The sequence below is a fragment of the Stegostoma tigrinum genome, chromosome 5, assembly GCF_030684315.1.
Source record: "Stegostoma tigrinum isolate sSteTig4 chromosome 5, sSteTig4.hap1, whole genome shotgun sequence".
NCBI lineage: Eukaryota > Metazoa > Chordata > Chondrichthyes > Orectolobiformes > Stegostomatidae > Stegostoma > Stegostoma tigrinum.
The window spans coordinates 98177130-98419838 of record NC_081358.1 but is presented as its reverse complement, the minus strand read 5'-3'; the positions used below and the strand labels follow the sequence as shown (position 1 = coordinate 98419838).

At 40.9% G+C, this 242709-nt stretch overlaps 3 protein-coding genes across 11 annotated transcripts; all 3 read right to left on the bottom strand.

Annotated features, from left to right (window-relative positions):
• Window positions 1–7158: 7158 nt before the first annotated feature.
• On the bottom strand, window positions 7159–127473 carry scap (SREBF chaperone). Of its 9 annotated transcripts, none has more exons than XM_048529069.2 (27): window positions 126755–126975; window positions 121724–121924; window positions 109940–110501; window positions 106129–106368; window positions 104965–105118; window positions 96875–97084; window positions 86010–86139; window positions 77432–77589; window positions 71161–71381; window positions 67838–67943; window positions 64217–64389; window positions 63249–63375; window positions 61439–61551; window positions 58285–58379; window positions 53851–53949; window positions 51554–51796; window positions 48480–48925; window positions 46694–46897; window positions 38961–39162; window positions 28313–28428; window positions 26855–27416; window positions 20265–20350; window positions 15327–15409; window positions 14373–14539; window positions 13423–13503; window positions 12077–12283; window positions 7159–8213 (listed from the first exon to the last, which is right to left on the bottom strand). In XM_048529069.2, exons 6-27 carry the CDS (start codon window positions 97003–97005, stop codon window positions 7968–7970), a joined length of 3996 nt encoding a protein of 1331 aa, XP_048385026.1. In that variant the 5' UTR covers window positions 97006–97084; window positions 104965–105118; window positions 106129–106368; window positions 109940–110501; window positions 121724–121924; window positions 126755–126975; the 3' UTR covers window positions 7159–7967. The 9 variants fall into 9 exon arrangements, with proteins under 9 accessions (XP_048385026.1, XP_059502149.1, XP_059502150.1 ...); XM_059646166.1 differs by having other exon boundaries at window positions 105014–105118; XM_059646167.1 differs by lacking the exons at window positions 109940–110501; window positions 121724–121924 and having other exon boundaries at window positions 105014–105118.
• Window positions 127474–134819: 7346 nt separating this feature from the next.
• On the bottom strand, window positions 134820–181082 carry elp6 (elongator acetyltransferase complex subunit 6). The gene is made up of 7 exons (XM_048529992.2): window positions 180963–181082; window positions 161672–161750; window positions 157814–157884; window positions 156136–156269; window positions 144278–144470; window positions 137912–138058; window positions 134820–135296 (listed from the first exon to the last, which is right to left on the bottom strand). The coding sequence occupies exons 1-7, from the start codon at window positions 181014–181016 to the stop codon at window positions 135168–135170; spliced, it is 807 nt and encodes a 268-aa protein (XP_048385949.1). The 5' UTR covers window positions 181017–181082; the 3' UTR covers window positions 134820–135167.
• Window positions 181083–184730: 3648 nt separating this feature from the next.
• On the bottom strand, window positions 184731–213633 carry LOC125451813 (eukaryotic translation initiation factor 2-alpha kinase-like). The gene is made up of 10 exons (XM_048529418.2): window positions 213355–213633; window positions 211252–211306; window positions 207985–208587; window positions 206111–206230; window positions 203873–203980; window positions 195503–195674; window positions 192701–192841; window positions 191872–191979; window positions 190888–190950; window positions 184731–188731 (listed from the first exon to the last, which is right to left on the bottom strand). Exons 2-10 carry the CDS (start codon window positions 211266–211268, stop codon window positions 188603–188605), a joined length of 1461 nt encoding a protein of 486 aa, XP_048385375.1. The 5' UTR covers window positions 211269–211306; window positions 213355–213633; the 3' UTR covers window positions 184731–188602.
• Window positions 213634–242709: the final 29076 nt, after the last annotated feature.

Here is a 242709-nt window from a genome sequence, read left to right as displayed (position 1 = left end):
CAGAACCACATTACCTATTACAGTCTCAATTAGTGCAGCATTGATGGTAGTGATCAGCTGAAATGGAGACTTTACCCTTCAGACATATGATAATACAGATTACTCTTTGAAATGACCTAGTAAATCAGTTGGTCATATCGGCTACAAGATATTGAGGATACAGATCTTAGGTTACAGAAAGATGTAGATGGCTTGGTCAGATGGGCAAATCACTGGCTAATGGAAATGAAGTGTGAGGTGACACAGTTTGGAAGAAGTAACAAGAAAAAGGAGTACTCAACAAATTGCAGAATACTAGGAAGCCCAGAAGAAATTATGTTGGACCTGCAGAAAACTCCAACGTAGTACATGCTGCTTTGGCCACCACACTAAAAGATTTGATTACACCGAAGAGGATGCAGAGGGAATTTACCAGTATGTTATCTGGGATGAACTTTTTAGCTAGACAGGTTTGGGTTATTCAGAGCAGAGAACGTTCAGGGGCACAGAAAGGGTGGATAAAGAAGCAGCTGTTTCCCTGAGTTGAAAGGTCAGTAATAAAGGTGGCAGGAGATTTAGTGGGGACTGTTTTCACTCAGGTTTTTGAAAGTCTGGAATGCACTGCCTGGGAGGATGTCAAGGCAGAAAGCCTCACAATCCAAAACATTGTTAATCCATTACTACTAATAGGCCAAATATTGAATAGTGGTATTAGCATACATAGATCAGCACAGACTTAACACTGCCTTTATGAAAAATTACTTTTGAAATCAAAGAACTGCAAAAGGTTCCCAAGATTCTTCTCAAGCACAGGCCCTTCAGTCCAACAAGTCCACACCAGACCTCAGAGCATCCCACCCAGACCCATCCCCCTATAACCCACCTAATCTACACCTCCCTGAACACTACAGTAAATTTAGCATGACCAATCCACCTGGCCTGCACATCTTTGGACTGTGGGAGGAAACTGGAGCACTCAGAGGAAACCCACGCAGACACGGGGGGAATGTGCAAACTCCACAAAGACAGTTGCCCAAGGCTGGAATCAAACTCGGGTCCCTGGCGCTGTGAGGCAGCAGTGCTAACTCTCCTATTCTAAGTTTTTACTCCATTCTGTAACTTGGTAACTTCTTCAAAATTAAGTTCCCAGGCATTTGTTACCTTTGTCCTTTCAGGTGGCAAGAGTTTACAATTTTAGAAAAAGTGTTGTTGAGGACCCTTGGTAAGTTATTGCCGTTTATCTTTTAGGTCATACACCAGTGCTTCCCAAAACAATTTCCTTTGATTCTGTTTTTATGCTGCCATTTGTTTTTAAACGAAGTAGGATAATTTGTAAGAAACAAAACCACTTCTGCCATTAGGTGTTAACCCATTTCTTAAAAACAAAGTTGCAACACTATCCTCCTTGTTTAATCCCAAAAGAAACACTCATGCAACACGAAAAACACGAAATTCTGTAGAGACTATATTTTCAAAGGGCAAAACAGAAAACACCCCTACTTGTCTCAAAAAAAAGAGAAAATGGGCATAGTGCGATGGAAGGAATTTTAGGCAAGCTTCAGCTAACAAAAATTGAAGTTCCGAGTCTTTGTAATGTAAAGTAGTCACAGTTCAGCTCTTCAGAATATACAAAGTGATCAAGATCCTAATATGTGGAACCTTTATCAGGCTTCAGGAGAGTTTTGCCTTTATTGTGAGCCTCGGAAGATTATGTTTTTTGTCCGATACTTTGGGAAGCCAAAGAACAAAAAGAGTTTCTAGGAAACCATCAGTCCTTAGCCCTACAGTCTCTTACAACAAGGTTTTTCAGCCATCTCTTACTTGTCTAAAAGCTATGTTTCACTCTTTGCCAAAGTTACCTGATTGGCATTATCAGGTGGCTTACAGCCCCAATTAAACTGATCTCATTCATTAGTCAAATCTGGTTCAAATGCAAAAACTGTTCAGCGTTTCAGTTTTAAATATACTCCACACGTTGAGCTTGGGCTCAGCTTGAGCAATACCTTGAGGGTTTATGACATCAGTGTAAAACAATACATCTTTGATATGCAAAAACATCCCAATGAGCTTCACAGGAGTATAGTCAAACAAAAATTGACACCAGTTAAGAGGAAGATTTTGAGGAATGGCGAATGAGAGATTTTCATAACAGATTTTCATAACAAAGAGCCCAGACATATCAAGGCATGGATGCCGACGGTTGGTCTAAGGTTTAGGTAAATGCACAAGAGGCAAAGTTTGTAAGAACACAGAGTCCATCTTGTGTTCTACTACTACAGAAGGTAACAAATGGGTAGGGCACACAAAGTTTTGTGGTCAGATACTTGTTTTTGAGATATGAATGGAATAGGGTTAATACACCTCAATGACCATAGGCATAAACAGGTGAATAGCATGTGATCCACGTTTTGGGGCAGGCAATATAGCTTTTGAATGATTTTATTTTTGAAAGGCGAATGATGGGGAGAGAGCCAGGATGTCTCTGGAATCATTGACTCTGGGAGGAAGGTTTCAGAAGAGTATGAGCTGAGGCACAAAGATACAGGTGGAGATAATGAGGCACTGAAAGCCGAGCTCAAAGGTAAACAAGAGCTCAAGGTTAGTAAAAGATTTTCAGTCTGGGATGATGGCCAGGGCAGTGGAAGGGAGATGTCGGGATACAACAGGAACCGAGGATCATGACGTTGATTCTACTATTTGAGAAAATGACATTTTCAAGATTACACTGAGGCACTGAAGGTACAAGGAAAGAATAACTGGCAGAAGAATAAGAAAGTCACCGAGTAAAAAGAAATACTATTGCTATATTTAGGTTTTTCAGAACTATGTGTTGGAGATTCCTGATCATGACCATGTGTTTTCACTTCGCTGGCCAAAAAAAGGATAAGTACAAGTCATAAAGGGAAAACTGAGTTGTAGGACATAAGAAGGCTTCTGACAGATATCCCACTTTAGCAAGAATGCCCTTAATCTCCAAACGCTGTGCCTTAAAGTTTTAGGATACTCATGATCTATCTCCACTTGTAATTCTTCATCTTACTGGAAACACTGCGGAAAAAAAATTAGGCATCTAACATTCAATAAACAGAGAAAGGGCATCAACTTGAGCATCAGCTAGTGTGTTCTGGAATTCTGCAACTTACTTATCTCCTAAACACTCCGAAATAGCTGATTCGATCTGTATGTTAATAACAATACATGCTCTTAAACCAACATTATTTTCCAGTGAGTTCTGACCCAATATCATCCCATGCCATTTAGTTCAATTTAGGAAGGTCTTGACAGCTGTATTGCTTACAGGTTAAAGGAGACTGGAAACAAAATCTCGTTCCTTGCTCCTGGAAAGCAATTATCAGGAGAGACCAGGAAGGGCTTGGTGCAATACCCTTCACAAAACAAAACTAAACATCTAAGGGAGATAGAGGAAAGTAATTTAAATTACACCTTAAATCACAAACAGTGCCTTTGGGAGGGGAGAAAACTGGAAGAGACTACATAACAAAAGGCAAGCTAAAAGTGGACCAGTTAGCATCTATTAGCATAAAAACAAAATAAAACAATATTCGCATGTCTTTTTATTAAAATCTTATTGCAAAAAAATGTTCTTTGGTTCTGTACATTTCTCTAATTTTGTTTCTCTAATATCATCTGACACTTTAAAAAAATTTACAAAACAAATCAGGAAATATTATTTTTACGTTCAAAAGAGCTATCATGATGGAAACCTGAAAAAAATCTTGTCAGTATCCATAGGGAGACCAGCGTTTGTTTCGAGCTCATTCTGATACAAGTTTTCAAACACTGGCAGTGTGCACAGAATCCAGACAGAACTTAATCACAATAAACAAACACATTTCATACTTTAAGAAAAATCTCTACACACAATTAGATAGTTTTAAATATTAAACCATCTCTGTTTTGAGTAAAAAGTCTGAGTTTAGGAAAAGTATATGCTCAATGCAGCAATATTTTGGGATTGCAGATTTACTCTCCCAATTCGGCTCCAAGTTCCTGTACTCACCAGCACTGCTGTAGTGAAATTTGAAGTAGAGACTAGAAGGTCAAAGGTAGAAAGAACGAGAATGATAGATATAGTTGGGAGTGAAACAGGAAGATATGCAGAATGACAGGCAAAGGGAAGGGAAATGGAAGAGGAAAACAGAGACAGAAACAAATAACAAATAAATATATAAAGATGGAGACAGAGACAAACGGGAGAAGAGGTTCTAAGAATATAAATAAAGGGGAAAAGAGGAGACAGATTCAGCGAAGTACAGCAAGACGTCAGAGCAGCCGCGAGGAGCGGGCCCCCTCCAGCCTCCTGACCACAGCTGGCGACAGCAATTCAAGCAGACTGGTGAAAAAGGACATTTGTACCTTCCCACTTCCCACCCCTCCGAGAAAGGCAATGACCAACATTCTATCAGTAGTGAGACAAAAGACCAAATTTCCAGTACAGAGCATCACCTTTTATAGTTAATCCCCATAAATAAGTGACATTAAGTTGATCTTATGACAGCATAATATCCTGTATTACAGTATATATTTCAAAAATACATGCGTAATAAATAAATTTATTTTAAATTAAGCTTGCAATAGGTGACTAAAGAGTGCTGTTTGATTTCTCATCAGTACAGGATTAAACCACTACCCTACCAGTAATTTTTCCAGCTTTTCTTACACTTTTGAAATTTAGTCACTCAAAAACATTTGTCCCAAGAAATTAAAAGTGTGACAAAGCTGAATAATAATAGGCTGCTTCTATAATTAGACAGAAAAAGAGGACAGACAGATCAATATGATGGAATAGTACAGGATCTGTCCCTTACTAATTTTTAGCCACAGTTTAGATTATTGTCAGTATTATGAATCTTTTACAGATTCTACAGAACTGGTGAACTGGAAGCAGGGGAAGCTGAAAAAGACAATCAATTCAGCTTCAATTCACTTGCGCTTCCATGTTAAACAGTATTCTTAACTGGATCTCAGCATCTTCAGCTGCTTAATGAATGTTAGATTTTTAAGCACATTGATCTAATACACTGTTTTACAACAATTACATGTTGAAATCTTAATAAAGTGAGATTCATCCATAAGACATAACCAATCAACTAATATGTGGCAGCAAAAGTAAAATGAGATAGTCTCTTTATTGAATCTGAGTGACCAGTAAAAATTTCCTTCATTATAAAAACTGTCAATTTCGGTAAAGAGGAATCCTTTAGAATGAACATGGTTCGTTTTCCAAAATAACACTGCATTATTTAGTTTTGAAACTGTTGAAATTATTGCAATTGGTTATATGATGATGATTATTAGGAGACCTGGCATCAGTTTAAAATTGTGAAGTGTTTGAGAATATAATTAGAAAATAACTATTTTCATTAATTAATGAATTATTAACTAGGTACATGGGACATCAGAGCAGGAGTATGCCATTTGGCCCTTTAAACCAGCTCCACCATTCAGTAAGGTCATGGCTGAGCTGATTGTGGTCTTAGCTCCATTTTCCTGTCTGAGGCATATAATTCTAGATTCCCTTGTTTAACAAGGCTTATCTAATGCAGCCTTGATTCAATCTAAAAATCGATCCTCCTCTTTCTTCGGGGAAAGACAATTCCACACTCAGATGACCCTTAGAGAAAAGTTTCTCCTCATCTGACTTAAAATGGAGACCTTATATTCTTAAATTATGTCACCTAGTTTTTGTCTCCACCACTAGTGGAAACATCATCCATATATGCCCCTATCCAGTCCAGTCAAGATCTTGTCCATTTCAGTAAGATCACCTTTCTTCTAAATTCCAATGGGCAAGGTCTAATTTGTTCAACCTTCTTCATAAGATAAGCAGGAATAAGTCACATGAACCTTGACTGAATGGCTTCTAAGGCAGTTACATGTCTGTTCAGTTCAGGATTACTGTGCATAACACTCTTGTATGTGGTCTCAGCAACACTATAGAACGCATAAATTTAAGATAATCATCAAATAAATCAAGAGGGAAGTTAGAAAAATGCTTTCTTTTTCTTTACAAAGGTGGAATATGCCCTTCAAACCCTATGCTGAAACAATGGAGGTAAGCAGAATCCACAGATATTTTTTGAAAGAATATGGATAAACAATTAAAGATTAAAATAGATTAAGAGAGAATGGGCAGAAATAGGTAACTATCATACCAGCACAGGCATTTTAGATCAAATAAGTTCCCTATCCACACCTGTAAAACTCTGATTCTACCAGTGTAGGTTTATTGCAGTGAAGGCTTTAGTAGCAATTCTTATTATTGAGAAAAAAATTTGCCTCAGTTTTATTATTTAGCATTCAAATATATATTATTAATGAGGCTCTTATTTGGTCTTAGCCGTGAAGAGTGCCAATGTTGACAACATAGCAGGAATCGTGAGACTCAATGCCAGTACATTAGATACAAACAAATCCACAGATATGGAACTATAGTGCTGCCGCTGTTTCTTGATCTCTAGACAGGGTCTGCACAGGTAACCTTGCAGCTTCTGCCCTGAGTACGACTTTACTGAGTAACTTAAATGGCTGAGTAGTGCTTCACTCTGATTGATTGGGTATGGTGAAATGTGTTCAATGGAACCAAAAAAAATACTATGTAAAGTCCATTTTATAGCATTAATCTGAACTGCACACAGGTATGCAGAAACTGGGCAGTGACAAGGTGCATTACAAAATGAAGAGAAGCTGACAAACACAGGCATGAAGGGAGGCCAAGAAACACAGGGGCAGGGGTAGGGCGGGGCTGTTGTGGCTAGACAACCACAAGGGCAATAGAAGGCAAAGAGGATTATCAAACAGTTGTTGAATGTTAAGCAGCATGGTTAACTATAACTGGATTCCATTTTACATGATAATCATAGAAAAGAATATCTTACATACACAGGTCATCAAGTACCTGTACAGAAGATAATATTTCAATTGTGGCTCATTGACTTTTAACAAGTACCTCATGCTCAAAAGTCTTGGACTCTGAATAAGGTCTCAGATGTTTTTGTTTCTTTTTCTCAAGAGAAATCGGAAAGTGAGTCAGGCTGACTGTTAGTGATAATGGGAATTGCAGATGCTGGAGAATCCAAGATAAAGTGTGGAGCTGGATGAACACAGCAGGCCAAGCAGCATCTCAGGAGCACAAAAGCTCCTGAGATGCTGCTTGGCCTACTGTGTTCATCCAGCTCCACACTTTGTTATCTCAGACTGACTGTTAGTTTGATGGGGATTTTTTTTTAAAAATGGAGTTTCTTTTTCCTTCATTACAATTTCTCTCTTTTAATTTGTATTTTCAGCCTTTTTGGTACCTTCCTTTCCATCTATAGAAATTGCTCATGATATGCAAGGATTCAGTTACAGTTTACGTTGCTATATCTTTCTATTTTTTTCATATTCTTAAAACTATTCAAAATGGTGTCAGATTGTGGTGACTGTGAAAAAGCTTTTCACTGTATTTTACTGTTTTTTCTGACAGTAAAATGCACATGACAATAAAATCATAAATCTGTTTAATCTCTCTTGCACAGGCCTATCCTTTTTTACACTTGCATCTGTTTTTATAAAAAAAATCAACTTCTTACAAAAAATTAGTTTTAATTTAAAAAATACATCTGCACTATCTTTTTTGTATCATAGTTTACGTTCGTTTCACATGACACAACATTGCAAAAAAACCAAATAAAACCAGACTTGATTACTAACATTTGACCTGCTTGATAAGTCACCATAGTGCTTTAAGGCGATTTACTGTACCTGCACCATGCAGTACACAGTTCTGAAGCTTCGTTATATAAATTATAAATTTGTTTTGTTTCCTTTCTCTAAAATCTCAGGCAGATTTCATCCCTGTGCACGAGCTTCTAATCATTCAATGTATCTTTTCTCTAATCACATAGAAACTCGGGATCACGATTGCAATTTTGCATCCATTCTTCTTATTTGAGGCAGAAACATGTTAGTATAAGACTCGTGCTTTATCAGTCCAACTTCTCCAGAACTGAAGGGAAGTAAACAAGGCTAAGCTCGCTGCCAAAGTCACACACGATGGCAGCATTGTCCAGGACCAGCAGCTGTCGAACAAGCTGCAACTCATTACTTTTGCCCAGGTAGACTGTCTGAAGTAAGTCTCCATAGCCAATGTCCCAGAGGCTGACACAGCCTTGACCTCCAGTCACTAGGAAGTTGTCAGATATCACTCCTAAACTTGCTCCACAACCCATGTCCTGCAAAAAAATTCAAGAAATTAAAAACTGAGAAAATGGACGTGAAAAGCCCACAAGGAGATTTTTAATGACTCAAGATTCTTTATTTTCCTTAGTAATCTACTGAATTCAGAACCTTATCTAAAGTATCCTTTCTTTCAGGTATGATTATTTTGTTTTAAAATACTTCTTTCTCAAAGATTATATGGTGTAGATCCACGATTGAAGTTCAGAGCTAGTCCCAGTGGGATGTGATGAAACCCTCATCTCCTGGCTGTAGGGTTAGTATGTGAAATGAGACTCTCAATATCTGTTCAGTTCCAAGCATGTATGCATCCAGAAGACAAAACTACCCTTTGTAGCAGTCTCACTTAGAGAAGATGCTGGTGTACAAAGAATGTACCAGTACTGAGCTGACATCAGGTCATTGAATAAAATACAGGAAGCTTTACTCTCCTTGAACTAAGAAAACTTATAGTTGAATTATTATTTGAAATGTGGATGCATGCCATCAGTGACCTGGATAAGCTTATTATTCATAACAAGACCTTTAAAAAAGATGAATGCCCTGATGCTCAGAAAAAGAATGTATGTAATGGGATGTATTTCAGTTGAACAAGCTGGTCTTATAAACTCACGAGCAACACAAAATGCTTTTATATCGTTCACGCTGCAGCATGTCACCAGCTAAATTCGTACCTCTGCAAGCTTAGCAAATATGTTGCTCTGAAGTTAGTGAGATTATTCATAATGATGACATGCCACTGACACTTTGCAATTATTCAACAGCTGCAGATCAGAATTTAAACTGTATAATTTGGATGTAATTACACACAAGATGCTTGTTTTTATAAATTAAGTCCAGGTGAGAGAGAATGTCAAAGCACCCATATGTATCACAGGACATCTCAGGGTGCAGTGTTAAGTGTCCCTAGCTCTGCCAGGAGGCCTGGGTTCAAGTTTGCTCCAGAAGAGTATAAAACCATCTTTGAACAGGTTGATTAGAAAATATCTACAATAAATGCAGGCGTGATGTGGGAATAAACGCCCAGTGGCCGAGGACCTTCAATAGAATGGATCCAAAGCCACTGAACCTCTCAAGCATGTTGCATTTACCACTTGTCATGACACAAATTACTGGTATCAAATAACAGGAGGACCTACTTCAGACAAACAGGATAATCCCAGAATAGTAATAGAATCATAATGGCGCAACAGGCAGCCATTCAACACAGTCCTTAGTGGTTCTCTCTAAAGCATCCAGTCAATCGAATTCCCCACTTGCCTTGCAAGTTTATTCTCAAATGTCCATCAATTTCCTATTGAAAGTGATAACCTTTGTTTCCACCATTCTCATGTGCACAAATGTTAAAAGTTCTTCCTCATATCATCCCAGCATCTCTTTTCCACACTTGAAATATTTGGCCCTTTTTTCTACCATTCTCATACACAAGCATTAAAAAGTTCTTCCTTACATCATCCTGCGTCTCCTCTCACACCTGAAACGTACATCCCCTTTCATAATCTAATATGAACACCCAATTTCTCCACAATGTCTTTTGCTTCAATGGGAACTACTTCAGCTTCTCTAATCCAACTTTGTAGTTAATATTCAGCCTCCCTGGAATCATTCTGATAACTCTCCTCTGTCTCAAAGACCCTCACACCTTTCCTGTTATGTCAGCAATAATACACATTTGAGCGTAGCCTATGAATCATCTCAGCCTATGACTGGTATGAGACTAGTTTAGGAAAAAGGAAGATATTTTCAGAAATTTTATGGTCAGCTAAAAAAAGTAGCTTCACATAAAGAGGTTCATTTTTCTTCAATTCCTGTGTCATGTAGTTCTTGTGATATTGACCATATTACACTTTTTTTTTTAAACTGCAGCATCCAATTCACCATGAAAAACTACTCTGCTAAGGAAATGAAGAAAGATTCACTGTTTTTGTTCTCTACCACATACTGCATTTCATAACCACTGAGGGTTAAATGAATGGGCAAATATCTTGCAAATGGAATATCATGTATGAAAATGCAAATTTCTAAAACTGTCCATTTTGGTGGGATGCATAAATAGGAAACATATCATCTAAATAGTGAAGAACTGGCAGAGTGATCCGAGTATGCTAGTGCACAAGTTGCAAAAGATCGCTATGTTGATACAGTAAGCAATTAGGAAAGCTGGCAGAATGTTGTAATCCAACGAGAAGAGAACTGAATACAAAAGTAGGGAGATAATGCTTCAATTTTTTGGTGAGTCCACCTCTGGAGAACAGTGCATAAAGCCTGAGAGGTGATCTGATTGAAACATATACGTTCTTGAGGAAACTTAGCAGAGTGGGTGTGGAAAACATGATTCCTCTCATGGGAGGATCTAGAACAAAGGGTTACTTTTACAAAATAAGCAGTCATCTAGATAGGAGAAGAAAATTCTTCTGAGAAGTTAGGAGTCTCTCAAACTCTTGTCCTCATAAAATTGTGGTAGAAGCACCTGTGAATATTTTTAAGAGCAGTAATCAATAGATTCCTGATCAGCAATGGGCTGAAAAGTTAGCAAGGTTAGCTAGGATCTCGTGGGAGATGGGCATTGCTGGCAAAAGGTGGTGGTGAGCTACGTGAACTGCTGCAGTCCTTGTGCCATAGGTAAACACAAAATGAATGCCCTTAGGGCAGTAATTCAGGATTTTGACCCAGCGACATTGAAGGAACAATGATATATTTCCAAGTCAGGATGGTGAGTAGCTTGGAGGGGAACTCCCAAGTATCCACTGTCCTTGTCATTCTAGGTGAAAGTGGTCACGGGTTTGGAAGCTTCTGTTTAAGGATCTTGAGCAAATTTCTACAATGTATCTTGTAGATCATACACGTGAGAGGAGGAGAGAGTGGATGCTTGTAGATGTGGTGCCAATCAAGTGAGTGGCTTTGTCCTGAGTAGTTTCAAGCTTTGAGCATTGTTGAAATTGCATTTATCCAAGGAAGTGAGGAGTATTCCATCACACTCCAGACATGCCTTGTAGATGGAGGCCAGCCTTTGGAGAGTTAGGGCATCAGATACTCACTGCAGTATTCGGAGTATCTGACATTGCCTTGTAGCTACTGTATTTGTATGGCAAGCCCAGTTGAATTTCTGGTCAACGGTAACTGCCAGGGCGTTGATAGTGGGAACTCAGTAAGATAATGCCACAATATCAAGGCATGGTGGTTAGATAGAATCTTAATGAAGACGGCCATTGCCTGGCATTTACGTGGTGCAAATGTTAATCGCCACCTAAATTACTTCCCCCGATCCTAATTCGTATGTTTGACCTCACTCCTATTCCCGGCAACTGTAGGAGGCTGAACTCCACTGTTCACAGCCTTGGTTCCCTATGTGATCGTATGCTATGTTTCCACTCTGATTTCATCACCAAGGCTGCCTACTTTCACTTCATTATCCATCTCCATCTTTGCCACAGCTCATCAGTTGCAAAACCCTCATCCATGCTTACGTCAGGTTACAAAGAATGCTTCATTACGCTCATTATCAACTCACTGTAAACCACAGGGGGAATGGGAGAGGAGGAAGACTGAAATCCCATGCACTAAGAACAAGCAGAGGTGGCTAACTTCCCTGTAAATGAATTGCTTTGTTATGACAATCTAGGAATCTACGGTAATTATTTTTGATTTGATGAATCCAGTTCCCAGCTTTACATGGTGAAATTCCAACTCTCAACATTTCAGCTGGGAGTCTTGGACTACATTGTTACTTTTCTCTGTCTTAGTCTGCTGAGTGGGCTTTAACTCTGCAATTTAGGTTTCTTTGGAGTTAAAAAAATCTAGTTGAGTTAACCAACTCTCTAACCAACACAGAAGCAGAAAAAAATGCTACTGCACCCACCTGTTGAATGGAGTAGAGTTTGATACCAGAGCTGCGGTCCCATATACAGATCATGTCATCCAATCCACCACTGATTACACAGCTTGAAGTGCAGATGAGAGCTATAACGTCACCACGATGACCATGCATATGGCTCACTCGGCTTCCAGTTAATACGTCCCAGAGGCAAATAGCTCCATCTTGGCCTCCACTAGCCAACCCCATTGCCTGAAAGAAGACATTTCAAGTAAAGCAACTGCAAAGTTGATTAAGTTAACCAGTTCTGTTACAGTTAGAACTAAAACCCAATTATCTTGTACTGAATTTTCATTCTACAAATTAGTCTTTTGGGAGTTGAAAATAAGTCAACGTTCATGATTTATTCACAAACTGCATGTCATGGAACAAATGTCTGAGGTAACAGAAAGAAAGAAAACTGAAGAATGTACATAATAACTAACTTTCATAAAAGATGGTACAAATGTCAACAGTTATCAATAATTTTCACTAAAGGCTAGCAATTCGCTGGAAAAACTTAAACTTGCAGAAAGCTATGTTTTAAATTACAATCAGGTGCAGAAATTAAACTCCCATAACTTTCACTCTACGGAACAGGCACATTGCTGTTTCTGGTACATAATAACCATTATATTATTTAATTTTTTTTCACCTCCATCATTCCTGCAACACACTATTAATTTCAAGCACGGAGGAAAGTTCAACCATATTATATCATTTGTAAGTACAAATTTGACTGACAAAAAGCCCGCCAACACTAGTCACTGATTCTTCTCTTGGTTTCCAGGTCATACATGTACTAATAGGAGATTAGGGGACTCAGGGCCATAACCTAGGAGGGGCACAAGAATTAAAGTAAAGGCATGCTACCATGCGTAGCATTTCTGTATTTCAATACATTTTACAATTTTCTACAAGTAAACTGTTACCAGGGCAAACATACAAGTAAAAATAACTTGATAGCTCCGGATACACAAAGAACACTTCCTTTCCTTAGGTGTTTTGGGGTCTGTTACTCAATGAGAACAGCAAATGATTTAACACCTTTTTCGAAGTTAGCACCTCATATGTTGAAGAGTTCCCATAAAACCCAAAATGATCTGAGACTGTTTTCCATATAGTGTTGAACACATAGCTTTCCGACTTAGTGACATAATTCAAGAAGCCTGCAATTAAGCAAGGAGAAACTGCATTCATTTTACCAACTTCTAAATTAATTAAACCACTGTAGGAAAATATTTGCAATATACTAACTATATGAGGTGTAAACTGAAAAAACATCTGATACTTATTGGTTCTCTAATTTATTGCCAAACTCAGCAAAATATTTTGGTTACATATGACAGTACCTGGTCTATATATACTGCTGTGATCCCTCCTGAGTGACCCTGTAATGTATAAAGACAACAGGAGTCCTCAAGTCGGTATATCTGCAAAATGAACAGAAGCTCAGTAAACAAACAAATGTACTTAATGCCATCAATTCACTCTTTCTGGTGAAACATTAACTTTGTTTCTCTTTCAACGGATGTTGCCAGGTTTGTTGAGTATTTCAAGCATTTGCTATTTTTATATCAGATTTCCAGGTTCTGCAGCATTCCACTTTTGATTCCAAACTTGCTTTGCTCAAATCTCCTATCTTATTTACATTTATTTTCTCTGCATTCTTTTATCTACATGTTGCTTCTTGCTTCCATTGAAAATTCATTCTGAATAAGGTAAAAAGCTGAATGGGTTGCATGACTTAAGTCTACACTTAGAACACAGAAACATGTTACAGTAAAGCACAGTACAGGCTCTTCGGCTCACGTTGTTGCGCCGACCTATTATCCTACTAAGAACAAACTACCCTACATTTTAGTATCCTCCATGAGCCTATCCAAGAGTCGCTTAAGTGTCTCTAAACTATCTAACTCCACTACCACTGCCACTGCCGGCAGTGCATTCCACATGCCCACCACTCTGTGTAAAGAACCTACCTCTGACATCTCTCCCTTATACTTTCCTCCAATCACCTTAAAACTATGCCCCCTCATAACAGTCACTTCTGCCCTGGGAAAAAGTCTGACTATTCACGCTATCTATGCCTCCCATCATCTTGTACAACGCTATCAAGTCACCTCTCATCAATCTTCGCTTCAATGAAAAAAGCCTTAGCTCCTTCGACCTTTCCTCACAATACCTGCTCTGGGGGAATCAGCCCAAATTATGTTCTCGTGCTCTGTAAATAGAAGCCCAAATGTGAGATTATCACCAATTAACACAATTATTATTTTAAATGCAAATGAACCGTACTCACTCTGAGTGTGTGGTCCTGACTTCCTGTGACTACTCTGCCAGCAGCTGCTTTCAGCACCGTGATGGGCTTTTGGTGTGCACAAGGAACCATGTGTGTTAACTGACAAACTACGGTATCGCCACTGCTGAAGACTGGTGATGATGGGATTGTGGATCTGTTGGGTGCTCCTGAACAAGATGTCAGACCACAGAATTAGTGTTCCAAGTATGGAATGAGAAGTAATTTAACAACTTGCACACACAGGATGACCATGTCATAGCAAAACAGCTCTCATCCCTTTATAACCGGCTGAACAGGGAATGTACGCATCAAAGGGTAGTTTGATGCAGGTTTGTAGGAAGCGCACATTTGAAAGATACTTTTAAAATCCTCATCAAAACTATAAAGTGACATGTCAATGGACAGAAGTTATAAAGGGAATTCTGAAGCACAGCAAAAATAGTAACTGATGTCTGTTTTCTGTCACAGAACTGGAGGATGTAAGGACATACAGGAAGACATGATTATAAACACAGTGAGCCAGAAGGACTGCGTTGGAGATTTCAGAATGATCGGTATTTGCTGTTTTTGATTTACGATTTTAATCACATATTTTTCAAAAAAAGGATTAATGAATTGCTGATCAAGCTTCAATACTTAAAAATGCAGCTTTTGTGTAATAGCCATTTACAATACTGGCCTAAAAATACTGAGAGGATAAGAAATTAAGGAATGTGACTTTGAAAGCATCTTATGATGTCAATGAGATTTTGGTGGCAAAATTTATTTTATTAACTTGCTCCTCACCATCAGCCGTGAATCTCCTAGTTTTATGCTTTATCTGATGGCAACATTATTGAGTTGTGCATCCTGTTAACAGATAACACTAGAAAACATGTAAATTTGTACTAACTTTGGAGGGGGAGGCAGGAACATAAGTAAACTATCTATTTCAAATAAATATCTTTCATTTACCTCGGTACTGCAGCTGGTTGATGGTTTTATTGGCATCTAGACAATAGAAATCCAATGAGCCATTCAATCTTGCAGCAACAATTCTGTAATATAAAGCTCTGTCATTTTATTGAACACAAATAAATATCTAACAAGTGCCAAAACATGTAGTAATTACCATGTTCTGAAGTGGTAACATCAAGGAAATGTTTGAATACTAGCATATCTGATTGTACAATAAAACATACAACTTTATTACCCCTTTACCCTAGTCAAAAATAATTGCCACAACAATCATACAAAACAGCTGTTGTGCAAGACTGAGGTAATCTCAGTCATGCTATAACTAACGATGTCAGTGGAAGACAGCAGGCCAAGGCTGTATAATGGAGACGTGAGTACAGGCTGCAGTTAAATTTAAACCAAAAGAACTGCGGAAGCTGTAAGCCAGGAACAAAAACAAAGTTGCTGGAAAAGCTCAGCAGGTCTGGCAGCATCTGTGAAGGAAAAAAAAACAGTTAATGTTTCAGGTCCAGTGACCATTCCTCAGTTTTTCCAGCAACTTTGCTTCTGTTGTAGTTAAATTTATTGCTTCAGATATCAGGAGAGCTGACTCTGAAACAATGGTTTCTTGTCACTTTATTCAACCAAAGTGACTCAGAAGAAACAATATTATTAAAATTTAAAATAATGATTGCAGGCTATGACACACCACATAAAAGTGGAATGTTAATGTTAAAGCTCATTTCAAAGCAGCTAAACAGAATTTTTCAAAAAGCGACCAGTTCACATGCACTGACTGCTGAAAGAATTTAATAGGAGTAAGGCTGTTGATATGGTGACATTACATTTCTAGGAAGACAGAGAACATAGAACACTTCAGCGCAGTACAGGCACTTCAGCCCTCAATGTTGCGCTGGCCTGTGAAACCAATCTGAAGCCCACGTAACCTACACGATTCCATTATCGTCCATATGTTTAGCCAATGACTATTTAAATGGCCTTCAACTTGGCGAGTCTACTACTGTTGCAGGCAGGGCATTCCAAGCCCTTACTACTCTGAGTCAAGAACCTACCTCTGACTTCTGTCCTATATCTATCACCCCTCAATGTCCCCTCGTGCTGGCCATCTCCATCCAAGGAAAAAGGCTCTCACTGTCCACCCTATCTAATCCTCTCATCATCTTGTATGTCTCTATTAGGTCACCTCTTAACCTTCTTCTCTCTAACGAACACAGCAAGTCCGTCAGCCTTTCCTCATAAGACCTCCCCTCCACACCAGGCAACATCCTGGTAAATCTCTTCTGCATCCTTTCCAATGCTTCCACATCCTTCCCATAATGCGGCGACCAGAATTGTAAGCAATATTCCAAGTGTGGCCACACCAGAGTTTTGTACAGCTGCAACATGACCTCATGGCTCCGAAACGCAATCCCTCTACCGATAAAACCTAATACACCGTACGCTTTCTTAAGAGCCCTATCAACCTGGGTGGCAACTTTCAGGGGTCTACGTACATTGACACCGAGATATCTCTGCTCATCCACACTGCACGAGGGAATCTTGCCGTTAGCCCAGTACTCTGTATTCCTGTTACTCCTTCCAAAGTGAATCACCTCACACTTTTCTGCATTGAACTCCATTTGCCACCTCTCAGCCCATCTCTGCAGCTTATCTATGTCCCTCTGTAACTTGCAACATCCTACCGCACTATCCACAACTCCACCGACTTTAGTGCCATCTGCAAATTTACTAGCCCATCCTTTTATGCACTCATCCAGGTCATTTATAAAAATGGCAAACAGCAGTGGTCCCAAAACAGATCCTTGCGGTACACCAGTGGTAACTGAACTCCAGGATGAACATTTCCCATCAACGACCACCCTCTTCTTCCAACTAGCCAATTTTTGATCCAAACCACTAAATCACCCTCAAAATCCCTTGACTCTGTATTTTATGCAATAGCCTAATACGGGGAACCTTATCAGAACGCTTTACTAAAATCCATATAGACTACATCAACGGCTTTACTCTCATCCATCTGCTTGGTCACCTTCTCAAAAGAACTCAATAAGGTTTGTGAGGCTTGACCTACCCTTCACAAAACCGTGTTGACTATCCCTAATCAAATTATTCCTTTCTAGATGATTATAAATCCTATCTCTTACAATCCTTTCCAACACTTTACCCATAACCGAAGTAAGGCTCACTGGTTTGTAATTACCAAGATTGCCCCTCCTCCCCTTCTTGAACAAGGGGACAACATTTACTATCCTCCAGTCAGGTATTCCTGAACATAATGAAAGACTCATACCAAATTTTTTCTTTAAAAAAAGGGCGTTGGTGAAAATATTTTACACTGAATATGCAACTGGAACTCTAAATAAATCCAAAAGCTAGTGACAGGAATTGTTGCTAACTTTGGAGATTGTTACCAGTGAAGTTTAGTAGTCACAAGCAGAATGGAATTTGGAGATGCTTCAAAACTACTGAAAGTAGGCAACTACAAAGCTGAACAGGGCAAACTGCAGAAGTAATTAGGAACAAAAACAAAGTTGCTGGAAAAGCTCAGCAGGTCTGGCAGCATCTGTGGAGGAGAAAACTGAGTTAACGTCTTGGGTCCAGTGACCGTTCCTCAGAACAGTTCTGAGGAAGGGTCACCGGACCCGAAACGTTAACTCAGTTTTCTCCTCCACAGATGCCAGACCTGCTGAGCTGTTCCAGCAACTTTGTTTTGCTTCCTGATTTACAGCATCTGCAGTTCTTTTGTTTTTTATTTATGCAGAAGGAATTAAATATACTTGGGTATTGGCAAACAGATAAACTGCAAGGTTGAGAAATGCAATGTGGGACAAAACTCCATCAGAGACTATAACAAATGCAATCAGACATGTAAGATGAAGTAGTCTTGGTGTCCTTATTAAAAATAAATTGAAGCTATTGCAGTAAAGATAGTAAATCAGAAGTTGGGATGTATTGAATATTGAACATTGAATCCAGATAAACATCCTGCTATTTCAAACATCATTGCAGCAACTGAATTTAGAATATTGCACACAGTACTGATTGCCAAAATGCAAAAAGAGGATACTGCAACAATTGCACGGTACAGACATGGCCACTAATTTGACTGAAGGAATGAAAGAACTGGATTATGAGAAATGGTTATATAAATTGTACGTGCTCCAACTGAAAAAGAGAAGGTTGAGAGGTGATAGAATTTTTGTTTTTGAGGTTTAGGAAATAAACATAGATCTGGCTGTGTTCAAAATACCTACCATTTTCTCTACACAATATTGAACATTAAAAGGAATTTACTGTAGTTAAAGCACGTTGAAACATTTCCAAAATTCATGATTAGGTAATACTGAAACATAAAAAAGGATTGAGCGATTTTTACTGAATACTTTCAGATGCTTAAGAGCCTCCAAGATAATCAAGTAGGCTCTGATGTTGCAATGTCAATTCAGACCATTTAATCCAAGTTGCAAACGAAGTTGAAACTGGCATAATGAGGAGCTAGTCAGAGATTATTAATTAGCTGATTGCTGACAGGCATTTTAAGTGGTATTGATTAAAGAGGTCTTTATGATTTTGGTAGCAAGCACTTCAATTCAATTGCCCTTTACTAACAGGGAGGAAACAATGCATTGATGTCAATTTCGCGAAGATTTAAACTGTTACTCAGTATTTCACATTCATTACTTTGGAGCTGTGAGGATCTCAAATAATGAGAGACATTTTTTGTTAGGATTTCATCACAGGTCAACATTTATTTTGGAAATTCTGAAAATTTCACCTAGAAAGTGACTGCTGTGCTAATCCACCTTATTGGAGTCAACAAGAGAAAAGGAGTGTTTGAACTTTGGCATCTTGCCAGGATTTCGCTTTGTTCTGGAATAGGAATGGAAGGAGGAAATGAGGTGAGACACAGCAGCACCAACTATCTTGGGAGACAACAACTGGACAGCAAGATGGCATCCTGCCTTCTTCTCAGCATCATCCCCCCAACCAATGTAAGTCAGGTCATGCCTTCTACACGTTACCTCCTCCATCAGGACCCTCCCTTGCCATATCGGAGAACCTATGCACCTTTCCCCCTCATCCCTGAGCCATTCTGCACCGTGGTACTGTCAGCAAAGCAGACACTGGGGAGAGAGTCAACAAATGTATATATCACTGTGCAGAAACCTGTCTCTAGCCAGCTCAAATCCTATACGTGCAAAATTTTGGTTCAGCATCTTCAGACGGATGAAAACTATGGTAAATTGGCCATTAGAATCAACTTTCCCTCTAAGCTGAGCAGCCATACAGTAGTGTGGAACGGACTGTACATAGAATAAAACAGGCTACACACAGTATTCTTTTTAAGATGCAAATAAAGTTGGCTGCACATCATAAACGGACCACAGAGCATAACACATCACATGCAGCAAACAGAGGTTAGAGATAAGATTGATTAGGATTAAAATTTTGAACGAAAGAAGTTAGCTTTTTATTCAGCTTGTCACTATTTAGGGGCTGCTTTCATCCTTTGGTGAAAAATCTTCCTGATATTTTATTGTATTGCAGTAGCAACTAGGGTTTAAAGACTAGTTCACTGCTCGTGAAGCACTTTTTGATGTCGAGCAGTTGTGAAAGGCACTATTTAAATTCTTGCTGTTCATTTTAACACAACCAAGTTCAATCGTTTTGAATTTAAAGACGAATGGGTAATTAACAGATTGACTGCAAGCTTTTCTGCAGTCAGACAATCATGGCTCACATGCAATCATTCAGCATTACATCATGAATTTAAATCATAACAGGATCACAAAACATGGCAGCACTTTCAACCCTGTGGAATAAAACCTGTTTGTGCCAGAGAAAGGACTGTGTTACAACCCAGTGAAGGGACAAGCCCTGAATCTTATAGAAAGGCTCGCAGCATAAATTAACAACATATATCCAGCTTATTACCTGTTTGTGATAAAAGCCAGTGCTGTTATCCCGGAAGAACCCTCTTCGTTACTGCACCGCAGAGTTCCATCTGCAGCATCCCACACCTGAAACAAGCCAGATTCATTTTAAAATGCAAGATAAGTCATGGTTTAAACAATAGGTCCTTTTAATTTTTAGAAAAGAGGCCCCCTTTTTAAAACTCTAAGTTTCTCTAATCTTCCTGGAAGTGCTGCTTCTTGTTGGGCATTGGGTTTAATGCGCATTGGGCCTTTTACCTCAGCTAAATGTTCACTTTAAATTTTAGGCTGAGTCAATAAGCATAGGTTGAATGCCCATTTAAGAGTACTGCAGATAAGATGAATTCTATTCCCCCCCAACATTCACGTAAGCATATTCTGTAGAAGTTACTGAGCAGTAATATACTCTGACCAACTTTAATTTCCTTAGCTTTCAAGTGCTAAAGCTATATCTTTGATTGCTACTCCAACTGAAACTAGCAGGCTCAGTACAATAATAGGGATAGAGAAGTTGAGATTTTGCATATCTCAATTCGATGATGGGTGGGACGCTTAGCACTTTTTTGCATAGCTAACTACAATGTAGATCACATTAGCTGGCAGGGTTTCTTTTTAATCTATTCATAGTATGTGGCCATCACTGGCTGGGCCAGCATTTACTGTCCTTGAGAAGATGGCAGGGTGCTACCTTCTTGAACCAATGGACTCTACATGGTCTAAGTACACTCACAGAGCTGTCAGGGAGAGAGCTCCAGGACTTTGACCCAGAACAGCGAAGGAATAGCAATATACTTGTATGTCAGAATGATGTACAGCTTGGAACAAATCTTGCAGGTGGTAGTATTCCTAATTATCCACTGCCTTTGCTCTTCTTGGCAGTAGGGATACTGAGTTTGAAAGGCACTGTCTATGTAGCTTTTCAGTGTATTTTGGATACAGTAAACACTGCTAGTCCAATGAGTTACTACAGGAAGGAATGAAGGAGTTAGTTGAGGAGCAAATCTAGTAGGCTTCTTTGTCCTGGATGATGTCAAGCTGCTTGAGTGTTGGAGCTACACTCATCCAGGGAAGTGAACAGAATTTCATTAAAATCCTGACCTGTGTCTTGCAGATAATGGACATCTTTGAGGCTTTGAGGAGTCAGCAAATGAGTTACTCACCACAAGATTCTCAGTCTCTAACCAGATCTGGCAGTCACAATACTTATAGAGCTAGACCAGTTCAATTTCAGGACAATAATAACACACCTGATTTTTGATTGTAGAGAATTCAGTTATTTGAATATCTACAGATTCACTCGTTGTTCATTGTCTGGCATTTGAACAGGACGAAGAATACTTGTTTTTTTATTAGCCCAAACCTAAATGTTGCTCAGTTATCACTTCATTTAGACATGCGCAGCTTCAGTATCTGAAGAGTCATTAATGATGCTTAGCATCATGCAATCATAAGTCAACATACCCACTTCTGATTTTATGATGGTGGTGGTGGTGGGGAGGAGTGACAATGATGAAGCCGCTGAAGATGATTGGGCCCAGATTAATAACCTGAGGAACTCCTGCAGTTTCCCCAGGTGGTCATTTATTCCAGTTTTGTTAGGGTGTCTTGATGCCATGTGTGGTCAAGTTTTGTTTTGATGTCAAGGGCAGCTATTCTCACGTTCCCTCTTGAATCCAGCTCTTTTGTTTATGTTGTGATCAAGGGCTTAATGAGTTCAGGTGCCAAGTCCACCTTGTCAAACCCAAGTCAGAGATTAGGTTATTGTTGAACTAGTGCTGCTTAATAGCAGCTTCTAATACTTCGCTGCTGATCGTGAATAAAATAGTAGGGTGGCAATTGACAGGTTGGATTTGTGCAACAGGACATACATCGGCAATAAACCACTATGCTGGTAGATGCCAGTACCATAGTTATACTGGAATAGTGTAGTTAGGTCTGAAGCACAAGTCCTCAGTAATTTTGCCAGAACGTTGTCAAAACCCAGAGCCTTTGCAGCACCCAGTGCCAGACAGCGAGGTGAGGAACAGTCAGCGAGTGCAGCTTAACATGTGGCTACGCAGCTGGTGCAGGAGGGAGAGCTTCAGATACTTAGGCCATTGGGATGCCTTCTGGGGAAGGTGGGACCTGTACATGAAGGACGGGTTGCACCTGAACTGGAGGGGCACAAGTATCCTGGGTGGGAGATTTGCTCAAGTGGTTCGGGAGGGTTTAAACTAGTTTGGCAGGGGTGTGGGAACCAGAGCTACACATCTGAGGGGGGAGGGGGCATAGTAGTAGATGAGGCAGTAGCAGGATGCAGTGAATCTACCGGGAAGGTTTTTCATGTGACGGAATAAAGGGATCGGTTAAAATGTGTCTGTTTTAACGCAAGGAGTATCAGAAATAAGAGTGACGAACTTACAGCATGGGTCAGTACTTGGGACTATGATGTTGTGGCCTTAATGGAGACATGGGTTTCACAGGAGCAGGAATGGTTGCTAGATGTTCCAATGTTTAGAACATAAAAAGAATAGGGGGGGGGGGGGTGTGTGTGTGTGTGTGTGTGTGTGTGGTGGTGGTGGAGAGAAGAGGGGGTGTAGCGTTGCTAATCAGAGACTGCATCACAGCAACAGAAATGAAGATTGCCGAGGAAGGTTTGTCGACTGAGTCAGTATGGGTGGAAGTTAGGAACAGCAAGGGAGCAGTCACCTCAATGGGCGTTTTCTACAGACCCCCAAATAGCAGTAGGGAGATCGAAGAACTCATAGGCCGGCAGATTGTTGAAAAGTGCAAACGTAGCAGCGTTGTTGTTATGGGTGACTTCAACTTTCCCAATATTGATTGGAACCTCCTTAGTGCAGTTGGTTTGGATGGAGCCGTTTTTGTCAGGTGTGTTCAGGAGGGTTTCCTTACTCAGTATGTGGACAGGCCAATGAGGGGAGGGGCCATTTTGGATTTGGTGCTCGGCAATGAGCCAGGACAGGTGGGAAAACACTTTGGCGACAGTGACCACAACAGCCTCACATTTACCATAGCCATGGAAAGGGAAAGGAGCAGTTACCAGGGGAAGATATTTAACTAGGGAAAAGGAAACTATGACGCTATCAGGCAGAAGTTGGGAAGTACAGATTGGGAGCAACTGTTCCACAGAAAGGGCACGACAGACATGTGGAGACTGTTTAAGGAGCAGTTGTTGCAAGTGATGCATAAATTTGTTCCTCTGAGACAGGTAAGAAGGGGTAAGATTAAGGAGCCTTGGATGACGGGAACAGAGGTGCTTCTCGTCAAAAAGAAAAAGGCAACTTACGTAAGGTGGAGGAAGCAAGGGTCTAGCACAGCTTTAGAGGATTACAGGCTTGCTCGGAAGGAACTCGAAAGTGGACTGAGGGGGGCCAGGTGGGGGCATGAAAGATTAGGCAGAACCCGAAGGCATTTTACTCATACGTGAGGAATAATAGAATGATCAGGGAGAAGGTAGGGCCGATCAGGGATAGCGTAGGGAGCTTGTGCGTGGAGCCTGAGCAGATAGGGGAAACCCTAAATGAATTTTTTGCTTCGGTTTTCACTAAGGAAAGCGACATTGTTGTGAATGAGAACTTTGAGGAGCAGGGAAATAGGCTTGAACAGATTGAGATTGAGGAAGTTGATGTGCTGGAAATTTTGGCAAACATTAAGATTGATAAGTCCCCAGGGCCAGACCAGATTTATCCTAGGTTGCTCCAGGAAGCAAGAAAGGAGGTTGCTAAGCCACTGGCGAAGATCTTTGCTTCCTCACTCTCCACGGGAGTTGTACCAGAAGATTGGAGGGAGGCAAATGTTGTTCCTCTTTTCAAGAAAGGGAATAGGGAAATCCCTGGAAATTACAGACCAGTCAGTCAGTCTTGCGTCTGTGGTCAGCAAGGCTTTGGAAAGAATTCTGAGGGATAGGATTTATGACTATTTGGAAAAGCAGAGCGTGATTGAAGGGAGTCACAGCATGGCTTTGAGAAGGGCAGGTCATGCCCTACAAATCTTATTGAATTCGTCGAGGAGGTCACGAGACAGGTTGACGAGTGTCGAGCAGTGGATGTGGTGTACATTTACTTCAACGCATTTGATAAAGTTCCCCACGGCAGGCTCATTCATAAAGTCAGGAGATATGGGATACAGGGAGATTTGGCTGTCTGGATTCAGAATTGGTTGGCTGACAGGAGGCAGAGAGTGGTTGTAGATGGTAAGTGTTCTACCTGGAGGTCACTGTTGAGTGGTGTCCCGCAGGGCTGTGTTCTTGGACCTCTGCTCTTTGTAGTTTTTATAAATGACTTGGATGAGGAGGTTGAGGGGTGGGTTAGTATGTTTGCTGATGACACAAAGGTTGGAGGTGCTGTTGATAGTATTGAGGGCTAATGCAGACTTCAGCAAGACATTGACAGTATGCAATGCTGGGCTGAGAAATGGCAGATGGAGTTCAACCTGGATAAATGCGAAGTGATGCATTTTGCAAAGTCGAACTTAAATGCTGAATATAGGATTAAAGGCAGAATTCTCGGCAGTGTGGAGGAAAAGCGGGATCTTGGTGTTCAAGTGCATAGTTCCCTCAAAGTTGCCACCCAAGTGGATAAGGCTGTTAAGAAAGCATATGGCATTTTGGCTTTCATTAACAGGGGGATCGAGTTTAAGAGCCGCGAGGTTTTGCTGCTGCTCTACAAAACCCTGGTGAGACTACACTTGGAATACTGTGTCCAGTTCTGGTCGCCCTATTATAGGAAAGATGTGGAGGCTTTGGAGAGGGTGCAAAGGAGGTTTACCAGGATGCTGCCTGGACTGGAGGGCTTGTCTTACGAGGAGAGGTTGACTGAGCTCGGACTTTTCTCTCTGGAGAGGAGGAAGAGAGGTGACCTGATCAAGGTGTACAAGGTAATGAGAGGCATGGATAGAGTCGATAGCCAGAGACTTTTCCCCAGGGCAGGACTGACTGCCACAAGGGGTCATAGTTTTAAGGTGTTAGGAGGAAGGTATAGAGGAGATGTCAGAGGGAGGTTCTTCACCCAGAGAGTTGAGAGTGCATGGAACACTTTGCCAGTGGTAGTCGTGGAAGCAGAGTCATTAGTAACATTTAAGCGACTGCTGGACATGCACATGGACAGCAGTGAATTGAGGCGAATGTAGGATAGGTTATTTTATTTTTAGATTAGGATTATTCCACGGCACAACATCGTGGGCCGAAGGACCTGTACTGTGCTGTACTTTTCTATGTTCAGTCATTTTTTGACATACAGAGTGAGTCAAATGGGCACCTGTGACAGTATGTGTGATGTTGGGACCCTCAGGAAAAGGCCAAGATGGATCATTAACTCAGCGCATGGTTGAAGATTGCTGAAATGTTCCTGCCTCATCTTTTCTAATATGCTTCCCAATCATTGAAGATGGGGGAATAGTGAAAGAGGTTCTACCTCCAGTGAGTTGTTTAAATGTCCACTACCATTCATCATAGTTTGTGGCAGGATTTAAAAGCTGATATCTGATTCGTTGGGTTTACGTTTGTCTCTGTCTACTTGTTAAAACCTACAGTCTTAAATCCGAATCAAACGAGCCCTCTTACCTCTGTTAGCAGCAGACTAAAATTAAAACCTCCAAAACCTCTCAAAATTTACCCTAACATTCATAACCCAACTTTATCAATAACCAATCCCAGACTCAATCCATCAATTCTAGATACTGAAGTTGTAGTTTAAACAAAGGACAACTATTTATTAATAATGCAGTAGCTTTACTGGAGTAAAATTAAACAACAAAGTTGTTAACTGAAATTTATGATTAAATCCAATTACCTTTGTTTATAGTCCCATTTATACAAAACACAGACAGACAAACACACGGATTTGAAGGATAAAATAAAATAATGAAGCTGGCCAGATTACTAAAGCTATTTCATGATGCTTTTGTTCAACAGGCATCTATGACTATCCCTTGGTCGATTTTCTGAAGACATTGATCAGGGCCAGCTTTTCTGTTCAGTCCGAGGAATTTTCAGCAATACTTATAAATTAGTTACTATTCTCCGAATTTTTAATGGTTGATAATGGGAAGTTAGGCAGGGAGCTTTCAAATATTCATGCTGTAGCAACAACAGCCAAACTCCTCCTCCAAAAACCAGTTCAAACCTGCCAGCCTCTCCTTCTGTTTGACCATCATGTTCTGTCCCAGACTTGCTGCCACCACACATGGTGTCAACTGCATTCAATTCTATTTCAAAGTAAGATCAGCAGTTTCTTTACAATAGGCATTCTGTGCCCGAATGTGTTATATTAAGGTTATTATGGATGCTACTGCATAAAATTGCTCTCAATAAAATGTATCAGAAAATGGCAGAATAGAGTTTTGCGATGATTGGTCAGGGTTGACTTGTCAGACAATCAGTTTCCTTTCCAAAGGTTGTAAGAATTGCTGCTTTCTTCGAAATTTGGCATCCTAGCATCTATCCTGTGTGCAAGGCAGTTTGTCTCCTTTTCATCAATACATCAAGTCCTATAATCATTAGGGTCTATATCTTTTAAGACTTACTTTAAAATACAAACAAGGAAAAATAATGGAATAGATTGTGAGAGAATGTTAATGTTACTTTGCAATTACCTCAAGTTGTCCATTGCTCCTTCCTGCCACAATCAGGTTCCCTTGTATGCCAAGACTCCAGACAGCGCTTTCACTGTCTCCACCCCACATAGGAATGGGGGAGGTTTTCTCAAGCACAGGAAATGGTTCATCCCCTAAACTGCGCCTCCTCTGCATGCAGCTGCCATCCCAACCATGTGACTTGAGGTTCACAGACGTTTGAGAAGATCTCAATAGTGTTGGAGGAGATGGATAACTCCGCAGATTTTGTGCATTTAGCAGTTTATGATCCTCATATGCTTTATCAAATGCTTTACCAAAGTCAAAGCCAGTCTCCTGCGAATGTTCAGAGATAGTCCGCTGTCTGGGAACTGTATTCTCCTCCTTAATTTGCTCTGCAAAGTTGGTATCTATTAATCCAGATAAATCTGGCTGATCAGTGAACAGAATGGGTTGTGTAGGGGTCATTCTCCTCTGAATGTTGTGCTCACTTTCGTATATATCATCTGCTCCATTCTCAGGATCTGATATATACTCCCAACTCTCTTGACATTCATAGCAATTATTACTATCCCTCCACTGCCTAAGAATGAATGAAAAAGACCAGGTGAACTATGAAATATTTTCCAACATAACTGCATTTCTGAACTACAAAGTCTGAACAGACTTTCAATGTAGCATGCAAAAGTCTAACAGAATACTTAATTTTTAAATTATTTTAATAACATTCAAAATCATGAGATACAAACATATTTTGATCATTAAATAGTTCATAACATATTGTGTGGCAGGTCTTATGGATGAGTTATTTCATAAGACTTAACTTCCATTCTTCTAGTATGAATTCCTTCCAACAGAATGTACAAAGAGCCGCTTTAAGTGTGCCCTCGCCTCTCTATGCTGCAATGTATGAAAAATTGATGCCTTAAGTCAATTTTCAGAATTCTTCTAGTGTCTCAAGTTAGTAAAAAGAGTGAGTGGCCAAACCAAGGGGTCTAATTGCTGATCTCCTTTCTGACTAAAGTCTTTGCGGTTATTGGATCAGTTTAAGCTCAATAACGACAGTTATAACAGTTAATAAAATCTAGAAACTCCTATCAACATGTAGCGATCTTCATAAGAAATGTGCTCATTTGGAAATTACATAGAATGAATAGGTCAAAGACAAGCCCTTCAGGCCAAATGGTCCATACAGGTGTTTGTGCTCCCAGGACCTCTTCCGTCTGTTGCCATGTAACTGTATTACAAAAATTACTGATTCTTAACTTGCTTCCTCTTGTATTTCAATGCTTCACTGCACAAGCAATTTAACTGGATTAAATCGAACAGCAATATTGCATTACTTTGTAACTCATTTATCTTTTACAGAAAGTTGAGTTCAGGACTGCCTAAACACAAGAATATTGAAAAAAAATTGAAAGATATTGATGACGGAATCCAATAAAATAACTGAAATGATGTCATGAATAAATATTTTACCCTGGATTTGGTATGACAGTCAGACAATCACCAGTCTGTGCGTCCCAAACTCTGATCTGTCCTGACAAGCAGCAACTGACCAACAACATCCCATCACTGGCTAAGCATTCAATATCCTAGGAAAAAGGATTAATAAAAATGTTTTTCAGAAAATGTTATAATATGCACGACATTGCAATGAAATAGTGATGTACAAGGTCATGTGCACAGGATTAATTAATACACAGAATATTCTTTGATAAGCAAACATTTGAATTTCCTGCCAAACGATGAAGGTTAATAAAATGTGAGGCTGGATGAACACAGCAGGCCAAGCAGCATCTCAGGAGCACAAAAGCTGACGTTTCGGGCCTAGAACCTTCATCAGAGAGGGGGACGGGGTGAGGGCTCTGGAATAAATAGGGAGAGAGGGGGAGGCGGACCGAAGATGGAGAGTAAAGAAGATAGGTGGAGAGAGTATAGGTGGGGAGGTAGGGAGGGGATAGGTCAGTCCAAGGAAGACGGACAGGTCAAGGAGGTGGAATGAGGTTAGTAGGTAGATGGGGGGGCGGCTTGGGGTGGGAGGAAGGGATGGGTGGGAGGAAGAACCGGTTAGGGAGGCAGAGACAGGTTGGACTGGTTTTGGGATGCAGTGAGTGGAGGGCAAGAGCTGGGCTGGTTGTGTGGTGCAGTGGGGGGAAGGGACGAACTGGGCTGGTTTAGGGATGCAGTACGGGAAGGGGAAATTTTGAAACTGGTGAAGTCCACATTGATACCATATGGCTGCAGGGTTCCCAGGCAGAATATGAGTTGCTGTTCCTGCAACCTTCGGGTGGCATCATTGTGGCACTGCAGGAGGCCCATGATGGACACGTCATCTAAAGAATGGGAGGGGGAGTGGAAATGGTTTGCGACTGGGAGGTGCAGTTGTTTGTTGCGAACTGAGCGGAGGTGTTCTGCAAAGCGGTCTCCAAGCCTCCGCTTGGTTTCCCCAATGTAGAGGAAGCCACACCGGGTACACTGGATGCAGAATACCACATTGGCAGATGTGCAGGTGAACCTCTGCTTAATGTGGAATGTCATCTTGGGGCCTGGGATAGGGGTGAGGGAGGAGGTGTGGGGGCAAGTGTAGCATTTCCTGCGGTTGCAGGGGAAGGTGCCGGGTGTGGTGGGGTTGGAGGGCAGTGTGGAGCGAACAAGGGAGTCACGGAGAGAATGGTCTCTCCGGAAAGCAGACAGGGGAGGGGATGGAAAAATGTCTTGGGTGGTGGGGTCGGATTGTAGATGGCGGAAGTGTCGGAGGATGATGCGTTGTATCCGGAGGTTGGTGGGGTGGTGTGTGAGAACGAGGGGGATCCTCTTGGGGTGGTCGTTGCGGGGGCGGGGTGTGAGGGATGTGTTGCGGGAAATACGGGAGACGCGGTTAAGAGCGTTCTCGATTACTGTGGGGGGAAAGTTGCGGTCCTTGAAGAACTTGGACATCTGGGATGTGCGGGAGTGGAATGTCTTATCGTGCGAGCAGAGGCGGCGGAGGAATCGGGAATAGGGGATGGAATTTTTGCAGGACGGTGGGTGGGAGGAGGTGTGTTCTAGGTAGGGTGGGAGGAGGTGTATTCTAGCGGGAAACCAAGCGGAGGCTTGGAGACCGCTTTGCAGAACACCTCCGCTCAGTTCACAACAAACAACTGCACCTCCCAGTCGCAAACCATTTCCACTCCCCCTCCCATTCTTAAGATGACATGACCATCATGGGCCTCCTGCACTGCCACAATGATGCCACCCGATGGTTGCAGGAACAGCTACTCATATTCCGCCTGGGAACCCTGCAGCCTAATGGTATCAATGTGGACTTTACCAGTTTCAAAATCTCCCCTTTCCCAACTGCATCCCTAAACCAGCCCAGTTCGTCCCCTCCCCCCACAGCACCACACAACCAGCCCAGCTCTTCCCCTCCACTCACTGCATCCCAAAACCAGTCCAGCCCGTCTCTGCCTCCCTAACCTGTTCTTCCTCCCATCCATCCCTTCCTCCCACCCCAAGCCGCACCCCCATCTACCTACTAACCTCATCCCACCTCCTTGACCTGTCCGTCTTCCCTGGACTGACCTATCCCCTCCCTACCTCCCACCTATCTTCTTTTCTCTCCATCTTCGGTCCGCCTCCCCCTCTCTCCCAATTTATTCCAGAACCCTCACCCCACCCCCTCTCTGATGAAGGGTCTAGGCCCGAAACATCAGCTTTGGTGCTCCTGAGATGCTGCTTGGCCTGCGGTGTTCATCCAGCCTCACATTTTATTATCCTGGAATTCTCCAGCATCTGCAGTTCCCATTATCTCTGAAACAATGAAGGTTGCTGGGTTTTGTTCCAAGTAGTCACAGATCTCTGCAATGCATTTGTCCTGAAGATGATAATGCTTGAACCCATGGTCTGAATGCAGAGGTCTGGTACAGCTAACTTTATTTGATCACACCATTCAGTTGGATTTGTGATGATTTTCAAAATTAACTGTGAGCTGCACTTGGAATTCCTCTTTTGCTTTAGAACTGACACAGGATTGTCCTCCAATTGGATTTTTGGACTTGCTAATGCCTTGGCACGACGTGGCTGTTCATTATCACCCCAATGCATCAATGATCCATCCAATAGGCATCAATTTCCCACAAGCATCAGGTAATACAGACATCACTCAGATTTTAGACTTAAGAATTTGTTACACACTGTACCTAGGGGAATAAGGCAAGCAGCAGTGCTGGGTCTCAACTGTCTACAATCTACATCAATGGCACTAGTGAAGGGACCATAGCTAAATTTGTCCATGTCACCAAATAAAGTAGGAAGGCAATTTCTCAAGAGGAGGTGAAGTCAGTAACAAAAATTTGGTAGGTTAACTTTAATGTCGGATAATATGAATACACTGACTACAGCGGAAGTTCAGGAAAGCAATATATCATTAAAATAGAGAATGGATTGCTGAACTCACTAATACAATGGGATCTTCAGATCCTGGTACATAAATCACAAAGAACAATTATACAGCTTCAGCAAGAGATGAGGAACATAGAACATTACAGCACAGTACAGGCCCTTCGGCCCGCGGTGTTGTGCCGACCTGTCATACCGATCTCAAGCCCACCTAACCTACACTACTCCATGTATGTCCATATGCTCATCCAATGATGACTTAAACATACCTAAAGTTGGTAAATCTACAACCATCGCAGGCAAAGCGTTCCATACCCTTACTACTATCTGAGTAAAGAAACTACCTCTGACATCTGTCCTATATCTTTCACCCCTCAATTTAAAGCTATGCCCCCTCGTGCTCGCCGTCACCATCCTAGGAAAAAGGCTCTCCCTATCCACCCTATCTAACCCTCTGATTATTTTATATGTTTCAATTAAGTCACCTCTCAACCTTCTTCTCTCTCATGAAAACAGCCTCAACTCCATTAGCCTTTCCTCGTAAGGCCTTCCCTCCATACCAGGCTACATTCTAATAAATCTCCTCTGCACCCTTTCCAAAGCTTCCACATCCTTCTTACAATGCGGTGACCAGAACTGTATGCAATACTCCAAGTGCAGCTGCAGCAGGGTTTTGTACAGCTGCAGCATAACCTCTTGGTTCCAGAACTTGATCCCTCTATTAATAAAAGCTAAAACACTGTATGCCTTCTTAACAGCCCTGTCAACCTGGGTGGCAACTTTCAAGGATCTGTGTACACGGACACCGAGATCTCTCTGCTCATCTACACTACTAAGAATCTTACCATTAGCCCTGTACTTTGCCTTCTGGTTACTCCTACCAAAGCGCATCACCTCACACTTGTCTGCCTTAAACTCCATTTGCCACCTCTCAGCCCAGCTCTGCAACTTATCTGTGTATCTCTGTAACCTACAGCATCCTTCATCACTATCCACAACTCCACCGACCTTTGTCTCGTCTGCAAATTTACTAACCCATCCTTCTACACCCTCATCCAGGTCATTTATAAAAATGACAAACAGCAGTGGACCCAACACCGACCCTTGCGGTACACCACTAGTAACTGGTTTCCAGGATGAACATTTCCCATCAACTACCATCCTCTGTCTTCTTTCAGCAAGCCAATGTCTGATCCAAACTGCTATATCTCCTACAATTCCATTCCTCCGCATTTTGTACAATAGCCTACTGTGGGGAACCTTATCAAATGCCTTGCTGAAATCCATATACACCACATTAACCAGTTTACTCTCATCTACCCGTTTGGTCACCTTCTCAAAGAACTCAATAAGGTTTGTGAGGCACGACCTTCCCTTCACAAAACCGTGCTGACTATCCCTAACCAATTTATTCTTTTCTAAATGAAAATAAATCCTATCCCTTATAACCTTTTCCAACACTTTACCAACCACTGGGATAAGGCTCACTGGTCTATAATTACCAGGGTTATCTCTCCTCCCCTTCTTGAACAGGGGAAACACATTTGCTATCCTCCAGTCGTCTGGCACTATTCCTGTAGACAATGGCGAGTTACAGATCAATGCCAAAGGCTCGGCGATCTCCTCCCTGGCTTCCCAGAGGATCCTAGGATAAATCCCATCCGGCCCAGGGGACTTATCTATCTTCACCCTCTGTAGGATTTCTAATATCTCTTCCTTGAGAACCTCAATCCCACATAGTTTAGTAGCCAGTATCTCAGTATTCTCCGCAACAACATTGTTGTTTTCTACAGTGAATACTGTTGCAAAATATTCATTTAGTGCTTCCCCTATCTCCTCTGACTCCACACACAACTTACCACTACTAACCTTGATTGGCCCTAATCTTACTTTCGTCATTCTTTTATTCCTTAACTACCTATAGAAAGCCTTAGGGTTTACCCTGATCCTATCCGCCAACAACTTCTCATGTCTCCTCTTGGCTCTTCTGAGCTCTCTCTTTAGGTCTTTCCTGGCTACCTCGTAGCCCTCAAGCCCCCTAACTGAGCCTTCACATCTCATCCTAACATAAGCCTTCTTCTTCCTCTTGACCAGAGATTCCATCTCCTTTGTAAACCATGGCTCCCGCGCTCTACAGCTTTCTCCCTGCCTGACAGGTATGTACTTATCGAGGACACACAGGAGCTTTTCCTTGAATAAGCTCCACATTTCTAATGTGCCCATCCCCTGCAGTTTCCTTCCCCATCCTATGCTCCCTAAATCTTGCTTAATCTCATCGTAATTGCCTTTCCCCCAGCTATAACTCTTGCCCAGTGGTTTCCACCTATCCCTTTCCATCACTAAAGTAAACATAACAGAATTGTGATCGCTATCACCAAAGTGCTCACCTACTTCCAAATCTAACACTTGGCCGGGCTCATTACCCAGTACCAAATCTAATGTGGCTTCTCCCCTTGTTGGCCTATCTACATACTATGTCAGGAAGCCCTCCTGCACACACTGGACAAAAACTGACCCATCTATAGTACTCGAACTATAGTGTTCTCAGTCAATACTTGGAAAGTTGAAGTTCCTCACGACAACTACCCTGTCTCTCTCACTCCTATCGAGTATCATCTTTGCTATCATTTCCTCTACATCTCTGGAACTATGTGGAGGCCTATAGAAAACTCCCAACAGGGTGACCTCTCCTTTCCTGTTTCTAACCTCAGCCCATACTACCTCAGTTGATGAGTCCCCAAACATCCTTTCTGCAACTGTAATACTGTCCTTGACCAACAATGCCACACCTCCCCCCCGTTTTACCATCTTCTCTGTTCTTACTGGAACATCTAAATCCCGGAACCTGCAACAACCATTCCTGTCCCTGCTCTATCCACGTCTCCGAAATGGCCACAACATCGAAGTCCCAGGTACCAACCCATGCTGCAAGTTTGCCCACCTTATTCCGGACGCTCCTGGCATTGAAGTAGACACACTTCAAACCAACTTCTTGCTTGCCGGCGCCATCTTGCATCCCTGAAACTTTATTTCGGACCTCCCTACTCTCAACCTTTTCTATAGTCGAACTACAATTTTGGTTCCCATCCCCCTGCTGAATTAGTTTAAACCCCATCCCCCTGCTGAATTAGTTTAAACCCACCTGAATAGCCTTAGCAAACTCCCCCCCCAGGATATTGGTACCCCTCTGGTACAGGTGAAGACCATCTTGCTTGTAGAGGTCCCACCTACCCCAGAAAGACCCCAATTATCCAAGAATCCAAAACGCTCCCTCCTGCACCATCCCTGTAGCCACGTGTTCAACTCCTCTCTCTCCCTATTCCTCGCCTCACGAGCACGTGGCACGGGCAACAAACCAGAGACAACTCTGTTCGTCCTAGCTCTCAGCTTCCATCCTAGCTCCCTGAATTTCTGCCTTAAATCCCCATCTCTCTTCCTACCTATGTTGTTGGTGCCAATGTGGATCACGACTTGGGGCTGCTCCCCCTCCCCCTTAAGGATGCCAAAAACACGACCAGCGACATCACGCACCCTGGCACCTGGGAGACAACACACCAACCGTGAGTCTCTCTCGTCCCCACAGCACCTCCTATCTGTCCCCCTAACTATGGAGTCCCCAATGACTACTGCTCTGCTCCTCTTCGCCTTTCCCTTCTGAGCAGCAGGGACAGATTCTGTGCCAGAGACCTGTGCCCCCACTCCTTTCCCCTGGTAAGTCCCCCCCACCATCCTCCCCCCAACAGTATCCAAAACGGTATACTTATTGTTGAGGGGAATGGCCACAGGGGATCCCTGCACTACCTGCCAGTTCCCTTTCCGTCCCCTGACCGTAACCCATCTGCCTTTTTCTTGTACCTGAGGAGTGACTACCTCCCTGTAACTCCTCTCAATAACCCCCTCTGTCTCCCGAATGATCCGAAGTTCATCCAGCTCCAGTTCCCTAACGCGGTCTTCAAGGAGCTGGAGTTGGGTGCACTTCCCGCAGATGTAGTCAGCAGGAACACTAGTGGTGACACTTACCTCCCACATTCTGCAGGAAGAACATTCAACTGCCCTGACCTCCGTTCCTATTATTCTAAATTCCCAAGACTGTTAAAAAAAATGAACAAAAAATAAACTTGTTACCTTACCAATAAGGCACACAGAACCTTTTTTTTTGGTTAGAGGAGGAGGATGGGTGGGAGACACTACCCGAGTAGTGTTTCGGGCAACACAACCACACAAATGTATTCCCTCGCTTACTCAGCAGTCCTGTGTCTGCTCCTGTTAAGCATACCTCCACCTATTCACAAGGTAAGCATTACGATTATTACCAAAGGGAATGAAATATAAAATCAGGAACTTCTGGTGAAGTTCTGCAGGGCATTGGTGAGACCACATCCCTGTGAACAGTTTTGGTCTCTATTTAAGAAAAGGATATAACTGTATTTAAATTGGATGACAAAATTCACCGTTCCCATTCCTGGGATGAACGCCTCATCTTACAAGAAAAGGTTGAACCGGTTGGATCCATATCCATTGGAGATGGGCACACTACAGGGAGGTAATGGCCTAGTGGTATTTTCGCTGGACTGTTAATCCGGAGACCCAGGTAATGTCCTGGCAACCCGGCTTTGAATCCTGCCACAGCAGATGGTGGAAATGAATATCTGTAATGAAGAGTCTAATGATGACCACGAATTCATTGTCGATTCTTGGAAAAACCCTTCTGGTTCAGTAATATCCTTTAGGGAAGGAAACTGCCACCCTTACCTGTTCTAGCCTGCATGTGACACTAGATCCACAGCAACGTAGTTGACTCTTAAGTGCCCTCTGGCAATAAATGCTGGCCTAGCCACCGACGCCATCATCCCATGAATGAATTTAAAAAAATTAGAATCTCAAAAACTAACCTTACTTGAGCATGTAAGATCCTGAGGGGATTTGTCGTGAGTGGGCGTAAGAAGTGTGTTTCTTTTGTGGGATAGACTACAAGAAGGGACACAGTTTTGAAGATTAACAGGTCTCTCTTTTAAGAGCAAGAGAGAAAAGATTCTCCATCTAAGGATCTTTTGTCTGCACAATTGTATTTTCCAGAAACCAATGTACGATGGGTCACTGAATTTATTTGAGGCAGAGTTAAATAGACTTTGAACAAGGGAGTAAAAAGCTATGGGGATAGACAAGAAAGTGGATTTCAGATCACAACCAAATCAGTGATGATATTATTGAAAGATGGTGTAGGTTTCAAGGGTCCATGCTCTGTTCCGGCTCACAAATCCTATGTTCCCATGTTACAAATCCAGGGAGTGCCAGTTACTTGATTCCAAATACCTCCATGTGGTTTTCATCCTTCTAGTAAAAGTCACTGTTTCTTATAATGAAGCCATGCTTAGCATTTTGTCAACACGAGGAGACCATTTGCAGTGGCACTTTCCACTGCATTTTTCCTATAGTTTCTCTACAGACATCAGAGACACAGCCAACCACAGCATTAAAGTGTCCAAGAATAATGATTTTCTTTTACTTCTGAGATGGAATGTGGACCACATGAAGGTTATAATAATACATTTATTTAACATCTTCATTTGAAATAATGTTTGGGGCATAAATGCTAATGTCAGTGAGAAACAGAGTGATACTGAACTGTCGGTAAAGTGTAATGTGTCTACGATTTAGACAAGTGGGGCATACTGGCTGTGCACCCAAGATCCTATTTCTATCGGTAAAACCAACTCAGTGGACTGAGTATTGCCATCATTCTTACCTTTCTACTACAAAGTAAAATCTGTCTGCTTCTTCTGTGGGAAAAGAGGTCTCCAAAGGATACAATCTCAATTTGGAGTCTTGATTGCTGAAGTGATATGTTGTTCTTTACTGGCAGTGATGACATTATTTATGAATTGTGCTAACATTTTAAATTGCAAAATCTGAAGTTCTGTTTCTCTCTGTATTCTTTGGCGATTAAATGCTGCTGGATGTGAAATTCTTCAACATCAATTGCCACCATGCCAAAACCAAACCAACCGTACAGACATACAAATCAAGTCTGTGGTTGACTGAAGTATCATTACTCACACTGTACCAGAGTTGCAAGCCACTTTATTTCCTCCATGAATTCTACCAATGTGATCAGCATTTTCTGTTTTTACTACAAATTAACAACTCTCATCAGGACTACACCATATAATTTTTATCACAGAATCTAAAACCCAAGAAACTTACTAAGTGAAATTAGGTCAATGAGTTAGTGTGATGTTATTTAAACACTTCACCTCTTTAAAGGACCGATTTAATAAAATGAAATACACTCAAAATAATTTACATTCCAGTACTTTGAAGATGCTCACAGCTTTGCAACTCCGAAGTCATTGAATCAAATTCTGCGAAATTAGGTTATAAAACGGAATTCATCAAACTTGCTCGTTTGTGTGCACTAGAATACACGTACACAATTTTCCAGACTGTTGTAAAAACTAAATGCTTCATTCATCTCTTTCACAGAGGTGAACTTTCTACCTCTAATTGATCTGGTTTACAAGAATACGTTCCAGCCTAGGTTCTTAATGTTCTCTGAACTGGCCCAATAACAAATTTTTGTACAAATCAATTACTTTTAGTTTAATGTTGGTTAATAAATATAGTTTTGTGTACATTCAGAATAAATAAAAAATGGTAGCCAGGATGAAGCATAAGCAAGATCATCACTGCTGATTGTGATATTCAATCTGAAGTACTTGTGAACCATGCAACAGAAGTGACTGAGTGATAACAAGAGACTTTTTTTTTTGAAAAAGAGTTTCATGGACTATATTTAAAAATCAGGAATATAATCAATATATTGGTGCCCCAAAGTCTTGAGCTATGGTTTCAATTTTTCAATCAGCATGCATCTCTCTCCTACAGATTGAGTTCCAGTCTCAGAAAGAATGCCTAAAACATAGGAAGAAAAAACTAAAGGGACAATTTACGCTTATATTTTTCAGTAACTGACCTAGCAGTGACATTGATGGAAGCTTAAGAGAGAGTACATTGCCTCTCTCAGTCCAAGCTGTTTAATTATACTAATCAGACTTGACTCAAAATAAATTTTAAGTTGATTCATATTGGTTAAATATAGATGTGACTGCTTAGGACAATACTATAATGATGCTGAATAAATCATTTTATTTAGACTGCTTTCTAAGACGGTGCATAAATTACTCCGACAAACAAATGTAAATTATACAGGATAACAAGGTGCAGAGCTGGATGAACAAAGCAGGCCAAGCAGCATCAGACGAGTAGGAAAACTGACGTTTCGGGCCTAGATCCTTCTACTGAAGGAGGGTCTCGGCCTGAAACGTCAGCCTTCCTACTCCTCTGATGCTGCTTGGCCTGCTGTGTTCATCCAGCTCTACACCTTGTTATCTCAGATTCTCCAGCATCTGCAGTTCCTACTATCTCGGAAAATATAAGAGGGTATCTTATCATGATATTGGTTTTCTAGTGTAGATTATTATTAGGCTGGCCAGGTCAAAACGAATATACAGTATTACAATCTTGCCAGTTGTAAATATGAACAAATCAGCCCTTCAATAACCCACTTAAAATTTAGACAATTCTCACAAACATATCAATGTGCTTCACTGACGACATAATACCATGAAGTGAAACAACTACTATTATTTAAATCAAGCTTTCCTAATTGAAGAAAATTTTCAATACTTGACAAGTGAACAGGACCAACAATATAAAAGAACATCCGGATTTCCAAATATTCACTTACCATTAAGTGTCCCTTTAAAATCAATGGTAAGGTTTCACTGACAGGGGGTGAGTAGCCATAATCATCACAAGGTAAGTCTCCACGTCGCCTTCGTCCATAAGTCAGACCACCCTGGCCATATGTTTTTGGACAGAACACCTTATACAAGCAGAACAGCAGAATTACGAGGAGGACTCCTGATGCCAATCCAAGAGCTCCAACTCTGCAAGAAAGAAGCAAAGTTCACAATTATAAAGAAAAGTGATTTCATGGCCAATATTAACCATTACTCGAGAAACAACATTATCCTTGAAATAATCTGCTTTGCCAATAACAGCTGTATGACTTTTGTAAAGAGAAGAAAAGATTTCCAAAATGGAAAATCTTCCTATTAGATCAAGTGATGCCTGACCTCAGCCTTCAGCTAGGAAGCATAAGACACTATGGGACATGTCCTTGGAAATAGACTGTTCAGTAAAAGGAGCTAATTTATGACAAGCCACAAGAAGGAATGATGCTAGCTTGCAGAACACACATTTTAAAGGAGCCTAACATGACACTAGGTTCCTCTTAAAAACATGACTTACTTAGGATAGGTAAGGTTGCATTTTAGAAAGACAAGATCAAACAGACCAAAAGCCACTCTTCAAAACATCACATCCATACTAAATTGCAAAGAAGCAAAAGCTACAAATTTCACTTATGAGAGAGTATAAAATGTTGTAAATTATAATAACTATACAAAAATGCTAGGTTACTAAAGGAAGTAATTATTACCAGTCTGCCACAATCTTGCAATCTGCCATTGATGTGGGAGTGCTGCCAGTGCAGCAGAGAATTGCAAACTCTAAATCCCACTGAATAATCCTTCCTCAGCTTTAACAAGGCTCTCATACTGTACCCGCTGCTCCCGATGTGGCCTCCTCTACATCGGGAAAATCAAGCGGAGGCTTGGAGACTGCTTTCTGGAACACGCGCTCAGTTCGTAACTCCAAAGGTTGCAGGAACAGCACCTCATATTTCGCTTGGGAGCCCTGCAGCCCAGTGGTATCAATGTGGACTTCACAAGCTTCAAAATCTCCCAGCCCCGCCGCCTGACCACAACCCCTCCCCCATTTCTGAAGAAGGGTCCAGACCTGAAACGTCAGCTTTCCTGCTGCTCTGATGCTGCTTGCCTGCTGTGTTATTCAAGGACTACACCTTGTTACCTCTTGATGAGCATAACTGGCAATCAGCCTCAGGGGGACAAGCAGCATTGTTAGCCTCAAACCAGATTCAAGCAAAATTGCTGATGCTGAGATTTTTTTTCATTTATTAACAGGATGAGGACCTCGCTGGATAGGCAGCATTTACTGTCCATCCCTAATTGCCCAGAGGGAAGTTCAGAGTCTACCACATTGCTGTGGGTCTAGAGTCACATGTAGGTCAGCCTAGGGAAGGTAGGGTTCAGGAACTGACTTGCCAGCTGGTCCCAGTATTGTTATGAATTCTGTGCAAACAATAACATAAAATGTAAACTTGTTGAACAATCCTAATAGGAAACCAACGAACAATATCTCAGAATATATCCTTTTTTTAAAAACAAAGTCCTTCACAATTCCAATTTATAATTTCTGAGAGAAGAAATTCCTGCTCATCTTGGAATTAAATGGGAGACCCCTAATTCTGAAACCTGTGCCAGAGTATGACACGTCCCCCAACAATGGCGGATATTTTGTCTCAGCATCTATTGTGTCAATCCTTTTAGTACATGTTTCAATAAGATCGTTGCTTATTCTTCTAAACACCAAAGACCATTGACACAACTTGCCCTCTGAAATGCCCAAGGAAGCCTCTGTTCAAGGGCAATTAGGAATGGGCAACAATGTTGGCCTTGTGAGTAATGCTACTTCCCATGAAAGAAATTAACCTCTGGATTCAAAAATGCAACCTTGTGAACCATTTCTAAGATGCTTCCAATCCAAGTAAGAAGTCACATGACACCAGGTTATCATCCAAAAGGTATATTTGGAATCATGCAAGCTGTCAACCCTCAGCTCCTTCATCAGGTGCAGTGCTCTGAAATCTTGTGTGACCCCAAATAAACCCGTTGGACTATAACCTGGCATTGTGCAACTTCTAACTTTGTCCACTCCACTCCAACACCAGCACCTCCACATCCAATGTAAGTATATTAGTACTTAAATAAGACCAAAATGGTAATCTAGGTGTCATCTTACCAATATCTGTACTGGTGTTGAGAGACTTCCATACTTGCACATACCAACACCCTTGCAATAAAGGAGAGCATTCTACTTGCCTTCTTAATTATGGCATGTTCGAGTATGGTAATGTTTCATCACATGAATTAGGGCAGTGACAGCCTTTTGTACTGCAGCATTCTATGGTTTCTCTCCATTTGGATAACATTTTGCTTCTTATTCTTCCTTCCAAGTGGAAAACGTCACAATTTTCCATTTCACCTACCAAACTTAAGCCTCACTCACTTAACCTAAATATATTCTTTTGCAAACTCTTCTGATCCTTTTTGTAACTTGCTTTCCCACCTAGAGTTCTGAACTTTGAAATTCCACAGAGACATATTGGGCTTGAACGGTTAATTGTTTTCCTTTCCAGAGAAGCTGCCACAACTCTGGGTTCTTCCAGTATTTGATTCTTTTATCCCCAGATCTCCAGCACTTTGATTTCATTCGTGTTCCAACCTACCCTTCTAATGCCAACCCATTTGATTATTGCACTTAATTCAAACGATTGCATAGACTGGAAATAGTTTGAGGCCCCAGCACTGGCAAATTTACAGCACGGAAACAGACATTTCAGTCCAACTTGTCTATACCGACCAGGTTTCCCAATTAGTACAAACGCAGGCAAATGGGACTATATCCCTCTAAACCTTTCCAATTCATGTAACTGTCCAAATATCTTTTAAATGTTGTAAATGGACCTGCATCTACCACTTCCTCGGTCAGTTCATTCCATGTGTGCACCACCCTTTGTGTGGAAAAGTTGCCCCTCAGATCCCTTTTAAATCCTTACCCCCTCACCTTAAACATATTACCTTTAGTTTTGAGTTTTCCTATCCTAGCAAAAAGACCTTCGCTATTTCACCTTATCTACGCCTCCCAGGATTTTATAAACCTCTATAAAGGTCACCCCTTGATCTCCTATCTTCAAGGAAAAAAACGTCCCAGCCTATCCAACATTTCCCTATAACTGATAACAAAGCCATTACTGAGACTGGTAGGTAAGTGATTTCTGCATGCTTTCCAGTTTAATATCATCCTTCCTATAGCAGGCCAACCAGAACTATATGCAATACTCAAAGTGGCCTCACCAATGTCTTATACAACTGCAACATGACATCCCAACTCAATGCGCAATACCGGCAATTCAATAAAGGCAAACATGCCAAATGCCTTCTTCACCACCCTGTCTACCTGTGATGCTACTTTCAAGGAAGTATGCACCTGAACTGCTAGATGTCTCTGTTCAACAACACTCTCGAGAGCCCTACCAATAACTGTGTAAGTCCTGCTCTGGTTGGTCTTACCAAAATGCAACACCTTGCATTTATTTAAATTAAACTCTATCTGCCACTCCTCAGCCCATTGCCGCAGCTGATCAAGATCTCATTGTACTCTTAGATAACCTTCTTTACTGTCCACTACATCACTAATTTTGATGTTACCCGTAAAAGTAACGGCCATACTTCCGAGATTCTCATCCAAATTTTTTATATAAATGGCAAACAACAATGGACACAGCTTTAGATCCCTGTGGAACACCACTGTTCACAGGTCTTCTGGTCTGAAAAAACAGTTCTCTATCACCACCCAGTCTGCTACCATGAAGACAATTTTGTATTCAATTTGCTAGCTCTTCCTGGATTTCATGTGATCTAACTTTTCTAACCAGTCTACCAAGCAGAACCCTGTTGAATTCTTGGCTAAAGTCCATATAGACAATGTCTATCACTCTGCCCTCATCAATCCTCTTGGTTATATCCTCAAAAGAACTCAAATCAAGTTAGTGAGACACTATTTCCCACACATAAAGCCATGTCAAATATGCCTCAACAGTCCTTGCCTGCCTCTCCAAATCGATGTAAATCCTGCTATCAGAATCCTCTCCATCAACCAGTGACATCAGACACACCAGCCTATAGTTCCCTGGCTTTTCCTTGCAGCCTTTCTTAAAAATAAAAGCACAACACAGCCAGCCTCCAGTCTTCTGGCACCTCAACTGTAGCTGTAGACAATACAAGTAGCTCTGCTATGGGCCCTGCAATTTCTTCCCTGGCTTTCCACAATGTTCAAGGATATGCTTGACCAGGTCCTTGAACTGGACCATGGACCACATCACCAGTTATTTCCCCAAGTTCCCTAGCTTCCACATCTTTCTCCACCATAAATAGTGACGCAAAATATTCATTTAGTATCTCATCCATCACCTGTAGTTTCATACACAGATGGCCTTGATCTTTAAGGCGCCCAATTCTCCCCCTAGTTGCTCTTTTGTCCTCAATGTACTTGTAGAATCTCTCCAGATTCTCCTTAACCCTATTTTCTAAAGCTATCTCATATTTCCTTTTTGTCCTCCTAGTTTCCCTCTAAAGTATGTCCCTACACTCAAGGGATTCATTTAGTTTCAGCTGTCTGTACCTGACATACGCCTCCTTCTTTTTCTTGACCAGAGCCTCAATATCTCTATTCATCTAGTGTTCCCTGCTCTTATCAGCCTTGCCTTTTCACTCCAACAGGAACAAACTGTCTCTAAACTCTCATGATCTTACTTTTGAAAGCCTCCCACTTGTCCATTTACCGGCAAAAAGCCTACCCGAATCAACTTTTGAAAGTTCCTGTCTCATACTATCAAAATTGGCCTTGCCCCAGTTTAGAACTTCAACTGTTGTATCCTTGGTAGACTGGTTAGAGAAGTTATCCTATTGTATAACTATTTTTAAACTAATAAGCTAATGGTCAATGGTCCCAAAGTGCTCCTCCAGCAACAGCTCAACCACTTGCCCTACCTTACAGCTCACGAGAAGGTCAAGTTTTGCTACTTCTCTAATAAGTACATCTACGCATTGATAAAGTACGTTTTCTTGAATACATTTTAATTCCTCTCCATCCAAGCCCTTAACACTATGGCAGTCCTAGTCTACGTTTGCAAAACTAAAACCCCTATTATTTTCACAGAAATCGGAGATCTCCCTGCATATTTTCTCCTCAATTTCCTGATGACTGGTGGGGGGTAGCTATGTTAACGTGGCATTCCACTAGTTGGCTCTGAATGCCAAAATGAACTACAAATCTGACAGTTGGTTTTATGTTATCCAATTATTTATCCACACAAAATAAAACCCTAACAACATGTATGGTGCACCAACATTTTATGATATTTTTATATTCGTTTTTGGAATGGTGGTATTGCTGACTAGGCTAGCATTTATTGCCCAACCCCAATACTCAGAAGGTGGTGATGAGCTCCCTTGTTCGACCTCTGCATTCATTGAGGTGTAGGAACACCTACAGAGTTGCTGGGAGGATTTTCCAGGATTTTGACCCATCCACAGTGAAAGAACATCAAGAACTAGGTTCCTAGTCAGGATAGTGAGAGGTTTGGAGATCAATTTTCAGGTTGCGGAGATCCCATGCATTTGCTGTCCTTGTTCTTCGAGGTGGTACACATCACAAAAAGGAGTTTCCAAAGCAGACTTAGTGAGTTAATGCAATACATCTTATGAAGTGTACATACTGCTGCCGTTCAGCCTTTGTGGTAATGTGAGTGTAAATTTAAGGTGGTGGGTGGGCTGACAATCAAGCAGCCTACTTTGTCCTGCACAAGGTCAAGCTTCTTGTCTGTAATTGCAGCTGTACCCATCCATACATGTAGATAAGGTGGCTCCAAAGGCATTTGGAAAATTTGCCAAGGCACAGGATACATATATACTAAAATAAGTTGGTTATCCTGGAATTATATAAAATGCTGGTTAAGGCTACAACCGGAGCAGTATGTGCTGTTTTGGTCACATAACAGGCGTGATTGTGTGGAGTTTCACCAAGATGCTGCATGGGCTGCAGGGTCTGAAATATGAGGAAAGATCGGTTAGGGAGAGGTTTCTTTCCTTGGCACAAAGGTTAGAGCAGATCTAACAAAGATGCATAAAGTGATGAGAAACATCGTTTGGAATGAAGGAAGGCACTCTTCCATTAGCAGAGGTGTCCAAAGCTAGGGGACACAGATTTAAGGTAGAGGTAGAAGGCAAAAAGAGGAATATGTTACAATCAGAGGGAACTCACTGCCTGAAAGTATGGTTGAGTCAGAACCTTATAACATTGAGTAATATTTCAATAATCTGCATTGCAATAGCCTCCAGATCCACAGTCCAAAAGCTGGAAAATGGAATTAGGGACACAAGTTTTTCCATGTCAATAGGTCTTACTGATGGTGGACAGGCATTTGTAAGACAGGAAGTGAGTAATGCATCACAGAATTCCCAACCTGTGTCTTCATGCTGTAGTCCTGCTATTTATATGGCTGGTTTAATTCAGATTTTGGATAATGGGAATCCCACGGATATTGACAGTGCAGGGTTCAGTGATGATACTGCCATTAATTGTCAAAAGGGCATTGCCAGAATTGCTCTTGTTGGAGATAGTTATTGCCTGTCATTTATGTGCTGCAAATGTGACTAACCAGTTTTTAGCCTCAGCCTCAATGTTGTGCAGGTCTAGCTGCATAAGGATAAGGGCGGCACGGTGGCTCAGTGGTTAGCACTGCAGCCTCACTGCACCAGGGATCTGGGTTCGATTCCCACCTTGGGTGACTGTCTGTGTGGAGTTTGCACATTCTCCCAGTGTCTGTGTGGGTTTCCTCCCACAGTCCAAAGATGTGCAGGTTAGGTGGAGTGGCCATGCTAAATTGCCCATAGTGTTCAGGGGTGTGTGGGTTATAAGGGGATGGGTCTGGATGGGATGCTTCAAGGGGCTGTGTGGACTTGTTGGGCTGAAGGGCCTGTTTCCACACTGTAGGGAATCTAATCTAATCTAAAAACTACTTCAGGATCTGCAGTGTTACATGGATGGAAAGTGGCTGGATTGTCCTGGTTTTTGTGGACACAATGTTCATCTTCCTCATTGTTGGGTAGATTCCAGTATTTCAGCTGTACTGAACTGCCTAACAAGGGACAAATTCAAATTGCACCATCTTTCATGATGGGACCTGAGCCCATGCCCCCAGAACATTAGCTTCGGTTTTTAAATTCTCCAGCTCTTGATATTAACACTACACCAAACGAGCTATAAAAATGCTAAAAATACTCAGCAGATCTGGCAACCTCTGTGGGAAGTAAAGCAGAGTTGACATTTCTGGACTGAGGTCTTTCGCCATAGCATTTCTAAACATTTGTTATCATTGATATGACAACCAACCAAAGCCTAAATGCTGACAGCATTTGGGCACTGCATCATGCAAAATGTGATATCATCCATGTTCAGTCATTACAACCAGCAATTTGAGTGGTTTAATGCAAAAAGCTGAAACCTTAACATGCTTTCAATGCAATAAAACCAACGTCTTTGGAAACTCCTGCAATAAAACTACCAAGTGCATTTTACAGTAAAAAAAGTCCCAGGTTATGCATATTTAAATGATCATCACATTAATCCACAGATAAGGAATCAGACTTAAGCCAATCAAACAGTTTTAATTTTAAACGAACATTCTTCCTCATTTATTCCACAGAACCTTACTTGTAAAGTGTGATGTCTAAAGGGGCTTGTGATTTAGAGGAAGCCTGTTCCCTCGCCCAATTTCTATCAATATTTTTTGCCTCTTCGTAATCTGCCGAGAACATGGAATAGTATCGCTTTGCATCTTGAGGGTGTCTTGCATCCAGGGCATCTTGCAGACTCAGATGGAAAGATACAGGGATGATGGGAAGTATGCTAACATACCTGTAAGTGAATAAGCAGTATATGAGGTCTGCTTAAACAGTAACACGTAGGTTTGTTCCTTAGCTGTAGCTTTTAACAGTTTGTTGGAATACCCATAAAAAGGGTAGAACTTACTATATCGCACTAACAACTTAAAAAGTAAACAAAGATGCAGTAAATAATTTTTTTTCAGAGATACTAGGAATTGTAGATGCTGGAGAATCTGAGATAACAAGGTGTAGAGCTGGATGAAAACAGCAGGCCAAACAGCATTAGAGGTGTAGGAAGGCTGACGTTTCCGGCCTAGACCCTTCTCCACAAAAATGAAGAAGGGTCTAGGCCCGAAATGTCAGCCTTCCTGCTCCTCTCACGCTGCTTGGCCTGATGCGTTCATCCAGCTCTACACCTTGTTATTGCAGTAAATAAATGTTAGTGACCAGGGAATGCCAAGAGTAGACTCTCAAAGGCCTAAGGAATGTGGAACGTATCATGATAAGAAGTTTAATCTACGCTTTAGAGGAAAGACACATCTTTATAATGCCACTAGACATGCATTATATATCTCAGTTTAAGAATTCATTTAATTATTGAAAATTCCTGAGGAAATGCATCACACAGATTCTGTTAAACCATCAGTCAAATTAAACAGACCAGAAAAAACATGGAATAAAAAAAAGTGTTGAAGCTTCTAAATACTGTCGCCTACACATCTTATTTCTCACAATCATATAGTTACTTAGGAGCCTCAACATTAAATAATTAAATAATGAACCCATGGAGCAAAACAAATGGAGAGCTTAATCCAGTGACGCTAACAAAGTGATGACAACATCACCATGAAAAATACACACATCCAGTGCAATCACAGTTGTAACCACGAGATTTATCTTTGAATGAATTTGGAAACTTAAATAAATCTACCTTCCCATTTGATAAAGGGCTTTCTAATCTCTTGTAGAAAAAACTCTACACACTCAAATACATTGTTGCACACACCCTATATAGATGGTTTACCCATTTAATCAAGATGTTCTAAATTATGGGCTTTTGATAGCAAAGACAGGGAGAAATTATTTCCATTAGTACTTAATAAGAGGACACAGATCTTTTTGATAATGTACAGAAAAGTGGGTACATGAGAATTTTATTTAAAGTATATTTCAGATCATAATTTTCTAGCTGGAAGGCTGACAGACACAGATCAGTAGTCACTTTTAAAAAGATGTCAAACATCTACTTGAAAAGGAGCAATATGCAAAATAGGGCAAAATTGGAGAGGAAACACCTCCATCAAGAAGCAAACACAGACATTGGCTTCCTTCTGTACTTCATGATTCTATGAATGCTCGAAGAGACTAACTGAGTTAGTGGTTATTGCACCTTTCAAGGGAAAGTGGATCAAACTATTCAGCAAGGGAAGATATGAGGATCTGGTGAGGCCATGTGGCAGTCACAGTAGGAGCCCATTTAATCAATACATTCTGTCTTGCCGAAAATCTTTATGGTTGTTTTGAACAGTTGGTTTCACAATATTGCTCTTTCCAAATCCTTCAGTCACACAGAAAACCACATTAGTCTATCAGCCGTCTTCAAAATTACTTACTTTCTTGCCAATGTGTTATTGTAATAACTGAAGAGAGTTGGCCAATGTCTGAATGATAGTTTTCGCCACATCTCCTGATCCTGAATCCCCCACGTGATCTCTTCTTTGAAATCATTCTCTGGGGGACTGGTATCACTACGGACCTGCTGTTTGTCATCTTCAATTACACTTTCAGGGTTGGGCAAAGGTAAGACATCAAGAGGATTTGGATTCTTGTTCTGATCTGTGCCACGTGACTGGTTCTCTAATGTTGGGTTTACATCTGATGGAAAAGCAGGCAAACTGCTCTTAGTATCTCCCCTCTGGAAAACCCCTGGTGGAACTGCAAGAGGTGGTAACCCACTATCTCCTAGTGGGCTCTGTTCAGCAACCTGAGCTGTCAAAAATGTCCGGAGGCCAGCAGGATCAGTGTAAACCAAGATGCCAATCCATATTACTGTACCCACCTGAAAAAGAAAAATAATGAGATTTAGGTATTATCAAATTCATCACAGTAAATTTACTTGTTTTAAAAAAACTTGCATTTATATTTTGTAACTCTTCGTTTAAAAACAGAAGTGCTTTAAAGACAATTAAACACAGAGACCAAGGAAGCAAAGTGTCACAACCTACTGGGGCAAGTTGATTCTGAACCTCCACGCCTCCCAGGGTGACCAGAAAAATTAATGACAATCAAAATATGCAAAGTCCCCAACTTACCTGTCTAGAGGATTCAAGTGAACAGAAAACACTAATCAGCTCCTCGTACTAAATGAGAAGTATTGTTTATTACAAAAATATACGCTTTAGCCACAGGTGACAAAACAATGAACTATCAACATATAACTCAATTTGTTGAAACCCAAACCCCTACACTCCACCTTAACAAGCTGTCTACTTAACGAGATTTGTTGATGGCTGCACAATATTCCATTTGGAGCTACTCAGACACTGAAGCAGCCAGTATCCACATGCAACAAGGCCAGGACAACATCCAGGCTTGGACTGAAAGCGACAAGAAATATTCACGCCTCACGAGTCACGCAATGACCATTTCCAACAAAAGTGAATCTAACCATAACTCCTTAACATTCAAAAGGCATTACCATCATGAATTCCCACCATCAATATCCTGGGATCACCAGTGACCGGGAACTTAACTGGATGAGCTTATAAATGCTGCAGCCAAGAAAGCCGGTCACAGGTTCGGAATTCTGTTGTGTGTAACTTGCCTCTTGTCTCACCAAAGCCTGTACAATATCTTCAAGTAACAAGTCAGGAGTTTAACATTTTAACACAGATCTGTAGCTCAGGTTGTGGTTGGAGTTGTCTGGTTCGCTGAGCTGACTGGCTTTCATGCAAATGTTTCAATGCTGTTTTGCCTCTACTGAAGCACTGTTGTTCTGTCCTGCTCTGAATTTATTTGGTCTGGTCTGTCATCAGGAGTACATTGGAATGCCTGGATGGGTACAGCTCCAACAACACTCAAGCTTGACACCATTCAGGACAAATTATTCAGCTTGGGTGGCACAGATTCAGCACTCAATGTTCGCTGCCTTCACCACCTCAATTGCAGCAGTGTATATTACGTACAAAATGCACTGCATTAACTTACCAAGCATTTTTGGCAACATCTTCTAAAATCATGATCCTCCATGACTCAGAAGAACCAAGAGCATAAATGCATGGAAACCAACACAACTGCATGTTTTCCTCAAAGGTGGAAGCAGAAGGCAGTGAAGAAGAGAGATGTCATGTTTGCCAACATCATGATAAAATTTGAATACAACAGCAGGGATGGCTTGTTGAAAATTAACGGGGCCTTGCTGAGACCACAGCTAGATTACTGGGTACAGTTCTGGTCTCCTCATCTGATCAAGGATGTTCTGACCACAGAGATAGTACAACAAAGGTTCACTAGACTGATTCCTGTATGGCAGGACTGTTACTTGAGGAGGGACTGGATTGGTTAGGATTATATCACCTAGTTCAGAAGAATTGGAGGAGGATCAATAGAAACATATAAAATTCTAACAGAACTAGACAGGATAAGTGCAGAAAGGACATCCCCGATGACTAGGGAATCCAGAACCAGACATCACAGTGTAACAGGGCTGAGATGCGGAGAAATTTCTTCACCCAGAGTGATGACTATGTAGAATTCTTTCACAGAAAGCAATTGATGCAAAAACATTGAATGGTTTCAAGGAGGTGGATAGAGTTCATTGGGCTAAAAGGATTAAGAGAGTACAGGGAGGAAGTAGTCGCAGGGTACTGAGTCGGAGGATCAGCCGTGAACATATTGAAAGGTGAAGCAGGCTCAAAAAGCCAGATGGCCTATGCCTGTTTCTATGTAGCCACACACCATATTGACTTGCAGCCTATACCTTCATTGTCACTTGTTGAAAATCCTGGAACTCCTCTTCAGACAGCAATGTACATATATCTGCACCCAAAGTACCCAGAAGTTCAAACACTACCAAATTCTCCATCGCAAATTAGCAATGGAAATTAAATGCTAATTTCAATTAAGGACTAACTAGCAATATCTACATCCCACTAAACAATAAAAACACAGCAAATAAACATTTCTACAATATTAAAAATTGGAAATAACAAACTTTCTAATAAAGTTCTGTAGGATGATCAACATTCTGGACAAATTTAAGTAATACAGTGAGGTGTGCAGTATTTTTCTTTTCATCTCTCACTACATGGAAAACTTTATCTTTTCATTTAAGTCCGGAGAGAATCATTCAGTATGGATGTTAATCTGCCCTTTTCATTTCTAGGCATCACTGACTAATTGGGTATCATTCGTATCTTTACTGGTATGTTTGAGAAATTATTATAAGTAGAAACAAATCTCTTCTGTCAGATAAATTATATTATAGGAATAATAAAGTACTCATAAATGTCAGCGGAGTGAAGGAATCTCAAATGATCATCCAAAGGAATGTAAGCAACAATATAATAAAAGCCTCAGTGATAAAATAAATTGAGAAGTCAAACCAAAAAAAGTTGAAACTACTTCCTATCGAGCCTAACAGATTTGTAGCTTATTACACACGCATCAAACACAATCCATTTCTTACCATAATGATTCTCTGTGCAAGTCGCGTCCGAGCCAGAAAATATACTACCCTCAATCTCTTCGGCAACCGTAAATTTCTAAAAGACGACGTCTGCAGGGAGATGGTGTACGGAGCTGAAGTGCGCATCATAGGTTGACGTTCATATCTCTGTTGCCTTGGAAGTGACTTGGAGCGAGGCAACCTCAAATGATCAGTGATTTCTTGCACAGCCTCTGCTGGAAGACGCCTATTAAGGTCAGCAAGCTGATAAGAAACAGAGAAGTCATGAAAACTGCAATAATAAATTAGAAATTAGGAGATGTAAAACGTCTTTAAAATATGAGAAACAAAGAACTGCAGACACTGGAAATCTTAAACAAAGACTGAAAATGGCAGAGAAACTCAATAGGTCTGGCAGCATGTGTAGGGAGAAAACAGAATTAACATGGAGAAGCATCATTGGGCTCGAAACACTAACTCTGTATTTTCCCATAGCTGCTACCAGAACTGCTGAGCTTCTCCAGTAATTTCCAATTTTGTTTCTTTAATATGTATATTCTTACACTGCTTTCTCTCTACATCAGTCATGTTCCTGTTATAACAGGCTTACCAGCATCATACATGTGTGTATACAAAAATTATATTTTAAGTAATAGTTTATAATTTCTGCTGCAAATTCTTGACAGTGCTGCCTTGTTTTTTAGTTTTTCATTTTTTAATACAGCCAGAACATTTTGGCCAAAATACACCACCTGTGCTTAGATCTTATGGATCCTCTTCCCAATAACAGTTCAGATCATGCTGCCTACTCACGTGTATCTGAATATTTATATTGCTGCTTAATATTAATTATCTAGATCTTGAAATCCAGGAAAAAAAAATTAAAGTGTGCATGTTCCGGAAACATTTTAAACTGAGGAAGATGGTGTGGAACTTTAAAAATATCCAGAGATAAATTGGGAAAAGTGGGCATAGGGCAGATAGGTGAAGCTCAAGTAATAAAGTGTGAGGTGATACATTTTGGTAGAAAGAACGTGAAGAAAAAGTATTTCAAAGGGTACTACTGTTAAAGTGTGCTTAGTCATTAAAGTTGGCACCATACATCAAGATCAATTTTGTGGTCTTGGAAGGGATGCAGTATAGATTCATCAGAAGCAAAAGAAAAAGCCGGGAAAGGTTGTATAGACTGCCTTGAACTGAACCTTTAAAATAATAATTTGGTAGAGCTAATAACGAGAAATTATTTCCTCTGATGAGAGTCCAGAATAAGGAGGTATCATTATAAAGTCAGAGCTAGACCTTTCAATGGCGATCCCAGACAGCACTTCTTCACACATTAGGTAATATCAATCCTAAAATTGGTCCCCCAAAAAGCTGAAGTTAGATCAACCAAAATTTTAAAAATGATTGTGGTAGATTTATGAGAGACATTAATGACTAGAGAATCAGAACAGGTAGAGGCAGTTAAGAAACTACAGCAGAAATTGCTGGAGAAACTCAGCATTTTGACCCGAAATGTTAATTCTCCTTTCTTTCCACAGGTGCTGCCAGAACTGTTTCAGATTTGCAGCATCTAAAGTTCTTGGGCTTTTTTATTTGGAGGGAATTAAAACGGATGAAAAGTGACTTGACTAAATGATGGACATTAACAAGTGACTGAATAGACCACTGCTATTCCTGTGCTCCTTGTTCGGGAACTGGGGAAAACATTTTCTCCCCTTAGAAAACACTTACAGTGTTGTCAGCTACAGGGACAGTCAAAGCCCAAAGCTTTGTCAATTGTTATAATATACACTAATAACTAATAAACCACTGCACTACTTGGTTGGGTACAGGGAGAGAATGCACAAGGAAATTGTACCTACTAATATCATAGCACTATAGGAGGTCTTTTAGAAATTATAATAAAGACCTAGAACATGAACAGGTACCAAAGAAATACATGAAACATGATGTCAGCAAATACGGTGACCACTTTGCACACAGGGAGGAGCATTAATTTAGTGGACAGCTCATTTATCTCTACTGGTGTTGGTTGAGGGAGGAATGTTGCCTCGGACAATTCTTTATCAAACGATACCTCTGCTACTCATCACACAACTCAATTGCCGAAATCCACAACCTCTCAAACAATTCTTCACTCCCTCAGTGCTTCTCAGCAGTGTCAAAAGAGTATACACTCAAGGCTTTGAGTGGTTCTTAAAGCCGCAATCTTCTACTATGTAGAGAGAATCTCACTAGTTAGCGAGCAAAGCTGACGCTCCATAATGTTAGATTCAAAATTAACTGAACTCAAGAGTATGACAGACTTATATTACCTCCATGCGACGGATATCAATGGATAGCACTGTTGTGAAGAAAAACATCTGCAGAAAGAAATCGGAAACAAGTCCAACCACTGCAAACAGGCAAAATTCCTGTAAGAATTGGATAGGTGGGGAACGGGCAAGTGGGAAAGATACACAGAACAAAATAAGAAAGAAAAGTTCAATACATATTTTTTACTTTCTGAAAGTTAAGACATGAACAGCACATTTGAAGAAGCAACACAAAAATATTAAGCAGAACGGCGCGGCACAGAGGCTCAGTGGTTAGCACTGCTGCCTCACAGCGCTAGGGACCTGGGTTCAATGCCACCCTTGGGTGACTGTATGAACTTTGCACATTCTCCTCGTGTCTGCGTGGGTTTCCTCTGGGTGCTCCGGGTTCCTCCCACAATCCAATGATGTGCAGACTAGGAGGTGCTAAATTGTCCGTAGTGTCTGGGGATGGGTCTGGGAGGGACACTCCGAGGGTCGGTGTGGACTTGTTGGACCAAACGGCCTGTTTACATACTGTAGAGATTCTATGATTCTATGAGCAAAACTTAGGGCATATTGTCAGAATGTTGTGCAATTACAATTAAACAGTATGATTCAACCCAAAGCTTGTTGTTTGTCTTGTTTGTCAAAAGTGAATTTTACATTTTAAAATCACCATTTACCTCTGCATACACATGCTACTAGTTTACTTGCATTTCACTTGGATTTTGCTGTTCAAAAATAAATTCTAAAGCCAAAACAGCAATATTCAGCTCAGATACGAATTTTATTAAATCATTACTTTCAGGTAGAAAGCAAATCAATATATTACAAAGCCAACAATGACAACAATGGTATCATTTTATTTCTTCTCTCACGAGTCACAAAGTCACCTTAATCCTACTTGACCATTGGGTTGGGTTCTCATTAGACAGAGATGGCTAGTTGTGATTTAAACTGAGGGTCACCATATCTAGAGCAAGAAAATTGAACCCATGCTGTTGACATTACTTTACACTGTAAACCAGCCATCCATCCTGGCTGTCATCAACATTTAACATTTTCTCAGCTTAATCTTGAACTACAATTCAAATATAACCTTTCTAGATCCTGTCAATTTCCAAAACCATAAAATTTTGCTTCCTCTTCTATCTCCTCAAAAGTAATCTGAAATCTTTAAACCTCATTTTCCTGTCCCCTAATCTATCATGTCCTTGCTTATCTGGCTGTCTCCTGTAAGAGCATTTTGACACTATAACAAAAAATAATACGATTCAAATTATGAGATTTTGGGTTGAACTTTTAACTCGTATTCTTCATTGCTATGTGCAAGAAGCTGCAAATCCAATCACTCAAAAGGACTCCAAAAAGAACAGCTGTGGGCTCCAAGAATAGATGCAGATTGACTGAAGTAGGTTGCACAAGATGCAAATGTTAAGGCACACATACTAGAAGTTGCATACCATTTGCCAATTGGATTAAAAGTCTCCAGGTGTCACATTAGCGATGATCCTAATGAACGTCTTAGATACTACTGCAAACTCCGAATTTTCCCCGATTTTCAATTGCATTCTGTTTCTTGTCATAAATTTGTTATTTTTAATCACTATTCCCTTTATCCTCAAAGGAACACTAGCTTTGTGAGCCTCATGTTTCCTGCTTAACAAGAATCCAAACTGCAGGGCATCGGGGTGGGAAGAGATAATCACATACTTTATTTCAGGAGGCAATCACATACATCCCTTAGGCTAAGTAGAACTTTATAGCGGGTAAATAATGGGGCAAGAAGCCATGGCTGAAATTCTGGCAGGTATATGGATCCATAATGATGGAGGAGTGTTTTTTCTTGACTTTGACAAATAGGCACAAGGTACTTATGGAGGAGATTAAGGATTGCAAGCTAGATAGACAAATTGATCATTGCACTATAGTCAACAAACTATTTAGGAAGACAGTGTAAGAATATACATTTTAAGGAAACAAAACTGGAAATTACTGGATAATTTCAGCAGGTTTGGTGGTGTTTATTTTGATTGGTACCGATTTGGATGTTGTTCAGCAACTTAGCCAGTCTAAACCAGATGTTAATGGACTTTCCAGTGTGTGCACTCTTCCGGATACTGGCTTATGAGTTTTGTTACTCAAGTTAGGTCGAATGGGATTCTTTTGCTGTTTCGAGCCTGCTTATCAGCAGCAACAACAATGATTTGCTGGCTCAGATCCTGAAAAATAAATGCAACTGTTTGGCCATAGCTTGGCTTTATTTTAGGGTTCTGCTGAGGGCTGATCTAGAGTCCCTCTGTTCAGGATACATCCTGAGTAAGGCTATGCAGTTGCCTTCACTCAAGTGGTCTTTCTTAAGCTCAGTCAGACTGATAAGGGTGTCCACTTCCTTCGCAATACACTGCAATTCATATGTTCCACTTGCCATATTTGCAAACGATAAAGCCAGTTGTAGTGCCTGTTTCAAGTCCAACTGGGCTTCAGTTAATAGATTCTTCTGCATGGCTATATCACTAATTGCACTCTTGTCCCAATGAAATAATCCACAAAGGCTGGTATCCCGTAACCAAGTCACCCTTCATTTACAGCTCTCAGACTGAACATAATGTCTGACACTTCTGCTCCTGTCAGCTAGGGTTCCTTAACTGGACTAGATTAATCAACCTGCCTCAATCAGGGGTCATACTCTATGACGTCCACCTGGCTGACCTGGTTAAAATCACTATGCTACTATATATTTTTGTAGCCTCCTTACATCCTCTTCACAGCATACTTTCCTATTTATTCTTGCGTAGTCAGCAAATTTTGCAACCATACATCCTATCTCTTCATCTCAGTAATGTGTCCAAGCTGCGAACCCTTGAGGTGCCACCATCAATCCCTGCAGCACACCAGTCATTACATTGTGTCAACCTTATACCTGTAAGCCAGCCAATCATCTTTCATGCTAATATGCTCCCCCCAATGCCATGAGTTTTTAATTTTCCACAAAAAAAACTTATCAAATGCTTCGAGAAATCTATGCACATTACATTGACTAGTCCTATCCTCAGTGGCTTAAAGCAATAACATAGACTAACAAATGATTTAAACCACAAGAGAAGAAGCCAGTTTTTGTTAAACCAATATCCCACCAAACTTTCAAATACATATAAAACGACCTCAGCACCATCTAAGGATCATACACCTAGCATTGGAGAAACAGACTATTTGGTAACTTATCGGGATGTCATTGTTTGTAGACTGTTTTCTGATTTTAAAAAAAGACTACTGTTGAAAAGCACTTCAAGTCCTGAGTTTGTAATAGCTGATTTATATCAATGCAGTTTATCATCTTTACAGCCTCTTGATAGTTTGGAGCCATGATTTAGAAATGATTCCTCCATAATTTTTGCTTTCATATTCTTTTACTTGGGAAATGTTAAGAATAAAATACATGGTCCAATTGAAAGTAATAGACTGTTTTGATCTTCAATTATAAGTAGAGATGAAGGAAACAGAATGCAATTGAAAGCAAGAGAGAACTAATAAAACCTTTCAAGATATTCAAACAAGATAAATTGTAAGTCGCTTAACATATTCACATATCTTTTTTGGTTCAAACTTCAAGGCTTATGTTCTAAAGGTTCTGAAAATTTGTTTTCAATTTAATAACTTTATACAGAGGCTAGAAAACACAAAACTGCTCAAAGAACATCACAATTTTCAAAGTAACTTTTGAGTTAATGATTGGATAGTTAAGAGTTATTAATTTACTACTAATTCTTTAAATACAAGTGTTTTGAACATTTGGAGTGGGCACTTAGATCACAATGTGTTTTCTAGCTCTGCACACAGCTGTGCATACCACAAAGAAAATATAATGTGCATAAAAGCATAATTTTGCAATGCTGCTATCTAATCACATTACACTCATTGAGTCTGAGAGAATGTTCTACGGAGGTTTACTGCAGATTTGATGGGCTGAATAGCTTCTATCTGTACCGTATGAACTCTAAGATTCTATTCTATGATCTATAACATGCAAATATTCTACACAACAAATGCACAGACTATCATCTGCAGTGATGTATCATCAGTATACATTATACAACACAGTAGATTTTGAAAATAAGTTTGTTAGCTTTTAAATTTAGGGATGCTTAATGAGGCATACCAAGTATAACATGAAAAGGAGTAAAATCAGAGCAACATCGCGCCAAGTTTAGGTCTGACACTACACAAATGACTAATCTTTATGTCTGCGTTCCAACCATAATCGTATCATCTACAACTTCAATAGAAGAGTGAGTCGAGCCGGAAGCTGAAGATAGGATGCAATGCATTACTAATGGGAGAAGGTTAATGTTTAATTGAAAATACCTTACTGATCCTAAAAATTCAAGTACTTTTATAGCGCATCAAAACAGTTCCTCTTAACCTGAAAGTTCGACAAATTACAAGAAATACCTGAATAGCTGGAACTAGGGTAAAGTAACCAATCAGTATGATAACAAGTTCAGTAGCCATATTCTTCATAATGGACCAGCTTTCATTGCTTAAACCTAGACAAACAAATTACAGGCATATTACCAGAATGTTAAAGACGTAGAAACCCACTCAACTGTTTTACAGCAGTCAAAGTTATAAAACTGCTAAATGCTTTTCTGCATTATTTAACTAAAAAAAAAATGAGATCATGACTTCACATGGTATGAAAACATGTCCTAATTATCTGATAAAATGATGAAACATAAACAGTAATTACTGGAAAAACTTAAGAGTTTTGGAGTATCTATGGAGAGAAAGCAGAGTTAACATTTTGGATCCAGTGGCCCTTCTTCAGAACAGGGCTCAAACGTTAACTCTACTTTGGCTCTGCAGAGTTACCTGCTGAGTTTTTCCAGCAATTTTTTTTCTAATTCCAGCACCTGCGGTTCTTTGATTTTTTTTGTGTTTAATGGTAACATGCTGGTTGGGCCAGTAGTCTAATGAACATGAAAATAATTACAACATCAAGAGAAAAGCAAAGATCTAAAAATTCACTTCAGGGAAAGCAATCAGTCATCACCATCTCATCACCTGCATGTGGCTTTAATTCCACATTGGGGTTGGATTTTAATATGCTCCCATGTTAAATAGCAAACCTTTCAGTTTTAGAAACATAATTTATGAAGAAGATAGAGCACCGCCAACTTTCTAAGATGACAAGAGTTGCCTTTCAAGCCATACATCATCCTGACCTTGAATTATATTGCCACTGCTTTACTGGCGCTGGGTCAAATAATGGAATTACCTTTCAAAGAACATTGTGAGCATACGTACACTCAAGATCTGCATAAAGTAGTTCACCATCATCTTTTCATTTCTTTATTCATTCATTGGATGATGGTGCTGCTGGCTAGGCAGCATTTATTGTCCATTCCTAATTGCCCAAAGGGTAGTTAACAATCAACCACATTACTGTGGGTCTAGAGTCACATGTGGACCAGACCAGGTAAGGAAGGCACTTCACTTCCCTATAGGACATAAGTGAACCAGATGGGTTTTTCTAACAAATCAGCAATGGGTTCAGGATCATCACTGAATTCTTAATTCCAGGCATTTACTGAACTCAAATTCCACCGCCTGCTGTGGCAGGATTCAAACTCAGGTCCCCAGCATGTTACCTGGGTCTCTGGATTAACAGTCCAGTGATAATACTATCACCTCCCCATCTTCTCACAGGCAAAGATGAATGGACAAGAACACTTGTCTAGCCAACAGCACCCAAATGCCTTGAAGGGAATTCTTGAAAAGACAATCTTGCCAGTATCACCCACCTGTCAATACCATTCAACTCAAAAACAAATCAGTATCCTAACATTTATTAAAATTACAAGGCATGCACTAAGGGCTTTATCCGTTTTAGTTTAATCCTTAAACAGAAAGCATACAAGAATTGGTCTCAGACTGATGGGCTGGATGCGACAAGTGGGATCATGCAGCCTCAACACCATGAAAAGTAGTAAAATCAGAGCCACATTGTGAGACATTTAGGTTTGACGCTAGACGAATAGCTAATCTTTATGTCTGTATTCTAACCATAATCATATAATCTACAACTTCAACAGAAGAATGATCTGAGCAAAAAGCTGAATATAATATTCAATTCATTCATGAGTAAAGGACAAATTAAAATACCTTACTGACCCTAAAAATTCAAGCGCTTTTATTCTACATCAAACCAGTGCTTCCTAACCCAGTGGACAAATTATAAGAAATACGTGAATAGCTGGATTACATCAATGTTTATATCAATGACTTAGATGAAAGAAGTGAAGGTGCTGCTACTAAAATCGCAGATGATACAAAAGGTAGGTAGGCAAGTATATTGTCAAGATAACAGAAGGAATTTGCTTATGGATATGGATGGGCTGAATGAGACGGCAAAAATCCAGCAGACGACTATCCATTTTTTGAGACAAATTGAACATAAAAGGAGGTAGTGCTTTGTAGATGAGGCCACATCACAAATACTGCGAAAAAGCTTGGCTTCCTTATTTAAGGAAGGATGTTAATGCATTGAAGCTGGATCAGAGGAGGTTTACTACATTGATATCTGGAATAGTGGGTTTTCTTATGAGAATAAGAACATTGAACAGTGCAGCACAGTACAGGCATTTCGGCCCATGACGTCGTGCTGACCTATTATCCTGCTAAGGTCAATTTACCCTGGATACCCTACATTTTACTATACACCATGTGCCTATCCAAGAGTCGTTTGAAAGTCTCTAAAGTATCTGACTCCACTGCCACTGCCAGCAGCGTATTCCACACGCCTACCAAACTTTGTGAAGAACCCACCTGTGGCATCACTCCCAGGCCCCACTGTTGTGTGAATTCTGCCAAGCCAGCTCTGAGCATGCCCCCGCAGAGATGGATAACAAACAGTGCTAGTTAAAACCAAATCACTTAGCTTGACCCCGGTCTCACTGGTGGTCAGCAGTTATGGTCAAGTCTTCTCTATCGAGGTCAGCTTCTTAACAGAAAAGGCAAAGTTTATTATTTAGCTCTAATGGTTGACATTTTTTAAATGATTTATTTAAATAATTACTCATTCAAGGTATCAATTTATCATTCTGGAGTTTGTTGCTGAAATTAATATTTATTGCTGTAGGAAATCTCACCTTTTGAAAATTTGCTTAACATCGTCATTCAACTGAGTGAGAGGAAAATTTAAATGTAAACCTCTTGCTCTCTGAGAAAAGGTCAGATAAAAATATTATGCAAGGCTAGGGGGACAAAATACCACAGACTGGCACTAGGCAATGATATTTGATTGAAGAACAGGTGCAGGCATGATGGGCCAAATGACCCTGTTATGCACCGCAACAATTCTGTATTTCCAAAATGCTGCCTGTCCGGCATTTTCTATTTTTATTTCATAATTCGATGTTGAGTTTTGCGTGGGGACCGTGATTTAAAACATAAATAATTCCATCAAAAAACGTGAATCCATCTCTCATTTTATCATCAATTATTGAATTGGGAAAACTGGCCTGGGGAAAGATGCTTTGGGAGGCTGACGGCAGTAGTTGAGGGAAACACAGCAAATGAAACTTTAAATAATGCATTTTTTTACCTTGTGCTATTCGTAGTTTGACTTCAAGATCAACAGGTGTGGAAACAACTGACTTAGTGAGAACAAGGACATTCTCCAAACCAATGACCACAACCAGGTATGGAAATATTTCACTTTAAAGAGAAAAACATGAAACAGCAAATTAGAACTGTTTAAGAAATCAAATATAGATTGGCCAACCACTTTTCCAAACACTTCTGTTAGTTCATTAGCATAACCATAACTTTCACCTGTCATTTCAATTCTCACCCCAATCTGGCTTTTCTAACCCTCAGCATCCTACGGAGCCCAATGCAACTTGAAGGAACACCATCTCATCTTTTGATTAGACATTTTTTTTGCTTTTTGGAATATGGAGTTCACCAGCGTCTGATCATAACCTCCTGGTCCTTTGTTTTGTTTTTGTATGGTAGCTGTGGGTGATGCGTTTGTTTTCCATGCATGTACCTCCTCAAGAGGAATCTTTTGGATTGTTTGCTTGTCAGTTAACTATAGTTATATTTAATAGTATACAGGTGGAATTAACTATGCTTCACCTAAGCACAAACAGAAAACATTTCTTAAAAATGAGGTACGACTGAATTCGGCAATGAATGTCTTGCAATTATTCACAGAATGAAACAGAGTAAAGACTGTCTCTGGCATAATCATTCATTAACTGTTTTCAAAACAGAGCACTATAATCACATCCTGTTGCACCATCATAGCTTTCTCCATTTAATGTCTCCAGCTTTCCATTTCATCACAGGTTGTCCTTTTGTTCACTCCTCCCCTACACACAACTTTCCGTGCTCTGCTTAAAAAAACTCTCTGAATAGCCCCAATTCCAACGAGGGATCGAGTTGAACATCAATTTAGTTTCTGTCTCCAGAAATGCTACAGAATCCTCAGCATTTCACCACCATTTACATTCTTACTTCGGTGACGTATGTTAGATGCATAGCTAACATGTAAAAGGGTGTGGCAGCATATTTTCACAACTGTTGTTTCACAAACATAAGCAAGTTCAACAAACCTCTAAATGCTGAATTGATTGAAATAGTGTAGAAGTATTCCTTTACATCTCCACAATTATGGGAGACTCACCTTCTGCTCCCTTGAAGCCCTTCACACTGACCCCACTTCACATACTAACTGTTATGCTGGCTGATATTGTAAATGGCTCCTGCTCTACTCTGCCTCTTTCAAAACCAATGTCACTGCCCTGTCCACAAAATAACACACCTTTTACAACTCAGTGTGAATACGCAATTAGTTCCACTCTCACCCATCACAGCCCAAGCTAAACCAGCAATTCCTTTACTTTTATTCCACGCCATTTTCTCTGACATTCAAATAGCTGCTATGAACTTAGCACAAAGACCGAAAAGGTGGGTGGTTTGTATCTCACACTGCATGGTAATACCTGGCTCCTGAGACATTCACGTAGGAAGTAAGAGTAGCTCGCGGGTTGAGCTCTCTCATTTGGCATAGTTCTCCCATTTTCGTGCCAATTTGAGTGTGTTATGCTCGTAGGTGTCTAAGGTTTTGGAGCAGATTTGTAGCTCGGCTGTGGGTATTGAATACCCACAAACCGAGCTACAAATCTACTCCAAGACCTAAAAGAGTAAGGTACCAAACCACTAATTGTAATTAAGCTTAAACGTTCACTTTGGTACTGGAAACTACCAATGTATAAAGAGCTATTTAAACAAAACTATGAACCTTTTTCGATGTAATGACATTTTCTCTCTTGAGAACATTATCACTGCACCTCAAGGTCCCAGTAAAAGGAGTTAATACTACAGTAAGATTCATAATTGACACTTACCCACCATTTAAGGTAGGCGTAAGGCCAAAAAGAGTACACAAACCAACCGACATCAGGAGAGAGCTCAGAACAGTTGCTACTGCTGCAAGTGCAAGTCCCCATTTTGATTTCACCATGTCAATCTTTCCTGTGGAGTTACATGAGATAAATACAGTAGAAAACATGAATTAAACAAAGCATATTATTTCAACTGAAAAATAATGCTCCCGTGCATTGTCAGGGAACTAGTTGTGAGAGAAAATTGAGACATTCTTATCTGGATGTCAAAAGTCTAGGAGTGTGCTGCTACACTGGCATTACGATAATACTCCAATTAACTTACTTTAAATAATGACATTAACATTAACTGAAAATTTAAAAATTACAAAGTACACAAAATTACTGGGTCCCCATTCCACTGACAGCAACACCGCACAGTGAGGCTCCCATTCACACACACAGATGCAGACTTCATACCCTTTTGTAAGGATGGGATCATTAATGTAAGGATGGTGGCTCGCACTCTCAGGGTTCCATTAGCGACAGCCAAAGTACTACGCAACTAACATATAGGACGGCAAAAGAGCTCAGTGATTAGCACTGCTGCCTCACAAAACCAGGGACTAGGGTTCAATTTAAGCCTCAAGTGACTGTGGAGTCTGCACGGGTTTCCTCCGGGTGCTCGGTTTCCTCCCAAAGTCCGAAGATGTGCAGATTAGATAGAATGACAATGCTAAATTGCCCATTTTGTCCAGGGCATGCAGGCTAGGTGGATTAGCCATAGTTAATGCAGGTTACAGGGATAGGAAAAGAGTAGGTCTGGGTGGGACGTTCTTCAGACGGTCTGTCTGGACTCAATGGGCCAAATGGCCTGCTTCCATGCTGTGTGGATTCTATTCTCAACTCTTTCACTGCAGTTCATAAAGATTGCAACTGTAGATGAAAAAGTTTAATTGGATCCTTCCAATAAATTCCACATTACAACTTACTGGTAGAGAAATAAATGTATGCAAAAAGAATGATGTACGTAGTGACCAGAGGAATCAATTCAGCAATTCCAATTTCTTCTTTAAAGTGGACATGGACTATTTGATCTTCTCTCAGAGTGCTGTTCGTATTCGGATGAAGCTGCTTCAACCTCAATCGGAGACTGTTTAGGAATCTGAAAAGACAGAAAATATGTAATATTGTACTTTAGAACACCTTGCCAGGAGTAAAAGATATCTAACAGCATTATTTGCTTTACAAGTCCTATTCCACACTGTTGTCAATTTCTATTTTGAATTGTGCAATAATGATTTTGCAGCGCCAACGTATTTTTTACAAATTAAGCAAGGACATATTTAGTTTAGAAGGACAGCTAGGGGTCACTAGTCAATTTCCTGGGTGAGGGGAATAACTTAGTAGAGAATGAGTAATTGAAAGATACAACCCCCAGAATTTAGCATAATGAAAGGTGACCTAAATGAAACAAAATAATTAAGGGATTTGATAGGATGGATGCTTTGGGAGAATGCTTCTCCAGTTTGGAAATCTTGAACTAGGATTCAGTCTCAGGCTACGGGATAGGCCATTTATAACTGAAATATAATTTTTTTTACAGAAAGATCACACGTTTGAAATTCTACCATTGCGAGCTCTGGATACTCAATTGTTGAGTACATTTAAAACAGAGAGCAACAGATTTTTGAACTCTGATTGAATCAAGGGAAGGGACTGTTAGCTGGGAAGGTGGAACAGAAGTAGAACAATGTTTAGGAAACTTGAAGTGCTAAAGGCCTAATCCTCCTCTTAATTCTTAAATTATTCAGTGGCTTAAAAACGATCACAGGGAGAAAAACTGGATCTGCCAGCGGTTAGGAAACTTTCAATACATCTGCAAAAAAGTTTCTCTTCCTTGATTTAAGTCCCATGATACCTGGGTCAAATGCTTCTAAAACACCAGCAAATTACACCATATCTGTGATAATATCCCTGTAAGTTCTTGCAATTTAAAACAAAGTCATTAAGTAATTCACAGGAAATGGCCAACCGAGGGCACTCCAATCTCTGTTGATTTTTTTTTTCCCAAGAGAGCAACATGGGTCTATTCTGAAGGCATTTTAAGAAAAAAAATCTAATTTTATTTGCACACAAGTTGTCATAAACACTTACACCAAAATTGTAGCATTACCATTTTTTGCTCAGTAGAGACACAATGGATTTCCCTACAGCAGACCCTTTTCCTTTATTTGTACTTTCTGAAGGATGGGCAGGAGCAGTTCAGTTATCAAATGTGCAAAGCATTGACAGGATGACGGCATCTGACAGGAAATATGCATGGTATGCAATTTGGACAAAATGAGAAATAATTCATAATGTGCTATGTTTTTATCTTTCCTAATGCTCTGAGCAAGCTTCATGCACTCAAATTAGAAAGTCACTTCGCATACAGTGTGAATGTTTGGGCATGACTGACATATGTAGCAACTGCTAATCTTCTAGTTTGGATTTTTAATCTGGTATACTGAAAAGCAATGCATACTCATATTGAGTTGAAAGTATCCACACATCTTGGTGCTGGTTTGGGTACCAATGACAGTACAACCCCAAAATCATATGATTAAATTATCAGTGTAGGAATCTGCTAGAATGATTATTTTTAACTAAATTGGTCTTGCTAATTAATGAGTCCAGAGACAAAGGAGGTTTAGGAACAGGCAAGACATTTGATTACATTCTCTGGGCAACTGAATGTTTGATGCTGCGAGAGTCCAAAGGCTCCTGCTCCTACTCAAACTGCTAGCAGTTTAAGAAAAGAAAGGTGTCTCCAGGTTCACAGGAGCAGAGCTCATTCTTGCAGCTGAGTGTGTTTCAGGGAGCTATTGACTGGCAGTGAGTTGCATCTTGTGTATACCAGTATCAGACCAGTATCATAATGCAGTTGCAGGGAATCTACAACACCTTTACAAGGGCTAAAGTGGAAGGCTTCAAATACTGGCCAAAATGTTTGTGTCTCTCTGAACATTTACATAATCACCAATACTGACACGAAGATCAGGTCACTGTGCAAATTCTTACTGTATTATGGCAGTGTGATATGACATCAATTGTACAAAAGCAAAGTACTGTTGATGCTGGAGATCTAAAAGAAATGAAAAATCTCAGGAGTTCTGGCAGCATCTGGAGAGGGAGGAGCAAAGTTAATGTTGGGGTTTGATACGACTCATGTTTAGACTTGAAGCATTAATTTGGCTCGTCTCTCCAAATGCTTCCAGGTCTGCTGAGTTTCTTCAGCAGCTTCTGCTTTTCTTTTATTACTGTAATGTTATTGGTGATGTAGTGATACAGGTTCGCTGACAGAGGTGGGATATTGAACACTTAAACAAGGAGGGCCAGTGTCATATCATAAACTATGCTCAGACATGAGCTTAAGGGATACATGATCTCATAGCGAAGAGGCCAGTCTGATAGTGAAAGCTAACAAAAGAACTAGAAATAGAGGGAAGGGTACATTGAGCTCTACCACTGAAATAAGGATTGTGTGAATATGGACCATGATAGATTCACTCCTTGAAGCAGTATTTTTTGTGGTGGTTCTACACCTTGCCTTGAAGGTACCTACACTGATTTCGGAGGGATTCATGACTGCTTTCATTATCTTCTTCACTTATCTAATTTTTAGATGTATGGGTCAGTAGGAAGGGAATCTCAGCCAAAAGTGGTCTTTTGCACATGCAGAGTTTCTCTAATTAAGATCACTTAACAAGGGACTGGATTACTAACTTTAGTCTTTCTCACTCTTGGCTTAGGGCTAATATACCAACATCAGCACAACAGTTTAATTATTCTTGCAGAGCCAGAACATACTTAGTCCTATGACAGGTAGTACAACAGATCAGCAGCACCATGATAAAAATAAAACAAGTTTAGCAAGTTATTAGAGAACAGGCAGCAGCGTGAGGAGGCAGTGCTGTTACTCTAAAGGAGACAGTGTGAATGACATGCAATACTGAGTTTGTGGAGGGTGAGTGCCATTGACATAAACTGAACTGGACCAGCCATACAAATACTGTTTAGTATTTCCACGGATAGTAGAAATCGGAAGAACACTCCCTCAAAAAAACTGTCAGAACAGAAAAACAAGGGTATAAACAGTTACTGGAGCAAAGAAGGTTAGATGCAGATCAACCACAATTGAATTGCATCATGGTGTTGTTTCAAAGTGACGAAAAGGCCACTACTATGCTCACATTTCATATCTCTAAACTTTTACTTCATTGTTATTTTTGTACTTACCTGAACAGTTTTCTTTTACTGGTGCTTTGGAAAGTGATTTCTTTGCTCTCTCCTCTCTCTTTCCCCCCACCCCCTTGTGGTCACTTCAAGAGACCAAATCACTAAACACCACAGATGTGTGACTTTTACAGTTCTCTCTCCTCCTAATAAAGTCATCAGCTGTAGCAGATCAAAGCTCTACAGCAAAGTGTAAATAATGATACCATACCTTACCACAGAAAACTGCAAGAAGGTAATTTAAATCACTTCTGCATCATTCAGGTCTGAATTTTGCAAGGAGTGAAAATTTACCAGTATGGAACCTCTCTCAGGTTTTTAAATAAAAATCTCACCTCGAGTGGTACTCCTGTAGGATGATAGTGACAGCATAGGATACCAGCTTTTTGCGACTGTGCAAGCTGACGCCACTGTGCTTCCCAGGGATTCCAAACAGCAAGTCTATACACATTAATTAAGAGCATTAATATCGTACCTGCTGTTCAAAGGTGCAACACTAACTAACAGCGAGCATTATCACAAAGTGTAATACATGTTTCTACACTTCACTGCCTTATTAAAAAATAATTCTTTCAGCATCTCATTGTCAATATTGACTTTTTCTACTTTGCACTGTCTTGGGCTAAAGGCCTTTGACCTTTCAAGTAATTAGCTTTTTTCCTACTTTCTCCTTTTTATCCTTAACTAAAACAAACACATCAAAGAAACCTATAGGTGCTGGCCAGCCTCTTGTCCTTCACTGTAACTGGCAGTTAGCTTCCAGCATAAGGGTATAACCTATCTTCACATATGTGACTTCTGTAAGGTTTACAAATGTATGAATAAGGAACAAGAGTAGGCCAGTCAGCCCTTTGAACCTGTTCTGCCTTCCAAAGAGATTATGGCTGATTTTAACCTCAACTCTACATTCCTGTATATTCCTGATAATCTTTCATCTGTTGATAATCAAGAACCCATCGACCACTGTCTCAAAAATATTTAAAGATTCTGCTTCTACTTTTGAGCAAGGGAATTTCAAAGGCTCCCAACCTTCTTAGAGAAATGTCTTTTCTCCTATAGGACCAACACTTTTTCTTTGAATTTGATACTATCAAAGGCTTTTTTTTAATGTTAATCACAGGTGGCATGAATTTTTCTTATCTGTTGTAACATCTATCTATTCTGCATTTTCTAAAATATTCCCCTGCATGTTTGCCACCGCACCGCTACTGACCTTTACCTTAATTTAAACTGCCTGTTCACTTTCATAGGCTCTGCTTTCATTTCCTTCTTTAAATTAATCATCTTGGACACACTTTTCTTCCCTAACCTGTGTGCAAAATTCAATCACATTTATCGTTGCTGAAACCCAGGGGTGCTTTCACAAGTAGGTCAGTAATTACTCTTATCTCATTGGTCAAAACCTGATCTAGTATAGGCTGATCTCTCATCTAGAAATTGACGATCTAAGAAACTGTGCGAAAAGCATTCAATTAATTCCTCATGCACATTACTTTCTTCCCCATTTGATTTTTTTCAGTCTACACGCGTTAAAATCCTCCACGATAACCGCTGCACCCGTTTGACAACTTCTTCCATTGTCCCCTGTCTGACCATGTGGTTATTGTATGGGAGTCTGTATCAACTTCCACAAGTGGCCTCTTGCCTTCATCATTACTCACTGCTACCCAGGCTTCTATATCCTGGTTTCCAAAATTAAGCTGATTCTTCTGCCTCATGCTATTTAACGAATAGAGCCACCCCACTCCTTTCCCAGCTTCCCATCCTTTCTATATGTCACTTACCCTTCAACATTCAAATCCCCATCCAGGTCATCCTGCAGCCACGTCTTGGCAATGGCTACCAGGTCATACACGTTTCTCTCAATTTGTGTGAATATAAATTTTGTTTCAAATGCTACATTAATTCTAATACAATACCTTTAAGTTTGGCCTTTTATTATTTTTGCAGCCTCTGCCCTTGTCTGATTAGCGCTTAGATTTGTATTCTCTGCCCTTTCCTGTCATCATCTATCATTTCGCACATTAATTCCTTCTTCTATTCTAAATTTAATTATCTGAGTTAGTAACCGATAGATTTTCTGTGCATTGATATTTAACTTGTGCCATTTCTGTAGCTAATCAAATATGCTCAAAATCTGAAACAAAACCTGAAAATGCTGGATAAGCTCAGCAGGTACCTGGCAGCATCTATGGGGACACAAATAGAGTTAATGCTTCAAGTACATCACAATGAAGTTGGAAATAGTGGTTTGTATACATTGTGACAAAGGCAGAACAGGAACCTGGGGAATAGATGGTGCACAAGACCAATAAAAAAGACAAAGCTGCTGCTAATTTGGGTGAAATAGAAATAGGGATGTAAAACAGGTATAAATTAAGGCCCGGAGGGTGAAAAGGAATCCTCTTCGCTGAGACTGAGGGAACTAACACAAGATGATTTCTTTTAATACAGGCTTTGAGGCCTCTATGTTGAAGGTTTTGTACACATTGGTAGGGTTTTAACACCAAACAGGTGGCTTTCTTCTTAAACTTAAGGAAATCACCCATAGCTTAGACAGAGAGAGAGCTTTTTTTAAAACATTTTACTTTGAGTTTGGAGCAGTCCTGTGAAGTCATTGAAATAGGGTGAGAAAGGAAAGATATAAAATGAAAACCTTATATAGTTATTTTAGGGTTAAGTGTTAGGATTAGTCCCAGACCAGAAGTGCTAGAGAAAAATCTTTAAGAGATTGATTAAAGCTTTGTACATTTAACCAGATATGTGACAGCTCCAGGAAGAAGCTGTTTGCAATGCCTGTCTAAAAGTTTAAGTCAATCTGTCAAGGTGCTCAATGTAGGGACTTTATTTTGAATACTTTGCAAATAGTGTTTTGGGTACTGTACTATGGATAAGTTTGGGAACTGTACAAAAACAACTGTTTCTTTTCAATTTATAAAGGAGAGTTTGGGAATAAGAGAATATTCTAAATGTGTGACTAAAACCTTTGAATTTGTGCTACAGGTAGATGATTTGGTTTATTCTAATATGTATTTATTTCTTTAGTTCATTAGCTTCAGTTTTATTGTAAATGTTTACTGTAAATTATTCTGAACTTAAAGCATTGCATTTTTATATTTTAGAAAAATATCAGTTACAAGAAAACAAATCTAAATATGATCCGTCAAACCAGATTCCTCTAGGAACTGACTCATCACAGTGGCTCAGTGGTTAGCACTGCAGCCTCACAGGGGCCCTGGTTCGATTCCAGCCTCGGGTAACTGTCTGCGCAGAGTTTGCACATTCTCCCCATGTCTGCGTGGGTTTCTTCTGGGTGCTCCGGTTTCCCCCCCGTCAGTCCAAAGATGTGCAGGTGAAGTGGATTGGCCACGCTAAATTGCCCTCAGTGTTCTGGGATGTAGAGATTAGGTGCATTAGCCATGGGAACTGCAGGGTTACAGGGACAGAGTAGGGGATTGGGTCTGGATATGAGGGTCAGTGTAGACTCGTTGGGCCATGGGACCTGTTTCCACCCAGTAGGGATTCTATTCTGTTTATTCTATTCTATTCAAAATGCTGAAAATTCTCAGCTAGTCAGACAGCATCTCTGGAGACACAAACAAAGTGAACATTTCAGGTCAATGATCTTTCATCAAAACTCTTCAAAAGTCCAAGTTACCTTTAAGCGAAGCAGATGTTTGGAGAGTCTTTGGCTCATATTGGTGAATAGTGTGAATGATATCTGGATCAGAATCAAAGTGATCGCGATTATTCTTCCAGAAATTGGCTGGAGAGATGAGGAGGCAGCCATGTTCAGGAAGTAGACTCCGCAACTTCTTTAAGCCAGGGAGTAGATCAGTGACTTGGAGACATACACTTTCTAGGCCTTTGGGACCAGTACTGTGAAATGATGAAAGAATATACGTTATGAACTAATACAAAAATGATACTCTTCCTTAAGGCAAGAACATGCTTAGATGTTGATGGGAATTTGTGTCATTTGGGTGAATGTTTTGTTTATACAATCACAGAATAGCATGAAAATGAAGGAGGCATTTAGCTTATCAAGACTGCACCTATTGAAGAATAACTTTGTCAGTCCCACTCCTTCTCCATAACCCTGTAATTTTATTGTACTTCAAGTATTTCTTTCTGAAAGCTTATACTGAATCTGGATTCACCATGTGTCAAACAGTGCATTTCAAAATCTAATCATTTAGTCATGGAGATCTACAGCACAGAATAAAAGCCTTTTAGCCCATCTCATCTGTGCCAGTCAAAAATAACCAACTAACCATTCTAATCTCATATTCTAGCACTTGGCCAATAGCCTTCTACACCTTAACATCGCAAGCAAATGTTAACAGGGTTTCTATATCTGCCACCCTTGCAGGCAGTGAATTTCATATTTCCATCCTGTATGTGAAAATCCTTTTCCTCATGATTTCTCTAAACATTCTGCCCTTTATGTTAAATCTACTCCCCCAGTCACTGATCTTCCCATCAATGCAAGAAGTCTCCTCCTGTCTACTCTATCTATGCCCCTCAAAATTTATACATTTCAATCACATCCCCAGGCATTCTCCGCTGTCCTAAGAAAAACAATCCCATTCCATCCTATTTCTGTTCATCACTAGAACTCTCCAGAGGTCAGACAACATCCCAGTAATCTCCTCTGCACCCTCTCCAGTACAAGAACATCACTCATTTAATGGGAGTTCAACTGAATAACATTTTCTACAGTTCCAAGATAATGTGTCGAGCTGGATGAACACAGCAGGCCAACCAGCATCAGAGGAGCATCTGCAGTTCCCACTATCTCCTATACAGTTCCACTTGCTCTTAAACTCTATGCCTCAGCTAATAAAGGCAAGATCACTAGATTTTTTTTAACAACTTTATCCACCTGTCCTAATACGTTAAACGGACATACGTGTCAAGGTCACTGTGTGCTTTTCATGAGTCCTACCATTCCTTATGCATTCCTATGCTTTATTTGTTTTGCACAAGTGCATCACCTCACATTTAACTGGATTGGATTCTATTTGCTATTGATCAGTCCATCTGACCAGTGCGTCTATACCTTCTCACTACTCACCAACCCATACATTTTTGTATCAACTGCTAAATTAATGAAAAATCCTCCCACATTCAAGTCTAATTCATTAATATAAACCATTAACAGACACCAACACTAATCCCTCTAGGACCCATTGGACGGTTGGACGAACACTCCTCAACCATCACCCTCTGCTTTCCACCACTCAGCCATGAGGAATTCCCAAATTTCCTTGGAGGGTCATACCTTTGCTATCAGTCTCTCATGCTGGACCTTATCAAAAGAATTATTGAATCCCTAGTTTCGAAGCAGGCCCTTCAGATATAGAGTCCACACTGACGCCCTGAGCAGCATTCCACCCAGAATGACCCCTCTACCCTATCTCCATAACTCTGCATTTCCCAAGGCTAATCAACCTAGCATATGCATTTTTGCAGTGCGAGGAAACCGGAGCACTTGGAGAAAACCCATGTTAACACTGGAAGAATATGCAAACTCCACACAGACAGCCTGAGGGAGCAATCGAACCTGGGTCTCTGGTGCTGTGAGATGGTGCTACCCATGAGCCACAACACTGCCCTAAAAGCTTTGCTGAAGTCCAAGTAGATTACGTCAAATGCATTGCCTTCATCTAGATACCTGGACACCACTTTGCAAAATTCAATCAAGTTCAGATATGACGTCCCCTTAGTAAAAACCATGCAGAATGTTCTTGATTAATTCCTGCCTCTTCAAATGCAGATTAATTCAGCCACACAGACTTACTTTCAAAGGTTACCCCACCAGATGTTAGACTGCCTGGCTGGCTAGTAGTTTCCTAGTTCATCCCTTGCTCCCTTGAATGATGGTACCACATTCACTGCCCTTCAGTCCTTGCACTCGTGTCTTGAAAAGTTTTGTAAGTGTCCTATTTTCTCCGTTTCTCAATCAATAACCTGGGTCATGATTAGTCTACCTCTGGAGATTTACCTACTTTTAAGCTGCTAGACCACTTTGATCTTCCTCAGTCTATGCTGACTTTGTTAAACTGTATCTTAGACTTTCTATTCTATTTCTATATCCATATTGTCCATCCCACTCGTGAACATGAAGACATCACATTTTTAGAATGCTACCTCAATTTTCTGACTCCATGTACAAATTATCACTGTGGCCCCACCTTTCCCTGGATATCCTTTTACCCTTAAAATACACCCGAAAAACAATTTTAGGATTTTTCTTTGTTTTGCCTATCAGTGTCCTGTCACATCCCCTTTTAGCTTTCGTAATCTCCCAAAGAAGTACCCTTTTACGCATTCTATACTCCTCTAGGATTTCTGCTGTTTGAGCACTTGGTATCTGCCATAAACCTCTTTTTCTCTTGATCCAATTCTGTATAATCCAAAGCAGTCCAAGGTGGCAGCAAAAGTAGGCAGCCAAGGTCTCCCAGCATCTGCAGGGATGTTGAGCACAGGGAAATTACAGCCAGCATAGGGACAGGACACTGCTAAACAGGAACCCAGCGTGGAGGAAATCAAGCCCTTGAGGATTGCGGGGTCAGCATGGCTAAGCACTTAAAGGAGGACTGTAATGTTGAACTTTTAACTTTATCTTTATTTCCTACTTTGTAGCTAAGATTTTGTGCCTAGGTACTTTTGTACCCAAGATGGCACCGGAAATTGCAAGTTTGTAAATTTTTCACTGTACTCCTGTGTCCCTATACTTGTGCACACATAACAATAAAATCTAATTCATTTCTAAATCTGAGTGCATATCCCTTGAAATCACGGGTTCACAGGATTTGTCAGTCCCACTCTTTATATTTATTGGAGCAAGTTGGCCCTGTATTCTTCATATTTGCTTCCTGAATACATCACACTTTTCTGAGACAGATTTATCCGAAACATCTGCTCCTAGTCCACTCTAGTCAAATCATATCTGATCGTATTAATATCAACCTTTCTCCAGTTTAGAACTTTGATTTCAGGCCCATTCTTGTTGCTTTCCAGTAACAATCTTGAATCCAACAGAGCTTTAATCATTGAGTGCACAATACTGCCCAACTGTTTTTCTTTCTTAATTCATTCATTCATGGGAAGAGGGCGCCACTGGCTGGGCCAGCATTTACTGCCCCTCCCTGGTTGGCGCTCCCTGGTTGGCCAGAGGGCAGTCACAAGTCAACCACATTGCAGTGGACCTGGAGTCACATGTAGTCCAGTCTAGGTAAGGAGGCCAGATTTACATCCCTAAAAGGGCATTAGAGCTACAACCACCAATTGCACAGGTTCATTGCCAAAGATTGAGACCGGGAATGCCCTCTTCTCTCTTCTGTACAGCCCTCTGCATACTGGCTCAAAAAGGTCTCCTGGATTTTTAAAACTTACTTACTCATGAGATGTGGACATAACTAGCTTGCCAGCACTTATATCCCATTCCTAGCTGCCCTTAGACGGTGATGATGAGTTGTCTTCTTTAGCTGCGTCCACATGCTGTAAGCTGACCCACAATGCCATTACAGAAAGAATTCCAGGATTTTGACCCAGCAACAGCTACTTATTTCCAAGTCAAGATGGTGAGTGGCTTGGAGGTGAACTTGCAGCTGGTGGCGTTCCCACTTAAGTGTTGCCCTTGTCCTCCAAGTGGAAATGGCGGTGGGTCTAAGAACCTTTGTCGAATTCCTGCAGTGCATCTTGTAGATAACACACACTACTATTATTGAGTGTCAATGGAGGAGGGAGTCGATGCTTGTAGCTATGATGCCAACCAAGCCAACTGCTTTGACCTGCATGATGTCAAGCTTCTTGAATATTGTTGGAGCTGCATCAATCCAGGCAGGTAGGAAGTATTTCCATCAAATTCCTGACTTGTACCTAGATGGCAGATGAGCTATGAATAGTCAGGAGGTGAGATCATTGCTGCAGTATTCCTAGCCTCTGACTAGCTCTTGTAGCCACTGTGTTTACATGATACGTTCAGGTGAGTTTTTGGTCAATGGTTTTTGGACTGTCCTCCAACAAATGCAACCATCACGTACAATGCATGGATGCATTTCATGAATTTTGTTCCCTCTGAATCTTTAGCAATATGGTTACGCTAATTTGTGCTGGGGAGGTTTAAATCCCTTACATTCACTAGCATATTAGTTTTACACTTCCCGGAAATTTTCCTACATATCTGCACTTCTATTTTTCTTGTTGCATGAAAAAAATCTTCTTAGTTTCTCATTCTCATCCATCAAAAACAGTCAGTACTCAGTTGGAAGATTAATATACGAAATTTCTCTAAATATGACTAGCTTCATGTTGTTTGGATTGCCCAATAGGTATGAAATTAAGCAAACATTTATCCAAATGTAATTTGCTTGATGTTTTGGTTGCCCTAAAACAGTGTGGAATCTGCTTTAAGCTGTAACTTAAAAATACAATAGCCAACCATTCATTTCAGTTTCTCCTTGGGTGGTTTCAGAGGCATTTTCTTATGAAAAGTATCATCCAGCAGAAATGTGATTGACCTGTGCTCTCACGAACATGTGGTCCAAAGAGATGAAAATATTTTTTACATTAGTTTTTCAATTGTGGGAAAGCACACTTACAGAAAGATCACCTAATCACTCTTCAAAACTCCTGTCGACTAGTCTTGCTTAATGATTGCCCTCTTTGCAATAACTTTTTCCTACACAAATCCAAAGTGATAATTGGTTATTGACTCATACTTGGTTCCTCCAAATAAAGTCCAAACTCTCTCCAAATATCTAACTTTCTTCATTTTTCTTCTCTTCTTAGTTTAGTCCCGCGAACAAAACATGATGATCATAAGGAACTGTGTTTCAAGTTACACTTGGAGGCAGATTTGTGAACTTTATTTCATTGCATTATTTATCCAAAAATACTGCCTCAAGTTCAGTATCTGAGCCAGCAGGTCTTTAACTGTCAAATCTGCCTCTTGTAGTTTTAGAGATTCTTCCTCCACTGCATAGTTATTTTCTGCCAAGAGTTACTTCTGGACTCACTATTAGCACATGAACTATGCTTTCTTACTATCCACTCCTTCACCTCACTTTGTCAGTCTGTGTGTCTTGTTTTTGGGTCAGGATTCAAATCAAGGTTCAAACTTCTCAGGAGCTCTTAGTGCATATCGCAAAACAGTCTGTGTTCCTCTGAAATATGTGTCACACTAATATCCACTGGCCTAAAGAAGAGACAGTCCTGTCATGTGTGTCATAATAAGTTAGTATCACTATACAGCCAAGATCTACTCTGTCATTCCTCACAAAACAGACAAGCGTAAGAGGTGCAAAGTATACACATACCTGTTTCAACCATTTAGAGGCCAAGAAACAGAGTTAATACTTTGATCCGATAGGACTCCTCCTCACAAAATATAGCATTTTGTATTTATTCAACTTGATCCGTTGCTCTGCATTACCTGATATCAGTTTTAATGGTGTAAGAGGCACTGTACCGGCCCTGAACTTCGAGGGCAAGAAAGAAAAATCATCTAGACATTCTTCACAATTACTAAAATCAACAACAGCAATTGATATATACCTGTTGAGGATATGATCGGACATTATAGTTATATGTTATGTAGTCAAAATCTGAAGCACTTGGGCACAATGCAGACTACAACTAATGTCCAAACACTGAGGGCATTATGTTGAAAAAATTAGTAAAACAGGTTATAGAGTACTCAAAAATTTGCCCGATTTACTTTTCCTGCTCATTTTATTATTTTCCTTCTTTCCCGCATGAATTTGATCACGCAACAACTTAATGCTACAACTAAATTAACCTGGATCACCGACACAATTAAGATATTGGCCGGAGTTTCTCTCATATATCGAAGGAACATGAGCCATGAGCTTTAAAATTCTATACTTTGTGGCAGTATAAATAGTTAAAACCTTTCCTACCTGTCTTGAAAGACGTGATTTCTTATTTCTTCCACAAGCTGAAAAACTTTCGACAGAGGGGCGCGGAATACATCTACACCAATTAGATTTTTATTCCAAGGGGATACAGTAGCTTTTACAAATATCTGTTGGATGTATGCAACTGGAGGTCCAACATACTAGAAAGTAAAAAAGACCAATTCATGCAATTTTTGAGAACTAATTGAATAAAACTGGACCAAAGAATAGAAATGCTGTTGTACACAAAATAGTTAAGACACACTTATTTCCAACAGTGTGATTCAATACTAAGTACATCTTCAAGAGCTTGGGAATCAGAATTATGAAAAGATTCAAGTTAATGAGTTAGTTTTTTGGAAAATGTTTGAGCAGTTTAGTGATCTGCATCTTCAAAGTTATCTGGGTCTTATAAGATGGGAATTAGGTGGTTATAGAATGTTGTGATCACAGACCTAGAAGAACAAACATGGTTCATGTTATATCGATTATAAGTTAACCTACCTATAATTTAAAGTACATCAAATAGTTTGATTCAAACACAAACTTTAATTTACATAGTAGCGCCAGTTTAAGCCGTGAGCTGCCACAACTAGAGAGAGAATCGTAATCCTGGACAACCACATCTGAAATGTGCTCAACTCAAGGATGTTCAACTCAGTACTTTTTTTTGCACTCAGTATTAAGTGAGTTTAAGATGCAAGCATCTCTAGACATCAACTGGGGTGAAAATAGTTATCCACATGCTTTGATTCAGAGGTTGTTCAAACTTATTACGTTTCCAAGTGATACAAGTATGGTTAATGATCATGACAGGAGGGTGAAACTGTAAGCCAGAAGGAAGACCTTAAGTTAATGCAACAAAGGTCTTCGTTTTGACAGATGCCAGCAGCAATGAGGTTCTCGCTGTGTGAGGATGAGAGCAAAATCTGAAAAGTGGATGACACTGTGGTTGGCTTTTTTAAGAAATCACACTTTACAATAGCACTGATCATAACTCTCAATTTTCATGAATTCTTAGAAACTAACATTTGTTGTTTCTCCCCACATCTTTACCTGCCTCGCTTCTTAAACCATCATGTATTTTTGTCTCCCTTTTCCTCGATTACCCTGAAATTTACCAGTCACTGACAGATGTTTAGCTTCTCTCAAGTACATGCCCAAGGAATTATCATCATCTCTTAGTGAGCACCTCCAAAAGTTATTGAGTATGTCTTCCTCAAAACTCCATCATTATTTGCGTTATCCTCTTCATATGGCTCAGAAACAACATCTCTGTTGTCTTTAATTTATTTTCCAATTTTGTGTTTAGATTCCAACTTTGGCACCCATGGTAATGATCATATGTAGCATTTAATAATCTCATTCCGCTTTCCATACAGTTGTTCCTATTTCTGTGAAGGTTTGTTTTTACAAAGTGTCTATGTTCACGGATGTTGGATCACTTTTCTAGGTGTATTAGGTTACAATGATGGCAAGAAAATGATTCTACGCACTATTTTCTTTCCTTAATTCCATCATTATTAAAAGATTGTATTTCAATTGATGATATGTACTATTTTACTGAAGATGATAATTTATATTCTTTAATTTGTTATCTTTCAGGTCACCATGAAGGACATGCTTTCTCAGTTTTGACCCACAGATTAAATTTGCTACCAGTCATCTCTCTTTAATAAAAGAGCAGCTTACTGCCCTTCGGAACTATGACAACCTTAACATTCAGTTCACTTTGTAGATTTTCGATTTACTTGTCACCCACATAACTTCGAATTATTTATACTTTGCTTAGTAAAATGTATGCTAACTCCAACAAATATCTTAAATTCATTCCATTGCAAAGGCTAAAAAAATCTGGAAAAGGAACACAAACTTTTTGGACTGCTCTTTGTGTAAAGACCATTCCTTTAAACTTTAAAAACAAAACTGCAGACTGAAATGAGACAGGTCTTTCAAACCAGGGTTGAACTGGTACCAAGTATGTTCTGAAAGCAAGCAACCTTACATAGATAATTTGGAGTTGGGGACTAAGTGGGGTGTGTCAAAATTTGCAGATAACACTAGAGTGGGTGGTAGAGCAAAGTGTGCAGAAGACTCTGAAAGTCTGCAGAGGGATATCGATAGTCTGAGTGAGTGGGCAAAGGTCTGGCAGATGGAGTACAATGTTGATAAGTGTAAGGTCATCATTTTGGTAGGAATAACAGCAAAATGGACTGTGTTTTAAATGGTAGAAAACTGCAGCATGCTGCTGTGCAGAGGGACTTGGGTGTCCTTGTGCATGAATTGCTAGTAGGATTGCTGGTGCAGCAGGTAATTAAAAAGGCAAATGGAATTTTGTCTGCCACTGCTAGAGGGATGGAGTTTAAAAACAGGGAGGCTATGCTGCAGCTGTATAGGGTCCTGGTGAGTACTGCGTGCAGTTTTGGTCTCCTTGCTTGAGAAGAGATATACTAGCACTGGAGGGGATGCACACGAGATTCACTTGGCTGATTCTAGAGTTGAGGGGGTTGGATTATGAGGAGAGACTGAGTAGACTGGGATTATACTCATTGGAAATCAGAAGAATGAGGTGAGATCTTATAGAAACATATAAGATTATGAAGGGAATAGATAAGGTGGAGGCAGGGAGGTTGTTTCCGCTAGCAGGTGAAAATAGGGTGAGGGGGCTTTGCCTCAAAATAAAAGGAAGCAGGTGTAGGACTGAGGTCAGGAGGAACTTCTTCACCCAAAGGGTTGTGAATCTGTGGAATTCCCTGCCCGGTGAAGCAGCTGAAGCTAACTCGCTGAATGTTTTTAAGGCAAGGCTAGATAAATTTTTGAACAGTAAAGGAATTAAGGGTTATGGTGAGTGGGTGGGTAAGTAGAGCTGAGTCTCCAAAAGATCAGCCACGATCTTATTAATTGGCAGGGCAGACTCAAGGGACCAGTATGGTCTACTCCTGCTCCTGGTTCTTATGTTCTTATGATATGCACTGCCATCAAAACAGTGAACAACTATTTAAACAAATAGTAATTGAAGTTTGACTGGAGGTGATTTGGAGCTGAGCGGTATACAGATGTAGCCAGTATAGTAACAAGGATCAATCTATGTCCCAGTGACAGTTATCAATGTCAGAGACATTTTGCTTGTTAACAAATGTGATTGGTTCTCACGTGGTTGAACAGCTTGAAGCTGAAAATAGATTGGGAGAGCAAGAGGCAAACAGACAGAGAGAGCGAACGAGAGAAAGAAGTACCCGTTCACAGATCTTCTCAAGTCAGAAGCTGGTCTGTTCTCAGCAGACCAAAATTCAGTTTAAACCTGAAAAAAACTGGTTAGCTTTCATGCAGCAATTGTGGAAGCTGTGACTTTTAAATCAATATATCAGAAACATTTTCCAAGTAAATGAACCACCCTGTAATTCCTGCAAACCAGTGGAAGCACCCAGAGAAAGAATCTGAACAAGGGATCTGGCTAACCAATGAAGGCCCAATTTAACAGTTGAACCAGAAAGCAAAGACCATTGATCTGTCCTGCAAGTCTTTCTGCCTCTGCCAGTAATCTACTTTCCCTATTTGTGTGGGTCAAGGGTAGAACATAAGGGGATTAGAGTTTTAATTGGTAGTGTTCCAAGCCAATGGTTTTTTTTAAAAATCTATTTACCTGTAGTTATAGTCTAATTACTTGTACTAAGTAGCAATTCTTGTTCAGTACAGAATCCTGATCTGTGCTTCCTATCAACCTGGATCTGAAATTCAGGTAAATTATAAAATACTGTGTACTTTTTAAAACAACTTTTGCGATGACTCCAGAAGTAGCGGAGCTGGATTTTACCAGTATACTTAGAAAGAACAATACAGCACAGGAACAGGCCCTTTGGCCCTCCAAGTTTGCACTGATACATTTTTGCCCTTCCATACTGAAACTGTCTTCATTTACAGGATCCTCTATTCCCTTCCTTTTTGTCCAGTGCTTCTTGAATGCTGCTCTTGTGTCGGCTTCCACCACCTCCTCTGGCAGCACGTTCCAAGATCTCACCACTCTTTCTACCTCACACATCTCATTTAAATGCTCCACCCCCATCTGGAACCTGTGCCCCCTAATTGACCCCTCCACATTGGGAAAAAGCTTCATACTTTCCACTCTATCGGTGCCATTCACAACCTTATAAACTTCTATCAGATCGTGCCTCAACCTCCTGCATAGCAATAAAAACAAGCCAGTCTATCCAACCTTTCTTCATAGCTAAAATGCCCCTTACCAAGCAACATCCTGGTAAACCTTTTCTGCACCCTCTCGAAAGCTTCTCTCCCCTTCTGGTAGTGTGGTGACCAGAACTGTGCACAATTTATTTTGTATTCATTCTCTTCTGTTTACTCCCTACCACACCCACCTCCCTGATTTCTGCATGTAAACTGACATTTTCCCCAGTCACCATCAGTTCTGAGGAAGGGTCACCAGACCCAAAACGTTAACTCTGTTTTCTCCTTCACGGATGCTGCCAGACCTGCTGAGCTTTTCCAACAAGTTTGTTTTTGTTCCTGATTTACAGCATCAGCAGCTCTTTTGGTTCTTGTTTCAATTAAACACATATTTTTGTATCTTCCTTTGTGAAAGCAGAACTAATAACATCCCCAAAATGTTGGTGAACAGGATCTACTCAGAGAGGAAGTGAAATAAATTGGGATGAGAAGTGGAAATGGTGTTGGGGAAACGGATGGGACGTAAAGCCAATATATCCCCAGAACTCTATAATCCACATCTGTGTATGCTCAAGAAAGTGTACCTAATGGATACTTTAGTGGTTATCTTTCAAGATTCTACTGATTTGGGAAGTTTCTATGACTATTTAAAAAGTAGCAGAGAGAAAATAGATAATTATAGACTGGTTAACCTGATATTGATAGAGCCCATTATCAAAGATTTAATAGCAGAGCACTTAGAAAACAATGACAGGATTAGACAGAATCAGCATGGACGGACTAAAGGGAAATCATGCTTAAAATATCTACTGGAATTTTGAAAGAATGTAACAAGGAGTGAAATGAAAAGGGAAAGCCAGCGGATGTGTTCAACTCGGACATCCAGAAGGTTTTCAAAAAGGTTCAACATAAGAGATGAACTTGCAAAATTAAAGCACACTGGTGTGAGATAGTTACTGATATGGATAGAAAACTGGTTGGAGACTCAAAAGAGTAGGAACAAATGGGTCCTTTACTGAGTGGCAGGCAGTGATCAGTGGGATATTACAGGGATCGGTGCTTGGACCCCAACATTTCACAATATTTATTAATGATTTAGATGAGAGAGCTAAATGTAATATTTCCAAATGTGCAGGTGACACAAAGTGAGCTATGAGGAGGATGCAGAGATGCTTCAGTGTGGTTTGAACAAGTTGAGTGAACGAGCAAACGGAAGGCAGGTGAAGTACAACGTAGACAAAGGTGAGATTAAGTGGCAAAAGACTGGGAAAATGGGACGCTCAACAAGGCCTAGATAGTCTTCGAACGCCAGTCACTTTAAGTAAATATGAAGATGCAGCAAGAGGTGAAGGAGGCATATGGCAAGTAGGCTTTAATGGCCACAGGATTTCAGTGATGTCATGTTGCAATTGTATAGGGTCTTGCTGAGACCATATCTGGAATAGCGTGTGCAATTTTGGTCTTGTTATCTGAGGAAGGGGTTCTGGTTATCGAAGGAATGCAGCAAAAGTTGAACAGACTGATTCCTGGGATGGCAAGACTGACATATGAAGAGAGGCTGGATCAGTTTAGGATTATATTCACCCCGGCTCAGAAGAATTAGAGGAGTATTTTACAGGAACCTATAAAATTCTAACAGGGACAGACAGTGTAAGCAGAGGAAAGATATTCCTGATGACTGGAGAGTCCAGAACCAATGGCCACTGTTTAAGGATACATGGTAAGTGACTTAGGACTGAGATAAGGAGAGATATTTTTGCACCCAGAGTGATGAACCCATGGAATTCTCTGCGACAGTAAGCAGTTGAAGCCAAATTGATGAATGCTTTCAAGAAGGAATAGATATAGTTTCAGGCTAAAGGGATCAAGGTTATAGAGAGAAAGTGGAGGAGGGTATTTAGGTGGACGGTCAGGCATGATCATATTGAATGGCAGAGAAGACTCGAAGGGCCAAATAGAAAATAAGAGCAGGAATAAGCTAGGTTTCTAAGTAACAATTAATTTGCACATAACAACAGTAGCTCCTACAAATAAGCGTTGTGCAGAATGAGAAAGAAACATTACCACAGCACTGGAGATAACACTGCTCCTCTTGAAAATATTAACAATTATCAACTTCTCCAAAGACCCAGAATTTCCAATAAATTCAGTTCTGATGATCTCGTTAGATGGTGTTGGGGGCAATGAGGAGGATTTGAGGTGAGTGCCATTATGTTGCTTAATATATGCGCAATAGATCAATATTTAGGAATGGGAATTAACTACAGCAGCAAAAATAAACACAGCTGGTGTTAAGTCAGCATTAGACACTAAATTCACGTACTCTGCAACCTTCCTGTATAAGTCTCAACACCTGCACAAACAGATTCCACATATTCAGGAAAAACTACACCACGGGGGGGGGGGGGGGGGGGGGGGGGGGGTGGGGGGGGGTGGGGGGGGGGGGGTGTTGAAGGAGGAGGATGCCCTAGAGTTACTATCGCTGGACTGTTAATTACGGGATCCATGCATTTGGGGACACATGTCCAAATCCAGCCATGATGGATGGTGGAATTTGCATTCAATAATCTGGAATTAAAAGTCTAATGCTGAACATGACTCCATCGCCAATTGTCAGAAAAACCCATTTGGTTCACTAATGTCCTTTAGGGAAAGAAACTGCCATCCTTACCTGGTCTGGACTACATGCAAACCCAGACCTAGGACTGGGCAATAAATGCTTGCTAGCCAATGGCGCCCTCGTTCTGTTAATGAGTAAAGGAAAAAAAAATAGGCAGAAGTGATATCGGTGCCATTTCTTCATTAAAATTATATCCACAGCACCAAAAATAATGGCAATAACTGCCACATTTTGTAGCTGTTGAGTTAGTACAATTAAAAGTTGAATGGGAAAAGAAATAATAAAGGCATTCTAGCTAGAAATCATGAAACCCAAAGCATCCGTAGAAGTGTGATGTTGACAGCAAGAAAGTCAGAAGAACAAGGATTGCAGAACGAATCATCCCCAGTCCTGAGTATATCCTTTCAGTTAGAAGGTCAAACGTTTTAAAGATAGCAGTACAATAGTACACAGTTGATGAGGGGGTATTGTCCTGGGAGCTCTGAACACCAACTGTGGACCACATGAGATTTAGAAATTGTAAATCAAATATTGGCATGGAAGCCTCCTGCTACTACCACTTATCACTCTGCCTCAGCATAGGAAACTATTCTTCCATGATAAATATCACTTAGAAAAACTAATGAACAGCTGCAGTACTGAACGGTAATTTTGGTGGGAACCTTACATCTTCAAAAATGCTTTGATAGTGCTACTACTGGCCAAGCTTGTAGACACCTGAAGAATATATCTGCCATACTGAGTTTGCAGCAGACGATAAGAAAACAAACACAAGGGAAAAACAGACAACCCTTAGAAACTTGAGAAATATTTATTTTTACATCTGTAACAGTGCATAATTTATATTTAGGCAGCATCTGATGACACTCAAGCGCAGACAACTAAGCAAATGTGCTAATCTGGAAACATGGGCAAGCACAATTTCAGACCTGCACTGAGCTGTATAAGCAGAAAATGAGGAGCAGAGTCCGTTCCCTCTCCCCACCCTACCCAAAGCCCTCTCACTCACAGGACCCATCCTTGAACCTCCTCCAATGCATCCCCACATCCCACCTCTCCGGGACCTATTCCCACCAACCGCTCTCCAGCTACACATCCAATTCACAGCCACATCTTATTAAACCCAAACCCACTTACGTGTAGGTGTGCAAATTTAAATGATGCTTCGTGTGCATACACCGGTGTCAGTAAATGCAGCTACTTAGTATACTGTGCTAATATAATCATTTGTTCAACATGTCTTAATATGATTCATTAATGAGCAGCATGGTGGCTCAGTGGTTAGCACTGCTGCCTCACAGCGCCAGGGACCTTGCTTCAATTCCACCACCGGGCGACTGCCTGAGTAGAGTTTGCACTTTCTCCCTGTGTCTGAGTGGGTTTCCTCCGGTTGCTCTGGTTTCTTCCCACAGTCCAAAGACATGCAGACTAGGTGGATTGGCCATGCTGAATTGCATGTAGTATTCAGGAATGTGTAGATTAGGTAGGTTATAGGGGGTTGGGTCTGGGTGGGATGCTCCAAGGGTCAGTGTGGATTCGTTGGGCCGAAGGGCCTGTTTCCACAGTGTAGGGATTCTATGATCTATGACCTCTTACATGACAAGTGACTATCTGAAATGAATTCACCCTTACTGACAAATTTGTAGATCATTAGTATTTCACATCAAGGTTAAATAGCTGAAAATTCTTTCTGGGTACACCATTACCTGCTTTCCTGAAATGATAACTAGTTCCCTTTGGAGATGTAATACACAAACAGTTGAACAGTTCAAAACTTACCCAATCTGGTCTGTCACTCTGATCAGTGTGTCGCAGATTTGGTTCAAGAGGGGGTACAGAATAATCCTTCACTGGTGTAGTGAACTCAACAGGTCCTGTCCCTGGCAGAGGTAGCTTTAATAAGGGATAACTATAACAAAATCAAAGCAAAACAAAAATTAAGTAAACATAGTCCAGAAATGTGTAACAGCACTTCAGTATTATTTTCCCCTCATCTATACAAATATTGTATTGCCAAAATATTAACTGACCTCCTGCAAGGTATTCATAATACTTGATGCCTTCCAATGTCCAATCCCTACAGTACAAACACAAAACATCTATCTGGGCATTGCATGAGGACTGAAAATCTTGATAACCCTGTATTTCACCTATTTTTTTTTAAAACGTTGTGTAATATTGAGAAGCAGTTACAACAACTCTTTCATTTCTGATCCAAAAATGCTCTGCCTTAAATAGTGACACAGCAAATGACTTAAAAGGTCGCTGACAAGTATCTTGTTAAGCATTGCAAAATAATGATTTTTCTTCCAGCCCCAATTCAGAGATACGGTAACATTTTTCACTTTTGTGCAAAACTGTACTGAACCATATAATCACCATTCCAAAATAAAATTATATTATTGAAATATATTCAGTTGGCTACAAATGTAAATCATTACAATAAAAGCCTGTAAAGTACTGAAAATTAAGCAAAATTAATGGTATATTCTGTATTTACAAACAAGAATTTTATTTCTAATTCAAACAATTCTGTCTCCTGCAACAATCAATCACTCTGTACATACTGTTCAAAATGCTATCTGTAGATATTACCCAAACTGGTAAATGAAAAATCTGTACATCCTAATCCAACATAATTAGGAGGATTTTATGTTGTCTGCAAGGCAACTGACACAGAGGTCCATTGTGAAGATACAAATGAGTCAATAAAATAACAACTTGACAACAATTTCCCTGAATGTAACATCCTTAAGAACAAAGAACAAAGAAAATTACAGTACAGTAACAGGCCCTTCGGCCCTCCAAGCCTGCGCTGATCCAGATCCTCTGTCTAAACCTTTCATCTACTTTCTAAGGATGTGTAGTATTCCTTTGTTCCCTGCCCATCCATGTATCTGTCCAGATACATCTTAAAAGACACTATCATGTCTGCATCTACCACCTCCGCTGGCAACATATTCCAGGCACCCACCACCCTCTGCGTAAAGAACTTTCTACACATATCTCCTATAAACATTCCTCCTCTCACTTTGAACTCATGACCCCTAATAATTGAGACCCCAACTCTGAGAAAAAGCTTCTTGATATCCATCTTGTCTATACCCCTCATTCTCTGCACCCTCTCCAAAGCATCCACATCCTTTTGGTAATGTGGCAACCCGAACTGTATGCAGTACTCTAAATGTGGCCGAACCAAAGTCTTCTACAACTGTAACATGACCTGCCAACTCTTGTACTCAATACCCCTTCCGATGAAGGAAAGCATGCCGTATGCCTTCTTGACCACTCTAGAGAGCTGTGTTGCCACCTTCAGGGAACAATGGATCTGAACAACCAGATCTCTCTATACATCAATTTTACCCAGGCCTTTTCCATTTACTGTATAGTTCGCTCTTGAATTAGATCTTCCAAAGTGCATCACCTCGCATTTGCTCGGATTGAACTTCATCTGCCATTTATCTGCCCAACTCTCCAGTCTATCTATATTCTGCTGTAATCTCTGACAGTCCCCTTCACTATCTACAACCCCGCCAATCTTCGTGTCATCTGCAAACTTGCTAATCAGGCCACCTATGTCTTCCTCCAAATCATTTACATATATCACAAACAACAGTGGTCCCAGCACAGATCCCTGTGGAACACCACTGGTCACAGGTCTCCAATTAGAGAAACCGCCTTCCACTACTACTGTCTCCTGTTGCCTACCCAGTTTTTTTTATCCATCTGGCTAGCACACTCTGGACCCCATGTGACTTCACTTTCTCTATCAGCCTGCTACGGGGAGCCTTATCAAATGCCTTACTGAAGTCCACGTATATGACATCTCCAGCCTTTCCCTCAATCAATCAACTTTGTCAGGTCTTCAAAGAATTCTATTAAGTTGATAAGGCATGACCTTCCCTGCACAAAACCATGTTGTCTACCAGTGAAAAGCCCATTTTCTTCCAAAAGGGAATAGAGCCTATCCCTCAGTATCTTTTCCAGGCAAACTGGCCCATCCCATTCCCTAGAAACTTCAAACTAAGTGTGATACTGAAGCAAAGAAGATGATTTTAGGACAGACAACCAAATGCTTGGTCAAGGAGGCAAAGTTTAAGAGGCATCTGAAAAAGAGAGGCCCAAAGATTTAGGAAGGGAGATCGGACCTTTAATTTGGAAGGTTTTGATACTAACAATGTAATCATCAAAACTAAGCACGAAAGTGATAATCATCATCACTTAGTAAGCTTCTCTTCTGTCTTGGCCCACTAATCATAATCTCCTTGTTCATCTACACCTTTAATACCTTTCACCATCTCCACCTATCTTTCATCAACCTCAGGGTGTCTTCAGCATAAGTATCACATTTTTCGAGCTGCTAACAGTTTTGATGAAGTGTCACCAAACTTGAAATATTAACTCTGCTTTCTTCCCACAGGGTAGGCGAGGGCCTAGTGTTAATATTGCAGGACTATTAATCTAGAAACCCAGGAAATATCCTGGGGACCTTGGTTCAAATCCTGCCATAGCAGATGATGGAATTTGAAGTCAATAAAAAAAGTCTGGGGTTGACAGTCTAATGATGACAATGAGATCACTGTCAATCATTAGTGAACGAGATAGGTTTTGCCAGTAATTTCCGTAAAATAAGGATGTGCAAGAGCAAGTATTGAAAAAGCAGACAGGTAACAGGAGAATTGAGGAAAGTTTCAGAGTGAGGTCAAGGTGTGATCTGAAAGCAGGACAACAAATAATAATCACACATTATTGGACTGGACAACAGAATCTAGGAGTGAACATACAGGTAATAAGTGAACAGAACTTGATGAATACTTGAAAAGCAGGGTTTTGGATGAGCTCAAGATTATGTTGGTTGAAGATTTGAGATCAACTTGGACAGCATTTAAGCAGAGTTACTCAAAAAATGAAGGAACAGCTTGAAACAAAGATAAATAAACTAAATAATTAAAGCAAAGAGTTACTTATTACAATGTTGACTGTTGAGACAGAATGGAAGGAATAAAGATTGTATCAGTGATAACGTCAGCTTTTGTGCTCCTGAGATGCTGCTGGGCCCGCTGTGTTCATCCAGCCTCACATTTTATTATCAGGAATAAAGATTGAACAGGTTTCATTTTAAGATTCACTGCATCATGTGACTAAGCTAACAAAATTTTCTTTTTCTTGAAATGGCAAATGGTTTTGTAAATCAATTTCAGTCAAAGTACTGAAAGGAATCAGTCGGTGTATATTAACATTTTAATGTATTCACATTTTCTATTTGCATAAGCAACTTAAAAAGCCTCTTCTGCATATTCAATTAATAAATACATGGTGCATTTTAACCTCTGTTGAAAAATGTGCTGTGAGGCCTTCATGAAGAACAAATATTTGAATTAGTTAGCATCTTTTTTAAAATTACAGCTCAGATTGTTAGCAAGCACAAAGTGAAAAAACGGCCATGTCACTCAGTAGATGGAGAAAATATCAGAAAGTGAATGATTGCAGAAATAAGAAATTAAGTTCCAGACAAAATCTTGATTCTATCCCAAAGCAATAATCCAGAATTATACATGATACATAGTAATTAAAGGTCAGTCATACCGAATGCAGGTTTTGGTACCTGCACAAGAGGTGGCAGCAAATACAAAGTTATTTACATTTTTCAGGCTCTTTGGCTTCATAAACAATTCCTACAATCACAAAGTTCAATGAAACTCCTCTTTTTGAAGGCATACATTTGGGAAACAGTTCAAACTAAGCACCTTTTTTTTGATTCAAAAAGACCTAATTTGTGTCACCAATTTATATAATGAACTGTATCAAAAAAGGTAGAACATGAATACAGTCATACTAAGACTCTTCTTGGGACACCTTCAGCATATTCAAGTTATCAAACCTTGATTTTCTTGTTCTACGGTGACCAATATTACCAAGTGATTTGCTAGGTCTAGTTAAAATGAATTTTATTCACATAAATAAATTAGCTCTACATAACTAAGAGAAAAGCAAAACAGTGCAGATGCTGGAAACTGGAAATAAACAGAATGCTGGAGAAGCTCAGTAGATCAAGCAGAATTCAGTTTATCTCTCCACAGATTAAGTCCACTGCTTTTTGGCATTTAGATGAATAATCTCAAATGTGAATACAGGGAAGTGTGGTTAGTAAATTTGCAGATGACACCAAAATTGGTGGCGTGGTGGACAATAATGGTTAGCTCAGAGTTCCACAGGATCTTGATCAAATGGGCCAATGGGCCGAGGAGCAGCAGATGGAGTTCTATGAATTTAGGAAAATGTGAGGTGTTGCATTTTGATGGACAAATCAGGGCAGCACTTATACACTTAAGGAGAAGATCCTGGGGAGTGATGTCAAACAAGCAGACCATGGAGCACAGGTTCATACTTCCTTGAAAGTGGAGTCCTAAGTAGATAGGGTAGTGAAGGTGGCATTTGGTACACTTGCCTTCATTGCTCAGTGTACGGAGCATCGGAATTCAGAGGTCATGTAGAGAACATTGGTCAGGCCACTTTTGGAATACTGCGCCCAATTCTGGTCTCCTTGCTGTTAAACTTGAAAGTGTTCAGAAAAGATTTACCAGGATGTTGCCAGGGTTGGAGGTTTTGATCTAGAGGGTGACAGTGAACAGGCTAGTAATATTTTCCATGAAGCAGTGGAGGCTGAGGGATGACCTTAAAGAAGTTTATAAAATCATGGGGAGCATAGATAGGGTGAGTAGACAAGATCTTTTCCCCAGGGTAGGGGAATCCAAAACTGGAGGGCATAGGTTTAAGGTGAGGGGGGGAAAATTTAAAAGGGACCTGAGGGGCAACATTTTCATGCAGAGGGTGCTGCGTGTATAGAATTTGCCAGAGGAAGTGGTGCAAGCCGGCATAAATACATTTAAAAGCCATCTGGAGAGCTATATGAATAGGAGTGGTTTAGAAGGTTTACGGGCCAAATGCTGGCAAATTGAACTAGATTAATTTAGGATATTTGGTCGGCATGGATGAGTCGGATTGAAGGGTCAGTTTTCATGCTGTATATCTCTGTGAGTCTATGACTCTAATGCTGAGAACAGTATAACTCTTCTGAAACACAGTGCCAGTGACACCCATAGCTCATACAAAACAAAAAAAGAGTTTGTTGCAATGGCCTTTAGAATAGTTCTCAGACAACTTGTTGTTTGTAAGAAACATTGATCAGAACAACGTTTCCGACTGTTAAAAGAACATTTTGAGAGACCTGAACTCTAAAAACTTTATCACATATTTCACTGTTTATATAGGCCAAAATTTGAAGAAATCGATTGGAATTTCTGTTTAGCAATGCGTGCTGGGCAAGCTTAAAACTGTTTTTTAAATAAATAAATGCAACTGATGGAAATTTTCAAGCAGCACTTAAAAAAGTGAAGTTAATATTATGCCAGCCACTAGTCAGTTTGGCTCAGCTAACAGTCTCCACTTCAAACAACTGCTGGTGCGTGCAATATTTCTGTTCATGAGCAAATATTCGAAGGTAACACAATAGTATGGCATTGTTGCATTATTAGAGATGTCAATGTTTAATATTTATGTATCAAACAATTAAATGCCTGCTGACACCAACATTACAATGATAAATTCCAACTGCACGTACTTAATTCCATCATTTTCAAGACTGCAGAAGCACTTGTCTCATTGGAATTTATCATTGCAATATAAAGCCGATTTATTTTTAAAAAGTAAAAAGCTACTTTGTTTGAATGGTCTCTCAAGGATATATTTTTTATTTTTACATTTTTATGTTTTTTGAAAAATGATTATTTAAACTTGATTCAAACAGCCGTTCAGTGGACGTTAATAATCTCACGGCACTGATCAAGGCAGCAAGTTACGTGGCCTCATCAGCATTACAAAGGGCAGTTCATGGCATACTGTTAATATCACTGGGCTAGCATCTGGAGGCCCTGGATAAAGGTCTGAAGGCATGGGCCAAAGGTCACCTTGTCAGCTACTAGATTTAAAATTAATTAAACTAGAATATATAGCTACTCTCAGTGACCATGACATCTATGACTGAATGTGAGAAAAATCCACTGAGTTCACCAATGTCCTTCTTTTTGGGAAGGGAATCAGCCATTTTGTCCGACCTACATGAGACTCCAAACCCACAGCAATGCTGTTAGCCCTCTTCAATTCACTACTTGATAGACGCTTTCAATCTATGTTCAAGTTAAAATACCCCATTAATACTACTCTGCCTTTGCTACTAATTTCTGCCTAAATTCTCTATTTAAACAATTTAGCACTCAGAGATGCTACCAAGGGCTCTCCACACAACACCTATTCGTGTTAGATAGTGACTCAGTGATAAGCACTGCTGCCTCATAGTGCCAGGGGCCTGGGCTTGATTCCAGCCTCAGGCAACCGTTTGTGTGTGGAGTTTACACATTCTCCCCATGTCTGCAGGAGTTTTGTCCAGGTGCTCTGGCTTCCTTCTACAATCCAAAAGGTGTGCAGGTTAGATGGACCGCTATGCCCACAGCATCTACAGTCAGGAGCTATAGCAATGTCGTAGGGGGTGGGTCTCAGAAGGTCAGTTTGGTTTTGATGAGCCAAATGGCCTGCTTCCGCACTATAGGGACTCTATGATTCTAAATCCTTTATAATTCCTCAGTTCCACCCATAAAGTCTCCAGTGAAAGCTTTCCCTCATTACATGCTTCCTCACGAATGATTCGCAAGGCTAGTCCATTCCCTCTGCCAACTCCCTATCCATCCTGTAAACATTATACCTGGTGCATTCAGTTTCTAGACCATCCTGTAGCTATGCCTCAGTAATGACGACTACATCATAATCTCCAATTTAAATGTGTGCCTGCAACTCATTTAGTTTATTCCTTATACTCTATTTAGAGAGCTCCTATTTAGATCATACACTCTAACCTGCCCCTTAGCAGTGATGCTTTATTCACCTGTTTATAAGTTTTTCCTCTGGTGTAATCAGCACATTCCTTGTAGTTTTGCCATTACCTGCCATATCTGAAGTAGGATTTCTGACTGTTTCTTTACTCTGCCCTGTTAATTGTTTTTGAAACTTACTGACTTCCTTGACACATGTCCCCACAAGCCAAAGTTTCTCATAGTAACGGTTCATATTTTGCAAATATACAGCACAGGAGCCATTCAGTTGAATGCATTCAAGCTGGTTAATTAAGGTAGTCCACATTGGTTTATAACTAACAGAGTCATACCCTTCCTATAATGTAATGAGCAAAACTGTATACAGTACTCCAGCTGTGGGTTATCCACACTTTATGCAGTACCAGCATAACCCTCTTGCTCTTTATTCTACATTTGGCTAATAAAAGGAAACATTCTGTTTGCCTTCTTAACAGGTTATCTGCCATGCCTCACTCATCAACTGGACATATGGCAATGCACTCTGAACTGTCCAACACATTGCGGACTTCTCAAAAAATTCTGAGTCACTCTACATCAGTTGACAGAAATGTTTCAGAGTATGGGATATATCATCACTTAATCTCCTAAGACAAAGCACAACGAATTCAAAACTCTCGACTTACCAAGTTAGCAAATTGCTGGTAAAATCTGCGTCTAAGTAGCTTAACACACGGCTTCAAAAGTTTTAAGATTCCATCAGTAAGTCACAGTAGTTACATAAGCAAGCAGAAATTCTAAAGTTTTAAGCCACAATCAAGTATTTTTGTCAAATTGAGATACCAGTGAAAACCGATTACATTTGATGCAACTTTCTGCAAAATATTTTACACCAAGCTATTACATGTCCAGACAGGAATTGAGCATGACGTACTAAATGACTGAAGTATTTATCATTACAAAATATCTCAAATTTGCAAGTAAACATTACTAAAAATAGGGCTTTCAGATATTGTTGAATAACAGCTTTTAAGAGCAAGTTTTCTCGAAATGAAACAAAGAAGAACGAAGAACAAAGAATAAAGAATATTACAGAACCGGAACAGGTCCTTTAGCCCTTCAAGCCCGCACCAATCCAGATCCTCTATCTAAATCTGTTGCCTATTTTCCAAGGGTCTGTATCCCTCTGGTGCCTGCCCGTTCATGTATCTGTCTAGATGCATCTTAAATGACGTTAACGTGCCAATGGAGGTTGTCAAGATGGGCAATGTGTTCCAGGCACCCACCGCCCTATGCATTAAGAACTTTCCACACACATCTCCCTTAAAAACTTGTCCCCTCTCACCTTGAGATCGCGATCCTTAGTGATTGAGACCCCAATCTGGGGAAAAGGCTTCTTGCTACCCACACTGTCTATACCTCTCATGATTTTGTAGACATCAATCAGGTCCCCCCCCTCAAACTCCACCTTTCTAATGTAAATAATCCTAATCTACTCAATCTCTCTTCATAGCGAGCACCCTCCATCCTGGTGAACTTCCTCTGCACCCTCTCCAAAGCATCCACATCATTTTGGTAATATGGCGACTAGAACTGTACGCAGTATTCCAAACATGGTCGAACCAAAGTCCTATACAACTATAACATGACCTGCAACTTCTGTACCCATTACCCTGTCAGATGAATGAAAGCATGCCATATGCCTTAACCACTGTATCCACCTACATTGGTCCTGAACACCCAGATATCTCTGTACATCAATTTTCCCCAGGGCTTTTCCATTTCCTGTATAGTTTGCTCTTGAACTGGATCTTCCAAAATGCATCACATGTATGAAACATGTATTAAATCAGAACAAGAAGAATTTTGTCCTAAACAAAACATCAGCAGTTAAACATCTGAAGATTAGGCACATTTTCTCTGTCTGATGAAAGAAGTTTGCACCATGGTGGTCAACTCCTAAACAGGACTTGATGTGACTTTCAAACAACATTTTGGCATGACAGTCCCTGTTGCTTTTGCTGTCGAGAAAGGTCCATAATTCAAAAGAGTCTTTCCTTACATTGGGTCCTTTTCTCAGCTAGCCCTTCTAATTCTCTTCCAAACAGTCAGCCACCGAAGATCATGGTCATTAACTACTGTCTCTCAGTTTGTTGTGTCTATGTCCATTCTTAACATCGCGCTTGCAGATATTCCTGATATCAGAGGCATTGATATTGGGGAAGTTGTGACCAAGTGTTCAATTCGCCGCACAGAAAGTCTTCAGCTGTATGGTCATCATCGATCTATTGAACATGGCCATGTCAACGCAGGCATTTGCAATGAGTGCAGAAATAGAATTAGCATGCTCCAGGACCTGAATTGGTCATCTTGTCCTGCCAAGAGATGCCAAAGATACGTCTGAAATCAGAAGTTACTTTTGCTGCCTACCAAATTTTGCCATGGTCAGTACTACAGATAAGCACGCTGATGAAAATAACAGGTATATCATAAAGAGTTCCCTCTGTGTTCAACACAAGCCATCTTTTCCTTTATTTCTCAAACTTGCATTTTTAAACAGTTGGTGATGACCCCCCCTTCTCTTGTTTTTTGGATCCCTTCAGTCACGCTTTTAAACAATTTCTCTGTCAAAAGGTGTTTCATTGGCATTTGAGCAGATTTGCCACCAGTAGTTATTAATGCACTATCTGGCAGCTCATTGGACTTCAGCTGGCTCTTAATATGTTCACAGGTGTCTCACTTGGATCTCACTTTTAATTGATGAGAGTGAACTGCTTGTCTTAAATAACATCTGTGATATTAGCAGTTTTCCATATGTTGAGTATACAGCATTGTAAATGGTGTCTTGAAATATGTTGTATTTCACTACTGCACAGTCTATGCATGGAACCATTTACTTTAGACTATGTAAGCAGGTTGGCTGATCTTGATACAAGGACAGTATTGCTTTGAATTTTCAAAGTTGCATCAACTTTAGTGCATATTAGGGAGTGATCTGCATGCATCACAGTTAGTGCCGTGGCAGTTGTGTTGTTTAGATTGTTGTTGAGGTAGTTACTTATGGTGATGATCAGACCAAGCTGTTGGCAGTGCCCTGATCTTGGAGATGTTCAGAACATCTTGCAGCTTTATTAGTTCTGAAAGTTGTTAGTTATACAAAGCCGGCAGGAGCAGCAAAGCTCAAGTGATCTATACTTAAATGTGTGACGATTTTCAACAGCAACTGGCTTAATTGCCTTAAGGCTTGCCTCTTCAAAAGCTCTCAAAAAGGTTTTGCTAGCTCCAGCCTGCACAAATTTTGACAATTCTAAACCTTTGTTGTTTCTATCCTACCTCTAAATCACATTTGTCTATCATACTGTTATTATCAACTCACACTGTTTCTCTATGTGCTCTGTTGCAAGGGGTCTTGTCTCCAAGCAGCACTCAAAATGTCATCCAGCCCTACACCCAGCAGTTAATTTTTGTTCATTTGGCTTTGGGTTGCTTTGACAATCTTTCACAACTAAAAGCTGTCTGGGATCACATACTAGATTACAATTTTATCACAACATGTTATCCATATTACTACACTGTAAAGACTTCTAACAACTTACTCTTTGGCCATACCTTCAGTCACCTCTCCTAATCACCTTCTCACTCTTTCCTGGTGATCATTTCTCTTTCTCACCTGTAAAGCTTAGGAATTTTATACATGACTCTTAGATTACCAAACCAGGTTGACCTGCTAATACTCTAGTCGACTAGTCAAAGCTCATAATGATGCAATTTTCTACTTACCAACACGTTAAGATGCATACAGCAGTAAAAAGAATTATGGGAATGGGGTAAGATGCACACAAGAGCCCATGGTTATAGAATGCCTGTGATATCTTTTCACGTAGCCTTTCAGTGAGGGTCATTGTTGTCATCTTTTGTCACATGACGGCCATTATATTATGAGTATTAGACACGCAGTGTACCAGGATGGCCAGGGTAACATTAGGAGATCTGCAAGATAAAAGAAATCAAATATTTACGTTAGTCCTGAATGAAACATGCAATATTTATGAAGACTGTATTAGTTTTAATTGACTCTAAAACCTGCAACACGTTACATTTGCACTTTTTTTCATCAGATATTACATTTACACTTATCTTTCACTGGATTGCACTTGCTCAATACACCATTAAGTCTTCACTACTGCACTGAGAGAAACATAACTTTAACCATTGCTTTGGCAGTGATTTTAATTTGCAAGAGATCTTCGACAAATACACATTATTGGATATGTGCCATCCTAATTTTCCAAAACAAAATAGTGAAAAAGAGAAAATAACATTTCTGTCTTAAAATGTACTGTTTAACAGCATAGAGCAAAATAAATACCTCACTTGCAAATAAAGCAAGCAAAAATAATTAAGAGAACAAGAAAACAACCAACATTATAGATAGGAAGCAAAAGAGAAACATTTTGATTGAACCTCAGGATATCTCAGGCTGCTTTAGAATCAATGATGCACTTTGGAATTAAAAGTCACAGTTACAATAATATGGGGAAAACACATCAACCTAACAGTTATGAGATTAATGACCAGTTAACCAATTTAATTACACTGATTGAGGGTTAAATATTTGCCAGGTTAACATGAGAATTGGAACAAAGTGGCCTGGTTCAAGTCCCACTTGCTCCAGAGATATGTTGAAACATCTACAATACAGCTAGCAAAAATATCTAGCATAATAATTTCCTTGCTCAGCTTTGATTAATGCTATGCGATGGTTTGCATTTGTATGAGATGGCAGATGGTGACTCAATTCAGCCACAACACTTCCGACAGCAAAACAATCCCTTTACCAAAATATTAGCTGAGATGATGCTCTTATGGATGTGAGTTTACTAGCTGAAGGTTAGTTTTCAGACATTTCGTCACCATTCTAGGTAACATCATCAGTGAGCCTCCGACGAAGCGCTGGTGTTATGTCCCACTTTCTATTTATCTGTTTAGGTTTCCTTGGGTTGGTGATGTCATTTCCTGTTCTTTTTCTCAGCGGATGGCAGATTGGTGGTACATTGGCTCCAAATCGATCAATGTACTGCCAACCTACCATCCTCTGAGAAAAAGAACAGGAAATGACATCACCAATGCAGGAAATGACATCACCAACCCAAGGAAACCTAAACAGATAAATAGAAAGCGGGACATAACACCAGCGCTTCGTCGGAGGCTCACTGATGATGTTACCTAGAATGGTGACGCAACGTCTGAAAACTAACCTTCCAGCTCAGCGAGCAAACTCACATCCAGAACCTCAACCTGAGCTACAAATCTTCTCAAAATGATGCTCTTATGGTTATAAATTGAATTTGAACCCACAAGTATCTGGATTAAAGGCAAGTTTGACACAGCTCTCTAGGATACCAGGAAAAAAGTTATTTAGTTTGAGATATATTTGAGACTTCTCACAGGGTCAATTTTCACCAACGATTCACCAAGGCAGCAGGATCCCAGATGAAATTCTGTGCATTAAATGATGATTCAGAACAATAACAATTATTTTTCATATAGGATTAGTGACTATGAGGAAACAGAAAAATTTAGCTTTATAGTTATTAAACAAAAAGAATGCACAACTGATCATAAACATTTGAAAGAAATCAGGCAACAATTCAAAAATACTTGCATCAGAACAAAGACTGACACAACATTAGCTTCTTGAAGAATCACTGAAATTTCAGCAAAGGAAGTGGCAATTTAGCCAATCAAGTCTGCAATGCTATTTTCAAAAGACAATCCCACGCCCTTTTCCAATATTTCTGCACTTCTTTCTCCTTCAAATAGTTATCCAATTTCCTTTTGTAGAACATTACTGAAAAATATCATTCATCTTTCAGGTGATATGCATCTGGTATCATGTACTAAATTAGAGTTTTGTCACTGTATATATTCCATTTTACTACACTTCAATAACTTCTAATAGCTTTCTCTATAGACATAACTTCAGGCATTTTTTTAAACTATCTGGTGCAGAACAACAGGGATCAGTATGAAGGCCTCAGTTACTTAAAATCAATATTAATGACTTGGCTGGAAGGAATGAATAGACTGTTAGCCAAATTTGCTTGCGAAGGTATGAAGAAAAGCAAGTTGTGAGGAGGATACAAAGAATGTGCAAAGAAATACACATAGGTTAAGTGAATCAGTAAAGGTTTGATAGCTGAAGGAGTACAACTGGAATATGTGAGGTGTCTAAATTGGAAAAATTGCACATTATTTAAATAAAAAGGAACCTCCAGAATGCTGCAATACAGAGGGACTTAGGTGCATTAATGCAACCTAATTTTTGACATTTGTGCAAGTGCAGAAACAAGAAAGACTCTGCAGTGGAAAGGACAATTGGAGACAGTGGTGGTTTGCAAGGACAGAGAGATGGTTTGCAAGGACAGAGGGATCGAAGATGTTTTTTTTAAGATTTGAGATTTTAAAGGAATACGACAAATCAGACAGCCATTAACAATATCAATATAATGGCCAGGAATGAAAGTTCAGTCATCAGCAGTTCAGTGGAACTCAAGTTGGAAGTGGATCGCATGGACATAACTGGAGATACAAAGGGGAAGAAGATGCATGTTCAGAACCCAAAGCAAGGGCTCTCTGCACCATCCAAATCTGAAATTATGAACCTCCCTGATTTTAACTGCTCCACCAGTTGTGGCTATGTTTTCAGGCGCTGAGGATCCAAGCACTGTAGTCTGCTTCCTGAACCTTTCTCCATCCTAATCCCCAAAAAGAACTCTAATATTTAATCAAGAAAGTATCCATTTCTTGGAGTTGTATTATTAAATCACAACTTAAGTCCAATACTGAATAATTTTTAAAAAGTACATCAGGGCAAGTAGATCTACATGCTTGCTAAAAATAGTAAGCCGTGGCAAAACATGACTTATTTTAGGATGTGCGCACGTGAGTCTTAGTAAGAGGAGAGCTCATAAGGGAGTGGAGTTTTGAAAAAGTAAATAAGGATTATCTATGTGAACTGGTCTGTTAATAGATGATTGATTTCCCGTATTGAGTTCTCTTGTTATTGGACAAATGTTCAGTACCATGATAATTTATTTGCTGTCGAGCTTGACATCACCTCATTTCTGATTTGAATTGATAATTTGTAGGTATAACCACAAAGACTACATATGAAGTCACTGTTGGAGGGGTGGGTGACATACATTGTGCTTGCTTGTGTCTGCAGGAACATGCCTGTGTTATCCACAAAAACAGAAATTGTTTGATGGCAGATTTCTCTATTTAGAAAAGTCTCAACATCCCCACCCACCCATGTTGTGGAGTCCAACATACAAGCTCTGAAATTGACTTTCAGAACATGCGTGCATTTACATTTAGGATGCTCCATGGCACAGCGTCCAATGCTCAGTCGGCCATAAAATGTTGAGTTTGGTATATGGGAAGTCTTGGAATACACGAGTTCAAAAAGATAACTCAGCACCACATTCTCAAGGGCAGAAGGGATGGGTCATAAATGCTGGCCCAACCAGCAACACCCATATCTCAAATGAATCAAATATAAATCCTCCATGAAAACTACAAGATAGACCCAGTGAAGCTAAATTGTGATAAGTGTGCGCTTCACTCTAGTTACACACCGATTTACAACATATTTGGTGACAGAGATTTTGGTATACTACTTGTAACTGCAGACTGATAAACAGAGAAGATGGACTAGTTCTAACACTTTGTTAGACACTGGTAGGGTAACCACGCTAAAGAAAAGTTGTGTGGAAACCACTGCTTGGTAGACTTTGATCTTGGCTTTCAGATAAACTACATGCACTTTTCAAAGTTGTCTCTCGGCCACAATGTAGATTTTGCTTTTACCATGTAATTGCTGATTTCAGGGGATATTTCAAAGATATGCAGAACTTCTGAACTCAGTGGGTAACTATGGAGCACAGAGGATGATCATCAAAAGGTGAATGAAAATCATGGATGGGTGTGTTTTGTTTTATGCAAAAATTGTTTGGACATGGGGTGGCCTGCCAGGAAGAGTTGTGGTAGAACCTACAAAATGCCATTAAAATGAAAATGGATCAGCATTTTCATTAAAACATACAGAATTTTAAAAGGTCTTGATGATATTGACTCAAAGGCTGTTTCCCCTCACTGGGAAATCAAATAATTGGACACGGCCTTATGATAAAGAAATCACTCTTTTCAAACCGACAAGAGAATTTTCTTTTTCACTCAGAGAGTGAGCTTTTGGAATTCTTAAACCCAGTGGCTGTGGTTGCTCAATTGTTGAATATTTTTAAGACTTAGGCAGACTTTCAGGTCCTAAAGTACTCAAGGGATATGGGGAGCATGACGGAAAACAAAAACAAAGCTCAAGTTCAGCCATGACTATAATCGAATGGTGGAGCAAGCAACAGGCCATATAATCTTATCTTACTCCTACTTTATACGTTTTTATATTCAAAAATTGCAAAAGGAATGAATGAAATGATTTGACTTTCTGAAAGTGCCAAAGGACAAATGATTTCCCTCGATGCTGTACTATTATATTATGCCACTATTCTAGATAAGCTTCATGAGAATGAATTCAAGAATGAAGGTTTTGGCTATAAGAAATGCTTGAATTTTTTTTTCACTGGAATAGAGCAGGTTAAATGGAAATCTTGAAGAGGTTGGAAAAACTACGAACTGTTTTCGGGAAGTCATATGTGAAAATACATAGCATATGGGCACCAACTCGAATATATCATTAATAACCAAGTGAAACGATTGAAAATTTTTAATACTAATTAATTTTAAAGGCAGCATGTTTTAACATATGTTGGTACAGAAGCAAAGGTTACGATGTAATTTATTTGAAAAAATAAACTTTTTAAGCACTGCTTCTTCACAGCGCCAGGGACCCGGGTCCAATTCCACCCTCAGGTGACTGTCTTTGTGGAGTTTGCACGTTCTCCCTGTGTCTGTGTGGGTTTCCTCCCACAATCCAAAAATGTGCAGGTGGGGTGGATTAGCCATGCTAAATTGCCCATAGTGTTCAGGGATGTGTAGATTAAGGGGATGGGTCTGGGTGGGATGCTCTGAGGGTTAGTGGGGACTTGATGGGCCAAAGGGCTTGTTTCCACACTGTAGGGATTCTATGTTATGAAATACCTTTTAGCATGGGCAAAATCCAAAGAAACTTCATGAGGTAAACGTGAAGAATAGACATTGAGTCAAAGACTGAGATGGATCCACAATGTAAATAAGGTTTGGTAGCTGTGCTGTAGTTGGCAAATATTAATCTCAAGACTAATGTTAATGTCATCAGAAACGCCTCAAGAACTTCACAGAAGAAAGGGAAAAGCAAAAATATTTAATGTTTGCATGTCACAACAGTACACACCAGGGCAAGCTTTTCTCTGTACTGAAAGAATTATGCAATAATCTTGGAATTGCCCTCTTGAAACACACCTGTAAAGTCATCAAATGTACACTTTTCAAAAACTGCAATTTTAATATGCAGTAGGAAGAAAGTAGATTAGGTCATTGCCCTCAATAACATATCAACCCTCCTGAAGGAAATATTATCACACTGACGGCTATGACATATTCTCTATAAATACAACAGGGATTAGGAAAAGTATGCTGAAGGAGCCAGTGTGTCAGAAGAGAAAAGAAAGTGTTGCACAAACAAATGGAGGAAAAGCAGAAATAGTTGAAATAAAACAATGAGATTAAGGAACAAGTCATAGTAAAATTATAGCATCATAGCACAGAAGGAAGCTATTCAGTCTATCATGGTATTTGTTGCTGATAACTATCCGATTAGTCTCTATCCCAGTCTTGTCTGCGCAATAGCATGGGGTATTTGCGGTGAGGTGCATCCACGCTTGGTACGGAGACACTACGGGGACGGCTGCGGTCCATACACAACGGGGCCGGGGCCAGGTATTCCTGTTACTCCTTCCAAAGTGAATTATCTCACACTTTTCCGCATTAAACTCCATGTGCCACGTCTCAGCCCAACTCTGCAGCTTATCTACGTCCCTCTGTAACCTGCAACATCCTTCCACACTATCCACAACTCCACCAACTTTAGTGGCATCCGCAAATTTACTAGCCCATCCTTCTACGCCTCATCCAGGTCATTTGTAAAAATGACAAACAGCAGTGGCCCCAAAACAGATCATTCTGAAAGTTGCCACCCAGGTTGATAGGATTTTAAGAAGGTGTACGGTGTGTTAGGTTTTATTGGTAGAGGGATTGATTTGCGGAGCCATGAGGTCATGCTGCAGCTGTACAAAACTCTGGTGCGGCCGCACTTGGGAGTAATGCATACAGTTCTGGTTGCCCCATTATAGGAAGGATGTGGAAGCTTTGGAAAGGATGCAGAGGAGATGTACCAGGATGTTGCCTGGTATGGAGGGAAGGTCTTACGAGGAAAGGCTGAGGAACTGGAGGCTGTTTTCGTTAGAGAGAAGGTGGTTAAGAGGCGACTTAATATTATTGAGACATAAGATAATCAGAGGATTAGATAGTGTGGACAGTGACAGCTTTTTTCCTCAGATGGTGATGGCTAGCACCATGGGATATAGCTTTAAATTGATGGGTGCTAGATATAGGACAGAAGTCAGAGGTAGGTTCTTTACTCAGAGAGTAGTAAGGGCATGGAATGTAGACTTGCCAAGTTGAAGGGCATTTAAATGGTTAGTGGATAAAGATCTGGTGATAAATGGAATAGTGTTGGTTAGATGGGCTTCAAACTGGTTTCACAGGTCAACACAACATCGAGGGCTGAAGAGCCTGTACTGAGCTGTAATGTTCTATGTTCTATAAACCTGAGTAGTGGAAATGTATTGAGGCACCTCAGAGTGAAACATGGTGTCAAGAAGTTTATAACTAATGCACTTTCTGCAATTCTAAAATTGAAATATTTTCACTCTTAGGGTGATACAATGTATTTTGTAGATATTAAGTCTATTACAATCACATCAAGTGGAAAATGCTGCATGGGGGACAAGGTGAGTGTCCGTGCAAACATTTTAATATTCAGGTTGAAATATTTCACAACACAGTTTTACCAATTTTGAGGGTCTATTTTTGGGATAAATCTATGTCATAGTTAATAAATAAAAATGTATCACATGCATTCTTAATCATGATATTTGCCTGTCCTGCCCCCTGCAGGAAATCTGAGCACCAACACTCCAAAGTGTCTCTGTTCCTCTCCACTCTGTATTCAAATCATTCACTGTTTGGTCCCTTGTTCTGTTTTGCCTCACTAAATTCATTACCTCAGACTTCTCCAGATGGAATCTTTTTTGTCACATTTCTGCCCAGGTAACCAGCCCCATACATCTTCCTCCATCATACAGTCTAACCACCACTTAAGTTTGCTTCCAGTCACTGAGCCAATTTGGCTCAAATCTGCCACTTTCTCCTGATTCCCAGGGGCTTTTGTTTTCCGATTAGTTTACTATGTGGGACCTCTAAATAACCTTTAAAACATTAAATTAATTGAGTGCATAGTTCTTTTGAGACCAGCTCAGGTGTGATTGCCAAATATACTACATTAAAACACAGTATGATTCTTTGTTAACATTTCAGTTGTGGGCTGAGGTGAATAGAATTGTTATATTCAAGGGATGACTGGATAAGCACATATAGAAGGGAAGAAAATTTCATTGATAGGTTCAAAAGAAGAATGGCAGGAGGCTCAAGCAGAGCATTAACTGGCATTGACTGGTTAATGCTGAAGTTCATTTCTGTGGACAATACAATTGTTTTAATAAAATGATCTTTATGCAAAATATCAAATGATTAACAATAAATATCAGGAACAGATTTACATTTCGGTATTTAAATGCAATAGTGTCCATTACCTCACAAAAGAACAATATCATATGGCATCAAGCTTTCTGAAATGCTTACATGCTTGGACTGCATCAAAGTCGTATCATTAAGCCCACTCCAATCCGTGTGAGAAAAGTAGAAGGGATACTTCCCATGATGAGCAGATAAGTAGATTCTTTTTTCCTGTGTAATTTAAGTATCATGATCAGAAATTTTTAGGAGCTTAGAAACAATGCCCTCCATACTCCTTTTAGCACTCCAACATGGTACATGTGTATATGGTTCCAAATGTGGCCTCAAATTTGTGGGACAGCAACTATTTTTCAATAACCCATATTATTGCTAAGTATTTCCAGAACTTATATTTCAGATTTCGCTTTTGCATTAGGGGAATGGATTGATGTGTTAATGTTTAACAAGACTGGGTTTACCGTTATTCTTAAATTAATATAGTTAAAACAAAGCAAAATTATTGTTCCTAGGTTTCAATGATAAATTGAATGAAGAAAAACATTGTTATTGTAGACTGGAAGATGAAATATTGTGTGGCTCGATAATATTTTCCCTTCCTCCTCTCAGAATTTGTAAGTTATAAGTTTATCACCTAAAGTCAATTGTGTAACAATGCTCTTCATTGCATTAGTAAACATGCTATTTACATATTCTAAATACTTTCCAACTACCTCTCACTTTCTTGTGGCCTATAGTTACTAATTTACATGACCTATTTGGCTTCATTTCAATGGCAATTGTTAATTCAAGTAATGCTTAAAATGCCTGCATCTGGCAGCATCAGCGAAAGAAGAACAGAGATAATGTGTTTTATGTTACAAACTGCACTGGAGGCGGTGCATATAACAGGGCGGGAAGAACTTAGAGTGGATAGCTTGGAAGTTGGTTTCCCAATTTTCCCCAAGTGACCACAAGCAGTAAGGCTCCAAGCTGGTGGTCAACTGAGGTCTACTTAAGGACCTCACATTCTGCCGCTGCCAGTATGCTGTCCACAGAGACTAGGGCAATGCCATGTGAGCATGTCATCAGCTAAATCCAAGCAGTCATGTCTGTGGTGGGGGATGAAGTCTCTCCTGGACAGACAGAATACGCATGCTTTTACACAAACTCCAGCCACTTATGATTTACAGCCATCAATTGTCAGGGCCTTGAAATGCTCCTGATGAGCTCACACCACTCACCTATGCTGCAGGCCCCCATCTATGATTCTTTCACCAGGGACCAAGAATACCAGCAGTGGCCACTGTCCCAGCAGCATTGAACAGCTGAGTGTGGTACAGGCACATTGCAGGGCACTGGAACCTTAATGGAATGCCTAGTGGCTCATAGTAATCGTCACCAAATGTTGCCATTGTGTCTGGCCCATGTATGGAGCTGGCTGACCAGTAAATTCTGTCCAACATTTCAAGTCTACGACCTTGCTGTCAATAAAAAAAAAGTTAGAAAAGTATCAGGTTTTGAGAAATTGAAAGGGGAAGTATTAGAAAAAGAATGGAGGGCAGGAGATGAGATGACCATAGGTTTCATAATGAGTGGTATTGAGAAAAGAGAGAAAAAAAAATGTAACAAACAGTCTTAAAAATCATCAATCTGGGGAGACTAGACAGTGAGGTATTTCTCCCAACAGCATAAGAATTGAGAAACAGAGGACACTGATTTAAGGAGATTAGCAAAAGAACTAAGAGTGGCATGAGAAAATATCTTTTTAATGCCGCAGTTAGTTAGAATTTGGAATATATTGCCTGAGAGTAAGGCAAAGAGAGACACAGTTGTGTTTTTCAAAAGGAAACTGGATAATTATTTGAATGGATAAGATTTGCAGATCACAGGGAGAAGGGAGGGAGTGGGATGAACTTAATTGCTCGTCAAGCCTACACCAACATACTAGGCAGAATGGTTACCTTCAGCATTGCAACACTTCCACAATTTTAGAAAAGGTATGAATAGGACCTCAAATAAAAAAGGGAAATAAAAAAAGGAAAATGTAACAAAACAAAAAAAAACGAAAAAACAAAATGGGGCTATTTTACTGTTGCTTCCACATTGTAATGTCATTAGAATAGAAATCTAAACTCTGGGCTAATGTTCTGAGGTCATGAAGGTTTGAAGTTTGAATTCAATAAAAATCTGGAATTTAAAAAAATGGTCACCATATGACATTTGTCAACTGTTGTAAAAATGCATTTGGTTTCCTACTGTCCTTCAAAGAGGAAATGTGCTATCCTCACCAAGGCTGGCTACATGGAATTCCACCCCAACAATGTACTTGACTCATAAGTGCCCTTGGAAATGACTTGAAAGATCCAGAGCAATTAGGGATAGGCAATAAATACTGGCCTGGCCTGCTACCTATTCTCTATGAACAAATTCAAAAAAAAACTGATGAACTTAGATGTTGCAAATTGCCAAAATGTCATCTGATATGTTTCCCTTGGACATGCTTTAAGCTGCATTTGAACAAAGCAGGCCAAGTACAGCACGGCAAAGAATTAAAATGATTGGCCACTTGAAGCTAGAATCACACCTTTGGACCAAACAGAGGTTCTCTTCAAAGCAGTCACTCGGTCAGTTTCTGATCTCCTATTAAAGGAGACCACAGTGTGATCAGGGAATATAGTTGAAAGTAGTACTGATAGACCACTGAGTCACCAGGAAAAAAGGTGCATGTATGGTGATAAAGAGTACATGTAAAAAGGTGAGATTTGCATCTCTGTATTTATTAGAAAATACTTAGGAAGAAGAAAGCTGTTGGAGGTGACTCAGGAGTAGTCTAGAGAGTGTTGAAAATCCAGTGGTCCCTCTAAAAGGCTGAAAGAGGAGGAAATGGGAATGAGAATTTGGTGGCGATATGCTGGATTTGGTGGGAAGAGAGGACAGGGAGATAATTAGAAAAGATAACGTCAGAAGTGTGTAAAGTAAAATTGCATGGAAGAGGTTAAAATATTGGAGAAAACAGGAAATGCCAGTAAGGAATGACACATCTGAAAAGATACAATAGACAAACAGAAACTTAAGAGGATAAACAGATTCTATAAAATGGATGATAGTGAAGATGAATAGAAAGAGATAAGTCAAGGAGAAGGGGTGCAGATATCTCTCAGAAACAAAATATAAACTGGAAGCAAAACTAAATGCATTATCCAGTTAGGTTGACAGCTATCGGCATCAGTGTCATCGATATTCCAGGAAAAAGAGATAGTGTAAGGGACCCGAGTATGTCCAGAACAATGACAGCTCCACAAAAATGTTGAGTTCCTTAGAAGCCACACGTGTACTTACACGGCTTTTGTTGGAGTAAGTGAATAAATTTGAAGAAACGTGGGAGAACAAATTAAGCCCGACAGAAAAGTGCTGAGGATGAGAACTGGTTGAGGCTCTGTTCAACAAAGAGATGGGCAGCCTGTGGAAGAACAGTAGATATCCATGGTGAAACGGAGTCAGCTCACACCAAAAAACTGGAAACTGTAAAATTGACAGAAGGCATCAGAAGACTTATTGGTAGAGACTGAACAAAGGGAGATAGATACAAATAGAGTCAATATAGGAAGAAATCAGTTCAGTGGGGCTGGAACAGGCAGTGAAAGAGGACCAGTGATAACGGGAACTGCAGATCCTGGAGAATCCAACATAACAAAGTGTGAAGCTGGATGAACACAGCAGGCCAAGCAGCATCTCAGGAGCACAAAAGCTGACGTTTTGGGCCTAGACCCTTCTTGTTTGATGTGGTTTCCCCCATTCATGTATTGCTGGCTAGACTAGCATTTCTTGTCAATTCCTAATTGTCCTGGATCTGAGTGAATAGCTAAGGCTATTTCAGACAGCAGTTAAGAGTTGGGGGTCTTCAATCTCAGGTAGGCCAAACCAGGTAAGGAAGATAGATTTCCTTTTATGAAAGGAAATTTGTGAACCAGATGGCTTTTTAACGACAATCAACAGGGGTCACAGGGTCCCCACTAGGCTAGCTGTAAATTCTAGATTTTTATTCAAATTTCACCATCTGGTATGAACCTGTGTTTTTAGCCTAGGATATAAGATTACTAGTAGAGTGACATTACAAAATGAAGATTGTTGTATAATAGTAGGTTGTAATGGCTGCTAAGCTCCATCCACTGGTTACAGAGATGATGGCAACTCTCGGCAGCTGTTGCTAGGAGCCAAGGAGGACAATTGACTCATGGCCATGCTAAATTTTCCATACCATTCAGGGATGTGCAGATAGGTTACAGGGAAAAGGTTAATGGGTCTGGGTGGGGTGCTCTGAGGGCCAGGGTGGACGTGTTGGGATGAAGGGCCTGTTTCCACACTGTAGGGATTCTATGAAAAAAAAATGAATACGCCCAAAGTGTAGTGATAGTGATTAGTGAAATCCATAACTCCAGGCATTAACCTATTGTGGAGTACCAGTTAAGTGACATTATCATTACCTCCCTTTAATATAAAGTTAACAAAGTTTATAGAATCCTTATAATCTATTTGGCCCACCCAGTCCACACTGACCTTCTGAAGAGCCTCCCACCCAGACATACCACAACCCTGTAACACTGTATTTCCCATAGCTAAACTACCTGACCTGCACATCTCTGGACATTATGGGCAAATTAGCATGCACAGTCTACCTAACCTACACATCTTTGGACTGTGGGAGGAAAGCAGAGCATCCCACAGACATGGGGAGAACGTGCAAACTCATACAGATAGTTGCCTAAGGATGAAATCCTTGACACTTCCATGAACAGAAAAACAGAATGGGGTAGCATGCAAACCACAGTCTGTAACCTCATGGCCTCATATCTCTCATGCTATGTTCACCATGAAGCCAGGAGTTCGAACTTTGTTTAATGAGAAGAGTGAGACAGAAAGCCAGGACCTCCAAGCATACCACAGGGAGCAGGATCAGCCAACCCGGCCAATTACTGCCTCAGTCAACGCTCAATAATCAAAGTGATTAAAAAAAGAAAGAATTATCAACAATACAAAGCAGCGTGTACTTACCAATAAGTTGCTCACCTTGGGTTTTTCCAGAATTAATTTCAGACTCAGGTCCAAACATGAACAAATTAGCTGAATTCAAGAGGGGGGGTTGAGGGTGACTACCCTTGACAGTCAAGTTTAGCCTTTCAGAGTATGGTATCAATTGATATCCTTGGGAATGGGGAAGCGTCAAACTCCCCACTGGTTTGAGTCATACCTAGCACAAAGGACTGCCATCTTAATCCCAGGACACAGCTGTAGCTGTTCTTCAGTTAAACAATCTTCACCTGTTTCAACAATGAAAATTCCTCCAAAAAGGTCAGCTGTGGAGATGTTTATCGATGGTTTTAGTGTTCAGTACCATCAACAATTCCTCTGGTTGGCCAGGTCACACAGCTGATCACAGAAACGTCTGTTAAAATTAGATGCTAGCGTATCTTGGTAAATAGGGCTAAGTCAGGCTGTTTCTTGAATGAGGATGACTCTGAAGGGCCAAATGAATAGGGCAACAACTGCCTTTGTTATTTTTTAAGACTCAGTCATTGTAGGTTGTTCCATTTGGTTTTATGCTTGTTTAACTTTCCTGAGGAAACAGATACACCTGAGCAACTTGCTGACCAATTTCAGAGAATAATGAAGAATCACCCATGTTGTTCTGTGCCTGGAGTTGCTGGTAGACCACAAAGTGTAAAAAGGGCAGGTTTTCTTACTTGAATTACATTAGAGAACCAGGTGAACTTTTACCAACAATGGTTTAATGATCTTGATTTCAAATGTATTAATTTGTTAAACTGAAAATCTACCAGATTCTGTGCTGCAATTTGAACTTGTGTTTCCAATTATTAATTCAGGCCTCTGGATTAACAATGCAATACTCCATTGTTACAGTTCCATTCACTAGACGCGGGATGATGAGCCTAAGAGTCAGTTCTAAACTGCTGTCTTTGCTGAGATGAAGTGGTTCATCTCAAATGAAGTACAGAATTTCTAGTCTTAATAACTCAATTCTACTTCAAATCAATCCAGATACCAATTAAGACAGCGTAAACCCCAAACAACGAACATGTCTTAAACATAAGAGTTGCTCAATCACATTATCCATCATGTTCATTTTGTTATCATTTCCAAAGGATTAGTTATTCATACAACCATTATACAAGCATTTAATGGCACCATTTGACAATGGAAGCCTCAGTGTACTGAACAATTAATGATTTGTTGCAGAGATGGGCCAATCAGAACTACCAATTCAAAAACACATTTATAACAATTGCTACTCCTTAAAATAGCCAGTACAGGTCCTCACCTATTATGTAGACTTAATTTTAAATGTTTTACTAAATCAGTCTGTAAAGCTATTCAGTCTTTCTTCTGCAGGAGACCTCATCAAACCCCCTTCGATGGGCTAACTGTTCAACTGGTGGCAATATTTTTAATCTCAAAACAACTTTCACATTAATCTTGCTATTACTTCTCCACAAAATAGGTGAAAAACATACCTTGAAAGAATCTGCATGCTTCCCATGCCTCACTCCACCCACCCCAAAACATCAGCCATACTCCCTAGCAATAATCATGCCTGGTAAATCAGTACTTTTCAGCAGGTTCTTTGATGTATTATTGTATACACTGTACCATCCAAAAAAAAATCAGTTGAGAATAAGATTCAGTTTCAAGAAAAAGTTTAATTTTCTCACTAGTAACTTTGACAATAGTTTTCAATTTTTGACAGTCCATAAACATCAAACTCCAAATAAGCAAACAGCCAAAGGCATTCACCTAGTGTCTCTATTCATAGCTACAGATTCTACCAGTGCTCTACATAGCTGCCTCTAGAAAGAGTAAATCTGGACATCGCACAAAGCTATGATAAATTTGTTCACTCGACTATTCCAAATCAACAGTACCCAACATCCTAATCATAAAAAGTGAAATATATCTTTTTGACAGGAATCAATTAGTGTTACAGGTTCAGAAACAATCTTTTACGATTCAAGGCATGTTTAAACATGCCATATCACTAGCCTTGCACTCATCTGGAACATCTGGACAACAAAGACACCTACATCAGAATTGTCTTCACTGACTATGGTGCCGCCTTCAACACTATTATTCCCCCCGGACTGATCTCAAAACTGAGGCACCTTGATCTGGGCTCTGCCTTCTGCAACTGAGTCCTCTTTCTGACTCAGGCTGCAGTGAGGAAAAGGTAACTACACCTTCTCCATAACACAGCACTGAAGCCCCCAAAGGATGTGTCCTCAGCACCCGACGGTATCCCCTGAACACCTACAACAGTGTTGCCAAATTCCAAATGAACACCATCTACAAGTTCATTAACAACACCACTATAGTGGGACGGATATCTAACAACGATGAGTTAAAATACAGAAGGCAGATAGAGGGCTTGCTGATGTGGTGCAATGAAAAGTGTCTGTCAACGTCAACAAAACTAAAGAACTGACTGTTGACTTCGGAAAGAAAGGAGTAGAACACGCCCCCATCTACATCAACGGAACTGAGGCTGAGAGAATGAACAGCATCAAGTTCCTTGGAATGACAATATCCGGCAACCTGTCCTGGACTTCCCACGTAAATGCAACAGTCAAGAGAGCACAACAATGCCACTTCTTTCACAGGCAGCTCAGGAAATTTGGCATGTCCACAAGATCCCTCGTCAACTTCTACATATGCACCATTGAAAACTTATTGTCCAGGTGCATAACGACCTGGTGTGGCAACTGCTCTGCTGAGGATCATAAGAAACTATAGAAGGTGGTGTGCACAAGGCCAGGCCATCATGGAAGCTAACCTTCCATCCATCAACGTTACTTACTGACTCGCTGCCAGGAAAGGTGGCCACCATCATCAAAAACCCAATTGCAGTGTGGTAATGTTCTACAACCTCTTCAATCAGGCAGAAAATACAGAAGACTGAACACACACACACACAATCAAGTTCAGGAACAGCTTCTTTCCAGCCACCATCAGACTGGTGAATGGACTCTAGCCTAAAGTGATCTGACCTGTATGCCACTTAAGTCTCTTATTTCTGTACCTCCTTTCCTTGCCCGTACCACTCGTAAACAAAGCTTTTCACTGCATTTCAGTACACTTGACAATAAAATCAGTCACGTCAAAAACATATGGCCAGTTCTGCATGAAAGTGATGCATACTGTAATTTAACAGATCAGACAGTCCAAGAATTTGCTGAATGAAAAATTCAGGTTCCATAATTTAGCAAAATTGACTAAGTCATTTCTACAAATACAGGGTTTAAAATATTTTGGCAGGGATCTTTAACGGCATACCTATTTTCACTCATTTCCATTTTGTCTTCCAAACAGTGAATCACATATAAATATGGAGGGGATGCTGCTAAGGGAAGTATTTAACAGGAATGGGTAATAAATGAGGCCTGTCAATTAACCTTGTACAGATTATTTTGAAATTATAAGCGCCCAGCCTTGCTAAAGACGGAAAAGGGAAAATTTATTCTTTTTTGAAAAATGCGTCAAGGAAGGATGAAACAGAGGTAACAACTGACTGCAAGTTCTACTTAAGCAGATCTTGCTATTTATTGGAACGTTACTTTTTATTTTTGCAACCCACCAGATTGTCTATTCTATTAAGCACCTGAATTTTTGTGCGAAACAAGTTCACACAGTCCTAAAATGCTAGCTGGAATTGCACAGCAAACTTACTGAAAAACGTTAGGGTTCACCCTGAAACTTAGAGATCAATCAATTGAATGAAAAGTCAAATCTGCCACTTTTGCATTGTAGAGATGACCATGTCACTGACCAATTCTAGGTCACTGCCTTCAAGCAGCTGTTACGGTCCTCTACGTACGGACAAATTCCTTCTGCATAGAAAGGTCAGGAACTGCAATATTGCTATTCCTATTTTAAATCTAAGCTTCTTAATCTATTCTCTCCTTCACAGAATATCTATAAATTTGAAATTTTTGAGCTCATAGATGGGAAGTTAGAAAATGTTTTGAAACAAAATAATTCCTGCAAAGTGTTCGCATTAAAACTGTCTTAGAATGCTAAGGGAAAATGCAAGCTTCAGGCTTCTTGCCAAAATATCACCATATTACATGATCCCATGGGATGATACGCACGCTGAAAAAAAGACTGAAATCCTATGAGCCTAATGAAGTAAAACTTTAAGTAAACAAAAGTGTTTACATTTTCATGCATTATTCTTTTTACTTTTAGTACTAATTATAGCAGCAACTTCTAAATAGTTACAATACTAGGCATCCATTTAATTCCACATTGGCCTTCATATATTTTTAAATAAAGAGCCTCACCTAATTACATATTCATAAATTAATCTCAGTTTACAAATGTATGAAACATTAGATGTAGGTAGCTTGAGAGTTATGTCTGAAAATTATAATTAAATGTAATAGGATCAATGGCCTATACAGCCCTGAAAGATCATATGCAGGAGCACACTGACTTCGTGAAATTATTCTGCTTTAGTATTATTTTACATGGTCTGTGTAGAACATTGTTATTCATTTGTGATCTGATGGAAAACAACTTCCCTGTACCATAGCAGTTGGCACATGTTGCTATGCTGCAAGTCAAGCAGCAAAGGTATGATATTACATTCTTTTAGTACATAGTATTCTACTCCTTTATAACGCACAGAGAAATATTCCAGGTACTGCTTTTAAATTACAAGATTATGTTTGTTATTGTGGAAGTTTTAGCTCAACTGGCTGGGAAAGTTGAGCAATACAGCATGACACTGGACTCGATGGGCTGAATGGCCTTACTTCCACTCCTATGTTTTATGGTCTTATGGACACCAATGGCACAGTTTAAATTCTCATACCAGTTCTGATAGTTCATGAAGACCGGCCTCCTCTTTGTCATATGATGTGGACTGCTGCCCTCAAGATATCTTTTTTTTAAATCAATCCGTTTAGATGTCACTAAAAATCTCCTGAACAGGTGAGAATTGAACCCACATCACCTACCCCTGCTCACAATATATAACGCCAAATATCTCTCTCAACAGGAGAGATGCTTCTATGTTTGTGGCCTGTAAGTAAGTAATCACCTGTCCCTCTCTCTCAGGACCAATACAAATTTCTGAGTTGGGATGACACTGTTAACAGTCTTCATCTTAATTTTAATGTTCCCTCTTCAACTCATAATAATTTTAACAATTATTTTGCTGACTATTTTCTAGAAGGTGTATATGACCAGAGATGACTGATGCAAAGTATAGTAGAACTTTTAACCCTCCATTTTTGACAATGCCAATTTATAATCCACTCACCCAATGGACAGTGATTGGGAAAGGCATTACATATGAGCTTACAAATTCAGACCAGGTGGTGTACATTCAGCCCTTTGAGCCCATTCTGCCAATCAGAAAGATAGTGGGTTTATATGTTTGTGTTATGTTCCACCTGCACACATTGATTTCCCTGCCTAACAAGAATTTATCCACCTTCACTTTAAAAATATTTAAGGATCCCACATTCACCATCTTGTGTGTTATGGAGTTCCAAAGTTACATAGCTCTCAAAGAATAACATTTCCCAACTCTTGTCATAAAAGGGCAACCCTTAATTTGGAAATAGTGCCTGTTAGTTTTGGACTCCTATCCCTTCCTTACCTATTTTGTTGAGACCATTCAGGTCATCCCTCACTCTTCAAAACAGCAGTGAAAATAAGCCTAGTCTGTCCAAACTTCCTTCATAAGACAACACACTCAGCCCAGGGATCAACTAACTAGATCTTAGATAATAAAGTGTGAAGCTGGATGAACACAGCAGGCCAAGCAGCATCTCAGGAGCCTGCTTTGTTCATCCAGCTTCACATTTTATTATCTTGGATTCTCCAGCATCTGCAGTTCCCATTATCTCTGATACAACTAACTAGATCTTTATAGGATTAATACAGTACAGAAGAAGTCCTTTCGCCTAGTCAGACAGCACTGACAAAACTACTCAAAATCTACAGGTGGCCCACAACCTTGTCAGGTATGACATTTCAAGTGCTCAATCAAGTACTTTTTTAAAATTTGTGAAGTTCCCTGCTTCACCTACTCTCCCGGTGTATTCTAGATTCCAAACACCCTTTAGTTGAAGGGTTTCTTTCTTTAAATCCCCTCTAAACCTCCTGCCCTTCACCTTAAAATTTTGCCCGTGTTAGATATTCTTGATTAACCTGCTCAGAAATGTTCGGACACACAACTGGAGAAGGCAGGACTTGAAGCTTGGTCTTCAGGCTCAGAGGTAGGGACACTACCACTGCACCACAAGAGCCTTTATGCCTCTGTTGCTGACATTTTAACTAAGGGAAACAGCTGCTTCCTATCCATGCTGTCCATGTCCCACAAACTTACACACCTTAGTTAGGTCCCTTCTCAGCTCTGAAGAAAACAACCCAAACTTATCCTATGTCTATGTAAACTAGTCTATCCCAGGCAAAATCCTGCTGAATCTCTTTTGCACCCCTCCAGTACAATCATATACTTCCCGTAATGCGATGACCAGACTGCACACAGTACCCCAGCTGTAACCTAACCAAAAGTCCTATACAGTTCCAACATAACTTCCCTGCTCTTATAATCTATGCCATGACTGATAAAGGAGAGTATGCCTTAACTACACTATTGACCTGTTTTGCTACTTTCAAGGACCTGTCAATAAGATCCCTCTGTTCCTCTGAGCTTTCTAATACCTTCCATTCATTAAGTACTCCCTTGTCTTAATACTGCTTCCTAAGTGCAACACCTTGCACTTAAAAGGATTAAATTCCACCTGCCACTGATCTGCCAATCTGACCAATCTATCTATATCCTAATACCTTCTTCCTCATTGTTAATCATCAGGCCAATCTTCACGTTAAGTACTTTTGCAGTTTACATCCTCTCCCCTACCCCAAGTTTTCTTGTATATTGTTTACATATATCGCAGTTCTCTGAACCAACTTTAAAGTATTTGAAGTATTCCTTACAATGAGGAGACCAAAACAGTATTCAAGATGTGGTCTTACAAAGGCCCTTGTAATTGAAGCATAGCATCCTTAATTTTGTGTCCAATGCCTTTCATAATAAGGGATAGCTTCAATTAGTCTTTTTGATTACCTTACTATGATTCTTTTATTATAACACCAGATCCCTCACCAAGTTCTGTGATCTCTCTGGATTTAGATAACATGCTTCTCTTTGATTCTTCTTGTCAAATCAGATAAGTTCACATTTTCCTATATTATATGGCATTTGCCAGATTTTTGATCACCCATGTGCTCTATCTATATCCCTTTGCAGGTTCTTTATGCCCTCTTCAAGATTTATTTTTCCACCCATCACCGTATCATAAACATATTTAGTAACCCGACATTTTTCATCCAAATCATTTATAAAGTTTGTATGTGATTGAGACACCAATATCGATGCCTCTGACATGCTACCTGTCACATTTAACCAACCCGAAAAGACCCATTAGTGTCCACCTTTTGCTTCCTTATAGCCGAACAAGTTTCTACCCATGCCAATATTACCCCCTACATATTGAGTCCTTGTTCAGTGCAATAACTTCTGACATGGTATGCTGTCAGACGTCTTCTGGAAATCAAGGTCCAGTACAGTCTTTTTTAAATTGCTCGATACTTCATAAACTAACTGTGATAAGTTAGCCAAACATCATTTTCTTTTCAGAAAACAATACTGACTTTGTCTGTTTACATTAAAACCATCTTCTCCCCCCAAGACAAGAGTAGGGATCCTGAGCCAGGGCTTGTCTGCTCCTACTGCTTTTCTCGCTTTGTTTTCATTCTTTTTAAGTATTTTTAGTCTTTTTTTCCACTTTACCTTCTGGAGGGAGGGGAGGGGTGCTGAAATAAATGGTGGGGGGGGGGGGGGGGGGGGGGGGGGTTGGTCTTGGGACAGGCAGGTCAAGGAGGCGGAGATGAGGGGAAGGGTTGGCCTTGGGATGAGGCCGGGAGTGGCAAGAATTATTTTCCGCCTTGACAGCCTACAACCTCAGTCTTAATGTGGACTTTACTAGATTCAAAATCTCCCCACCCTTGGCCTCATCCCAAGACCATGCCTCCCTCTCATCCTTGTCTCATTGATCTGTTCATCTTCTCTCCCACCCATCCACTCCTCCCAACTCACTGACAAAATCTCCACCTCTACCTACCTGCACTCACTTATTACCATTCCACCTACCTTCCCCAGCCTGACCTCTCCTGTCTCTATTTCTGTGAGCCCCCTCCCCTCCCCCAATTCTGAAGAAGGGTACCACCTGAAATGTCAGCTTTCCTGCTCCTCTGATGCTGCCTGGTCTACTGTGTTCCTCCAGCTCCATCCTGTATTGAGTAAATGCTCTAGTTTCCTAAAATATCTCCAAAGTCAGGAAGTGAACAGTAGTGTCCTTTGTAAACATTGTTCTTTTGCCAGAATTATTTAATCTTAAGATATCCTATCTCGTAATCTCAGGACATGGCAAAGCAAAGGGGAATTACCGTAATACGGACAAGAATACAGTACGCCCACAGCAAGCTGCAGTAAACACCAATTCAATAAATACCAGATAATCTGTTTTAATGACATTAGTAAAGGGACAACCATTTTCCAGGAAATTAAACAACTTCCTTGTGAATGCCTGAAGTAGTGCCATGGGACCTTTTACGTACATCTGGAAGACAGACAACAAAAAACATGGCACCTCCAAGTGCAGCATTCATTCAGTAACGCATAGGAATATCAATCTAGATTTTGTGCTTTTGTCACTTGAATGTACAATCAGCTGACTCAGAAGCAAGAGAACTTCCAAAGAGCCACTGTCAGCACCTATGCACACACTTCTGCAGCACTGATATTTTAGTTAATGTGTTAATTATTCTTGATTCAGTTTACTTGCATACGATAAACTAAACACAGTACCTTGTTTAAGCAAGGAAAAAATGGCAAATACTAACAATAAGTTCAGTTTGACAAAATGTCACATGATTTATGCAAATTCAGTGAATTCATGAACAATAATTCTAAACCAACGAAGCAATTTTTTCCGATTGTTTATCAGCTGGCTGAAGCTATATAAATACGTTTATGCTAAAGGACAATTGACCCATTAAAGGCTACATTTTAAGCATAAGGAAAACACAAAATTTACAACTAATTGAAATCAAATACACAAATTCCATGATGCACCAAGCTTTACAAAAAAAGTTTAGACGATCGAATAATTATTTCAGTAATTTGACAACTTCATCGCAATGTTACACTGGAAGCTGGTAGGAATTTCAAACAAATGGTGTTTCCTTTGTTAGTAGTTCTCACATTTTAAAACATATTTGTGACACCAGTGTAAATAAAGCACAAAGCACAACAGTCTTCAATCTCAGAGTATATTAACCTTCAATGCCTCAAATAACAGTCCCTGGGCTGGTAGCTTAATTTTATGGTTCAAAACAAGTTGTGTTTTCATTAAACACACTTAAGTGTATTGGTATCAACACACTTTTAGGAAAAAATGCACTTAAGCCAACACATTTCAACAGTGTGCCAATTGAGATTGTGTGTTTTTCTATTAACACAATACCTCAATGTTAGATTCCACCGCCTTAGAACTCAAATTTCTTTTCCAAGATACTATCCACATTTAAAACCAGCCCTCTACTTTGAAACAAAATAGTCCCTAGCGGAAACAGGCCCTTCGGCCCAACAAGTCCACATCGACCCTGAGAGCATTCCACACAGAACCATCACTCTAATCCACCTAATCTACACATCCCTGAGCACTATGGGCAATTTAGCATGGCCAATCCACCTATCCTGCACATCTCTGGACCATGGTAGGAAACTGGAGCACCCAGAGGAAACCCATGCAAACACGGGGAGAACGTACAAACCCCACACAGTCGGCCGAGGGTGGAATTGAACTTGGGTCCCTGGTGCTGTGAGGCAGTGATAAACGTAAGTTATTTAAAGTACTTCTAACTTAAGTGTCACAATGCAGCAATTTCAAATGTGCTTTACCACAGGCGGATGTTTACTCATTATGGTACTGATGAAATCTTCATGTCAACATGAAACACTTATTTCACACCGCTATTCATGGCTATCTTGATTTTCTCATTTCCTTCCCAATTCTCTTGGTTTACTGCCATAAAGAATGGCAAATGCTCTGTACCAACTCCAACTTACAGGAGTCTTCAAACATATTGAGCTAATTTTAAAATTGTTCAACCAAAGGTGCACCCAAACTGCTTATCTGTTTAATCATATTTCGGTACTGCTGGACCTGCTCCATATTTCTTGTTTTATTCTGAGTTCTAAGTTTTATTTCTGACAATAGTAGTGAAGATACAAGATAAAATAGCACAGCATTTAGAAACCCATAACACAATTAAGCAAAATCATGACTTCATGAAGAGGATATCATACCTCAAAAAATTTAATTCAACTCTGAGGAAGAAACAAGCAACATAGATGATAAGGAACCAGTAGATGCAATATATTCGGGTTTCCAAAAGGTATATCAGAAATTGCACACAAGTATAACTGATAACATTAGAAACCATGGTGTTGAGGGAATTGATAGATAGAGGATTGGCTAACTAATAGAAAACAGAGAATTAGAATAAAAGGGAGCATTTTCAAAATGGTGATCTACAACTAGTGGGGTACCACAGGGTTATTGTTGGTATCACAATTATCTACAACATGTACATAAGTGACTCAGATGAAGGAAGTCAATATGCTATTGATAAGTTCTCGGAGAATATAAAAAAAACCTGGGAAGACAAGCAGTGAGGATGACACAAGGAGTCTACAGAGAGATACAGACATGTTAAGCAAGTCACTAAAAACTTGGTAGATGGGATATTCGGGAAAATGTGAGCATGTGCACTTTGGTGGGAAAAACAGAAGCCACAACACAGAAGAAATTTGTGGGTCCCAGGGCATAAATCACAAAAAGTTTGTATACAATCTCAGTAAGTAGTGAGGAAGGCAAATTAAATGTTGGTCTTTATTTCAAACAGACAGGAGCATAGAAATAAGTAGGTCTCACTAAAGCAATTACAAGGCTCTGGTCAGACCACAGCTGGAATACTGTAAAAAGTCTGGTCTCCTTATGTAACAAAAAAAATAATGAAATTAGAATCAATCCTGAGAAGGTTCACTGGTTTTTTTCCAGGTATGGAGGGATTATCTTATGAACTCAGAAGAGAACTTATTGAAACCAAAAGATTCTTAGGGATTTTAACTGGGTAAATGCAGAAAAGTTGTTTTTCATGTTAGAGTCTAGAACCAAAAGGGCATAATGTCAGAGTAAAGAGTCACTCATTTCAGACAGAGATAAGGAGGACTTTTTCTTCCTCTCAGAGGGCAATGAACCTATAGAGTTCTTTACCATATAGCGTTGTTGAAGTTGGGTCGATAAGTATATTCGAGGTTGGGAAAGACGGTACTCAGGAAGCAGATCAAGAGTTGTGGAGAAAAGCAGGAAAGTAGAATTTAGGATTATCAAACCAGCCAGGATCTCACTGAATGGTGGAGCAAACTCAACGGATTGAATAGCCTACATTTGTTCCCATGTCTTGTAGCATGCAATAAACATGACTAAACCATTCCATACAGTCCTGCCACACTGGTTGTGAAGAGCGGTAATCAATTAATATTTGATTCTATGAGGCGGTTTCAAAAATATCCTCATACTTAATAACAGGTGAGCTCAGCGAAGACTATTCCAAAGTTGCAAATAATCTGGCATAAACTCATGTTTGTTTTCAAAACTTTTAAAAACATAGGAACAGGAGTACCCATGTGATTTTTTAAGCCTGCTTGCCAGTTGATAAGGTATTGGTTGATCTTCTATCACAAATCCACCTTCCTGGACGATTTCTATCTCTCAAACAGGGGAAGGCGATGGCTAGTGGTATTATCACTGGACTGTCAATCCAAAGACCCAGATAACATTCTGAAGACCCGGGTTTCAATCCTGCCATGGCAGATGGTCGAATCTGAATTTAATAAAAATAACTAGAATTAAGAATCTAATGACATCCAAGAATTCACTGTTGAAAAAAACCCATGTGGTTCACTAATGTCCTTTAGGGAAGGAAACTGCCATCCTTACCTGGTCTGGCCTACATGTGACTCCACAGCAGTGTGGCTAACTCAACTGCCCTCTAGGCAATTAGGTATGGGCAATAATTGCTGCCTAGCTAGCTACGCCCTCTTCCCATTAATGAAATAAAGAAAAAAAATTGGAAATAACTAATTTCTGTTTTGAACATATTTAAATACAACTTCAACAGTCGCTGGAATACAGAATTCCTGAGATTGTCTGGGTGAAGAAATTCCTCTAAATCTCCATTGCCCCTTCCACGCCATCATCCTCCCACCACCAAAAATAAAAATCTGGATTTGATAACCAGAGAAATATACTCCTAGTATCAACACAAGCAAATTCTTTAAGAATTTTGTTTATTTCAGTGAGATAATTTCCAAAAATACATGTAGTCTATTTAAACCTTGTCAAACCATGAAGCAATCTGATGAAGTTTCATTTCCGACCCCTCCCATTGTAAAGCTCGTATATAAATATTCCTTTTATTTTAAAAGAAATCCTGAATAAAGGATATCATTAAGGTTTTGGAATAGATTTGTAGCTTGGGTTGTGGGTGCTAAGGCTGGTTGACTCACCAAGCTGGTTTCTTGTTTCGCAGACATTTCGCTACCGTGCTTGGTAACATTCTCTTTGCAGCCTCCGATGAAGCACTGGTGTGTTTTCCTGCCTGGTTTTTAAAACTCAAGGGTCCATTGAGATTGATTACCTCACGTCCGGTTTTCCTTTGTAACGGAATGTATACGGGGTTGAGTTCAATGCTTTTATCAATAGCATGCTTCGTGGAGCGCCATGCTTCTAGGAATTCTCGTGCCTGTCTCTGCCTAGCCTGTCCCAGGATCTTGGTGTTGTCCCAGTCGAAGTGGTGGTTTTCCTTGTCCATGAGGATTGAGATGAGTGAGTACTGGTCATGTCTTTTTGTAGCCCGTTGGTGTTCATGTACTCTTGTTGTTAGTTTCCTTCCTGTTTGTCCATTCGCTGGGGTCGTGTTCTTGATCAAACAGTACGGTCTTGTTTCCCTTGCTAGTGGTATGTCTATTGATATGACTAGGGCAGTGACATCAAACGATATCATGGTCTCTTTGTCCTCTATCTTTATGTCTTTGATGAAGTTGAGGAGTTCTTGGGCTGAGTGGATAGAGTGGGGTGACTTGTTGACTAGGTGCCTGAGTCTTATTTGTCGTTCTTTCGCTAATCTATGCCACTGAGTGCCTGGTAGGGAGACTATGGGTCTGAGGGGGACTTCTGGCTTGTCCACTTTAGGGAGGCCATAAAATTGGGGTGTGTTGGTTCCTTCGGGTTTCATACTTAAGAAGTCTATTTTGTTGATCAGTCCTGTTTAAGTTTTTGTAGCATATAGAGGATTTTGTTGCCTAGTTGCGGTGTTGAGTCAGTTTGTACTGGTCGGGATGTGTTCTCGTCGGCGAGCAGTGCTTGTGCTTTGGAAATGTAGTCCCTTTTATTCATTATCACTGTCATGCGCCCTTTGTCTGCAGATTATATTTTGATGTTCTTGTCCTCCTTTAATCCACCCAAGGCTTGTCTTTCCTGTGTGTAAAGGTTGTTGAGTTCGCTCTTTCTGGTTGGTGTTGGAACTATTATCTATCTTATAGTTTGTTGCTTCTTCGTAGGCATTGTTGGTCAAGCGTGGCTTCCAGTGTAGCTAGAAATTCTGGTTTGCTGGCATCCCTGTAGTTGTAGTTCAGTCCCCGGGTGAGAACAGCTTTTTCCCTGTCTGTCAGTTTCCGGTCGGAGAGGTTTCTTATCCTTATGTAAGTTCTGTTCTTGTTGTTTTTGTGGGTAAGTGTCGCTAGCTTGTCTTGCAGGGTCTGTCTTTCCTTGGCTCTTGTGGTCTGCCAGCTGATGTTAATGGCTCATCCCATGTCAGCTGTCCAGTCTTGATTGGAGTTAATTGGACAAACAGGAAGGAAACTAAAAACAAGAGTGCCTGAACACCAACTGGCTACAAAAATATAACACCTGTACTCACTCATCTCAATCCACATGGACAAGCAGAACCATCACATTGCCTGGGACAACACCAAGATCCTCGAACAGGCTAGGCAGGGACAGGCACCAGAATTCCTAGAAGCCTGGCACTCCACCAAGCATGCTATTAATAAACACATTGAACTTGACCCCATATACATTCCACTTCGAAGGAAAACCAGAAGTGAGGCAATCCATCTCAACCGACCCAAGTTTAAAAACCAGGCAGGAAAACACACCAGCACTTCATTGGAGGCTGCACTGAGGTTGTTACCAAGCATGGTAACAAAACGTCTGTGAAACAAGAAACGAGCTCAGCGAGCCAACCACCCTCAACAACCTCAAAAGGATATCATTTTTCCAATGATCAATTTCAAGCTAACTATATTTCTCCATTTTCTCTCCCCTATCCTTAAATATTAGGGCAATGATTGACATCTTTCATTAAATGTGAACTGTTCTGGACTCCAGAAATAAACAGGCCTCTACTATTCTAGCAGTAGAATAAAATCATAGGATGCAGGTTCCAAGGTCCAAAGCCAGTCTATTTTAAAGCACATTAATTTCTTCAAACCTAATTCTTCACTAAGTCGATCATTTCCCCTAGATCCATAGTTCTTCACTGTTTTTGGAATATTTTTGTGTCTTCTATGATGAAGGGTGATAAGGTATTTGTTTAATTTCTCTGCCATTTCCTTATTCCCCATTAGAATAGAGCCTGTCTCTGTCCTTTCATAACCTCCACTTGCCCTGTTAAACAGGGAGAGAGATGCAGTCAATGGAATGCATTGCTGGTCTTCTGAATATTTAGTTGGAAGGAAATTTTTACTCATTGAATACTGAATGCCAAACAACCAGTTTACAACTCAGAAAACAAAAGGGTCATGTAGTTACAATTAAGTAGAATTGGTGCCAGCATATGTATTAAAACTGATAGTCTTCAGGAATCATAATAGTTGGCACATGGGTAAAAAGTATGATGGAGATCGAGGATTGATCCTTGAGGTAGAGTAATTGTAATGGTACTGAAATGGGAAAAATAATTATGATGTGATTTGCTGATTATGTTTGGGAAGTTAAGAGTATTGATGGGTACTGCCACATTTAACTGGACAAACATGAAGAATTTTTTTGAGGATGATGGCATTCTTAACTGAGTAAAAGGGTGGAACCAGGACAAGCAGGAATAGTTTACCATTGTTACAGTTGAGACTTTGCCAAGAGATTAAAACTGGTGCTCTCAGTAAAATAACATCAATTCAGGAGGCAATAACACACTCAGGAGGGGAAAGGAAGGCTGAGGAAGGGGAGTAGAAGGAGGGTCTCATTGTCTTGACAACAAAACTACTATTTAATAATGAGATATTGGCTGCATTTATAAATGTTGGATAAAGTAACAAGATGATAAACATGGTCCTGGTGATGGGTGTTAGTACAAAACAATCAAAAGCATCAATACTTATTGCTGTACAGGACAGTGGACCATCAGTTTACATAAATCTAAATGGCTCATGATGAGGACAGTAATTGATTTTTGTGGGACTTTAATATGTCATTCTCATAGAGCAAAGGAAAAGTTCACGATTATGTATCAAATACATGTATTTTGAATTAGAATTTGAAAGAATAAAAGCAATAAGAAGTCAAAGTATCAATGAAGTATTTGTTTCTCAGCTGTAGTTTCAATTGTTTGACAACAGACTAGCATCTTCATTTGGCAAAAATGTAGCATTTTAAAACTTGCAACATTTGGAGGAACCTTCACACATAAAACAAAATGCTGGTCACATTTTTACCACCTAATCTGTGCAGAAACCTGATCATCCTACCAAACACAAAAAAAGGGAGGCAAAGAAAAATAACAGTCACCAATTTGCAATCGCAATGGGGCACAAAGAAATTGGCTACTCATAAATCAAACAATACCATCAGAACTATATTTGTGTTAAAACAAATATATGGTGGGGGCAGCGAAGAAACACCCAACATTCCATTAAAGCAAGGCACAAAAGAAATTTGTCAATACAGGGTGCGGGAAGGAAGAAAGTTAGAAATTGTTAAGGATAATGAAAAGGTGTGCTTATGACTGCAACTGCATAGGGAACATTTATATCTTTCAAATGCTTAACATCATTTTGAATAACGACTAACCATCTCATGGGAAGAAAGGTGTGTTTGACAGAATAGCCAAAGCATCACTTAAGATTAATTTTCATCAAATTAAAAATGAAATTTCAAGCCTTCCATTCAAAATGCAATCATTTCACAGTAGAGTAATTAGTGAAGTGAGATTAATGTAGATCCTATTTTTAGGAGTTAAAAAAATCAAGACATGATTTCAAAAGTAAATAAATAAGTTTTGAAAAACTAATATTTTAAGCCTTGTTGTAAATACGTTTAAACAAAATAACCGGATTTCCATGGAGGATATTACATTCAAAATTTACAATGGAAAAAGTAATTGCTAATTGGCACTACAATAATTTACTGGCAAGCGTCAGCTCAGAATGGAATGATGCTCTTTTTAGTTACGAGAAAGCGATTAAAAACAACCCTCATAATAATAAAACATGATGTGAAGCAGCGAGGTACATGAGCCACTCCAGTGTAAAAATACAGGACGAGGTTTGGGCCTAGCTGATCTCATGGAAAACTAAATTATTCAAAGAGTTCAACTCAGCCGTCCTCTCTGTTCAAGCTGAGGAATTCAGTGACATTTACCAAACCTTCTCACCTGCTGGTGGCTTAATTTCTCTCCCTCGATGGTTATAATTAACTGCCGTGAAGTCCCTGTGTTTCAGCTCAGATGCCACTCCACAGCGTCTCCTCAGTAACACGCAAATCCATGATGCGCGCTCCCGCTCACTTGGGTTAACCACCCACCGTTGGCGCGCGCCCGGATTAACGTCGCCCTTACACACGCACGCTCCCAGGTAAGCACGGCGCCCCCAAACTGCGCGGCCCCGGCCCCGACACAAACTCCACCCAGCGTAGCCGCACGCTCCCCCTATTAACTCCGCCCCCGTCTGCCCCTCTCATTTCGCACCACACGCTTTCCACTTCAACCCCGCCCACCGTCCGCGCGCTCCGGGTTAACACTATTGCGCCACCATCCAACCTACCCTTCTCCAGCTCCAAGATGATAAAATGTGAGGCTGGATGAACACAGCAGGCCAAGCAGCATCTCAGGAGCACAAAAGCTGACGTTTCGGGCCTAGACCCTTCATCATGTAATCTCTTCTCCAGCTCCACCTCCCTCTATTTACACCAGGATCCCTCCCCCTTCTTACCTCATTCCCAGTTCTGTGAAGGGTTTCAGCCCGAAACATGGACTTTCCTGTTGCTCTGATGCTGACTTACCCGCTGTGCTTTTTCCAGCTCCACATCTATTGGCTGTGGCTTTCAGCGTCTACAGTCCTTCCGGTCTCCAATCCGCTGCCCCACAGGTCAACCCCTCCCATCGTTCGCAGATAGCACGCCCCGGGCTAACTTCGCCCATCTCCCGCAGGCTTCGGGGTTAGCCCCACCCACATCCCCATGCCTCGCCTGATGTGCGGAATAAGAAGCATGAAGCTAGTGTTAGACTTGTTCCTTATTTTGCCTTTTTGCACGTGTTGTTCACTTAGTCGATAGTTTGTAAAGAACGCTGAGCAACGTAAGACAGACTCATCAATTAAAAAAGATAGGAGAAAAAAATGACAGCATCACCCACATAAAAACTAAAGCAACTTGCACTTGATACAAAGCACTGTAATTCATGGAAAAGTACAGCACATGGAGGCCGTTCAGCTTATTAAGTCTTCAACAGCTCCTACAGAGTACAATCTACATGGCACTCAGGAAATCTTACACGGTCAGTGTTACCAACATTTAGGCTGATATGTGAACTGAAATCGGCCATACAGCTGTCCCCCTGCCAGCACTCCTCAGCAATGTTTCTTTCCCAACCAACATATACAACAGATTTCCCGTTGGCGTATACACTAATGTTTGTGGGAGGTTTGTGTATAAAAAAACTGCCACATTTCTTACAAGAGTGGCAGCGCTTCAAAACTATCGTCTTTGAATTGGTTTGAGATATCCATTTGATGACCAAAATTATTGTCAAATGGAATGAGCTTTGAAGAAAAGAATATCAGCAAAGTTGCTGAAGGGAAATCCAAAGAGCTAAATTCATTATTGCCAGAGATAGTATGAACTGCCAATGCTGGAGAGTCTGAGACAATACGGTGTAGAGCTGGAGGAACACAGCAGGCCAAGCCGCATCAGAGGAGCAGGAAAGCTGACGTTTCTTCAGAAATGGGGGCGGGGAAGGGGATTCTGAAATAAATAGGGGGGGAAGGCAGATAGAAGTGGAGAGGAGATAGAAAGGTCAAAGAGGTGGGGATGGAGCCAGTGAAGATTGATGTAGGTGGGGAGTTAGAGAGGGGACAGGTCGGTCCAGGGAGGACGGACAGGTCAAGGAGGGGGCATGAGGTTCGTGGGTAGGAGAGGGGGGTGGGGTTTGAGGTGGGAGGAATGGTTGGGGAGGCGGGGACTAGCTGGGCTGGTTTTGGGATGCGGTCAGGGGAGGAGAGATTTTGAAGCTTGTGAAGTCTACATTGATATCCTTGGGTTGCAGGGTTCCCAAGCAAACAAAACATCAGCTTTTGTGCTCCTAAGATGCTGCTTGGCCTGCTGTGTTCATCCAGCTCCACACTTTGTTATATGATAATAAAATGTGAGGCTGGATGAACACAGCAGGCCAAGCAGCATCTCAGGAGCACAAAAGCTGACGTTTCGGGCCTAGACCCTTCATCAGAGAGCTCTCTGATGAAGGGTCTAGGCCCGAAACGTCAGCTTTTGTGCTCCTGAGATGCTGCTTGGCCTGCTGTGTTCATCCAGCCTCACATTTTATTATCTTGGAATCTCCAGCATCTGCAGTTCCCATTATCTCTCCACACTTTGTTATGTCGAATTCTCCAGCATCTGCAGTTCCCATTATATCTGAGATGCTGTTCGTGCAGCTTTCGGGTGGCGTCGTTGTGGCAATGCAGGAGGCCCAGGATGGACACGTCGTCCTGGGAGGGGGAGGTGAAATGGTCCGTGACTGGGAGGTGCAGTTGTTCAGTGCAAACCAAGCATAGGTGTTCCGCAAAGTGGTCCCCAAGCCTCCACTTAGGTCCTTCCTGGACCTCTGTCTCTATCTCTGGCACCCACCTGGAAACCAATATCCATTTCAAACCTACTGACTCCCACAACTACCTAGAATAGACGTCCTGTCACCAGCAAAAAGGCCATCCCCTATTCTCAATTCCTTCACTTCCACCGCATCTGCTCCCAAGATGAGGCATTCCACTCCCGGACATCCCAGATGTCCTCTTTTTTCAAGGACTGCTACTTCCCCTCCATCCTTGATAGAAAATGCCCTTGACTGTGGCTCCTGCATTTCCCACAACTCAACCCTCACACCCCGTACCCACAATAATAACCATAACAGAATGCCCCTCATACTCACATACCACCCCACCAACCTCCAAATCCAATGCAACATCATCTGACATTTCCACCATCTGCAATCTGACCCCATTACCAAGGACATTTTTCCCTCCCCACCCTTCTCTGCTTTCTGGAGGGACTACTCTATCCATGACTACCTTGTCTGCTCCACACTCCCCCCCCACCCCCACCACTTTTCCCTGGAACTGAAGCAAGTGCTACATCTGTCCCTACACCTTTCCCCTCATCCCCATCCCAGGCCCTAAGAAGACCATCCACATCAAACAGATGTTCACCTGCACATCTGCTAATGTGGTATACTGTATCCACTGTTCCCATTGTGTCCTCCATTACATCAGGGAAACCAAGCGGAAGCTTGGGGACCGCTTTGCAGAACACTTACACTCAGTTTGCACTAAACAACTGCACCTCCCAGTCGCAAACCATTTCAACTACCCCTCCCACTCCTTGGACAACATGTCCATCCTGGGCCTCCTGCAATACCACAATGACGCCTGCCCAAAGCTGCAGGAACAACACCTCATATTTCGCTTGGGAACCCTGCAGCCCAAGGGTATCAATGTCGACTTCACAAGCTTCAAAATCTCCCCTCGCTCTCTCTCTCCCTATTTATTTCAGAATCCCCTTTCCTTCCCCATTTCTGAAGAAGGATCTCGACCTGAAATCAGCTTTCCTGCTCCTCTGATGCTGCTTGGCCTTCATTTTTGCCAGTGTTGGAATGATAAAAGAAAAATGTCTAAGTTGAACTATCTTTGTCTACTCTTAATTCTGTGAAAGCCAGTTTATTTTCACTACTGGGTTCTAATTCTCTCAAAATTATATTCAGTTCCCAAAAATGCCTTCTTCATTGGAGTGCTCTTTAACTGTACAAATTAAATAGTGTTTGCTTCCACAGTTGTCTATGTTTGCCCAGCTCTAACTCTTCCTCTTGCCTTCATCTCAGTCAAAGGATCCCTACAATTTGGAAGCAGGCCATCTAGCCCATCGAGTCCACACCGACCCTCCAAGAAAATCCCATCTCGACCCACACCTGTATCCCTGCATTGCCCATAGCTAATCTACCCAGCCCGCACATCACTGGACACTTAGGCAATTTACCAATATAGTAACTTAACATAGTTCAGAGACACCCTACAGTGCAGAAGCAGGCCATTCAGCCTGTCAAATCCACAGTCATCCACCGAAGAGCATCCCAATCAGACCCACCTCATCCCAGTATTTCTCAAGGCTAACCCATCTAACCTGCACATCTTTGGACCGTGGAGGAAAATGGAGCACCAAGACGAAACCTACACAGCTATCGGGAAAACATGCAAACTCCACACAGACAGTCACCCCAAGGCTGAAACTGAACCCAGGTCCCTGGCGCTGAGGCAGCACTGCCAGCTATTGAGCCACTGGGCCACCTCAATCAGTTAAGATTTCTAGCAACTCAAAGACAAAAGATTGAGTTGAAACTGAGTCTGTGTGAACTGATATATTGGGACGGACTGAAAATTCTATCGCCATGGGGATCTGAAATAGCCAGAGTTCAACTCGTTATCTATGTTCAATTCATAATGCATCCAGTCATCCACAATGAAATTTATTCTCAAGAATGCGATGGACTTCAGAGTAGAGCATTGTGAAATCAAGGCTTCTCTGCTTGACTTTGGTGATTGGATATAATTGTCATTGACAAGGCTGGCACTTTTTTCTAACTGAGCTCAAAGAGTTCATTAGCCATCTTCTTGTGCTACATTTCATCTGCTCTCACATAACACTCATTGCATGACTTGAAGGGAAACCTGAGGGCAATGGATTGCCCATGCATCTTTTTTCCCCTCATCCTAAGTAGCAGATGTCCTGAGTTTGCAACATGTCGTTGCATAATATTTATCCAATATCCAATGCACCCTGCCTCTGCAACATTCAAGGCTGAGTTTCAAAGACCCATAACCCTCAAAAATTCTCCTGTATTAGCTGATTGGGTAACCTCAAATCTTAAAACATTGTCCCATAATTCTGCATTGTTTCACAAGAGAAAACATTCTTTCCATATTCATCTTGCCAAGATCATAAAGATAGACACTCTGTATTTACACTTCAATAAAACAATTATCATTTTTCTAAACTCCAGTGGAAACAAGTCCAGCCCCCCAATGTATATTCATAAGACAAGCTGCTCATTCCAGGTATCAATTTGGTAAACATCCCCTGAACCATTTCAAATGCATTTACATCAAACGAAGAAACCAAAACTGCACACACTACTTGAGATGTGGTCTCATCAGCACTGTAACTGAAGCACAATGTCCTTGCTTTTACAGTCAATTTCTGTTGTAGGAAAGGATAGCATATCATGTGCCCTCTTGGTAATATGCTGTACCTGCATACTAACTTTTTGAAACTCATGCACACCCAATCCCTCTGCACCTCCAAATTATTTAGTCATTTTCATTTAAATAATACTCATTTTTATTTCCCCCCGCTAGGAGCGAACAACTCCATAATTTCCCACACATTCTACATCTGCCAGAATTTGCCCACTAACTTTAATCTGTTTATATCGGTCCTGTGTCTTCTTCACAACATACTTTCCATACCCATCTTTATGTCATTTGCAAATTTGGTTGAAATATCTTTGCTCTGTTCAACCATGTCATTGATATAAATTGTAAAAAAATTGAGATGCCACAGACCCCTGTCTACTCATCACATCGCGACAATTTGATAAAGACATACTTACATAGACGTTTATACACATTCTGCCAGCTAATCATCTATCCACACCAATTCATTACCCTCACAAAGAGCTTTTATTGTTACAATTACCTGTGATGTGGCATCCTATCAAATTGTCTTCTGGAAATCCAAGTATAATAGGTCTACAGCAGGCTCCCTTTTACCTATTGTGCATGCAATTACTTCAAAGACTTTCAATCAGTTGATTAAACCAGATTTCCCTTTTCAAAACCATGCTGACTCTTCCCAATTACTTCCAGTTTTTCTAAGTGTTTCATAATTAATGAAACACCTTTCCCATGATAGACATCAAGCTTATTGTTTTCTGCCTGCCTCCCTTCTTAAATAGAAGGATTATATTTACATTCCAGACTTTCCTGAATCTACAAAACTTTTGAAAATGAATACCAATGCATTTACTACCCCTCAAGCTCCACCTGTTTGCTTAGTACCACTTCCCACATGACTGTAATTTCACCACATTGCACTCTTCCTTCCACCTCCTGATTTAAAATTATTACTGGAATGCTTTTGTACACTGTTTAGTGAAAACAGAAGCAAAATATTTAATACAACCTGTCATTTCTTTGTCATCCAGTTTAAAATCTCGCTCTCCAGAGATCAACTGCTCATTTTAGTAATGCTCTTTCTTTTTAAATACCTGTACAAACTTTTCCAATTTGTTTGGACAAACCTAGCTAGCTTTATCTCAGACTGTAATTTTTTCCTCCTGATTAAATTTTTACCATTTGCTGCTTGTTATATTCTTATCAATCATCTGACCTGCCACATTCATACAGTTATATGCTTTTTCAAGGTTGATGCTTGCCCTAACTCTTTAACCATGAAGGGCAGGTCTTCTCTTTGGAAATTCTATAATAGGAATACACCTATTCTGAAATGTCCCCTTATCGCTTGATCTATCCCTTAGCTTTATGGGCCAGTTCACTTCAGCTGGCTCAGTTTCCATGCCAACATAGGTGCACTTATTCAGGTTGAAAGTCCTCTTTTCAAATGTTGTAAAATTCAACCATGTAGTCATTACTATCTGGCAGTGTCTTAGTTCTGAGGTCATTATCAATTTTGGAACATTACACAATACCAAATCTAAAATGATCTGCTCTCTGGTTAGTTACAGAACATGGTGCTCTAAGAAACTCTTACAAAAGAATTCTGTGAACTCATCCAGTCTTCTACTTCCAATCTGACTTTTCCCAGTTTCTACAAAGTCACCCATAATTATTGTCATTCCCATACTGAAAGCAACCAATATTTCTTCTTGTATACTTTGTTCCACAGTGCGGTTACTATTCAGGAGCCTGTAGATGGTTCCCACTAATGACGACTTACTCCTACTATTTATCATCATCACCCAAACCAGTTCTGCATCCTGATCTCCTGATGGTCATCGTTCACTATTAAGCAAATGTCAACACTGACTAACAGTGCTACACTTTCACCTATTGCCCTTGAATCTAGTGTACCTCAATACTCGGGACCCAATCCTGCCACCCTAAAGCTGTCTCTCCATACTGACTATCAGATTGTAATTATTTATTTCAACTTGTGCTGTATAATGAGAGTTATTTAGATTTGTCTTTCTATCTTTATAACATTCTGTCTCCTCCTGCCATTCTGTAACATCATTACCTTAATAATATTTTCCTCTCTCATTTCTCTTCAACAGACCATATCTGAGCCTTTATCCCACTATTTAATGTAAAACCTTCACTACGTACCTAGTTATGTACTTCGCAAGAACTGTCCCTAAGGTACAACTCCACTTTCACCAGTATTGGCCCAAGTAGCCCAAAAATCAAAACACACTTCTCTGACCCAAGCTCATGAGCAAAGCATTCATCACTCTAATTTTATGCATACGTCATTTTGCATGCATCTCAGGTAATAATCTGTAAACTTTGAGATTCTCTTTACAGAACCTCGTACCTAATTCTATGAAACTTAAGAGTTCAGAAAAGATTTACAAGGATGTTGCCAGGATTGGAGAGTTTGTGCTATAGGGAGAGGCTGAATAGGCTGGGGCTATTTTCCCTGGAGCAGTGGAAACTGAGGGGGTGACATTATATAAGTTTATGAAATCATGAGGGGCATGGATAGGGCGAACAGCCAAGGTCTTTTCACGAAGGTAGGGGAATCCAGAACTTGACAGCATAGTAAAGATTTAAAAGGGACCTAAACAGGCAACATTTTCTTGTAAAGAGTGGTGTGTGTATGGAACGAGTTGCCACAGTAAGCGGAAGAAGCTGGTACAATTAGAATATTTAAAAGGCGTCTGGACTGATACATGAAGAGGAAGGGTTTAAGAGGGAAATGGACCAAATGCTGGCAAATGGGATTAGCGTTATTAAGGATATCTGGTTGGCATGGATGGGTTGGACTTGAGGATCTGTTTCCATGCTGTACATCTCTGATGCTATCTTTGGTACCTTTGGATCAGGACCATTGGAACTTCAATTGTTACAGTAACTTTATTCCCCATATACAAAATATCAATAAAATCAAGAACATTAAATAAAATTACTGTTTGGACAGAAGGGAAGATTGAAAGTGAGAGGAAAGGGGGAAAAAAAAGTTTATTTTGATCAGTTTGAACTGCTGAACACTGAGCCCATAAACGAAAATACTGAAGTCACAGGATACACAAAAACAGAAGTACAGACTTTATGGTGGCTAGTACACAGTGCAATCTGATGTGGAAATTGTATCTTTGCAGATGAATTAATATCTTACAAATGTGACACATACAGTTGCCATACCCTTAGGAAAACATTTTAAAATAAAATACATGTTTGAAGTCCAGGGATCTTGAAATTGTTCTGCATGATAAATACATGTGTATTTCAAAAAGTTAACTGGGTAAGAGTCATGTCCACTTCTCAATGAAACAGTTCCAATGGAAGTCCTTAGAGCACTGCTGATGAGGTTCCCCTGGCAAAAAAGTTCACATTTTTGTCTTGTATTTTGTACTGGAAGATTTTGGTTATATTCCTTTCAGACTTTACAGGTGAAGGGGACCGGCGGGTCATCATAAGCTGCAAATGAGATTCAAAAAAAGGGACTTCATGTTTGGTAGTAAGAAATCAGGACGCGATGCTTATTTTCAAAATATTCCAATGTGCAAAATTGCTGGTGCATATGAATTAAGTAGAATAGACCATTTAGCTTCTCAAAACTACTGCCATTTAATAACAATGGGGGAGGCCTCATCCTAGTGATATTGTCACTTGATTAGCAATCAAGGGAGTCAGCTAATATTCTGGGAATCGAGGTTCAATTCCTACCGCAGCAGAAATTGAATTCAATTTTTTTTAAAAATCTCAAAGTCTAATGATGGCCATTAAACCATTGTCACTTCTTTTAAAAAACCCCATTTGGTTCAAAAATGTTTGCTAGTGAAGGAGAACTGTTCTCCTCACTTGGTCAGGACTATTGTGACTGCAGACTCACAGCACTGTCGTTAACTCAGCTGCTCTTTGAAATTTACAAACAAGCCCTGTTCAGAAGTATCAAACGAGTAGCATCAACTAAGGTACCAAAAGTGACAAGAGGAAACAGTCCCACTGTCCATGCAAAATCATTCTAACGTCTGGGGCTAAGTGTCAAATATGATGCTGTGATGTCCTACGAAACCACAGACATAGAAATCTCCTGATTAACATGTTCCTCTCCTCCTCCTCTTACCACCCACCTCTCAAATCCATTAGTTGATGGATCAATATTCCCTCGAGTGGAGAACGTACACTGTGGGCTTTTTGTTGAATATTACCTTGGAAAAGCAAATACAGTGTATCTACAGGTTCCTCTTGATCCACATTGCTTATTACTTTCTCAAAAAGATCTCTTATAAATTAGTCAAACTTGATTTTCCCTTTCACAAGACCATGTTGACTCTGACTGACTGCACTGAGATTTTCGAAGTGTCCCATTATATTTGTCTTAACACAAGATCCCATCAATTTTTGCATGATAAACACTAAGCTATCTGGCCCATTGTTTCCTGTTTTATCTTCCCCCCTATTCTGAATAGCAGGGGAACACTTGCTTTTTTAAAAAAATCTAATGAGATGTTTCCATAACCACAGAAATTTTAGAAAATTAAAGCAAATGCATCTACAACTTCATCAGCTGTTTCTTTTAGGATTCTAGAATGGGATCTTTTAAAACCTAGGGGCTTATCCATTCTTAGGTCCAGTAATTTTTTCAGTACTTTCTTAGGTGAATTTAATTATTTTAACTTCCTGATTCACAATTATTTCTGGGATGCTATTTCTTCTCTAGCAACGGCAGATGCAAAATATCAGTGCAAATCATGCAAATTTTTTCTTTTCCATTATTAGTTCTCCAGACTCCCTCAAGAAGACCAACACTCACTTTGCTTCACCTCATCCTTTTTAAATACCTGTATAATCTCTGTTTTTATATTGCTGGCCAGCTTTCTTTTATTTAGCCCTCTTTGTTGTTTACTGCTGTTGATATTCTGTCCAATCTTCTCACTCCACTCATCTTTGTGGAATTGTACATTTTCTTTCAATTGATACTTATGTTTAACTTCCTTAGTTGATCACAAGTGATGAGTCCTTCCCTTCGCTCTGGAATGTACCCTTCGAGTATTCTGAAATCTCTGCCTGCCACTGCATCTGTCTACTGCCTAGCCCATAACACACCTTCCCAACTCATTACATCATAATTGCATTTAAGTTTAAGAAATAGTATTCAAGGGTCCACTTAGACTGAATAGAAGCTTTCGTGCAAAGTATTGACACTGGGTTTGACAGTATACATGTTATAAAGGCAGTGTGTCATATTTTGTTTACAAACTGCTCAAAACATCTTAATGGATTTTCTGAATGTTTAATATGACGAACTGATTGAAATGTAAGTTAAAAGTTGCCCCCAATTTCATTCTTTTCTATATAACTGGAGACAGCCTCTTGCATTTCCAGATACTCTCTCTACTGAGCTCACTTCCAAGTATCTTAAATAGGGATCAGCCTGGCAATCATGGAAATTGCAGCTTTGGTCGCAGCTGCAGTTTAAGGTCTAGCTGACAATTATGGATATCAATAGGCATCAGAACCCCTCTCCAAACTGCTGCTCTTTCTACACAAATTGGACCTGTAATTGAATTTGTTGGTCATTGATCTTCATTGTTCACTATACTCTACCAGCATACATTGGACTGTGAAAACACCAACCTTTTTTTAAAAAAAGACATTTACACATCAGAGGAAAATACAGCTTTCTAGTTGCTGTCTTCATCTTAACAATGGCTAAGATCTGAACACTGTTAAAAATCACAAGCAAGACTCCAAAAGCTTGCATTTTCAAATACATCTGTTGGACTATAACTTGGTGTCAGGTGATTTTTGATCTTGTCCACCACTGGCACCTCCACATCAAGATCTGAACAGATCAGAGAACCAGAGCCTGTTGTATGGCTCAGGACCACAGTATGCATTTCACAGGTGACTCTTCAGAAGGAATCAGATTGCATGCAGACTCATGCAATGAAGTGGCTCAGTTTAATCACAAAATAATTAGGAGCTTACGTTCCTTTCTTGCTAAAGTTATGTTTAACTTGGAGCTGCCCCTCTAATAATTATTTGATCATTACTGAAACCAATACTTTAATAGCAAATAGTCATACCTGACCGTGGATATCCTTGCAGTAGCCAGTAGTCAATCCTTCTACCTGCAATATTAGGTGGCACTGGTGACTCAGGGATTTGACAACAAAATTATTTTCTTCATCTTCCAAATCCTGTGTGCTATGCACCAACATCACCACGTTTCCCTGCAATACAAATAGAGTTTGAACAACTGCATTAGATAAGGGTATAAAATAAAACCACTTGCAATTATGTTAAAATATTAAGATCACCCAAAATACTTCTCACAGGCAGGTAATAAGACACTGACCCAAAGAGGGAGAGATTATGACAGGTGACTAAATGATTGGTCATGAAGGCAGGCTTTAAAGTAGCATCTTGAAAGGAAAATGGAGGGATGAAGAGGCTTATGCAGAGAATTAGAGCTTAGTGGCACATTAAACACATGGCTGCCAATGTTGGAGCAACATGGGTTGTGAAAACGAAAATGAGTCAAAGTTGGAAGAAAAGAACAACAGGGATGGAGGGGTTACAGAGTCGACAGAAAGTAAAAAAAGTTGCATTTATACTTTCATGACCAGACATCTCAAAGCATTTTACAATCAAATTAACTATTTTAAAGTACAGTCACTGTTGTATCGTAGAAAATGTGGCAGTCAATACACACAGAACTAATTCCTGTAAGCAGCAATGTAATATTGATCCAGTAATTTGCTACTGTGACACTGATTAATGGATAAATATTTGCCAAGATTTCAGGATTAACTTCTCTACTCATCTTAGAAATATTACAATGCAATGGAATCTTTTGCATCTACATGTGCTGTAAATTTGGACTTGGTTTAATGTGTCATTCAAAAGGAGTGCAGCTCTCCTTCAGCACTACAATGGAGTATCAGTCTTGATTTTATTTTTCCCAAGATGGGGCTAAAACAATGGAAGGATCGGAACATGCGATATAATTAAACAAAACAAAAGCTTTATTCAGACTAGTAGCTAAAATGTTGGTCCTGAGCACAGGACTGAAATGCAGACAGGATCTTGATCAAATTAGTATACAGGACCAAAACTTTATTCTCAATTTCTCCACTGAAGATAATGCACACTGGATAGCCAAACCCACAGACCCCAGTATCTTGCCAAGTTCACACAACAAAATAAGGCAACAAATATGGCAGTTTGATTAAACAATCTTATCTTCACTCAGTAGCCACACATTTACTTTTTAGTGTGTTGTTAATTTTACTATACTGCCTCCCTGCAGATTACTGAACTCAAGATAGAATGAGAATCAAACTAGAAACTTTCTCTTATGATACTGTACCTGCTTTCGAGAGCTCCTCAGCTATTAATGAAGGATAATGAAGGAATATACCCGTCTAGCCTGTTCTGATTTGTTCTGTCATTCATGTTTGATCTGCACTTCAACCCCATTTTCTTGCTTTTGCTCCATATTCATCAATATTGATCAAGGACTTGATCAGTTCAAGAACCCTATGTACCATAAACCTGCTTCCAGATTGGCTTAGCTCTAATTTTTAAGATGATGTGCTTTGTTCTTGATTACCCAACAGAGAAAATATTGGTGTTCTTACTCCTAATCAAAATACATTTTAACATTTTAATCATCTCATTTAGGGCATCTTTCAATCGTCTATACTGAAGCAAGCAAACTATATGCAACCAATCTCATAATTTAGTGGCTTTAGGTCCAGTATAATTCTGGTGAATCTATGCTGTAACCACTCTGAAGTCTATATATTCTTTCTAATGCGCAGTACCTAAACTGAAAGCAGTACTCCAAATATGGTCCAATTAAGATGCCTGACAACTGGGGGACAACTTCAACCATTCTCGTATTCCAGCCTCCTTGAAGGAATATATTTTGTCGATCCCTTTAACTGCGTCAAACAATGTGATAATTCTTGCACTTTGAAATGCTTAAGTTATTTAGTTGTGTATTAACTTGGTTCATATTTTAAAATATTCTTAGTTTCATTTGATAAATTTAAATTGCATATCTGTATTGTGTAGACATCAACCACAAGATAATCAAAATACTGGGTATCAATGACAATTTTGTTACAAGAGGTCAGAGGAGTTTGTCCTTCTCCAGTCCTATTGACTGACTGGTCACAACTTACAGTGAAATGATTTACCCAGTTACCAATGTGATCAATTGCATATTTTCTCTATATTAGATTCAGAATAAAAAAGACTCATCAACCGGATTCTTTTCTAAAATTAAAACAAGATTGGTTTATTATAAACCAAGAAAAGGAAAAGCAAAGTTGGTTAGTAAATACATTTTGCAACGTGAAACTATAAGTATTTCCAAATATTCTCTCTAAGCAAGCCAATACACACAGCAAAGAGAAGAATAAATGTCTCTGCAGAGATTCACTTCAGAAAAAATACTGTGGCCAATAATTGTTGGTGCTCAAGGATAAAAGGCTAAACCATGACTGTTCATATTGATTATGGCGTTATGACATGCGGCTAGCATCACGGAACACAAGCAGATGTCTCTGGATCCTTTGCAGACATAGGTTAGTCAGGAATTGTCAAGAATATTCCTTATGGAAGTCTTTCAGGATTAGCAGATGGATCAGAATTTCAGTTCTCACACTGACCTCAAAGGTTACTGGAAAGGCAGAGGCTGAGCTGGGGAGCTTATTTCTATCAGCAGGCTAGGACCCTACTGAAATCTCCATACAATAATCATTTTCAGACATATATAGTCATAAATCGATCCAAGCAATTAGCTAAAGCCATTAATTTTTGAGGAATTATATTTTTTTCTTGAAAAACGCCCACTGTCCTTTTCATGACTGTTTAAACAAATGCAAATGCACAATTGTCCACAATCATCTAACATGAACCCTTAAAAACAAAACCATGATTTAGCATCTTCATAATGATTTGCTTTTTCTTCAACTGGATTCAATTTTAAACATCAGATTTTAAAAACTTTTCAAAAGCATTGCAATACTACATCTAAAACTCATTGTTTTCAACTGGAAATAAACCACTTGTCTTCTAGCTTTTGTGCTCCCAAGATGCTGCTTGGCCTGCTGTGTTCATCCAGCTTCACACTTTATTATCTTGGATTCTCCAGCATCTGCAGTTCCCATTATCTCTTTCTAACTAACCCTTCAGTTTACAAGATCAAACAAATTCATTTCGCGACTCAACCCATATATTACCATATGACACACTAAAACTGGAGTATTGCTTATCAAGTTGTTGCCATGGATAATGCACAAGTTACTCATGACTTACAGTTAACTGCAAAGCTTTATTCAAATTTTAAACTAGGTACATTGACTGGTCAATGTAATGCCATGAGATACAAATCAGCAAATGGCTGGCATCTTTTTTGTAGAGGTGAAACAGGCAGTAATGTGTATGCATGCTTCCTGTCTGCCAGGAACAGGACTCTACATATTAATATATCTAGTTACCAGCATGCATGAGTGCGCCACACTGCAAGTCCAACAACTAACTGCATGACAGCATAATTCTTCTCACACAGGATTATTCAGCAATTCCAGTTGCAGAATCACTTCAAATATTGGATGCTGCATTGAGAGTTTTAAGCACAGCTCAGTTAGGTACAGTCAGTATCTTCTGTTCTGAGGAAGGGACCCGAAACGTTAACTGTTTTTTCCTTCACAGATGCTGCCAGACCTGCTGAGCTTTTTCAGCAAGTTTGTTTTTATTCTTGATTTACAGCATTCGCAGTTCTTTCGGTTTTTATTCAGTATCTTCTGTGTTGTGAACAACTGATGAACTTTTTAATTCAAATGTTTCACCTGTTATTCAAATCTTAGTAGACACATTGGAAAAGTCTACGCACTTCTCAGGACTGAAAAAGACAGCCTTCGGCTTGTTTATGTGCGTGAGAGATATACAGCGAGAAATAATCTGGTTAAGTAGTTTTCATGCAATACAAGTTCAATGTGCCTGATTTCAGCATCAAGCTTGAAAGGTCAACAAATGGTTCAGGCCTTATATACAAGGACACTGATAAGGTGATAATGAGTTGAGTTGTAGATATTCCAATGTTTACTGAACAATGAGTATAGGTTTGAGGTAGATAGTAGCATAAAAATCATGCTGGCTAATTTCTTAGAAAGGGCATCGAGGGAAGGGTTTTCCTTTGCTCTATTTCAAAGGTGAATTTGTGCACAGGATGAAAGTCATTTAGACATAAGAAATACTGACATGCAGCTGTAAGGAGGCTTGGGGACAGCTTTGCAGAACACCTCCGCTCGGTTCGCAATAAACAACTGCACCTCCCAGTCGCGAACCATTTTAACTCCCCCTCCCATTCCTCAGACGACATGTCCATCATGGGCCTCCTGCAGTGCCACAATCATGCCACCCCAAGGTTGCAAGAACAGCAACTCATATTCCGCTTGGGAACCCTGCAGCCCAATGGTATCAATGTGGACTTCACAAGCTTCAAATTCTCCCCTCCCCCCACTGCATCCCAAAACCAGCCCAGTTCTTCCCCTCCATAATAATCGGAGATAATGGGAACTGCAGATGCTGGAGAATTCCAAGATAATAAAGTGTGAGGCTGGATGAACACAGCAGGCCAAGCAGCATCTCCCCTCACTGCATCACAAAACCAGTCCAGCCTGTCTCCGCTTCCCTAACCTGTTCTTCCTCTCACCCATCCTTTCTTCCCACCTCAAGCTGCACCTCCATTTCCTACCTACTACCTCATCCCACCTCCTTGACTTGTCAGTCTTCCCTGGACTGACCTATCCCCTCCCTACCTCCCCACCTATACTCTCCTCTCCACCTATCTTCTGTTCTCTCCATCTTCAGTCCACCTCCCCCTCTCTCCCTATTTATTCCAGAACCCTCTCCCCATCCTCCTCTCTGATGAAGGGTCTAGGCCCGAAACGTCAGCTTTTGTGCTCCCGAGATGCTGCTTGGCCTCCTGTGTTTATCCAGCTTCACACTTTGTTATCTTACAGTGTATATATATGCTCTTTCGCTCTACAAGTTCCTGGACTTGCACAAGAGCAATGTACTGGTAGAGGTATACAAGATCAGGTTTATCTTCATATCTCACTCAAAGTATACATTAGCTTCCCAAAATACAAAAACAATGTTCCTTTGCACCCTGTCTTATCTATATTATTAATTCTGCACATTGTGATTTGGCCCAATAGTTTGGTGAATTGATGCACCCAGTTTTCAGCCAGTTTTCCACTTATGCAGTGAATAATTTCTTGTTTGCAAAGATGATATAGCACTTGAGTATCAATAACAATGCAATGGTCATGCATGGCCTGCTGCGTCCATCCAGCTTCACACTTTGTTATCTTGGATTCTCCAGCATCTGCAGTTCCTATTATCACTGTATACACACTATGCCTGTTTCAACTCAACAACTGTCATTCTCTGGTTCATGGCTGTTGTCACTGCCCTGAGAAATCAGGGTCAACCAGCCTGGCTTAAACCTTAAAGAAACCTTGGTAGTTAAATGCTAGTTATCATTAACCAGTGCATCTTCCATACTTCTACCAATCAGAATCTACTTGCCAACTACTACTACTCTTCTTTCAGTGTAAATTTTTCATTTTTGTAATTTGCTAATTTTCAAAAATTCTGATGAGTGCAAGACAAAGTGCTACAACAAATTGTCTTTCTTCAGCAACACTGATATACCTCAAATACAGACAGCACATTACCCAGTTATTTTTAAACAACATTTTTCATTTCAATTTTGTCACAGTTCTCTCTTCTACAGTCATATTATAATGATTTGGCTCAACATTCCAGAGTTTCATCCCCACCCTTTGAGTTAACCAAGAAATTTAGGAAATTGAAATAATGAAACAAAAACATTTGTAGGGCTACTTGGAAAGGTTATGTTTTCAGATACTAGTTAGATTCTTAACCACCAAACTTGGCTCTCTCTTGCCCCCTCCCCCCCACCCCACAAAACCCCCATAGTCTCGTTTCAAGGTCTGTAATCCTACATGCTATTCTGGTGTTCCATAAATGCATATAGGAATAATACAATTACAAAAACAATGTGTGCCCACAAAGAAAATACAAATACAGAAACAAAAACTGGTGGTTTTTGGGACCAAAGATTCCACTTCGAAAAGATGCTAGGTACTATTGTGATTTCCCACTGTTTGAGAGCAAGAATGTTAAAACAGAGCAGAGCTCCCAGGATGACACCCAGATCCCAACAGCAAATACATACAATTAAGATTAATGGAATTTTAGAAATAGTTCTTATTTAACCAACTCTCTAGTATTTTGAAGTCCAGAGGGAGTTCTCAAAAGAATATTATTTGTGTTCATAGATGACCATCATGAGACTTTGGCAAGGGTAGGGTTTAGCAGGGATTAGATGGCCAAAAAGCGCTTACCATAAATTTTGAGCATACTGTAGCTCTGCAATAATGCATGAAATTCAAAATATTTCCAGTGCTCACTCCCAGGCTGAGCAAGACACTGAGGTCATCTATTATCAGTACTGGAAATTTCCAAGTACTTTCGCTGATACCTGATAGTGAGAAACGAACAAATTCATAGAGGCACTGAAGACTTGCATCAGGTGTACTGCAAGATAAAATAGTGGATTTTTAATTATTTGGTCAATATTTATTCCTCAACCAAACATAAGTTATTTCTCATCTGGCAACAGCATTACAGAGGCAACGGCCTAGCGGTATTCTCACTAGACCATTAATTCCGCAACTTAGATAATACTCTGGGGAACGTGAGGCCGGATGAACACAGCAGGCCAAGCAGCATCCCAGGAGCACAAAAGCTGACGTTTCGGGCCTAGAAGGGTCTAGGCCCGAAACGTCAGCTTTTGTGCTCCTGGGATGCTGCTTGGCCTGCTGTGTTCATCCGGCCTCACATTTTATTGTCTCGGATTCTCCAGCATCTGCAGTTCCTATTATCTCTAATACTCTGGGGCCCCAGGTTCAAATCCTAGAATTTGAATTCAATAAATACCTGGAATTAAGAGTCTTATGATGACAAGAAAACCATTATCAATTGTCAGGAAACCCAATCTGTTTCACTAATGTCCCTTAGAGAAGGAAATCTGCCGTCATTACCTGGTCTGGCCTTTAAAAGATTCCAGATCCACGGAGATATGATGAGACACAGCAAGGCACTTAGTTGTAACAAGTTTCAAAAGACAAATGGAACCAGATAAACCGCCTGCCATTGAAATCAACAACAGCAAAATGAGATAGCCTGTTAATCCTGCAAAGTCCTGCATACTAACCACTGAGGGCTTTCAAACTAGTCAAGTACAGCCATACTCAGAAACACATCTTACAATGTCCCAGGCACCATCAGCACCTCTGGCTATGTTCTGTCCCACTGGCAGGACAGGTCCAACAAATGTGGCAGAACAGTGGTAGGGAGTCAAGAGGGAGTTGCCGAGAGTCCGCAGCATCGAATCAGGGCACCATGAAGGCTCACGACATCAGGTCAAACACAGGCATGGAAACCTCTTGCTGATCACTGCATACTGTCCTCACTTGGCTGACAACTCTGTGCCATGTTCAACAATGGGGAGGAAGCAGCAAGGTGCATAATGTACTGTGGAAGGGAGATTTCATTTTCCACCAAGACTGGCTTGACAGCAGCACTACTGAGCTGGTTGAGTCCTAAAGGACATAGCTGCTAGACTGCATAAATGGCGTGTGGTGAGGGAACCAACAAGGGGGAATTATATATTTGACATTATCTTCAACAATCTGCCCGCCGTAGATACACGTCCGTGACAGAATCAGTAAGAGCAACCACCACACAACCTTTGTGAAGGCAAAGGCCCACCTTCACGTTGACCATGCCACACAATATGATGCAAGGTATTATCACCATGTTATATGAAACAGACTTTGAACAGATCTAGCAACAAGTTTGTTCATCCATGAGACACTGTGAACCATCAACAGCAACAGAACTGCGCTCTAGCATAATTTGCATGGCCGGCATATCCACCACTCTACTATTACCATCAAGCCTGGAGATCAATTGCAAATTAATGAAGACTGCAGGAGGGCATGCTAGGAGTAGCATCAGGTATTTACAAAAATAATGTGTCAAACTTCAGAAAATACCAAAAGAAGCAAACTACTTATGTGCCAAATAGGATAACAGGTAGAGCTAAGTGTCCAACAACCAGCAGATCAGATTTGTACTCAGCAACCTGCCACGTCCAGTTCTGAATGATGGCGGACAACCAAACAATTGAATGGTGGAACTCCACAAATATCCCTATCTTTAACAATGGAAAAGTCTAGCAAAAGATAAAGCTGAAGCATTCACAAAAACCTTCAGGGAGATGTACTGAGTGGATGATTTCTATCTCCTCCAGTACCCCCAGCACCACTTTTGCCAGTCTTCAGCCAATTCACTTCACTCCACTGAGATGTTAAAAAAAAGCTGAAGGCAATAGATACTGCCAAGGTTATATTCCTTGACAATATTCCAGCAATAGCACTGAAGACTTGTGTTCCAGAATTTGCTACAATCATAGCTAAGCTCTTCCATTACAGCTACAACACTAACCTCCCAACAATGTGAGAAATTGGCTAACTATGTCCTGTACAGAAAAAGCAGGACAAATCTAATTACTAATAACAAAGCAAATTACTGCAGCCATCAGTAAGCAGTCTACTGTCAATCATCAGTAAAATGACAAAAGGTGTCAAGCAGCACCTGCTCAGTAATAATCTACTCAATTTTGCCCAGTTTGCGTTCGCAAGGGCCAGTCAGCCCCGACCTCGTTACAGCCTTAGTTCAAATATGGACAAAATGTCGTCACTTATCTCAAGAGGGCTGGAATATAAAAGCAGTGATGTGCCTCTGAGACTTTATAAAGCCCTAGTTAGGCCCCATTTAGAATACTGTATCCAATTTTGGACACCTCACCTCAGGAAGGACATACTGGCACTGGTGCATGTCCAGCGGAGATTCACATGGATGATCCCTGAAATTGTAGGCCTAACGGCTGAGGATCCTGGGATTGTATTCATTAGAGTTTAGAAGGTTGAGGGGAAATCTAATAGAAACACACAAGATAATGCATGGCTTAGAAAGGGTGGATGCTGGGAGGTTGTTTCCGTTAGATGGGAAGACTAGGACCTGTGAGCACAGCCTTAGAATTAGAGGGGGTAAATTTAGAATGGAAAGGAGTAGACATTTCTTCAGCCAGAGTGTGGTGGGCCTGTGGAATTCATTGCCATGAAGCGTAGTGGAGGCCAGGTCGTTAAATGTCTTCAAGGCAGAGATTGATAATTTCTTGATCTCGCAAGGAATTAAGGGCTACGGGGAGAGTGTGAATAAGAAGAGTTGAAATGCCCGTCAGCCATAACTAAATGGCAGAGGGGACTCGATGGGCCGAATGGTCTGAATTTCACTCTTAAGGTCTAAAAAGGGCTGAATTCCAGAGGTGAAGCAACAGTGGCTGCCCTTTACATGAAGGCCACATTTGACCAAGTGTGACATCAAGGAGCCATGGCAAAACTGAAATCAATGTGAATCAGGATGTTAGTTGGAGTCATATCTGGCACATAGAAAAATGGTTGTGGTTATTTGAGATCAGTCATCTCAACTCCAGGACATCGCTGCAGAAGAAGGGATGTTCACTGATGACTGCACTATTCAGCACCATTCACAACTCCTCGAATACCGAAGCAGTCCATATCCTAATACTGAGAGGCGTGGTCAATGTCCAGGTTGGGGCTGAAAAGTGGCAGGTACCATTTGTGCCAAACAAATGCCCCCAGTAATATCACTCCCAATAAAAGACAATCTAGGTACCCCTACTTGACATTGAATTATATTACTATCACTGAATCCACCAGTAAGAACATCCCTGGGATGAACAACAACCAGAAGCCGACTAGACTCGCTCATACCAAACAAGTTTCCCGAACTAAACTAATCCAACTTGACCTCATTTGGCCCATATCACCCTAAACCTTACCTAACCATGTCTTTTAAATGTTCTAACTGTATCTTTATGGACCACTTCCTAAATAGTTCATTCCAAATATAAACCACACTCTGAAAAAGTTACCCCTCAGTCCCTTTTAAATCCTCCTCTAACCTTAAAATTATGGTTCCTAGTTTCGAACTCTCCCACTCTAGTTGTACTTTTGTATCTAACTTGTTTGAATAATTTACCATTAGACCCAGATTCCTCGGTACCACAGTTTAAATTGTCTGTTTCTCAATTCTCCCAAGAGGACAAATTCACATTTATCCTCATTTCCAACCAACAAACAGTGATCATACTTCAAAAATACATAACTGGCTGTAAAATGTCCTGGAATTACAAAAGAATTGACCATAAGTGCATTTTTTTATTTTATTAAGTAGCAGAACAGATCATAAAAAAAAATGTATTTCTACTGCCTTGTAAGTATTCTTCATACCATTGTGCCACAGCAGATACATTTTAACTAATATGTCAGTCTCTAACTCATGTCTATAAGCCTCACGCTTTCAAGGGCACTGACTACGTAGTTAGTAGGGCAAGGCTGTGGCACAGACTTGAACATTGACCAGGGCTCTCCACAGCAATGTTTCAAAAAAATAACAGTTTTCACACAGCTGCTAAATCAAGGCCAATTATGCTGTCACAGATAAAGAGCCAAGCATTCAGTTGCAACTTTATCTACCACGGAGCTGTGAATGTGAATGAGGTGAGGAAAAAGTAGAGTGGAAAAGAGAAAGAAGTGAATTCTAAATTATCCCTTATCTCCTGAGGTAAAAGTCCACAATTAGTAGATATCATTGGGGAACTCACTAACTAGCCAACCAGTTCTCATTATTTCTGATACAATTTTAACCTCACTGCAAAGCCTCTTCCAGGGATGCCTAACCTGAAGATGCCTAACCTCCTCCCTCCGGTCCAACCTCAGGAAATCTCTCTCCCACTGCAACTCTTGGGTCCGCCTCCCCCTCTCTCCCTATTTATTCCAGTTCCCTCTCCCCATCCCCCTCTCTGATGAAGGGTCTAGGCCCGAAACATCAGCTTTTGTGCTCCTGAGATGCTGCTTGGCCTGCTGTGTTCATCCAGCTTCACACTTTGTTATCTTAGCCAACGCATACATCAACTTTCAGAAGTGTTTCCACAGCACAACTCTCTCATCATTCCTTGTCATCATTGAGTTTTAATTTTGGAAGCTAGGTGGATTGGTCCACAGATCAGTAAATGATGCATTTTCACCCCACACCCTGTGATGAACATCTTAGCCTGCGAATCATCCTGCAAAGTCAGAAAATTCAGCTATGATTCAGTGGATAAGATTCTTCTTTTCTCTGTCCAGCACTGTACACGCTTGTTTGTGTTTCAGCTGAAAGTTTGGAGACAACTTTAAAAGGCTACTTCAATATCTAATATATTTATTTACAGTAATCAGAAGTATTTCAGGACAGCCTAAACTGTCACATGCTAGGTTTTCTTATGGCTGTTTGCAATATATTATCTTTTTATTTTACAATGTTGTTGTGCTGTAGGTACATATACAAGTAGGTGAGGGCCTTCTCATTCTTTGAAAGAAATTTCACCTTCGCAACAAAAAAAATAGGCTATTACTATCAACTGAACGGGGAAAGGATAGATTAGGTTGGATGGGGTCACATGGCTTCAATTTAGTTCTAGACTGTAGTTCTTTGACCATATGGAGCAGTGTTTCCTTGGCATCAGTGCACTGACATCTTGCATTTCACATCAATCGCTGCAAAATGGTGCTTCTTATTACTGCAAAGAATGTTGTTTTCTTTATCTCCCAACTTGCACTTTCCCAAAGAGGTGTGCACCTAACTGGGATTCTTCAAGTTGCACAGCAAAACTGTGTCATGAAACTGAGTTACCAGATCTTGCCTCGATGTAAACTTGAGTTTGATCCATGACAAACATAGGAGATCTAAAATAACAAAGTGTGCAGCTGGATGAACACAGCAGGCCAAGCAGCATCTTAGGAGCACAAAAGCTGACGTTTCGGGCCTAGGCCCCTTACCAGAAAAGGGGGATGGGGAGAGGATTCTGAAATAAATAGGGAGAGAGGGGGAGGCGGACTGAAGATGGATAGAGGAGAAGATAGGTGGAGAGGAGAGTATCAGTGGGGAGGTGGGAGGGGATAGGTCAGTCTGGGGAGGATGGACTGGTCAAGGGGGCGGGATGAGGTTAGTAGGTAGGAAATAGAGGTGCGGCTTGAGGTGGGAGGAGGGGATAGGTGAGAGGAAGAACAGGTTAGGCAGGCAGGGACGAGCTGGGCTGGTTTTGGGATGCACTGGGGGTAGGGGAGATTTTGAAGCTGGTGAAATCCACATCGATACCATTGGGCTGCAGGGTTCCCAAGCGGAATATGAGTTGCTGTTCCTGCAACCTACTGGTGCATTCATTATGGCACTGCAGGAGGCCCAGGATGGACGTGTCATCTAAGGAATGGGAGGGGGAGTTGAAACGGTTTGCGACTGGATGCAATATACCGCATTGGCGGATGTGCAGGTGAACATCTACTTGATATGGAAAGTCATCTTGGGGCCTGCAATGGGGGTGAGGGAGGTGGTGTGGGGGCAAGTGTAGCACTTCCTGTGGTTGCACGGTGAAGTGCCGGGTGTGGTGGGGTTGGAGGGGAGTATGGAGCGGACAAGGGAGTCGTGGAGAGAGTGGTCTCTCCGGAAGGCTGACAAGGGTGGGGTGGGAAAAATATCTTTAGCGGTGGGGTCGGATTGTAGATGGCGGAAGTGTCAGAGAATGATGCATTGTATCCAGAGGTTGGTGGGGTGGCATGTGAGGACTAGGGGGATTCTCTTTTGGCGGTTATTTCAATGGCAGGGCGTGAGGGATCAGGTGCGGGAAATGCAGGAGACACGGTCGAAGACGTTCTCAGTCACGTCCGTCACCGCCAGACACACCACTTCTGGGATCACGAATACGACCGCTGCTGCTGCCGCCCACGCTGCATCGCCCACCGCAGACGCCGACGCATCTCCGCCCACCGCCGATGGAACTTCACCCGTCGACGCAACCCCGCCCACAGCTGACGACCAAATTGCTCCACCCACAGCCAACTATCCCAGAGAAGACAGCCACACCGAGCCCTGCCGAATCTTCATCGTCCCCGCAGACCTCCCACTGATGGAAGACAAATGGTCAGTCCTCAGCAAGGGGCTCACCTGTGTCCCCCTCCACCCACACATCAACAAATACCAGTCACGTCTGGACATCGAGCAGTTTTACTGCCGCCTCCACCTCCACGTTTACTTCTTTAACGTGAGCCTAGCCCTCCATCCAGTGACCCCTTCTCCCACCTCCAACACAAGTCCTCCTCCTGGACATCACCCCTAGGCCTCCTACCCTCCCTCGACCTCTTCATCTCTAACTGCCATCAAGACATTAACCGCCTCAACCTCTCCACCCCTCTCACCCACTGCAACCTCTCCCCTGCAGAATGGGCAGCCCTCTGCTCCCTCCGCTCCAATCCCAACCTCACCATCAAACCCGCAGACAAGGGAGGCACAGTTGTAGTATGGCGCACTGACCTTTACATTTCTGAGGCCAGACACCAACTCTCCGATGCCTCCTCCTACCGCCCCCGTGATCATGACCCCACCCCCCGAGCACCAACCCATCATCTCCCAAATCATCCATGGCCTCATCACCTCAGGTGACCTCCCACCCACAGCCTCCAACCTCATTGTTCCCCAACCCCGCACGGACCGCTTCTATCTCCTTTCCAAAATCCACAAACCCGCCTGTCCTGGTCAACGTATTGTCTCCGCCTGCTCCTGCCCCACCGAACTCATCTCCAACTATCTGGACTCCATTTTCTCCCCCTTAGTCCAGGAACTCCCTACCTATGTCCGTGACACCATCCAAGCTATGCCTGCCGCTTTGTAGTGGAACAGTCTCTCTTTCACACCTACACTGGCCCAAAACCCCACCTTTCCCTCCGTTACATTGATGACTGTATTGGCACCGCCTCAAACTCCCAAGAGGAGCTCAAACAGTTCAACCATTTCACCAACACCTTCCACCCCAACCTCAAGTTCACCTGGACCATCTCCAACACATCCCTTACCTTCCTGGACCTTTCCCTCACCATCTCAGGCAACCACCTACAAACCAATGTCCATTTCAAGCCCAACGGCTCCCACAGCTACTTGGAATACACCTCCTCCCACCCACCTTCCTGCAAATATTCCATCCCCTATTCCCAATTCCTTCGCCTCCACCGCATCTGCTCCCAGGGTGAGGCATTCCACTCCCGCACTTCCCAGATGTCCTCATTCTTCAAGGGCCGCAACATCCCCCCCCTGCAGTGGTCAAGAATGCCCTCAACCATGTCTCCCACATTTCCCGCAGCTCACCCCTCACACCCCACCCTCGCAATAACCACCAAAAGAGAATCTCCCTCGTCCTCTCATACCACCCCACCAACCTCCGGATACAACGCCATCTACAATCTGAGCCCACCACTAAAGACATTTTTCCCACCCCACCCTTCTCTGCCTTCCAGACAGATCACTCTCTCCACGACTCCCTTGTCCGCTCCACACTCCCCTTTAACCCCACCACACCCAGCACTTTCCCCTGCAACTGCAGGAAGTGCTACACCTGTCCCCCCACACCACATCTCTCACCCCCATCCCAGGCCCCAAGATGACTTTCCACATCAAGCAGATGTTCACCTGCACATCCGCCAATGTGGTATACTGCATCTGCTGTACATGGTGTGGCTTCTTCTACATTGGGGAAACCAAGTGGAGGCTTGGGGATCGCTCTGCAGAACACCCACACTCTGTTTGCAGTAAACAACTGCACCTCCCAGTCGTAAACCATTTCAACTCCCCCTCCCATTCCTTAGATGACACGTCCATCCTGGGCCTCCTGCAGTGCCATAATGAATGCACCAGTAGGTTGCAGGAACAGCAACTCATATTCTGCTTGGGAACCCTGCAGCCCAATGGTATCAATGTGGATTTCACCAGCTTCAAAATCTCCCCTATCCCCAGTGCATCCCAAAACCAGCCCAGCTCGTCCCTGCCTGCCTAACCTGTTCTTCCTCTCACCTATCCCCTCCTCCCACCTCAAGCCGCACCTCCATTTCCTACTTACAAACCTCATCCCGCCCCCCTTGACCAGTCCATCCTTCCCAGACTGACCTATCCCCTCCCTACCTCTCCACTGATACTCTCCTCTCCACCTATCTTCTCCTCTATCCATCTTCAGTCCGCCTCCCCCCTCTCCCTATTTATTTCAGACTCCTCTCCCCATCCCCTTTTTCTGATGAAGGGTCTGACGTAGTGATGCAGAGGGTGGAATGTCAGCTTTTGTGCTCCTGAGATGCTGCTTGGCCTGCTGTGTTCATCCAGCCCCACACTTTGTTATCTCGGATTCTCCAGCATCTGCAGTTCCCATTATCTCTGATAGGAGATCTAAAAATTAGGTTTTACTCCACATGGAATGTTTTTTGAGTTTGCCTTACAGTTTGCTTCTGGGCCTTATGCAGCTTCAGAAAACAGGGTGTCATAGCTATCAGTTACTGGAAAGATGAATAACATTGAATATTAATTTTAAAACCAGGAACCTGCCATTACCAGCCACGGACGATGAAGGGAAGTGAACTGTAATAACATTCAAATCGGTGGGCCAAGTGCTGGAAAGTGGGATTATTGTACATGGGTTGGCATAGACTCAACGGGCTAAAGGTCCTCTTCTGAGCTATGACTCTGACCTTCCATAATTCTGAAACAGAACCACAGACTTTCAACTGAACTTCGCTTTTGGTTTATTCAAGTAGCATCACCTTCTTTTCCAAGTTCAGCTATTTATCAAGCAATCACTGTTGGGACAAATACACTTACACCTAATGATTAGATACCGTTACCTACAGGTTTCAGTGGGAATCACAAAAGGTAGCTGCCCAGTAAATCAACACTCAATGCTGTTAGACTTCGAGCAGTCAAAACATTGGATTTCCATTCACCAGAATAAACAAATTAATGCATCTCTGAATTATAATTCCAATGCTCGAAACTGAAGTCAATGATTAGACAGCTTCTTTTGATTATCTATACAACACTGCACAAGTCTGCTGAAATGTTAACTACCCTCATCCCGTACAACAGTATCTTGTTGCAGTCTGAATATCGTGCCTCCATTGCTCAATGAAGAAACTCCTCCCATCTAACTATATATTTTAAATTTACGAATCATTAATATAGCTATTGTCTGGGTACAATAACACCATTACATTGTCACTGATGTAGTGATGCAGAGGCTGGAATATCTAATTCAGGGATACAGAGTGTTTAAATCCCATCATACCAGCATGAGTATTTAAATTCAGTGACAAAATAAAGTACAAAGAGCTGATATCTAGAAAAGGTGAAGTCACCACAGTGTCAGAGGACCTGTGGCTGCGCTCTCAAAGATGGCCAGCTGGTGGTGAGTTTAACATAAAAGGTCAGCAAGCCTCAGGTGAGGGGTGAGGTTACAAAGGCAGGACATTCATGGTAACCTCATTTGATATCTGTAGGCAATTAAAACTGCTAAAACAGGGCACTGAACAAAAATCACATGTCAGCATCCACCTAGGGCCTTCATGACATGCTTCAATTCAACAGTGGTGCACAACAGCTCTCAGTCAGCTATGAGGCTTCGGCCGAGGTATGCCTGGAGTAGCCACCCAAGAGGACGGTGCCTCATTCAGCATGATACATGCCCAACCCTACTTCATACCGCATCATGACTGACCCAACCCTTGGAGCCAATTTATGGCCCAAAGTTTGGAATATGACTTGCTATCTTTCCTTCTCCACAGTGTTCTAACACAGAGCACTGGGCAGAAACTCCACAGACTGCACTGGTTCAAGGCTTCCAAAGTGCAATAAGTGCTCACTTCTTTTTATTCATTCACAGGATGAGAGCATCGCTGGCTAGGCAGTATATGGTGCCATCCATAATGGGCTAGACGATGGTTGAGAGTAAACCATATTTCTGTGGATCTGGAGTCACACATAGGCCAAACCAGGCAGGGAAGGCAATTAGCGTCCGTAAAGGACATCAGTTAACCAGATGGGCTTTTCTGACAATCAACAATGGTTTCATGGTCATCACTAAACTCTTAATTGCATTTTTTAAAAATTGAATCCTGCTGTGGCGGGATTTGAACCATCTCCCCAGATCATTAACATTCCAGCAATAATACCACAAGGCCATCACCTCCCCCTGTTATACATTCCCTTATCACGTAAATGAATAAAATGGATTTCTATTTAACTTCAACAGTTGTCAGGTTATGACAATTATTAGCATTTACTTAAAGGAAATAGCCTCTTGATAAGGGGATCAAGAGTTACAGGAGGAAGGCAGCAGAATGGGATTGAGAAACGTATCAGCCATTATCAAATGGCCTAATTGTGCTCCCACTAAGAGACGTGATTGACAGGCAGCCAGCTATTCAAGTCTGTATATACTTCGAGCATGAGCATGAGCATATTTTAAATTCACTGTTCAAGTGAGAACACTGCTATCAAGGCTGACACTTAAAATGGCACAATGGCAAGCATGGTTGCCTCACAGTGCCAGGGACTCAGGTGAGATTCCACTCGTGGGTGACAGTGTGAAGTCTGTATGTTCTCCCTGTGCTTGTGTGGGTTTCCTCTGGTTGCTCCAGTTTCCTCCCACAGTCCAAAGATGTGGGGGTTAGGTGGACTGGCCAAACTAAATTACCCATAAAGTCTTGGGATGTTCAGGCTAGGTGGATTGGCATGGAAAATGCAGGGTTACAAGAACAGGATGGTTCTGGGTGGGACACTCTTCATAGGGTTGGTGTGGACTTGATGGGCCAAATTTCCTGGTTCCACATTGTTCAGATTCTATGATTTCCAGTTTCTCTTTAGTTGTTTTCCAGGAGATGAAATGGCCTTGCTGCAATTGTTGTGTAAGGTGCAATTTAGAGGGTGTTTAAAGTCAACAAAGTTGGTAAATGATTTGTTAGTTCAGATGAAATTGGACAAAGAAGTAGTTTCCCTTTATGAAGATAATTATTCACCAGATACATTGAAGGTTTGCTGGAAATCAAAAAAATACCCCCCTCAATGCATTTCCAATTTGTTAGAAATGGAAGCTAGAAGAAATGGAGTAGCAGTCCAGTTTCGATAGCACCCTGAAACAGAACATAGGTTGCCTCATTTAGAACATTACTCAGGTCCCTTACAGGCACCTGCAGGTATCTACCTTAGAAACTGGAAAGGGGATAGTGTTGGTGGACTACTGTGCTGTTCATCAGCAAGTATGGCATCAAGGGAAGACCGGAGTCCTTCGAGAAACACCAGTTGCCCTTTTTCTCTGGCTGCAGGTAGGTGAACACCCTGTAATACAAGATACAATTAATTATGGAAAATTTGAGAAAGACAACTTTGGGTACAGTTCAACCAGAGTATCTTCAGTGCCCCTGAGTCCACATCCCTACAACAAAATATTGTGGACACTTAGAATGAAATATCCCAAGCTATTTTAGAGAAACTTGATACTTTATGTGGAAAAGCAAAATGTGACACCAAGTTGTATAAACAATTGTTAGGTCAGATGACCGAAAGCTTGGTCCAAGGTAGGCTTTACACAGTGTCTCAAGGGCGAAGAGGTGGAGTGGATTAGAGAGGAAATTCCACAGCTTAGAATCAGAAGATGCATCATCTACCAGTGAAGTGATTAGTGTTCAAAAGGCCAGAATTTCATAAGCACCAATATCTTGGAAGGTTTAGGTTATCAAAGGAATTTGATCAGCTGATCTTACCAACAGAATTCCAAAAGCTTCTTGCACGTTATTGAAATGTTAAGTCCAAGAATTCCAAACACATGTTGATTGTCACTGTTGTGATTTATATCTACTTTTAATATAATTTATTTCAGAGTTTAGAGTTTGGAATTTGAAGCAGTGACATTTCTGTCATGATCTGATTATGAGGGTAGTTAATGATTTATTTGACAGTATTTCTGCGATAATTTTGTGTAAACCAGTGAGAAAGAGGAGTCCTGGAATGATCATGGGAAATATCAACCTGAGGAGAGTTTTACAAGCAAACAAAGTAAACAATGAGGAGCAGTGGCTTATTTTTAGTTTAGAAGGATTGGGAACTTTCTCTTTGTTTAGGGAAAAACACGGTTTGGAAAAGGTTTTGCATTCAACTCATTGACAACTTGATTGAAGTGAGATGTATAAGAAAGAAACTATTTCACAGAATGGTATACCACAGACTAAGTATTTTAGTTTGGAAGTTCCAAGCCAGATTGTTTAGTTCAAACCTTGAAGGGGCTATTCAAAGCTGAGAAAATCTTAGCACACAGTTGTGACAGCATACTTCAGAAGAAGAAATCAAACTTGAGGGCAGGAATTGAAAGGAGCAGTTAAGTCAAACCCATTGGTGTGACAAAGGGAATTAATTTACACCAAGTATTTGTGTACTGTAAAGTGATTATGTTGGAATAAATGGAACTGTATTTTTACTGTATTCCAAATTTTGTTATGAGTAAACACCTTGATTTATTTTATTTTATTTTTATTAGTTTCGCAAACTAAATTTCTATTTGATTGTTAAACTCAAATCTGCAGCACAGTATGCTAGCATTTCAATGAAACAGCACTTCATTAACTAAAAACAAAACAAAACAGCTGGGAGCTATAATAACGTCAATTGTGACTCATCTTGGAAGGGATACAGGTGACCGAAGCAACCACAGTTCAGAGTCAACGAAGTGAATCTTTTTAGCCACAAGGTATTGCTAAATTGATAGGAGGGAACTTAGAACACCAATGTATAATGTTGGGAATTTACAGAACCAGAAATGACTTGGTCACAATTTTAAAAAAAATACACCACCCTCATACAGCAAGCCCAGGTATTTCCATACTTACTAGCTTTTGGGCAACAAGACTGTAATGATTAAAAGACTGGACCAAGCCAAGAAAGCACACCTTACAACCTCCTGTGGAAAAAAAAACAAACATTAGACCAGATACTTCCGAAGAAGCTATATACACAGCTCAAACTGGTTTTTATTTTGTAATTTCAAACGTGCTCTCTCAGAAACTGTTCATGCTACATATCATCCTCAGTTTTTGACTGGATTCCAATAATTCCACTAAAAGACATAGCCTGAATAAAATTACACTGTACCTGCCAGGATTCCAATTGGTCATACTTTATATCTAAAGATTACACAAAATACACGCATACTCCTGTTAAAGCACAGGGAACTGATGGGTGGAGCTGGAAGAATATACCTGCCACAAATGTATAGTGGGCTCCATCAAGACACAATCACAAAAGATCTTTTGAAATTCAGTAAACAGTTCGATAGTTAAACAGCCTAAGCTAATGGCTGGTACAGTTAAAAAGTTAACTGCATTAACGATAAAAAAAAGGATAGACCTGCATTTCAGATTGAGTTAACCCAATACCTACTTTGGAAGCATAATGCAACCATTTATGATAGTTGCCATTAGTGAGCTTTGAAGTATATAATAGTCTGGCTGTAATCTATGATTGTGTGCAGACATTTCAGGAGGGTGAGCAGAGCACTAGCTGGATGAAATAGGGAGGAATCCAGGACTGCTAAACTGAACAAGACCACCGAGAGCCAAAACCTGCAGAGTGCTGAAAGAAAGGGACAAAAGGAGATGTTGTCACTCATTCCTAGGAGTTCTGCTTACTCCATTTCTGAAAACAACCTCCAACAACTAGGTCTCAGAAGTCATCCCAGCTGCTAAATCTGATTCAAAACGTTCAACTCTCACTTCAGAAAGGGAAACGTCAAGTAAGACTGGTCTTCAATGATAGCATAAACTAATCACATTTCTATACAGAATTTTTATTTTTCCTTACTTTAAATCTTTCTTCTTGTATTTCAGCAAATAATTTCTTCACTTTTTAAACTTAACTTGCTGAAAGTTATTTGTGTAATAAACTAACAATTTACTTACGTAAATACTAACTCACATTGCTGGTTATTTTTTACTTGAGATACTTGGAAATTTAAAGAGGTATCATGTCACAAAGACACACAAGATATGAAATTGTTTAAAATCTATACTTATTTAATTTTGAAATGAATTTTGCTTCATTCATATGGCTGCTACGGATGACCTGATTTGCCAGCAAGTTGCCAACAACTATAAAAAGCATCCAGCAGTAATTACAAGAACAAAGGTAAATACATCATCCCTAGTAAAATTTCTCTTCTAGTAAATGCATAGAAATTGCAAGACAACAGATACGCCATCTCCAAGAATGAACTGATAATGAAGGGAGAATCTAATCTCAACATACATGCAGAGATAGTCTCATCCAAGTCCTAAAGTGGACAATGGAATCTCTACCACAGGGATAGAAACAAAACAAAGTCAATTCAACTCAGAACCATGCCACATGACCAGTACTCCTCTGGACTCAAGGTTTAGTTGTAATTTCTGGACTGCCTTTGCCCCAGTCTACTTTTTACCATCGAAATGAGTTAAATCCATAAGAACATAACAAAATTGCCAGACTCCAGGTCACTAAGCCAACCTCAGGCGCAAGTAATAAACACAATGCTGGAAAAACTCAGAAGGTCTGTCAGCATCTGTGGAGAAAAAGTGAGAAACAGAGTTAAGGTTTAGAGCATGGGAGGACTCTTCTTCAGGAATGCAGATATTCTGAGTTATTATTCTTTTTGAGTTTTAAAGCATTTGCACAATGTCACTTTTATTCAAGTCCAAGTAAGGCTTCTTAAAACTTAGTTCTAAAAGAAACCTTAGAGATAGTAAGAACTGCCAGAGTCAGAGATAACACAGTGTGGAGCTGGAGGAGCACAGCAGGCCAAGCAGCATCAGAAGAGCAGGAAACTCTGAAGAAGGTTACCAACCAGAAATGACAATTTTCCTGCTCCTCTGATGCTGCCTGGCTGCTGCGCTTCTCCAACTCTACACTGTTATCTCTAAAAGAAGCTTTGTTCTGATTGAAGAAGTGGACTAGGCCTCAATACATCTACATTATACTGTTGCATTTTCAATTTTAGAAGAAATTGTGGAATCCTGCCTTGGCCAACACAACTGAATTGGAGTTCCAACAAAAGTAAAGCGTCACTAAACACCAGCTTTCTGAAGCATGACATTCACAAACTAATATCCATATTTTTGACTTTTGTTATCTTTTCCGTCTTTTCTTCCTTGTATTCGTGTGTCTGGGTGTTGCAGCAGTAATCCCCCAACATGAACAAGCAATAAATCCAATTTAACCCTAAAGAGAATTTGTTGTGAGGAATGATAAAAATTGGACTTCAGAATGCTCGAGGTAAACGTATGCTGCTTGGTTTAAGAGACAGAATAGAATTTAGTCTGGAAAAAACATAAGGTGATATATTTTAGGAGAAGAAATAAGGCAAAGGTTACATCATAACTGGTAGAACCTAGGAACTACAGAGGATCAGAGACAATTCGGTGTCTATGTCCACAGATCCTTGAAAGTAACAGGGCAAGTGGATAAGATGGTATATGGGTTACCTGCTTTTCTTAGTTGGGGCACTGAATTCAAAAGCAGAAAGGCTATCATAGAGCTGCTGAAGAAATTAGGTAGGCTGGAACAACATGTACAGTTCTGAGTGCCACACTAAGAAAAAAGTGTAATTCCACTAGAAAGGGTGCAGAGGAGATCGACCAAACGGTTACCTGGGCTAAATGCTAAACAAACAAAAAATTGCAAATGCTGGAAATCAAAAATAAAAACAGAACTTGCTGGAAAAACTCAGCAGGTCTGACAGCATCTGTGGCGAGAAAGCAGAGTTAACGTTTCAGGTCTAGTAACCCTTCAGAATTGAATCTGAAATATTAGCTCTGCTTTCTGTCCACAGACGCTGTCAGACCTGCTGAGTTTTTCCATCAATTTCTATTTTTGTTGTCTGGGCTGACGTGTTTTAGCTATGAAGAGAAACGAGATGGGATGGGATTGTTTTACTTAGACCATAGAAAGCTGAGGGGGATTCCAATTAAAGTCAACAAAATGATGAGGAGTCAATAACCAGGAGGTTTACAGGAGATTTAAGGAAGTATTTTTTATCACCGAGAGTGTAGTGGGTATCTGGAACTCACTGCTTGCAAGGGTGGCAAAGGAATGAACCATCACGTTTAGGAAGAATTTGATCATCGCTTGAGCTGCCATAGCATGCACAGCTACACGGTAAATGCTGGAACGTGGACTCGAATAGATTAGTGATTGATGACCATTGTGAACACGATGGGCTTCTTTCCATGACGTACAACTCTCTCACTCTAATAAATGTTTTCAATCAAAGGTTAAATAAAGGTTTAACTTACTCAACAATTTGCATACATCTTCTCTGAAGGCTGGCAATGCAAAAACCAAATTACATGCGCCAATATCATTCAACAAGCCAAATTTATACATAATATTCCTGGGCATAAAGTGCATGAACTCCAAATGGTTCTTTTATAAGGATTTGAAGTGACACATTAAAGAAGAATTTAAAATGACCAGAGAATACTCTTGTACCTCATACACAATGTTTATGGACCACAAAATCCGATACCCTTCCACAGCACGGTTTGTCAAATATCTAATCTCACGTGTGTAGGACATTAATGCCAAACATTGTGGAAGTTGAATCTTTGTTGGCCTGAAAACAAGTTGTGCAATGTACTCATGATTGCAGGTTAAGGTGCAGCACTACAATACACACCAACTCAACACTAGCTCCCTAAAAATGCGATGCCACTTACCCTTAAGATAAAAAGAAAGGAAGTGATGTACAAGGAAACTTCCATCCGTCTGCTTGTCACAAAGGAGCACAGCTTTTCCCTGTTTTGAACAGAAGCACAGAAAAAGCCGTTTTCATGTGCAAAATGTTTCCACAGAGCAAACAGAAAAACCAGGAGTAGGTCAATCTCTCTCATTCCATCATTCAATGAGATTGCGACAGTTCCAAACCTGAAAATGCATTTATCTAACTACACGCTATATCATTTGATAAACTAACACAATGAATTTCAGAGATAATGGGAACTGCAGATGCTGGAGAATCCAAGATAACAAAGCGTGGAGCTGGATGAACACAGCAGGCCAAGCAGCATCTCAGGAACACAAAACCTGACATTTCGGGTTTGGACCCTTCATCAGAGAGGGGAATGGGGAGAGGCTTCTGGAATAAATAGGGAAAGAGGGCGAGGCGGACCAAAGGTGGAGAGAAAAGAAGATAGGTGGAGAGGAGAGTATAGGTGGGGAGGTAGGGAGGGGATAGGTCAGTCCAGGGAAGAATGACAGGTCAAGGAGGTGGGATGAGGTTAATAGGTAGGAAACGGAGGTGCGGCTTGAGGTGGGAGGAAGGGATGGGTGAGAGGAAGAATGGGTTAGGGAGGTGGAGACAGGTTGGGCTAGTTTTGGGATGCAGTGAGGGGAAGGGACGAGCTGGGCTGGTTGTGTGATGTAGTGGGGGGAGGAGACAAAACTTGGCTGGTTTTGGGATGCGGTGGGGAAGGGGAGATTTTGAAGCTTGTGAAGTCCACATTGATACCATTGGGCTGCAGGGTTCCCAAGCGGAATAGGAGTTGCGGTTCCTGCAACCTTCGGGTAGCATCACTGTGGCACTACAGGACGCCCGTGATGGACATGTCGTCTAAAGAATGGGAGGGGGAGTTAAAATGGTTCGCGACTGGGAGGTGCAGTTGTTTATTGCGAACCGAGCGGAGGTGTTCTGCAAAGCGGTCCCCAAGCCTCCGCTTGGTTTCAGTGTAGAGGTAGCCACACCAGGTACTACAACTGGTGAACACCTGCTCACCTGCCCGTTGTACCCGGTGAGGCTTCCTCTACATTGGGGAAACCAAGCAGAGGCTTGGGGACAGCTTTGCAGAACACCTCCGCTCGGTTCGTAATAAACAACTGCACCTCCCAGTCGTGAACAATTTTAACTCCCTCTCCCATTCTTTAGATGACATGTCCATCCTGGGCCTCCTGAGTGCCACAATGATGCTACGCGAAGGTTGCAGGAACAGCAACTCATATTCCACTTGGGAACCCTGCAGCCCAATGGTATCAATGTGGACTTCACAAGCTTCAAAATCTCCCCTCCCCCCACTGCATCCCAAAACCAGCCCAGCCTGTCTCCGCCTCCTTAACCCATTCTTCCTCTCACCCATCCCTTCCTCCCACCTCAAGCCGCACCTCCATTTCCTACCTACTAACCTCATCCCACCTCCTTGACCTGTCATTCTTCCCTGGACTGACCTATCCCCTCCCTACCTTCCCACCTATACTCTCCTCTCCAACTATCTTCTTTTCTCTCCATCTTCGGTCCACCTCGCCCTCTCTCCCTATTTATTCCAGAACCCTCTCCCCATTCCTCCTCTCTGATGAAGGGTCTAGGCCCGAAACATCAGGTTTTGTGCTCCTGAGATGCTGCTTGGCCTGCTGTGTTCATCCAGCTTCACACGTTGTTACAATGAATTTCAGCTTTGATAGCTGCAATTGTTGTCACATCCACAGCCTTCCACATCAACTGTTTCATGTTATTATCCACTACATGAACAATTACCTCTTGATTCATTCCTCAATAGCTTAAACTTTAAGATCATGACACTTTGTCCTTGATTACTTACATGGAGAAATTGTTGGATTATACTTAACCTAAATGGATCCTTATAACATTTTAAGGATCTCAACCCGATTACCTAAATTTCCTGGAATCAAGCTAATTTTGAAACCTGTCTTCATAATTTAATCATTAAAGCGCTGGTGTTATTCTGATTAATCAGTGCTCTGCTCACCTCAAAGCTGAAATATTTTGTTACAACCGAGTTTGGAAGACTGCATCACCACTTCAGTCCCATTACTCCACAGGTAACAACATGAAATAAAAATATTTCCAGTTCCTAAGATGATAAATTAAGTATGGTATTTACATCAGTTTAAATGGAAAGATTTGTCAACCCGATTTCTTAATAAACATAATTAGCAGTTTACCAAAACAGAGCCTAGTTAAAAGGAGTCAATGGTTGCTTAGTATACAATCATGAATATAGAAGTATAAATGCTTCTCTTTTCAAATATCCCCAGCAGCCAAACACACACTTCCAGGAGGATGAACAAAAGTGGCAATGGTGACCATTCCTAGTGGAACGGACAAGTCAGACACAATAGAAAGGGCAGAACTTAGAACAATCAACATTGATAGGGAAAAGGTACTCTGCAAACTATTATGATTGAGGGCAGACAAGTCCCTGGCCCTGATGGCCTACATCCTAGGGTATTGAAGTGGTGGCAGGGATAGTGGATCCATTGGTTAAAATATTCCACAATTCCCTGGACACTGGAAAAGTTCCAGTGGATTGGAAAAAAGCTAATTTAATGCCCTTATTCAAAAAAGGAGGGAGGCAACACATGGGAAATTACAGATCAGTTAGTTTAACGTCTGTTGGAATCAATTATCAAGGAAGCAATATCAACATTTGGAAAGTCAAAACACTATCCATCAAAGTCAGCATGGTTTTATGAAGGGCAAATCATGTTTGACTAATTTTGCTAGAATTCTTCGAAGATGTAACAAACAAAGTGGATAATGGAAATCTTGTAGATGGAATACAGCTGTACTTCTGAAGTGTTTGATAAGGTGCCAAACAAAAGGTTAATTGTAAGGTTGGATCATATGGAATTACAGGTACTTTATTAGCTTGGATAGGTGACTGGCTGATGGACAGAAGAGTGTCAGGATAAATGGTTTTTTTCCCCCCTGGATGGCAAGTAGTAACTAGTGGCTGCTATGGAGTTTGGTCCTTGGACCAGCTATTTATAATTAGGGAATTAATAATAAGGAAACAGGGAAATAGCATAAAATTTAAACACATTTTCCATCACTTGTCACGACAGATGGTAATACAAATATACCAAAGGTAGCAGATAAGCAAGGTACTAATGGTTGGCAAAATCTTGTAACATTCTTGATTACAACCGACAGTGTTTGACAAACTAATGTCACTCAAGGCAGATAAGTTACCAAGACCTAACAATCTGCATCCAAGAGTTTTAAAAGAAGTGGCTGTAGAAAAAGTGAAGGAATTATTCAAAATATTCCACTAAATACTGGATTCGTAGAGGCTTCCAGCAATTGAGAAACCACTATGTGACAACCCTATTGAAGGAGGAATGGAAACAGCAACCTATAGGCCAGTTAGCCTACTAACGGTCATTTGGAAAAAGCCACATAAACTAGGGCATACGATAGGAGCTCACAATATTAGTGACAATATATTAGCAAGATCAGAATAATACAGATTTTTCAGGTTGGAAAGACATAAACACTGTGTGCCACAAGGTTCAGTCCCGGTACCTCAAGTCTTTTATATAGATGATAAATAATTGAAGGAGGCAGAGTGCATTGCATCTAAATTTGCTGATGGTACAAAAATAGGTGGAATGATGTCTTGCGATAAGAACATAAGGAATCTGCAAGGCGATGTAGGGAGGTTGCGTCTATATACGTAAACTTGGTAGATGGCATTTAATGCAGTTAACTACTAGGTCACGCACTTTGATGAGGAGAATCAAAAGGCAGGCTATTAATTAAATGGAACAGGGTATTGAATGAGGATCTCTCCACCTCAGAATTATGAAAAGTAGATCACTGAAAGAATTTAAAGGAGGGAGACAAATTTTTGAAAGATCAGGGAGTTGAGGAGTTTGAGGAGCAAATTATTAGCCCAAATAAGGCTGCCTTGATGCAAAAGGCAGTCACTGGCAACTCAACATTTTTGCCCATTCTTGAACCAAGATTCTAACAAGACCAGCCATTCAGCAGCCCTTAGAACTTAGCATCAGTGAAAAGGTTATTGTTGAACAAGAGTTATTTGAATGTATTGTCAATGCCCCATTCTATCGCTTTATTGATGATCAAAAGTAGACTGACTGGCAACCACATATTAGGTACGCCTCTTGCACTCTAATTTAAACATTTTCACACTTGATGGTTACTATAGAGTGGGTGATGTGCTAAGCTATGACATTGCAGTTTGTGGTTAAGTACAATTCTGCTGCTGTGCCTCATGGATTCTCAGCTGAATTGCTACATCTGATCTACATCTTCCCAATTCAGCACCATGGCCCAATAATGATGGAGGGTATCCTGAAAGTGAAGTACTTGACCTTCACAATGATTACGAAGATCAGTCTTATCAAGGCTGCCTTGGATAGATGTATCAGGTAGATGGTGAGGTTGAGTCCATGTGCATTTTGGATCCCTCATCATCTGCCACATCCTCAAAAACACAGCCAGTTCAGTCAGTAGTGGTGCTTTCTAAGTCATAGATATTGAAGTCCCCAGAGTACATTCTGTGATCTTGACTCCTTCAGCTTTTCCTCTATGTAGCGCTCATCATAGAAGAGTGCTTATTCTTTAAACCAGGAGTCTGGAGTCAATGCTGACGCCTCCAGGGCAACTCCCTCAACAGTAAACCACTGTGCCTCATCTCTGCTGGATATATTCTGCTGGTAGGACATGCTATATAGTGATAGTGATATCTGAAAGAGTCATACTTGTGGATGCACAACTTACGGATAATGTCAGGATGTTTGATGAATTTGTGGGATAGCTGCCCAATTTTGGCACAAGTCTTCAAATGTTACTTCAGGACAACAGTGCAAGGTCAACAATGCTATGTGTGTTGTTGTTTCCAGTGTCTAGGTCGAAGCTAAGTGGTCCGAACAGATTCATTCCTTGCTGGGCTTTGTAACAGTTTTGACACTACTGAGTGGCTTGCTCGGCCAATTCTCACAGGGTATTTAAGAGTCAAATCATACTGCTGTGGGTCAGGACTCACAATGAACTATAACTGTAATCAAAGCAGCAAAGCACACTTCTGGGTAGAGGTCAGTATTAAATGAAAATCACAACAGCTGGGGCTGGCAACATCACTTAATATAGTGGGTTTCTAACCCAAAGACTAAGGAGTAAAATTTATGGTGACACTTCATAACACTCAGGTAGCGTAATCAATCCCAAACAGTTGTTCAAAAAAGGCAGAGGAGTTCTCCCAGGTCAATAATCAACCAGAGTTTGAGGTCATTATTACTTGATCATTATTGTCACACTGTTGTTTGCGATACTTTCCCTCATCAGAAAGCCTGTCATGATTCCCGTATTTACCAACATTAGAAGAGTAGTTACTACTGAAATGTAAGTCAATGGCCATAAAGTGTTTGGATTTCTCAGGTAGTGTAAGGTTCTGTAATAAACATACATTCTTTTTCACCGTCAGTATATACTGTAAAGATAACAGCTTTTATTTTGATTATGGACTAAAATGGAAAAAAAAGGCTCTTTTTAAAACTAAAGACTGGGGAAGGAACTGATGCACTTTCATAAACAAGTTACTGGAACTCTGAGTTTAATTTACAATGCTGCTTTGTGAAGGCGAGGTAAAATACCATGGCACCATGGTGGGTGTGCAGAGAGATGTGGCTGGCAACAGGGAGTCGACTGGTTTGTGCAATTGTGATTAGTTGGGAAAGTCAAAGGTCATCAACCTGATGACAACTCTGATTGGTTTCTAGACAGCAGAACAACTTGTGTGTTTGAATGATACAATGGCTGAAGGTTATCCAGACTGGAAGAAACAACATGCCTCTCTGTTTCCCTATAGCAAAATAACTGCAGCCTGAAGACGGTTAGTTATGCTCTGTCATCATTTGTTGTAACTGTGAAACTTAATAATTGTCTTCTGTAAAGACCTAAGAATTAAGGAGGAAGGAAATCAGACAAGGTCCATCTTCGGGAGGAAAACGCTACACTAGAACTCATGAAATTTGCAATTGAATCGTGATTCACTCTTTTGGTCTGTGTTTACCTGTATTCATGCGTAGAAGATTTAAAAAAGGGGCTACCGAGTTTCAACCACTGGAGTCAGTTGTTTACAGGTGGTTAGAATTTATTTATTTGCAAGAAATAGTGATCTTGTTCAGTACAGAAACCTGGTCAGTGTTTTCTGTTCACCTAATACCAATAGACAGGTAAATTGGGAATTTAGTGTACTTTGATTAAATCATTAACCTGGGAGTACACAAGAATCAGAATACTTTCCCAAGCGGCTGGTAATAATCAGTCAAATTTTGTCCATTTTCAGCAAGGTTGTGCATGCTTCAATTTTCAAAAGGTTTAAAATCATGTAAACTAGAAATCCTGTCTTTTCATTGCTTTTGTTAAAGTAAGTGTTCCTATCAAAAGTGATTTTTCTGTTACTGAAGAATCGAGTGCCACATACTTTGTCCCAAATAGCAGTTAATCAGGCAAATTAGTCACTTTGGTAAATCATTAAGGTTCTGTACATTTTTACAATTTGTGACGATGTGTGGAACGGTGAAGCTCAATTGTTGGCATACTCTCCCCAGTTAAATTATGTCACCACTTTTAACCTCTCAATCCCCCAAATCCTGTTGCCACTCACCTCCTAGTCCCGAAGGTTACAGATTTTACCTTGATTCACCTGTTACGCCCTCACCACTTGCTCTATCACCATTCAGTTGAATTCTCAAGTTAATGCCTTCATTGAAAGCTCTACAGCCTCCAAGTATTGCTTCAATACACTTTCAGCACTGCACATTAAACAAACATCAGTATCAGTGCTTCTAGTCACATGACAGTCACCGGCTGCAACAGATTCATTTGAAGATCCTGTCGGAGTGAGCATGACTAAGATACTCCACAGTTAAAAATCCCACTGCCACTCAATATTTGGCCAATTAAAGTAGTCAATGTCTGTTGCTGAGGAGAGAGAAAATAAGCAAAACGTGAAATCACTGAATAGATGGACGGACAGAGATGTCAGTAAGTTCTTCACTGGCAGTTTCTTACTTGAGGGGAAACTCTGAGACCCAATGGAATGCATGCTGAGTTTTAATTCCACTCCCACCACATTTACTTCTCACTTTGCAAGCAAAGCCTTCATAATCTATGAAATGGAGCATCACAAGTGAAAGCCCCACAAACAAGCAAAAAGAAAGTGACCAAATAATGTTGTGATTACAGATAATGGGAACTGCAGATGCTGGAGAATCTGAGATAACAAAGTGTGGAGCTGGATGAACACAGCAGGCCAAGCAACATCTTAGGAGCACAAAAACTGATACTTTCGGCTGAGATCCTTCATGAGAAAAGGGGGACGGGGAGAAGATTCTGAAATAAAGATGGATAGAGGAGAAGGTAGGTGGAGATGAGAGTACGGGTGGGGAGGTAGGGAGGGAATAGGTCAGTCCGGGGAGGACGGACAGGTCAAGGGGGGGCGGGATGAGGTTAGTAGGTAGGAAATGGAGGCACGGCTTGGGGTGGGAGGAGGGGATAGGTGAGAGGAAGAATAGGTTAGGGAGGCGGGGACAAGCTGGGCAGGTTTTGGGATGCAGCAGGAGAAGGGGAGATTTTGAAGCTGGTGAAATCCACATTGATACCATTGGGCTGCAGGGTTCCCAAGCGGAATAGGAGTTGCTGTTCCTGCAACCTACTGGTGGCATCATTATGGCACTGCAGGAGGCCCAGGATGGAGGTGTCATCCAAGGAATGGGAGGGGGAGTTAAAATGGTTCGCGACTGGGAGGTGCAGTTGTTTATTGCAAACTGAGCGTAGGTGTTCTGCAAAGCGGTCCCCAAGCCTCTGCTTGGTTTCCCCAACGTACAGGAAGCCGCAGCGGGTATCGTGGATGCAGCATACCACATTGGCGGATGTGCAGGTGAACATCTGCTTGATGTGGATGAAAACACTTCCGCCATCTACAATCTGACCCCACCACTAAAGACATTTTTCCATCCCCACCCTTGTCTGCCTTCCGGAGAGACCAGTCTCTCGGCAACTCCCTTGTCTGCATCACACTCTCCCACAACCCCACCACACCCAGCACTTTCCTCTGCAACCGCAGGAAGTGCTACACTTGCCCCCACACCTCCTCCCTCACCCATATCCCAGGCCCCAAGATGACTTTCCATATCAAGCAGATGTTCACCTGTACATCTGCCAATGTGGTATACTGCATCCACTGTACCCCGCTGCAGCTTCCTCTCCATTGGGGAAACCATGTGGAGGCTCGGGGACCGCTTTGCAGAACACCTACGCTCAGTTTGCAATAAACAATCGCACTTCCCAGTCGCAAACCATTTTAACTCCCCCTCCCATTCCTTAGACGATATCTCCATCCTGGGCCTCCTGCAGTGCCATAATGATGCCACCAGTAGGTTGCAGGAACAGCAACTCATATTCCGCTTGGGAACCCTGCAGCCCAATGGTATCAATGTGGATTTCACCAGCTTCAAAATCTCCCATCCCCCCACTACATCCCAAAACCAGCCCAGCTCGTCCCCGCCTCCCTAACCTGTTCTTCTTCTCATCTATCCCCTCCTCCCACCCCAAGCCACACCTCCATTTCCTACCCACTAACCTCATCCTGCCCCCTTGACCTGTCCGTCCTCCTCAGACTTACCTATCCCCTGCCTACCAATACTGTCCTCTCCACCTATCTTCTCTTCTATCCATCTTTGGTCTGCCTCCCTCTCTCCCTATTTCAGAATCCTCTCCCCATCCCCCTTTTCTGAAGAAGGTCTAGGCCCGAAATGTCAGTTTTTGTGCCCCTAAGATGCTGCTTGGCCTGCTGTGTTCATCCAGCTCCAAACTTTATGTCTTGACCAAATAATGTTGCCTTATTAGTTTTAGTTAAATAAAACGTATTGGCTAAAGACACTGCCCCTGCTCTTCATTTCAAGTACAGAGTGGTCTTTTTGTGGGGTTGCCACAAATGGTACTAGTAAATTAAAAGATAATTCAATTCATAGAGTAGAATGCTTACAGTGTGGAATGCAGCAATTTGGTCCATCAAGTCTACAATGACCCCCTGAAGAGCACAGAAATGGGATTGTGTGTAAAACTGTTGTTGAAGCAGAGTTCTTTGTTTAAAAAGGTGGCTTTCCTTAGGAAAAAGGAATATTAAACATTGTTTGAAAAGTGAGGAGATTTGCATTTTAGCAAGTAATAAAAAATTGAGTGGTTAAAACCTGTTCTACAACAATGTGACTATCTAACTGAACCAGCTTTTCTTTCAAACATCCTGTCTTTTGCAATAGACTGAGATGAATAGCATTTCCTGCAGATTACAATATCATCCACAAAGGCAGTGATGAAATAGAAATCTCAAAATCAAAGTCCAAGGATGCCATGCCAAAGTGTTCCAATTAAACCTCACCTGGAAGGACATGTTCAAGTCTGAACAAGAGATAAAGAAAGGAGAAATGTTGAAGCCCTGGATACGGGAGAAAAGAAAATCTAAACAGCCATGGTCTGTTGGCATCAGAGGTTTCAAGAGAGTCAGTAGAAATTTATAATAAATTTACTATAAATTCAAGTAAGAGCTGACCTTGTTTAACAGTTTTTTTAATATCAATTTTTAATTCAAAATATGTAAACTCACTCTACTTCGTGCTCACTTCTGCGGATGGCTAACTTACTCTGGTGCAAATTTATTGCATCATAGAACACAATAGTACACCATCAATAGTGGCTGTTCAGGTCCTCCCTGCACACATCAACACATGATCCTACCTTGCTAATGAGTGCAATGTTCCTGCCAATGCAACTCTTTAATAAGGCAAGAAAATGCAACGATAGAAAGATAATCTAGTTCATACCTCAACATGTTGAGATTGCAGAGCAAGACAAATAATTTTTTAGAAGTTACAGAATTCAAGATATTGGAAAAAAGTTAGAAGAAGCACTTTATGCAAGTCTAGTCGATGCCTACACATAAATGTGCAAACAAAAATGTCTGATGAAGGGTCCAGGCCCGAAACGTCAGCTTTTGTGCTCCTGAGATGCTGCTTGGCCTGCTGTGTTCATCCAGCCTCACATTTTATTATCTTGGAATTCTCCAGCATCTGCAGTTCCCATTATCTCTGAAACAAAAATGTCTACCATGTAGCTGCAATTAGAAATTAAGTTGTGAAATACATTAATGAAAATTATCAGAACAGGCTTCGATTTTGTGGATCCGTCCAATTCTTTGTACTGAAAGAAGCAACAAAAGAAAAATTAAGCATTGCAGATTTCAAAAGCCAGCCCTCAAAGGTGTACCAGGTTTATGAAGAAAAACAATACTATACTATGATAGAAGATCAACATTTTACAATTCGTAAATCCAATAACCCCCTTCTGTGCTCCTATTATAGATGCAGTTTTTGGGAACAGTGTCCAATTTTTCAATATTGTGATAGTTTGGCAATGGGGAGGGTGGATTTCAACTTCAAATGTTGCATGTGCCAAAGCTGGCCTTGTACCTATTGATTAAAAACTTAGTCTTTGAAAATTGGCTACTTTCCAGACCTGGAAGGGTACAGTAAGGGAGTAACAAAAGATAACATACTAGCCCGAGAGTTAACCTGAAATACCTCTCCATGCTGGGGACGCAGGTTCAAATCAGAACAAAAACAAATTGAAAACTGACACAGAAGGTTCTTTTGGACTAACATGACTGATGTGCAGAATAGACCATCAAATAACACAGTTGCAGGAAATGCCAAAGGAACGTTTAACATCTTGGATTTCAGGACAGTTAAGATAATAGGTTAATTACCAACAGATTTGGGTGTCCATATCTATCCATGAAACAGTTACTGCAGCAATCCACAGCACCACTCTGTGGCCACAATCAAGTATTACAATGCAATCAGTTACAAAATTTCAAAGCACACAAGGATTTATTGACAAAAACACTTAAAAAGGAAGATATTATGAAGAAATTAGAAGACATAATACAGGGTGAAAGAGTAAACAAAATAAGTGGATTTCAATTTTTTTCCCCACTACCGGACCAGTCATACTCCTTTTTGTTCATGTCTAATGCGTTGCAGCACATCCTTTACATCATTTTTTACTCCCTGCCACTTTTTCTGTGCAGATGAAGAAGTGCCAACACACCTGTAAGCTTAATTCAGCTTCTCTCCATAAATCCAAAACTAAAATGAGATGTCAACCTAGTTAAGCTACAATACAGGGGGACTTATATGCTAAACAGCCACAAGCAGTATATATCAGACAAGGCCACGTGATGCAAATCAGTTCTAACCTCTACAGTTTTGAAAGGCAGCCAACAATGGGACTACCCAGCACACCACTGCAGAAGACAAGACTGAATCATTGCATCCATCTGCAGCCAGAAGTGTTGAGATGATCCATCTTGGCCTCCTGCTGATGACTCAAGCATTACAGACGCTAGTCTTCAGCCAATCCCATGCGACATCAGGAAACAGCTAATGGACTGAGCACCACAGAAGTTTTGGTCACGAAAACATTCCACCAATAGCACTGAGGCTGTGGGCTCAAGTGGCCACCATACGCCTGAGCTAAGCTGTTCCAGTAGTTAAAATTCTGGCAACTATCCAACAATGTGAAAATTGCCTAGGTACATACAGCCAAGCACAAAATAAAGAACAGATCCAATCCAGGCAGTTAGCACCTAATCTAATCTCGATCGTCAAAGTGAAAGATGATGCCATGGAGAGTGCTATGAATGGAAGAATTTCAATAATAACCAGAGCTCAGTTTGTACTCTGCCAAGCAAACTCTGCCCTTAACCTCATAATATCATAATTTCAACATGGACAAAACAGCTCAACTGTGAGACTGACAGTTACTGCCCTTGACATCAAGTCAGCATTTGACAAAATATGGAATCAAGGTGGCCTTGGGCGGATGGGAAACAGAAGGAAAACTCTCACAGGCTCAAGTCCTATCTAGCATAAAGGAAAGAGACTGCAGGAGTAGAAGTATGCCATTTGGTCCATTGAGTCTGTTCTCCCATTCAATGAGATCATAGCTGATCTGCTAAGTGTCAATTCCATTTTTCTGCCTTTTCTCCATAACCCTTACTGATTAAAATCTATTTCAGTCTTGAACATACCGAATGGATCTGCCTCGACAGGCTAAAGAAATCCATAAATTGGCTGCCGTCAGAAGAAATTCCTCCTTATTTCGGAATTAAATGGGCAAAACCTTCTTCAAATTATGCCCTCTGATCCTAGACTCTCCTACAAGGGGAACAATCTCTTCATATTTAACCTGTCAAGCTCTCGAAGAATCTTATGTTTCAATAAGGTATCCTTCATTCTTATAAGCTCCAATGACTGTTAACTCAGGCTACTCAACCTCACCTCACATGAAAATCTCTCCATACCTGGGATTAACGTAGTATTAGAGCCTTTGGTGATTTTTTTTTTCATTTTTTTTTTAAATTCAATTTTGCTTGGAACTGGAACTTGAGAGTAACAACTTGGGCTAAAAGGGAAACAGACCAAATAAGCTTTCGTTCATTCGTGAGGCCAGTTTTGGAAGTTAATTGCAGGCAAACTTTGGTTCTGCGGATGCTTAGTCGCTGGGGAAGAACATTATTTTTAAACCAGCCAATCTGGGAAAACCTTTTACTCAGAGGGGTGATAACTGGGACCTAGTGGAGGAGATGGTCAGTCCATCCTGGGAGTGGTCAAAGTTTGAACTGAATTTTGGACTGGCTGTTGATACTACAGCATAATGATTTGAAAGCTTCCTGGTCAACCTCTCATATTAGTTTTCTATTCTCTGAACTTCCAAGAGTTAAGTATTTCTCCGCTTAAATAATCGCGCCAGTTTTGTTATTTTAATTTATCCTTTAACATATTTGTTTATCTGTATTTTGAGCACACAGGGCTGAAAACAAAGGGCTTTTGCACTCAAAACACAAACAGTAACTAAACCAGTTTGTTGTTTAGTTAATAAATATTTTTTAAGATACAAACCATTGTCTAGTATTGATTGTCCAAAGAATCTGGGAACAGTTATTCAAGAAGTTTCATTAGTAATCACTGGGGTCAATTTTCTGAATGTCTTAATGTTACTGTGCTGCAAATACAGGTGTTGGAAAGTCGGATTTGGTTCAGTGGTGTCTCATAATACTAGTGAACCCCCTCTGCCTGCCTCCAATAACAGTAATTTTTCATGTCCCCCCTCAGTCTTCTCTGCTGTAAAAAAAAACCAGAGCTTATACAGCTGACCTTCACAGCTAAACTACTCCACCCTAGGCTACACCCTGATGAATGTCGTCTCCATCCCGTTCAGTGCAATCACATCCTTCCATAGTGTAGTGACAAGAACTACAGACAGTACTTTAAATCATGGCCTAACCAAAGTCCTGTACAGCTCCAACAAGACCTTGCAGCTCTTATAATCTACAACACATATATCCTGTATGTCTTAATTTTTCTATTAATTTAACAGGCCACACCCGGGGATCCAAGGACAAGCACCCAAGATCCCTCAAATACTCTGGATTTCCAAGTGCCCTGCAATTTCTTGAGTGCTTCTTTGTTTTGTTACTTCTTCCAAAGTGGTACATCTTTCACTTTTCAGGTTAAATTCTATCTGCCACCGATCTGTCCGTCTGACCAATCCATTGTGTAACCCAAGACGTTCTTACTGTCAACCAATCTTTGCATCATTGTCAAACTTTTCACTTCCTCCCGCTCCCGCATTTTCCTATGTATCATTTATACATGAAGGGACTCAGCATTAATCTCTGTAGTGTGCCAGTGGACACCAACCTCCAATCACACAAACTGACTTCTACATGACTGTGCCTCCTACCACTAAGCCAATTTTGGATCCAACTTGCTAAGTTACCCTGGATCCCATATGATTTTATCAGGTTTGCTACACTGAACTTTGTCAAGGGCTTTGCTGAAATCCATATAAATGACAAACAACTGCCCTATCCTCATCTACACAACTGCTCACCACCTTAAAACATTAAAATTTGTCATGCATGACCTCCTTTCTAATGAAGCCATGCTGACTACCCCTCATCAAATCTTGTCTCTCCAAGTGGTCATTAATTCTTGTAAGGTTTACGGGAATGCTACATATAAATTCTTCCTGACATGATTTCCTTTACATTCTCAATTTTTTTCTAGTTTTAGTGATCAAATCCACTAACCTCATCATTTCCTTTTCCCTTCAAAAAACTTTACATTATTTGTGTAAGTTCCTTTCTTATAGTACTAAATTTTAATAGACATGTTTCAGGCGCAAGCTCATAACACTGAATATTGTCTTTTTAATATTTTTCATAGACTGCAGATTATTCTGACAAGTTTGCATATGCAGTCAAAACTTTACTTGTCAAAACATTAATATTAGGAGGTCCTAACATCTTTTGATCACTTTGTCTCCATGCAGCTTTTAAAATGATGTGAGATATCTTCCCACTCTACCCTCAGTATATTTAGGAACCAGCACAGGTCCTTAGCTAAATCAAATCCCTCACTGAAATTGAAATCTTCATCCGAGTGTCATTCCTTCTTGACGCCAAACTTTTTGTCCAAATCATGGCGCCTAATGTATTCTCTTGGGTGATCAAGCTTCTTTCAATTCCACCTGCTCTTCTACTCACCTCCAATTGTCTTTCTCGTCACTTTCTATTTTCCTCTGGGATTTATTTTATCCGCTTTCCAATTCAATTGCAATTTTCTTAACTGCTTGTTCCTTCTCATAGCTCTTTACATCGTCTTATTACTCAACCCTTTCATTTTCCTCTTTTTGTTCCAATCCAACTAATTGTAGCTGTGACACCACAATTTCAGGTTTTCCTCCTTCTACTTCTAAATGTCTAATTCTGAAGCATCTTTTCCATTCACAATAACGCTTTCTCTATCTTCAATTTATCTGCTAAATCTCGGTTTACCATTGGCCAAATTTTTTTAAAAATCTAATCCACTTGTGTCTTCTATTCCCACAAAACACTTTGCAATGTTCAAAGCCATTTTCAAAACCTACAATAAATTTCACATCACAACCATCCAGTACTTCCACATACCCACTTTTCATGAAAACAGTCACTCAGAATCCCATTATATTTAATGATGCCAGGTCCCAAGAATCTCCTCATGTCTTAGTCCCACCTGGACAAGATGCATTCTAAAGTGACATTTGGCTCGATAGATCATGCTTTTAAATTTAACGTGGCGTTCTTTCACCAAAACAAACACAGGGCTCTGCAAATTTTGTTTTAACAATACGACATAAGTTGATTTTGTTCTTATTTCTTTCATGCAACATAACAAACCAAGTATCTAAAGAAAGGGGAAAAGATTTCAAAACATGGCAAAACAAAATCTCAATTATTCCCCAGCCTTATCACTTAGTTACTAAAAACGCAGAGAAAGTTTGCTTCCCGGTACCTTCAAAGTGCTCTGAACGTTACCTTTCCTTCCATTTAAAATCTAATTTCATTCAGGTCCCTTCTAAGCTGAATTCATAACTTATTAACTAAAGTAAAATTTATTTTTCCAAGTTTCTGCTATGAATATGGCTTCATGTTTCTTTTTCCTTCTCCTTTCGTAATATCCCCCAAAATTTAAACAAACTTCCATTAACCCTCCAGAAATACAGTCATCTACTCTCTGACACATGATGGTTTAAATCATAGTTTTGAAAAGACTGCCCTGGCCAATTACTAAATCAGTTTGCAAAATCAAAATAGATAGACCAATACCCATAGGTAATAGTAAAGAGAAATCAGACAAACTTCATTCCAACACAATACAATAAAGTGCCTACATCAAGCCAACTCTGCAATGAGTACCTCAATGCTTGCCCACTGTTGACAAAGCACAAATCATAGAATAATTGCCACTTGATTGGAAGAATACACCAGCAATCAAGAAGCTGAACACCATCAGCTTGAATGGAATTCCATCCAACACCTTAAATATCCACTCCAACGATCCCTGACAGAGTGGGAGCAATGTGCCTCATCTATGAAATGCAGGCAACTACTCAAAATTCCTCAGACAGAACCTTCCAAACCATGATCTCTATCATCTAGAAGGACAGCGACAGCATACCCATGGGAATACCACTACCTGTAAGCTCCTTTCCAAGTTGCATAGCATTCTAACCTGGAACTGTATCACTGCTCAATCCTGGCCCTCTCTTCCAAATGGCATTGAATGAGTCCCCAACACACCAGCATTATGCCTCACTAGGGTACAGTGCTGGAAATCATTATTCCTGGACTTGTCACGGAAGTTGAAGACTTTAACAATATGCAAGATTCCCCAATATATGACTGTCGGGCCCAAGTTGACAAAAAGCAGAACCAAGTTTCAGTACTTAATTGTTTATCTGTAGCTAAAGTCTGTTTAATTGTAATAAATAATAATTCTAGTTATGAACCATCTGGACTAAATAATCAAAAAGCAAAATGAGGAGAGGAAATAAGTATAATAATCAGTAAAGGGAATAACAAGGGAAGCAGTGGTTGTCATACTTGGATTTTCAGATAATGTCTGAAAAGGTACCACACATTCAGCTACTTAAGATAAGAGCCCATGGCACTGGAGATAGCACACTAGCACAGATAGAAGCCTCCTATGGCACAGTGATAATGGACCTTCTTCAGGGTCCAGACCCGAAACGTCAGCTTTCTTGCTACTCTGATGCTGCCCGGACGGCTGTGTTCATCCAGCTCTACACCTTGTTATCTCTTGATGGCTGAACATTCTACTTTGGCTCCTACATCTTACGATCGTCTAGTCATCTAGTTCTAGGAGTTAAAACGAACATCCATAGAAAATTCCCTCTATATACACATACACACACAGACAACAGAAAAGAACATGTCTATTATGGACAGAGAAAAAAGATCGAGAAGGCAGCGGAATATCTGGAGGGGTCATTGAGATGATTCTTTTGGATTGTCAGGATCTGCTGCTCCTTGACCTTCCTTCTCCAGGTACATTCACTTGCACAGAAGACACAGGGCAACTGGTTCACTTTTACAACATCTGACTACTTTAGTTAAAAGTCGCTGCTTAGAATGACTGATGAGTGGAGACAAACTGGCTTTGTTCAAGCTTGAAGTATTTCTATTTCAGAGAAAAGATAGCTGCTTCCTTTCCAAGAGTTCCAACGGCTCCTGACTAAGCATGCAGACCCAGCAGCTGTTCAGGTCCGTGGAAGTGACTCACATAGCTGTTGGTATGCAGAAGTCCCTTGTCATTGATAATGGGTCACCATTCCACAGACTAATCAGCTACTTGTTGCCAGCTGAATGTCCTTTGTGCAGTTCCTGTTTTAGCTCCTCTACGGTGGCCTCCCTTGCTGTTTAAACAAACAGCAGTGTAAGCAGCACTTAGAATGAGCATCAGATAACTTACTTCATAAAACAGTAATCCTTTCTATAATCCTTGGTTTTTAAAACATCTTTTTTAATTTCAGTTTACAATCAAAAATACAGACAAACACGAACATTCTTTATGAAAGGGACTGGTGGTTTGAGGAGGTAGCTCACCACCAGGTGGAGATGAGTAATAAATATTGGCCAATCCTGTAACATTCACATCCAATGAATGAATTGGAAAAAAAACTCTTGGCATTGCCAGCACCTTTTTGCTTTTGTTATTACATTTTAAAACAGGTGTGTTCAACTTTCAATATGCCTAACTATTTGAACAGCAGCGTGGAAGAGAAGCATTTTGAAATTGAAGCAGGAGCAAACCAGGACACTAGGGAAGTTCAGCTGTTTCACGGATAGTATATTTGTCAAAATTACTTCCAACCACAGCAGAGAAGAGAACCGATAGCAGAGTCAGAAGGTTGAAAGAAACGGTTTATGCTTGAGGAGAAGTCTACGGTTGTCTTCATTACTCATGGCCATATTGGAAGAGTTGGTGCTTGCTAGTTATAGAACAATACGAACATACAATTTAGCAGCAAGAATGAAACAGTCCAGGGTCAGGGAACTTAGACCTCAGAGTATGAGTGTCCACTTCAGATAGAGACAAGGAGCAATTTCTTCAGTGGGTAGTGAATCTGGATTTCTTTACTACACTGTGCTTTCAAGGCTGAGTTGTGAAACATATTCAAAGTTGAGATAGACAATTATTAAATCAGTAAGGAAATCGATGGTTCTGAGGAAAAGGCAGGAAATTGGGAGTTGATTATCAGATTAGCCATGATCTCATTGAATAGTGGAGAGGATTTGATGGGCCATTGGTCTGTGTCTGCTCCTACATTTTATGGGTAGATGATCAGCTACGATCCAGAATGGTTGAGAGGGCGTGAGAAGCTAAATAGCCGAATTGCACTCTGCTTTATGTTGCTCTCACCTCGATTCCATCATAAACCTACTCAAAGCCCTACTAACCAAACCCAGCAGAATCCCACAGAAAACTTGTCCCACCAGTACTTTGGTCACGTGACAATAGATCAACAAATTGGAGCACCACAGCAAGCCCTCTGCTCCCCACCCCTCTCCCAGCTATGATCCACTGCATACCCCTTTCCCTTTTCCAATTTCCAGAAGAGCCTCACAGCAAGTCACCCTGTCTCTTCAAAGTGATATGCAAACAAAACAAGATTGACATGTGGAAAGATAAACTTTCCATACAATGAGTGGTTAGGATCTGGAACGTACCATCTGGAAATGTGGTGGGGGAAGGTTCAATTGAAGCAGTCAAGATGACACTTTGTTCAGCAAGTCTGGCAGCATCTCAGTTCTGAGGAAGGGTCACTGGACCCAAAACGTTAACTCTTTTCTCCCCCACAGATGCTGCCAAACCTGCTGAGCTTTTCCAGCAACTTTGTTTTTGGTCCTGATTTGCAATTCTTTCAGTTTTTATTTGACATTGTTCAGTCATTTGGATAGTGACGGTGTGCAGCAATATGGAGGGGAAAGGCAGGAGATTACCATTAGATAAGAGAGATGGTGCAATTATGATGGGCTGAATGGCTTCCTTCTGTACTGTAATGATTCTACAATTCCGAGCAGACCCCCACAGGAAGTCCCTTTCCTGCCCACTCTTGCACAGCAAGACCCGGCCCCTCCCCTCTCCCAAGCAGAACCCCACAGCAAACCCTTTTCCCTCTCCTACTCCCGGCGGAGCCCCAAAGCCGAACAGGCTTTCCCCTCTTAGAGACGGTCCACGCACGCACCAGCAGAATACATAAGATAGCAAGGAGCGCTTTACCTGCTCACAAGTTTCCGGAGTTGTATGGAGAATGTCGTTCAGCTCCGGAAACATACCGCCGGCTGAGGGGCGCCCCACGTGACTCCGTCCAACCGCCGTCCCGCCGGGGCTCGTGCGTGTTGACGTCACGGTGGGGCGTGGTAGCTAGCCGTCGAGGCTCCGCCTCACAGAGACCGAGGTTCAAAATTGCTGGCCGTGGGCGGGAGGTTGAGGGGCAAGAGACCCATAGACTCCGCTGAATGGTGGCAGCACTTTCCACAGGCTTATGCTCCTTCCACGAATGTGAATTGTTTGTTATTCTCCATCCAGATCCTTTAAGATTTTGAAAATCTGAATCAAATCTCCTTTCCAGCTTCCTTTCTCCAAGGAATACAATGTGGCTTTTCCAGTCTATCTATACAACGCCTCATCCCTAGAACCGTCAACTCATTATTAAATCTTTAACAGAATCATACTGCTGAGAAGAGGCTCTTTGGCCAATCACTGTCTACACCATGTGATTAAAAAAAATTTCTCAAATCCCTTCTGAACGTCCTGCCTTTCAGTTTAACATGATGCCCTCTTCAACTAAGAGGTTCAGTTGCTTCAAACAGGATCCCCTCTCAGGTTTCTGGGCTCAAAATTAAAATTACAAACCTTCGTACTATTGTTGTGTCACAGGCACTGAATTACAGGCATTTTTCAATTTATGAGCTTGCGACCTATAAACATTTGTGCTTATGAATGATATCCCGTACAGGGATGTATTGATATTAAAACAGTGTTTTGTAACACAGACAGCTGTGAGCATGCCCATTGGGAACTTGGTTCCAAGCGCTGGCATTGTCATTTAGACTTTACATGTGATGACATGGGCACATACAGTATTACACATAAGCAGACAAGAGTGTTTCAGTAGTGGGAGGAGGGATGCTGGACATGAGATTTGGTAGTGGGGAGAAGGGGTATGGGTGGTGGGTAGAGGGATACCAGATATGGTCCAGAATGCTGGAGAAGGCCCAAAGTGAGAAGGGAAGAGAAGGAGAGCACAGGATGCCCTCTTCCCCTGTGTTTCTATGTTCCCCCAGCTACTGGGCAGGGCACGCCTTGTCATCTGTCCCCACCACCCCTGTGCTCTCTTAGATCCTGATTTCTCACTTCCAACTTTCAGGAGTTTTCCTGATCTCTTCACCACTCCCAGTCCTGATCTCTTTCCCAAATCTGGCTATGTCCTTCTGAAATCTGCACATATGATTCAAAGTGGCACATGACATGCATGTATTGGTGTCACCAAGCACAGACCAACATTAATTTTAAAGATCCAACATGTGAACATTTCCTCATGCTTACAAATGGTAATTTTAGGTGGTCCTGCATTGTATTCTGACTTGCGTATAAACCGACTTGTGAACGTACTCAAGAACATAACCCCTTTGCAACCCAGATACTGTCTGATTTATACACATGGATGGACTGAACTTCACAGAGCGCTGCAGCAATTTATTATTAGCAGACTGAGGGAATGCAGTTGTGATCGAGAGTCCTTCAGTGTGTATGTGAAGCCTTTTACTGCTAGTAATATCCTATGCAGTCCTGATAATTTGTCTGTTAATAAGGCGGTTGGGGAAAGCTTTGAAAAAGATGCTCATCTATTGTAATTGTGGACAATTTCAAGAGACAGCAGTACAAGACAGATTTGTGTGTGGCTTAAAAAGTAAGGCTATTTGGGTGGTAGGGTGGCTCCATGGTTTGCATGCTGCCACACAGTGTCAAAGACCTGGGTTCAATTCCACCCTCGAGCAACTGTCTGTGTGGAGTTTGCACATTCTCCTTGTGTCTGCCTGGGTTTCCTCTGTGTGCTCCGGCTTCCTCCTACAGTTCAAAGATGTGTAGGTTAAGGGGATTGGGCATGCCAAATTGTCCTGGGATGTGTAGGCTAGATGCATTAACCATGGGAAATGCATGGTTACAGGGATGGGATGATCTGGGTGGGATGCTCTTCAGCAGGTTTTTGTGGAGTTGATGGGCTGAATAGTCTGCTTCAACAATGTAGGGATTCTTCTATGATTTGTTTTAAGTTACTGAAATAATCAAAGTTAACATTCAACAAAGTTTGCAATAGATAGGCAAGAAGGCAGAAGTCTGCTGAAGCAAATAATTTCCATCTGAATAGGTCAGAGGTCCAAGTGAATGCTGCGCAAAGTCCTATTGCTGATAATTAGGCCAAAATTGGGAACAGAATTGTTTCTGTGACTGCACAGTGCTATAATTACAAAGAGAAGGGCCATCTTGCCATGGCATGTCAGAAGAAGGAGAAAACACTGATAGAAGGAAATGGCAGTAATTTAAAATGATTCTTGAACAGCTAAGGTCAATAAGGCATCAACTGAAATCTATACAATAAGAATCACAAGGACATTCAATGAAAATTCACAGATCATTCCAAGAAACATTGGATGGAACTCCAATGGACATGGAGGTTGACACGGTAGCATCAGTGGGTGTGATTCTTAAATTAATATACTGTTAAAAATTGATCCACCATCAGTCAGAGAAGTCATGCATAGAACCAAGAAGTTATGGAGGTCAGAGGGTGCCCATAATGGGAAATGTGATTGTTCCAGACTCTTACAAGAATTAATGGATTAAGCAACTCAAGGGTGACAAGTCAATAACTTGCCTAGTTCAGTAGAAACTGTTAAAAACACTCAAGTCTAAATTGGGATGAGATTTTTTGTATGAAAATGAAATTCACAACATAAGACAATGTATTACCATGTATTCTTATGGGTTAGTGGAACTGGCCATCCGATTCGAGGATGTGGAGCTAACATCTGAATTCAGAGGAATGACACACCCCCCTTATTGCAGCTCTTTCCCAGTGTCCTATGCTCTAAGGGAAAAAGAATAGAATAAGACCTGAAAAGATGAGGCAGAAGATGTTATTACAAAGGCAGAAAAGAGTAATTGGATTACTCCCATAATTGTACTACAAAAGGCAAATAGTAATGTAAGATTATGTGGGATTTATGAAGTCAGAAAATCAGGATCTATTCATTGTGTTTTCAGGAGGTCAGAATTTTTCAAAATTAAATCTGACAAATGCCCTTGCACCTTGATTCAGATGATAATTCAAAGTCTTATTTGGCTACTAAACCCACATAGGTCTGTTTCAGTTATATAGGTTGCCACTCAGTGTTTCTTCAGCCCCCAGATTTTTTGAAAGTGTGATAAGCCAAACTTTCCAAGTAATTCAAGGAGTGATATTATGTGAACAACATACTTAATTCACATCCAATTAGGCAGACCCATGTTGACAGACTCAAAAGGTGCTCCAATGTTTAGAAAGCCATGGAGTTAAGATGAAGACAGTCAAATATTAATTGTCTCAAAATTCTGCAGCATTTGATTGCTGTTTATGCATTCCAAGAAGAAACTATGACTGACAATGGGCTCAATCTTGTTCAGAAGAGTTTTCAAATTTCATGGAAATGAATGGGTTAAACACAATACAGTTTCACCATTCCATCCTGCTTCAATGAAGAAAGGCAAAATTCAATTGAATGGCAAAGGCAAAATCAGTATGTTGTGGAGCTGGTGGAACACAACAGGGTCAAGCAGCATCAGAGGTGCAGAAGAGTCGACGTTTCAGACCTAGACCTTTCATCAGGTGTATTGATTTTAAACACTCTGGAAAATAGTAACTAAGAATGAAAGCGTGAATAGCACCCTCATGTAGCCATACATCAGAATAAATTGTTTGGTTCAGTTTTGTTTTGTATAGTAGACATTGTTTTAATGTTTTCTTCGAAGATTTGACTGCCATTGTCTCCCTGTATACAATAAACTTCCTTTTCCAATAGTAGTTAATTCTATCCTTACACGTCTCTTTATTGGGCTTGCCCCTTTTACATTCAAGGAGTAAGAAGCTGCAGCGTGACGTCGAGAGCTTTACATTGGAGATGTTCACACTTCAAGGCAGCAAGTTAGACTGAGTTATTTCTCTCCAAAAAGATGTCATCATGATATCATGTGATCAGACTCTTTAAGTTACAGTCCAACATACTCTCACCCTTCTTCTTTTTATCAAAGGATCCTGCAACAAAAACATTCTTAATATTTACAATCACATATACAACATTTATGTGCATAAGACATTCCAGGGGCTGATGATTCCAGTGTGACTTGAAGCATTCATCAGGCATTTGCTTATGTTCCTTACTGCTTTTAACCTCTGGTGTTTTAGTACTAGGAACATTAACTGTCATTGTTTTGTCCTAAAACGACTGCGTTTTTAAAAATTCACTCATGGGACGTGGGTGTTGCGGGCTGGCCAGCATTTATTACCCATCACCAGCTGCCCTTGAACTGAATGGCTTGCGAGGTCATTTCAGAGGGCAGTTGAGAATCAACCACATTACAGTGGGTTTGGAGTCACATGTAAACCAGACCAGATGAGTATGGCTGATTTGCCTCCCTGAAAGACATTAGTGAACCAGATGGCTTTTCCTGACAATCAGCAAAGGTTTCACAATCACCAATTATTGCGGATTTCTTTTATCATTAAATTCAAATTGCATCATTTGCCATGGTTGGATTCTAACCCGGGTCACCAGAACATTAGCTGAGTTTTGGGATTGATAGTCTCGCACTAATATGAACAGACCATCACCTCCCAATGAGTGTTCAGAGATTCATATAATGTGTTGAGGTATCCTGAGGTACTGTCTCCCTTAGATGTTCCAGTTACTGTTCTGTTCTCAGGTATACCCAGGACTCTAATTGGCACAGTTGTGGATCTCCAACTAATGTTGGCTCTGGCTCATTTGTTCTGCTTGCCAAAAGTCGATCTGCCAAAAAGTATTCTCTATACTACATCATCATAAAGAACTAAATGATTAAAATATCATCTAGGTCACATGGGAATTCTTCCGACTCACTTAAAATTTGAGCCATGGCATGTTAGAATAATACAGGTGCAAATGTGATTCCAAATGGAATCCCAAATTGTATTGAATTGTATTAAATATTGTATTTGAACATCTTATGTGTTACAATCCCCTATATTCAACTAGAGATAGGTTTCACTATGATTAATTTTACTGAAAAGCTGAGCTGCAGTTAGTTCAACAAATAGGCCATTAACTATAGGCCAATTATACCGGTCAGCACACAGTGCCAGATTAAAAGTGATCTTAAGATAACAAAGTGTGGAGCTGGATGAACACAGCAGGCCAAGCAGCATCTTAGGACCACAAAAGCTGATGTTTCAGGCCTAGACCCTTCATCAGAAAAAGGTGATGGGGAGAAGGTTCTGAAATAAATAGGGAGGGAAGGGCAGGTGGACCCAAGATGGATAGAGGAGAAGATAGATGGAGAGGAGAGTATAGGTGGGCCAGTAGGGAGGGGATAGGTCAGTCCGGGGAGGATGGACAGGTCAAGGGGGCGGAATGAGGTTTGTAGGCAGGACTGTAGTTCATTGGGGATGATCTGGTTCTGTAGGCAGGTGCTGAGGAAGGTGATGTGGCTGCGGTACCTGGTTTCATTGTAGGAGTGTACTGGGTTACCTTTCTTCACTGGTACAATGGACACAGCCCAATCACTCACACTTACAGATTCAAAGACTCCCACCATGACCAGTCTCTCTGACTCTGGCTTGAGCTTTGAATGATTACACAAGGCACTTACGCAGCCTTTCAAAATTTGGCTTCATTCTCATCCTTGATTTTCAACTTGACAGAGATCTTTTCCATGCTAACCAAATCCCATTAAAAATAATGGCGTGTTTCTTTAGTATTTGTGATTGATCAGTCTCAGAATCTGACAAGTGACTTACTGTAGTCAGGTATGATTTTCTCCAACCACGTTCTTCCCAATAAAGCTGGAAGGTTTTCTTTGACAATGTATAAGAACAACACATTTTTGACTGATTGTAAAACTAAACATTCACATTGATGCACTTGTTCCTGTGCTGTGCTGTTCTATGTTTCTGTAATTTTCCAAGGCATCACCTCACCTGTGTAGCAATGTGACTCAGCTGCTTCTGATACATACGTTTGGGTATCAATGAAACCACTTCTGAGGTGTTTATCTCTTTTGTATTAGTTTGCAATTAAGGGAATGACCCAGTAACGGTTGGTTACTGAAAGTCTGGGTTTTTCTCATGCCATTTTTGTGCTCCTACTCTTTGGTTTCAAGCTCCCATTCCCATGAGTGAATACAATAAAATCCTGGAAACTTAAGGCTAGGAAATCCTATTTTTTGCATAATGATTGTTATTGTTACATTTTCTGATCATCTTTTTGCAATTGAGGCAACTTTACTAATTTGTGAATAATTGTACATTAAAGCGATAGTATTGGAAATAGCAACAAACAGTTGCACCTTTAACATCATAAAGGTACCCTTTACAGGAGCATTATAAAACAAAATATGGTATCAAGTCACACAAGGAGACACAAAGAGACAATGTCAGATGAGTAAAGAGATTTTAAAGTGGTTTTAAAGGAGGAAAGTCAGATCAAGAGTCTCAGAGAAATGGGGACTGAACTCCTGAACTCAGGACTAGACAACCTAAAGTATGACCATCAGCAGTGGAGCCCAAATATCAAGCAGCTCCAGGATCCAGAATTAAATGAGCACAAATATCTCCAAGGCTTTTGAGGATGAAGGAGACCCCAGAATAGAAAGGGTCCCAATGAGGCTCATCAAGCACATGGTGACAGATGAACTGCATGTGAGCTAAGTCATCAGCAACTGAGCTTTGGGATGATCCCAACTTTATGTGAGATAAAATGTGAGAGTCTTAAATAGATAAAAGTTAATTATATAATAATAGTAACAAGGGATAGATGGATATGTGATATAAAATGGTAACAGTAACAGATCGACTCCTTAATCACGATAATATAAAGTGACTAAATCAAACTTTCCAATCTAGAAACATACATGTTATGTAAAAAATTTATTGTCAAGAAAAAGAATTGCACCTATTTTATACTTGGCCATCTGGCTGGAATCAGGTTATCATGGTGTGCTGAATAAATTGAAGATCCCACTGAAAATATTTGCTATCACAGAACCTGATGTGGCAAGTAACTATTAGATGTTTTTAAGAAGTATTCAGTTAGAACAAGCTACATCCTTTTCAAGAATTTGGAATGGATCAGAACCAATCTTCACCTACGAGAGGGCAGGAATCTTATGGGAATGAGAAGTTCCAGATGTGCACTTGGCTGGTGAGCAGATATGCCTGACAAAATTCCTGGTCAATCACTAAGTGTGGTCAATACCCAATTGTTATCATTATTGTAGTGGCGCAGAGATCAGGAATTTGTCTACCCTTAAAAATGACACCTTACATACTTCTCATTAGAAACATAACCACACCTCTCAACGTTGTGTCACAACAGACGACAGAGGTCATGAGCTTTGAAAAGTGCTATCAGAAGAGCATTGGGAATTGACCTGAAAGAAGAAAACCCTTTTCAGAAATCATGCTGTCCTATAACATTCAAGAAGCGTGGATAAGCTGGAAGCAAGCACATTAACTTTGGCTGTGAATACAGAAGTATTGGATGGTCTTAAGATTTTAAATAGTTTCTTGCACAAATACACAGTGTTTTACAGTTTGAAGCTAAACTGTAGAAGTAATTTTGCCTTTAACAAGAAGTCACTCCATTTCCTGCAGGACACACTGTGGGTGAGAGATTCTGAACGGAGATCTGAACTTCAAGGGCATCAGGCCTTTTGGTTGAGTCTTTATTCAACATGGTTTTTAACAGTTCCGTCTGCAAGATAATAAAAAGAAAACATACACATTAAACAACAAGGAACAGCACAATGTTTGAGAAAGAATGTCCCTTCTCTTGATAATTACCAAGAGCTAATCCTAGGCAATTTTGTTACCTTGAAGAGCTGAGACCAGCTGGGAGGCTTTTTCTGGCAATTCATCTGGTACAATGTAAGTCAGCATTGTTAAATGTAAGCTGAATGAGAGTGCAGGGTATGAATAGCGAAAGAATCAGAAATGTTTATATTGAAAAGGATCTGTGTGGCTTTGTACGAATCACAGAAACTCTAATTTATATATCTCTCACATCTCTTTTTCTCTTTCACTATCATTAACAATCCATTTGTCTTTTGCATTGAGCTTCTACACCATCTGTTCCCTTCAAAACCCCCTCTGCTTCTGTTAACAATATTAACAACATTTTTCCAGCCTTTTTTCAGTTCTGAAGAAGTCATATCAAACTCAAAATGTTAACCGTTTCTCTCTTCACAGATGAAGCCAGACCTGCTGAGATTCTCTGACATTCTCTGTGCCATGTAAAATTTACATGCAACACAGAAAGAAATTAGCAAAGAAAATGGGGTCATGGCCTTCAGAATAAGGAGGAATCATTGGATTAGATAATGCTTCGGTGATGCTAAATCTGAAGTACGGTTTTGACCTTCTATACCTATGACAAAAGACATACTTGCCTTGAAGATAGTGGAATATAAGTTCGCTTGAGTGATTCATAAGATGAAGGAATTGCCCCACGAAGGGAGTTTGGGGAAAATAGACTTATGTTTAGTAGAATTTAAAAGATTAAGAGGTGTTTTCACTGTAACCGAGAGATTTTTTAAGGGACTTGACAGTGTCGATGCCTGGAGGATGTTGTCTGGAGGGTTAGAAGTAGGGATCACAACCTCAACATCAGTAGGTGGCTTGTTATACAAGGTAACGGTTCTGAAATTATGTTGTTAAAACCTAATTAGAAAATGTCACACAGTCTTTGAGTGGAGAAGTGCAGGCTAACACGAGGTCCCAATGGAGACAGACATGCAATCTCTGGCTCCTGATACTCTTTGTAAATTTACTCAGTCTAATTAACATCTATTGCTATCATGTAATAAACCATGCCATGTTGTTTAGGCAAGTTCCTGTTCTCATTTATACTTAACAAGGTTTTCAGTGTTCTAGCACTGCTAACTAGATAACAACATAATTAGGGGGATTGTTGGTAGCGTTATACTTCAATCATCATGGTTAGAACTATAATATATAACATGGCCAATTAAGACTGAGAAGAGATTCCTCTGCTCAAAGATTGTGGGTCTTTGTAATTTTCTACGTTAGTGAATTGTGGATTTTCAATCCTTAACAAGACAGTAATTGTTAGGTTTTTAGATAGTAAGGGGATCTATGGGTTTGGAACAGTGAGACATTGGAATTGACATAGAAGATCATTGATCTTATTGAATTTTATTGCATGGTGAAGCAAGCTTGAAGGGCTGAATGGTCTCATCATGTGTCTATTACGTTCTTAAATGTGTAAAAATGACAATACATAATTAAGTAAATGATTATGTTGAATAACAGCCATCTGGAGTCTGAGAGGAGCTCGCTAAAATCTGAAGGTCTTATGCATTTGATATTACAAACTGGTCACGTTTCTAAGTTGAAATGCTGCACAAAGGAGGCACTCTGTGGAGTAACAAGTAATGAAGTCACTCAGCAGAAAAGACTGCCTAGACCAATATTTCCACTTGGTGGAGGAGTAGGGTAATATCATGTTACTCGTTTGTTATTTAGAGTACTGCTTAAACAATGAATTGCATTAGAACTTGCTTGTATTCAAAATGAAAAAAGTACCCTTTTTTCTTGTATGATCTCCAATCCAGTATGACAAATGCAAGGGAAGCAACTTATCTTTGTGTACCCCTCGGTCGTACATTTATTCACTAACGTATTAAGATTAGCAGGGATTCTATGATTTTATGAGTGAAGCTTCTTTTGACTTTGGTGTTCAAGGCCTGAACTGACCACTAACATCTGGATAGCCCCAACCATTTCCAAACCATGAACCATTACTAAAGCATAAGTAGAAGCATCAATAGTAACCGCATAAAAGACAGGTTTTAATTCAACAAATTCCAAATCTCATTTCAATAATCTTACCTCTTTTGGAAATGCCTTTATAAATTCTGTGGGAAAACTACAATCTTTCGCTTCAGTCCATATCTGTTGGAAAGAAAGTATTTAGCCTTGGTAGACTGTGAATTAAACATTTGTTATGATTCTCAAGGGAAACAAGTCCACAATTTTTCTATGACTTAATTTTAATCACAGTTTTTGCATTTAAAACACTTAAAAAAATCACTTTGAAACAAGTCTATTCTGCAACCAGAACTGCACCCTCACTCAGCCTGCATCAATTCTTAACTGACAAGAACATCCAAACCCAATCTACATTCCATTCATCTGATACTGCACCCAGACCAAATCTGTACTGACCTTCGCCAATTACGGGACCCACAGCTAATGCTGAACCGAGATGCAATTTGTATCAATCTTCATCCCGACTGGGCTTGTACCAAACTATACTCAATACCGAGCTGTTAACCAATTTGTATCAATTGTCACTTGACATGACCCTCAGTTCTCAATAGCGCTGAGTTCTGATCCAAATTGTCTAAGCCCTTGCACATTCTCCCCGTGTCTGCGTGGGTTTCCTCCGGGTGCTCCGGTTTCCCTCCACAGTCCAAAAGATGTGCAGGCTAGGTGGATCGGCCATGCTAAATTGCCCGTAGTGTTCAGGGCTGTGTGGGTTATAGGGGGATGGGGTTGGGTCTGGGTGGGATGCTCCAAGGGGCGGTGTGGACTTGTTGGGCCAAAGGGCCTGTTTCCACACTGTAGGGAATCTAATCTAATCTAATCAAACCTTGACATCACTCCGAGACCCAATCTGAACCAGCATATCTTGCAGCTCCTGCTAGAAATTGTACTGATGTTTATGCAGCTGTGTGTAGACTCGGTTTGGTAATGTTGTGATCTCTAAACAGTGTGTTAACACAAATCATCGACTGTAAAGAATGTGCATTTGAATAAGATTGCTAAATTTTTTTCTCTCTTATACAGTTCATGTTATTGATGAAAACTTACCTTCTGCTTCTCATGATTTGTTCCAAATTGCAAGATAGGAGACATAAGTTCAAATAGTATAAGACCCAAGGAATAGATATCCACTTTGTGGTTGTATATTTCAGACATCTACAATCAAATGTTTTTTAAAAAACCACACATTAGAACTGCAACACATTTAATGAAACATTGGATATAAGAAGAAGATTCAGTGGAAATTCTCCAATATCACATTCATTCAATTTCTTAAAGTTGCATCATTTTAATGCACAAGAAATACAAGGCTCAATGTCAATAATGTTCAAATTAGCTTTAAGTACTTTGTAGGTTTTTTGTGACGAGAAGAAGAGAAACATCAACATGCTTTCCCAAAGGCACCTAGTACAGAAACGAATTTGAGTCCTAATCATATCCTCACAATTATACTGAAGGCTTCTGCTCCTTTCATATAACAGTCTTTCCACTTCAGTTACGATATCAAAATTTCCACAACAACACTGAAAATTACTTGGATTTGTCCGACAAAATAGGACAATCCGATTTGATTTATTACCGGCACATCGGTCTGTGCTCAGTCATCAGAAAAATGATGAAAAGTGACATTGACATGGAAATGATCAATAATGGAGTATTATCCATTCAGTTGTTCCAGTCTGTGCCATGCATGCACTAAGAACGGGATAGAACAGAGGAATAACGTCCTAAGTGTAAACTTCATTCTGGAATTCTGAGTAGGGAGTAATTTGGAAACTCTGAAGTATGCTGTAAGCACTGCAGACAACTAGAAATCAAATTTTAAAAGTATTGGAGAGACATTCTATTAACAACTTGAATCTCTATGTCGTCAAACCTGTTCTGGTGCCATGTACAGACGAGTTCCAACTTCCGGGGACCGAGAAAACTGTTCAAGTCCTTCTCTCTTCCAGGATGTAACAAGCCCAAAATCTCCAATTTTGATATTATTGTCCAATGCAAAAAAAATATTGGCAGGCTTTTAGGAATAAACAGAAATATCAAATTAGTATCGTGAGAACAGCAATATCAGATCATGTGCATTAAAGCAGAAATTGCAAGTCAAGAACATCAGAGAAAAGAGATCAGGTCAAAAACATCACATCAGGGACACCACATCAGGCATTATCAAAAGCAATTTGATCTGTGTTACAGTCATACGGATAATTAGAAGTTACTGTGAACTGCTGCAGGTGACATTTCTGGGATATAATTGCAAACAAAGGCTCTCTGACTAGCAACTGGCTGCTCTAAGTGCTCCTGAGATGCTGCTTGGCCTGCTGTGTTCATCCAGCCTCACATTTTATTGTCTTGGATTCTCCAGCATCTGCAGTTCCCATTATCACTGCTAAATGCATATTTGAATTAAACAGGACCATAGCTGTGTTCTTCCTCTAATGACTGAAGAGGCCACAAATACACTCTAAGAGCTGCATAAAGAAAGGTCATTTGGTAATTTTGATATGAATCAGAAGCTCCGCAAGAATATGGAAAAATGCATAATGATGATTTCATACATTCTTTAAGGGCAAGGACTTTCAGTCCAAATCCTTGATTCGATTAGAACGTTACATTGTAAAGATAGGATTAAAATATGAAGATAAGAGGTCACAAACTTCCTGCTTGAAGTTTTAATAGGGCAAGGTTGCATTGTTATTGTAATATTAGTGTTTATGAGGTGTAGAGTCATGGTAGTAATTTTATCCAAGCTTGATTTAGGCAAAATATAAAATGGACCATTAACCTAGTTCATGGATTCATGGGAAAATGAGATCTGGGCTCAATTTTTTTTAATGTGAGTTCTTTTATTTCATATAATCAACTCAGCAGAAACCTTGTAGACATATGACAAGCAGTTTTTGTCATTACTCACAGATTCCTGACATAGTTGCAACATAAGTTGGAAGAACCACTTTGAAATTCCATGAGATCATCTGCAAGTTATTTACTTATACGTCTCTTGATAGGTATTTGTAATTTCTTAACGTTGTCACGTGGGATCCAATTAAGTTTTTCCAACAACAAGGTTTTGTGAATTTAAAAATAGGAAAAGGCTATTTATTGTCACTCACTAATCTAAAAATGACACAATGTTTCACACACTCATCTTATGCACACAAAAGTAAGATGTGGATGAAGGCATTACATTGTTACAGTTCGCAATTATCCCCCATTACTTTTATGGTAATCCTATGATTTCTTAAAAGGTTTCAATATTTTATGTTTTTAAGAAGAATATTGTAAATCATAAGATTCTCAGCAGGCTGTGAGGTTTCTTGAAGTCAGTTTTCTAGGAGGCTGTTTCTCAGATAAAGCTGTAGTTGGGAACAAGTTGTGCTTTCTATATTTACAGAGTAATGCTCTTAATTAGCTTGGGTGGTTGATGGCGTGGAGTGAGTTTGATGCTTTTTAGTGGAAGTCTGTTTGCAAAATACCTTTTAACTGATTAGATAACAATCAACAAAATGGCTTTCTCATTGTGTGACTTTAACATATTGTCACTTCATTGAAAGAAAAAAACTCATTAGAGCCTTGTTCAAAAATATACACAATGGAAAGCTCAGCAACTGCAAGCCAGTTTAACTTAGGTCAGAGAAGCTTCATGAAATGATAAATAATTCAGAACAAAATTAGTGGTGACTTGGGGAAAAGTGGGTTATTCAAGGAGAGCTAGTGTGGATTTGTTAAGAGCAAATCATGTTTAATCAACATGCTGGAGATTTCTGAAGAGGAAACAGAGATGTTTGATGAGGGTATTGTGATTGATGTGCAGTACATGGATTTCCAAAAGACATTTGGTACAGTACTACAGAATAAACCTGTGACAAATTTTATATCCCATGGAATAAAGGATCAGTAGTACATGAGTGCAGAATTAAGAACTAGAGATGAGTGGCTAATGTCTTCAGACTAGACGATGGTTTGTGGTGTAGATCGCCAGGGTCTTTGTTGGGATTGTTGTTTTGTCTGATATATATTTGTAATCTTGACCGATGTGTACGGGGCACAATTTCAAAATTTGCAGATGATACAAAACTTACAGAAGATACAGCAGAACTGTAAAAGATATAGATAAGTTGATGGCATGGGAATTGTACAATTTTGATCGGAAGAACATGGAAAGATCACACAAGAAAAGGATATAGCTCTAAGGGGGAATTTAGGAGAGTGGAACATGGAGGTACAGCTGTCTAAGTCACATTGGAGGTGATTGGTTATGCTGAGAGAATGATTGATAAATCAAACAGTACTGCGGCTTTATTGAGGGTGATTATACTAAATTTGTGTAAAACACTGGTTCAGCCCCAAATGGAATACTGTATCCTGTTCTGGAAAGTTATAATGACGTTCAACAGACAGCAGACAAGATTCACAAAATGGCTCCTCCCAGAGGTCACATGACTAGACTTACGTATTCAAATTTTATTGGGTCTAGACTGTAATTAGATCAAAAGAGCTCCTTTGAAATTCAAGCAAGGGATCGAAGGCTACTGTAGGTTGGCAGTATATGAAAGTATTTAAGGGTTTTGCAAAAAATGTATGAAGAATATTTATACTTTGCAAAATATATGAAGTAATCAAATCAACCATGATCCTATTGAAGCTGAATTCATATGCTTGTATGCAGGGAAATTCCTACCTTCAAATCGCGGTGGATGTAATTTTGGTTGTGAATATAAACCAAGCCAGCACTGATCTGATGAATTATTTGATGTCGATTCTTATCCAGTTCACCTCTGCCAACATATTGTAACCAGTTCTTTAGTGTCTTCTTGCACAATTCCATTTGAATACAGAGATATTTAGTCCGCCTAATGAGAACAATGCAATGCCAGTTTTAATCATAACATGTGAAAGAAAACAGAAGAAATTCATTCATCCACTACGTGCTATTCTTTGAAGTATCTGCCCAATTCATCTCATCTTCCAACACTGTCCTCAAATAGAAAGCACGCAACTGAGAGAGTGCCCATTCTGCTTATTCTGCCCATTAAGTCATTTTCTATTCTTGATAAAATGATAATTATCTCCCAAAAAATTTGAATATGAATTCAAATTGCCTTCATTTCTTGTAGTGTTGGAGGTGAATTATCCAGGATCCATGGACAGATATTTTCTCAATAACCGACCTCAACCTAGACCTCCTGCTTCTGAGCTAAGGACACTGCCAGTGTGCCACAAGAATCTTCACTAAAGGCTGTTTATATTCTTCTAGTCAACTCTTTACTAATTTAGTGTAGAAAATTTGTGGTTACAGGACAAAGGGGCAGGGCTTGAATTCAGGCCTCATGGGACACAGTACCACTGTGACTCAAGAGCCGTTTATATTATTTTGCTGAGCTTTTCTTTAATACAATATTCAAAAACCTGTCAAACATCTCAACTTATCGTAACTGCTAAGGCAGAAGAACTTGTGAATTATACGAATAAAGGAAAAGGAGTGTGTCACTCAGTTGAGCCCATTCCACCATTCTCTTAGATCATCACTCATTGTACCTTTGCTCTTTTAATCCTGTCTCTTCATTGCCCTAGCTAACAAATCAATCGATCCCCATCCTGAGAGCTTCAACTGATCTATCACACATTGTTAATTGAAGTTGCTGAGAATTCTACAACTTTTATCAATACACAGCAAACATTGTTTCAGCTAGTATCTTTTCAATTGCCGCTCCCAATAAACCAGCACAAATTATATACCTCAAGTACCACCATCTATCCTGATGTCTGAGTATTTATGCTGTAAATAGGGTATAACAGTGATATGTATACCCCCTGCATTGCATTTCTATCAGTTACTGTGAATTTTCACATTGATTTTACGAGGTGTGTTGATGTTTTAACATAGTTTTGTTGAGGGATGTTGATGTCATGAAGCTTCGCATGGTCAGAGTTTACTGTGGTTGTGCATAACTCTTGATTTATCTGGAATATTTGATGAACCGACACACTCCTGATCCTATAGGTGCCGGTTTGTGAAAGGTTTGAGAATTATATATATATATATATATATATATATATGTTAAGAACAAATAACAAAGAAAATTATAGCACAGGCCCTTCGGCCCTCCAAGTCTGCGCTGATCCAGATCCTCTATCTAAACCTGTTGTCTAATTTCCAAGGATCTGCACCTTTCTGCTCCCTGCGCATTCATGTATCTGTCTAGATGCATCTTAAATGACATTAATGTGCCTGTCTCTACCACCCCCACTGGCAACATGTTCCTGGCACCCACCACGCTCTGGGTAAAGAACTTTCCATGCATATCTCCCTTAAGCTTTTCCCCTCTCGCCTTGAAATCATGGCCCCTAGTAATTGAATCCTCCACTCTGGGAAAAAACTTCTTGCTATCCACCCTGTCTATACCTCTCATGATTTTGTAGACCTCAATCAGGTTCCCCCCTCAACCTCCGTCTTTCTTAATGTAAATAACCCTAATCTACTCAACCTCTCTTCATAGCTGGCGCCCTCCATAGCAGGCAACATCCTGGTGAGCCTCCTCTGCACCCTCTCCAAAGCATCCACATCCTTTTGGTAATGTGGTGACCAGAACTGTACACAGTACTCCAAATGTGGTCGAACCAAAGTCCTATACAACTGTAACATGACCTGCCAACTCTTGTACTCAATACCTGTCCAATGAATGAAAGCATGCCATATGCCGCCTTGACCACCCTATTGACCTGCATTGCCACCTCACGGTACAATGGGCCTGAACATCCAGATCTCTCTGTGTATCAATTTTCCCCAGGGCTTTCCCAGGGCTGTTGTGATACCTTGCTTTATGAAAAATTACTTATTGAAATTACAGGGTGAGAATCATTATTTGAATTCTTAGAAAGACCAAAGCCACAATCCAGTTACTTGAAATCAGTCAAAGATGGCTGCACATTTGCACCACTATATATTCTCCATCCCAAAGCTATTAAGATCACGGATCTGCAAAACCTCACCAGATACAATCGCCTTTGAGGATTATGAATAGTGAGTGTTCATTCTGTGTAACAAAGCATCCAGACAATTAGAAACAAAAACAGAAGCTTCTAGAAAATCTGAACAGGTCTGGCAGCATCTGTGGAGAGAAATCAGAATTAGCATTTCAGGTAAGTTACCATAGATGTTACCAGGCCTGATGAGCTTTGCCAGCAATTTTTGTTTTTCTTCCTGATTTGCAGTGTCCACAGTTCTTTAGGTTTTCATATGGACAGCCACTAATGCACTCAACTAGGAAACTATCAAAAAATATTCAAAGTCTTAAGAACATTAGGACCTGGAGCAGTTCCATTTACCCACCCTCTCACCATAACTCTTAATTCCTTTACTATTCAAAAAATTACCTATCTTAGCTTTAAAAACATTCAATGAGGAAGCCTCAACTGCTTCACTGGACAGGGAATTGCACAGATTCACAACACTTTGGGTGAAGAAGTTCCTCCTCGATGCAGTCCTATATCTGGTCCCCTAATTTTGAGGCTATGTCCTTTTGTTCTAGTTTTATCCAACAGTGGAAACAACCTCCCAGCTACTATCATATCTATTCCCTTCATAATTTTATATGTTTCCATAAGATCCTCCTAATTCTTCTAAATTCCAATGAAAATATTCCCAGTCCACTGACCCTCCTTATAAGCCAACCCTCTTAATGCTGAAATCAACCTCATGAATCTGCACAACGCTCCCTCCAGTGCCAGTACATCGTTTCTCGAGTACAGAGACCAAAACTGCATGCAGTACTCCAGTTATACAACTGTAACATAACTGTCTTCCTTTTAAATTCAATCCCTCTAGCAATAACAGAAAAAATTTCATTTGCCTTCTTAATTACCTGTTATACCTACAAACCAACCTTGTATGATTCATGCACGAGGACACCCAGATTCCTTTGCACACCAGCATGCAACAATTCTTTACCATTCAAGTAGTAGTCCCTTTGCTGTTATTCCTACCAAAATAGACGGCCTCACATTTATCAACAGTGAATTCCATCTGCCAGACTTCACCCACTCTCTTAAACTAACTATATCCCTCTGCAAACTTTCAGAGCCCACTGCACTCTTTGCACTACCACTCATCTTGCTGTCATCCACAAACTTTGACACACTGCACATGGTCCCCAACTCCAAATCATCTATATAAATTATAAATGGTTGTGGGCCCAACACTAATCCCTGAGGTACACTTCTAGTCACTGTTTGCCAACCAACCAGAGTGATAAATGCACTCATTTATCTGCACTGTTTGCTTCCTGTTAGTTAACCAATCTTCTATCCATGCCAATACAATGCCTGTAACACTGCACCCCTTTATATCATGCAGCTGCCTTTTGTGTGGCACCTTGTCCCATTAAGGTATTGGAGTAGATTTGTAGCTTGTGTTGTGGGTGTTGAGGTTGGTTGGCTCACTGAGTACACTGAAAAGCCACACGCGCGGACCAGCTGCTGAACTTCAACAGTAATCATCCCAACACACACAAATGAAGCTGCGTGCAAACACTATTTAAACTGGCCACAACACACTGCAGCAACACAGAACTGCTCCAAGAGGAAGAAGAATACCTCTCCCAGCTTTTCAAGGATATTGGATATACAAAAAAACTGGGTCAGAAAATGCCTATACGAACAACATCAAGAAAGTACTACAAACCCTGACACACTCATCACACTTCCCCACATCAGGAACATGTCGGAACTAACCACTAGACTGCTCTGACCGCTGGGCATCAGAGTGGCACACAAGCCCACATCAACCTTACGAGAACTGCTCACCTGAACTAAAGACCCACTCCTCACCATGGGCAGGATCAATGTCATCTATAAGACCCCCTACAGAGACTGTGAGAAACATTACATCAGACAAACAGGAAGGAAACTAACAACAAGAGTACATGAACACCAACGGGCTACAAAAAGACATGACCAGTACTCACTCATCTCAATCCTCATGGACAAGGAGAACCACCACTTCGACTGGGACAACACCAAGATCCTGGGACAAGCTAAGCAGAAATAGGCACGGGAATTTCTGGAAGCCTGGCACTCCACGAAGAAAGGCATTAATAAAACATAGAACTTGAACCCACAAACACTACGAAGGAAAACCGGAAGTGAGGCAATCCAGCTCAATGCACTCCAGAGTTTAAAAACCAGGTGGGAAAACACACTGACAATTCATCGGAGGCTGCACTAATAATGTTACCCAGCAAGGTAAAGAAATATCTGTGGAAAAACAAACCAGCTCGGCGAGCCAACCAATCTCGACACCTTGTCCCATTGCCCAAATGATTATGAAAGAAATTTGTCTAGGTATTAGCTAATGACATAAACCATACACCTGGAATCCATTTTGGATACGGAGAGTGTGGTTCCTTTGACAGGCAAGTTGACCCTTTGTGTGTTTAGGCACCTACTTAGTCTGCAGATCCGACCAAGCAAATGTGATGCTGAGGAAACAATAATTGTGAGGGTTTCACTTTCTCATACAATTCAGAGGCTTTGAACTGTAGTTGCTATTTTCATTGTTGCTTCTTGTATCACAGACTGAGATTTTAAAAAGTAGCTCAATCTAGCAGTAGCTATCTTTAAAAGAATAATAAGTCATCTGTCTACTTCTTTAAACCACATTAAGGCCAAATACGGGAGGAGAACTGAGTTCCATCTGAAGCCAGGTGAGTTACCAACCATCCAGTGCCATATAACCTTTTGTTTTCTTGGTGTGCACATGTGTGTTAAGAAGGAGTTAACAATAATGTATTGTGAAACCATATCAGGAGATAGGTCAGATTACCAAAAGCATGGTAAACACAATTGGGTTTTGTGGTGTGCCTTGAAGAAGGAAAGCAAGGTATGGAAGATTGAAGGATATTCCAAGGCTTATAGCCTAAGCAACTGAAAATGTAACTACTGGTGATAGAGTGAATAAAATCAGGGATGCACTGGAGATGTTTTGGAACTGAAAAAATGTCAGAGGTAGCTATCAGAAAAGACGATAATTTTAAATTGCTTGACTGAGATCCAGTATAAGTTGTTGGTGTCTAGAGAAATGAAAGAATGAATAAGTGTTTCAGTTCAGCTGACCATTGAGGCAGGGCAAAGTTGGCAATGTTACAGAAGCAGATACATGTGGCCTTGGTGAGAAAATAATGTCAGAAACAACAGTGGAGGAGTCAAGACAGTTGGTGGTGAGCTGGACTGAGGTAACATCAACATGCATATGAAATCCAGTGATGTAATTGAAGCACAGAGGCATATAAATGAGGGATAAAAGAGTGTCAATGATCGATACATATCGTTTATAGCTTTGGGGACACCAGGAAACTGGCAAACGTGTGGGAAAGCAGCATTATGACAGTGTCGTCTTTTGAATGAATTAGAACATAGAACATAGAACATAGAACAGTACAGCACAGAACAGGCCCTTCAGCCCACAATGTTGTGCCGACCATTGATCCTCATATATGCGCCCTCAAATTTCTGTGACCATATACATGTCCAGCAGTCTCTTAAATGACCCCAATGACCTTGCTTCCACAACTGCTGCTGGCAACGCATTCCATGCTCTCACATCTCTCTGCGTAAAGAACCTGCCTCTGACATCCCCTCTATACTTTCCACCAACCAGCTTAAAACTATGACCCCTCGTGTTAGCCATTTCTGCCCTGGGAAATAGTCTCTGGCTATCAACTCTATCTATGCCTCTCATTATCTTGTATACCTCAATTAGGTCCCCTCTCCTCCTCCTTTTCTCCAATGAAAAGAGACCGAGCTCAGTCAACCTCTCTTCATAAGATAAGCCCTCCAGTCCAGGCAGCATCCTGGTAAACCTCCTCTGAACCCTCTCCAAAGCATCCACATCTTTCCTATAATAGGGCGCCCAGAACTGGACGCAGTATTCCAAGTGCGGTCTAACCAAAGTTTTATAGAGCTGCAACAAGATCTCACGACTCTTAAACTCAATCCCCCTGTTAATGAAAGCCAAAACACCATATGCTTTCTTAACAACCCTGTCCACTTGGGTGGGCATTTTAAGGGATCTATGTATCTGCACACCAAGATCCCTCTGTTCCTCCACGCTGCCAAGAATCCTATCCTTAATCCTGTACTCAGCTTTCAAATTCGACCTTCCAAAATGCATCACAAGATACTCACAAGTCATGAACAAATAAAATAAAATGTTATCTGGGGGAGCTGCCAGAAAAACCTCTGATATTTCACTTTCCCAACAGTACACACAATGGCAGCAACCAAAGAATTTAGCTGCTGACATCAAATGCAAGATTGAAACCTCATGTCATTTGACATGGTTAAAAAGAAATTAGAGTCTGGCATATCTCTGGAAACATACACTAAGGATAGTCGGCAGTTTGGAGCAAAAATAAGGGTAGAACAATGATTTTTTTTATTAAACTGAATTTTTCTAACAGTGTTCAACAGCTTTGAACTATTTCAGAACTCTGAAATGGACAACATGAATAATATTGCTGTTGTAGGTGCAAGTATCCCACTTCTGCAAGATTTTATTACAATACCAGAAAGCAGTTTGGAATGTCCTTCACCTTCTGAGATTGCAAGGCCTAATATATCAAGTCTTGTGTGAACGGGGCCAGTAGTGAAACCTCTCAATTACACAAACTAAAGACTGTATCTTGCCTGCCAAATACAGAAAGCGAGAAAAAAACTATTGGCTGAATCTGAGAGGCTCGATATAACTATTTTATAGTTAAGTTTAATATCCAGGAAAATGACAACAAAGCTGCAAAGATGCTTTCAAAACTGCAATGAAAGCCAGAAAAACCCTGAATGCCCTGGGTACAAAACCTATGTTACAATTGGCATCCATGTCCCTGGGTGTGGAATGAAACAAATCCCTCTGTGTCCCTTTTCCTTATCATTTTTCAGAGGCTGGCACCGCAGGTCAGGCAGCAACTTAGGAGTTCACATAAGTATCATGTTTCAGGTTCACAACTTATCAGAATTGCTAAGTCGTGATCAGAGCTAAGGTGACACAATAGAGAAGTTGAAAATAACAAATGCTAGATATCACAACGGATCAGACAGCATCCATGGAGAAACAGCAAGTTAATGTTTGAAGTCTAGGTGACTTTTCAGCTGAAGCGATCGCCTGTTTTGAGTATAGATTCTAGCATCCACAGTAGTTTGCTCCTACAGTAGAGACATTACTGGTGATTATCCAGAGGGCTGAATTCATGATCTACAGACAGGCATTCTAAACTCAACACAGCAGTGGGGGACCTTAGATTTATTTAATTAACGAATCTCTGAAAAGACAGCTAGTGTCAGCAATGGTGACCATGGAACGAATGGATTGTTGTAAAAATCCATCTGTTTTTTGTTCATGTCTTCCGCAAGAGGAAATTTGCTGTCTTTACCCAGCCTGGCTTAAATGTGACTATTAGACTCAAAACAGTGTTTTGAACTGTTCTCTGAAATCTTCTCATAAGCTAGTTGTAATCAAGAAGGTAGCTCTTCATCATCTTCAAAGAAAATTAGGGTTGAAGACCCCATTAATAAACAAGTTCCTGACTCGCTGTTGAAACTCCTAGACAAATAGTCACAAATAACCAAAAAAGAGAAAGGGAACAAAACCCTGTGGCTTAAGGATGCCAAAGTTTCAATTGTAGAGTTGAGTCTTGCTTTCAATGCCCTCTGGCTATAGTCACTTCGTAATAATTAACTATCAACAGTGTAACCAAGGTGTAACAACACTATCCCATTAAAATTTGAACTAGACAGATACTTTTAATTGATAGTCTTTTGCCTCCCCCACCTTACCCAGATGACCACTTAAGTTCTTTGTTACTCTGACTGATAGAGTATCGATTATCAGCAAAGCAATCACATAACTTGAATTGGCATTTTTGTTGCAGGTTCTGCACAAGGATAATTAACATAGTTCCACAGATGGAAAGGTGTATTACTCAATCAAACCTTTTCTTATGATCACTTTGACACTTGAGTAAAACAAATTAATAAATGTTTGTTGAATTCAACCTACTGTAATGAAGATTTGTCGATCCAGGAACTGTAGTAACGGATGATGTTTTGGTGACAGAATTTTGCAAGTGTTTGGGCTTCTTTAACTGTTTTTCTTGCATCATCATCTCTAAAACATAACACGAAGGATTGAGGTAAAGATAAGTTGGCTTAACAATTCTATACCTGGCATAAATCACATCCTCACTATTCAATGACGAATGAAGTACTTTGGACGTGCTGTAATGTCAGAACTACAGTAGCCCATTTGTTCTCAGTAAATACCCCATTACAGCAGAAATAAACACTTCCTGCACTTCTTCAAACAAGTGCCATGGGATCTTTCATAGCCACCTGAGCATCCAGATGAGGACTTAGTTTAACCTGTCATTTGAAAAAAAGCATCTGTGACAGTGCAGCACACCCCTGTATTGCAACAGAATATTAATTTTGATTTTTTTTGCATTCAAATCTTGAGGTTAGATTTCTCAGAGCACCATGGGGGTCACATTCATGATCCTCTGCCAAAAAAAAATCCAGAGGCAAACCCACTCAGCACAGCCTCATAACCATTTAACATCCAATAGGTTGTGAGAAGAAGGGAGGCAGGATCTCTCAAGACAAAGTCCCATCACAGAAGGCTCAAATCCAGAGACTAGCGAGGCTTGAGGAGACATTCAGCGCTGGAACGTGACTTTGCCTAGATGTTTGGGAGTTGGTGAGGGGTTAGTGAGTGGGTGGACCCGATGTTTGAGAGGGGCCACGGTGGGAGGGGAACCTCGGGAGATTGTACCCAGCTGGGGACCCTTTAAGGAGGGATGTGCACCTGCCACCAGCCTGTGCAGTGTAACCAACTCAGCCTGTCCGACTGCCAGTGAGATTCTGTTTGTGACAGGATGAGGCCTTTCCCCTTTTGAGGGCATGAATTGTCCAAATGGTGGATACGCCATCCAAAGTCATCTCTGTCACTGGTAGAAATACAACGCCAGCAAGAGAAGGCAGGTAGGCACCAGGAGGCCGCCCAGGTAATTTTAGATGCCCCACCTCAAAATCCCCAACCTGCCTTCAAATCTCCTGGTGACATTGGGTTAAATCCAGCTTTTCCCAATTAGCATTAATTTCTCACTGCTAATGAGTGCATAGTTCAGAAGTAAAGCTGCTAGAACCTGAGGCACAACAATGATGCCTAGTGATGCTGAGTAAAAGTGGAAATGTGAAGGCATTCTTCAGACGTAATAATTTTTGCTGAAATGTACTTGGAATGTGGGAATTGCTGGCAAGTTGAGCATCTATTGCTCCTTCCCATGCAGTTACCCAATAGAAGGGATTCATGAATATTTGTCTTGAATCACTGAAGCCCATGTAGCAAAGATGCTTGACAGTTCTGTTACTTAAGAAGTTCTTAGATTTTGATTTTTGCAAATTTCGTGAGGGCAGACAGTAGGCTAGTTTCAAATAGATCTTTCTATTTGAGGTGGCTGCATTTGTAATTTTTTTTAGCAGTGGTTGGATTAGTAATTTTGATAATATTGAGTCAGATGACATGAGTCCTAGTTTTATTTGTAACGCTTACTGACAAGTGTCCAACTCTTCCTACATCATTTATAATACTAAAAATCTGTCCTCATTCCTTGTTATGGTCTCCCTGCTATAGGAAAAATGTCGTGAAACTTGAAAGAGTTCAGAAAAGATTTACAAGGGCATTGCCAGGGTTGGGTCATAGGGAGAGACTTAATAGGCTTGGGCTATCTTCCCTGGAGTATCGGAGGCTGAGGGGTGACCTTTTGGAAGTTTATAAAATCATTAGAGGCATGGGTGCGGTGAATAGCCTGGTATTTCCCCAAGGTATAAGAGTCCAAAATTAGAGAACATATGCTCAAGGCAAGAGGGAAAAGATTTAAAAGGGACCTGAGGGTCAATTTTTTCATGCAGAGGCTGATGTGTGTATGGAATGAGCTACCAGAAGAAGTGGTGGAGGCTGGTAAAATTACAACATTTAAAAGGCACCTGGATGGGTACATGAATAGGGAGGGTTTAAATGGATATGGGCAAAATGCTGGCAAATGAGACTGGATTAATTTAGGATTTCTGATTGGCATCGACAAGTTGGACTGCAGGGTCTGTTTCCATGCTGTATTCTTATGACGCTCATAGCTGTATATTGGCTTCGCAATGAATGGTCACACCACGTCCAGAGAAAGCAAAACCTCACAAAATGACAACTCTTCCCATTTTACCTAATCAGAATAAATATACTTACTGAGTTATTTGCACACATTTGATAGCGTATCTGTGATTGTCAACTTTGTGTCTCACTTCATAAACTGAACCGAAGGATCCCTGTCCAATCCTCTGTACTTCTTCAAAGGATTTCCTGTAACTATAAATTCAAGTTTAGTAAACTGCTGGTGTGAATAAATAAACTAAAGAAAAAAATACAAAATATACAATGAATAGAAATAAAACGAGGATGTACAACTTAGGCAACACTTTAAGAAATAAGGACCCTTAATAGCTAGTAAAGTTTATGATAGAGTAGAACTCTTATGGGATTAACTGGCACAACATGGATTTTATTTCTCTAGGAGAACATATACAATTCTAAGCAGTCAAGGGCAAAAATAAGGTACTAATAAATGTCAGAAAGATTGCATTGCGGTGTTGCAATCAAAACATTCCTGAACTGATGTTAGGGAGTCTTCTGGTGCCCTGTGTACCCCCTACCAATGCATGTATTTTGAGAGACTTAGTAACGATCAGCAAAGAGTCAACTAAAAAGCTGTCGCTGAGAAGAGTGAAGGACAGGGGGTGGGGGTGGTGGGGGGGTGGGGGGGAGGGCAGATGACTTTCCTGACAGCTTGGGTATCTGTCCTGTGTTAACTGGTTAGAAATATTCTAATTCAAATGTTTGACATAAGGTAACCTACCCGATCCTGGAAACAAAGCATGCACATTAAAAAGTGATCAGAGACAGAGACTGTACTCATCGGGGGAAGTCCTCCTTCTGTAAACGGAAGATCAAGGAAAGGGTTCCCTAACATTTTGACTAGAGAGTAGGATGCTGTTATTACAAGCAACTGAGATCAGCATAATATGTGATGTGGAGGTGCCAGTGTTGGGCTGCAGTGGAGGAGGTCAGAAGTCACATGACACCAGGCTATAGTCCAACAGGTTTGTTTGAAGTCACAAGCTTTCAGGGCATTGCTCTTTCATCAGGTGAACAATAACTTGGTATCATGTGACTTCTGAGCTGGCACAGTCTGTGACAACTGTTTATCCATCATTTGTTATAAGTAGTTTACTCTCAACTATCATGGGTTGTATAGATATATTTTTCATGTCTATTTAGTAGGTGCACGATATTTAAACTATTGCTTCTTAGTAAACAACTTCAAAAATATTTACAAATATTTTGTCTATTTTAGGTACCTGTGGCTCCAAGCATATGTGCACCTACATATAGATAATAGATTTAATTGTTGGGTTTCTTTGCCAATCACCTTAAATCGAGAGGAAAGATTTGTCACTGCCACTGCTTTGATGTGTCCAAAAAGGTCAGCAGCAAGAACGCTGGGCCATATTCCTAGATTTACTCCAGGAAGCTGCTCTAATAATCTAAAAAGGTTTGGAAAGCAGAATACAGCTTCACAATTTCCGACATCCAGATGTGTACAATTCCTCCTCTCACTTTGCCTTGTCAATCCTGCTCCATCACATTACACAACCCATTATCTTTGCAAATGCACCAGTCATTCTTTTACAATGCAATTCCCATCTATCCATCCATGACTTCCCTCCCCCTGATATTGAGCAATTTTGTGCTTCAATTTAACAGTCATCTTCCTCAAACTGCAACCATTGGATGAAGACATACCATTAAGCCACTTAGAGGTTTGTTCTTTCCCTGATTGCAGGAGATCAGGGAACACTCAAGACAGGGAGAGAATTCAGTGATAAGCTTTTTCATGTTAGATAGATAATGGTGTAGAAGCTCTTGTGAAATCTCCAGGGTTGATCTGGGGATCTGTCTACTATGTGCAGTTGATCCCACCCTACATCTGTAATAGGAGAGCTAGTGATACAAATTCAAACTAAGTACCCAAAAAGATTGATGAGTAGTCAAAACTTTCTTACAATGAACGCCTTTTAAATTTACTGCATTCAGTAGTATCGTCGAGTTCACAGGTTTCACTAATTTTATCCAACTGTGAATTATCAGCAGATGTATTGCCTTTGAGGCATGAAATATGTCTTGAACCAATTCCAGAGCTTTCAGTAGTGTCTTTGATATTAGGCTCGCTGGAGAAGTCAGCACAACTGGAACTTGAAGTCTCATAGCTTTCCAAGTCCAATTTTAAGTCACTTTCTTTTCTTGCATTCTCAAAGTCAACAAATAGAACACTATCAGATGTATTTGACTCTCCAGAGGTCATATTCGGTTGATCTGACCCAGCCTCTCTGGGACTACTGAGACAGATGTCTGTGGTTTCCTGCAGTTTACTGGCTAACATAGGGTCACTAGAATCACAACAATTAGCGACGGTTCTCAATGATTTGGAACGACTGGAATCACTGTGGCCAGAGCTTGCAATGAATCCATCCAGGTTTGGAAATTTTTCACTTGCCTCATTTACTTCATTTCTGGGGCTATTGTTGCTAATTTTGCAAGAAAATTCAAAGAGGTTTGATACGGATGCTTCTTCATTCCTGACAGGACTGGACTTCTTAGATGTGCACCTGAAGTAAGAAAAGTAAATACTCTTGAGATTGTGAATTCTACACATGCACTTTGAAAAGAAAAGTTTTATTTACACTTAAATAAAAACTGAAAGAACTACAGATGCTGTAAATCAGAAATAAAAGAAAAGTTGTTGGAAAAGGTCAGCAGGTCTGTCACTGTACCCGAAATGTTAGCTCTATTTCTTCCTCCACAGATGCTGCCAGACATGTTTTATTTGCAATTTTTGTTTTTACAATTTCCAAATTCCATTTTTTCTTCTCCTGTATGTACTTACTCAGCCATTCGAAACCATTTTTTCACCGCAGTGATCTGGGGCTTAACAAGAAAATGGCATCTAATGGATTATTCAGCCATGGAGATTAATTGCAACTAACCAACAGTCAAGAAAAATTAGTGCAAGCTATGATCAGAAATGAGAAATCTGTCTGATTTATTTCATTTTTGGATCAGTGATGATGAGACTAATTAGTACCTAAAACTGATCTGGCTGACCTAAGTTAACTAAGTATTAAATGCAGAACCATTTGGCTCAGTATCAGATGATGAACTTCACATTGAAACATGGGATGTGTACTCCACACATTTTCCATTATTTTCATTTTAGTATGAAACATATCAATCACTGGAGGTAACATTGATTCTGACTTTGTGCAGTCGGGAAAAACAGGCAAAACGAACAAACTGCCTAATCTATTGAACCCCTCATCAATCCCAATCTTAGTTCATCAAGATACTTCTGTAACCATGGTGCTTTATAAATTTGAAGAAACATTTGGGCAACTATGTTTTCCCTGGGTTAGTTTTCTTTTGAGTCTCACTCCAAACTCTTCTCCCTTGGTCAATGGTGTGGAGTGTCAGGAGCACTTTCCAGGCCTTTTCACTTTCCACAATTTGCCATGAGCCATGTTAATAATCCACAGTTGACAAAGCCTGGAGTAGGTTGGATCCAGGGCCTTCTGGCTAAGAGGCAAGAGAACTACTAACAGAGCCATTTGATTCCCAGTAACCACACTTCTAAAGTAAGGCCACTTTCCATAAGGCCATTCTTGATATCTCTACTAAGAGGGAAGAGTCAGTTTTTAAACATTTATTCTCAGGATATGAGCACCTCTTGCAGAGTCAGCAATTGCTCGCCTCTGGTTGAGAAGGTGGTAGTATCCTCTGAGCCAATAAAGACTCTGTGATGAAGTTTCTTTGTTGTGTTAGATGGGGAGTTATTAAATTTGGACCCTGCAATGATGCCAGGATGGTGATATATGTCCAAGGCAGGGTGGTAGTTCACTTCAAGGTGAAATTAAAGATGATAAGCTATATGTTGATGTTCTCCTAGGTAGTGGAGTTTGTAGGATTTGGAGGTGCTGAACTGATGTAGACACTGCAGATGCTATATACTGTAGCCACATGGTGCCAGTAGTGAAGACAGCGGTGTTTAATATAGTGGATAGCTACCCATCTTTTATTTACTCTAGAAATTACCGAATCATTTGAAACATCTCAATATGATCATTGACCTGATTATTACCAGAGTATGTAACTCTTATGCTCATCCAATTTCCTGTCACAGTAGGAAAGAACAAAGTTAGGCTTGCCTGTGATGCATCCCTTGGCCAAACAGGATGTCAGTCCATATATATCAGAAAAGTCATTTACCTGGCCTCTCAGTATTGATTGAACTATAGTCTCACAAGAATAAGAATTTCTAGGAGACTAAAGGCAAAATATTGGTTAACAGGTTTTGTGATTAAAAAAAAAATTCTCCTTGGAAAAAATGTGATTCTGAATGTTCTAATCCTTTCAAATATCCCCGAATTATTAATTTATCCTGCTCCCTTGCCCAGGTAATAATATTCATGGATCAACCTTTAAATTGAAGGTTGATTAACTATTCAGGCAACCTGAGAATCATGTTTGAATCAAGTTCTTGACATCACCAAACCCCCAGAAATGCACTGCCAATTCAGCAAGAGTGAAAATTCTGTCTGAGAAACATATCCCAGCACCTTTCCATCTACCTTACTGTCCTAGTTTAAAAGATAATGGGAACTGCAGATGCTGGAGAATTCCAAGATGATAAAATGTGAGGCTGGATGAACACAGCAGGCCAAGCAGCATCTCAGGAGCACAAAAGCTGACGTTTCGGGCCTAGACCCTCTCTGATGAAGGGTCTAGGCCCGAAACGTCAGCTTTTGTGCTCCTGAGATGCTGCTTAGCCTGCTGTGTTCATCCAGCCTCACATTTTATCATCTTGTCCTAGTTTAAGACGTTGTTTAAAACATACCAGCTTGACCTGTTTTTGCTCCCTGAGCTACTACCTTGTTATGTGGCCCAGGGTCTTTTTTTATTACTTAAATATGCTCATGTCAATCTTCTTGGGATATTTTATTACATTAAGGAGGTATACCAATTGAGTTCTTGTTGATGTTTTATTTCCTGAGGCTAGGATGCGGAGCACAATTGTAACCAATCACCTATCTGGACAAAATAGCTCAATCATGAATGCAGTTTTGTTCAAAGCTTTATTCATCAATTAAGATTAGTTTGGTAAAAAACATTAACATTGGATTGAAATGCACAAACAGCTACATTGTCTACACAACAAGCTACAGCGTCTGCTTGAAACAAAAGAGGCAAAATTGCACATGCATCATTTCTGTACTTACTGTGGGGCAGATTCCATGGATTTGGTATTGCTTTATTTTAGCCAGAATTCCAGTCCTGAAGAGAAAAATAGTTCCTTTAACAAACTTGCAACTATCTGAATAAGGAACTCCTTTGATCTAATACTTGCATGTATTCAGTTGTATGTCTTATCGTTCTTCCTTATTCTCAGTAAAATCCTTCACTCCTTCTGTATTCTGGTTGATCTCCTATATATCTCCAGTACGTTATAAGCCAAGAGATGCAGATTTGGATCTAATTGACAGGTATCAGGGTGGAAACTTTACTTGATTTGGACTTAATGCATCCTTGTTGGTTGAATGAAGTAAGCGTGGGAATTGCAGAAGCGGTGACCACAATCTTTCAGCCCTCCTTCAATATTTGAGTGATGACTGGGAACTGGATTACTGGCTTATGACATCTGACTTACAGGTGTACTTAAAAATTAGATCCAGTATTAATATTAAATTTAGAGACCCAACATTTGTCCATGCTTATGAACAGCTATTTTATATTGGACTGTATTGTGTTTTGATTTATGCACAAATCAACATATGAATGTACGATAATAAAATGTGAGGCTGGATGAACACAGCAGGCCAAGCAGCATCTCAGGAGCACAAAAGCTGACGTTTCAGGCCTAGACCCTTCATCAGAGAGGGGGATGGGGTGCGGGTTCTGGAATAAATAAGGAGAGAGGGGGAGGCGGACCGAAGATGGAGAGAAAAGACGATAGGTGGAGAGGGTATAGGTGGGGAGGTAGGGAGGGAATAGGTCAGTCCAGGGAAGACGGACAGGTCAAGGAGGTGGGATGAGGTTAGTAGGTAGATGGATGTGCGGCTTGGGGTGGGAGGAAGGGATGGGTGGGAGGAAGAACAGGTTAGGGAGGCAGAGACATGTTGGACTGGTTTTGGGATGCAGTGGGTGGAGGGGAAGAGCTGGGCTGGTTGTGTGGTGCAGTGGGGGGAGGGGACGAACTGGGCTGGTTTAGGGATGCGGTGGGGGAAGGGGAGATTTTGAAGCTCGAGAAGTCCACATTGATACCATTAGGCTGCAGTGGAATATGAATTGCTGTTCCTGCAACCTTCGGGTGGCATCATTGTGGCACTGCAGGAGGCCCATGATGGACATGTCATCTAAAGAATGGGAGGGGGAGTGGAAATGGTTTGCGACTGGGAGGTGCAGTTGTTTGTTGCGAACTGAGCGGAGGTGTTCTGCAAAGCGGTCCCCAAGCCTCCGCTTGGTTTCCCCAATGTAGAGGAAGCCACACTGGGTACAGTGGATGCAGTATACCACATTGGCAGATGTGCAGGTGAACCTCTGCTTAATGTGGAATGTCATCTTGGGGCCTGGGATAGGGGTGAGGGAGGAGGTGTGGGGGCAAGTGTAGCATTTCCTGCGGTTGCAGGGGAAGGTGCCGGGTGTGGTGGGGTTGGAGGGCAGTGTGGAGCGAACACAGGAATGTAACCTGGGGATTGCCTGTACTGCAAATGTCATTCCATATTCAAAGAATGTTACAGAGACAAACGTAGCAACTGAAGGTCAATTATCTTAAGATCAATGAGCAGAAAGGTAATGCTGCAAGACAACATTAATGTAGATTGCCCAATGGTATCAATGTGGACTTCACAAGTTTCAAAATCTCCCCTCTCCCTACCACATCCCAAAACTAGCCCAGCTTGTCCCCACCTCCCTAACCTGTCCTTACTCCCACCTATCCCCTCCTCCCACCTCAAGCCCCACCCCCATCTCCTACCGACTAACCTCATCCCACCCCGTTGACCTGTCCGTCTTCCCTGGGCTGACTTATCCCCTCCCTACCTCCCCACCTATACTCACCTTTACTGGCTCCATCCCCGCCTCTTTGACCTGTCTGTCTCCTCTCCACCTATCTTCTCCCCTATCCATCTTCTATCCGCCTCCCCCTCTCTCCCTATTTATTTTAGAACCCCCTTCCCCGCCCCCATTTCTGAAGAAGTGTCTAGGCCCGAAATGTCAGCTTTCCTGCTCCTCTGATGCTGCTTGGCCTGCTGTGTTCATCCAGCTCTACACTTAATATCTCTAAATAAAAATATATCAGCGAACAAACAGAAAAGTATACTCACAGACCAGCTAGCAGTTGCTTGGTTCTCTGTGGCTAACCCTTCTTGTTTTTCCCTCTGATTAAAAGTTAGGTTCCTTAAGAACATTGGAAGCTGCACAGTATCAGTAAACTGAGCCTCTTCCGAAATTCTGGCTTTCCAGAATAATAAATCTGGCCTAGATGAGGAAGACAAACTCACTTAAGATCAGCTCGAGAATAATAAATTGGAAAATAAAAGATGATAAATGTAGGGATTGAGATCTTCTCAGCTCTGCAGTTTCTTAACTTTCACTTTCATTTCCTTGACGACAGCACTGCAGGGAGTGTCTGTTTTACACATCACAACAAAAAGCCCTGCGCTTACCAGCAGTCTGCTCTTTGCCACATAGAGGCTCTGGCAGCCTTTGATAGGTCTAAAGATTCACATATCACCCCAACAACCGCCACATCCAGTGTATCATTCTCCCTCACGTCTGCCACCTACAATCCAATCCCACAACCAAAAAGTCATTCCCCCCCCCCCCACCCCTATTTGCCTTTCGAAGGGACCAGTCTGTCCGTGACTCCCTTGTCTCTTCCACACTCCCTGCTAAACCCACCACCCCGGCACCTTCCCCTGCAACTGTAGGAAGAGCTAAACCTGCCCCTACACCATACCCTGCATCTTCATTCAACGCCCAAAATAAACTTTCGTATCAGACAGGGGTTTACCTGCACATCCGTCAACTTGCTCCACTGCTCCCGATGTAGCCTCCTCCAAACTGGTGTGACCAAGTGTAGTTTCGGAGGCCATTTTGCAGAGCACCTGCACTCTGTTCATGACAAATAACAACACCTTCCAGTCGCAGTGTTTTAACTCCCCCTCCCATTCCCTGGGTGATATGCCCATCCTGGGCCGCCTCCAATGTCACAATGACACCATCTGCAAACTGGAGAGCAATGCCTCGTATTCTGCCTTGGGAGCCTACAACCCAATGACCTAAACATGGATAACAAGGTGTGGAGCTAGATGAACACAGCAGGCCAAGCAGCTTCAGAGGGGCAGGAAAGCTGACATTTCAGGCCTAGACACTTCTTCAGAAATGGGGGAGGGGAAATGTGCTCTGAAATAAATAGGGAGAGAGGGGGAGGCAGATAGAAGATGGATAAAGGAGAACATGATGGAGAGGAGACAGACAGCTCAAAGAGGCAAGGGTGGAGCCAGTAAAGGTGAGTGTAGGTCAGGAGTTAGGGAGGGGCTATGTCAGTCTATGGAGGATGGGCAGGTCAAGGGGGCGGGATGAGGCTAGTAGATAGGAGGTGGGGGTGGGGTTTGAGGTGGAAGGAGGGGACAGGTGGGAGACAGACAGATTAGTGAGGAGGGGACAAGCTGTGCTGGCTTTGGGCTATGCTAGAGGGAGGGGAGATTTTGAAACTTGTGAAGTCCACATTGATACCATGGGGCTGCAGGGATCCCAAGCGAAATATGAGGTGTTGTTCCTGCAACCGTTGGGTGGCATCGTTGTGGCACTGCAGGAAGACCAGGATGGACATATTGTCTAAGGAATGGAAGGGGGAGTTGAAATGGTTCACAACTGGGGGTGCAGTAGTTTAGTGCAAACCAAGAGTAGGTGTTCCATAGAGCGGCCCCAAGCATCCGCTTGGTTTCCCTGATGTAAAGGAGGCCACAATGGGAACAGCGGATGCAGTATACCACATTAGAAGATGTCCAGGTGAACATCTGCTTGATGTAGAAAGCCTTCTTGGGGCCTGGGATGGGGGTGAAGGGGGAGGCATAAGGACAGGTGTAGCACTTGCTGTGGTTACAGGGAAAGTGCCGGGTGTGGTGGGGCTGGAGGGGAGTGTGGTTTGGACAAGGGAGTCATGGAGAGTGTGGACCAGTGGATAGTTTGGAATCCTATTGGGACTCTCTCCTTCCTGGGCCTCTCTGTTTCCATCTCTAGTAACCACCTGGAAACTGATTTCCATTTCAAGCCTACCGGCTCCCACAGCTGCCTAGAATGCACTTCCTCCCACCCACCTTCCTGCAAAAATACCATCCCCGATTCCTAATTCCTTTGCCTTCGCCACATCTGGTCCCAGGATGAGGCATTCCACTCCTGAACATCTCAGATGTCCTTGTTTATCAAGGGCTGCAACTTCCCCCATTCAGTGGTCAAGAACGCCCTTGACCATGTCTCCCGCATTTCCCACAACTTATCCCTTACACCCCCTCCCCGCAATAACAACCAAAACAGAATCCCCCTCATCCTCACGTACCACCCCACCAAACTCCGGATCCAACGCATCATCCTCTGACACTTCCGCATTCTGCAATCTGACCCCACCACCAAAGGCAGTTTTCCCTCCCCAACCTGATCTACTTTCCGGAGGGACCACTCTCTCTGTGACTCCCTTGTCCACTCCACACTCCCCTCCAACCCCAGCACACCCGGCACTTTCCCCTGCAATCGCAGGAAGTGCTACACCTGCCCCCACACCACCTCCCTCACCCCCATCCCAGGCCCCAAGAAGACTTTCCACATCATGCAGATGTTCACCTGCGCATCCGCCAATGCGGTATACTGCATCCACTGTACCCGTTGTGGCCTCCTCTACACCAGGGAAACAAAGTGGAGACTTAGAGACTGCTTTGTGGAGTACCTATGATCGGTTTGCAACAAACAACTGCACTGCCAGTCGCAAATCAACTCCCCCTTCCATTCCTTAGACGACATGTCCATCCTGGGCCTCCTGCAGTGCCACAATGATGCCACCAGAAGTTTGCAGGAACAGCACCTCATATTTTGCTTGGGAATACTGCAGCCCAATGGTATCAATTTGGACTTCACAAGTTTCAAAATCTCCCCTCCCCCCCGCTTCCCAAAACCAGCCCAGCCCATCCCCCCTGCCTAACCTGTCCTTCCTCCCACCTATACCCTCCTCCCACCTCAAGCCCCACCCCTATCTCCAAAAACTAGCCTCATCCTGCCCCCTTGGCCTGTCCATCCTCCCTGGACTGATCTATCCCCTCCCTGCATCCCCACCTACGCTCACCTTTACTGGCTCCATCCCCGCCTGCTTGACCTGTCTGTTTTCTCTCCACCTATATTCTCCTTTATCCATCTTCTATCCGCCTCCCCCTCTTTCCCTATTCATTTCAGAACCTCTCCCTCTCCCTCTTTTCTGATGAAGGGTTTAGGCCCGAAATGTCAGCTTTCCTGCTCCTCTGATGCTGCTTGGCCTGCTGTGTTCATCCAACTCTACACCTTCTAATCTCAGATTCTCCAGCATCTTCAGTTCCTACTATTTCTAGGCCTAAACATGGAATTCACCAGTTTTAAAATCTCCCCACCCCTAGTCTCATCCCATGTCCAAACCTCCCCCTCAACCCACCTCCTTGACCTGACACAACCTGCCCATCTTTTCTCCCACCTATCCGCCCTACCCATCCCACTGACCAATCTCCCACTCCCTACCTGTCCTCATCTATCAACATCCCTCTTTCCTTCTCCAGCCCCACCGCTCCTCTCCCTCTATTTATTTCTGAGCTCCCTTCCCCTTCCCATGTCTGAAGAAGGAGTCTGACCCAAAATGTTAGCTTTCCTGCTCCTCCGATGTTATCTGGCCTGCTGTGTTCCTCCAGTTCTATACCATGTTGTCTCTGACTCCTGCATCTACAGTTCTTGCTTCCTTTGATAGCTCTCTGTCTGCTTAGAAAGAAGTAAGGGAAGATCTCATCTCTCCAAGAAAGCATATAGAGCTCAGATTGGTTTCCAAATATTCCAGAGAGCTCCTTACCAAGCAGTGTATAAGCCTGGCTGGAATTTAACAGGAACAATAATGGTCAGTCACTTATCATCACCAAATGCATATGAAAAGGAAAATTGGGTGGACTGTGTAACGAGAAGCTGACCTGTCACTGTATGCTGAAATGTAACTTTAACATCAACTGATCTCTTTACCCAAGTGTCACATTGCTTTAGTGTACATTGCAGACAGTGAGAAAGGTGACAATTGGTTAAGGATCAAATTTGTGGTGCAGAATGGTACCGGCAAGATCTGTTCTTTCCCATACCGTCTGTGATGATCAAGGAGTCCTGTCTCCTCACTTCGAATCAATACTTATTATGGTTGTTCCATTACTGTATATCACCACTTCTTCCTCAAACAGAGAAAGATGACTGTGATCCGTTGTTGACGATGGGGCTCAGTACATTATATGGTTGACTTAGTCTACATGGTTGTTTTAGTCTAAAGTCGAAATCTGAGGACCCAGAATCAAATGGGTCTTCAGCCATTTGAATTCATTGTATATGATATCAAGAGTTAAAAGGATTACTGCCTTATGCACAAGGATTTTGGTATCTGTACAGAAATCATTGTCATCAAAGATTCTCACCCTTAGGCGTCTGAAGACAGCTGTTGCAGACTGAAAGTAATGTTGAATCTCCGCATCGATGCCAGCCTTGGACGAAAAGTAACTTCTCAGGTAAGAAAAATGTTCCACATCTGCAAGGACTTCTCTATTGATCTTAATGGAGGAATGGACTGGAAGTTGACCTCAATAATAGGATAAGATAGGATTTGACTTGTCATTAGACTGAGGCTAAGACCAGTTATTCAGTTTAGACATTGGAGACAACAAAGGTTAAAAAGCTCTGACATAATCCCAATTGTAGTGCTGAAGATGATGCGTGGCCCAGAACTAGCCCAGTTAGTGCCCTAGCTAAGCTGTTCTGGAACAGTGACAATTGTCAGCAATTACTCACTAATGAGTATGATTATCTACCTCAGAAATTTCATGTCACTGCTCATGGGTTCTGTGGGCCCTTGTGTGGCTGAGGAGCCTGATCCTGGAGCCAAATATTCAACCACATATTTGTTAGGCGTTTCTGGAAGGACAAAGTGGTCCTTAGTTTGGAGATCATTGGTATTTTGTTTCCTAGTTTCTTTTCTCTTGCTAATGGTTCTCAGCAATTGTGTCCCTTCATTCAGGAATTTCCTCCAAGTCAGTTTCTTCTGAATGAGAGACCCCATACATTAACATCAACATTACATTTCTTGAGAGAAACCTTTAAGGAGTTTTAAAATGCTTCCTTTGCCCTCCTATTGTTCAGGTGCCTTTCTTGAGCTGGTTAAAGATAATTTGCTTTGACATCCTAAGCACATAGCCAGCCTAGCTGGGTTGATATAGAATGATCATTGCTGCAATGACAGTGCTGTCAGCTCCTTCAAAGATGCTAATATTAGTATGTCTGTCCTCCCAGCTGATGTGGAGAACCCATCTCAAACAACCTTAATGGTGTTTCTCAAGGATCTTGAGGTGACGTCTATGTGTAGTCTAAGTTTTGGAATCTTATCAAAGAGTTAAAAGGATGACTGCCTTATGCACAAGAATTTTGGTATCAGTACAGAAATCATTGTCATCAAAGATTCTCACCCTAAGGCATCTGAGGACAGTGCTTGCCGACTGAATACAATTTTGAGTGTCCACGTCGATGTCAGCCTTGGATGAGAGGTATCTTCTCAGGTAAGAGAAATGTTCCACATTTGTAAGGACTTCTCCATTGATCTTAATGGAGGAATGGACTGGAAGTTGACCTCAATAAGTTGGGAAAGGATTTGAGTTGTCATTAGGCTGAGGCTGAGACCAATTATTTGGTGTTCTTTAGCGAAGGCATTAAACTAGGCTTGAAAATTGACAATACTACTTAAGAATACGTAAAATTGTCCAGAGGATATTCCTCCCACATCTGCCACCAATGCAGATGCTCTCACATTGATGGTTTTCTGCTTGCAATTAGAGTCAGGGTCACAAGCTAGTGAATGCATAGTAGATGTGCCCTGACAACAGACAGACACTGTGGACTGCCGAGGTTACTGGCAGTCACAGCACTGTGGGAGGTCAGCCTCTGACTGGAACCTGTAACATAAAACCTACTGGAATCGCAACAAGAGGTTGTGGGATATGCGGCAGAGCTACCAGTACTGTGTGTACTCATCATTTCCTCCATCCTGCCCCTCATGGAGATCTAGCTCCCAGTACATCACAGTGGATGCTGGAGACCTGTCAGGTTCTGCTTGTCAATGAGCTGGAGGAAACATTAGCAAGGCAAGTTGGGGATGGGGATCATGTGGAGGCTCCTGAGGCCTGCTCCAACATCTCAGTTAAGCAGAGAAGTGTAACTGTATCTTACTCAAGATGAGGCAAGACTTCATTTGGCCCTGAGGCAAGGTGGGTCTCTTTCCAGAACATTCTGAGTGTAGGCAGAGAAATGTCATTAGCTGTCATAGGACTGAATGCATTAGATAAAGGAGCACCAAATACCTTTTTTTCCACACACATGAACTGTGTGATGATCCCTGCAAGGGACCAATAACTTTAAAAACAATTTAAATTTCTAGAAACCAACTGAACAGATCAAAGAAAATGTCAAGTTTGCAGTGTTTAACTGAAATGTACAAACTAACCCAGCAGAAGAGCTGCATCCTCTCTCTCAGATGATAACATGGATCACTCAAAGGGCACTTTGCTCCCCACACTCTCTCCTCTGAAGTTGTGGCTCGATCATATTTAATGGTGCCTTGAAAGTAGTGGCATGTAAGTGTTTATTAAGAGATGGTGATTTTCAGCTTGTCAACCTTTAGTAGGCCAACCTAGATTGGAACCTGCTGCCATCATATGGTGCTCGCCCTGTATTTGATACCAAGGGCCTGTAGCCTTTTTTCTTTGGGGTGCCAATGTTCACAGGCTCATAGGTTGGTCTGGAAGGAGTGACTGGATCTGCTGGCACTTACACCATGACATCTCCTGAGGCAGAAATCAACACACCTTACTGGTTCCTTTCTTGAGATGCAATGAGGGTATCACAGATCTGCCTGGCATGCTGCTCCATCGCCAGCCAGAAGTATATAACAAATTCCTGGATAGACTGCTGATTCTACCTCTTCGGGATGTCTGGCAAACATCGTGAGATCATGAAAGACCAAGGGTTTCCGTAAGGCTGTCCATCACTGACCCTCGAGTCATGAGATTAATTTGATTGAGTGTGCGTGTAATTAGTTAATAATATGATTGATCTGTAATTGCTAAATGTGAGATGAAAACAAATGTGTACAAGTTTATCTCTTTCCTTTGTTCATTAAAGACATTTTCTCCCCACTGGTTTAATTTCAATAAAGTCTTTGTTGCTGGATGTAGACTCCAGGTGTTGAATGAGTTATTTAGCCATTCTGCCTCTATGCACTCCTTCTCCCATGTCTGATGAGGCATCTGGCTCCTCCATTTCCCCATTCTACCAAATTCTCAACCTTTCTTGAATGAACCTGTGTAGAATGCAGCAGGCCACAAAGATCCTGGAGACTCACAGTAGATGGATATCGTAGCACTGTCCAGATAGCAGAACTTCACCTCCAGCAGTCCAATATTCTGGTCCATTTTTATCCTTGATGAGGTCTGGGTGGTTCGTAATATTCTGACTGTTCTTGACAAGGTGGATATGAATAGGATATTCATTCTTGTGAGTGATTTTTGTGGGGTCATCAGAAACTTTCAAGACAGAATTTTATTAGGCAAGGGAATGACAGGTATAAGAACAGGGGTAGGCAATTCTGTTCCTCGAGTCTGCTCCTCAATTCAACACCATTATTATGGCTGATCTCATCTCACTGACAAAGGGGAATGTTGAATTTGGAACATAAACAGATCAGTTATGACAGCATTGAATGGCACAGCAGGCTTGATGAGCCAAATGGCCTAATTCTGCTCCTGACTCATGTGTTTGTTCTGTATCTTTTTTCCCCAGGGGTTGCTGGGGTCTACACAGGTGTCACGAGCCAGGTCCGCTGTGAGTGTCCCTTGTTGCGGGGAGCCCTCTTGCTGTTGGGAAGCAAAGTGAGAGTGACTGAAGGATGAAAGAATCATGACAGTTCCCTGAGAAGTGAGCACACAATCTGCAGGAACAGAAACAGAAACAGAAATTGCTGGAAAAAATTCAGCAAGTCTGGCAGCATCTGTGGAGAGAAAGCAGAGTTAATGTTTCAGGTCTAGTGTCCCTTCTTAAGAATGGTTCTTCATCTTTTCTTCAAGTCTGCCGGATTAGTTGTGGTGATCATGGACCAGTCACACAATGAGAGCCTGAAAACCTTTTTATTGATAACTACACCTACTGGACTCACAGACCCTGTAGTGAACCTAAGGTTTTCGGTGTCAGCCCTTATGTTTCAATAAGTGGTTGACTATGAGATACCATAAATGTCACCTATGGAACCCTGGGATAACATAATGGCCTAGAAATTCAAAGTTATGGTGATTTTTAAAGCTACTGGAATTAGATTGCCTTCCCTTTCATGACCCACAGTGGTTTCTGGAGATATTGACAGTGATGCGTGATGGAATGCCATGATATCCTTAGTCCACTCCGGTATATTGCCTTTCTGACACTTAGAGATAGTTTCTCTACTTATAGCATATTTACTAATGTACTAGATTGTGGTGTCGCTTTGACTCTTGGTTGCCACCATCCTGAGCTGCCGAACTCCCTGCTAACATCCCTTGTCCAAGTTCTCACTGTTCTGGCTCTCCAAAGTCAGCCATCTTCAGCTGGGTCCTCTCCTCTGGTTGAGGCATCGAAAGCACTGGGTGCAAAAGTCTTATTAAGATCGTTGATATGAGCTGTGAACAGAAGGCAGGCAAGGATCTGGTCAGCAGTCTATTTGGCTGTCCTTCTTGAGTTGAGAATTATTGACCAAATAGGAGGGCTACACTCTGCATTAACCACACCCTCGTGTCTACCTAAAACACCTTCAGCACCATTTCTTGTTGTAGCAGCTATGTCCCTGGACACTCCCATTTTGAGCATAGAGCTGCAAACTATCACCTTTCAGCTTCCCTCAGTCTCCACAACCTTCCCTTCATTCCCCTCTCCTCAACTCATATTCCATCAGCTTATGTTGCTTTACTTTTAGTGAAGTTGACCTATCTATCATCAGGTTCCATCAAGAATCACAATCCACCTTTAATTTGCCATCAATTTAGTTTGCAGCTTATATTTTGCTCCCAAATTACGTATGTGTGCCTGCCTGTTGTGTTTCCTAGTCCTGAGGGCAGAATAAGATTCCACCTATGTTTTAACAGATAATGGGTTCAAAAGAAGCAAAAACTAGCCTTCATTGTAAGGAAGCAGTGAGCCACTGATTGTGAAAAAGACAGAAAATGCTGGAAATATTAAGGAAATATTAACATCTGTGGAGATAATTCTTTTTAAAACTGAAGTGCTTGTAGTTAATTGAATAAGGTAATGTCATTCTAAAAAGAGGTTATAAAAAGGAATTTAAAGAAAAATATTCAGAGATATTTTAGAGGTTCAATCTACAAATCCCACCCCTATGAATTCGAAAGCTAAAGACCTTTAAAGCAGGACAAGAAGTTAATTTCAAGGTAATCAGGCAGAGACAACATGGTTTTGACAAAGGGAAATAATGTTAAACTAATTTACTGGAGTTCGTTGAAGAGCTAATTTGTACTGTAGATAAAGGGGAATTTGTGGATTATATTGAAGTTACATTTCCAGAAGATGTCTAATAAGATGTTACATCAAAGGTTAAATAAAAGTTCATGGTGAAAGCAGGAACATATTGGTCTGATAAAATATTAACAATCTCACAGGACGCCAGAGAGATTAGAATTAACTGAGTCTCTGTCAGCCTAGCCGGATGTCACTGGGTTCGGTGTTGGGCCTGAACTCTTTAATTTAAATTGTGAATGATTTAGAAGAAGGGACCAAAGGTATGTTAGCTAAGTTTATTGATGGTACAAATATAAGTAGGAAGGTGAGTTGCGAACAGGACACTAGGAGCCTACAAGGATAGGTTAAGTGAGTGGGCAAAGAGTGGACATAAGGAGCCATAGTTTCAAGCCTTATAGATAGGTTCAGTCAGTGGGCAAATATTTGCTAAATGGAGTATGTTGTGGAAAGTGTAAAATTATTCATTTTGGTCAAAAGAATGAGAAAGAAGTATGTTATCTAAATGGCGAGAGGTTTCAGAGCTCTGAGATGCAGAGAGACCTGGGTATCCCAGTGCATGAATCACAAAAGGATAGTCTGCAAATGACCAAGAAAACAAATAGAGTGTCATGTTTTATTGTGAGAGGAATTAAAAGCAAGAATATGCCTTAGTTATATAGGGTGTTGGTGAGAGCGCACCTGGTCACCATACTTTATGGAATTATGTTAAATGTGTTGGACACAGTTCATGGAAGGTTTACTAGACTGGAAATCTTGAATGAGCAGATTGCCTCATGAGGGAAGGCTAGACAGGCTAGGCCTGCAAATTCTGAAGATTAGAAGAGTCAGAAGTGGCTTAATTGAAACATACATGATCCTGGGGGGATCTGACTGGGTGGATTTCAAAAGGATGTTTCTTCTTATGGGACGATCTAGAACATAGAACATAGAACAGTACAGCACAGAACAGGCCCTTCAGCCCACAATGTTGTGCCGACCATTGATCCTCATGTATGCACCCTCAAATTTCTGTGACCACATGCATGTCCAGCAGTCTCTTAAATGTCCCCAATGACCTTGCTTCCACAACTGCTGCTGGCAAGGCATTCCATGCTCTCACAACTCTCTGTGTAAAGAACCCGCCTCTGACATCCCCTCTATACTTTCCTCCAACCAGCTTAAAACTATGACCTCTCGTGTTAGCCATTTCTGCCCTGGGAAATAGTCTCTGGCTATCCACTCTATCTATGCCTCTCATTATCTTGTATACCTCAATTAGGTCCCCTCTCCTCCTCCTTTTCTCCAATGAAAAGAGTCCGAGCTCAGTCAACCTCTCTTCATAAGATAAGCCCTCCAGTCCAGGCAGCATCCTGGTAAACCTCCTCTGAACCCTCTCCAAAGCATCCACATCTTTCCTATAATAGGTGACCAGAACTGGACGCAGTATTCCAAGTGCGGTCTAACCAAAGTTTTATAGAGCTGCAGCAACATCTCACGACCCTTAAACTCAATCCCCCTGTTAATGAAAGCCAAAACACCATATGCTTTCTTAACAACCCTGTCCACTTGGGTGGCCATTTTAAGGGATCTATGTATCTGCACACCAAGATCCCTCTGTTCCTCCACACTGCCAAGAATCCTATCCTTAATCCTGTACTCAGCTTTCAAATTCGACCTTCCAAAATGCATCACCTCGCATTTATCCAGGTTGAACTCCATCTGTCACCTCTCAGCCCATCTCTGCATCCTGTCAATGTCCCGCTGCAGCCTACAACAGCCCTCTATACTGTCAACGACACCTCCAACCTTCGTGTCGTCTGCAAACTTGCTGACCCATCCTTCAATCCCCTCATCCAAGTCATTAATAAAAATTACAAACAGTAGAGACCCAAGGACAGAGCCCTGTGGAACACCACTCACCACTGACTTCCAGGCAGAATATTTTCCCTCTACTACCTCTCGCTGTCTTCTGTTGGCCAGCCAATTCTCTATCCAGACAGCTAAGTTCCCCTGTATCCCATTCCTCCTGACCTTCCGAATGAGCCTACCATGGGGAACCTTATCAAATGCCTTGCTGAAGTCCATATACACCACATCCACAGCTCGACCCTCATCAAATTTTCTAGTCACGTCCTCAAAGAACTCGATAAGGTTTGTGAGGCATGGCCTGCCCCTCACACAGCTGTGTTGACTGCATTTAATCAAGCCACGCTCTTCCAGATGGTCATAAATCCTATACCTCAGAATCCTTTCTAACACCTTGCAGACGACAGATGTGAGACTTACTGGTCTGTAATTGCTGGGGATTTCCCTATTTCCTTTCTTGAAGAGAGGAATTACATTTGCCTCTCTCCAGTCCTCAGGTACGACTCCAGTGGAGAGCGAGAATGCAAAGATCTTCGCAAGTGGCAAAGCAATTACATTTCTCATTTCCCAAAGCAGCCGAGGACAAATCTGGTCCGGGCCTGGCGACTTGTCAATCTCAATGTTTGACAAAATTTTCAGCACATCAGCTTCCTCTATCTCTATCCATTCCAGCACGCACACCTGCTCTTCAAAGGTTTCATTCACTACAAAGTTTGTTTCTTTTGTAAAGACAGAAGCAAAAAACTCATTTAGGGCTTCCCCTACCTCCTCAGACTCCACACACAAGTTCCCTATGCTATCCCTGATCGGCCCTACTCTTTCTTTGACCATTCTCTTATTCCTCACATAAGTGTAAAATGCCTTTGTGTTCTCCCTAATCCGTTCTGCCAAGCCTTTCTCGTGCCCCCTCCTGGCTCTCCTCAGACCATTTTTGAGCTCTTTCCTTGCCTGCCTGTAATCCTCTAGACCTGAGCTTGCCCCTAGCTTCCTCCACCTTATGTAAGCTACCTTCTTCCTTTTGACGAGAAGCTCTACCGCTCTCATCATCCAAGGCTCCTTGATCTTACCCCTTCTTGCCTGTCTCAGAGGGACATATTTATTCATCACTCGCAACAACTGTTCCTTAAACAGTCTCCACATGTCCATAGTTCCCTTACCATGGAACAATTGCTCCCAGCCCATGCTTCCTAACTCATGTCTAATCGCATCATAGTTTCCTCTTCCCCAATTAAATATCCTCCCATTCTGCCTAATCCTCTCCTTCTCCATAGCTATGTAGAATGCGAGGCAGTTATGGTCACTATCACCAAAATGCTCTCCCACCACAAGATCTGATACCTGCCCCGGCTCGTTTCTGAGCATCAAGTCTAGAATGGCCTCTGCCCTCGTCGTCCTGTCAACGTACTGAGTTAGGAAACCCTCCTGAACACACCTTACAAAAACAGCTCCATTCAAATCTTCTGCTCGAAGGAGGTTCCAATCAATATTGGGAAAGTTAAAGTCACCCATTACAACAACCCCACTACGTCCACACTTTTCCAAAATCTGTCGACCTATGCTTTCTTCAATCTCCCTGCTGCTATTGGGGGGCCAGTAGTAAACCCCTAACGAGGTGACTACTCCCTTGCTGTTCCTAATTTCCACCCATACTGACTCGGTAGGCAGATCTTCCTCGACAATGGAAGCTTCTGTAGCTGTGATGGTCTCTCTGATTAGTAGTGCTACACCCCCTCCTCTTTTTCCCCCTCCCTATTCTTTTTAAATGCTCTAAACCCTTGAACATCCAGCAACCATTCCTGCCCCTGAGAAACCCATGTCTCTGTTATGGCCACAACATCATAGCACCAGGTACTGATCCATGCTCTAAGTTCATCACTTTTATTCCTGATACTCCTTGCGTTAAAGCAAACACACTTGAACTGATCCCTTGGTTCCTTCCCAGGAAATTCTTTCCCACCAGCTGGTCTACCTCTTGCTATTGCCTCACCTGCATCAACTCTCACCTCCGGTATACAGCTCAGGTTCCCACCCCCCTGCCATACTAGTTTAAACCCTCTCGAACTACTCGAGCAAACCTTCCACCCAGGACATTGGTCCCCTTCCAGTTCAGATGCAACCCGTCCTTCTTGTACAGGTCCCACCTTCCCCAGAAGGCATCCCAATTATCTACATATCTGAAGTCCTCCCTCCTACACCAGCTGCGCAGCCACGTGTTAAGCTGCGCCCGCTCCCTGTTCCTCGCCTCGCTGTCTCGTGGCACCGGTAGTAAACTAGAGAACACTACTCTGTTCGTCCTGCTCTGCAGCTTCCATCCTAACTCCCCGAAATCACTTTTTATATCCTCAATCCTATTTGTGGCTATATCATTTGTGCCAATATGTAACACGATTTCTGGCTGTTCGTCCTCCCCTTTTAGAACCTTATACACCCGATCGGAGACGTCCCGGATCCTGGCACCAGGGAGGCAACATACCTTCCGGGAATCCCAATCCTGACCACAAAATCTCCTGTCGATTCCCCTAACTATCGAGTCCCCTACCACGAGTACTTTTCTATTCTGCCCCCTTCCCTTCTTTGCCACAGTGTCAGGCTCTGTGCCAGAGAACTGACTACTATGGCTTTCCTCTGGTAGGTCATCCCCCCCAGCAGTATCCAAAACGGTATACTTATTGCTGAGGGGAATGCCCACAGGGGATCTCTGCACTGTCTGTCCCCTTTCCTCCCCTTAACTGTAACCCATCTATCCTTGTCCTGAGCCTTAGGAGTGACCAACTCCTGGTAACTCCTCTCAATTACTCCCTCTGCCTCCTGAATGATCCGTAGTTCATCCAGCTCCAGCTCCATTTCCCTAACATGGTTTTCAAGGAGCTGGAGTTGGGTGCACTTCCCGCAAATGTAGCCAGCAGAGACGTGTGCCATGTCTCCCACCTGCCACATTCTGCAGGAGGAGCAAGCAACTGCCCTAGCATCCATACCCCACTTATCTGAACGCCCACTCAGTACTAAAGTAGAAAGCTTAGTTCAAGTTGCTATAAAATTAATAACAAACTTATATTCAATAGAGAAAGCTTAGAATGAACCTTACCTTATTAACGAGGTTAGAGGAGGAGGGTGGGTGGGAGACACTACAGTTGTAGAGTCTCGGGTTTGTCACTGGTAAGTAATTTTAAAAATAAACTGCTTTACCTTAGCTGCAGTCTTCCGGGTTCGTCTTACCTCCGCTGCTGCTCGCACTCAAAATGGCCGTTGGCGTCGAAGGGCGAGTATTTATACTCACTGCTAGAGTTCTCTAGTGCTAGAGAACAGAGTTTTAAAATAAGGGATCACCCAGTTAATACAGAGATGAGGATTTTTTTTCCCTCAGATGATTGTGAGTTATCAAGAAGGAGTTAGATATTGTTGTTAAGGCTAAATAGATCAAAGGGTATGGAGAGAAAGTGAGAACAGTGTATGGAGTTGAGTTCTCAGCCATGATGGGCCAGTCTTGAAGGTCTGAACTGCCTACCCCTGCCCTATTTTCAATGTTTCTTTGGAATTCCCTTTATCAAAGGCCATGGCTGTTAAATATTTAGATATATTTAAGGCAGAGGTAGATAGATTCTTGATTATTTAAGGGATGAAGGATTATTAAAGATATGCAAGGATGTAGAGTTGAGACTAAAATCAGATCAGCCATGAACTTACTGAATGGTGGATAGGGCTTGAAGGGCCAAGTAGCCTGCTCTTGTTCCTTGCTCGTATGCACATATAGAAAACATGGACTGAGAGTTTAGAAAATAAATCTGGCCTATAGCAGATCATAGTGGAAACCTTGTAAAATTGGAGGCATGCAGTATTTTTGAAGCTATTTAATGGCTGATCCATCGCCTACCAAGAGCAGATCACAATAGATTGATCACTTCTCTCATGTCCAATTCCTTTTAAAACTGCAAGTCATATAATCCCTGATTCCAAAGGAAGTACCAACATTACAGTCTTTGGGCTGACTTTGCTTCAAATTTCAGAAATTTTAACTTCACATCCAATCCAAACTCATCTATTTTGTGTAATTCAAACTACCTCTCATAAAACCAAGATAGCCAAGGTTAAATGGTACAGATGGAGCAGTGGATGAATTCTGGTAAAGCATTTAAGCATCTTGTTAGGGACAGAGTAGATTCAGATTGCATTACCACGGATGATTGGCTCACAAGTTTGAAAGATCTGTAACTGAGATATCTGAAAAGGTTCAAATAACTTGTTGTAATAACAAACTTGGAAAAACAGAAGATTCCTTTCCTCATTCTATCATCTCTTGATAGAGCAGGATAGAAAGCGAAGGCACCAGGTAGAACCTAGCAAGTGGAAATGTGTAGACATTATATGTGTAGAATAATCAGACAAGAGATTTTTCAGTTTGACTTGCCCTTTGTACAAACGCTGTCAGCTCAATAACAGGGACAAAAATCTATTCAGTTCTTTTCTTCCAACAATCAACAACTTCAGGGTCATTTTGAACCAATAGTTTTTTTTTACTTCCAGCTTTTTTTAAGTGACGTCAAATTCTCAAACTAGCATGGTGGTATTTAAAGCCATATTCTGTTCAACTATTGGCCCAGGCTTGAAATTTGGAGATCAATATCATGTAGGAAAAGAAAACAACAGTGACTAATAAAAGTCAATAAATTGATAACATTTGAGCTCAGTCACAAAAGTTCAGGAAAACAAGTGTTGCAACCTGATGCCCTATCATCCAGGATGAAGACAGAAATGATCAGCAAACTGAAATGTTAATAATTAACTCATTTTGTTGATGTTTGAAATAGTTTAAAATCAAGCCACTTGGTTTTATTCCTCTATATTTGAGTTAACTTGTTTCTATGACCAGTTCGCATCAAGGAAAAATGAGGAGTTTACAGACAATTATTTTCTGTTTTGGGCTGTTTGCAGTGGCTGTCAGCGTCCCAGCTTTGGCTAATGAAGATGTGGCTTCTGCTGTTGTTGCTAATTACAACACACGCCACACACCACCATACGCTTTTAAATTGTACCGGATCCTGAGAGAAAAGAAACAGGTATAGTGTGCATCCTAAAACCTCAGTATCTCGGACATTCCAAGCCAGTAAAGCATAAGCATTCCAGTGAGACAGATCTTGATTGTAATATTCCCATGATCTTTACAATCAAATCCAAATTTGTAAAGAAAACACAACTAGTTACCTGTTCTTTAAGAAAATTTTTTTATTGTTTAATTTCAGTGAAAAGGTAGGGAATTTATCCAATGCGGGTTCCACAGTATTCAGATAAATGACAAAAGTATAGAGAATTCCCCTTTTCTTCAATCGCAGGATTTGCATGAAAAAGTAGATGGATTCTACTTTTTAACATTATAATCTTCTCAAAGACAATTTGGTACACCCGGGCCAACAATGCCATCATCCCATGGATGATTAAAATAATGGAACCTCCAACAGCACCAGTAGCCCTCAAACCCCTCTGCTTTAGATTGAGACGGAACAGACTTATCAGAGAACCAAACTGGGCATACACATGAGATTAATAGCATTGCATTCATGATGGTTGAAAGAATTCAAATGTCATTCATCTAAGATTCCAGTTCAGCCTTAGTGTTTATAAGAAGGGTTGAACCGTCAGGAGAATACATGTTAAATTTACACACCGCATGATTTTTTTTTCCGTTGAAGTTTGTGGAAGGAAAAATCGAGTATTAGAAACACTGGGAGTGTCAGTTCAATATTGTAATTTTACTCCATTACCTAAAGCTGAAATTACACAAGGGGCCGAGATTGTAGGATGGAAGTTTAGACCCCTGAAACTTTGCTGAAATAATCTGCAAAACGAAAGAAGCTGAATGGGTGCAATGACTTTTTCTTGTCCTGCATTTTCTGTCATTCTCTTCTGGTTTTACCTTGTTGCCCTAAATCTTGTGACTTAACGACTTTTATAAAATTTCATATCAGGATCTGGGTGAAGCAAGTATACATATGATTCATCTGCAAATGAGAGAGACAACGTGCAGCACAGGCTCAGGAATATTGGAAATGGCTGATTGCCATTTCAAGGATGGTGGTGTAAGTGAATTTACATTCCCTCTAATATTTGTTCAATTGTTTGTCTTCAGTACTCTAGCCCCAAAAGTGAGAATGGCTACATGATGCAGGCCATATTTGGACGTGCAATTTAAGTGAACATTCCTGATGTGTGAGTTAGCAAATTGATAAGTGTCAGAAGTTGTTTTGTTATTTCCTTCCAAACTCAAATCATTAAAGCCAACATGAGTGCTAAAGACATTGGACGAAACTTTGAGCCTTCATGCTCTGTATGGTTCAGTACATAATCATGTGTTGATAGCTAGCTGACTTACATAGTATTCAAGTGCCAGGCTTTAGGCACTTTAGGCTTTGCAGTTGCCTAATGCATCATAGCTATTCTCTCGACAGTATACAAACGATCTGACTTGTGACCTCAAAGGATAAAAGCAACAATAAATCAGAAACATTATCTGCAATTACCTCACCAATTCATACACCATTCTGACATTAGAAATAGGAACAGGAGTGGCTAATTTGGCTCCTTGCGTCTGCTTCACCATCCAATGGTGCCATACTGATTCCTCATGTCCACCTCTCTGCTCTTTCCCTGTGACCTTCAATTCCCCTACCTCTCAACACATGTCAAAGTCTTTAAACTGTTTTGGATGCTGAGAAAAAGAGAACAATATAGTATACAGTATATTGATATCTCAGACATTCCAAGCCAGTAAAGCATGAGCGTTCCCAGTGAGTCAGATTGTTACATTCCCATAATTTTTACAATCAAATCCACTTTGTTAAGAAAGCACAACTAGATAACTGCTAGATAACCTTAAAAATACACAAGAGCTCTGCGTCCATGGTTCTCTGTACAAGAGTTCCAATGACTCTTAACCTCACTCTTAAATTGATACCCCTTTGTTCTGAAACTATGCCTCTGGTCCTAGACTCTCCCATGAGCGGAAAACATCCACTCAACTTTTACCTGCCAAGCCCTTGAAGAGTTCTGTGAATTTCAATGAAATCTCGTCTCATTTTTCTAAACTCCAATGACTAGAGTCCCGACTTGTTTAACCTTTGCTCACTGACAATCTCTCCATACCAGGAATCATCCTGGTGAAACCTTCTCTGAACTGCCTCCAATGAAATGATATATTTCCTTAAATAAGGGAAGCAGAACTGCTCATAGTACACTAGGTGTGGTATTGCCAGCAGTATGTATAGTTGCAGTAAGACACCCCCTACTCTTATATTCCAAACCCCTTGAACTAAGGCCCAAAATTCCATTAGGCTTCCTGATTATCTGCTGCACCTATGTGCTAGCCTTCCTTGTTTCATGCACAAGTACTCCCAAGATCCTCTATGTGCAGCTTCCTGCAGTTTTTCTTTACCTTTATACCTTTATACTCCATTCTACCCCATTTGACACTTTTTGCCCACTTACCTAACCTTTCAATATTTCTGTGTAAGCTCTTTCTAAACCTCTATGTTCTATGTTCTCTCACAACCAGCTTTTACACCTATTTTTGTGTTATCTGTTGTACATTTACTTCCTTCCTCCAAGTCATGAATATATATTATAAATGGTTGCAGTCTCAGCAGTGATCCCTGTCGAACTCTACTGGTGACAGGTCGTCAACCTGAAAAAGAACCCCTTTTCTGATGAAGGGTCTAGGCCCGAAACGTCAGCTTTTGTGCTCCTAAGATGCTGCTTGGCCTGCTGTGTTCATTCAGCCCCACACTTTGTTACCCTTATCCCCACTCATTGTTTCTTGCCTAAGTGCCAATTCTCTATCCATGACAATATACTGCATCTAACATATTGAGCCCTTATCTTATGACTTAACCTTTTGTGGGATACCCTATCAAACAGCTTCGAGAAGTCGAAATACAACACATCTACCATTTCCCCTCTATCCACTCTAGATGAGACTTCCTGAAGAACCCCTCAAAAAGTGTAGGAGTGTCCCTTTGTTATCATCTCATCCATTGGACTAAACTTCCTCATCCTCCTGAGCTGGTGCATTGTGAATGCTCTTTCTATTGTCTATGGAATTCATTTCAACAACTCATCACAATTTCTTTGTCAAACCATCCCAAACCTATGTACGAGAAGGATAGCAGATATATGGGCACGCCATTATCTCAAAGCTCCTTCTAAATCACATATTATCCTGATGTAGGTATATAATCACAGTGGAGTTTTCATCGTTTGATCAAAACCCAAATTAACAGCACAATGGCGGTATCGTCATGACAAGAGTACGTCAGTTCAAGAGGAAGTACCAACTTAGAATCATAGAATCATAGAATCCTTACAGTGAGAAAGCAGGCCATTTGGCCATTGAGTCCATACTGACCCTCTGAAGAACATCCCACCCAGACTCGGCACCCTACCTTATCCCTATGACCCCACATTTCCCATGGCCAATCCACTTAACCTGTACACCTCCCTTCTCATGACAACTTGAATGGATAATCAATGCCCATATTGAAAGAAAAAATGGAGCATATTTTGTGAAAGAGACCACTGAGTGGTGATCAGGAGTGGTACATTGGCTAATCTGTTTTCTCCCACAATACAGCATTGAATATCAATTGTAACTGTCCCTGAAATCAAATTGGAATGTAGAGTAGGAGCTGAAATTTGATTTACTGTCCTGATATGACACTGGGGAGTGTGTTTACCTATTAAATCATTACTGTTCATTGCTTACGTTGCAGTGTGAAACTCACCAGAGTATGTTAATATTAGTTTTAACTACTCAGATGATTATATTCAGTTAGTATGTGTTCATTCCCAGGTGATAATGAGATGTAATGCTCGGGTGGTTGTTTCAAGACGTAGCCCAACGCAACCTCGTATACATTCAATTGCCTGCAAAGTTGTTAGCCCTCAGGTAAGACTGAAAGTTGTAAGAATAAAAATAAAGGTTTGCATTTACATAGCACTTTTTGCAAACACAAAATCTAAGTTTGTTTCATAAACAGTTAAGTAACCTTGAAATTTTGTCATGCTGTCACGAAGCCAAAGAATTTGACAGTGGACTTCAAACTGTAGGTTATGAAATCCTTTGATCAACTTGAAATCTCAAAAATGAGGCCTGAACAGTTGAAAATCAGTAAGTCAGCTGTCAGCCAGTTAAGGACCACACTCATCAAACTTTTTTCCTGGCCCAACATAACATTCTTATCACTGAGTTAAAGACATTCTTTAAATTCACTCACGGGATGTGGTTATCGCTGTCTGGGTCAGCATTTATTGCCAGTTCCTACTAACCCTTGAGAAGAACCTGCTTTCTTGAACCACTGCAGTCTAAATGCCGTAAATATACCAACAATGCTGTTAGGGAAGGAATTCCAGGATTTTGACTCATCCATATTGAAAGAATGGTGATATATTTACAAGTCAGGAAGATGAATGGCTTAGAGGAGATCTTGCATCTGGTGGCATTCCCATGGGTTGGTTTGGAAGGTGTTGTTGAATGGGCCTTGATGAATTGTTGCAGTGTATCTTGTGCATCACACTGCAGTTGTTAAGAGTCACTGGTGGAAGGAGTGGATGTTTGCGGATGTGACGTCAATCAAATGATTTGTCATGGATGGTGTCAAGCTTCTTGAATGTTGTTGGAGCTACACTCATTAAAGTAAATGTGGAGTATTCTGTTAGATAACATTGGTTAGTACTCTTGCCTCAAGCTGCCAGGGATCCGTGTTCCATTTCCGCGTTGGGTGACTGTTGATGTGGAGTTTGCATGTTCTTCCCATGTCTGTGTGGGTTTCCACTGGGCACTGTGGTTTCCTCCCACAGTCCAAAGATGTGTAGGTTGGATGAATTGGCCATGGTAAATTACCCCATAATGTCCGTGGATTTGCAGGTTAGATCGATTGGCCATGATAAATGCAGGGCTCGGTTGGGGAATGGATCTGAGTAGTATGCTGTTCAGAGGGTTGGCACAGACTCAATGGGCCAAAATGCCCTTGTCGCACTGTAGGGATTCTATAATTTTATGGTTCTACAAACAGAAATGCTATTTTTCCTTCAGATTTCTAATACCTGCAGTTCTTGGATTTGTTTTAGTATTCTGTCATGCTCCTGACTTTGGGATAATTTTTCACTCCAAGGATTTAAGCACAAAATCTAGTGCAAAACACATACTCTAGTTCAGTGCAGAGGGAGAGCTGTGCTGTTGGAAGTGACATCTTTGGGTAAGACGTTAAAATAATTAAAGCCATCTTAAGATACAATGCACCCAAGGACAATAAAGAATAACAGGGGAATACAGCACCTCTCTACCCCTGTTCCAGATTTGTGGCCAATGTTTATCTGTAAATCAACTTCAGTAAAGCAGATTATCTGGTTATCTTGCATTGATTGTGAAATCCCAATGTGTGTAAATTGGCTGCTTTGTTTCCTATTTAACAACAGTAACTACACTTCAAAGGTGTAAACTGTTAAAGGATATCCTGTGATGTGAAAGGCACAATGTGATGAAGATTTATCTTATTCTTATTTCAGATCATGGATTCTAAAATGGAGATAAATGTTTTCTTGGTTTTACTTCTATGAAGGGAGATTTGCTTTTTCGTAAAGGTCAGAAATGGTTTTATTGGGAATAGAGTTCAATCAGCTTTTCCAAGAAAATAGGTGACTTAAAAGGTCAGACAAGTGCCTGCTGAAATAATTGCTGAACTGTTTACTGATATGACTATTTAGAATCATAGAATGCCTACAGTGTGGAATCAGGCCATTTGGCCCATCGAGTCCACACCAACCTATTGAAGAGCAAGCCACCCAGACCCACGTCCCTATCGTATTCCTGTAAGCCTGAATTCACCATAGCTAACCCATCTAGCCTGCACACCCCTGGGAGCTAAAGACAATTTAGTACAGCCAATCCCCCTCACATGCACATTTTGAATGTGGGAGGAAACCAGAGCACCAAGAGGAAACTCACATAGACATGGATACAATATGCAAACTCCACACAGATAGTCGCTGGAGGGTTGAATGCTAGGTCCCTGGTGCTGTGAGGCAGCAATGCTAACCACTGAGCCACCTTGCTGGCCTGCTTAGAGAAGGCCTGCTTAAAGATAAGTCAGAGGCCAGAAGCAAATCCTTCATAAAAGAAGGTCCATGCTGGCAGGTGTGCCTGAAACTAACTGAAAAGGTATCCTCAAAGCTCAAGAACAGCTTCCTTCCTGCTGCTATTAGACTGATGAATGGACTCTCTAACTGCAAATAATCCTGATCTTGTTGATGCTGAATTTGTCTACTGCATGTCTTATGTGATGTAACCTGTATGCCCTACTCTGTCCAAGTTTTTTCACCCTATGATCTATATGGCCTTGCCTGCAATGCTTGCAAACGAAGCTTTTCATTGCACTTGACAATAACTCAAATCAAATCAATCAAATCAACTCAAACTTATTCACTTGTGTTGCTACTTTCAGGAAGCTATGGACTTGGACCACAACACCTACTGTATTTCAGCCATTTACTGTGTACTCTCCTTTTGCATTTGACCTCACAAAATACATCACCTCATGCTTCTCTGGATTAAACTCCATCTGCCATTTTGCCACTCAACTCTCCACCTAATCCATATCTTGCTGAATTCTTTGATATTCTTCCTCACTATCCACAACTCCATCAATTTTTGTGTCATCTGCAAATATATTAGTCAGATCATTGACATTTTCATCCAAATCATTTATATATGTATATATTACAAACAACAGATGTCCCAGCACTGATAATTGTGGAACACCATGGGTCACAGACCTCTAGTCAGAAAATCACCCCTCCACGACTACCCTCTGTCTTTTATGGCCAAATTTTACATCCAACTTGCGACCTCAACATGGATTCTGTTCGATTTGATCTTCTGGACCAGAATGTATCTTTCTACTGTTTCCATTTTCTTTTGTGTAATAAGCTTACGTCATTTTGTTAAACGTACTCAGTGGTTTCACATGCAAAAGTTCAGTGAGCGAACACCACAGTAGCAAAATTGCAAAAATAAAACTTGTGGCTTATAGATCCAGCTTTCATTCTGGTATATGACCTCTCCAGTATTATCATCTGCTGTGATCATAACAAAATGGAGGTTGTCAGCGGGTAGAAATCTTTTGAATAAAGGTGGATTCCATTTTGCTGATGATTGAGAGCAGACTGATGGGGTTGTAACTGGCTGGGTTGAGATTCCTGATTTTTGGGTAAATGACCTGCCTAGACAATTTTCACGTTAACTCTACTTTCTTTCCACAGATCGTGAGTTTCCCCAGCTATTTCTGTTTTTGTTTCAGATTTTTAGCATCCATAGTTCTTTGTTTCAATTTTCCTTATTGTTGGGTAGATGGCAGTGTTGTAGCTGTGGTGGACCAGCTCTGGAGCGCAAGACTTCAGTAGTATTTGCAGAATAATATCAAGGCCCACAGCCTTTGTTGTGACCCGTACCCTCAGCTTTTTGTTTAATGTCATCCAGAGTGAACTAATTGCTTGAAGACTTTAATTATGATGCTGGGGATCAGGAAGATGTTGTGTGATGGACCATCCACTTCGTATTTATCGTTGAAGATCGATGCAAATGCTTCAGCCTTGTCTTTTGCACTGATGTACTGAGCTCTCCCTTGATTGAGGATGGGTATACATGTGGAAATGCCTCTTCTTGTTAGTCGTTCAATTGTCCACACCATTCAAAGCCAGATGTGGCAGCACTGCAGAGATTGCATCCATTGGTTATGGCTTTACTAAGCCCTGTCTATCACATAGAGATAGTAAGAACTGCCGATGCTGGAGTCAGAAATAACAGGTGGTTGTCTCTGATAACAGAATATGAGGTGCTACAATCCCTGTACACTGCATCCCCCATGCAGATGGCCTAAAAGCCCTCTTCTCCTTCCTCTCCCGCCACCCCAACCAGTTCCCCTCCACTGACATGCTCATTCACATAACCAAACTCATCCTTACCCTTAACAAATTCTCCTTTAGCTCCTCTCACTTCCTACAGACTAAAGGGGGTGACCATGGGAACCCGTGTGGGCCCAAGCTATGCCTGCCTCTTTGCATGATATGTGGAACAGTCCCTTTTACGCAGTTACACTGGCTCCATCCCCCACCTCTTCCTCCGTTATATTGATGACTGTATCGGCACTGCCTTATGCTCCCACAAGGAACTTGAGCAGTTCATCAATTTTACTAACACCTTTCACCCCAACCACTAGTTCACCTGGACCATCTCTGATACCTTGCTCTCCTTCCTGGACCTCTCTGTCTCCATCTTCGGTGACAGTCTTGAAATCGACATCTATGTCAAGCCCACTGACTCCCACAGCTACCTATGCTACACGTAATCCTCTCACCCACATTCCTGCAAGAATGCAGTCCCTTACCCCCAATCCTCTACCTCTGCTGTGTCTGTTCCCAAGAAGGGGCATTCCACTCCCAAACATCCCAGATGTCCTCTTATTTCAAGACTTGTAACATCTCCCCTTTGGTGATCGAAAATGCTCTCAACCACATTCCTCTTGTGTTTCCCACACCTCTGCCTTCACACCCCCTCCGCACAACAAAAACAAAGGCAGAATCCCCTTTGTCCTCACGTCACCCTGCTAACCTCTGGATTCAACATATCATTCTCTGCCACTCCTGCCACCTGCAATCTGACCCCACAACGAAAGATATATTTCCCTCCCCAGCACTAGCTGCCTTTCATAGGGATCGCTCTCTCTGCGACTTCCTCATCTGCTCAACACTCCCCACTAGTCCCACCACCCCGTGCACCTTTCCATGCAAATGTCCCTCCACTTCCCCCCTCTCCTCCATCCAAGGCACCAAACAAATGTTTCACATCAGACAGAAGTTCACCTGCACATCCGTCAATGTGGTATCTTGCATCCGCTGGTCCAGATGTGGCCTCCTCTACATTGGTGAGACCAAGCGTTTTGTAGAGCACCTGCACTCTGTTCGCAACAAACAACAACACCTTCTAGTCGTGAACCATTTCAACTCCCCTTCCTCCTCAACTCCAACTCCCTGGGGATCAGGTCTGTTCTGGGCCTCCTCAAGTGTCACAATGACACCATCCAGATACTGGAAGAACAAAAAACAAAGAAAATTAGAGCACAGGAACAGGCCCTTAGGCCCTCCAAGCCTGTGCCGATCCAGATCCTCTAAACCTGTTGCCTATTTTCTAATCATCTGTAACCCTTTGCTCTCTGCCCATTCTTGTATCTGTCTAGATGCATCTTAAATGACACTATCATGCCCATCTCTACCACCTCCGCTGGCAGCGTGTTCCAGGCACCCACCACCTTCTGCATAAAGAACTTTCCACGCATATTCCCCTTAAACTTTGCCCCTCTCATGTTGAAATCATGGCCCCTAGTAATTGAATCCCCTACTCTGGGAAAAAAGCTTCTTGCTATCCACCCTGTCTATACCCCTCATGATTTTGTAGGCCTCAGTCAGGGCCCCCTCAACCTCTGTCTTTCTAACATAAATAATCCTAATCTACTCAACCTCTCTTCATAGCTAGCACCCTCCATGCCAAGCAACATCCTGGTGAACCTCCTCTGCACCCTCTGCAAAGCATCCACATTCTTTTGGTAATGTGGTGACCAGAACTGCACGCAGTATTCCAAATGTGGTTGAACCAAAGTCTTATACAACTGCAATGTGACCTGCCAACTCTTGTACTCAATACTCGGCCCAATGAATGAAAGCATGCCATATGCCACCTTGACCACTCTAGCGACCTGCATTGCCACCTTCAGGGTACAATGAACCTGAACACCCAGATCTCTCTGTGCATCAATTTTCCCTAGGGCTTTTCCATTTACTGTATAGTTGCACTTGAATTGGATCTTCCAAAATGCATCACCTTGCATTGCCTGGATTGAACTCCATCTGCCATTTCTCTGCCCAACTCTCCAAAGTATCTATATGCTGCTGCATTCTCTGACAGTCCCCTTCACTATCTGTAGTGAGGAGCAGCACCTCATGTTCTGCCTTGGGAGTTTACAACACAAATGTTTCAGTGTGAACTTTACTAGTTTCAAAATCTTCCCTGGCCTCATCCCATGACTAACCCTCCCTCTCATCCCCACCTCCTTGACCTGTCCATCTTCTCTCCCACCTATCCACTCCTCCCACCTCATTGACCAATCCCCACCACTGCCTACCTGCACTCACCTATCACCATCCCACCTACCTTCCCAGCCCCACCCCTCCTCTCTATTTATTTCGGAGCTCCCATTCCCTTCCTGCATTTCTGGAGAAGGGTCCTGACCTGAAACATCAGCTTTCCTGATGCTGCCTGGCCTGCTGTGCTCCTCCAGCTCCATACTGTGTTATCCCTGTCAATTACATGTTGCTTCTACTGTTCCGTAGGCGGGTGGTCCTAGGTTGTAACTTTATTGGCTTGGCAACTCATTGTTTGGTATGCCTGCTACTGCTCCTGGCATGCCCTCCTGCATTTTTCATTGAACTATCTACTGGTTTGATAGTAATATTTGAGTGGGGGAACATACCAGGCCATGACCTTACAGATTGCTGTCTAATGCAACTTGGGTGTGTATGATTTTTCACAAAGCCTCATAGATGCCCAATTCAGAGTTTAAATCTGGTCAAAGTTTGCCTTATTCATGGCAATTGAATTACAGGATTAAGGATAGGATTCTTGGTAGCGTGGAGGAACAGAGGGATCTTGGTGTGCAGATACATAGATCCCTTAAAATGCCCACCCAAGTGGACAGGGTTGTTAAGAAAGCATATGGTGTTTTGGCTTTCATTAACAGGGGGATTGAGTTTAAGAGTCGTGAAATCTTGTTGCAGCTCTATAAAACTTTGGTTAGACCGCACTTTGAATACTGCGTCCAGTTCTGGGCGCCCTATTATAGGAAAGATGTGGATGCTTTGGAGAGGGTTCAGAGGAGGTTTACCAGGATGCTGCCTGGACTGGAGGGCTTATCTTATGAAGAGAGGTTGACTGAGCTCGGTCTCTTTTCATTGGAGAAAAGGAGGAGGAGAGGGGGCCTAATTGAGGTATACAAGATAATGAGAGGCATAGATAGAGTTGATAGCCAGAGACTATTTCCCAGGGCAGAAATGGCTAGCACGAGGGGTCATAGTTTTAAGCTGGTTGGTGGAAAGTATAGAGGGGATGTCAGAGGCAGGTTCTTTACGCAGAGAGTTGTGAGAGCATGGAATGCGTTGCCAGCAGCAGTTGTGGAAGCAAGGTCATTGGGGTCATTTAAGAGACTGCTGGACATGTATACGGTCACAGAAATTTGAGGGTGCATACATGAGGATCAATGGTCGGCACAACATTGTGGGCTGAAGGGCCTGTTCTGTGCTGTACTGTTCTATGTTCTATGTTCTATGAATCTGCCTCTACAAGTTCTTTTATGTACTATTTACAATAATGGGATAAATGAAAATAGTGAATGAGAAATTACTAATGCATAAATGTTTCTGAAGTCATCCTTTCCCTCAGTGGCTCCTTGATATCAGGCTCACAGCCCACTATTTGTACCAAGCTGTAGGATCCTGAGGATGCAGTGTTGGGTCATTTTTAATGCTATTTTGAGAATGACTTTGCAACCTAAACTTTAGGAGCCAATGTCACCCCTTGGACAAAGATCTATTTGTTCTAAAACCAGGAATTTTGTTTTAATTTCCAACAGCAAAGATTCTTTCAAGATGAATGGGCAGTGCTGGCAAGATTATCTTCACCAGCCCAATAAAATCTCAAAACCAATCAGTCTTTTGGGCCAATATCAACTCTGTCATGGAATGGAGATGAAAGTTTGACTGTCGAGCAGCAGCCCAGGAGAAAGCAGAGGCCCTCAATTAAAATATTTTTATTTGTGTAGATTCCATTAAACTAGTTTGTAAAAGTAACTAATTTGCAATAAAGATATTAAATTCATTTGTAATTGAACTGAATCGTATTGCTGTCAAATTTCTTTCAAGCATTAGAATGACAGCCTGGAGTGGCAAAAGGCTTGAATCTGATTTTGGCAGACCGTGTGGAAGCTTGATTCTGCAAAAATGAAGAAACGAGGGATGTGCTTGGTTATAGTGTTGGCACACACATACACTTGGTTTCTCTTCACGGATGTAGTCTGGCCTGCTGAATATTTCCAGTATTTTTGTTTTTAATTCAGATTTCCAATGATTACAATATTTGCTTTTGTGTGAAAGTTGTTTGAAGAATGATCTGAACAAAGGATGTTCCTTCCCATCATTTCAATATACACACTACCAAATGAAAGTGTGATTCAGAGACAGGCTTTTTCTGTCTGTTGATAGAGAGCTGTAATCTTGAGTTGTAGCAGTATCTGGTTAGAAATATAAACTTGAATGAGAAATAACCATAACTCAGGTAGGACATACTTTGATATTAAAAATATTTAAAAATAAAGATTCATGTTGAATTAACCATTAAAGACATCACTGCAGCAACTAGGAAAAGCCAGAAAAGGCCCACTTTGAAATTACGATGTGGAGACTACCCACATATGTGACTAATCAAACACAGATAGCAGAAAGTTATCAAGAATATTTTAGCCACTGAAAGGAAGGCCTGGAAAGAATAGCAACATCAAACTTAGGTATATAAACCGCATGTTAATTACTAGAATACTGGAACCATCCAATTATTAAGTGATGGCAGAGACCCTTATCTCGCAAACAATTAGAAATTAGGATAGGACAACACTCATAATGACAGAGAAATGAAACATCTTTGCTGGTAAACCTTTAACTTTAAGACTGAAATAATAAGGGAGAGATGATAGGAATATCTATTTAAATGTATAAAACATCGCAAATAAATTGATGAGATAAAAAACTCACAAGTTTGTAAAACGAGTCTTTACTGAATAATTAAGGAATAACATTAAGTGACCATTATCACATGGAAGTGGGAGAAACCTAGATAGAGCATGGCCACCCACATTTGCAATGCTGTAAGAATCTAAATA

Excerpts from the sequence above, each read along its gene's own strand:
- LOC125451813 (XM_048529418.2), bottom strand. Across the intron at positions 206,231-207,984 it reads AAATTTAAAAGGCGTTCATT|TTACAGGAAATCCTTTGAAG; the intron begins GTAAGAAAGTTT and ends TTGAATTTATAG. Across the intron at positions 195,675-203,872 it reads ATCGACAAATCTTCATTACA|GCGGACTAAATATCTCTGTA; the intron begins GTAGGTTGAATT and ends TGTTCTCATTAG.
- scap (XM_048529072.2), bottom strand. The coding sequence starts at position 97,005 with ATGACAACAATGACCCTCACTGAAAGGCTACGTGAAAAGATATCACAG. Across the intron at positions 39,163-46,693 it reads TTAGACATCACACTTTACAA|AGTTGGAGCTCTTGGATTGG; the intron begins GTAAGGTTCTGT and ends TCTTTCTTGCAG. Across the intron at positions 28,429-38,960 it reads TTTTAAAGGGACACTTAATG|GATATTGAATGCTTAGCCAG; the intron begins GTAAGTGAATAT and ends CCTTTTTCCTAG.
- elp6 (XM_048529992.2), bottom strand. The coding sequence starts at position 181,016 with ATGTTTCCGGAGCTGAACGACATTCTCCATACAACTCCGGAAACTTGT. Across the intron at positions 157,885-161,671 it reads CCTTTCTTTTTATCTTAAGG|GAGGTTGTAAGGTGTGCTTT; the intron begins GTAAGTGGCATC and ends TTTTTTCCACAG. Across the intron at positions 138,059-144,277 it reads CAGTATGCTCAAAATTTATG|GGAAACGTGGTGATGTTGGT; the intron begins GTAAGCGCTTTT and ends TTTGTATTGCAG.